Source organism: Natator depressus, chromosome 1 (assembly GCF_965152275.1).
Source record: "Natator depressus isolate rNatDep1 chromosome 1, rNatDep2.hap1, whole genome shotgun sequence".
Classification (NCBI taxonomy): Eukaryota; Metazoa; Chordata; order Testudines; family Cheloniidae; genus Natator; species Natator depressus.
The window spans coordinates 283,703,929-283,978,987 of NC_134234.1; the positions used below are offsets into that span (position 1 = coordinate 283,703,929).

General features: G+C 42.2%; 3 protein-coding genes across 4 annotated transcripts; all 3 read right to left on the reverse strand.

Annotated features, from left to right (window-relative positions):
- Positions 1–16,019: 16,019 nt before the first annotated feature.
- Positions 16,020–24,653, reverse strand: SLC35E3 (solute carrier family 35 member E3). Its single transcript, XM_074942082.1, has 5 exons — positions 24,233–24,653; positions 23,271–23,381; positions 20,976–21,134; positions 19,146–19,228; positions 16,020–18,639 (listed from the first exon to the last, which is right to left on the reverse strand). Exons 1-5 carry the CDS (start codon positions 24,620–24,622, stop codon positions 18,453–18,455), a joined length of 930 nt encoding a protein of 309 aa, XP_074798183.1. The 5' UTR covers positions 24,623–24,653; the 3' UTR covers positions 16,020–18,452.
- Positions 24,654–29,981: 5,328 nt separating this feature from the next.
- On the reverse strand, positions 29,982–76,332 carry NUP107 (nucleoporin 107). Of its 2 annotated transcripts, XM_074942083.1 has the most exons (28): positions 76,225–76,332; positions 72,180–72,265; positions 70,336–70,425; positions 69,808–69,923; positions 67,844–67,979; positions 67,055–67,158; positions 63,335–63,462; positions 62,971–63,019; positions 60,633–60,704; positions 59,994–60,082; positions 57,205–57,283; positions 53,726–53,839; positions 49,976–50,066; positions 47,949–48,025; positions 47,315–47,374; positions 44,180–44,325; positions 44,023–44,071; positions 42,705–42,774; positions 42,073–42,191; positions 37,165–37,203; positions 36,318–36,468; positions 34,912–35,018; positions 33,843–33,945; positions 33,424–33,584; positions 32,972–33,097; positions 32,050–32,163; positions 31,145–31,312; positions 29,982–30,244 (listed from the first exon to the last, which is right to left on the reverse strand). In XM_074942083.1, exons 1-28 carry the CDS (start codon positions 76,230–76,232, stop codon positions 30,137–30,139), a joined length of 2,760 nt encoding a protein of 919 aa, XP_074798184.1. In that variant the 5' UTR covers positions 76,233–76,332; the 3' UTR covers positions 29,982–30,136. The 2 variants fall into 2 exon arrangements, with proteins under 2 accessions (XP_074798184.1, XP_074798185.1); XM_074942084.1 differs by lacking the exons at positions 69,808–69,923; positions 70,336–70,425; positions 72,180–72,265; positions 76,225–76,332 and adding an exon at positions 69,748–69,804 and having other exon boundaries at positions 29,984–30,244.
- A 16,810-nt stretch (positions 76,333–93,142) lies between these two features.
- RAP1B (RAP1B, member of RAS oncogene family) lies at positions 93,143–170,867 on the reverse strand. Its single transcript, XM_074942086.1, has 8 exons — positions 170,716–170,867; positions 130,483–130,569; positions 118,440–118,508; positions 114,802–114,858; positions 106,763–106,903; positions 99,317–99,460; positions 97,639–97,754; positions 93,143–94,659 (listed from the first exon to the last, which is right to left on the reverse strand). Exons 2-7 carry the CDS (start codon positions 130,537–130,539, stop codon positions 97,668–97,670), a joined length of 555 nt encoding a protein of 184 aa, XP_074798187.1. The 5' UTR covers positions 130,540–130,569; positions 170,716–170,867; the 3' UTR covers positions 93,143–94,659; positions 97,639–97,667.
- Between the last annotated feature and the right edge of the window lie 104,192 nt (positions 170,868–275,059).

A 275,059-nucleotide genomic window follows, 5' to 3' on the forward strand; every position in this document is an offset into this window, starting at 1 on the left:
AGCCAGAAGGATCCCATGTGTAATATGGGGAGTGGGCTAACCTTCAATACCTTTGCCTCCAGGGACTGTTGGTGTGCAATTTTGACAACAATTTCTCCCATTAACAAGTCTGGTTTCACAATACTGGAAACATATTGCATCCATTCATATTGATAAGTGTCAAACAATGATCTCTTTCTTTTTTTAACAAATGCATCAAACCCTTAATATTTCCCAATATGACCCAGGACATTTGTGTTCCAAAGTAGCTAGTGCAAGTATCTGCATTTCAGTGCATCCCATAGCTATGGCTGTGTAGTTTCCTATTTCTAATTTTTTTTTTTTTTTTTTTATGCATAAGCCATGTGGTAGTATTAAGCCATTGCCAAAGATTCCATCGGGCTTTTAGGTTACCCAGACCAATTTGGACCAAGTCTACGTTGGCATGTACTTGTTTTTGTGTCAGGCTGTCCTGTAGCTGGGACAGAGAGCTTAATTTATTTTTAATTACCTGCAGGTCTTTAGTTTTTTTTTTGTTTTTTTTTTAAAACACACAACGGTGCTAGCAACAAGACAAAACACAAGACAACACATAGAACACAAAACACAGTTTCTAGTAGATTCATAGTATTGGGTTGCTCTTCAGCTGGCATCAGCTTTTCCTGATTTTCTGAAAGACAAAAAGAGCATGTTTCTACCCCTTTTGGGGTGGCAGATTATTGCTTAAAATATTTCTTTTACAAATACCCTTGCTGATTGCAGGCAAAACAGAGGAATTGCCCCCACATTTTCCTGTTTTTGTTCTATAGGCAGGCCAGGTTTCAATGGCTTTTATCTTTTAAGGGTTATGGGGAAATTATTCCACTATTTAGTCATTAAATCCCTGAGGTGGGGTACCTCAGTTTCCCTTCTTATACAGCAGACCAAGTTTATAATGTTTTTCCTGCTGTGTTAAGCTTTAAGTTTATTTACAGGTAATAGCTGAGAAGCATCATTACCATACAACCTTAAAGGGTTTTTCCAAAAATCATACAGACTATACATTGTTGCAGGGGTACTTATTATCATTAAATTTATTAAAATTATCTTGTTATCCCATGCCTTTTATTTAGACAATTTGTTTGCTGACCAGGTATGTCCTTTATCTGCAGCTCCTTTGTGCTGCTAATTCTTTCCTTCCTTTATCATTTAGGTAATTTGCATTTTCACAGAAGCTTCCTGCTTTTGGATTTAAAGCCATCAGCAGCTCACTAAAAGGGACACCATCAACTTTCACCAGAGTTTTGATTACTTTTAACTTCTGCTTCCAAAACACACAGCAATCTGAAAAAGAAAACCCAACCTATTGTGGCTCCCTTTGGAGCCCTAATAGCATTTTAATTAAGTAGCATGGTATGTTTGCATTTCTTTTGCCCCTTCTACAATATACCCTGCACATGTTCTGGGGCAAATGCACATTCCTTCCATAGTTTAACTTCTATAACATTATCCAGATCCATTTTTACATAAGGTGTCACTATTTCTTTTTTTGCTTACAGAGGTTTCATGTACCTTTATCAAAGTGACAGTCTGATTACTCAGAGCCATTTTAAGACTCAGTGTTTCTCACATTGCTTCTTTTTGTTTTGTGCACCTCACCCCTGCTGTTGCTTCAGAGAGGCACTGTTTTTTTAATTTTTTTTTTTTGTACTACAACTCTCATCTGCTATTTTGTTACAAAAACAAACAAACAAAAAGAATCCAGAATTTTTTTTTTTATATTCTCCTGATTTTGACTGCACTGCTGCAGCCACAACTTAAAAACATTTTAAATTTTGTAAAGCATTGAGTTACCTTTTAAGGGTTAAATGCCAAATCCCAAAGCCAAACAACACTAATTACCTGTGTCTAGCAAAAAGGTCTGTCAGTTTTGCAACTTTGAATTAAAGAGTCAAATGGATTTTTAGTGGCATTATTTAAAACAAAACCAACTGGTCCTTAGAACTTTACATATTTACACACACAGAGATAGATACATACACATTTTCTTTAACATCCCTTCCACACTGCTCTGGTTTTTTTACATCTTACATTCCCTTTATACATTTGAGGCAGTTAAGTTCCAATAGAACCCCCTTATGTTCTTTTAGCAAATTTGACTAAATTGTCCAGTCAAATGAATTTAATCAGTTTCTTTTGCCTGGCTAATTTACAGACATTCCTTTGGAAAAGGGCCCATTTTTCCCTCAGAATGGCTGCAAAGAAACCAAGAATGCTCTTTCTCTAACACTTTTCCTTTTTAACATTTTCACAAAGTTTAGCTGCTTAATTCCCTCCAGCCTCTGCAGAGTTAACTTTTTTTTTTTTTTTTTTTTAACTCTTTATCTTTGTAATTATGCCTGGGGGTGCCATACATAGGACCTTCTCCCCCTTTACCTGCCTCCCTCCAGCCTCTGCAGAGTTGAGTTTTTCACTCTTTTTGTATTCCTGGAGTGCCTCTTTCACTATTTTCAGCTGGCTTTGGGTATTTGTAGCCAGCACCTTCCAATTGTCTGCTCCCTTTTCCGTTTGTGCCTTTTCCTCTTTACATGAAGACAAGCGGAGGGAAGAATCCTTACATGCCTCCCACAACAACCAAATTGCTGCTGCATCTCTTTTGGCAGCACTAGAAGGTTTGTATATGAGGATATACTGAGCCAATCTATCCTCTAGGTCCGAAATAGTGCAGAGATCAGCTAGGGCTTGTTTAGTCCAAGGACTGTGCCCAAATTTTTGAAGGTTTTGTTTAAAAGGTGTAATTTCTTTAACAAAAGGTGAGGTTGGAGTTCCTTCTGACTCCATTCCTCCCTCTGGTACTGGCTTACCCTGTTTTCTTTTAAACATCTTAACATGGATATTTCAATCTCTTTGTCACTGCTGGTATTACTTAGCAAGTGACACAGCCTAGATTCTGAAATCATAGCTTAATCTATGCGTTTTTCCCCTGCTACCTTCCCGGAGGCCAGCAGGTCCCCTGCTACCTTCCCGGAGGCCAGCAGGTCTGGTTAACCTATTTCTCCCTGCTACCTTCTCGGAGGCCAGCCGGTCCGGTTAACCTGTTCTTCCCTGCTACCTTCTCGGAGGCCAGCAGGTCCCCTGCTACCTTCTCGGAGGCCAGCAGGTCTGGTTTAATCTGTTTTCCCTGCTACCTTCTCGGAGGCCAGCAGGTCTAGTTTAATCTGTTCTTCCCTGCTACCTTCTCGGAGGCCAGCAGGTCCCCTGCTACCTTCTCGGAGGCCAGCAGGTCTGGTTTAATCTGTTTTTCCTGCTACCTTCTCGGAGGCCAGCAGGTCCCCTGCTACCTTCTCGGAGGCCAGCAGGTCTGGTTTAATCTGTTTTTCCTGCTACCTTCTCGGAGGCCAGCAGGTCCCCTGCTACCTTCTCGGAGGCCAGCAGGTCTGGTTAACCTAATAGAAATGCCTAGCTCACTAGAGCTGGCGGTGTGCACACCAATATTTACAATAACTGAGGTTTTTTACCAATATTCCCCCTTTCGCAATTCTCCACCAAAATGTTATACCAATAAATTAAAAACCAGCAGGATCTTATTAAAGGGAAAAAGGCAAAATACCACATTTATTGTGAATACAGAAAGAATCATAGTAAGCAGTTAGTTACAGCTGTAACATTCCATTCAATCTCATCTTTATTCACTCATTCATTCATACTCACACACACAGGTTCTGCAAGGTTGTTATCATAGTAAGCAGTTAGTTATAGCTATAACATTCCATTCAATCTCATATTTATTCACACATTCACACACACACACACACACACACACAGAGGTTCTGCAAGGTTGTCATCATAGTTACCAGCCTTAGAGTTGCTCATGCCAAGCCACTGGCCAGGTGGCCTGGACATGAGGAGGGAGCAGGGCCTTGTCAGATGCTCATCTGATGCTCCTGGAAGTTGGTTTGCAGAATCAGACCCCAAAGTTCTCACTTTTTAAGAGTCTATTTTTATAGGAATTTCTTCCTATGCCAGTCTATGGGAATTGCTTCATCATGCTGTTGCTGAATCAATCAGCAGATAGCACATTCCTGACGGCTCCAAGAAGTTATCTTGTTCTTTGGTTCTCCCATTCTTGAGGCTGTTGGGTGGATTCCAGTCTGCCCTCCGGGGGTCCTCTGGTTATTTCCACTTGACGCCTTCTTCAGCCGATGGACACTGGATTCTTAGGCTGGCACCTCCCTGATCATTCAGTTGTTATCCACACCAAGCATCCGTCCACATACATCCTCTATCTCTATTTTAATCACAATTGTTAATACAACAAAAGGGCGGGGAGTCTCTGGGTGCTGTTTCTGTTGTTAGAGTATTGCTTTGAGTCTTTGTGAATTGCTTTGAGAACAGATTCTGTCTTAGAATGTACTAACACAATTAGCAGCTTGCAAGTTTCACACATAGAGGGAGAGAAACAGTACCAAAACCCAAGAGACCTCTTAATTAGTAATACCCTGGAATTTAAACTATGGGGAATCAAACTCATTTGTGATTTTAATACAGAACTTCTTTAATATGATCCAACAGTGGCACCTTAGAGACTAACAAATTTATTTGAGGATAAGCTTTCGTGAGCTACAGCTCACTTCATCGGATGCATTCAGTGCATCTTGTTAGTCTCTAAGGTGCCCCAAGTACTCCTTTTCTTTTTGTGAATACAGACTAACACGGCTGCTACTCTGAAACCTGAAAAAGAAAGGTGGTTTGCGTCTGATCTCAGGAACCTCAACAAATGCATTTGATATGCCAAGCTTCATCCACGTGGTAACTCTCCCTGCAGTGGATCCCATAGATTGGTTCATTACCCTCAATTACAGGATGCTTATTTTCATGTGTCAATACAACTGGCACATAAAGTTTTATGGCCCTGGGGAGTCATTACTCATTCACAGTACTACCTCCAGAATTTCATCAGTACTAAGGGTCTTTACAGACTGCTTATGAGTAATTGCAGCCCATCCATGCAGACAAGGGTTGCATATTTACCATTATGTAGAGAAAGGGCTTGTGCAGGGGAGGTCACTAATGCAGGTCATAGGGCAGCAAAGAAAATGATTAATTCGTTTTCATCTCTGGTTTTGAGGATCAACTTAAAGTTTGAATCTGATTCCACCACAATCCACAGAATTCAGCAGAGCTCTCCTAGACTCACGAGGAGTGAGAGCATTCATCCCACCAGACAGATTTCAAATACAAAAATCTGATTCTCCACTTCAGTACTTACCATCAAATGACACCATGGATATGCTTCAAATTTATAGGCCATATGGCTTCAGGTTACCTCAGGTTATTTATAGGCCATTCGCCAGGTTACCTCTCAGACTGTTTAAAGCATGGATCAAGTCTCTTTAGAGACCAACAATCCACAATATATCAATGAAAGTGCTGATTCCAGATCAAATTCTATCATCAGTGGAGTGGTGGATGAGGGAGGGAAACGTATGTGTGGGAATTCCGACTGCATCCAAAACTTTGATAACAGATGCATCTAATATGGGCTAGGGAGATCATATTCACACTCATGGCCTCTGGTCCCATCCATAATCCATGATTCACATAAATGTACTAGAACTAATGGAAGTGAGATTAGCTTGGAACATAGGTGCCAACTTCCCCTCTTCCCCATGGGTGCCTGACTCCCCTCTCTGCCCCCGGCCCCAACCCCACTCCACCCCTTCCATGAGGCCCTGCCCAACCCTGCCTCTTCCCACCCCTGCCCCGCCCCCATTCCAACCCCTTCCCCAAAGTCCCCGCCCCAACTCCGCTCCCTCCCTGCCCCTATTCCAACTCCTTTCCCAGATCCCCACCCGTGGCCCCACCTCCTCCCCTGAGTGTGCCACGTTCCCGCTCCTCCCCGCACCCTGGAGCATGCTAACACTGCCAAACAGCTGTTTGGCGGTGGCCGGGCATGAAGTGCTGGGACGCAGGCAGAGGAGCAGGGACGCGGCACACTCAGGAGAGAAGGAGGAGGTGGAGCGGGGGCTGAGGGGAGCTTGGCTGCCAGTGGGTGCAGAGCACCCACTAATTTTTCCCCATGGGTGCTCCGGCCCTGGAGTACCCACGGAGTTGGTGCCTATGGCTTGGAAAGCATTTCTACCTAGAAAGAATTTTTCAATCAATGTTCTCACGGACAGTTCCACAACAGCCTATTACTTACATGGACAGGGAGGCGCACGATCAGGCCTTTTTGCCAAGAAGCCATAAAACTTTGGAAATGGTGCATTCAGAATCACATCAATCTGAAAACTCTTCATCTTCCAGGTGAGAAAGATGATTTCACAGACTCAATAAGCAGGAAGAAGTACTCATCCCACAAAAAGGAATTTTAAAAATTCAACACTAAACCGATTTTTTCAAGAGCGGGGAATTTCCAAATAGACTTATTTGCATCAGTTCAGAACAGGAAACGTCTGATATTTCGCTCTCGAGCAGGAAGGAATCCAGTATTTCTAGCAGATGCATGCATGGTCCCACCATTCGATGTATGCTTTCCCTCCATTTCCACTGATTCCAAAAGTGTTACAGAAAATAAGAAAAGATTTGATTTATATGATGGCTTCTGCTTGGCCGCACCAGTTTTGGGTCTCAGATCTGATGCTACTGTCAACTCATCAATTTATCCCACTCCCAGTTCAGGGAGACATGTTATCACAGAGTCATGGTCTGATTCTTCACCCACACCCAACCTCTCTGCATTTTACAGCCTGGATTATACCTGGATATCCTCAGCAGAGTGTGTTCTTTAGAGGTACAGAGCATTCTTCTTCAGAGTAGAAAGTTATCCATTAGGCTACGTACACTGCCTAATGAAAACGTTTTTCTGTATGGGCAAAGTCTAAAAGCTACACTTCATGTCAGTGTTTTATTCTAATACTAATAGATTACCTTTGATCTTTAAAGCACTGAGGACTGTATCTTTTCAAAGTCCATTTGGTAGTGATATCTGCATTCCATCCTCCAGTAAAGGAAGGTACAATTTTCTCTCATCAATCAGTGAATTATGGAAGGGCTTGTCCATGTTTTTCTTCCTGTGAGAAAGATCACTCCAACATGGGTCTTAAATTTAGTGCTTTCTTTGCTTATGGACTTCCCTCCCCACCCCGCCTGTTGAATCTCTAGCAAATTGTCCAATTGATCTACTGTCAGTGGAGGTAGCATTCCTGGTGGCAATTACATCAGCTAGTAGAATAAGCTAATTACAAGCCCTAATGATAAATCCCCCACACAGTTTTTCCACATGGATTGAGTAACTGAGACTGCATCCATCTTTTATTCCTAAAGTACTATCAGATTTTCATATTAATCCATTCAGGTACCAGTTTATTTTCCAAAACCTCATTTCCAATGCGAGAAGGGACTATTGTGATAGTTTAGTCTGACCAAATGCATAACTAAGGCAGTGGTGAGCTGGAGCCGGTTGGCACCAGTTTGCGCGAACCGGTTGTTTAATTTTGAAGCAGTTTTAGAACCGGTTGTTAACCTGCTTCCCTGCAGGGGGCGCTGAGGCTTTGCTGGGCTCTGGCGGGGAAGTGATGTAATTCCTCCTCCGGCCAACGGGGGCGCTGCGCTGTGGAAGCCGCCTGGCCCTGGGCACGAGCCCTGTTGCTGCTGCTGGTCCCCTGGCCCCTGCCCCTGGGGCTCCCACTGCTGCCTGGTGGGTCCCCAGCTGCTCTGCTGGGCCTGGGCTGCCTTCTGCTGCTCTCCCCGTGAGCACCCACCACCCTGCCCGCAGCCAGCCCCTGCCTCCAGCCCCCCCCCCCGACGCATCCCCTGCCTGCAGCCAGCCCCCATCTCCAGCCACTCCCTGCCCTGCCTCCAGCCAGCCCCGCACCCCCTGCCCGCAGCCAGCCCCTGCTGCACCCCCTGCCCTGCCTTGCCTGCAGCCAGCCCGTCTCTAGCCACCCCTGCACCCCCTGAACCCCCTGCCCGCAGCCAGCCCCTGCCGCACCCCCTGAACCCCCTGCCCACAGCCAGCCCCTGCCGCACCCCCTGAACCCCCTGCCCGCAGCCAGTCCCTGTCTCCAGCCACCCCCGCACCCCCTGCCCTGCCCACAGCCAGCCCCTGCTGCACCCCCTGCCCTGCCTGCAGCCAGCCCGTCTCTAGCCACCCCCGCACCCCCTGCCCTGCCCGCACCCAGCCCCTGCCTCCAGCCCCTGAACCCCCTGCCCGCAGCCAGCCCCCTGCCGCACCCCCTGAACCCTCTGCCCGCAGCCAGCCCCTGCCGCACCCCCTGAACCCCCTGCCAGCAGCCAGCCCCTGCCGCACCCCCTGAACCCCCTGCCAGCAGCCAGTCCATCTCCAGCCACCCCCGCACCCCCTGCCCTGCCCACAGCCAGCCCCTGCTGCACCCCCTGTCCTGCCCGCAGCCCCTGCCACACGCACCCCCTGCCCTGCCTGCAGCCAGCCCATCTCCAGCCAACCCCCGCACCCCCTGCCCTGCCCGCAGCCAGCCCCTGCCGCACCCCCTGCCCTGCCCGCAGCCAGCCCGTCTCTAGCCACCCCTGCACCCCCTGCCCGCAGCCAGCCCGTCTCTAACCACCCCCGCACCTCCTGCCCGCAGCCAGCTCCTGCTGCACCCCCTGCCCTGCCCGCAGCCAGCCCGTCTCTAGCCACCCCTGCACCCCCTGCCCGCAGCCAGCCCGTCTCTAGCCACCCCTGCACCCCCTGCCCGCAGTCAGCCCATCTCTAGCCACCCCCGCACCTCCTGCCCACAGCCAGCTCCTGCCGCACCCCCTGCCCTGCCCGCAGCCAGCCCCTGACGCACCACCTGCCCTGCCCGCACCCAGCCTGTCTCTAGCCACCCCCGCACCCCCTGCCTGCAGCCAGCCCGTCTCTAGCCACCCCCGCACCTCCTGCCCGCAGCCAGCTCCTGCTGCACCCCCTGCCCCGCCCGCAGCCAGCCCGTCTCCAGCCACCCCCTGCCCTGCCTGCAGCCAGCCCCTGCCGCACCCCCTGCCTGCAGCCAGTCTCTGGTGCACCCCCTGCCCTACCCGCACGAGCCCCTGCCGCACCCCTTGCCTGCAGCCAGCCCCTGTCTCCAGTCACCCCCGCACCCACTGCCCTGCCCGCAGCCAGCCTTTTTGGTTCTTAAATCGCTGTCTGGGAGGAATTTTTAAAATTTAAAAATCTGGGAAAATATGGATGTATGGTAACCCTGTTGGTACAAAAAATACATACTGGGGCACATCCCTTAAATCAGAACTTTTTATAAGGAACCGGTTGTTAAGATTTTGGCAGCTCATCACTGACTAAGGCCCTTCATTTTCCATATTTATTGTTTTTCTCCAAAAATATTGCGGGTTTTGAAAAAGCCAGTATTTGAGTTTCACTGATTATCACCTGAATTTTGGCTTTTTTGGGACCCAGCAATTTTTGTAGAGGAACCCAGGGCCAGGTTGAAGGGACAGGATCAGGAGGGGGTTCTGTCTGGCAGGGAAAGTGGACGGGGCTGTTGGATCATATTAAAGAAGTTCTGTATTAAAATCACAAATGAGTTTGACTCCCCATAGTTTAAATTCCAGGCTATTACTAATTAAGAGGTCTCTTGGTTTTTGGTACTGTTTCTCTCCCTCTATGTGTGAAACTTGCAAGTTGCTAATTGTGTTAGTACATTCTAAGAGAGTCTGTTCTCAAAGCAATACTTTGTAACAACAACTACTCACACAGAGAGACTCAAAGCAATATTCTAAAAGAAAAGGAGTATTTGTGGCACCTTAAAGACTAACAAATTTATTTGAGCATAAGCTTTCCGTGAGTTACAGCTCACTTCATCGGATGCATTTAGTGGAAAATAGAGTGGGGAGATTTATATGCATAGAGAACATGAAACAATGCGTGTTACCATACACACTGTAACCAGAGTGATCACTTAAGGTGAGCTATTACCAGCAGGAGAGTGGGGAGCGGGAACCTTTTGTAGTGATAATCAAGGTGGGCCATTTCCAGCAGTTGACAAGAACCTCTGATGAACAGTGAGGGGTGGATAAACATGGGGAAATAGTTTTCCTTTGTGTAATGACCCATCTACTCCCAGTCCCTATTCAAGCCTAAGTTAATTGTATCCAGTTTGCAAATTAATTCCAGTTCAGCAGTCTCTCGTTGGAGTCTGTTTTTGACGTTTTTTTGTTGAAGTATTGCCACTTTTAGGTCTGTAATCGAGTGAGCAGAGAGATTGAAGTGTTCTCCAACTGGTTATCACTACAAAAGTTCCCCCCCGCCCCCCGCTCTCCTGCTGGTAATAGCTCACCTTAAGTGATCACTCTCGTTACAGTGTGTATGGTAACACCCATTGTTTCATGTTCTCTATGTATATAAATCTCCCCCCTATATTTTCCACTGAATGCATCCGATGAAGTGAGCTGTAGCTCATGGAAAGCTTATGCTCAAATAAATTTGTTAGTCTCTAAGGTGCCACAAGTACTCCTTTTTGCGAATACAGACTAACACGGCTGCTACTCTGAAAGCAATACTCTGTAACAACAGAAACAGCATCCAGAGACTCCCCGCCCTTTTGTTGTATTCATCTCGCTTTGTTAACAATTGTGATTAAAATAGAGATAGAGGATGTATGTGGATGGATGCTTGGTGTGGATAATAACTGAATGATCAGGGAGGTGCTAGCCTAAGAATCCAGTGTCCATTGGCTGAAGAAGGCATCAAGTGGAAATAACCAGAGGAACCCCGGAGGGCAGACTGGAATTCACCCAACAGCCTCAAGGATGGGAGAATCAAAGAACAAGATAACATCTGTCAGCACGGAGCCGTCAGGAATGTGCCATCTGCTGATTGATTCAGCAACAGCATGATGAAGCAATTCCCATAGACTGGCATAGGAAGAAATTCCTATAAAAATGGACTCTCGAAAGTGAGAACTTTGGGGTCTGATTCTGCAAACCAACTTCCAGGACCATCAGATGAGCATCTGACGAGGCCCTGCTCCCTCCTCATGCCCAGGCCACCTGGCCAGAGGCTTGGCATGAGCAACTCTAAGGCTGGTAACTATGATAACAACCTTGCAGAACCTGTGTGTGTGTGTGTATGAATGAATGTGTGAATAAATATGAGATTGAGTGGAATGTTATAGCTATAACTAACTGCTTACTATGATTCTGTCTGTATTCACAATAAATGTGGTATTTTGCCTTTTCCCCTTTAATAAGATGCTGCTGGTTTTTATTTTATTGGTACAACAGGGCTCTGTGCGGCTGCTGGGACTAGGTTCTTTGCCTGTCTCGCTCTTTGACGGTGCAGCTGCAGCAGCCACCACCTGGCAGTTACCCTCCTCTATGCAGGCTCACTGAGGCCAGTGGGCATGCCGCAAGAAGTGGGGAGCTGTAGGCTGCACCCCATGAGTACTGGCTCCCTGTCAGACAGAGGGGCAAGGCTGGGATCAAGAGGGGCATTGTCTGGCAGGGGAAGAAGACAGGACTCTATTCCTTGGGGAGCAAGATGGGCAGGGAGCGGGGTCTTGGCAACCAAGAACCCACATAGAGCCCCATCCATTTTTGCCAGACAGAGCCCGACCCTGACCCTAGCCCCAGGAAGCAGAGGGGATAAGCAGTGGTCCTTTGAACCTGACCCATCCATCCAATTTCAGTCCAAGGCCCTTGTTGCACAGAAATTTGGAAAAGGTTGGAAGGCATATGGCTAAAATCTCTCTGTCAAGGGTGGTGCTTTTTTGATGGGGGCAGGAGGAGGGTGCAATCAAAGTATTTTTCTTAAAAAGATAGACATGCAAATGTTTCCTGGCAGGAGAGGGGCATTTGAGGGGGCAAAGGAGTGGGGGGGAGTAGGGGTGAGGGATTTGGGGCTGCATCAAGATAGGGGGCTAAATGGGGACTGGGAACGGGACATGTGGGTGAAGGGCTGGGGGACTAGGGAAGCACAGGGGCACCTATCAGCCCCATATTCTCCCTTTCTGCATGTGTGCCAGGATCTGGGAAAGTCTGGGCCCCCTTCCTGCCCCTCATGTGAGCTGCCTCTCTGGAGGGTCTCTGAACCCCACTCCCTATTCCTCTGTGTCTCTTTTCTAGGATCTGAGGGCCCCTGCCCATCAGTGGGGTCTGACCCACTTCCATGGGCCCTTCATGTGAGCCAGGTTTTGGGGGCACTTGCCTGGGGGGGGGTCTGGGTGCCCGGGTGCCCTCTTCTTACCCGGTATGTAAGTTGGGATCTTGTCTTGCCCCCCCAGGAATGTCTTAGCCTCACTCCCTGCATCCACATGAGAGCCAGGTTCGGGGGGCGGGGCTTGCTGAACCATGAGCTCTGAGCCTCAGCCTCTACCTCCTTATGGATCTGGGGTGCCTTGTCCCTCTATGGCGGGCGGGGGGTCTAAGCCCATCGCATCTGAGCCCTGCCCCTCTGAGTGGGGAGCTTAGAACAGGCATGCTTGGAGCAGAGAACACACTGCTGATACTGGGGTGAGAAGCGGAGAACAGGCATGTCTGACATATCAGATTTCAGAGTAGCAGGCTTGGATGGAGACTGGGAGTGGATGGGTAATTGCACAGGGTAGAACTATTTCCCCATGTTTATTCCCCCCCCCTCCACCCCCCACTGCTCCTCAGACGTTCTTGTCAACTGCTGGAAATGGCCCACCTTGATTATCACTATAAAAGGTCCCCGCCCCGCTCTCCTGCTGGTAATAGCTCACCCTTACCTGATCACTCTGGTTACAGTGTGTATGGTAACACCCATTGTTTCATGTTCTCTGTGTATATAAATCTCCCCACTGTATTTTCCACTGAATGCATCCAATGAAGTGAGTTGTAGCTCATGAAAGCTTATGCTCAAATAAATTGGTTAGTCTCTAAGGTGCCATAAGTCCTCCTTTTCTTTTTGACATACCAGAAACTCTCCCACACTGCGAAGGGGGGATAGGAACACACAGAGACAAACATTCACAGGTCTCAGAGCTATCGATTCAGCTGTATTCATCTTCCTTAACTCTGCATTACCCTAGTTTTTGCCAACATAGGCAGTCAATCTGCTGAAGAACAATTAAGTTGATTCTCAAAACCAGAAATGAATTTCAGCCTCCTGCCTAGTTAGGTTCTGTATTAACGTCAGTAATGCAATCCTAAATTTGACTTGAACAACACAGAATTAAAAGGCCCCCTCCTTTCAGTGCTTAAAATGAGAGCCTTAGCTTGCCTCCTTTCTGTCCTCCCAAATGTGCTGACAAACTTCACTAGCACCTGTCTATGCCGTTGTCAAAAAGTATTACTACTAACTGGAAGTACCATAGCTGTACACGGTACTTTAGAACATATTCATCACGAACAAAATCCCTGATCATTTACAACCCAAGCGCATAAACAGACACAGCACAGTTAAAAGACAGATGTTGGGTGGAGAGGGTTTATTGCCAGTAGGTTTTATGAGAACAAATGTGCTAAACAAGTTCTTGGTTAGAACTAAGTTGTACTTCAGTATGCTTTAAATATTTCTGCAGCTCCTGCTGTCCATAAGTTACTATGCACTCAGTGATTTTTATCGTTAGAGCTTTACAAATATTTCCTAGTTAAACAGAAATGTTTTTTTCCTGTCCTTCCTATAGAGTAAACCCTTTATCAAGGGTGATCTACCTGTCCACAACTATTTCAGAGAAATTTAATAAAACTACAGGCAGACTGAATAAGGCCTCAGTGTTCCTTTGGCCTTGTGCTACCATTGTGCATTCATTTAGCATGAGCAGACAGAGGCAGGATAAATTCCTGCTGAATGGAAGCTCTGTCTTGAAGGTAGACTTCCAAAAACAAACCCCCTTTTCATACACTGAACAGCAGCAAAGTACATCCCTTCAGCCTGCAGGCTGACAAGGAACTGTTTATCATCAGCAGAAAAAGCTCCCCCGGCACAGTGCTCCCAACCCTTGCCATAGTTTGTCAAATCCTACAAGATCAGCAAGTACAAATGCTGCCAAACATGCAGAGGTTTTATCAACGTCATTTTGGTGTTTCCCATTTGCTACAAAAAATGTCTGTATAATCTGTGTATAAAGGTGAAGCACAGTAAGAAGCAAGCCAGGGCAACAGTAAAGGGTGAGAGAGATTGATGACAGCCACTTTATATAAGGCCCTACCCTGGAACACACAGAGTGGGTGGGCTTGGGTTCCTCTACCAACAGGGCTTCTTAAGGGACTGAGCAAATAGGCCACACTCAAGGAGGCCAGGGTCTTCATGCCCTCAAGATAGGGCAATTGAGACATTGGTCTTTGTAGCACTCTGAAAAGGAAAAGGACTACCACCAACCTAGATGGAGGGCCGAGGTCATGGGCAGAGGGCCGAGGTCATGGGCAGAGGGCCAATAAGCAAGCTCAACAGCAAGGCTTGCTGTGGTGCTTAATTTTGTCACAAGGGAACACCAAAGACTGAAGCTGACAAATTAACACACACAACAGGAACCATGTGTATTTAAAAAAATTCTAATTCTCTGGTTTACTGTTAATGAAAAGCAAGATGACTTTGAATCTTAAATACAGGCAATTAGCCGGAATAAAGTATTAAAACAACATTTTAATGCATTAGAACCAGTTACTTTCCTAATGAACAAGTATTTGGAAGAAAGATCATTAATTTGTAAGTGTGCTCTCTGTGAGCACAGAGAACATTATATACAGACACACACACACACACACACAAATGAGGAAACATGCCAGATCTACCAAATCCAAATAGTTTAGAAAAAGGAACAAAGACCTGTGTTTTCTGGGGTTGGTTTTTTTTTTGGTATCTGCCTTTCCCTCTCCTGTAATTACAATTTAAAAGCTAATCCTGTTTGTTTTAGTTATGAGTAGCCCAGTGACTTCAGAGGAGATTGAGAGTGATGGTAATAGGACTGGATCCTAAAATAGTGTAATTTTTCCTGGTCTGATTTGGATACAGAAGTGCTTAATATCCAGCTCTTACACAACAATTTTTATTAGTAGATCTTAAAGTGTTTTACAAAGGAGGTCTTTATTATCTCCATTTTACAGATGGGGAAAATGAGGCACTTCCCTCCTGTAACTCATCCAAAGTCAGAACCATAATTGGCTGAATGAAATGAGGCCCCACATTTGACACAACAATTGTTCTTTGTTTGGATCTAACACAAGAACTTTTAAACACTGTGGCCGGTCAATTCCAAAATTTCAGGGAATGCTGTATCTAGGCATCAGTGGGCAGAACTCTTCTGGTTTTGGTGAAAACCAGAAGGTGGAAAAGTGGGGGACACATGGAGCTCCTTACAGCTTGTTGGCCTTCAACTGTCAAGAGAGCAAAAGAATCTGTTGATGGCTGCTATTAACATCTTCCAGTATATTAAGTCCACCATCTCAACTCTGCCCACCTTCCCACTCCAGTTCAAAAGTGGACACCCAGAATTATTTATCTCCCAGAGAGAAAGAGAGAAAAGAAATAATGGAAGGGTGGCAGGTAGGATGAGGGGCACACAGAGTCCCCGGCATGGGTGGGACGAACGTGGGACAATGAAATGATAGGAGAGGGACATGGGAGCCCAGAGCCCTGACATGCAGTGGAGAATAAGGGACATTTATGTGGAGAAAGGGGAATGGAGGGAGAAGAGGCTAATGGGGAGGGGGACAGGGGGAGACAGTACAGAAAGCCCTTAATGTAAGAGTGGGGTTGCAGTGAGTCCCTGAAATACAGAGGGATGGGAAAATGGCACACGAAGTCTTGGGGTAGGGGAATGGATTCAAGGAGCCTCTGAATGCAGTGAGATTGCCCCACAGAAGCAATGAAGTGTGTGACCTCGAGCATGTATAATATGTTTATAAAACCACAAGTGGTACTTGTCTTATATCATAGATGCCCCAGACATTTCATTAAAAATGCAGTCAATTCAATGAGAAAAAATCCAGCTACACCTCTTCTCAAAAACAGAACAATAACTAGAGGTACAGTACAGGTCACGTAATTAATTAGCTACGTATCAAGGAATCTATTTAGCCCATGATTACGCAAGTCTTCCCTGTTTAATATTTTGAAACATTTGACAAAGACAGACAAGAGAGAAGTTCAAGAATTGTTTTATTCATCAGTCATACTAGGTAAAACCCAAAGTAGAACTGTTAACTATATGAAAAAAATCCGGTCACTGAAGTGACCTACAGAACTTGTACATTTTCCAGCAACAGACTATATTTATAATGTAGCCTTTTCAGTAACCAATGCTTTTGAATTACTTACTTAATTTTCTTTTGCCATTTTGAAGATCAGATGCTGTGGTGAAAATCATTTGCACCACCATACATTTTCATTCAGTTCTTTTCTCGTTATATACATCAATCCCATCTCAGATTTTGTCATCACACAGGCTTTTCAGGCATCTTATTTCTAACCCTAAGAACGTCCTCATGGTGTATTTACATTTTAGAAGAGCTTGTGCACAGCACAAATCATTGCAAACTCTTTTCTCAGTGCATGTACTGAAGAATATGCACCTAAAGACTGCACTGTTCTGCACATATTTCATAGCAGTCCATATTTGTCTTTAAATTCTAACAAATTATAGATTTATAAAAATGTATACAAAAGAAATTTTCCTTGAACCTGTACAATGCCTCAGATACTGTTGGTAAAGATGTCAACTGTTCAGATTACTCTGTGTTGTTTCAATATTCTAATGTAAATTTAAGCTACACAAGAGAAATTGTTTTTAAAAATCAAACTCCAAAAACTGAACAAGGTACAAGCCTGAAAACAGGCCTCATTGTAAAAATAACTTGATTGAGATTGCTTCTTGCACATTATCATAGCGTTAAGGTTTCTGATAATTTAATCTGTAAAAAAAGCTTAGAAGAACTACCCACCCAACCATTTATGTTGGTGGCTGTAAAACCTAAACACGTTTCTGTTCATATGATTTTCCTCTTTAAAGCAACTATAAATAAATGAAGATAAAACAAAATGCCAGTGCAGTAATGCGAATAAATTCTAATCACTTGCCAATCTGGCAAACTTATGTTTCTACCATGTTTACTGAAAGCAGGAAAATTGATGTAACTTTCAATTTTCTACAATATGGCCCATAAACCTGCCTTTCCAAATAGCCCAAAAACTATGCACAGCTCTGGCCCAAGGTAATCTTCAAAGCACCCACAATTTACAGTGGAACCTATGCCCATCCCAAGGTCTCACCTGCTGCAGATTCCCTTGAAGAGATTGTCTTTCCAGTATATTATTGGCAGCATGACAGAAATTAAATTTCTCAGCAACCCATTGGCCTTTCCCTATACAAACAGTAACAATGGTAGGATATAGGATGCAAATATAGGATGCACCTTGCCCTTTTGAGGGAACTACAGGTGCACATTAGGGAAAGGATTAGAACAACAGGAGGTTCAACTCCCACATCCTACCTACTTAGATTTTTTAACTTAAAGATTTCTTTGGACCGAGTCTTGGCATAGTTTATCTGCTGCCCAAAACAGGTGGGTGTTTGGGTTCTTACTTGCAAAACCATTTTCATATGGCAATTAAAGCAAGCTATGTAGCTTTACTAAGCCCACGAAGGTTCAAAAAGTCATGTGAAAGTCCATTTTTGACACTAGAAAATCATGAAGCAGAAACAGAATGTTTTCCAAAACACTAGTGACTTACTAAATATCCTGGTAGATCTACAGATGAACTTGAGCTGCAAAGTTCAGAGCCGGTTTCCAACTTTCCCAAAGTTTGGGGTGTTCGGTTTTGGTTTAAATTGATAACTAGTTAGATCAGTTGCCTGAGTCTCCACTCCACTAATAATTTTATCTGAGCCCTTCTACTGAAAGTTATTCAGGTAGTTATGCCAAACATGTAAGCAAGCATGTCAGAATCAGAATTATGTTTGACAGTTTAAAAAAACAAAACAAAACACCAAAAAAAAAAAACAAAAAAAGCATGTTGCCTTTTAATCTACCAGACAAACAGGAAGCATGTGCTGTCACGTACCAGAATATTTGCATATAAGTGTTTCGAACAAGATTTTTTACAATAGTAACACGGGCATGATATCACAAAGGGCAAAATTAATTCCTTCAGCATTTACTGTAACATTAACCAAGATGAGCTCATTTTATTTCAGTGTGAAAGTCGTAATTACTTCTATAGCATTTCCATTCTAATTTGACTTGGACCACTTGATCATTTTTTTAAATGTTACTATTTAAATAGGTTTCAGAGTAGCAGCCGTGTTGGTCTGTATCCGCAAAAAGAAAAGGAGTACTTCTCTAAGGTGCCACAAGTACTCCTTTTCTTTTTACTATTTAAATATAGGCTGGACTAAGATGGCAAATATGTTTTATGTAATGATTCATTTTATTTTTTTTTCCAGCATGATGATCCTGGTGGTAATACTAATACAAATTTTATTTCAGCTATTTTGCCCATTTTACAATCAGTGCATATTTAATACCGGTTTTCCCTCCCTTTGAAGGTTTATTTATTATCTCCAGAATATCTTGATTTATGGACGCTGAACCAGTTTACTCTTACTCCCTTCCTGCTCACTAAGTTTGAAATGGGTATAAGCTAAAATGCCTAACAAAGTACACAAAATCCCAAGGAGTTGATTAAGTGACAGTGGATCTTTAAACAACAGGTACCCTCCCAACAAAGTGATGCAGAACTTGAAGTGTCCAAACATATTATATCTACACATCTCTGTTAAGGATCATAACAAATAGTCAAAATATTAAAAATAAACATATGAATGCTTAATAGATTCACTATCTATCCCCAAAATGGACATCAATTTGTATTCACACAACTTTTCAATTTTCTGTGCAATTATAATTAACAACTTGCATTTATGTAACACCTTTCGCACAAAGTGCTTTACAAATTAACTGATATTTGATATACAAACAGGAATCACTTTATGCATTTACTATATAGTCACCAGAACACATGTAAATGTTTTAATACTGTTCTTATGGACATAAAGTTCTTACTACTAAATTAACCAGAACTGTCTGTACATATTGAGAGAAAGAACACTGAGAAACTCAATTGTGCTTTTCCAGTTTTAACATTCACAATAAAGCAGGTAAATTTACCAGCCTATTTGTCCAATGGGCTTTTTTCATTGTGAAATATACTTGGCTGGATACTGCCATTCATCTGAAAACAATGGGAGTGGCCAATAATAAAAGGATACGTGACAGGTGATGTGTTTCCAATGATCCAGTAAATGGACAAGTTTACCATAAAGGCTATTATACCAGACAGCAGCACCATTAACTGTGGATTAATGGACACAGTCAGTAATCTAACATATATTTCTGACCATCTCTAGTTACACCCCAAATTGTTTAATGAGGTTTCTTTACTGTCAAATGCAAATCAGTAAGATATCACACAAGAGAAGAGAGCAAACAAAAGGCAAACATGAGTTCTAATTTAAGGTAGACACTGATGATTTAAGAAGTTCAGAACATGGTCTCAAATGGTGAATTGTGCGTCAAAATGCGTATCTTCTTTCTCTTTACTTGCTATGTCTGAGAAATAGCCCCAGATACTCAACTGCTCTCTCACAAAAATGATGTTCCATAACCATATTTAAGAGATCACAGCTTTTAGATGCAAAACTTAGTTAAGGTTACAGAAATAATTATGAGATATCTGTCCCATTTGTTGTGACTAATCAGTACCATTAAGAGAGAGATCTTGCATCAATCATTACGTGACATATCACTAACTGGGTAACTGGCACTTTCTAAATTAATTAAAGATACCTCCCGCCTTAGACAATAGTATGTAATGAATATATATTTGAGCCCTGATCCTCTTGAGGGACATCAAGAAGATGAGGATGAAGAAGGAGATTAGAGCCCTCCCAGGACAAAGCAGCTACTGACTGCAGAAGGTAACCACTACCAGCACTCCTCCCCCAGAAGTGAAATCCAAGAGCAGTGAAAGCATTTGTATCTTTCCCACAGTGGAGAGTGACTGCTGGCTCAAGGGTCATTTACATAATTGTACTTTAAAAAACTAGGACAAGCTTCTCGTTGGGAAAAGAAAAATGGTCCAACTCTAGAGGAATGGTTCACAAAATATGGAAGGTTGTCATGGAAATATTAACACACCAGTTATGTCCCCAGCAAAACACACAGAGGACAAATAGACACTTAGATATTTGGTTACCATTTACTGAATACTCAGAAAAAGCACATTCACCTGCAAATAACCGGCACAACTGTCAATTTTTTTAAATATTAACATTTGATAGATGTCTGGTTTGTTAAATACGTGTCATCAGAGATTTTACTTAATTTAATAAAAATCACTAGAAATGACATGTTGTAATGATGCTCACTATGAAAGTAACACCCTGTAGAAGAGAGAAATCTGATGACTATATTACTGTATCATGTCTCTAAACAAAAGCTCACTGTTGTAATGATTGTTGTGTTTCTAATATTTACATGGCAACTAAAGCTTCCTAAATAAACTGTTTAAAAAGTTACTTATTCCTGAACTTTAGAGGGAGCCAATATCTACTTTTTTCCCTGTTACTAAAATGACCTCTAACCAAAAACAAGGATAAGGCGAGAACACTCTTAGGCCACTTCTACACCACAGGGACTATAGCGACATAACCCGGTAGCATAGACACATCCTACAAATGGGGTTTTTCTGTCACTCCACCTCCCTGACAGCTAGGTTGAGGGAAACAGCCACCCACCAATCTAGCTACATTTATACTGGGTTTAGGATGGTGTAGCTACAGCTCTTAGGGGTGTGGATTTTCACACCCCTGAGTGCTGTAGCTATTTTGACCTAAGCGTAGACCAGGCCACAGACAAACATGTTGACAGAGATACTCCTCTCTCACATAGTGGGGCTTAAACAATTAAGGGGAGCAGGGAGTGATTCTCTTTCCTCACAGCCCCCATCACATTCACTGTCAATGACTGTATGTGAAGCTGTTATATTAAGTGATAAGATCACTGGTGTTAAATTAAAAAAATAAAATATAAAATCTTACCACAGCAGAAAGTGTCCAGGGTCCAAATATCCCCCCTTCTCCAAATACTGGCTCAAAGAAGGGTACGATACACAACAACATGGCAGAGGACATTGGTGCCTGATAGTACAGCAACTGCATAGAGTTAACCTGCAACTCATGCTGCTTGGCTCCTACCCACTAAAACCAAGAGATAAAGTTGTTAAACATGAGGAAAATCAAGTCCTCATATAAAAGCAACTTGATTACTAATAAGGGGGGACTCTCACATGGCTGGCACTACATAATAAATAGCATGATTGTTATGTTTTCCACTTCCATTTACTGAACACCAAATATTTTAACCAGATGCATGTGTGTTAGTCTTCCCCCCCATTCTGAGTACACAGTGGTAAGCCACTGGATGCAGGCATATGAGGAAGGAAGAGAATTGGCTGAAAGAGCTTTTTCATCACAATGTCTGATGGCTAATGCTTGAATCTTCCTCCCTTCATCTTCTCTCTATTCTTTGTCTCCTCACATACTCTATGAAAGATCTGCCACTTGAGGAGGAGAGATAAATAGGGGGGGGTTGGAAAAAGCTGGCTCCTTTCATTCTCACACCAATTCTAGATGTAGCCTCGCTAGGGCTCAGTACCTTCTTCCAATAAGAGCAAGCAGTATTACAGAAACTACCTATCTTTTCAACTTTCTACTATTATGGGATGCCTGAGCACAATTATTAAAGTCATAGCTGACTGCATCAAGTTACTTGCATGCAGTTACCACAAATGTGTGTGAAAGCATGTAACATTTGAACAGCATATTTTAGGCAACTCTTTAAACCAGTGGCTCTCAACCTTTCCAGGAGTCTGATTTGTCTTCAGTACCCCACGTTTCACCTCACTTAAAAAGTGCTTGCTTACAAAATCAAGCATAAAATACTGAAGTGTCACAGCACATTATTACAGAAAAAATGCTTACTTGCTCATTTTTACCATAAAATTATAAAATAAATCAATTGGAATATAAATATTATACTTACATTTCAGTGTACAGTATATAGAGCAGTATAAAGTCGTTGTCTGTGTGAAATTTTAGTTTGTACTGACTTTGCCAGTGTTTTTTATATAGTCTGTTGTAAAACTAGACAAATATCTAAATGAGTTGATGAACCCCCGGAAGACTTCTGCGTACCCCTGGTTGAGAACCACTGAAAAGTTCATAATGTACCTTAATATGCAATAGCCCTGTAATATATTCTTATTGACAGACATTCACAAGAAATAATTCTAGTAATACTTTAAAGTATGTTTAAATAAAATCTACTTCTAACTGCTGTTACTTTCCCTATGCCCCCACCTTAGTTGGCATTTCGATATATATGCTAACAAGCATGACTAACATTTTTATAATTCCAGGGTTTTCCTTCCTTTAATTATACATATACTAAACTTCATTTTGATACTGATTACAACTGAGATTTTCAGCATGTATAATTTAATACAACTACTGTTATATTTGCATCTATGATTAGTAAAATGAATGTTATAAATGAAAACCCTTAGACAAATTATTTTCAAGGCATTGATTTTATATTTTATTGCACTTAACTATAATAAAGCTAACATTTAATAAAGAGCATTTACTGTCAGTAATACAGCATTCATTATATAAGAGAATTTACTATACTGAAATAATCTCTGTTCTAAATTAAAATATAACTATAATTATGCTAAATTCTATTTAAGGGCTTTCTAAGAAAGCACAGGATAGAATTTCACCCATAGGCCAACTAGCAGTTCTGCCTCCCATGTAATGTTGCACCATCACAGTAACTTTGCTTGTTTCTCCTCCTCTTTTCATAGATTTTTAATGCCAAAAAAGCACATCACCATCACCTAGCATGACAGTCAATAGAACCTCACCTAGTGATTCCTGCCTCAAGCCCGTAACTTCTATTTGAGCGATAGCGTATCTTTTAGAAAGCTATCCAGTTTTGATTTAAAGACTTCAAGTGACAGAGACTCTACCATGTTACTAAGTAAGTTGTGCCAATGGTTATTACACTCACTGTTACAAATGTGTGCCTTAAAATTCTAGTCTGAGTTAGCTGAGCTTCGGCTTCCAACCACTGTATCTTGTTATGCCCTTTTCTGCTAAAGAGCTGTGTAGCACCAGAAATCTCTTCCCTACTACTACAGACCATGACTAACTTAAGACATACTATTTCCAGACCACTTAGCCTGCCTCTATTAGTTTCTGAAATTTGAAACAAGGTGTCAAAACGTTATTTTTGTTATGAAACATGCATATAGAGAAGAACAAGTTACTAACCACTTGATAAAGGGATGTAACTAGAACACCAAGGGTAGCAAACACCATTCCAAGGAAGTTAAACTTCACATCATAATAGGAATTTAGGAATACACCTAAAGTTATGGGAATCTGTAAGGAAAGAAAATGTTGGCTATTATTTACATTTGCTGCAGATGAAACTCAATGGATCAAAACTTGTTCTCCCCCAATGTTTTGGAAAGGTCTGCACACACGTCACCCTTTTATCTGGAGTTACTCAAGCTTTATAACTAGAGATTGTAAAGCTATATTCCGTGATTAAGACATGGCATGAGCGATACACAAATTGTATTTTAAAGTAATAACACTTAGCGCATTTCATCTTTAGAGAATTTTACAAAGATTGACTTGCACTGTCTCCCATGCTGCCTCTCAGGCGCTGGCAAACAGGACAGAAGCCCCATATAACACTGCTACAATCCCTTGATGGTATGAAAAAGTATCAAAGTAACGTGAAGGCCATCACACTGACCCACAAGAGTTGAGATTCCATGGAGGCCCCTAGTAGCCAGAGATGGGCTGGCGGCATTTGGTGATGGGGCTGCGGTTTTGCTCATGACTACCTATTTCAGAGGTTTCCCCGCAGTCCACACAAGCAACAGCACCTCGACCCCACTCACCAGCACAAGAGAGAAGGTACATGCCCATTAACCCAGCGCATCTGCCCAAGGAGCCACAGAACCAGCGACATCCTGGTGACTCAACTAACAGATTTACTCAGCGAGCGCCAAAGGGACAGGCGGTAACGTGGCTGGAAAGGGGGAAACAACCCTTTGGCAAGGGGCAAGAGGGGAAAGACAGAGGAAGCTGCCTCCCCCCGCGCCGGGGGCTCCCCGATCCGCTCCCCCCCCCCGGTCTCCCCCTGGGGGCTCCCCGATCCGGCCAAGGCAGAGAGACTGGAAGCGGGGACGGGCGCGGCGGTGCCCGCGCCCGGCGCTCACCAGGGTCAGCTTGATGCGCAGGGGGAAGCTCTTGCCGTAAAAGAGGCTCTGGATGGCCACGATGGCCGGCGTGGTCATGGCCTTGGCCAGCTGGTAGGTGCCGATGGTGTTGCTCTGCAGGGACAGGTTGGTGAACACCACGAAGCCGCAGAAGCTGAGCGCCAGGGGCAGCACCTGGCGGGGCCGCAGGCTCTTGGGGGCGAAGATGCGCAGCGCCTGGCACAGGCCGAGGCCGAGCCAGGTGGCGGCGAAGTGCACCAGCGTCAGGCTCAGGTTGGGGAAGCCGAGCCGCACGTAGAGCCACTTGTTCAGGAACACGATGCAGATGGAGGCGACCAGGTTCACCAGCAGCCCGGCCGCCAGCCAGCCCGGCCCCGGCCCCGAGCCCATGGCGCCCGGCAGCCCAGCCGGCGCCCCCGGTTCCTCCGCGCTCAGCCGGGCCGGCTGCCCAGCCAACGAGTACGGAGCAGGCAGCCCGCCCGCAGCCAGCGCACCCGGGCGGGCAGGGGTCGCCGCCCTCCCCCGCCCACCACCACGCCACACCGGGGGCGGGGCGCGGGAGCTTCCGCTTGCAGAGCCAGGGGGCGGGCAGGGCCGGCGGAGGCAGCCCCGGCCCAAACCCGCCCAGCCCGGGGAGGTCGCTCGCTCGCAATCCGCTCGCCCCCTGGCGGGAGACGAGCCAGCGAAGCGGGGGTGCTGGGCCGGCCTAGGCAGGGGTCGCTAGGAACTGGCCGCGGATGAATGGACCCCGCTGGGAACGAGGTTTCTCGCCGTCAGAGGAGCGAGGGCCCCAAGCAGCCTCCCAGTCGAGCGTTTGCCTCCCATGAGTCATAATATTCCCCACCCCCACCCTACACCCCGAATCTGTGTCCCCAGGGTGAGACTGAACACAGCAAAAATGCCCCCACACTACCTGACCTGCAGAGAACGGGTAGTAGCCGCTCAGCAAAATCCTTTCCTGGTGGGGAAACAGCTGGAAAATAAAATCTTCCTGAGGGAGACTGGGCAGAAGCAGATCTGTAAATAGCCCAGTGTTGGAGAGCTGAGGCTCAGTTTCATTACCCTAAACCAGGTGTTCTCAAACTGGGGGTTGGGACCCCTCGGGGGGTTGTGAGGTTATTACATAGGGGGTCACAAGCTGCCAGCCTCCACCCCAAACCCCACTTTGCATCCAGCATTTATAATGGTGTTAAATATATTAAAAAGTGTTTTTAATTTATAAGGGGCATCACACTCATAGGCTTGCTATTTGAAAGGGGTCACCAGTACAAAAGTTTGAGAACCACTGCCCTAAACCATCAGTTCTCAAACTATGGGTCAGGACCCCAAAGTGGGTGGCAACCCCATTTTAATAGGGTCGCCAGGCCTGGCATTAGACTTGCTGGGGCTGAGGGCTGAAGCCCAAGCCCTATTGCCCGGGGGCAAAGTTGAAGCCTGATTGCCTCAACCCTGGCTGGTAGGGATCAGGTTACAGGCTGCCTGCCTGGGGCTGAAGTCCTTGTGCTTTGTCCCCCTGCCCTTCCGGGGAGGTGGGGCTTGGGCTTGGGCCCTTCTTCCCCCCCCCAACAGGGCAATGGGGCTTGGAGGGGCTCAGGCTTCGGTCCCCCCTTGTGGGATCGTGTAGTAATTTTTGTTGTCAGAAGGGGGTTGCGGTGCTATGAAGTTTGAGAGCCCCTGCCCTAAATATTGTACAATCTCACTGACAAAGACTGGTTTCCTTGTCCATAGAAGACAGTTAAATTATTATTTTGGCCATTCAAGTACAGCTTCTTAAGGTGCCAAATGAGCAGCATTTTGAATGGAACCATCCATACCTAGCCAATCAAAATGGGAAACAGCTTCAAACATTCGGAAAAAGAAAAGGAGGACTTGTGGCACCTTAGAGACTAACAAATTTATTTGAGCATAATAAGCTTTCGTGCATCCGATGAAGTGAGCTGTAGCTCACGGAAGCTTATGCTCAAATAAATTTGTTAGTCTCTAAGGTGCCACAAGTCCTCCTTTTCTTTTTGCGAATACAGACTAACACGGCTGCTACTCCGAAACCTTCAAACATTGTGAGGGCTGATACTTAACACAGTTCCTCCTTTGAGAATTAAGTAGTTTCAGGTCCATCCCCGTCCCCCCCATTAAATCTTTTGGTAGGCATTTGTGCTTCAAAAACCAGTGCATTAAGAAAATGTTTAATAAGTTCCCGTCAGTTACACCTGTACAAACTCATTCAAGGTACAGGTGTGTCACTAAGGGCCTAATTTAGCCTGCAGAATTTTTATTACTAGTGGCAACATATGACTATGCTGGTCTGACATCTTTTTGCTTGTGAACTGAATATAGCCAATGCAGAAATGGACTCGTACACAAGCACCCAGAAGCAGTACATCTTTTAGAAATTCTGTTTTTGTGGTTGCAGTGAAACTCTTGGTTAAGTAGGGAAATCAGTTGATCTTAATAAAAAAGCAGAAGTATAGGATTGGCCTGATGGTACCGTGATTAGTACTCAGAGCTGAAATGCTTAGGTTCAGTTTCTCACCCATCTTTCTATTTCGGCCGTTTCTGTCTACAGCATTCCCAGCCCTTGGAAAGAGAGAGTATCTTGTTGCTCTGGATTCACTGTTAGGAGCAGCAAAGAATTTCAAAGAGAGTTCTATCTTGCCCAGCCCATTAGAACAGCTTCTTGATACAACCAGAAAGGGTCTGTGGCATGGACACTGACAAGAGGCTCCCCTTTCAAACTCTGAGCTGCTGCTAGACTAGGATCGACAATGCTTGGGTTACTAAATCAAAACACGTGTGCAATAGCTAGCTCTAGCTGCTCTTCTCCAGCTATGAAAAAAAAATACAGCTCCAGGTTTTAGTTAAATGTGTAATTAAAATGATGGCTATAAACATCATGAAAGTGGGGTTTCTAAAGGAAATGATGATTCTGGCACAAGAATTTTCAAACTTTTTCAAAATATGGACCACTTTTCCCCATTTGAGTTCACACCATCCCTTGAAGCAACTACACTGATTGCTTACATGAAATGAAATAGTAATATCAAGAACACATGCAGATATTTTAACTGCCTTTCAAGCAATAGGTAGTCTTTTTTTAAAAGGCTTAGTAACTCCATCTTTGTGTGTTCTTAATTTAACGTCCCTTCCTCCCAACTGTTGTCTTCTTTCCCCACTTCCCTACACACATTTCCCTGCAGCCTCATTCCCTTCAGATTCCAAGGCCAGAATAGACCACTGTGATCATGTAATCTGACATCCTGTATAATACAGGCCATAGGACTTTCCCAAAATAATTCCATATCCACAGCATATCTTTTAGAAAGACATCCAATCTTGATGTAAAAATTGTCAGTGGAGAATCCATCACCACCCTTGCTAAGTTGTTCCATTGGTTAATTACCCTCAGTGTTAAAAATGTGTGCCTTATTTCCAATCTGAATGTCTAGCTTCAACTTTCAGCCATTGGGTTATGTTATACCATTCTATTAGCTTGAAGAGCCCGTTATTAAATATTTGCTCCCCATGGAGATACTTATAGACTATGATCAAGTTACTCCTTACCCTTCTCTTTGTTATGCTAAATAGATTGAGCAATTTGAGCCTGTTCCTATAAGGTATATGATCTAATCCTTTAATCATTGTCACAGCTCTTCTCTGAACCCTCTCCAATTTATCAACATTCCTCTTGAATTGTGAGCACCAGAATTGATGCAGGTTTCAGAGTAACAGCCGTGTTAGTCTGTATTCGCAAAAAGAAAAGGAGTACTTGTGGCACCTTAGAGACTAACCAATTTATTTGAGCATGAGCTTTCATGAGCTACAGCTCACTTCTGTGATTGCACCATTGACAAAGAGAGATAAAATAATCTCTCTACTCACACAAGATTCCCATTTTTGCATCCAAGGATTGCATCAGCTGTTTTAGTCACAGTATCACACATATCTCACATTCTGCTGATTATCCACCTCGACCCCCAAATATTTTTTCAGTCACTGCTTCCCAGCATAGTGTCCCCCATCCTGTAAGTATGACCTGAGTTCTTTGTTCCTAGATGTATTCATTTAGCCATATTAAAATGCATATTGTTTGCTTGTGCCTAGTTTATTAAGTGATCATTATTTACCACTCCCCCACTGTGTGTGTCACTTGCAAATTTTCATTGATGATTTTGTTTTCTTCTAGGTCATTCATTGAAAACATTAAATAGCATAGGGCCGAGGACCAATCCTGGAGGGATCCAACTGGAAATACATCTGCTTGGTGACTATTCCCCATTTACAATTACGTTACAATCAGTTTTTAATCCATTTAAATGTGTGCCATGTTAGTTTTATATTGTTCTAGGTTGTTGTTTTTTTAAATGAAAATCTCATGCGGTACCAAGTCAAATGCCTTACAGAAGTCTAAGGGTATGTCTATACTACCCGCCGGATCGGCGGGCGGCAATCGATCCAGCGGGAGTCAATTTATTGTGTAATCTAGATGCAATAAATCAACTCCCGAGTGCTCTCCCCTCAACTCCTATACTCCAGCACCACGAGAGGCGCAGGCAGAGTTGACGGGGAAGCGGCAGCAGTCGACTCATCATAGTGAAGACACCACAGTGAGTAGGTCTAAGTCCATCAACTTCAGCTATGTTATTCACGTCATTGCGTAACTTAGATCGATCCCCCCACCCCAGTGTAGACCAGGCCAAAGTATATTACGTCAGTGGTATTACCTTTATCATCCAAACTTGTAAGCTCTTCAAAGATATCAAGTTAGTTGGCAGGATCTATTTTCCATAAACCCATGTTAATATGCATTAATTACATGACCCTTCTTATATTCTTTGTTGAGCTTTGAATCAGCCACTCCATTATCTTGCCCAGAATTGATGTCAGGCTGACATGCCTATAGTTACCTAGGTCATCCCATTTCCCCTTTTTAAAAAATGGCACGTCATTAGCTTTCTTCCAGTCTTTGGGAGCTTCCCCAGTGCTTCAGGACTTACTGAAAATCAACATGAGCAGTGCTGCAAACTCTTGGAGGCAAGTTATCTGGATCTGATTTAAAAATGTCTAACTTCACAGCTTCTGTTTAACATCCTCTCAAGAGACTAGCGGAATGGAAAGAGTTAGGACCATATGATGAGAACTTTTTTCCCCCCAAAACAGAACAGAAATATTTATTGAACACTTCTGCCTTTTCTGCATCATTACTGATAATTCTACCATTTCTGTCTAGTAATGGTACAATACCATTGTCAGGATTATTTTTGTTCCCAATATATTTAAGAAACTCCTTTTTATTGTCCTTAACACTGCTGACCATAGATTTCTCCTTGTGTTCCTTTGCTTCTCCATCAGTTTTCTAGAATTCCTAACTTCTGATTTATATTCCTTACTATCAACTTCTCCATTATTCCATTTATTTTAATATATATTATGTTTATAGCTGCCTTCACTTAGTTTCTAAACCAGGTCAGTTTGTTAACCAGCACAGTCTTCTTCCTCAATTGAGGGATCGTGGCTTCTGGACATTCTTCTGCTGGTGGCAGACAGTTCCAGTCCACAAGTGGCTCCTCTGGAATTGCCTGATTAAGTGAAGGGGTCTGTTCACATATTTGGAGTCACTTGCAGCATTGGGGCCCTAATGTACATTTTTATGTTAGAATCAACAAACAATAGGGTTTCTGCTTATGAAGCAATTTTATTGGAAAAACATTTAAGAAAAGACTGTATATCAACTTGCATCAAGTATTTAGTCGGCATTTTTCAAACACAGATATTCAAATCTGAGTTTAATTTTACAAAAAAGACACTACTACCCCAAAAATGTATGTATTTTTCAAACAGAACAGGATGTCCAGACTTCCCATTTATAGTGCCATTCAAAAGTTCCTGTCAATAACTAGAATGGTAGAACTATGATTGTATTTCATATCCCAGAGGATCAAGACCCTGGTCCAAAAGCATTAGAGAAGACTCCCTCAGCTTCTGTAGCAGCTTTCTGAGTTCTTCCTTAGAAAACACCTAAAAATAAAAGATATATACTACATGAGATCATATCTTCTTTACAGAGGAGACAGATTTGCAAGTAAACAGTGGTTTAAGTATGCTGCTTAACTTCTGTCTAGGCAGTCTCAACACTTGGTCTGACAAATAGGTTAGAAAAAAAGAACTCCATGATCAGGTGTCAGGATTGGAAGAGAGTGACAGAGTATGCAAAGTCAAACAACCAACCTCAAAACCCACTCACTAACTCAGAACAGCTTGATGTTTCCACTAGAAAGATCAGCAGGGAAATAGGCAATATTAACATATATATTTGTTGTCACTAGGCTTCAGAGTCCACACCAACTGAATTGAGCAGGTCATAGCTCTTACAGCTGATGGTTTACCTGCAAACTCTGCAAGACAATCCGTTACCGATTCACACTGGAAAAAGATTTTTTCACAGCCGTAAGGACTAGAAACATAAAGGCATTAAATTTACAAAAGCCCTGACACACTGTATCAGTGAGTACTGGGTCAATAAGATCTCTACCACTGATGAAATGTAATGGCAGGGTAATAAATCTTGATTACAAATTTTAAAAAAAATAAAACACCAAAACCACACAAATGGCACCATGCAGAAGAATGAGATATTGGTTATCTGAATATTTTCTGTGTAATTCTCATGGCCCTTATCAACTCTGAAAGAAAGCATAGCAAAAAACTCACATAAAATGTTAACTGTATCAGGAAATCCTTTACTGCTGCAAGTAACAGGATTAAACAGTATGACCTAGTGTTTGTTTTTCTAACTGTAGCTTCATGACTTCATTTACAAACACACATTCTGTAGTTTTAAATTTACTAAACAATTGTGGATTTCTTTAAATTAGATTTAAAATGCAAATAAATAAGTGATTCTGAGCTTTGTCTCACCACATAGAGCTTGTGTCGCTCTGAAGCGACCACATCAGCTAGTCTCAGGCATTCCTGGTACTGTCTGGTGCTGTGTAAAACTGTATGAAGTAGAAAGCAAATCATAGGCAGGCACAGTTTTCGCAGCAAGATCATCTGATGTGTTCGTTCAGGGTCATCTTCAGCATCCTTACCATAGAAAAGCATGCGTTAGTTACAAGTACATTCCTTTACTAGGTTTTATTATATTGTCCTCAAAGCAACAGTACTTCTGCCCAATTCTAACTGTCAGGGGGGGGGAAAGTAATGCAGCAAAATATAGTGCAAACAACACATATTTACAAGTTTTGAAGACTTAAAATCAGTTTACAAATGGTTATTGTATTGCAAAGAAAATGATTTTCCCTAAAAATTTAACACAAAAAGGAAATTAAGTTTCATAATAGGGTACTTCCCTAAGTGTAGACTGGTTGCCATCTCCACGTTTTGCCTGTGTCCAGTTAAAGCAGTCCATGTTTTCCAACCATATTTAATGTATTGTGTAAACTTCTTTCAGGTAGATTTGTCCTGCAAATTCATATTCTGATCTCAAGCAATGCAGAAGCCAGCTTCTAGCTGAAGGAGTTTGGAAGAAACTGCTCCTGTGAGCATGCTATTCTTTAGATGTTCACTACATGGTTTCTTATACCTCCTCTGATGAATCTGGTACTAAACACTGTCAGAGACAGGAATCTGGACTTGGTGGGGGCAATTCTCATATTCCCAACCATGGGGAAAAAAATCCATTCATGGTGATAGTCAAGTCACCAGAGTGAACTGTAACTGAGCAGCAACAGCAAGTGAGACTGGGAAGCACTAATGTCTCCTATGGTTGGGTAGAAACAGCTTTTTGGAGGCCTGTTCTGGGGTACAAGAGTGCATTTTACCTCTCTGACATCAACCATCCATCCTCCATCAACAAACAGCAAGACATTGTACATTTTCTCTTTCACATCAGCTGTTACAGCATCCAAGAGACCTTTCCAAATACCATAATCCATCTGAAGGAGAAAAACAAACAGAATAAACAGAATATCCAAGACCTATTTTAACAGAACAGATATTTTAATCTGACTTATAGACATTGACAGATCTAATTCTAAATACAAATCTTAAATTTTAGCTGTTGGCTGAAATGCCAGCTGCTAATAGATATTGTCATGCATGCTTAATTACCTACATAAAGAGAGTTAAACAGAGAGTTTCGAAGCAGGCACAGCCATAAGAGGAAGATGATAATATTTTGACAACTTATTTTACCATATCTCCAGAACAAGATTGCAGGTTTCAATTAAACTACCTACAGTATATTTTGTACTTGTCAACATGTGAAGTCTATAAAGAGGGTCTTTTGGTGAGAAAAACCTGCAACATCTTTTATATGAGGGTAGTAAAATACAATAGATCATCACACAAAACAGCATTCTCCCTCACTTTCCAGTGAAGATTTATTAGCAGAATGTAGTAGTGAGGTCTCGTATTACTAAGACTGAATATTTTTACAAAATTATACAATAGAATATTTACTAGTATATTATGATGTACTATAAGAAAGATTAAATACAGTTGTAAAATATAGGAGCGCTTTACTAGGTTTGATTTTTTAATTCATTTTCACTATTCAAAATTCAGTAATTCACAAAATGGATCTCCCAATCAATGTGAATTAGTACATTTCTACTGTATTAAAAGTGGACTGTCCCTCCGAAACAGGGACTATTGGAATGTAGAGTATTTGTGTGATAATTTTTACATTTCAAAATACTTTGTCAACAGACTTTGAGACTAACATCTACGCATTCTGTATACCTCATACTTCTTCTCTTTATGTTCATGGGCCACTCTCTCAGTGAAGCTTGCTTGTGTCAGCAAAGTAGGCTTCTGTGGAGCTGAGTTCATGTGTTTAAACCACTCATTGAACGTTTCATGGGCTTCCTAAATTGCATTGGAAAAAAACATTTGCTAAAGATTGCTACTCAGACTTTGATCTGTGAATTGCTCAAGTTACACTGATCGCCTTGTTAAGTTTTTACAATAGAAGAATTTAGCACATCTTGCTTCTCCCAAGTTACTCAAGAGTCAACATTTGTCAACAGTGCAGAAAAACAGCATCACTTTGTAACATTTCAACTACAGTGCACATTTGCTCAAATATGTACATGCTTCTCTAGAGCCATTTCCAATCCTAAGATAAGAGGCGAAAATTATAGTTACCCGTAAGTGATTTCAAGTACCCAACATTTAGTGTATTTGATTCTTACCAGGTATGCTCTGATACATAAATGCTCTCTTATAGCATTGTCATCTTCAGCTGGCAGCGGACTATCCATTCCTTGTTCCTCCCACTGATTGTATATTTCTGCTATGGAATCTTGTGGAATCTTCACAAACACATCTTTTGCTGCTTCATGTTTCTTGGATGCTGTGACAATGCGATTTAGAATTTCAGTACTTTTATAATGTTGTTACAAAATTGGTTAATGCTGGTGACAAACTTATGATACAATTTTGCTATAATTTCAAGATGGAGGATACTTGCCCTCTTCACTGTCCTAGTCATGCTCTTTAATGAGCTATATGATTTTAGCCCAAATCTAACGTTCTTAGATTGCTGAGAATAACTGTCAATGAGACTATGTTAAAATCTACTACCCAAATAAAATCTGTAAAGCGATAATACCCAAGAACTTCCTCATTATAGCATTGCTTTGCTTAAGTGCTTCAGCCCTCTGTCCAGGATCAAATACCAGCCAGTCAATCACATCAATCTTCAAGCGATCTTCCTGTAAAAGCACACTTATTAGACTTAAGATCTTTTTCAAGGATAAAGCAAATGTTAAATACATTTGGTTCTGGATATTAAATAGCATCCTACGAAGAAGTCTCCAGACAGCATTACGGGACGCTTATGGTAGACTGGTTTAACCACAGTTTTACTACCAAAAACATTTGGGAAAAACATTCTCTGGTATCCTAGTTCCACCCAAAATCTATTCCAGTCAAAGTTTCAGTTAAGTACTATCCACTGGACAAGCTGCTGATTTGCACTTCAAAATCTTGCCCTCTATTTCTTTAAAAGTTAACAGTTTCTTGGACAGACTGAAATAGTACATATTTGCCAAATGGTTCCTCTAGCTCCACTTGGCCAGTTGCTCGCATATCATACTCTGGGAAAGTGAGTTTATGGCTAATTACAGAATCGATCACCAAAGTACTGCATAGCTGCTGTTGAGTGGTGTTGACAAGGAACCTAAGGCAGGAGGCAAGTTTTCATTTTCCACTTTAATTTAGATATGCCAGTCAGTCATGTGCTAAAGTGAAGGTCAGATCAAAGACTTGTTCTTGAGATGGAGAAGACAGACTGAACAAATGCACACTCTTACATCAGGGTGAAGATTTAGTTTTCCAAATTTATAAAAAGCTCTTCACCACTTTCACATCCTTCCCAGAGGTGTGTTATTGACTTAATCTCCATTTACTATTTACTCTCTGAAGAGTGGATATAGTCAACACATACTGCAGCCATGAAAGATCAAGATATGCAAAAACCAAACCCACAATATGAATTCACTTGTTTCAACTCTTTGCCTACCTCCCCCGGGCAAAGTAAGTGTCACTCTCTTGCACATGCTTTCTGCATTTGCTTGAAAATAAAAATATGGACACTGTCGATAAAGAGAGTCTTGTTCATAAATACTGCACACTGGAATTTTTGTAGTGCTGGCTGAAATCTGTACATAGATATTTACCTCCGTTGTTCCAGCATCTAGTGCAAGATCATGGTGAGTGAACTCGCCAGTATCTTTCTTGCGAATGTTTTCAACAACAGTTTTTGTTATGGTTGCAACATCCAGACCTAAGTATAAGATAAAATTATATACCAGTATTTAATCAATTTTTATAGGAAGTGTATTGATCATTTTATTTTAGTGATTGTCATTCTTATATGACTGTGCTCACTGCAAGGCTGACCTGTATGATCTTGAAATGCAAAACTGACCATCAGCATTAAGGAGAATGACAATTGAGTTTTTAAAGAAAAAAAAAATCAAGAACAGTGGGAAGGGACAGTAAAACAATTAAAGTTTAAGTATGCTTCTCAGTCTGTGTAGTAGGACTGATATATAGGCACATTTTTTAAGACCCAACTGTTCCCAGAACCCTGGACTAAACAAGGCAATACAACTGCTATAATAGTCTAGACTAAGGGAACCTCACAGCAGTGCTTTTCGTATTAGTAATTTGTTTGGGAAGAGAGGTTATCTTCGCTAAGTTGTCTCTGGAATAAAAATGCTAAAGAAAAAAACAGACACCCTTCCAATTATGAATATATAGGAAGTATACTTATATTGCTATATTGTCTTGTTTTCTAAATAAAATGCACTGTTTCAGAAAAAAAAAACCAAAAAGGAGGCAGAATATTTCCTGGATGAAAGGGTATTTATGAGCAGAGGACATACATAAAAGCTGCACTGACCGACACATTAGACAGCACCACAGTAAAGATACTTCTACGCAAGAGATTCCAGTTAGAACGTGACAGTAGGGCCCCTCCCAGGCAAGAAGCAAAGCTGGCCATTTAGCTGGAGTTCTTTGTTCAGAAGGGAGGAGAGGAAGGGAAAGGTTGTATGTTAATTTTACAACCACAATGGATGATCAGAAAGCCGCACTGTAAGCAGGATGGTAGAGGGACAGCGAGCTTCACAGCTCTGCCAAATCCTTGAGTCATTATATGGGTCTGACAAGAGCCTTTGCTGCATGCTCCTTAATTCAGGCCTGTGTAGGAATCGCAAAAGCCTTGGCCAACTCATTGCAAAAATAAGGATATCATGGATCAGTCAGGCAGTTAACTTGGCATTTTTGTTTCCTGTCTAGTTCGGAAGTGACTGCATGTTAAAAAAATGTAACAAGTTAATTTAGAAAGAAAAATTCAATTCCAGGAAACAGCTATAAAGATAGACTGATCCTCCTGAAACACAGGCCAGTCCGAAAAATGTAACTGTTCACAAAAATGATGTAAATTTTGTGTAACTGAAAATAGTAAAAACTGACCAACAATTGTTTAACTGGGATCAGTAATAATGGAACTAATGTTTCTGAAAGGTAACATCGTCAGGCAGAAAAAGCTTATAAGGCTAACATCAGCATTTCTTACCTGCTTCCTTTGCTAGTTCAAGGCAGTGGTGCCGTTGCTCAGTTTCAGTGACATCTTCCAAAAATACAGCATATTGAGCAACAGCTAGCTCCTGAGGTAAGTGGCTGACATAAAATGCTATTAGATCTGTGTGCTTCTCACTTATCAACCGCTGCAGAATAAAAATAAGTATTAAATATAATGGTAATGAATATGCTTCTGTACAGAACACATTCTATATTCCCTGTTTATATTTTTTACATATATACCCCCCACCCCCATCATGATGAGTATCAGAATGCTGAACACCAAATTTCTAAAAAACAAGATTTGACAAAAAGATTCCATTGGATCTTCATTTACAAGCAGGGGTCTGTCAAACTGGTTCTCACTTAGGCCTTGTCTACACTATGGGGGTAAGTCAACCTAAGTTACGCAACTCCAGCTATGTGAATAAGGTAGCGGGAGTCGACGTAGCTTAGGTTGACTTACTGCGGTGTCTGCACTGCATTGGGTCGACAGGAGACACTCTCACTTCACTTCCCTTACGCTTCTCGTTCCGGTGGAATACCGGAGTCGACAGGAGAATGATCTGCGGTCGATTTAGCAGGTGGCTCGATCGCCGCAGCATCAATCGCTGGTAAGCATAGACATGCCCCTAGGCATTGCTAACACAAGCTCTGGTATGTGCAAGTGAGTTTCTGTGCATCTAGTAGGATGCATCAAATACTTTTCTTAGCTCTCCCTTAAGCATTTCCATTTGTTGCATTAAAATATGCTACAGTAACTTTAAAGTTTCCTTTTATTCCCTCACCCCTAACCATAGCTGAGCAGGGCAGAAAAAGCCCCTATTCTTTTGAAAGCTTACCTGAATGTAGGTCTTTAAGATTTCAACAGAGACTTCCTCCTTAATGGGAAAAAGAGATTTTAATTTTAAGTAAAACAAGAGCAAAAGCAACTATGCATCTCTTTTTGCCATTTTTCCCATTGCACTCATAAGATTGCCACAGTTAGATGCAGACACAGAGCTAGCTGAATATCACTGCTTCAGTAATTTACTCACTGCAAGCAAGCTCCGGTAGTGGACCCATTTCTATGGTCTGCTCTTGGAGGCTGGTGGTCCCCTGGTCCCAACGAGGTTTTGAAAATGCTCTGGGGATCTTAGTGCTCAGCCATTAGACACACACAGTCCAGGAAGATTGAAGTGTTCTCCCACTGGCTTGTGTGTGTTACCATTCCTGATGTCTGATTTATGTCCATTTACCTCCTACAGGACAGGCCCCACAAGGAAAACAACAGAACACCACTGGCCATCACATGCAGCCCCCAGCTAAAACCTTTCCAGCACATCATCAACGAGCTACAACCTATCCTGGAAAATGATCCCTCACCTCTCACAGACCTTGGGAGACAGGCCAGTCCTCACTTACAGACAGCTCCCAAACCTGAAGCAAATACTCACCAGCAACTACACACCACAGAAACACTAACCCAGGAACCAATCCCTGTAGCAAACCTTGTTGCTTACTCTGTCTCCATATCTACTCGAGTGACACCATCATAGGACCCAAGCACATCAGCCACACCATCAGAGGCTCATTCACCTGCATGTCTACTAATGTGATATATGCCATCCTGTGCCAGCAATGCCCCTCTGCCATGTACATTGGCCAAACCAGACAGTCCCTACATAAAAGAATAAATGGACACAAATCGGACATCAGGAATGGTAACACACAAAAGCCAGTGGCAGAACACTTCAATCTTCCTGTATAGTCTATAATAGATTTGAAAGTAGCTATACTTGAACAAAAAAATAAAAAAACTTCAGAAACAGACTTCAAAGAGAAACAGCAGAAATAAAATTCATTTGCAAATTTAACACCATTAATTTGGGCTTGAATAGGGACTGGGAGTGGCTGGCTCACTACAAAAGCAGCTTTGCCTCTCCTGGAATTGACACCGCCTCATCTATTATTGGGAGTGGGCTACATCCATCTTGATTGAATTTGCCCTGTCAACACTGGTTCTCCACTTGTGAGGTAACTCCCTTCTCTTCATGTGTCAGTATATTTATGTCTGCATCTGTAACTTTCACTCCATGCATCTGAAGAAGTGGGGTTTTTACCCACGAAAGCTTATGCTCAAATAAATCTGTTCGTCTTTAAGGTGCCACGGGACTCCTTGTTGTTTTTGTGGATACAGACTAACACAGCTACCCCGGGATACTTGATACCAGTCTGGTTTCTGACCTTGGATTGACTGTACTGCTATTGATGATGGCTGATCTCATCCTGCTGACTGACTGGCTAAAGCTCGGAGAGGTAGCCGTGTTAGTCTGTATCCACAAAAACAATGAGGAGTCCGGTGGCACCTTAAAGACTAAAGCTAAAGCTGTACATGTGGATTTTATTCAATATCAGTAGCTTTGGATACTGCTGATTGAGGTTTTGACATCTCCAGTATTCCCAACCCAAAAAAGTTCAGAAGGGCCCTACCAAATTCACAGCCATGAAAAACACGTCACAGACCATGAAATCTGGTCTTGTGTGTGCTTTAACCTTTACTAGAGAGATATCACAGGGGAGACCAGCATTTCTCAAATTGGGTGTCCTGACCCATAAGAAAGTTGCAAAGGGGGTGGGGGAGTTTGAAGGTTACTGGGGGGGGGGGGGTGTCATGGTATTGCCACCCTGACTTCTGCACTGCCTTCAGAGCTGGGCAGCTGGAGAGTGGCGGCTGTTGGCCGGGTGCCCCGCTCTGAAAGCGGCACAGAAGTAAGGGTGGCAATACCATACCAGGCCATCCTTACTTCTGCTCTGCTGCTGGCGGTGGCTCTGCCTTCAGAGCTGGGCTCCCGGCCAGCAGCCGCCGCTCTCCAGCTGCCCAGCTCTGTAGGCAGCGCCGCCACCAACAGCGGCGCAGAAGTAAGGGTAGTAGTACCGCAACCTTACCATACAATAACCTTGCGACCCCCTCAACTCCTTTTTGGGTCAGGACCCCTACAGCACAACACCCTGACATTTCAGATTTAAATGGCTAGAATAATGAAGTTTACGATTTTTAAAATCCCACAACTGTGAAATTGACCAAAATGGACCATGAATTTGGTAGGGCCTAGTTATGAGTCATGCCCCCCCCCCCCCCCCAAGTCTTAAGATTTTTTTAAAAAAATTTTTAAAAAATTGAGTTTTTATGGATTTTGACCTTTTGGAATACACACTCAAGTCACATTTGCAAACTTTTCTCTAAACCATGAAATGAGAATCTCGTGCTAAAAACATGCCTCCAGGAGCTGCAGCTTTAAAAAAAAAATCACAAGAGTTTGCAAAACTGCATCTTCTTTGTGGGATTCAGTGAGGGTTGTTGGAGAGGCCCTTAATCAAGTTCACTCTTTCCCCTCAGAGTGTAGTATTCAACTACTCATTTTTCCTCCTAACGTACTACTGTGAAGTTGCCCCTGCAGTAACTATAGTAGGTTGATACCTAGTTCAGTGCAGCTTTAGATTTGTTTTTACTACTTTCCCAGTGTCTGGCTAAGACAGACTTAGCTGAATGCAAACTGGCTTTGACTGAAATCCTGACAAGATTAAAAGGGATGATTGTAGTTATGAGAAAACATCTAGAAGAATGGGATGAAATGGCATCGTCAGTTAATAAGGATACATGACCGTCTTTTGCCAAAATGGTTTGTAGTCTGGGGTTTCTACATTTGCAGGCAGCAGTTCACAGTGCCTTTTATTATCTGTGACTGCATATTACTGTCAGAACGACTGATGTCCGTGTTCACTGAAGTTAGGACAAGAAGTCATGGGCTTAATCTGCAGCAAGGGAGATTTAGGTTACTGTCAAGGTTCCTCCCCCACTCTGAACTCTAGGGTACAGATGTGGGGACCTGCATGAAAAACCTCCTAAGCTTATCTTTACCAGCTTAGGTCAAAACTTCCCCAAGGTACAAAATATTCCACCCTTTTGTCCTTGGATTGGCCGCTACCACCACCAAACAAATACTGGTTACTGGGGAAGAGCTGTTTGGACACGTCTTTCCCCCCAAAATACTTCCCAAAAACCTTGCACCCTACTTCCTGGACAAGGTTTGGTAAAAAGCCTCACCAATTTGCCTAGGTGACTACAGACCCAGACCCTTGGATCTTAAGAACAATGAACAATCCTCCCAACACTTGCACCCTCCCTTTCCTGGGAAATGTTGGATAAAAAGCCTCACCAATTTGCCTAGGTGACTACAGACCCAGACCCTTGGATCTTAAGAACAATGAACAATCCTCCCAACACTTGCACCCTCCCTTTCCTGGGAAATGTTGGATAAAAAGCCTCACCAATTTGCATAGGTGACCACAGACCCAAACCCCTGGATCTGAGAACAATGAAAAAGCATTCAGTTTTCTTACAAGAAGACTTTTAATAAAAATAGAATTAGAAATAAGAAATCCCCCCTGTAAAATCAGGATGGTAAATACCTTACAGGGTAATTAGATTCAAAACATAGAGAACCCCTCTAGGCAAAAACCTTAAGTTACAAAAAAGATACACAGACAGAAATAGTTATTCTATTCAGCACAATTCTTTTCTCAGCCATTTAAAGAAATCATAATCTAACACATACCTAGCTAGATTACTTACTAAAAGTTCTAAGGCTTCATTCCTGGTCTATCCCCGGCAAAGACAAAATGTAGACAGACACACAAACCCTTTGTTTCTCTCCCTCCTACCAGCTTTTGAAAGTATCTTGTCTCCTCATTGGTCATTTTGGTCAGGTGCCAGCGAGGTTACCTTTAGCTTCTTAACCCTTTACAGGTGAGAGGAGATTTCCTCTGGCCAGGAGGGATTTTAAAGGGGTTTACCCTTCCCTTTCTATTTATGACAGTTACATATTAGGAAAAACTTCCTAACTAGAAGGGTCGTTCAATTGTGGAATAGGCTTCCAAGGGACATTGTGGAATCCCCATCACTGGAGGATTTTAAGAACAGGATGGCCCAACACCCGTCAGGAATGGTCTAGGTTTACTTGGCCCTTCTTCAAAACAGGGGGCTGGACTTGATGACTTTTGAATCCCTCCCAGCCCTTATTTCTATGATTCTGTGAGGCTACAACTACTCCTTTCTTAGTCAGTCCATATCTGTCAATTAGAGGCTAGGTGACAAATGTGCTATACTTAGGACTACGCTTGAAGAATACCTGAAAGCTTCAGCTGGTGCAGAATGAAGCAGCTTACTATTTAAGTAGAGGCGCTTATGAACCCATAGCACCAGGTGCAATTCCAGCTGTTACTCACTGTCTTTAAAACCCTGAATGGTCTTATACCCAGTTATCTGAGAGACCTCTTCTTGCCTCATACTCATAGTAGCTGAGATGCTCTTAATGCCAATGCCTAAAACAGGGAGTTTGGCAGTAGCGTCTTGATCAGTAAACGGCTCCTATGATCGGCATTTGTTCTCCTTGGACAAAAATCTGGCAAGCACTGTAAGATTTAATTTTATTTAGTATTTGGCTGTCTTTTTGTACTGCTTTACTTTTTGTCTGGTTTTGATTGTTACTTTGGGATTCTAGGATTAACAACTGGTCTGTTCAGGGCAGTTTATTAGCAATTTGCCATAATTTGTGTACACGTGTGTGTGTGAGTGTGTATATGTGTGTGTGTGTGTGCGCGCGCGCGCATGTGTGAGTGAGAGATAGATAGATAGATTTTTAAATTCAGTGAGCCTAGGTTCCATGGCAAGAGGCAGGATATAATTAAATAAAACAAATGGAATGTACCTTTGTCTGCAGTCCCAGAGTGCGGAAAAACAGAATAAGATGCGTCATGAACCGAAGGAGGTGCCCTGGGAGCACACTTCTGTCTTTGGAAAGCCATTTGTTAAATTCATCCATCAAACCTGTAGCCACAAAGTACATGTCTACATTAGCTTTACAGTGGGGGAGAAGACAACAGCTGAGAAATATTTCAAAACAATGTATTTGTAAAATATAGCAAATAAAAAAAAGCATGAGAGCTAGAATGTTCCAACAGGACTGTATCAGTCTTATTAAAGCATAGCTCTCAACATGCTGTTCTAGTCTGAACAATGACAACATTTTTATTCCACCAGTCTTCTTCCCAGATGTATTCATATGAATTTACATACTTTTCTGACTAAATTATATTTTACTACTTTTTACTGCTTGGACTGGCTGAGGTCAATACTAGTCGAGGAGGCAGAGCTAAAGTTCTGATTGTAGAATCTTTATTGTTCGCATCATGTAAGCCAGATTAGAAATCAGCTTGACTTTCAAACTGAGTTCGCATGGTTAGAAGTTAGGAAACATTTTCACTTGTAAGTTTCCGTAAAAGTAACTATAAATAATAAAAGGAATTGACCTTTGAAAAAAAGTCACAAAACAAAGCTTACCATCCACATCTCCCAAAATAATGAACTTTTGAATCACATGATAGTGTTCTTGGTTTTCCTCTAAAACTCTCTGAAAAACAGTTCACATTTCCTGTGAAAACCATGTACACCATACAATATTACCCATAACTGAATAGGGTGAAGGCTAACCTGAATCAAAGAACTATGCTGAGAATAGGGTACTGTGCAAAGTGCAGGAGAGTATACACCTGGAGTACAGTCAGATACCATGGGTGCCACATAAGAAAAGAATGGAAGAATTGGGGAAGGGGAAGAAAAGGATGTTTAAGAAATGAATGCTGTTAGAAAAAAAAATAAATCTATGTTTGTGTTCTTAATGAGAATAAAAGAGCATGATGGAGATGTATACAATTCTAAAGGTAAGAGAAAATTGATTCCACAAAACTACTAGAGTGACAGACAAGAAAATGAAGCCCAGACGTATATACACACACAAAGAAAAGCCTGTGTGCCTTGAGGAACTAATGCATGGGACATACTAGAGAAGCAACTGTAAAGGTCTTAAACACGAATGTGACATTATGGGGATAACTAGGTAGGGGTGTATATATGCGTATGCTTGTTAAATCATATTTCTATGCATGCTATCAAGTGAATATTTAACAGGGGATAAATAAACAGGTCTTCAGTCCAATCTTGTGCAAAAAAGGTAATTAATACCCTGAATGTTAAAGGTACTATGGATGTGTGACCTACGTAAGTGAATAAAAACTTACATTGTTCAGATTCATACTATGAATAGTATGCAAAAGCTGAAACCTCTTAAAGGGACACTGAACCAAATCACACATGAAAATTGTGTCTAATATTGGTACAAGAAACAAGATCTGGGAAAAATTATCTTTTTTCATGTTTCCTACTTTGTACATTTGAGAGCACTTCATAGTCAGCTTCACTGTTTCTTCAGTATAGTCAGCCAGTTTGCCAGAGGAAGTTGGGGTCAAGTGTACCTCATTTTTTGAATTGGTCAGGTTTTTAAGTTGCCTGTATTCCTTTCATTGTCAAAGGGGCTGGCTGGGGGGTGGGATGGGGAGGAAATAATTTTGCAACTTAATTCATTTGCATTCAAAAAAATATCTACTGTGGAGGCAAGAAAATGCTTGGAAATCTATAATAGACCCTTTCAGAAGGAGATTAAAACCAAATGACTCTTTTTTTTAAAAAAGAGCTTGCCATTGATTTCTTCAGTCCAGTGCATATTTAAGATCGTTCTGTTAAATACTGGATTAAAAGCAGTTCCCTGGGACAATATAAACACACAAAAATGTTGACTGGAAGTTCTGTATTAAGTATTTACCTTTTTGTCTGTAGCCTGGAGTTCTTCAAAAACCTTTTCTAAAGTCCAGCTTCAAAAGAAGAGAAAAATGAAGGGACAGCAACAGTTAATTCGAATGACTACAGATCACATATGACCTTTATTGAAGTTAAAGGGCACAATAGTACTAAAGACTTACTTTGTTTCTAAATACTCTCTAGGGAGCTCTTCCAGTTCCTCTGTGGTCATTACTGATGTACGGATTTCCTGCTCCACCAGCGAATCCACCATGACCCGGAAATATGCCCAGACTGTATCTTCCCAGGTATCACAAACTGGAAGAAGCTTCATGTTAAAATAAAATAAAAAAGTCTGCATTAACAGATCTAGAGAAATGTCAGAAGATGTAATGGCCATATGGGATCCCATCTAAGGTCCATATAGTCCAGTATCCTTTCTCAAATAATGGCCTCTGATGCTTCAAAGGCACAAGAAATCCTGCTGTAACCCAACCCCATTAGTTAGATGCTGGTTTTATTATGCCCAGAATCATGAGGGTTTCTGTATCTTCCAAAACACTTCGCTTCTTTTAGATTTTTAATCCTTAGTATTGTACCTCTGGAAGTTCTTCCTACCTATATTACACAGATTTCCAAAAGGACCTAAAGGAGCAAGGTACCCAAATCAGAGTCAATGGGATTGTACACTAAATTCCTTACGCTCATTTGAAAATTCCAGCCTTTATGCCTAATCCTTTCCTGAATCATGCTAAGCTCTTGGCATCAGCAACATGTTGTGGCAACGAGTTCCACAAGCAACTACTACATTGTGTTAAAAAGTTTCGCCTTTTATCAGTTTTAAATTTGATGCTTTTCAATTTTATTGAACATCCCCCTGTTGTATTATACAAAGAGTGAAGACCAGGGCCCAGTCTACCTCCTCTATGCCATCATTATTTTAAATACTTTTATCACATCCCCTTTTCTTCATCTCCTCTCTAACAAACAATTGCCAATCCATGCCTCTATTCATTCTTCTTTTCCACTTTCTGAATGTCCTCTATTTAGACTCAGACTTTAAGGCCAGAAGGGACCATCATGATCATCTAGTCTGACCTCCTGCACATTGCAGGCCACAGAACCTCACCAACCCACTCCTGCAACAGGGCCATAATCTCTAATAGAGTTACTGAAGTCCTCATATATTAAAGACTTCAAGTTATAGAGAATCCACCACTTACTCTAGTTTAGACCAGCAAGTGATTCATACCCCATGCTGCAGAGGAAGGTGAAACCCCTCCTGAGGGTCTCTGCCAATCTGAGCTGGGGGAAATTTCTTCCTGACCCCAAATATGGCGATCAGCTAGACCCTGAGAATGTGGGGAAGACCCCCTGAGCTGGACACCTGGGAAAAAATTCCTCTGTAGTAACTCAGAGGGCTCCCCTCTGCCTCCATCCAGTGGCCTATCTCCAGCCACTGGAGATATGTGCTAATAGTAGTCACAGGTAGGCCCTATGAGATTGCCTGCAATAGCATCAACTTCATAAACTTAGCAAGCTCAGTCTTAAAACTTCGGGTTTTTTGCCTGCACTATTCCCCGTGGAAGGCTGTTTCAGAACTTAACTCCTTTGATGGTTAGAAACCTTCATCTAATTTCAAGGCTAAAAACTTACTGATGGCCAGTTTATATCCATTTGTTCTTGTGCCAAAATTGGCCCTTAACTCCTCTCCCTTGAGTAGAGAATGAATCCCTGATATTCAACCACCAAAAGCTTACGAAGTTTCAGAGCAAAAGGTAGGAACAGATGCAAAGAACAACCTAAAGATTATTCAGAAGTGGACAATCAAGACTAGTTAATGGGGCCTGGACTTGGGGCTTGACTGTGCTCATGGCTGCCACAGGGGGCACTCCCTGCATGGATCTCATGCCTACATGGAAAGGGGCTCAGCCACCTCCAAGGCAGCCTCCCATTTGCTTCCTCTGGGCTCCAAGGAAAGGATGGACTGTAGGAATCAAAGGGAAGAGTGCGTGGGACATGCAGCAATCATGGACATGCTATTTAAGTCATGGATTTTTATTTAAATTGCTGATGAGAAAAATGTGAACAGTCGTCATGGGTGCACCAATATTACTAGCAAGCCCTCAACAAGATATCCACCCTTTCCCAGCTGCTGAGCCTGCCCACAACCCCACTGAGAAGTGCACAGACCCAGCTCTTCCTTTCCAGTTGCTGAACTGAACTGGAGTTCAATCACCTTTCCAAAATGCCCTTGCAATCTCAACTGTTATACCACATGCAAAAATCCTCAAAACAAGCACTCATTCCCCTCCCAGATGGTGAATGTGCCCAGTCTAATCCCACATGCAAGATGAGAAAGTGTTCTACTATATCTTTGAGACAGTGACCAGAACTGAACATGATATCCCAGATACGGTCATATAATTCCATTATGTGAATAAATAGAAATATTATCGGTACTACTGTCCATTCATTTCCTTGAGGATCCTAACATCTTGTTTGTTTTTATTACAGCTACACATTGAGCAGAGATTTTCGCTGATGTGTCAACAATGATGCTCGGGTCTTTGAGTTGCTACAGTTAAATTTAGAACAAAGTTGTCTTTTCCCAGGTCCAGGTGACTCAGCCAACATACTTAGTGCCCTCCTTAAGGAATTGGAAGGATTACATTTTGAGGAAATGAAAAAGATGGGAGTGGGAAAGACACGCCAAAAATATGTGAAAGGTCTAAAACCAAGGTAAAAAAAGGAGGATAGTTTAAGGTGTTAAAAGGAGAAATGGGAAACGACTGAAAAAGACAATTTGGCTGAATACAGGAAAAGCCTGACAGCAAGATTAGATTGTAGAATAATCTCATCAGGCAGTGAGGGGTTTATTGGTTAAGACTTAAAACTAGACCACACAAAACACTGAAGATAAATGGGAAATACTCTTGCATCAGCAGGGAGGTGGTCTAAATAACACATTAGGTCCTTTTCCATCTCATACTTCTGTCATATGAAAGCTAGTTTAATGTAGCTATCAAAAAATACTAGAAATCTGGACTGACCAAAACAGGAAAATCTGAATTGGTTCTATTGATAGCAAGCAAAAAAACCAAAACAGCCTATAAAGTTTGATTGTGCTAGCTTAATTCAGATATGATAATGACGTAAAGGTGTCTATCATGTTTACTATCTTCTTGTTTACAAGGTTTTACAAACATTACACAAGTGACTGTGCTAGCTATCTAAAATTCTGCTCTCAGCTATGAGAAAGAGAAATGCATTTTTACCACAGAAGTAGTACTTATCTTACATGAAGGATCACATACCTGTTTGAGGTTCCCACTGAGTGCTGCGTAGATTGCTCTCTCATATCTATTAAACTGCTCCTAAAACATATATTTAAAAAAAAAAAATCTCTATTAGAGTTCTTGTTTAACCTCATAATCACTTGAAATTTTACCAGACACCAATCCATTATAACAGGATCAATTCAGCAGCTTTCAAGAATAGTTAATGACCGCTGTTTCAATGAAGGGCTAAATATACCTCCAACCCCCAAAATACCTTATTAGACAATACTATATTGAGTTGGGAGAAAGGTGAGATTTTTCCTGACCCCGGTGCATCATCTTATGCCAAGAAGAATGAAGATCAGCCGTCCCTGTAATTATATCTTAGCTAATATCTACAGTTTCACTCTTATGCCTAAAAAAAAGACTAATCCTTTTTAGACATTTCCTAAGCCATTTGCCTCAGTCGTGATGCCAGTTTCACAGATTAATTAGGATACACAAATATACTACACACTTGAGGAATCCTCTTAGAAACATTGAAAAACAAATCCCCCTGAGATGTAAGCACAAAGGGTAGATTCAACTGTGTGGGAGTAAGTGTCAGCCTCGATTACAGGGAAAAAAGTTTACCCATTAACAATATCAAGCAACTTAATATTTATCTTACATCTTCTGCCATTCGCCAACAACTGATTTTCCAAATGCATCTATATGGATTCCCTTCTACTGGTTCCAGCTCTGTTCCTATACGTAAAGAATAATTTAAAAAGCAGTGGGTATTTGCAGTTTCACAGAATCAGAGTTCAAAACCAGAAGGGACTACCAGATCGTTAGTCTGACTTCCAGTATACATCACAGGCCATAAACACCACTCAGTTGCCATACACTAAAACACAACTGAAATTGGACCAGCCGACAGGGGACTAGACTACTATGTGCCACAGGCCGAATAGGAGGGACTGAGGTGCACCAATGTCCAAGGTCCCTGCAGTGGCAAGGAAATTATTAAGTGAGATATACCCAGATAATCCTGGCAAGTGACTCTCACTCCACGCAGCAGAGGAAGGTGAAATCCTCCTGCCCAAGATCGCTGCCAATCTGATTGGGGGGGGGGGGGGGAGGGGTGGATTCCTTCCCAATCCCATTTATGATAATCAGTTAGACCCTGAGCATGTGAGCCAGGGCCAGCTAGCCAAGCACCTGACTGAGAGAATGCTTGGTGCCGTCTCAGAGCCCTGGCCCATATGCCCCATCTCCAGCTGTGGCCATCCCTGATGATCCAGAAGGAGATTAAAAAACCCTCCCAGAATACATTTGGGGTGAAATCCTTCCTGACCTCTGCAGGTGGCCAGCTGAAACCCAGAAGCGTAAGCTTTTAGGAACGTACGACATCAACCACAAGTGAGCCCCGGGGCTGTTGAGCCCTTCCCCCTACCATCACAAGCAACCTCATGATCCAGTTGCACTCATAAATATGTGGTTGTAATCACTAACTGAGGCTGAAGACCTCTCCACCTTATAAACCCAATTTTCAACCCCTTTGGAACTTCCCCCAAAATTCAGATCCTCATGAAATTCTGCATACTACTTCTCAGTCCAGGTTGTTTTTCTGCAAAGTGTGGTAAGCATGTTTTAAAATTACAGTACTTCAAAAGTTTAGCTGCAGTTTTGTCCTTAAACAAAAACTTAATTAACAATAAACAGACCTTTACACTCCCACTGCTGGGCTGAGCCAGAGGTAGGGACATGAACAGAGGGATACCCAACTAAAAGGAAATATGGCAAGGCGCCAACTGGCATATGGATCTGTGCTCACTCATCTTGGAAAGGCGATATAGGAGAGGGAGACTCTGGGGTAAGAAATAGATAGATATAGATATAGGGGCAGTACACTGGTGGCTCATGGAGGAGAAATAAGGAGGTATAGGCAATCCAGATACAGAGGACTTGATCCTGTGAGATATTGGGCACTCTAGCTCTGATTCAGCAAAGCACCTACAGCATATGCTTTTTTTTTTTTTTTTTTTAAAAACTGGACTGGGTCCAGACAGGGCTCGATTCTGCAAGGTACTGAGCATACAGAAGAGGAGGCAGGGAACTTAAAGCCTTCCATGTGGCTCAAAGACATCTCCTTTCCCTCTGTTGTACACCATCCTCATTATACCAAAAAGGGGAAATTCTGACTATCAAAACCTTTTATTGACTTGTTAACAGCTGCAGGAATGGAGTCCTGCTTTGGTGAGCTCAGGAGAGCACAATGCTTGGATAGCTGGGATAAGTTAGATAGCACAGAAGTGTGTGATGAAAGATTAAAAAGGCAGTGGTGAGGGGCTGTCGGGAAACCTTCAATATTGGTTTCCCAGTCATTAAGGTTTGAAGCTTTAAAGAAATGTAGGTGAGCAAGACTGTGTGTGTCTCAATAAAGTAATTTTTGGTGCGTTAGCAGGATTTGGTTGAAACACTTTCAACTTTAATCATTGTTAAAGAAATTTCAATGTTAAAGTATTCATAAGGTGTCAGGTATAAAGACAAAGAAGGTTCCTCCTCACCATACACCTGTGAAAGTGTTTTCAAAACACAAAAAGGCCTTAAAATGACAGCAAAGAGCTGTGTTTCCTTTAGACAGATCCAGACAACAAGAAAATCCTATGCCTTCTTTCTGGGTCTGCTTCAGATAAATTTTGATCTAGGTACCTCCATTTACATTCGGATCATGATATAGTTTCCACCCTTCAAGAGTTGCAGCTCTCCAGGCCTGACCACATCGTTTGCACAAGCGTTGTGCCTGTAAAACAACAAAGGATATTCTGAGCAACAGTTTTCAAGGCAGCAAAAGCACATGTATTCTCCTCTAGTGATGCATAGATGTTAGAACATGGTTAATCAACAAAAGTGTTTCTTTGCACAAACTAATGTGCTTATGTTTTGGCAAGTCTAAACTCAAACTAAAAGGATCTTAAAATAAAAATTCCAGGTTTTATTTTTTCATTGGTTTTATTTTCCAGGGAATGTATATAGGACTTTTCAGTAGGTATTTTCAACAGCGTAAGAGAAGTACCATGGTACAACCACCTATTTTTTTCATCAAGAGCTTTGCTGGCTTAACCCATTGTCGTATATTCTTCACTTCTAACTACTTGTTTTTAGGGCTGTCGATTAATCGCAGTTAACTCATGCGATTAACTCAAAAAAATTAATCGCGATTGCTCTCATTTTATTGTTTAACGGTGCGATTAAAACTACCAATTGAAATTTATTAAATATTTTGGATGTTTTTCTACATTTTCATATATACTGTATTCTGTTTTGTAACTGAAATCAAAGTGTATAATATTTTTATTACAAATATTTGCACCTTAAAAATGATAAACAAAACATAGTATTTTTTCAATTCACCTCATAGAAGTACCGTAGTGCAATCTCTGTCGTGAAAGTGCAACTTACAAACGTAGATTTGTTTTGCTACATAACGGCACTCAAAAACAAAACAATGTACAACTTCAGAGCCTGCAAGTCCACTCAGTCCTACTTCCTGTTCAGCCAATTGCTCAGATAAACAAGTTTGTTTAATTTACAGGAGATAATGCTGCCCGCTTCTTATTTACAAAGTCACAGGCATTGCAAGGTAGTTATGTGCCAGATATACAAAACATTCGTATGCCCCATCATGCTTCGGCCACCATTCCAGAGGACATATTTCCATGCTGATGACACTCATTAAAAAAATATGTTAATTAAATTTGTGACTAAGCTCCTTGCAGGAAAATTGTATGTCCCCTGCTCTGTTTTACCTGCATTCTGCTATATATTTCATGTTATAGCAGTCCTGGATGATGACCCAGCATATATGTTGTTCATTTTAAGAACACTTTCACTGCAGATTTGACAAAACACAAAGAAGGTACCAATGTGAGATTTCTAAAGAGAGCTACAGCATTCAACCCAAGGTTTAAGAATCTGAAGTGCCTTCCAAAATCTGAGAGGGATGAGGTGTGGAGCATGCTTTCAAAAGTCCTAGAAGAGCAACACTCCGATGCGGAAACTACAGAACCCGAACGCCAAAAAGAAAACCAACCATCTGCTGGCGGCATCTGACTCAGATAATGAAAATGAACATGCGTCGGACTGGATTGCTTTGGACTGTTATCGAGCAGAACCAGTCATCAGCATGGATGCACGTCCCCTGGAATGGTGGTTGAAGCATGAAGGGACATATGAATCTTTAGTGCATTTGGCATGTAAATATCTTGCGATGCCAGCTACAACAGTGCCATGAGAATGCCTGTTCTCACTTTCTTGTGACATTGTAAACAAGAAGCGGGCAGCATTATCTCCTGCAAATGTAAACAAACTTGTTTGTCTGAAGGATTGATTGAACAAAAAGTAGGACTGAGTGGAGTTGAAGGTGCTAAAATTTTACATTTTTTATTTTTAATGCTGTTTTTTGTACATAATTCTACATTTGTAAATTCAACTTTCATGATAAAGAGATTTCACTACAGTACTTGTATTAGGTGAATTGAAAAATACTATTTGTTTTTTACAGTGCAAATACTTGTAATCAAAAATATAAAGTGAGCACTGTACACTTTGTATTCAGTGTTGTAATTGAAATCAATATATTTGAAAATGTAGAAAATATCCAAAAATATTTAAATAAATGGTATTTTATTATCTTTTTAATCGCTTGACAGCTCTAGTTGCTTTAGATGAAGTCTTTTATAGCTTATGAAAATATGCCCCTTGGTGCAAAGGCCTAAAATCCATCTTTTTGGGTGAAATTTTCCAAGGTGATTGAGGGTACCCAACTCTCAGGTACTTTGGAAAATTCAATCCTTTGTGCTGACAACATAAATCAGGCTACATAATGCCATGAATAGTCTTACTCCAGAAGTCTGGTTCCCCCAAAGCCAATTTTGGGACCTACTCTAGCTATATGAATATACAGAAGAAGTAAAAGCGATAGGGAGGAAAAAAAATAGGCTTGTGTGGACTGTAAGTGAGCACACACTGTTGAAGGTTACTCATCTCACACCCAATTACTTATCTAACAGATGTATCAATTCCATGACTGACAGAATTGTCAGAATACTGAGGCAGACTGTGTTAAATGGTCATGTTTTCAAGCTGCAGAGTCTGCAGTAACTGATCACTTTTGGGAATGTTGATAAAGAGGGAATAAAACTGAAAACATTGATAGCTAGGGATAGTGCGATAATACTTACAAGTGACTATATTCCTATGTTCCTAAGATTGTAAGATCTTTGGAGCAGCAACTTCTTCCCCCCATTATGCATGGGTACAGTGCCTAGCATCCTGGCAGCCCCTAGCCCACCACGGAAACCTTCATATGCTGCCTAATACAAACATTTAATTTAATTATTGATCATGAAAACCACTGGCACAATGGGGAGCCTCTCCCCAAGAGAGACCCAGGATAGGAACTGCAAGGGTGCTGCTGAATTGAGAGCACAGCACATACCCACGGCAGGCTGACCTCACAGTGACAGTGTTGTAATTCCCCTCAAATTTGTGGGCAATAGTAAATTTACACCACAAATTATGTAAGGTATTATTTAAAAAAAAAAAAAAAAAAAAAAAAAAAAAAGAGGCAGAGCTACATTCAGCCAAAGGATTAATGGAAGAGAAGAGTAACCTCTTTTGTGCTGGTCAAAAGCACAAACTCCTAATATCCTATTCATGCCCATCCATGAGTTCTTCACAGAGATCCGACTACTGAAGCATTTATGGCTTGCCAGGGACAAGAAAAAAGGAAATGAAGTAGAGTCATCTTTTTCCTAGTGAACCTGAAATCCAGGTGCTATTTTCATAGCTTCAAATCAGAGTCATCATTAATGATGGTTTTGGCTGTGGTAGACATTAAGAATGGTTTCTTTTCTTAAAGGATTATATCAGCAAAGAGAAAAAGCACCCTTGCAATTCACTACTAGACAGAAACCTGAAAGAATCAATTATGCTATTTTTCAAATTTGTACAGCACTAATACGTGAAAAAGGAGGTACACATGATAATTTAATGGTTTTGAAAGGCCCAGTTTACAAACTCTTTCAGATGTTCTAACTGTATCATACAGCACTGAGCAGTCAGTACTAAGTCACTTTAGCACCAAGCAGTGCTACTAATGTGCTGGCCTGACAGCCCTAAGTCCAATTTATCTACCATAATGCCTGCTCTCAACTCAAAGTTGCACTAGTTTAACTAAAGGCATGATTTTAAATTCAGTGTGTGGACACTCATATCAGTTAAAACCTGCTTTATAGCAGTTTAGCTAACATGTGACATCAGCACTTGTAATCGGATGAAAACTAAACTGATATAAGCGTGTCCATACAGAAGTTCGTACTGGTTGAACTACATCAGTTTTTAAAACGTTTGAACAAGTCTGAAGGAAAGGGAAGGACACTACAGGTTTCTGTGGCTTACCTCATCCGTCATCCCAGCTCTGATAAGAGTGAAAAGGTATTTGAGTAACCTGGCATCATCTTCTCGATCCAAATCATCGAGTGGCATTTTCTGTCTTACGGGGGCATCTGGGTCCTACAAGAAAAAAAGAAAAAGGGACGATGAATCCTCCATCCCCTACACTGCAGACATTTCCCTCTGTATGCACGTCTTAAAGGTTCTCAATGATAGTAAATCCATCTGTACTCACTTTCTCATGTTGAGAACAGTCTGACTAGTCTGCCTAAAAACTGGCATTACATTCCTCTTCACCTCCCCAGTCACTGAGCCAGAGAGATTACTGTTCATCAATTTCAATCCTTTCGCCTTCCCAAAAGCCCTGTCTTCTCGCTCCTTTCCCCACAAACATTTTCCCCTTATAATCTGCCTCACCACAAACATTTCCCCCTTGTAATCTGCCTCTCCGGATAGCAGACTTTTTCCTTTCCTTCCTTTACCTGTGAGTTCTTTGAAAAGGCCGTTTACAACTGTTACATTGACTTCCTCTCTTCTCACTTTCTTGTGGATCCACTCCAGCCTATTTTCGGCTTTCTTCAAAACATTTAAACTGCTCTTAATGCCACTAACCACCTCCTCAAAGCCTATGCTCATCTTTCTTGACATTTCCTCTGCATTTGATCCAGCTGATTACTCCTCCTTCCTGGACAGTCCTCCCTTGGTTTTCAATATACAAGAAATAATAATAGGAGGAAACCAGACGAGGATGGTAGGACCCAGAGGCTCCAAACAGAATTGGGGTTTCATTGTGCTAAGTGAAGGAGTACTTGTGGCACCTTAGAGACTAACAAATTTATTTGAGCATAAGCTTTTGTGAAAGTGTGCCCTGGCCTAGAGAGCTTACAAATAGTGCTGCACATCCAATTCAAACAAACATTTTGTCCTTACTTTTAGGTCTCTACATCACACAGCCCAAATCTAAATTTGACATTGCCTTCTTTCATATTCCCCACTGTTTTTCTCCACTCTTCCTGTCAAGATTCCTTCCCCACTCTGAACTCTAGGGTACAGATGTGGGGACTTGCATCAATACCTCCTAAGCTTACTTTTACCAGCTTAAGTGAAAACTTCCCCAAGGTACAAACTATTTTACCCTTTGCCCTTGGACTTCCACTGCCACCACCAAACATCTGACCGGGTTTATTTTATTAGGAAAGAGCCCGTTTGGAAATGTCTTTCCCCCCAAAAGCCTCCCAACCCTTGCATCCCACTTCCTGGGGAAGATCTGATAAAAATCCTCACCAATTTGCATAGGTGACCACAGACCCAAACTCTTGGATCTTAAGAACAATGAAAAAAAACATTCAGTTCTTGAAAAGAAGAATTTTAATAGAAGTAACAATAAGAAGAATCACCTCTGTAAAATCAGGATGGTAAATACCTTACAGGGTAATTAGATTCAAAACATAGAGAACCCCTCTAGGCAAAACCCTAAGTTACAAAAAGACACACAGACAGGAATATCCATTCTATTCAGCACATCTTATTTTCTCAGCCATTTAAAGAAATCATAATCTAACGCATATCTAGCTAGATTACTTACTAAGTTCTAAGACACCATTCCTGTTCTGTCCCCGGCAAAAGCATCACACAGACAGACAGAGAGAGATTTGTTTTCTACCTCCCCCCAGCTTTTGAAAGTATCTTGTCTCCTCATTGGTCATTTTGGTCAGGTGCCAGCGAGGTTATCCTAGCTTCTTAACCCTTTACAGGTGAAAGGATTTTTCCTCTGGCCAGGAGGGATTTTAAAGGTGTTTACCCTTCCCTTTATATTTATGACACTTCCAATCACATCATCCTTGATACAGTAACTCCTCGCTTAACATTGTAGTTATGTTCCTGAAAAATGCGACTTTAAGCGAAATGATGTTAAGCAAATCCAATTTCCCCATAAGAATTAATGTAAATGGGGGGGTTAGGTTCCAGGAAAAAAATTTTCACCAGACAAAAAACTATATATATACACACACAAAGTATAAGTTTTAAACAAAATTTAATACTGTACACAGCAATGATGATTGTGAAGCTTGGCTGAGGTGGTGAAGTTAGAGGGTGGAAGAGGGTAGGATATTTCCCAGGGAACACCTTACTGCTAAATGAACTAGCATTCGGCTGAGCCCTCAAGGGTTAACACACTGTTGTTAATGTAGCCTCACACTCTACAAGGCAGCATGAGTGCAATGGCAGAGACAGACACACACACACGGGGGCGGGGTGTGTGTGTGTGGCTTTAAGTACATTGCATTTTTAGATCAGGAAGTTCAGACAGCAGCTGCGGCCAGCAAGCTCCCTCCGTCCTGAGCCCTGTCGTGTCCCGCCCCCACTCTATGGAGAAGTGATAAGCGGGGGGCAGGAGTGGGGGGAGGGGGACACCCTGACATTAGCCCCCTCTCCCTCCCCCACCCACACATAGCAAGCGGGAGGCTCCTGGGAGCAGCTCCAAGGCAGAGGGCAGGAGCAGCACATGGCAGTGGGGGGAGAGACAGCTGAACTGCTGGCAATTGATAGCCTACTGGACGGCTGCCGAACAGGGAACTTTTGGGAGCGGGGAGCTGATAGGGGGGCTGCCAGTCCACTCTGGTTCCAAGCCCCCACCAGCTAGCTCCAACGGGCTGCTCTTCCTGCAAGCAGTGGACAAAGCAGGAGCTTTGCACAACTTTATACGAGCATGTTCTCTAACTGATCAGCAACGAAACAATGTTAACTAGGACGACTTTAAGTGAGGAGTTACTGTACCCTGTTTATTACCTTGCTCCATGAGCATCTGTCCCTTACATTTGGCATGCCCTCCCCAAATCTGTTTAATCAAGCTAACCTTTGTCACACAAATTATTCTTGTACGGTTTTTGGAAGTGAGGTTTTAAGCGAAGGGGCAAAGGTAACTAAAATTAAAAAATGAATTTTAAAAAGTGAATGAGAAAGGCACTTGCACAACACGATAGTTTGCGTAACCATGTTATTTTATTGCCACTTGTCCTTAATCCACCCCATCCTCCTTTACCCTTATTGATTTATGATTTTCACATGTAGTGTCAAGTTAAATCAAGACTATTTGCTCTTCTGGGTAGGTATAGTGTTTGTTTTGAAGCACGTAACATTTTGGGCACTTTAAAAAAAAAGTACCAATAAAGACACTCACCTCAATGAATAGCTAAGAAGTACTTCTGCTGAAAAAAGGGGAAGGTGGAAAGAAAAACAAAATCCATGATGGACTAAAGTCAGATGCCCAGAACAATAAAGATAGTGTACGTAATTTCCCCAGATGTTCAGGGCTGCTATCATAAAAATGAAAAAAAAAATCTACTACAGGAGTTTTTCCATTTTTAAGACAGAACTCCTGAACTTTTGGGGAAGTTGTGTTAGGTAGGAAAAAAATACTAATTACACCAAAAATCCAACTTCCACCTACTATGAAGCCAAACCTCATTTTAAATTATACTTACTAGTTCAGTTACCAGGGGACGAGTACTTCCAATGTATGCGCTGAACTGTCGCTGCTTCAAAATATGTAGAGTGTTCTCCCTAAAAGCAATGAGAAATGTTCTTTTTAAAGAGACATTTAAAATATCAATTGTTTTTTTTCCAAAATGGCACATCAAAACAAACTGATGGATACTTTGATTCTTCACAAGATGGGTTCTCAGTGTATCAATTTCTACAGTTTACCCTGCGGCCTGTCAGCTATAATACTGTTGTGTAAATATAAAATTCAGCTAAAAACATGAAAGTAGACCACCAACTGATATATGATCAAATTCACGGAGAGTTGTTTCCCTTATTTGGATGAATGAATCACTTCAGTGTGGTAAACTAGATTGTATTTTAAAATTCTAAATTCTAAAGTCAGGCTAGCACACTCAGTTCACTTCAGCATTCCCAAACTTATCATTAGCCTTTCAAGTCTGATTTAAAATCCATGGTGGGATTTGGTATTTTCTGACCTGAACCCATTGCTGAGAATGAATATGACAAAAACTATTGTTGCCAAGGTGTTATAGACACAGTAACAGCGACAAGGACTTGAGCAAAGAAATAATAAGGTGCAAGTGAAGGGACAGATCATTGTATTAACACACACAAGTGTGATCCAATTCATCCATCTTAAATAATAAAATGACTACCAGGTGGCTAACTATTAATTATTTCTATTGTGGTGGTACCTAATGAGCTCAAACAGTGATTACAGTACTATTACACTAGGCATTGAATAAACTACACAGACAGTCCCTTGGCAGAGAAAAATTACAATCTAGGATTTTGGCAATTGACTAAATAAACAAAAGGGGTAGAACAAGGCAGCAATAAAGGCAGGTGTGTTTGCATAAATTAGCAAGCACAGTGGTGTCAGTAACCTAGCCACTGTAGACAAATCTTTGGCGGCTGTGATTGCAGAGCCCTTGGCCATTATCTTTGAAAACTCGTGGCGAACGGGGGAAGTCCCGGATGACTGGAAAAAGGCTAATGTAGTGCCAATCTTTAAAAAAGGGAAGAAGGAGGATCCTGGGAACTACAGGCCAGTCAGCCTCACCTCAGTCCCTGGAAAAATCATCGAGCAGGTCCTCAAAGAATCAATCCTGAAGCACTTACATGAGAGGAAAGTGATCAGGAACAGTCAGCATGGATTCACCAAGGGAAGGTCATGCCTGACTAATCTAATCGCCTTTTATGATGAGATTACTGGTTCTGTGGATGAAGGGAAAGCAGTGGATGTATTGTTTCTTGACTTTAGCAAAGCTTTTGACACGGTCTCCCACAGTATTCTTGTCAGCAAGTTAAGGAAGTATGGGCTGGATGAATGCACTATAAGGTGGGTAGAAAGCTGGCTAGATTGTCGGGCTCAACGGGTAGTGATCAATGGCTCCATGTCTAGTTGGCAGCCGGTGTCAAGTGGAGTGCCCCAGGGGTCAGTCCTGGGGCCGGTTTTGTTCAATATCTTCATAAATGATCTGGAGGATGGTGTGGATTGCACTCTCAGCAAATTTGCAGATGATACTAAACTGGGAGGAGTGGTAGATACGCTGGAGGGGAGGGATAGGATACAGAAGGACCTAGACAGATTGGAGGATTGGGCCAAAGGAAATCTGATGAGGTTCAATAAGGATAAGTGCAGGGTCCTACACTTAGGATGGAAGAATCCAATGCACCGCTACAGACTAGGGACCGAATGGCTAGGCAGCAGTTCTGCGGAAAAGGACCTAGGGGTGACAGTGGACGAGAAGCTGGATATGAGTCAGCAGTGTGCCCTTGTTGCCAAGAAGGCCAATGGCATTTTGGGATGTATAAGTAGGGGCATAGGGAGCAGATTGAGGGACGTGATCGTTCCCCTCTATTCGACACTGGTGAGGCCTCATCTGGAGTACTGTGTCCAGTTTTGGGCCCCACACTACAAGAAGGATGTGGATAAATTGGAGAGAGTCCAGCGAAGGGCAACAAAAATGATTAGGGGTCTAGAGCACATGACTTATGAGGAGAGGCTGAGGGAGCTGGGATTGTTTAGTCTGCAGAAGAGAAGAATGAGGGGGGATTTGATAGCTGCTTTCAACTACCTGAAAGGGGGTTCCAAAGAGGATGGCTCTAGACTGTTCTCAATGGTAGCAGATGACAGAACGAGGAGTAATGGTCTCAAGTTGCAATGGGGGAGGTTTAGATTGGATATTAGGAAAAACTTTTTCACTAAGAGGGTGGTGAAACACTGGAATGCGTTACCTAGGGAGGTGGTAGAATCTCCTTCCTTAGAGGTTTTTAAGGTCAGGCTTGACAAAGCCCTGGCTGGGATGATTTAACTGGGAATTGGTCCTGCTTCGAGCAGGGGGTTGGACTAGATGACCTTCTGGGGTCCCTTCCAACCCTGATATTCTATGAAATCAATTCTGGTCTGTTACATATATTACTCACAAAAATAAGTAAAAGTGAAGTTAATGATTTGCCTCTAGGTTAAATTAAAACTACTCACATTATACCACTTTTGTTTTCCCTAAAAAAAATGCACTGCATTCTCTTCTTTTGGAAAGTCACCATGTCAACAGTTGACCAAAAAACATCCTTAGAGTTTTTTAAAAAACTCTAAGAATTAAAAAAGAATGAAAGGCGTTGCCAGCTTTTTAAAAGCTAACATTAAGTTGTTAAAACAGCTCTATCAACCAGTTTGCCTTAATACTTGTAGAAAGCATGCAGTGTACATAATACAAGAGAAAACGTCTGCATGACCCTTAATGATGATTGAATTACTCACCAATATACAGATTTTGCATAGAACTCAATGTTGTCAGAGAAATCTCCAATTTCATCCTTGGCAATGCTCTCTAACCAATCTACCACCAGCTGGAATATAAAATTAAGCTGTTTTTTAAAACACGCCTGTTACAAATAGAATACCAGCCTCCCAGCTCAATCCTGGCCTATTCATTATCTGTGTATCCTAAGATGTACATATATGTCCAGATCACTGCACCCTCATCTCCTAAGTAACCAAGCATGACTGACTGCATGTTCAATCCCAGCTTTTGTTAGCCATTCCTGTTACAATACTGATTAGCAGCTTATTCTGCTCCATATGTTGGCTAGTAAAGGATATGCCAGATAAGGATAGCTCTCAAGATTCCTAATCCTCTGCCCTTTTCATATTAACTTCAAGTATCTGGCCTCCATCAGTGCAGAAACTAAGCAACTTCTGCCGTCACAAAAAGAACAATATATAATATCCCTAATGAGGTTATATAACCAAGGAAACCCATTTTAGAGAAATATATAGTGCTAGAAGCAGTTTAATACTCTACATAGCATTTGCTATAGTTTATAATGGAGTATAAACAAATATTTAAAGCTTGTTAGCTTATCTACTCCCAAATCTTTCTCCATCTTTAAATCATACCTGGCTTTGTCGAACCAATGAGTCTTTCTGAAACAAGATGCCTACAGCCGTCTTTTCGCTAGCATTTAGAACCTATTTAAGAAAGAGCTTTTATTTTTTTATTAAAAAATAAACTTAGGTGTCAGAATGTAAATGGCAAAAACAAGACAATTCAGGGAAGACAAATTAATATCATATCCACTGACCTTCTACAAGTTTTATATTGGTAGCTTAGAAAAAAATAATGCATTATATCAAGATAGAAAAGATATACTTTCATATACTGTAAAATAAAATTACATCTAAACCAGTGATGAGCTGCCAAAATCTTAACAACCGGTTCCCTATAAAAAAGTTCTGATTTAAGGGATGTGCCCCAGTATGTATTTTTTGTACCAACAGGGTTACCAAAGATCCATATTTTCCCGGGAGGAATTTTTAAAATTTAAAAATTCCTCCCGGACGGCGATTTAAGAACCAAAAAGCCTGACCCATCCGGGAAAATACGGGTGTGTGTTAACCCTGCCTAAAGTTCTTTTTTAAAAAGATGGGCCTGAACTAGAAATGAGCTCCGTTTCACATGTGTGGGTCCCCGCCACTCCCTGGGGGTGTGCTAAGGTGACCAGATGTCCCAATTTTATAGGGACAGTCCCAATTTTGGGGTCTTTTTCTTATATAGGCTCCTATTACCCCCCACCCCCTGTCCTGATTTTTCACACTTGCTGTCTGGTCACCCTAGGGTGTGCACATGTGTGGGTCCCAGCTGCTCCATGCCCCCCTCATTGAAGCAGGTGTGCAGGGTTACTGCCCTGGGAACTGCAGGGCACCAGTGGACATGGGGCCAGCTGCAGACAGGGGCGTGGGGCTGGCTGCGGGCAGGGCAGGGGGTGCGGCAGGGGCTGGTGCGGGCAGAAGGTGCAGGGGTGGCTGGAGGAAGGGGGCTGGCTGCGGGCAGGGTGCTCACAGGGAGAGCGGCTCGGAGCAGCCCGAGCAGCAGAAGGCAGCCCAGGCCCAGCAGAGCAGCCGGGGACCCACCAGGGAGCAGCGGGAGCCCCAGGGGCAGGGGTCGGGGGAGCAGCAGCAGCACCAGGGCTTGTGCCCAGGGCCAGGCAGCAGCTCACATGGCTCCTGCAGCGCAGCACCCCCAGCAGCCAGAGGAGGAATTACATCACTTCCCGGCCGGAGCCCATCAAAGCCTCAGCGCCCCCTGCAGGGAAGCGGGTTAACAACCGGTTCTAAAACTGCTTCAAAATTTAACAACCCGTTCATGCGAACTGGTGCCAACCGGCTCCAGCTCACCACTGCATCTAAACATGAGATTCCAGAATCAGTCCATAGGTGACATGTTACAAATTAGATAACGGTAGAAGATACTGGTATACTTTGGATCCCAGTCAGGTTATTCGAGTATTTATTTTAGATTTATACAAAAATAAAAATGGGTGCTAACTCAAGGTTTTAAGTGCCCTTGCCATAAGTTACAAAATGAAAAAATGGTCAGCACAACTCAACATTCCCCCTTTCCCAGACAGATCTAATTCCCATTAAACCCTCATCAAAAGCAGGAGAAGAGGCTCTTGCTAAAACCTGGAGGATTTTTAAGGGGGAGGGTGAAGCAGGGTGAAGGGGGTTGATTTTTGTTAGAGTTAAATTTAGAAATATTGATAGGCCTCTCCTCCTTAACTAAAGCAGTATTAGTTGGAGATATTTTATGACAAAGACTATGTAGTTTGAATTTTACAAAAGAAAAGTTACTCCCCTTAGTCTTTACTCTTCCTAAATATACTCTACCAGCACAGGCTGCAAACATTGTTTTGTAATAAAAAGAGCAAGGAGAGACATAGACCAAGAAAGCTTTTCAAAACTCTTCAGTCTGCATTCATAAGAGAAATCAAGATGACAAGATGCTAAACATCCCAAGGCCTCCTATATCATTCAATTACTTGAAGATGGAACAAAATTCTCAACTCTTGACTATCCAATAGAAACACCATTATCTGCAAACACCCTGGAGCTTAAGAGAAATGGACAGATAACCACTTAGAACAAACTTTCCATCTTTATATGGAGTGGTAATACAGATGCAATTTAATCATATTTTAAACCAATTCCTGTGTTACTAATATTCAGAAATGAACATTTAATCTGATTAACTTTTAATAATTTATGCAGTTAGGTCTTATTTATCTCATCTTAGACAATGAAAATCGAATCAGTTTAATTTTTGTTTACATTCATTTTTACTTTCAAGTTCTGAGTGGTACAATATTTGGGTTGCAAAGAATGAAGACAAGTGTATTTAGATTTAAAAGTTGTCCCTTAAACAAAATAAAAGGGCTCACTATAGCATGAAGCTTACCGCAATTTCAAACATTGTTTCATCTTCTAGGGCAGACTGTATTCTATCTCTAGAGACAAAAGTACAAAGTTTTATTAATGGTTAATACGAAAAAATATTGAAATATTATGCGTCTCCCACTGTAAGTCTTCCCTACAAATACAAATGAAATGAAGAAGCCACTCACTGATCTGTCTAGCATTCATGTTTAATACCTATGCAATGACAAGTCCATTTTGACTCTTATGAACATTTATGCAGCATGTTTACACTAAACAAAGCTGCTTAACTATTTTTCCATGCAGAATATAAATCCGGTAGTCTACACATCCAAGTTACTAACTCACTGCAAAAGTAAAACCAACATACTTTTCAAAAAAATTACCTGTAAAGTGAGGACAGTAGTCTCCAGGTTACCATCTCTTGCTTGAGAAGCCACAGAACACTGGCAGTTTTTGAAAACTTCTGCTGTCCAGGAGTCGCTCGGTAAACTATTTTTCCCAGTATATTCACCTGATGCAAGTAATTATATACACAATACCTTATCCATTTTCTATTGCGTTTCAAGCCATTAAAGTAATTTTTGCATTACCCTGAGTACTCTCTGTTACCTAAGACAGGTGCTTGTTTTCGGATCTTTCAGTTCTTTAGTTGGGAGCAGAAACACTAAGGCTATGGCTACACTATAGAGCTTGCTGCTGGAGCACTACTAGTGCAGACGCTCTAAGCCGACAGGAGAGAGCTCTCCCACCGTGAGCAGCAGTAGCTCTCCCACCAACATAGCACTGTCCACACTGGAGATAAGGTCGGTGTAATTTACATCACTCAGGGGGTGGCTTAGTCACACCCCTGAGCAACATATCTTAGGTCAGTATAAGATGTAGTGTGTCCATGGCCTAAGCCTACCCCCAACTGCCTGAACAATTGAAAATTGTCAGTTCTAAGCATCAGGACTCATTAACTGAAAGGAAACGTATGAAATCCCTCTTACGAGCTGCGTAAAACACTTATGGGGACACACGTAAAATAAGACCTAATAGAATCTGCCTAGAAACGCGTGTGTGTAGACAAGAACAGAGGCAAAAAAAAAAAAAAAAAAAAAAAAAAAGCAAGGAAGCCAAATGCTAACCCGTGAGCACAGTGTGACCGCGGGAAAAGCTAAAGAGCATTTTTGGGTCTCATGGTCGCTAGAAAGAGGTATGGGGCTGTAAGCTAAAAAACTGCTTCTTTCGCTTTTGGTTCATCCTGTATTTATAGGAGCAAGACTTTGTATACTCCTTGTAAATAAACAAAACTGCATCATGGAGAATATCAGATTCCATCAATTTTTACCTCCACCTGGACCACCACTGGGCCCTGACATTTGACTACACACTTGGGTAGAAAAGGGGCAATACTGGTGTCAAAAGCAGGATCCAGTTTCTAAAGCCCTGCATGGATACAAAATTTATATCCGTGGATGAGGATATAAAAATCAGTATCCTCAAAGCTTCAGGGCTCTACTGGGAATGCAACGGTGAAAGCAGCAGCATGTCAGGCCGCTGCTCCCAGGAGCTAGTGCCCCATGCTGGTAGCAACTCTGGCATGGCTGTACCACCCTCAGCTCTGCCCACTAGCAGCTGTCCCTGGTCATGCTAGTGTGTGAGAGCAGCTCGTACGCCCCCAGACAGGAGACGCTGGCCACTGCGTGGAAGGGACTTATGTCTGGGGGCTTACGAGCCGCTCACACACATTATAACGACCAGGAACAGGTGCTGGAGAGCCTGGTGCCTGCCCCAGTGGGTGGGGTGGGGGCAGTACAGCAATGCCAGAGGAGCTGCCAGCGCAGGGTGCTGGCTCCTGGGAATGGCGTCCCGACATGCTGCTGCTTTCGCTGCTGCAGTTCCTGGTAGAGCCCTGCAGCTTCACAGATACTGATTTACATCCGTAGATATGAATTTTGTATCCATGCAGGGTTCTACCAGCTTCCAAAAAGAAATTGTGAGCTGGTCTTCCTGTTGAACCAAGATGGAGCATGAGGGAATGACTCCATGGGAGGCTTATGTGGCTCACTTCAACATTAGATATCAAAAGAATAGCTGGTAAGAGGGAAAGAAAGGAGAATTACTAGCAGCCAATTTGAGTGCTCAAGCTCTGATTATGCAGAACTTAATCCCAGAAAACAGTTATCCAGAACTGGTACAAGCCCTTGACATGCAGTTTGGAGTTCGCCATCAAGCTGAGCAGGCCAGGGCACAGATAAGAGCTAGGACAGGGAAAGAAGAAACCCCACCTGACCTAGAAGAGGACCAGCAGGAACTTGTGATCTTGGCATACCAAGACACCAATGAGGCCTTCCAGGACAAGTTGATGATGGACCAGTTGATAGATGCAGCTGGACTTGGACTTGCGGATCAAGTGAAATTTGCCACAGAACTTGAATCTTTCCTTGCAGCAGTGCATGATAAGAGGAAACAACCACTAGCGAGGAAGATAGAAGCTGATCGCCATGTGTCCTGTAATCATATCCCCTCTTTCACAGAGCTTCTAATCTGGTTCATGATCTTAGTGAACAACTAGAAACACTGATAAATTTGATTTGTAAAAGAAGGTAAACTGGCAGTGACAAAAAAACAGTTCAGTTAAATGCTGGTAATGTGTTAAAACTGGCCACAAAAAAAAAAAAAAGGTTTGCTATAAATTTAAACACAGGGCAAGACAGACTGTTGAAGTGTCTAGTGAAAGCCTCTCGTTGTTCAGGAAATAGGAGTACACCAAGCTGATGGGAATAAACCTTCATGGAGGGCAAGTTTTTGGTTAGATATGGGCAGTTACACAAACAATAATTGGAGTCCGGCTAGCATGCATAATGGGATCCATAAATCAAGCAGAGCAGTGACTGATGCTGGCTCAAACAAAGTTATTAAACCAGATGTTCTTAAAAGGCTAGGGAATCAGGGATCCAACACTGAACCACCTAACTGGTCTTAATGGAGACAGTGATGGAGGCAAGGGCACCCATCCAAAAACTGGACTTTGGAACTTGAACAAGAAGTCTTGGTGGCAGAAACAGTGGATGAGCTAATAATTGGCTTGGATTTCATTAGGGCAAGTAACAGTAACTGTGTCATCGATGCCAGGAAAGGTGTCTTACAAATTCCCTTTCACGATATGGCCCAGGTCAGACAAATGGCTTGTAAGGCAATTGTTTTGCAGTGACTGAATTGTCCTGCCTCTAGGGGGTAGAAATCATTTTAACAGCTGTATCAGCGGTTCCCAAACTGTGGGTGACAACCCCCATCAGCAAGTAGGGGGAGGGGGAGTGGAGTTGGGTGAAACCTGGTTACAGGTGGAGTTAAAACCTCATTCAAACTGATGTGTTAACGCACCCTTCCCTTAAGATAGCTCTAAGAAACATTTATGGGGGCATACCTAAAATAAGGCCTAATAGAATTCACCCAGAAACTAGCACCAGGTGGATAGGGGGGGCACTCCACTGGGTGTTGTGAACAGGTGTGTGAGAACACAGAAAGTGAGAACAGACAAGAACAGAGAGGCGCAAAGGCAAAAAAAGCAAGGAAGCCAAGCACTAGCCATGAACACTGACGCAGGGAAACACAACCTCGATGGACCTACTATGAAGTGGATACATAACTGGTTGGAAAACCATTCCCAGAGAAGTTATGAGCGATTCACAGTCAAGCTGGAAGGGCATACTGAATGCTCTCCTCTGGACTTTCTCCAATTTGTCCACATCTTTCCTGAAATGTGGTGCCCAGAACTGGACACAGTACTCCAGTTGAGGCCTAATCAGTGCAGAGTAGAGCTAAAGAATTACTTCTTGTGTCTTGCTTACAATACTCCTGCTGATACATCCCAGAATGTTTGCCTTTTTTTTTTTTTGGGGGGGGGGGGGGGAGCAAGTGTTACACTGTTGACCCTCATTTAGCAGGACTTTGTACATTACTTGTAAATAAATAAAATGCCCAACGGCTTCCAACTGTAACATCCAACGGGCCCCAAAATTTGACTAGCAATTCTGGTCGGAAACGAGAAACAAACATAGTTTCAGCAACACACTCTCTTACGAAAGGAAATACAACTTGAAATTCTTACAATAATTTACCTGGTTATTACAAGTATTCTCATACTCTTCTACAAGTTCAAAAACGGTAGTTGAAGTGTGCTTCAAAAACGAATGCAGAAAATCTGAGTACATACTCATAGTAGCTAGAACACATTAAAGAAGAATGTCATGATAGCATGCCATACTTTGTGAAAAACTGAAAACACAAAGAAATTCTCCTGATGACAAATGTATATTTGACATTTTCAAGGACTATACAAAGCTCTATTTTTCAATAAAATCTCACTTGCAGCTCTTCTTTGGTGCAGTCATGATGAAAATAAAATGCAGACACTTACATGAACTACGTGCACCCTGCAGAATGTCATGTAAATTTACCATCGCAACTAAAAAAGTGAACTACATAAAAGGTAGATTCTCAGTGTTACAGATCTTAAGTCACACAGCAATTATACCACAACTTCTGCTATAGACCTGGTCGTATGAGAAAGCTTTAAAGATACACCAAAAGAGCCTAGCTCTGTAAGATGCAGCTATTTTACACCTTACATCTCTAGAACTGACAGACTATTTGTGACTCCATGTTCTAAGGAACTCTCTTTTCTCTCAATAATGATTAACAGGTTTCCTGAAGGCAACTTCAATCACAAGAAAGTTCACAAAGTATTGTCTCCAGCCAGCAAGTGGGGGGGGGGGGGGGGGGGAAGAGAGGAGGTCAGGCAAGGATATTCTGGAAAAACATTACAATAGGGAAGTGGAACATACATCTAAGAATTCCACAAAATTGTTTCATTTTAATTTTGTTGTGAAAGCTCAAAGTCATCTCACCAGCTTCTCCAGGATCATCCTCACGCAACAGAACAGCACTCATGGTGACATCCTCTGTCACATTGCACAAGTCTAGGTTTGTGAACATTCCTGTATGCTGAGGTGTGAGTGCAGCTGTCCAATTGCTGTCATCCAACTAAAAACACAACACAGAACACCACAGGGAAAAATAAAAGCAATTTTACAGTCAGGAGCTTTAAAGCTTCTTCATTCTATGATTATTTCTTATGGATACAAACAGAGTAGCTCTAGAAATTAAAAATGACTCAGCTTTTAGATATGACAGATTTGCCTCTAAAAAGGTACAAGTCTGGATGTACATGATTTTCTAATCTAATGAGAAGGATGCAAAATTTCACTCACTCTTAAAATACGTATCCTCCTCTCTCCCTAAACCTTATTATGTCAAACCCTAACTTGGACTGAAGTTTTAAGTTGTCCAAAGTGGGTGAAAAGCAGCAGAATAATTTTAACCTACAAGCAACTTAAGACAGCTGTGTGTGTGTGTGTGTCACAGAACAGAGCCAAGAAGTATCATAAAAAACAGTTTGAATTAAAACTGTTCATTAGGAGTTTTCAAGGCTTCAGGTAAGGTTACAAGATAGAACAGCAACAAAATGAAAGAAAGTGTACAAACTAGGGGTGCCGATTAATCAGTTAATTCACTCAACTAACTAAAAAGTTAGACAGTGGCTGCAATTAATCACGATTAATTTTTTTAATCGCTTGACAGCCCCAGTACAAACATGGACTAAGGAAAATACTTAAGTTTGATGGGACTTTTGGTTATTTCTGGGGGAACATGTGGTAACTTACCCAGATGAGCACAACAGCAAGCCGGCTGAGAGTGACAGAGACTGGAGCTATCACCACCTCACCACAATGACAAGCATCCTAATAATCATCACCATGACTACCATCACCAACACTACATGCTAGGTCCCAGTGATTTGCCATTAGGTTTTTTCCCTGACCCTGAGGGATATTCTCACTGAACCAGTGAGGACAGGGAATCGGACATCATCATCTTCATGGCAGTATGTTAAGCACCTCCTGAAATGTGAATATAGGTCCTTGCTATTCTCCAACCTGTTTTTCAAATTCCACTCCCACATTATTCCTCCTGATTCTCTTCTATCTTTGCCTTTTTGCCTTCTAGCCATATGCGGAGGGAGGGATGAGACTTACTAGTTTTAAGTTTGAAGGACAGACTAAATAATTTAGAAGACTGTTGTCTCATTTTTAAGAGACTTTGGCAAGTGGGAACTTATGCTTCAGTCACTTTCAGTTGGGCGTACTGAAAGTTTTCCCAGACTGATCTGATATAATCAGTTTAATTCACTGACTACAGTCAATCCCTCTGTTCCTTTAATAGTTTAGTTGTAAATATGAAACATGTTTTGACAAGAGAAGTTCATGTATTCAAAACATTTAGGGTTGTTTTGTTTAGAATTTAATTAAACACACAACATATAAAGTTTTTTTTTTTAATCATCCTAATGCAGCTTGATACAAATCATGAGCAAAAAGATAATAATAAATAAGCAATATACCATTTTCTAACATTAAAAATGTACAATTAATAGGAATCTGAAAATATTAAGCAATATAATTGCTTAATAAATGTATACAGTATATTGGTATTTTGCTCCTACGTAGCAGAAAGATGTACCAACTCCAGTGTAAAGGCTCTATTTAGTTATAAAGCAACAAGTTTTAATGGTTATAGTAACCATTTTGAGAAAGCACCTTTCTTTAGAATATAACTGAAATACAAATAGAAAAGTTGATTAAAATTGAGGATTTAAATTGAGGTTTTCAACTTGGTGATTTAAATAGCTCTGGCTAAAAGCAAACCATCCTGCTTACTTCAAAACGTACGTGAACACAGTAAGCACTTCTACCTTTTCATAAGGTTCATATGAGCGAAGAAGGGAGAACAACATGCCCTATAATCTTCATACCGTAGACAGATGGCCAAAGAATCCAGGAGTATGCGTAAATTGAGGTGATTTCCCTCCTGTTCCCAGGATGGTAGACATATCTAGCTGCTTTGTGGAACCTCGTGTTTGTGGAGTAACTGAAAAGTAAAACAGTATTTTTCTAAAAAGAAAGTTTAAGGCTATGGAGCTCTGTTACCAAAAAAAATCAGTAACCGAGATTGTAAATGTACTTATGAAGTCCTACATTCAGTTAACTAACGAAGGAGCTGAACTGTTTCTCTCTCAAAGTTAGGTAACATTATCTTTACTATTATTATTTGGGCTTTATCAGCATGCCTGCTGCTACACAGAAAGAAACATTGTCTCAGCCCTAACAAACTTTAAGACAGTTACAGAATAAAGTGTTTGAGGTAAAATAGAATAGTGAGAAATAAAAATATAGAAAACAAAACATTTAATGTTTGTGTAATCACGAACTACAATTTATTATACATGGAAGTGGAGAAGGAAAGCAGGGAGTGGGGAGAAACAAAACAAAAAACAACTTACAGAACTGGCGAAGCAACAACCCTGGAGTTCGGGGAACTATCTGGCCTCTTGATATTCCATTACCAAGACTGTCATCCAGGGATGCAAGAACTGGTGGACACGTTAAGAAAATGTGCCCTAAACTTCATCTCAGGTCCACTACAAAATTACTGAGAGTGATTTATATTATAAATGAACCATCTCTGCTAATAGCATCTTTAGAAATCCTTAAGATACCATAAGGAATGTACATCTAGTCCACTACATTTAACAAGGCTAAGAGATAGTCCCTGTTAGATAAGCTTGAAATATTTACCCCAGAATTAATAACTAGAGGACTACGGTTAAGCCTACTAACCTGAGGTAGATACTGAAGATGATTGTGCGGATGGAGGGAGACTCACGTTGAGGGGTCTAGGAGAAACCCTCTGGGAAGTATTCCAGACCCACTGCTGCTGGGATCAAGGAGGGTATTAGTATTACATCAGCCTTTGGCTAGAACGTATCTGCTTAATCTGAAGTTCCACCCCCCACAGAAAGAAAAAAGAGCTTTCTACATCTGCTCTCTAGTCACCTAAGCCTGCTAGTTGCTTTGGAGAGGGTGGGGAAGAAGAATTCTCTACTCCTCTACCTTTTCCTCAATTTGTTTCGTGGTTCCTCCTACTCAATACATAACTCCAGTGTGTGATTCCTTCTAGATTTGCCAAGCAGCATGAAACTCACATGATTCCTGTCAATTTCCCTACTGGTTTCCCTGCTGTTCTTCAGAATTCTGAGAAGGGCCAGCATCTTGTTAGTTTTATTCTGTAGTTGCTTAGGAGAGCTACCAGCAACAGCAGACATGCTGGACTCCTTTGCTCTCAGTTTCAGGAAAATATTACTGCATCAATTCACATACAGAAAATTGTTCTCTCAACCATAAAAACTATTTTTGAAAGCAAACCCTTACATTCTTCAGAAAATCTTATGCTCATATACACTCTTGCATAAGCTTCCCACCTATCATGTATAAATTAATTATTCAATCACTGATCTAAGTATATTATGAAAATAACCTAGAACATATTTTGAAGTTTAAAACAAACTTAACAGAGGAGCTAGGGGAACTCTACAAGACAAAAAACACAACTTATTGCAAAACTGTACTCCAATAAATATACAATTGTCTTTCAATTTAGTCCTAAAGAATCACTTGGAAAAGTTCTGCTAAACAGGCAAGGTGGTGTAGTATGCTGCTAAATAAACAATAATATTCATTTTCCAAATGAAACTAACCTGGATTTTTTAGTTTCACTAAGAGTTCTTAAAAGGGAGACTTAACTGAGAACCAAGTCAAATTAAAAATAAAACAAAACATGGAGTCAAGATGTTCCAGGAGCTTCAAACACCCCAAGCCACCCAACCAATCTTGGTGCTTGTAAAACAATCACATTTATATTTTTTTTAAAATATCCCCTTTTTCCTCTATGAAAACCTCCTGCGAACAATAGGAAAAACTGAAGGACTACATAGGGGAAACAGTGAAACACAAATTGCTGTTAGGTGCACAAGCAAATTAACTGAAAGAGTAAAAAAGTTTTCCCCAAACTCTTTCAGTTATAGACAGAAGTTACTTTTAAAACAGTAGGTATAAAGATCTCAGAAGTTAGATTTTTAACGTACACTTCAATGTAACTTGTGACTTCAAATGTGTATAAAATTAAAGGAATATGTTTTACAGCACTCTTCAACTGACAAGAATTCAATTTTTGGAAAGCCTTCATTTACTATACTCAAAACCATGAAAAGTTAACTGCTGCATTCAGCAATCACAATTTTTATACCCTTTAAAACAGGCAAAAAAAACCTTGACAGGAAAAGGATACTAGAAACTCTTTTTTTAGAGCTCTGTTTCCGAGTAGGCCTGGTCACATCTACATCTTGTGGGGATGACATCTCTCCAAATTCATTCCTACAAAACAGGAATATAGTTGCTATAAACACATTCAGATTACATTTCCCAAAAGGTTGAGAAGAGTAGCCAGTAACTTTATGGCACTAACTCAAAAATCCAATTAAAAAGAAAAACTAGTATCAAAAAAAGAAAAACTTAAAACTGGAACTCCAAATACTGATATCTATCCAGCAACAGACTTTACTTAAAAAATTCTGGTGGAGAACTTGGTTCTCATAATGCTGTTGAGGCTGCAGCGTTAAAGCCAGGGTGGTCAAACTTACTGACTGTCATATGCGGCTCGGACAATCTTCATAAGTCTGAGAGCCAAGGCACACCTGCTGGGGCTCAGGGCTTCAGCCCCGCAGGCAAGGGGATCTCAGGGTTTCAGCCCCATAGGAGGTGCTTGTCAGGGTCTGGGGTTTCAGCCAGATGGGAGGCGCCTGTTTGGGCACAACATTTCAGCCCCGCGGTGGGATGGTGGGGCTTCCGCCGTGTGGGGATGGAGGTCTCAGGGCTTGAGCTCTGGGAGGTGCCTGCCAGAGCTGTCTATACACAGCTAACACCCGGGAGCTAAAGGGAGGGTCCAATGAGGATAAGAAGTGGGCATGCCTGGGGGGGACATGACTGGAGCTGTAGGGGGGGGCTGAACCTTTAAATTGTGCCCCTCCACTTCAGAGGCAGATTAAGTTTTCACAGGGCTCTGGGCCAGAGCAAGTGGGGGCCCTTCCCCACCCCTTCCACCTGCAGTCCACCCGCCTCTCCCCTCCAGCACTCCTGTCAGGGAAATGGGGTCAAGGCGCGGGGGTTTGCCCCACCCAGCACTCCTGCTGGGGAACAGGGGAAGCCCCCATGCCCCAACAAGAGCACCAGGCAGGCAGGCAGAGCAGGGCAAGCTCCCCTGGGCCCCAACCCCGTTCCCTGGCAGGAGCACCGCGCAGGTGGGCGGAGCGGGTCAGGGAACGGGGCCCCCCAATTAACCAGGGCCCCTGGGCACAGGCCCCGTTGGCCCAGTAGCTAATCCGCCACTGCCCCACTCTCAGCAGGCACCAGTCGTCTCTGGCAAGCACCTAGCCCTGCCACTCCACTGTAGGACAAAAGCCCCAAGCTCCCTCCCACAGCCTGGCAAGCAGAGAATGGGGGCGTTCCACAAGCCACACTTTAACTGTAAAAGAGCAGCATAGGGCTTGCGAGCCACGGTTTGGCCACTCCTGGTTTAAGCCATTAGCCAGAGTACTTTGAGAAAGTTGTGCAAAAAGCTTTAACATGGCACATTTATGCAAAGAATTTTTAAAATCTATTTCTTACGCAAATGTTCTATATAATAGAGAAGCTACAGATGGAATACTAAAGTAACTTTAATTGTTTTAGACTGTTTCCTCTTCAAATGAATATATAATTTTTTCTTAAACTCTACAAGTCAGAAATTGAAACTAAGACCTGGTCTGCACTATAAAATTATTTGTGTGGATTATTTACACCGCTGTGCAAGATAGTTATACCAACCTAAGGGCCGGTGTACACAGCACTATGTTGGCAGGACAGCTTCTCACACCAACATAACTACCATCTCTCGAAGAGGTGGAATTATTAAGCCAAGGGAGAGCAGCAGCCATGTCGCTATAAATTTGTAGTGTAGACCTGCCCTAAGCTGCACTGAATCCTCTCTCTAATACTATTATAGGCAGATGCTAGTCTCTTTTATAGTCAAAATTAGACTGGCTATCCTCAGCAAAACTGAACAAATTTGCCTGAGCTTACAAATCTTGCTGATCTTACAGTACAACAGTTTTTTCTGGGTCAGTTTAAGCAAATCAGATGTGTTCAAGAACTAGGAAGTTTAAAAAAAAAAATAGTGAAGTGATCTCACTTCTGGTATGTTTTCCTAGATATTTTGGTTCAGCATACGTCCAAGAAGTTGACCAGTGTTTTGTGGAGAGAATGATTTAGTTTCCACTTTCAGTGGAAATCTTGTACAGTGCTTAACTCTACATAGGCTCCAAAATATCTCATGTCCATGGGGTTCCTAATCTATGTGGAAATCTGCCAAGGCTACAGAGCCCCAGAAGTCAATTTACATACACTGTGTAGCATGGAGCTTAACAGATTTTACATCCAGAACAGACTACCATCTAGTCCAGGGGAGGGCAAACTTTTTGGCCCGAGAGCCACATCGGGATTGTGAAACTGTATGGAGGGCCAGGTAGGGAAGGCTGTGCCTCCCCAATCTGCCCCCTCGCACTTCCCGCCCCCTAATTGCCCCCCTCAAAACCCCCCAACCCATCCAACCCCTCGTTCCTTGTCCCCTGACCACCCCCTCCCAGGACCCCACGCCCCTAACCACCCCCCCGGGACCCCACCCGCTATCTGACCCCCCTGCTCCCTGTCCCCTGACTGCCCCAAACCCTATCCACATCCCCCCCCCCGACAGGCCCCCCCCGGGATTCCCACATCTATCCAACCCCCTGGTTCCCCATCCCCTGATCGCCCCCCCCCCCCAGAACCTCCTCCCCAACCAACTGCCCCCTGTCCCCTGACTGCCCCCCGGAACCTCCTGCCCCATATTCAACCCCCTCACTCCCCACCCTCTTACCAGGCCACTCAGAGCGGCAGGAGCTCACAGCCGCGTGGCCCGGCCACAGCCAGCCACGCCACCCAGAGCGCTGCCAGCATAGTGAGCTGAGAGTGGGGTGAGGGGGGACAGCAGGGCAGGGGGTGGGAGCTAGCCTCCCCAGCCAAGAGCTCAAGGGCCAGGCAGGACAGTCTTGTGGACCGGATGTGGCCCACGGGCCATAGTTTGCCCACCTCTCATTTAGTCTGAGGTCTCGTACAACATAGGCCCAAGAACCTCATCCCGTAACTTCTATTTGAGCTACAGTATATATTTTAGAAAAATATCCAGTTTTGATGTAAAGACTTCAAGAGATACAGAATCCAGCATGTCCATGGATACATTGTTCTTTTGATTAGTTATCTTATTTTTAGCTGAAGCTAGACAAACTCAGACTTCCAACCCCTGGATATATTGTACCTTTTTCTGACAGATTAAAGACCCATCTATCATCAGATGATTCTTCCCTATATAGATATTTGTAGGCCATGATCAAGTCACCTCTTTACCGTCTCCTAGATAAACTAGATTTAACTTCTTTAGCATCTCACTGCAAGGCAGATTTTCCAGGCTTCAAATTATTCTAGTAGCTCCTTTCAGAGTCCCTGATTTGCACAATACAGACCTGAATTCTTGGTCCTAAATGTATGGTGTTGCATAAAACGAGATCCAATGGCTTGAAGTTGAAACTAGACAAATTCAGACTAAAAATATCCCCATTGTTAAAAACGTGAGCAGTAACTGACCATTAGAACAATTTCCCAAGGGTTACGGTGGAATCTGCGCCACTGGAAGATTTAAAAATGAAGACTGGATATTTTCCCAAAAAGATATGCTCTAGTTCAACCGGAGCCACTGGACTTGAGGCAGCAAGTTTTATTTGGGAGAAGTCCTGTGGCCCGGCCCAGGTTACGCAGGAGGTCAGACCAGAGAGCACAACAGCCCTTCCCGGCTGTCTAATCTGTTCTGTGCACATGACACCCCGGGGTCTATATAACTGATCTGCCCCCCACCGTTATTTGCTGCTCCCCCAGCGTTTGCCATCACGCCAGAGAGCCTCCCTGGGAAACCTGCGCTGCAGGGGGCGAGACGGTGAAGAGGCCCCGAGAGCCGGTTCCCGCAGCGTTTCCAGGGACAGACCCCCGCACTGCTCCCCAGACGCAGACGGCTCCCAGCCGGCAGCCGAGAGGGAAGGGCCGCGCCCGCCCCGGGCTCCCTGCCGCTCGCCGGCTCTCACGGGCTGTAACCCCTCAGGGGAGGCGGGAGGGGCGAGCGCCAGGGCGCGGAGCCCCCCGTGACAGCGGGCGCAGCGCGGCCCGGTTGGGGCCTTCCCTTGCCCCGGGCCCCGCTCGGCTGCCGCGCTCACCTGTCCATGGCGGGGGCCCCGGCCGCCGCTCCGCTCCGGAGTCTCCAGCCCGCCCGGGCGCTTTCCGGAAGCGCGTGGGTTCTTTGAACCGGAAGTTGAACCAGACCGGGTTTGTCGGGGAAGATCGCGCTTGCATTGCGCACGCGCCTAGCGGCTGCGTAGGCCTCTGCGCTTGCTTTTGAGCTAAAGCAAAGAAGGCGGCGCGAGCGCCCCGGCCTTGCGCGCTCACGCCGAGGGGGGGTCCGCCCCTCCCCCTCCATCGCCCGCGTCGCGCTCGGGGGGCTGCACACAGACCCTCCCGGGTGCGCGCGGCCGATGCTGGGGCTGGCGCCGCCCAGCGCCGGGCTCTGTCGCGGGATTCCGCCCCTCGGAGCAGCCTGCACGCCCCCTGGTGCCCCCTGCTCGCCCAGCCCAGCCCCTGCCCGGCGAGGTGTCAGCTCCGCTCGCCCGCAGGCGCACAAGCGCGTGCCCGGCTTCTCCGTCCTGCCGGCATTTCGCTCGTCGCAGCATCAAAGCTGCTCGCTCGCCCGGCTGCCCGGCGCCTGCCTCCGCTAGGCGCTTCCCCGCGGGGCGCGACTGACAGCAGTGGCGGCTTCAGGCGCCAAAGCCACCGGAGGGTCGTTAATGTCATCCAGCTGCTGCTTCCTGACCCTGGGGGGAGGACGAGCAGAGGCGCTGGAGCTGTGCCGAGGACGGCAGGGCGTTACCTTTCCACAGGTGGAAGGTTCTTTCCAACCCTAAAGGCATGGAATGCTTCGTCTATTAAAAAGAAAAGTTTCAGAAAATTATCACCAGCCTATGTTAGGGAAAGTCTCTTACTCATCACCCACAAGTGGGAGTTAGCAGCCTTTGCCCTCGATTACTTTATGGAAGATTAATGCTGCTTCAAGGAAAATACTCACCTGCTGAACAGAAATTAATTGGTAATTCTGGCTGACAGGTTCTGCCCACAGCTAGGACAAAGAAGTGGAAAAACCATGAACTAGTGCTGGAATTATAATGTACATAGGGGTCTTACTATGACACTAATTTAACCATAAATTCCTTTATTAAACCCAGAGGCCAAATGTGCTAAACATGCTTTAATAATAACCAATTTACTACATCCAAACAGTAACAAAACAGTTATAAGCATTTGATCAAGATACTTAAAAATGGGCTGACCCCAGTGATGCTTAGACACCTATTGATCAGCTCCAGCTTGGTCAGGCAGGTATCAGCAATGAATCCTTTAAGAGTTTACTTTTTAACGCCTGTTAACAAACAAGTGATGTCATTGCCAATTATCAACACCAGTTAAAAAACAATTTGAGAAAGTTCATGCTTAGGTCCAGTTATAAATCTTGTCCAGATTAAAACCCCTTTTCTTTTTTCTCCTCAAGGCCATTCCTCCCTATCTTTTCCCCTCCTTCCTGCTGACCAACAGTTTTTCCATTGCACCAGGGTTCACATAGGCCCTAATTTTTGAGGCAACACTGATAAGTGGGGTGGAAAGGGCCATGTTGGTTCCTTCTAAGATACTCTGGCTATGTCTACACTACACACCTTAGCTGTGCTGCTACAGCCGTGCCGCTAAAAGGTGCGCAATATAGCCACTCTTTGTCGGTGGGAGAGAGTGAGGGCCGACAAAGCACGGTCCACACCCGCGCTTTTCATCCGTAAAACTTTTGTTGTTCGGGGAAGTGTTTTTTCACACCCCTGAATGACAAAAGTTTTATTGATGAAAGTGCAGTGTAGACAAAGTCTAAGTCTTATTTAAAACAATCTGCAGTCACCCCTACTGGTCAGAACCCTTCTTCTTAGAAATTTCCCATGATTTCATTAGTTATTTTTTGAACCAGACATTTTCTCTACTTCATTCCTTCTGGCCTTATGACTCTACTTTCCAGGCCTTCCTTTTTCTTGCTAGTCTGGGCCTTTCTTTACAACACACATATTTCCTTACCCAAATTTAAGCTAACTCTTAATTCTTTCATTTCATATTTATTCTATAACTGTGGTTTCAGACATTTCACTGGAACACGCGGCAGTTAATTTCTGTCCTCTCATTCCATAAGTGAGGACTAAGAGAAAGACTTACCAGTCTATATATTTATAGAGGAGCTCTATTCATTACAGACCATTTCATGAAAGTTACCAGATATTATATTTTCTCATACCTGTTCAGAATTCAGTGACATCAATCTCCTTCCTAATAGTTTGTTTATAAAAAGACATAAACAGTAGAAAACACCTTGCTTTGTTTATTTTAATTGTTCTAATTATTGATTCCCTTAAGACAATCCTCCATCCTCATTGGAAAACGTGATATATAATAGAATCAAGAAGAACAGGAGTACTTGTGGCACCTTAAAGACTAACAAACTTATTAGAGCATAAGCTTTCAAGAAGCTCAATCTTTTTATCTTGAAGAGTAGTTTAAGGGGTGACTTAATCACAATCTATAAGTACCTACATTGGAAACAATTATTTGATAATGGGCTCTTGAATCTAGCAGATAATGGTATAGCAAGATCCAGTGTCTGGAAATTGAAGCTAGACAAAATAAGGCATACATTTTAAACAGAGTAATTAACCATTGGGACAATTTACCCAGGACTGTCCATCACTGGCGATTTATAAAGATTGGATGTTTTTCGAAGATAAATGCTCTATACCAAACAGGAATTATTTTGGGAAGTTCTATGGCTGTGTTATGCAGGAGGTCAGATGAGATGATCACAGTGGTCCATTCTGGCTTTACAGTCTAGGAATCCAATTTACAGGTAGCATATGGGCAGTGGTAGTACCCGTACCATCTTCTCCCCCCGCCCCCAACAGCTCCACCAGTGTATCTCAACACCCCAAGGCAAGTCAACATTCAGGAGTATTCAGCCCTTGCCTTTTTGATCAGACTGCTGAGGAGGAACGTAAGAGCCAAGCATCCATTAAGAATTTGACTGAAACCACCCACCCTTTGCACTTTCATTTAATTGGAATGATACTAATAAATAAGGTGAAACTGTTGGCTTTACAAACTGTTTAAGGCAAACCTATGGCCTGGATTCCGCCCGCTGCTTCATTTCATCCAGCACTGGAGGGAGGGGAGCTGGAGGGAGTAGGGGGCAGGGCCTCAGAGAAGGGGCGGCAGGGGGCTGGGCTGGTATAACAAGCCTTGGAGATCTTCTGGACTACAGTCAGAGAGAGTGGGTGGACCCCACAGCACTCTACCAGTGCATGGGGCTGTGCCCCCTGCATGTCACCTGTTGTGTGCTCCAGGAGGTGAGAGCAGCTTTGTCTCCTGCTTCTCTCGCTTTCTTCAAGTGGATCCTGTGGGAGGGTGCTCCTCACTCACCCCTGACCCTCTGGAACTTGCCATGGGGCCATTGCCCTGCAGGCCTGCCCGCCTACCCCCAACAGGTCACCTGAGCCAGCTGCACAATATCCAGAGAGTCAGTTTCTGAACCGTGCCCAGGGAACATCTGTATGTGCTCATGCTTCACCCCATCCACTTCCTCGCCCTCATGTCCTTTCCCAGATTGAGTGGTGGGACCTGTTCCTTCCCAAGGAGGGCAAGACACCCCAGTAGGCCAGCCTGTACTCCACTCTGGTCCCACTACCCTCTGGGGATATTAGTTGGTGGCTCCTCCGCCCAACTGTGAGCACAGGGATGTACCCTGCATGGTTCACAAACTCCCTGGACACATGTCCCTTCTGCAGTGAGAGGGAGACCCTGGCACACATCTATGTAGGGTGCATCAGATTGCAGCCCCACTTCTGACTCCTCCAAAACTTCTTACTGTGGTTCTGACTGCACTTTTCTCTTCACCTCCCATCCATGGCACAGGACCTCTTCCTCAACCTTCTCCTGGCACTGGCCAAGATGGGCCATCCATCACACCAGGGGGAGGAAGCTGAACAGAGTGATGCTCTGTGAGTGCGGGATCTATTTCTGATCCTTGATACAATCACACCTCCAGGCAGAGTTCCTCTAGGCAGTGTCTACTGACTCCCTAGACACTTTGAGGAGCAGTGGGTGCTGTTGGGGGTTCTCTGCTCAGTGTTTCACTCTGGATCTCTGATTTTCAACCTTTTGACCCCACTCCCACTCCTTTTTTTTTCATTTGTTGTCTCTAGACATCATTTGTTGCCTGGGATCTGTGGTTCCTCACCCTTAATTGAGGGAAAGGCCTTTAGTTTTGGGCAGGCCTAGACTCACCTGTCCTTAGCACTTCAAATAGTACACACTCTCCAACTCCTTCAACAAATGAGGCAGGGATTCTAGAGACAACAACCTATTTCATTATACAACCCTGATGCATTCCCTGGGAATTGTCCATTCTGTGCAGTGAAAGTGTTCTCCCATCCACCTCTGTCTCCCAGTCTCCTTGCCCAACCAGTCCCAGTCTCATCAGACTTCTTGACCCAATCTACTCCTTTCCCTCCCCTGGTCTGCCTTTTGTCCCCTCTGCATTCAAAACAAACAGCTTCCTCTTCCACTCTCCCTAGCTGCCAGCATAGGGGTTATTGAGAACACAGGGGAAAGAGGCTCCTTGCTTTCAGCTCTAGTGCCCTGCTCAGCCACTACAGGGAAAGCCTAGTTTTGCCATTGTAGCCCAGGACTGGCGCATTCTCAGTTGCTCAGAGATAGTATATGCACAGTCTGGTCACAGAGCTGTGAGGAGATAGAGCCTGCTCCATTTGCTTTGTGAGGACAGCACATGCCCACTCTGGCCAGCCGTATGAGTAGTGAGAGGCTCAGACATGCTCAGTGAGGATAGAATCTTCACAGATTTTTGTCTGTTAAAGCCTCTAATAAGCATCTAAGGGTATGTCTACACTACCCACCGGATCGGAGGGCAGCGATCGATCCAGCAGGGGTCGATTTATCGCATCTAGTCTAGACACGATAAATCGATCCCCGAGCGCTCTCCCGTCGACTCCTATACTCCAGCGCTGCGAGAGGCGCAGGCAGAGTCGACAGGGGAGTGGCAGCAGTCGACTCACCATAGTGAAGGCACCGCGGTGAGTAGATCTAAGTACGTCAACTTCAGTTACGTTATTCACGTAGCTGAAGTTGCGTAATTTAAATCGATCCCCTGCCTAGTGTAGACCAGGGCTAAGGCGGATTGCTTAGTCAAACTCTTGGGGTTTATAATGGGGATGGCAAAAGCCACATCCCAGACCACAAGGCCACCCCTGGTTAAGGTCCTGCTCCAAAGCATGGGGACAGTAATTTTTTTTTTTAAAGAAAACGTTGTTAAAGATCTTTAATATGGACAAAACCCTTTCCCCTAGCCTAGTTCTCAGAAACTGCTGACCCCCTTTGATTGAAATTTTCCAAAAATAAAAACTCAGCCAGAAGAAAAGATCCAGCATGTAATATTTCAGACTAAACAATTTGGCAAAGTTATAAGCAACTGAAAACAGGGTTTTATAATGTAAAGTGTCAGGCAGTCTTAAGAGGCAGCCCTACAGTTCCAGCTTCACCTATAATTAAACATAATAGACCTTACTGAATGGGGGAAGCAACATAGTGACAGATGATGTGGAAAAAGCTGAAGTACTCAATGCTTTTTTTGCCTTGGTCTTCACAGACAAGGTCAGCTCCCAGACTGCTGCACTGGGCAACACAGTGTGGGGAGGAGGTGAGCAGCCCTCAGTGGTGAAAGAACAAGTTAAGGACTATTCAGAAAAGCTGGACATGCACAAGTCCATGGGGCCGGATCTAATGCATCCCAGGGTGCTGAGGGAGTTGCCTGATGTGAGTGCAGAGCCATTGGCCATTATCTTTGAAAACTCATGGCAACCGGGGGAGGTCCCGGATGATTGGAAAAGGGCAAATATAGTGCCCATATTTAAAAAAGGGAAGAAAGAGAACCCAGGGAACTACAGACGTCAGTCCCCAGCAAAATCATGGAGCAGGTCCTCAAGGAATACATTTTGAAGCACTTGGAGGTGAGGAAGGTGATCAGGAACAGTCAACATGGATTCACCAAGGGCAAGTCATGCCTGACCAATCTGATTGCCTTCTATGACAAGACAATTGGCTCTGTGGATATGGGGAAAGTGGTGGATGTGATATATCTTGACTTGAGCAAAGCTTTTGCTATGGTCTCCCACAGTATTCTTGCCGGCAAGTTAAAGAAGTATGGATTGGATGAATGGACTATAAGGTGGATAGAAAGCTGGCTAGATTGTCAGGCTCAGTGGGTAGTGATCAATGGCTTGATGTCTAGTTGGCAGCCGTTATCAAGTGGAGTGCCCCAGGGGTCGGTCCTGGGGCCGGTTTTGTTCAACATCTTTATTAATGATCTGGATGATGGGATAAATTGCACCCTCAGCAAGTTCGCAGATGACACTAAGCTGCGGGGAAGAGGTAGATATGCTGTAGGGTAGGGATAGGGTCCAGAGTGACCTAGACAAATTGGAGGATTGGGCCAAAAGAAATCTAATGAGGTTCAACAAGGACAAGTGCAGAGGCCGGCACTTAGGAAAGAAGAATTCCATGCACCGCTACAGGCTGGGGACCGACTGGCTAAGCAGCAGTTCTGCAGAAAAGGACCTGGGGATTACAGTGGATGAGAAGCTGGATATGAGTCAGCAGTGTGCCCTTGTTGCCAAGAAGGCCAACGGCATCTTGGGCTGAATTAGTAGGAGCATTGCCTGCAGATTGAGGGAAGTGGTTATTCCCCTCTATTTGGCACTGGTGAGGCCACACCTGGAGTACTGCGTCCAGTTTTGGTCCCCCCACTACAGAAGGGATGTGGATGAATTGGAGAGAGTCCAGCGGGGGGCAACGAAAATGATTAGGGGGCTGGGGGACATGACTTACGAGGAGAGGCTGAGGAAACTGGACTTATTTATTCTGCAGAAGAGAAGAGTGAGGGGGGATTTGATAGCAGCCTTCAACGACCTGAAGGGGGTTTTCAAAGAGGATGGAGCTCACCTGTTCTCAATGGTGGCAGATGACAGAACAAGGAGTAATGGTCTCAAGTTGCAGTTGGGGAGGTCTAGGTTGGATATTAGGAAACACTATTTCACTAGGGGGATGGTGAAGCACTGGAATGGGTTACCTAGGGAGGGGGTGGAATCTCCATCCTTAGAGGTTTTTAAGGCCTGGCTTGACAAAGCCCTGGCTGGGATGATTTAGTTGGTGTTGGTCCTGCTTTGAGCAGGGGGTTGGACTAGATGACCTCCTGAGGTGTCTTCCAACCCGGATATTCTATGATTGTAAAAAAGCCACAAAATAAATTTCTCCTCTCTCCCCCACCCTTGCACCAAAATTCCTGTGCGATGAGCCTGCTCCAGTTCAAACCAGGACACACTAAGAGTTCAATATAGTGTGGATAAATACACAAACAATAGTAGCTAATTTATTTCAGAGATGATACTCACACTTTAATTGTTAAAATGTTGCTATTGGAATTGCCCTGTGGGAGCTTCTAGTAACCTTCAAATTGACAATTCCAATAATGTGGCAAGTAGGAGCACACAGATTGGTCTTGAGGGGGGAAAGGAGTCTATTAATCCTTACCAGCTGATTCACTGATAGCTAGGCATTAGTAATTGCTTTAAAGGATAAACCTGGGCTGTATTGGCTGAACTAAGATGGTCTTTGCTGGTAACTAGGTAATGCCCAAAAAAGGAACTGAGCTGATTGTGCTCTAGAAACCTCACTTGCCAACCCAGCCAGCAGTATTGGCTATAGCCACTGTCCCCACCCCAGATGGATCCTTGGGATAGGAAAGGAAACGACTTATGGCTTCAAGAAAGGCATGGAGGCTGCCCCAAAAAAGTCGAAGAGGAATAGTTGTGATAGTTAACACATTAATTCCTCCTCATTTATTTAAAAATGCCTTTCATATCCCTTTCTGAGGCTGATCTTATTGCCAGTAAACATGGGTAACATGGTGTTGGCCTGGTAGACAAGTTGCCATGTTATAGGCTTAAGTCCTGGGCCTAGGAAGGTGAGTACTACACATTCCTCCTACAGAGCAGCTTCTTCAAGTAATTGCTTGGCAGACTGTAGAAGGAAACTGCATTCAGCTATTAGAGGGAAGACACCTAACAAAGGGCCATTGAGGGAGAAGTGGAGGGAGCGAGGGAGGAGTCATTGGATAAAAATGAGAGAAATCTCACTACCACCTGAGAGGGTGGAAGAGAACAAAACCTCATCAGCTTTGGTGGCTGGAATGTTACTGAAGTTTTGTCCAGTGTGGGGGAGGGAGGAATTACTACTACTTTTGTAAATGAATTGCAGCATGAAAAGCTGCTGCTTTTGTGCAAAGGTGAATAGCTAGTACCTCATGGCAATTTGAGCTGTGTTTTTGTAAAAGAAAATGTTTAAACACTAAGTAGACTAAAGGCTCAAGGTAAGAATTATCTTTACGTATTAATTTCAATTTGAAAACCAAAGCTTGAGGGCAAATACTTCTAGATACCATTTTAAAAACAAAAATCCATGTTAATTCTACTACTTAACTGAAAGAAATACTGTTCCCTCCAATATGACAGCCAGCACAATTTAGGAATGTAGATGGTCCTATTTCTATTTTCTTCTTATGCTAAAGATGTCCCTCAGAGAGGTTGAGTTTATATTGCGTCCCCAAAGACACAGAGAAGTGTCCATGTTTTTAAAGAAGTTTTGGCTAGGAAATGTAAGAAATAATAACAGTATAAAACTACCGGGAAAGTGATGCAGGACTTTTCCTAGCAATTCCCACATTTGACCATCTCTGAACATTTCTATAGAAATGTGGTATTCTTACCTACCTGATGCTTCTTGTAGAGTTATTTTACTCTTAAGAAGCAAACTGTAGCAGGCAAAAGTTCTAACTATTTGATTTTTAGCTTAACCTAGAATTGGTACATCTATAGGTATTAAATTAGTTTCTTAACAAAGGTTCCTCTGAAGGTAATACTTATTCCCAAAGGTATAAAAATACTTAGGAACAGTAGGGTGTGGGTCTCAGGACAGCCTGCCTTCTATTCAGAGTTCCCCTACGGAGGTGCTATTACCTTGGGCAAGTCACTTAACCTCTCTATCAACTTTCTACTCTGTAAAATGAATATTTTTGCCTACTTATCTCACAGGGGTGTCTGAGGCTTTATTTGTAAAATGCTTTCAAATCCCCAACTGAAAGCGAAATGAAAATTATTACTCTTATCTTGGGTATCTAATATCTTGCAGAGAGGTATCAGATGCTCAGTTGGTTTCATAATAAGATGTTGATAAAATAGGAAGGATGTTTTAACATAATTTACAACTTGTAATAATAGGTAACTTCTTGGGTGGAGAAAGGTATATGCATACCCGTACTTTAAATCCCAGCACCCATAAACTAAATTCTATGTATTTACAGTGCCTTCTTGTTTGGCCTCCAGGCACTACTATCATCAACATAATTGTACATTTTAGACTTAATAGTATAAAAGACTATGCAAGTGTCGCCATCTGTCAGTTATAAAGAACTAAAGGGCTACTCCACCGAGCTCTGTAACCCCTAGAAGTAGACCTAGTTGAGCCAAACCCATCACCATCTGGACACCATCAGTACCCTATAAAATTGTAGCAGAAGCACCAGCAGTCGCCCAGATGCTTTGTTGGATGCTTTCTCCAAATGGATGCAAGCCCAGGCATGCTCAGTGTTTCCTTCCAGCTTCTTTTCCACCAACTGTCTATCAATGACCACACCACCTATTGTCCCTTTTCCTTTTCTAAAACCAAACTGCTCCTTTCCTAAAATGGGCTCCACTATTCAGCAAATGTGACAACATATGATTCTATTGGACACTTTCATGCAGTGGGATAGCAACTTAATTCCTTGGTACTCTGACTGGTCCTGTATGTCACATTTTTGTTTGTATATCAGTACCAGTATGGACTTTCTCCACTCTCTTGGGATTTTCTTCTCTTTTCAGACTTCATGCAGGACTCAGGTAAGCCAGCATACACCAATCTCTCTCAAGACTTTGATGATTTCTGTTGCTGCTTTTCCAGGTACCGTCTTCAGCATTGCAGCCTTGACATCTGCCTCTGACAGATCAACATCCATAATAATTGGTTCACATGATGGTAGTGTAGCATATAAAGGATTCTGGTTAAGTATATCCTTGCAATGTTCTCACCGTCACTTACGTGTCTTCCATCACAAGCAGTCTGCCCCCTCTATTCTGTATGAATGGTATGTTCCTCCTTTTTCCTCCTTTTGTTTCTTGTTCACACGATTGCATATACTTTTTTTTTTTTTTGGAAAGTTGAGAGCAATTGTTCATCTCATAGAGCAGGGGTGGCCAACCTGTGGCTCCGGAGCCGCATGCGGCTCTTCAGAGGTTTAATATGAGGCTCCTTGCATAGGTGCTGACTCTGGGGCTGGAGCTACAGACACTAACTTTCCAATGTGCCAGTGGTGCTCACTGCTCAACTCCCTGCTCTGCCCCCACTCCACCCCTTCCCCCATGGCCCCTGCCTCTTCCCCTGAGCCTGCGCACGCGAAACAGCTGATTGCGGGAGGCGTGGGGAGTGAGGGGGAGGTGCTGATTGGTGGGGCTGCTGGCGGGTGGGAGGCACTGGGGGCTGGAGGCGGGGGAGCTGAGAGGGGGCTGCTGATGTATTACTGTGGCTCTTCGGCAATGTACACTGGTAAATTCTGGCTCCTTCTCAGGCTCAGGTGGGCCACCCCGTCATAGAGCTTGCCTAAAGTTAGGTTTCTTGCCTTTGACTGCTTGCTTTGCTGCTCGCTCGGAGGCTTTATAGGTGGCAACTTCTTTTTGCAAAGAGTTATTTTACATCACTTTTCTGGCTTCTCTTATTTCTTTCTGCACCTTCTTGTTAAACTACCATTCTTCATGAGACTGTGGTCTACCCAGCTTAGCATGTCTACATACCATCTCAGCTTCTCGGATCAAAATGTTCTTAAAGTTACACCACTCTTCTTCCGCTGTTCCAATTTGTGTACCTTTTGGCTCAAACCTTCCAGCTGTTTCCTTAACCTTATCTGCAGTCACCCCACACAATCTCCATATCCTGATGCATGTCTTGCTGGTACACAGCTCATGCCGGACCATTTGTCAGTTGCAACTGTTACCAGTGGCTTGTGTTGGGGTGTGACCATTTTTGCTCAGGTTAAGTTTACAATCCTTAACCTCCTCCTCTGGCTCAGTTAGGTTAGCAAGAAATCTATTTGCTGCTTCAGTATGTGCAAAGATGACTTTCTCTTCTCTTGAACCAAGTGTTGGCATTTGCCCACTGATTACCTAAACACCTGTCAAGCAGTGCAGCGTCATCTGCATTCTGCAATCCCAGTGCATATTGTCCCAGTATCTGGTCATAGCCTGATCAACTTGAGCCCGTATGAGCAATAATTCCTATGGTCTGGCCATATCTTCTAGTTTCTGTAGATCCCGCCTAACCTCTTCCTCAGGACAATGTTGTTGTGGGACATATACCAGCACCACAAACAACCCTCAAGTCTTTGCTTCTATTCAGCTAGTCATTAAATGGTCATATACCTTGATGATTTCCTGAACAGTGTTACCATTTGTTGTGAACCACACTCCTGCACCATTTCTCCTTCCACTACCACTTGTGTAGTAAAATTTACAGCCCAGACCCAGTTCTTGAGCTGCATTTCCTAACCATCCGGTGGATGTATATGTGGTCTCCCCTGGTCTCTCCTGTCTTGAGAAAATTTATTCAGAGTTTCCTTCTCCTTGGTAAGTTGCCTGCCACGGCTAACAGACCCCACCTACTCTGACCAGCCTGGTTTTAAAGCACCAGATACTTGCCTTTCACACCCCACACTTTTTGTTTAGAATACCTGCGGCATGAGAAAGCAAGTAGGAGAAGTTTGGTGATCAGCAGCTGTGAGACACTGGCTATTTGGAGCCTATTTATAGGGACTGAGAACTTGACTCAGTCTGACCCCAGGCCATGGCAACCCTTTAGGAGGTATGCCTCAGTCCTTCATCTATAAAATGGGGATAACAGGACTTCCCTGCCTCTCAGGATAATTACATTAAAGTTGTGAGATGCTCAGATAATGGGGGACCATTGGAAGACTCTCTGCACCCTCTACTATAATGGAAGTGATAACTATGCTCTTGTACTAGGCTCCAATTATATACTTTCTATAGAATCCGTTTTACATTATGTATTGCAAAGTGCTCTAGTTTTGTGTAAATACTCTACATTTTTATTTCTTCATAATGCTTAAGTTTGATAAACCCTGCTAATCTTTACCTGCTGGAAGAAGGATCGACACAGCTGTGTCCTAATGCATGGTTTTTGAATTCATTAATGAAGTGTATAGTTTTAAAAAAATCTTTCAAGTGCTAGTTTACAGCATATGCTGTGGCATCTCTAGTAACTAAGGTCTTCTGATTAGTTGGGGGTAGTCTTAAGATATTGAAAACTGGTCTGATTAGATTAAAAATATTGGGTTTTCAGAGCTGCTGGCCTAGCTTTCCCTAGCAGTGTCAGGAACTTGTAGCTAAATAGTGTGGGAAAGAAGAGTGTTTCTTACACTTACTAGCCCTTAAACCAGCGGTGGGGAACCTTTTTTCTATCAGGGGCCATTAACACACACAAATCAGCTGTGGATCACAGACCGCCCCGTGGCGGGAGGTGGGGAGGCTCGGGGCTTCCTCTAGGCTCTGGGGTGGGGCCAGAAATGAGGGGTTCATGGTGCGGGAGGGGGCTCTGGGCTGGGGGTTGGACTATAGCAGGGGGTGAGGGCTCCGGGGTGGGGCTGAGGGGTTTGGGGTGAAGGATGGGGCTCAGGGCTGCAGTGCAGGAAGAGGTTTGGGGTGCAGTACTGACCGGAGCCGCCAGGGGCTGTTTTTGAGCGGGTGCTCCCATTGAAAACCGGATGCCTGGCACCCCTACAGGAACCAGTGCAGCTTGTTCCACAGTGTGGTGGGGGCTGAGTGCTCCATAGACTCAGCCAAGCCCACAAACCCCTGGCTGCTCTCCCGCTGGGCCCCATCAGCAACCCCATGGCCTTCAGGTAGGGGCTTTCGGGCCTCTCCCTCACTGGTAGCAAAACCTCAGTGCAGTATCACCTGCACTGCATTCTCCACCTTGGCCCCCAACACAGAAGTGAGCAGCAGAGGGAATACAGAGGCCCCGGAACAAGAAGGGAATACAAATACCACCCTCCAAAAAAGAGAATGACACTCAGGGATAGCAACAGGATGGGAGGTGGAAGTGGAGGGATCAGGAATGAGATTGGGATCCCCAATGGCTAAGCTGTGGTACCATCTCCCTAGGCACAGGGGCTGACTTGGCTGCTGTGGGGCCCCCTTTATGACACCAGGCTTGGATGCCATGATGGGCTTGGTGCTCACACCCTTGGCATCAGGTTGGACAATAATTGATTTGGTACACATGGGAATGACTGTCTTGATTCAGGAGGGGGCCCCAGAAAGCCCCAAACCTGGCTGCTTGGCCCTAGCCATCTCCTTAGTGGCCTTGAGCAGGGGGCCAGCTGCAGCTGGGCACATGGAAAGAGCAGAAGCTGCCCCCATCATCTAGAGCAGGGGCAGTGTCCCACGCAGTACACTGAGAAAGGAGCAGCAGGCCCTGTGATGGACTTGGGGCCCAGATCAAGGCCTGCTTCAGAGTGTCATCCTCCACCTGGGCTAAAGGAGTTAGATCCAGGGCCACAATCTCCTGGAAGATCATATGGAGACCCCAGCCTGAGGGGTCCTCTCCAGGAGTGATTGAGGTGAGTTCCATCTCAGTGGGGTGGGGGTAGAGGGGCAGATGGCAGAAAGGTGGGGGGCTTCCCCTATTAGGGACTCTGAGGGGGGGACACCTCTGCCCCTTCTGCTTCCAGAGCTTTGTGAGGCAGCTCCAGTAGCTGGGCTTTCTGAGGGGGCCCAAAAGCAGGCCCAGCGGTGGGCCCTCCAGATGCCTTACAGGAGACATCCTCCTGCTTCTTGACAGGGAGAGGCTGGACCCACATGTGATGTTGAACTCTCTATGATTTTATGAAAATATGCTAATGTGTGAATATAATGTAACTGAAATATGCTTCATGCAAAAGGTCTCTTGTAAGGTATCATTATAAAGCTTATAATCTACTGAGTGTGGTCATCCTATTTGTATAAATATATCACTCTTGTATCTGAAACTAGACATATAACTGAGGTCCTATTGTAATTATGCAAAGTGTGGGCCATTAATGGTAGTTTGGAATCTTGATGGCTCACATCAACTAGGACAATTGACTGCAGATGGCTCTGTTTACTTGTAAGTCTTCCTGTATACCGGAAAGTGGGTAATGAAGTCTTACAGTGACATGTGATCATGTCACCTGAACTTGAATCCATCTTTAACCTGGTGCTTTTCCATTTAGAAGGAGGGTTGGGAACCCAGAGAGGGGAAAAAGATTCCTACCTTGTGCAAAAGCTATATAAGGGGGTGGTACAGAACAATGTGGGCTGCAGTCATGAGAGATCCCCTAGCTACCACCTGAGCTGGAACAAGAACTGTACCAGGGGAAAGGATTAGACCCAGACTAGGAAGGAGTCCAGTCTGTGATAACTTCATCTGTTTCAATAAGCTGAGATTTTTATCTGTATTCAGTTTTCTTACTGTACTAGGCTTAGACATGAACGTTTTATTTTGTTCAGGAATTCACTTTGTTCTATTACCTGGAACCACTTAAATCCTACTTTTTGTATTTAATAAAATTTTTCTTACTAATTAACCCAGAGTAAGTATTAAAACTGGGGGCTAAACAGCTGTGCATCTCTATCAGTGTTATAGAGGGATAACAATTTATGAGTTTACCCGCTATAAGCTTTATACAGGGTGAAATGGATTTATTTGAGGTTTGGACCCCAGTGGGAGTTGGGTATCTGAGTGCTGGAGACAGGAGCACTTCTTAAGTTGTTTTCAGTTAAGCCTGCAGCTTGTGGGGGGATGTGGTTCAGACTTGGATCTGTGTTTGCAGCAGGCAAGTGTGTCTGGCTCAAACCAGGCAAGAGATTGAAGTTCCAAGTTGGCAGGGAAAACAGGCTCAGAGGTAGTCTAGGCACATCAGGTGGGTTTCTGTGATCCAACCAGAACTTATGCTTGCTGCACTTCCTCTCCTCATAGCCAGTACCCAGGCCTCTAGGGTATCCTTGGAGGGCTGACCAGAAGGGGAGGGTGTGGTGCAGAGTGCATGAAAGATCGGCTCAGGGGAAGCAGAGATGGTCTCCCCCTGAGGTAGCCCAGGAGAGGACCTCTCTCTCGTCACCACCACCTTCTTCTCTATATACACCTCCTCCCACCTGCCAGAAAGGCTTTTAACAAGAGCAGCATCTGTCATCTTGGGTGAGCATGTGAGGGAGGGCAACCCCTGCACCCAAGCAGGATCATCAGCTGGGGGAGGAGATGGGGAACTAGGTGGATGGGGTCAGCAGCAGAAGCAGGGCCTACACCCTCCTGAGCAGTGCAGGTGCTGGACACCCCTCCTCACCAGGCCAAGAGACAGTCCCTCTGGATGTTCCGCAAAACCCATCAGAGGAAGTACCAAGCCTTCCCTAATGAATGGACCCGGTACAAGGCACCATGAATGACCCCTCCAAGCTCCCCTTGCTATGCAGTCTGCCAGCAGAACAAGATGACATGGCAGAGAGTGGGGTCCTTAGGGCGCAGCCTGAGAGTGCTGAAGGGCAGTGTTAGGGAGGAATGGTGAGATGGAGGTGAAGACACATGTACACCTAGGTCCTCCAGGGTTTGAGGGGCACAAAAGAGGTCACCCCTGAGATGCCTTTCTCCACCACCTCCTGGGCAGCAGCCTCTGATGTCAGGTAGAGGACCTTCCCATACATCTTGGAGGCTGCTTCAAGAGCCCCACCACCCATGACAATGCTCACACAAGTTTTGATGTGGGGCAAGGCAGCCCCCAGGAAGCAATGGATGCTGTGCCTCCTGGTCAGGGTAGGACAGGGGGCCTGGCCCCTGTTGATGTTGGATGAGACAGTGGCAGCAGGGGGCAAATGGCGATGGGGCAGCAGACTGGAGTTCAGTCACCTGGGCATAAGCTCAGGGTTCCGATTGGCAGATATGCTGAAATTCACAGCTGGAACTGAAGTCAATTAGAGCTGGGCTTTGAACATACAAAGTGCCTCACAATGCTAAGTACTCTGAAAAATTAGGTCCTGGTCATCTCAAGCTGGGTATCCACAATTAGCAGAAATTTTTGACCTTAATGTGTGCCTCAGCTTCCCATTTTACAGATGGTGGTATCACATCATTCCCTCACCCCATAGAGATGTTTTAAAATTAATGTATGTTTGTGAAGCACTCATATTACAGTGATAAGTGCCACAGAAAGCCCCATGAGGAAATTATTCAAACCCTTAACTGAAAACTGAATTATCTGCAGTAACACACGTTGACAATGAGGATAAAACAAAATATTGGTGCTCACTAAATGAGCAGTTATTCATCTATTCTGTGTACTGACCGAGGAAGGGGTCTTGTGGAAAAAGCAGTACGTGATAATGACATGTAAGAGACAATCATAATGCATATACAAATAAGGGGCTGAATTAAGGTGGCACAGGCAACCTTAATTCTACTATTTCCTAACTAAGTGCTTGACTTTAAGGTTGCAAAGTGTTTAAACTCTGTGAGAGTGAGTGAGAGCGCGCGCAAGCTAATTCTGGACCTAGCATGGCATAAATATTTATTAGAATAAGTAAGTTTGCCCAAGATCAAATAAAAGTATGTTTTAATCTAGAAAGAAGCAGTATGTTAGTCCACTTCAGAGAGACTTTATAGTCATAACATGCTGATTTTAGAGATAAGGTAATTGTATAAAAACACAATAGTTAGGTAACACTTTCAAGTACCCCAGCCACCGAACATCAAACCCTTTTTATAGATCGCTTCCTTTAGTAAGTGTTTTTTCCATAGGGAAAGAAAAATTCAATGTGGTACCACTAGTGCTCTGAACCTCCCACATGTCTAGGTAACACTAGACAACATTTGTAGTCCTGGTCATCAATGGGCACTTACTCACCCATATTAAACTGGATGGATTCCTATGGCCTGTGTTATGCAGGATGCCAGACTGTATGATCATAATGGTTCCTTTTGGTCTTAAGATCCATGAAGCCTCACAGTGCAAAATGCACATTATGTTTAAACTTGTTAAATCCGTATTTACTGGCACTGTTAAAACACTACACAAAACATTCAAGTAGTAGATAATTGTAATGCAAGCCCTTGCATGGCAATCCAAATTTATTGAACTACTGATGCTAAGTCATACAAAATTGCACCACTTTTAATTAAGGCTTTTAGTTTACATTTGGCCACCTCAAAGCAGTTGTAACATTAGGTTGGTCAATTTAAATACTGTGGCTCCCTGTTGGATATACACACAATCTTTACACCCAAACGTTAATTCATACAAAGCAACAAGGCATTGTTAAATAAATCAGCAAAAGTTAATTACTGCAACTTAGGCCCTGTGACCAATTACACATGATTAAAATTACTTCCCACATTCACATCCACAGTACTCTTCCACCATTTAACATCTCAACCAAAACGTTACACATGTAAAACAATCACTAACAGGCAAAAGTACTAAAACCTGTATATTTGGTATTGCAAATACACTTATGCATGAGCAAGCAAGGGAATTAACAGTGAGAATCTACAGCTGCAGAAGCCTGAAAATGATTTACAAAATTGTTAAATCATTAAAAAAATCATTTTAAAATATACACTTCTTGTTGTAGACCCCCACTGTACACACAACTATAAACATTGTTCCCTATGTAAACAAGGAAAAGGAAACATACAATAAAAGGTTGAAAAGTCTGGACATTTCCTTCCCAACAGATATTAAAGGCAATGTCTTTACTCAGACATACTGAAAGGACTCTTATTTTAAAGACTAGATCACTGTCTCCACAGGTTTTTCCTAAAATTAAAAAACTAAAGCTGTTGTGTTAATCAAAGCGGTTTTGTATAATAAGATGATGATGATCCTGTATTTCTTTAAAAAAAGTTACAATAAGCTACAAATACCGATGAAGCAAAGTTATCTGGAGTAGTCTATATAGGAGCTCTTTGGACTTTCTTTTATTATGCTAAAATAGTGGTGCTTTCAGGATTTACATTATTGTACTCTCCAATAGAAAGTATGGGGATTATTGAAGTATACAGTACACAGTTTTCATACATGTACAACATCGGTGGATGAATGTCTCTTATCAGTAATACTGGATGTAGGCTCTGGTTTTACCAGTTGCATACAGTTAGAATATTTATAAGTAAAAATCTCTCGTGACACTGGAAAGTGATTACAATGTGCAAACTGATGTAGTAGCTTTCATCCACTTCTTAAAGGGTACCACCACAGGAAAGTCCATTTAAAATGTTGGTAGGTTTAATAAAGTTGGAATGCTGGCACTGTTGAATTGGGCAACAGTTCTTCAGACCTGTAATGATGAAACAGGAGATTAGTATTAAAGCACAGTTTTCTAGGACTGAAGAGTTCTGCATCTCACAGTGTAACAAAGGTGAATTAGTAAATTTTGAAAGTAGCATTTAAGACCCTAACTCAGCAGTGTTTATAGACCCAGTGACACCAACTTCAAATCTAATGAAATTTAACAGTGAAATATAGTAATTTTAAGTGCAACTTGCAACAATAGGTAAAGAGTTTGATTTAAATTATGTCCCTTTAAAAAAATAAATATCCATTACCTATTACTAACACCCCCCCCCCGCCAAAAAAAATCAGCTCTCAAAAGTTCTGCATTTGGTCTGAAATAGCTCACGCACACGCTTAGGAAACAGGCCTCAGCTTTCACACTGGAAAGTAAAAAGTTGTAAGACATTTATACCAGCAACTTTTTTCTTTAAGTCATGTAAAATGATGCATTTGACAGATTTTGGATCAGGTACAATGGAAGATTATAAAAATTGTTAAAAGGGCTCTGAGAATTAAGGGTTTTTTTTAAAAAACTTTCCGAAAATTTTTATAGCACACTTAACCCAACCCTTCATGAACCGATTTAGTTCAACAAAATAGTTTAAGATCTTTTTCCAAGTGTATTTTGGTCAAAAGCAAAATTTTACAAGTACATTAAACACAATTTAGTTATAAAAGGGACCTTAGAAAAGGAAGTCAGATTGGTTGAGGAGGATATTGTGAGAAAGGGAGACTAGCTTTATGGGCCAATCAGCCAATGTGTCACCAAAACTGAAGTTTGATAAGTGCATTTTATTACTTGTGTACAAGTGCATTACCTGGCCTTTTGCCTCAATACTCTAAAGTCATGGGTATTTACTGTAATTGGACACCTTTCACTTTCACCCTTTCAATGAAAACAGCCTTGGAAGTTGCCTCTTTAAAAGTTTCAGAAAACTAATCAGATGGAGAAGTTATAATAAATTTTGAAATGGGAATGTAGCATTATACAGGAAGAGGAACAAAAAAAAAATTCTACCCGAAGAGGTACCCCAGGTTTATTAAAAAATAAGTGTAAATTAAGTGTAGTTTCTACCTTTGTACCTTCCTTGTTAAATATTAAGAAGCAATGAAAAGCAGGAGTTTAAGTCTTCCTTTAAACATTTCTTTCCATGTGCTCTGCCTACTGTGTTGAGTCACTAGTGCAGTCATGTGAAGAACTAATCTCTGACACTTGGATTTGTAAAGACATTAGACAGGGAGCAAAAAACCCAAACAGGTGGATGCTGATGCCCCTATAGGCACACCATTTGTTAGTGTGAATTTAATGGGATTAGGGAAATATAGGCAGAATGCTTTTAAATGACCTTAAACAGTAGCATCCATCATTTGCTATTAGAACCTTGTGATTCTGATGTAGAGTGATTGAAGTGGTGAGACTATGCAGCATCAAAGTATCAAACCCCCAATTTGTAGTACCAAGTTTAAAATTTCAGTGACTCAGCCATGAACAAAAATCCTTCCTGTTTGCTCGATTCTTGGATAAACTCTACACATGATTGAGTTTAAGCAGATTAACTTTCACTTCTGTACCAGCTTGCATTTTACACTGGTGATGAGCCCAAACCATGCAGTTAGGGTATGGATTATTATTAATGCACAGAATACTACCACTTCTACCAGAGTTCAGGGGGCATCTATCCAGGGTTTTGGTCCAGACCCATCAGTTTACTTTTTTCTTGCCAATCTCTCCAGATGCTTCTGGAACCAAACAAACAATCTCAAATTTTATTTGGATTCAGACACTTCACTCAGCCTAGACTGTTTTTTGGCCAGATACTGGAAAAGACAAGACCATGCACGGTCTGAATTTTAAGACAGGTCTGCATGTTATGATACTAATGATAACATAGCTCAGACAGCAAAACTCCCTCCACTCACACAAGCTTCAAATACACTGAGTGGGAGGGATGAGGCAATCCTGTACCAGAACACCAGAAAGAACTACTGAAATGCAATCCTATCCACTTGAACAGGCTATTGAAGGGGAACAACACACCTGAAAGAATCAAGGTGAACCAGTGACAGTTATCCACTGACAGCACAACCACAAGAGTATAGCATTGTCTCCATATCCAGGCTGAAAATGCAAGTGACCAGGAAAAAGGAAATCCGAGGATACCCTGTGATGTCAGTGACTCACCAATTTCTCAGAAATCTTGCCAAAAAAAAAAAAAGTGCAGGCTTGAGCTTGCTCTTAGCTTTCTTAAAATAAGGCATTAGTTAATTGTCACGCCAAAAAAAGTTAATCTAGTAAACCAATAGCTCCAGGTAAAAAAAAAGTTTCAAGGAGTGATGCATATGAAACATGATTTTGACCAATAGCTTGCTTCCAAATATACACATTGCAACGTATCTCTTAAAAAAAAAATGAACTCCTCCTCTATCAGGAAAATGTACTCTTAAGTTAGGGAAACCTACGCAAGGCTCTTACAGTCCAGAGCAAGTTGTTAAATATAGCTTAACACACATTCTATAAGCCTATGTACATATTTACAGCAAATCACATAGCAAAAGATGACATTTTACTGTAGTATACTACAGTCTTCCAGAACTGCAATTTTGTCAGTAAGATACATTTTGTTTAATCGGACTTCATACAAGTCTGCCTATTTTTGGCTAGCTACATTTAATGCTTTAAGATATCTCATATGATATTTACATTTTCTGATGTCTATGCAAGATTGTTTCTTTAGCCAGTCAAAAGATTTTGGTCCATCAGTGCGAGACGCATATCTTATACATGCCTTTGCATTTGACTCTGGAATGGCAGAGCCCAAAACACTATTTTAAATACTTCTATTTCTATGTACAAACCAACCAACCAACCTCAGATCCTATTTTGCATTCCTATTCTTTAATAGCTAAATTGAACCTTTGAAAACGGTTAGTGGTAGCTCAACAACAAAAAAGCTGAGAAAATTAAGAAAGTGAGTGAGCTTACCTGGCTCAGAGCTACAATACATCTATGAATTAAAGTAGCTGACACGATGACTTTTTGCGTGCTTTTCCAGGCACTGGAGTTTTTCTGTTAATTTGCCGCACCAGGTCATAAAAGATCTGCGAGCACAAGAAGTTCTTAGTTTACGCAATTTAAGCCACTTCTCCGACTTCTAGCCTCTAAGCTTTTCATGCGTTTGTTCACTTAAAAAATGTGCACGTTTAAACCTTCATGTTTTGCGATCTATTTAAAATGTGAGTAGATACCTATTTGTTTTCTGTCTCCCCCTCTAGTTAAAGCTGCCAAGGTATAATACTTCACTTAGTATCAAAAGCAGCTTGTCTTGCAGGCAAAGTTTCCTGTATCCACATATATTTGAACTGTATTTCACACTCCAACATGATTAACTACATGCATCATTTTGATTTGTAATTAAGTGTTCAGGTCAAATACAGTGGACAAAATTGAGCCATAAGCAGTTTGTCCTTTTTGTAGAATTACTCCTTCTAAAGAGATAATGTCCCTTTAAGAGGATTCTACTAGAATTCTACTGTATATTTTAGAATGTTACATGCTTTTAACCAGTCAGGTATAAATTACACATTTGATAAGATCCATCAATTTAGTGTTTAAATATGAGAAAAAAATCAGTACTCAGATATTAAACAAGTTATTAAATTAGACTATCCTGATTTTTAATCAAAATAAAAGTTTCATTCAGCAGCTTCCTCGGGGTAAAATGCGGCAATAATTGAAAAGCTCATAGCAAAAAAATGCATCAACTAGGACGGAAAGTGTAGGAACATATCTAATTTGGAATTGTACGAGGACTGGAATTTCGTGAGAACACTAATTTAGATGCAAGTCAATCAGATCTAAATACTACAATTAAATAGCATGTGCTTCACTTATAAATAAGGTTCTTCCTCCTCTCAATCTCTGAACATCTTGAAACAAGTTCATAGGTTGTAGCTGCATTAGTTAGTTCCCGGGGCATTTTCCACATTGGAATATAGTCTATTCCTATCCATTTCTACTGCATGAAGTTCTAATCCAATAAAAAGCATTACTTTTACCATTAACAAAATGGATTTATCTATTGGCTAACAGGTAGTCTCCAGAAATTCTAAATAGGAAAGTATACATATTAGCTGTGATATAGTTTAAAATTAGATATGCTTAAGGCCTACAAGACCCCAAAAGATCATTTATATTAAACACAATTGGTAACGACATTTGTACAAGACATTTCTTGTGGCAGGGATACTCCCTACTGGTCTCCAGAGAAGCTACCCTGCAGCTCCATCTCTATCACAAGAGTCAAAAAACTTGAAAAAGCAAGAAATCAAGTGTTCTGCCCAATGTGTTTTCAATGAACAACTGAGTATAATAATGAATTGCTTGCATGTTCGGTGAAAAATCTAACAAGCAGAAATGAAAGCAGTTGCAAGCCCAAAGCCTTAAAGTTTATACTAAGAAACCTAGCTGTTTACAGCTAGCAAGTCTTAATTACAAACATCTGACAATGTAAAATTTCTTGCAGCATTAGGGTACAATTCTGCCCACTGAAATCTAAGGGAACTTAACATGAAGTTCAGAATTTTGTCCTTAGATAGCAAGAAGCAGCAGCAAGTTGTTAGAAAAGCAATTCATTCATTTTTCATAAGGTATTAAGCCTTACCTCATTAACATTTATTTTTGATTTTGCAGAAGACTCTAAGAATGCACAGTTATTCCACTGCCTTGCTAGATTTTGTCCTTGCTCCTTTCCCACAACTCTTTCATCTTCCAAGTCACACTTGTTGCCAACTAGAATCATTGGCACCTAAATAGGACAGATATTTTAATTTATATATAAACTTAAAGCCAGAAGCTGAATTTCAACCGATGGGGAAGGGAGAAGAGAGAGAGAGAAAAAAAGCAACGCAAGAGAAACCGGATATCTTACATGAAGCAGATTTTGTGCTACTTGTTAACAGTTACATCAAGTCACTTTGATTTGAAGATGATCAGGTTACAGAACTGTAAACTGAACTGCTGATTATCCCAGGATCTGGTCACATGTGCAAAATACTTCGAGTTCATTTTATTAATCAGCTCAAGCTATTCACCCCAAAGCCTCTCTTAACTGAAGACTGCCAGCTGTATTCAGCTACTGAAAAAAAAACTACTTCACTGGTTAAATTACAAGTTGAGACCACACAGCTCCTGTTCAAGTTTCCCACCCTTTCTGAACTTGAACTCTGACTTCAGCAGTACATGTGAAGAGATGGAGGGCAGCAGTTGTATGGGTTTGACATGTTTTACTACACTGTAGTTACTGTTTTTTTCAATGTGTACAATGGTTATATTTCTCATAAAAAGCAAACACCAAAAAAAAAAATTCTTCCAAGCCCCCAGAACCTTGTTTTCAGCCACATTATGGTGGAAAGCTTGCTCTTGCACATTCAATCAACCATGTATAAACTGATAACCACAGTATTAGCGTTTTGCTCTAATCTGAGGCCCACATCAAGAGCATTCACCCCCTCTGGTGCTGACCTTATGTAAGTTCTCTAACTAGGTGGATCTTTGTTCTGAAAGGAGCAATGTCATTACTTGACTAAGAAGCTTCCACATATAGATGGAGTTTCAATGAGCAACTGCGCTTAAGGAAAGGCCTATCTGGAATTATCTGGACCACGATACCCTGAACACAGGCCTAGTGCTTTTTTTTGGGGAACAATGAGCGTAATTAACCACTGGAACAACTTAAGGTTTGTGGTAGATTCCCCATCACAACATTTAAATCAAGACTGGATGCTTTTCTAGAAGGTATGCTTTATAGTTCAACAGGAATTATTTTGGAGAAGTTCTATGGCCTGTGTTATACAGGAGGTTGTGTTAGATGATCAGAGTGGTCCCTTCTGGCCTTGGATTCTATGAATCCTCCAGGTCCTATTGGACCAGGATTCTTTAGAAGGTATCTGTATTGTCTAGTTTGTATCACTGTGTAAGACCCTTCACTGCACTTACCTGAATGGCTATCCGCAGTATGCAATATTTGCTTCAAGAAATTTAACAGTGAATTATTCAATTCCCAAATTTCACATTTACCAGAATGTTTACAGATACAGCATGAACACAGCCAGTTGTGTTTGGTCAGTTAACACATTCAATACCTCATCTACCCAAGAGGTCTACGAACACTGCACAGTTTCTTAAAAGCATTTATTTTAAAAAGCATTAAATAGTGTCTTAAAAGTTCAGTTGAATCGTGTTAAAGCACAAGGATAAGGCCAAATATAGAGCCTATTTTTTGGTTTTTAATATTGAATTTTAAGTTCATTTCCCTAACCCACCAATGCTCCCTCTCACCTGCATACATACCTATTCATTCCTTTCAACTACTGCCAAGGTAGACTAAGTGCAGCAGTAATCACAGCAGCATGCCTTACTCAGAAGTAGGAGTAAGAACATATTCTGCAGTGTGGAATAGCCAAATTCAAAGAAAGACCACCAGTGAAATAAAAAAAACCCCAAGTATCTCTCCCCCTATAGTATCTGAGCAACAAAGAGAACCTGCTTCAGAGGGTAGGGAAAGGTATTCATTCTTCTTTCCCAGCTCTTAACATTCAGAAAGACCCCTCCACTCTAAGCAGCCAAGAGGGAGAAGTAGATTGGGCTCTGAGTGTATAAACTGCACTGTGAGCCATATATGGCCCTCTAGAACTTCACAGATATTAATGGGACTGTAAACTGAACACTCTCGAAGGTTTCTCCTGTGTGCTCAAAAGCCACATGATTGTGCTCAAAAGACAAAAATCTAAGAAATATTGATCTGCATCCCTCTATTTCTCCCTCAGAAAGGAACTTACGAAAGTGTCAAAATTTCCTACTCTAATCCTCCAAAAGTTAGCTTTACGCTGAACTGAGAACAGCAGTCCAGGTGCCTCTGAAGTATTTCAAGCAAGACAGCTAAAGGACAAGTGAGCTACCCCTCTCTAGCAGCTGCAGTATTTTTCAGACAGCTCAGAGAATTTACTTTTGTTAGAGGAAAAAATTAGGAGCCGATTTACCTTCTGAAGAGATAATCTATCAGATGCCTGCAAAGTTTAGCAACTGAACAGGAACAGGGAGAAGGTAGAAGCAAAGGCAGAAAAACCCAAGACCTGTAGTATGTGTTTTACACATGAACAAAAGGAGGGAGTAGAGAAAAGATTCACTATTTCCTTTGACACCTTATTTACATAAGTTGATGTTAACCATTGTAATAAGCCTGAACCCATGACAAGGTTAGTGATGTCACATGCATTTTTAATTTAAACATGGTTAAGACATCAAGCCTCTGAAACCAGCCAATTAGAATATTTTGTCGAATGCCCAGAACCATGATGTTGAGTTGTTACTGTACCAGTACATGCCTTTGTTTTGCTCTAGTAATAAGGCAGTCACAAGAGCAATTAAGGGAACTCATTCAGACCCTGCAATTAAGATGCTGTGATGCACACTCTCTCTTGCGCACATCCCCTCTGATCTGCTACCCTGTGACTTTTACATTGGAGACAGAGCTGAAACATGACAACAGCAGCAAAGGTAGCCTGGGAATAGGATAACAGACAACCTCTAACTGTCCAACAAGAGCTGTGGCCTCAGTCAGAACAGTGAACTGCACCCAATTTTTTTTTTTTTTGCAGGCTTATTTGCCCCCCCGCAAAAAGACAAACTGGAATACAACAAAAAATTAGGAGTGTCCTGGGAAAATACGAAAGAAGTAGGGCTGATCCATCACAGTTCACTCACACAATTAACTCAAAAAAATTAATCGTGATTAATCGCAGTTTTCATTGCACTGTTAAACAATACCAATGGAAATTAAATATTTTTGGATGTTTTTCTACATTTTCAAATATTGATTTCAATTACAAGTATACAAAGTAGACAATGCTCACCTTATATGCTTATTTTTGTTACAAATATTTGCACTTGAAAAATGGCAAACAAAAGAAATGGTATTTTTCAATTCACCTCATACAAGTACTGTACTGCAATCTCTATTGTTAAAGTGCAACTTACAAAAAAATCTACATTTGTGTTACGTAACTACAATCAAAACAATGTACAACTTTAGAGCCTACAAGTCCATTCAGTCCTACTTCTTGTTCAGCCAATCGCTAAGACAAACAAGTTTGTTTACATTTACAGGACATAATGCTGCCCTCTTATTTACAATGTCACCGGAAAGTGAGAACAGGAGTTTGCATGGCACTTTTGTAGCTGGCATCGCAGGGTCTTTACGTGCCAGTTATGCTAAACATTCATATGCCCCTTCATGCTTCAGCCACCATTCCAGAGGACACATGTCCATGTTCATAAGGGGGTTCTGCTCGATTGGCTGAACAAGAAGGAGGACTGAGTGGACTTGTAGGCTATAAAGTTTTACATGGTTTTGTTTTTGAATACATTTTTTGTACATAATTGTACATAATTCTACATTTGTATGTTAATTTTTATGATAGAGATTGCACTACTGTACTTGTAGTAGATGAATTGAAAAATACTATTTTGTTTGCTTTTTTAGGGCAAATTTGTAATCAAAAATATAAAGGGAGCATGTACACTTTGCATTCTGTGTTGTAAGTGAAATCAATATATTTGAAAATGTAGAAAATATCCAAAACTATTTAAATAAATGGTATCCTATTAACAGTTTGATTAATCGTGCAATTAAGCACGATTAATTTTTTTAAAATCGCTTGACAGCCCTAAAAAAGTTGATATCATTTGGTAGAAAATACATGACTGTGGAACCTAGCTATAGCATTCTAAGATTTCCAACTGATTTGGTGGAAAGAACAGTTTTGATGCAATTTACTCAAAGCTGTTTGCCAAATTCTTTTAGCCTTGTCAGAGAAAATTTGCTTCTGTACTGCTCTGTCTTCCCCTAAGTATCCTTTCCTAAAAGACTGCAATAACACATTATGGGGCAAACACTCAGAGAAGGCTGTGTTATTCAAATATCTGAAGTGAAACCAAACTTATGCAACATACTTAATTTCTGACCTTGAATTAATGACACACAGTTCAGTTACTTACCTGTAACTGGAGTTTTCAAAGTGGGTAATGTCCATAATCCCCACTCTGCCTGTGGACACTTGCCATTGGACCCAAGAGCTGCTGGGAACTAAGTTTCAGGAAAGTTTGATGCACACTGAGTGGCTGGCACTCAGTGTGCATCAAACATATATAAACACACGGGACATGTGTGCGACATATATAAACACCTATATACAAACACATGGAACATGTTCCCGCTTCAGTTTCCATTATCTGTTAGATGTAAATAATCCAAAGTGATTTGGGAATGGCAAGTAGAGCAGATAGGATTAGCTATTTGGAGAACTTCAGTTCCCAATAAGTAACCCAGATTTTAACTCTATACATCGCACTTCTTGTGGAATAAAAAGCAGTAACCCATAAACACACCGATGAGAAGGTTATAAGGCTAAGAATTAAAAAGGGGGGGGGGGGGAGATCTAATCTGATCAGTGTATCAGGTTCCATGTCACATTTTAAAATTATGATATGGTTGGTATAGACTGGAAGCTGCTTTACCACTAGATTTCCTGAGGTACCCTCGAATACACTTGGAAAAGTCCTGAAATACAGCTATTCATTTAAAATGAGATTTTATGTACAGTGACCTCTTTAAAATGAGATTTGCTCCTTCTATTTGAAGTCAGATCTGCTTAATGAAGCAAGAAGTTAGTTTTACTTCCAAAACTGGTTAGTTCTGCAGGGCTAACAAGAAAGAGGACAGCAAACTGGATTCCATTCCTCTTTGTGCAGTGCCTCAGTAGAATTGTTTACTTCAGCTCCATTTACAGGCAAGTTACCCTGTGAAAACCCACCAAACACAAGGTTACACAGTATATCACAATTTAGTTCACAGGACTGAGATGATGCACAAGAGAAAAGAAGCCAGCTGATAGCACTAGCAACTAGAAAAAAAACCTAACATTTGACGTGGATGGCACCGAAACAGCCCCACAAAGACTTTTTACTTAATTTTTCAAAGCAGAACTGCACTTTACATCCTACAGTTTGTCAAGCAAGACTTCATTGAGTTTTATTACCTGAATACAGATTGGATGATCTGGCCTTGAGGAGTTTACCTAGACCTAGCTTGCCCTCTTCATAGATTCCAAGGCCAGAAAGGATAGTTGTGATTTAGTCCAGTGGTTTTCAAGCTGTAGTCTGCAGACCCTGGGGGTCTGCAGACTATGCCTACGATTTCCAAATGGATCCATACCTCCATTTAAAATATTTTAGGGGTCTGCAAATGAAGATTGAAAACCATTGATCTAGTCAGACCCCCTGTATAACACAGGCCACAGAAATTCACCAAAATAATTCCTAGAGCATATCTTTTAGAAAAACATCTAGTCTCGATTTAAAAATGGTCAGCGATGGAGAATCCACAACTGTTGGTAAGTTGTTCCAATGGTTAGTTACTCTGTTAAATATTTACACCTTATTTCCAATCTTGATTTAACAGGAAAAACTATGAAACCATGTTAAAAAGGACTGTTTTTAGCCAAAGTGGCAACCTGGAACTCTCATCCTCTATATCAGTTCTCTTCTCCCTTCTTCCTCCTTCTTTTGAATGACTTTCAGATTTGACTTTATGAAAGTAGTATACGTTTCAGTACCAAATCATTCTAAATACACCTCTCAGGCAGCCTTTGGATTTTTCCTATTTGCTCAGAAAAGCCTGACAATTTGAATGAAGACTCAGTTTAAAAATCTTCTTCGAGTTGCCTTGGTTTTCATCCAATTCCTTAAAATGCTCATTTGTTGCTAAATAGAAAAATAATTTGTTCGGGTTTGGATGAAAATAAAAGATTCACATTATCTAGAAATTACTTTCTTCCTCCGTTCAGGACACTGGGATGATATTTGCTCTTAGGGTTCCATTAGAGAGAAGAGAATTAACTGAGGTGAAGACTTGCACCAGATCTTGTGCATGTACTAGTACACCCACAACAAACTTTCCAGAAATTTAAGAGTTCAATGTCTCCTGGGTCCATGCAGTAGTGGTAGCAGATGTAGCTATATCTATTCAGGGAAATTAGTCAAGATTCCTCATGAACATTAAATAGATTAACTAAAAGCTGGAGGTAGCTTCCCTCTGCCCCCCATTAATGTCTGTTACAGTAAACAAGATTATGATCTTCAGAAGCCAACAAAACAAATGATTCTAAAAAGGAAGTGGAACAGGGTGTTACTAGTTGATATCACTCCCTTTAAAATATTTCAAAATAAGACATGTTACTCAGCTGTTCACATTAAATCTACCTCTTTTTCCTTTATGCAATAGTTTTTTTTGCTCCTCAACACAAGTTTAAGCAACACTCAAACTTTTGAAAGTTATCCCTCACTCAAGTGATAAATTATCCATATACATCCTATACCGTAGTAATATAGCCCCAATTAAATGCTGAAAGGCTCAGTCTCATTAAGATTTTCAAGACCAGTCATTAGTAACAGAGGGATATAAATTAAGATTGTGTGAAAGTAATACTAAGCTTAGTCTTGCAAGTACTATTTCAAAAAAGGAAACTGTCAAAATCCTCCATTTTGATTAACCAGAGTACATCTTTCTGTAAGCAAGAAATTCAAAGATGTCTCCACAGCTAAAATACTCATTTTATAACAATACCGTTGAAAGCAAAATTGGGTTGTAGCTAACTGTTATAAGCACTCACAGAACAACAGTGAAGACTGAAATTGCAAGACCAAACTCAGCAGCTTTAAAGACGGGGGTCTTTTGCAGTACTTTTGTTTTAGATGTACTAGTCAAAATAAGCTTATAGATACACTTACAGAGTACTTAAAAGCAAAAGATTAACAGACTGTGACAGATTCACTTTAGACACCATACAAATGCATATGATTTTTTTTCCTGACTGCTTGATGCAGAAGTCACATTTTCAGTACAATGCACATACTGGTCAATTTGCCTTTCAAATTAAAGCCTGGAATGAATTCAATGATGTATCTGATCAAAGCAAGTACAGCTCTAAAAAGCATTTATAATGAGGACTTTAAATATTTTTTTTTCCTACAAAAACAGGGGACTGCTCACATCATCAGTGTCTTTGACCCGAAGAATCTGTTCTCTTAGGTCTTGTAAGTCATTAAATGTGGACTGTGCTGTGATGGAATATACTAATGCAAAGCCTTGTCCATTTTTCATATACAGGTCTCTCATTGCTGTAAATTGTTCCTGTAATGAAAAAAAGACATTCAATGGTTAATTTGAATTTCTTTATAGACGCTGCCAGATCACCAATATGCACATAAAGCCAGACAAGGATCACGAGTGGTGAAGTTTTACATTTTTGGAACACAAATTGCACTTTAAAAGCTTATCCTGTCCATTGTAACCGTAATATTATAGTCCTTAGATATTCTTATAGATCTGACTTTTGGTCTTTTTATATATACACTGGGAGATAACCTGCAGATTGTAGTATTTGATAACAGCTCTAGGATCGGTCAAGAAATCTCTATAACGCCAGAAGAGTGACAAATCAGAGCTACTGTAATTTCTCTTCCCAAAAAGAGAAAAATAAATCCACTAAGGTCTTGTTAAATGAAAAAAACAAGAACACATACAGCAGAATCTCAGAGTTACGAACACCTTGGGAATGCAGGTTGTTCGTAACTGAGATAGGTCTGTAACTTTAAAAAGTTTACAACTGAACACTGACTTAATACAGCTTTGAAATTTTACTATGCAGAAGAAAAATGCTGCTTTTTTTTTTTAGTAGTTTACGTTTAACACAGTACTATACTGTACTTGCTTTTTTATTTGTGTGTCTGCTGCTGCCTGATTGCATACTTCCAAATGAGGTGTGTGGTTGACTGGTCAGTTATAAAGTATCTCATAACTCTGAGGTTCTACTGTACTGTGTTATTCAATATATTAGTCCGAAAAGGAAAATTGTCCAAAATGAAAGCCTGCAGTTTTGTGAGGAAAAAACAAGACCAGCAAGTTCAGTCTAACTAGTTAGAACTTTTATATCCTCTCTTTTATACAAAGTTATTTGCTTTTGCAGCACCTATCCTTTTACAGTAAAATCAATTCAAGCGCGCTAAACAAATTTGATTGGTGCTAAGCACATTGGACATGAAGATTGACAAGATTTTTGTACTTGACAGTCTTCTGGTCTGTTATTTTACCTTTGATTAACTGAAATATGGAACATTTGAAAATATGAACCTGAGGTACAAATCTAGATTTTCCATTTTAAATGCTAGCAAAGAGGGAAAAAATTAAAGATTATGTTCCCATCTGCTACATTTCTAACTCTGTTCTGGGTTCAGCCTATTTTATTTGTACAGTGCTCTAGAATCACATCCATCTCAGATGATTTGATTCTTATAAGTGGTTGATTCTTACAAGCAGAACTGCAAAGAATAGATGAAATTGACCCTTTAGACTTTAGACATATACAACATGGAAACAAAACCATACCAGCATATTGCTCAGTTAGAATGCTATCATCCTCCAATTGTTTAGCTGGTGCTTTTACTCAAGGCAATTAATACTGTACAGCATGTTACTTTACACAAAGTGTAAGTTAGCAGGGCTATACACCTCTTAAAGATCCAAAGATACAAATTTTTTAAAATGTCTTATGTTTTTTGCAGTTTGAAAGTGCATGACACCGACTTTTATAGCATAAACATAAATGTAAAAACAAAATGGACTCTAAAAGTATTCACCCACATTAATATTTATTTTGCAGTGTCACCATCTGTCACCAGAGTGGCATGTCTGTGAATGCACAATGCAGAGACAGTCACTGTGATTACAAACTTGTTAGTGTTCTCTGGATCAATGCACAATCCACAACATTAACCTCCCTTTCAAGGTGATGTAGGAGGTTAAAAATCATTGAAGCCCCTGTACAATAGCCATTTGTCAAAGTTTTCATCACATCTGTCATTTGTGTCAAGGATGGGACCATTACCTCATCATCATCATCATCAGCCTCTGCACTGTTTTCGGGTTTCACTTCAAACTGGTCTCTGATTTCAGTTCCAATGTCCTCAGAGACAGGTTGTGTAACAAAAGCGTTGTCATTATGTTTATCCACTCTTCCAAATTTGTGTGCATTGAGTTCTCTTGGTGGCTCAACAATTGCTTGGTGCTACGGCCAGACCTCCTTTCTCCCCCACCAATTCCAGATTGTTGAAGGATCGACGACATACCAGGCATTTGCAAGCATTAGAATGGCATCTAAAAAGACTCATCTTCCTGGCAATTTCCACAGCAGCAGCGTCGTCGTCATCAATGTGGTGCAATACCATGCAGACCATTTGCTTGTGAAAGTATGTTTTGGCAGTTCTGATAATTCCCTGATCACATGGTTGAAGGGTGAAGATTGGGAAGAATTCAAGTCAGATATTCCTCAGTGCTACATCTGTCGTCACATGGGCTGTGCAGTTGTCCACTAGTGTCAACATCTTTTTCCTATCCTGGCCCAACTTTCAATCCCAGTCCTTCAGCCACTCACCAAATAGGTACCTCATCATCCAGGCGATGCACTGGCAGCAAAGAGGACTGGAGGATGTCTCACATTTTTAAAACATTGCAAGTTTTGACTTTTCCAGATGATGAAAAAGGTCCTTTTTCTTACCAGTCATGGAACAGATTACCAGAATAGTAATTCTCTTTAGACTTTTCCTCTTTTTATTGTCTGATTTTAAGGCGAGAATGCCATCAGGCAGGGCTTGAAAATAAATTCCATTTTCATCTGCATTCCAAATGTCTTCAGCAAAGCCACATCTCATTTCGATCCACTTGTTTTCTAACCATTCTTCATGTGACCCAATGTCCAGGTCTTTGAATTCTCCATACATTTTCTTAAAAACTCCTCCCTCTCATTTTTTAAAGTGCTCAAACCAGCCAGAGCGGGCCTTGAAGTCGGTAGCACCCAGTGCCACTGCCAGTTCTTCTGCATCACCAACAGTCCACTTGGGGGCATTTCTCTCTCTGGCATTTTTGATCCACTTTGTAAGTGCTGCCTCCACCCTACGTGATTTGCCTGATTTTTCCCCCTCTCTCCCTATCTTTGAGACTGAGACAATATAGACCACGGAATGCCCAATTTCTGAGCTGCATCTCTGGCTGGTCTTGGGAAAACGATCGTAGGACTCCAGGTGGTGGTGTGTTTCATCTACAGAAAGTGTCTTTTTCCTGCTAGATCAACTCTCACAAAACTTGACTTTTCCTACACAGGGATTAAACTTTATACACACTACGCGCCTAATAATGCGAGATGCGATCAAATTCAAAACAGCTTTATTGGCTTATTACATGTCATTGCACTTGATTGAGTATCATATTACATTAGTCAGCTTGTCCCAAAATGATTCTTATAAGCAGAGTATTTAGCATGGTTAGTATAGGAATGATTTTATCCCAGTAGTTTTGATCACTCTATGCGGTTAAACTGAGTACATTGGTATTTATCATTCATGTTGGCTAAATAATGGAGAGGTTCCATAGTTTCTACCATTTTTTCTTGCTTGCATTGTTCCAGTTTTGTTAATTAGATCTAGACAGATTTCTTTTGAGATGGACCCCCACAAACAAAAAAACCCAACACCACGCATCTGGCACCTGCAGAACTTTACAGAGAATACAGTTGCAAAAAGAACCGAGTCTCATGTAAAAATGTGTGAAATTTTGATCAGAGTCCTCATGCTCCATGTAAACTGACAACCTGGTAGTTGACTGGAAATATAGCCTTCCAGAGAGTCCCAAACACCAACAGGAAATAGTATGCTATCATGTACGAGGCACACTGTGGAAGTTCAAGTCATTCTACAACTGCTGCATGCTTTAGGACTACATTAAATGTTTATTTCTCCATGGAGGTTAGGATAGTGTGCTAAACATCCATATACCAGAAGTTCAGAATGACTGAACCTGAGAAGTCTCTTGTTTTATTTTCACTGACTGAGCAAGTGGCAAAGATCTGTCACACTTATCTGCATTACTGGAGGTCATCTTCAGCTACTTGAACATTCTATCCTTTTTTCAGGTTAGTATCAATAGCAGTAACAAGGAGTGCATTTTTCCCCATGTGGATGCTTGTAGACATTATTGGGTCATTTCATACATTACACCAACCATCTTACACAATGTTACAATTTAGCTCTTCCTCTAATTTTTCCTTTCTTCTGCTGCAGCATCCAGCATGGGAGCTGCAAGCTGAAATGTGTGGAGAAGTACACTCAAGGTGAAATGCTTCAGTCATTTCTTTAAACTGCTAATTTTGTGCCACTTTGAAGTAAAATGTTTACCTAATAGGTTGGAATTTTTCTTATAAAGTTCAAGTTTTCAATTTTATGGAACACCATGGATCTTTACAATTTTGGGGTACTGAAGACGAAGAGTGTGTGTTTCTGAATTAAGCTGATACTGAAGATAAGTTCCTGTCTGAGGCCTTCCAGTATCTCATGGCTCATTTCAACAAGATTGGCATCAGAAGTATCTCACTTGGAGGATTCAACTCAATCTTTTGTTCTTCCACTTCAAGAGTGGAAGCTACATTCAATTATACAATTGATCTTGAAAAAGCTTGGCAATATTCCACACCTTTTGAGAGGACGGAGACTCCTTTCTACATGGATACTTCACTTATACATTTTACTTTTAAATGTCTCATTACTTCGGTCCATTCAAATCACTTGTTTCCTTCCCGTTCCTTCACCTTTAGTTAAATTCATACTGATTGACAATTCCTATACCCACAATTGCAGCTTTTCACATTCAGTTCAGTTAGAATGAGATTTGGTACTTACATCGGTATAATTACGCTGCTCAGGGGTGTGGAAAACTCCTGGTGTAGACTCTTAGAGAGGTGGATTAACTATGCCAACAGAAGCAGCTCTCCCGTCAGCATAGTAGTTGATTCACTAAAGCGGTGCAGCTGCACCACTGTCTGTGGGGACAAGCCCTGAGAATCAGCCATCCTTGTGAATTCAACACTGAATACGTTGAATCAGATAGCTTAAAATAGGCCCAATATAGACAACTGAAACTTTCAGATACCTACAACCCAATCTACCCAGAATAGTTTCTAACTCCATCCACACCCCTCTACTCAATATCTAAACGACAGCACATTTCACTCACTAGCTTCTCCACTCACCATCCATTCACCTTCCCTTCTGTGCTTGTTAACAGTTCTATAATTTATTGCTTAACAGCCATAACAAGCATTTTGATGGTCTCATTCCTCCCTTTATTCTAACAGGTTAAGAGTTTTTATTCACAGATTCAAGTAAAAACCCTGTTTCTGTCAAACAGAACAACCCCGTAAACAGGTGTTCTGTGTCAATTTCCAAAAAAATGAATATGCTTGATAAAACCCATGAGGGGAGGGCTTTCTAAAAAACCACCCTCAGGATTCTTCCAAACTATGGGCATGGGAGACCCAGTTACAGAACAAATGAGGAGTTTTTAGCAAAATAGTAATTTATGAATTAGTTACCATAAAATTAACAACCCAACAGAAGTGCTGAGTTATCAGAGTTCTATATTTAAGCCATGGTTTAGGCAGATAAAGTAGAAAAGGATGGCTAAACTTATTCAGCTCAATTTTAGCAACAAAACCAAGTTAATCACGCTAAAGGATGTGTGTTAAAAAGAATGTGCCTAAACCTAAAGTTTTGGTTCATAAATGAATGTGTTATACGCCATTTACATTCTAACTGACAACAGAGTTAAATGTTAGGGGGTAACCATTTAACTAAAGGAGAAGCCAAAACACCATAGAGAAACTTATATAATGGTAAGGATTTATCATACAATACACAGATTGTAGTGTTAAGACTGCAACATGTACCAAAAACCTTGTGATTGACATCAACATAAGCTGAGACCAAATAGGAGATAGGTGACATGAACAGGACGTTAAGTTCCCTGCTGAAGTGAATAAAGATGATACGATGAAGGAAGCAGTAGGGCACTAGTTTTGGAGAGTTTGTATATTATGCAACATTCAGAGCTTTCATAAATTACAGGGGAAAAAACACCAGTGTACAGAAATAGTAAAGAATCAGAGAATGAAAAACCTGGTGAAAATGTTAAACTAGATTCAACATAGGAAAAATGAAACAATATAGCTAGAGAGAAATAATTTAAGGGAAATAAAACTCTGAATGAGTAATGTGGAAAAATGAAAGCAACAGAAGGCCAATGCAACTGAGACACGCCTCTGCCTTTTCATGTCATCCTGCTACAACTACATCTGATAAAAGCATTACCTGTTTTGGAAAAAAAAAAGAGGCCACTCGATCCATCTCATTTTACACATTTAAGGAGAACTTTGCTGCTAATTCCCAGGGAAGTGTTATTGGTCCAGTCTGCTGTTAGGGTTGTTGTGGAGGGGGAAGGTCTGCTGTAAGGGTCTTGATCCAAAACCCATTGAAGTCAATGGGAGTCCACTAAAACTGTTTTTGGATCAGGCCATAAAGGTGAAATTCACTCCTGTATAGAGGATCAGCACAAAGCCTAATCATCTCACAAGTCCCCACGTAAGCCCAACTTTGGCTGCCAGGAAGAGAGACTAGAACAAAACAATACCACCATACCTCATGGGAGGACAAGGTATACAACAGGGGTCGGCAACCTTTCAGAAGTGGTGTGCTGAGTCTTCATTTATTCACTTTAATTTAAGGTTTCGCGTGCCAATAATACATTTTAAAGTTTTTTAGAAGGTCTCTCTCTACAAGTCTATTATATATCTAAACTATTGTCGTATGTAAACAAGATTTTCAAAATGTTTACGAAGCTTCATTTAAAATTAAATTAAAATGCTGATCTTATGCTGCCAGCCTGCTCAGCCCATTGCCGGCCTGGGGTTTCCGTTCACCTAGGCTGGCAGCGGGCTGAGCGGGGCCTGCGGCCAGGACCCGAGATTGGCAGCGGGCTGAGCGGCTCAACCTGCTGCCTGTATGGGGTTCCGTCCGCCGGCTCCTGCCAGCCAGGGTCCCGGCTGCCGGCCCCGCTCAGCCTGCTGCCGGTCTGGAGTCCTGGCCCTGTCCACATAGAGTAGGTACCTACCTTCTCCCTGGTTCTAGCCATTCTCTTCCTCTCTCTGCACGGAGATGAGGGTGGGAGTGTGCTGAGAACAGGGCTGGGGGTGAAGGAGCAGGCGGTTTGGGTGTGGAGCGCTTACCTGGGCAGCTCCCATTTGGTGCGAGGGGTGCAGGTGGGAAGGGGGGGGTGCGCAGGAGCTCCTGTTTGGTGCTCAGGGTGGGAGTGGGGATGTGTGGGGTGCAAGAGTCAGGGCATGGGGTGTGGGGGCTGGGTGCTGGAGTCAGGGCAGAGGACTGGGGGGTGTGGGCTGGGGTCATGGGAGTGCTCCCAGACCCCTGCCATGAGCGGCTCACGGCAGGGGCTGGAGGGGATATGCCCCGATTCCACCCCCTTCCCCAAGGTCCCCGGAGTAGAGCACGCTCTGAGGCTCCGTTTTTACCTCTCCCGCTCCGTAGCAAGGGCCATCAGCTGATTGGCCGCAGGGAGGGAGAGAAGGAGGGGCAGGAACCCAGCATGCTGGGGGAAGAGGCTGGGGGAGGGGGAAGCTTGCCTGCCCTGCAAGGAGAGACCGGTGGGTGGAAAAGAGTGGGCCAGGCTGGGCAGGATTTTTTAGTGGCATGCTGCTGTCTGCCCAGGCAGACAGCAGCGTGCCATTAAAAATTGGCTTGCGTGCCATAGGTTGCTGACCCCTAGTATAGAGAATTCCCCATCAGAAATCAGGATTACCACCTTCTGGGCTAAATTTAAGACTCCTACACAGAGGTGAACTATCCCTTAGAGAGGGCTAACAAGGCCTATATTGCTTATATTATGTAATTTTAGGTTTTCCTATTACGAGGTAAAGCAATCATAAGCAGCATACAATTTACTTTCTGCAGTGTTACTTCCAATTTTGCTTAAATACTGGTTGGTGGAGAGCTATGTGTAGGGGAGGGTAAATGTGGTCGGTGTTGTACAGCGAATGATTAAAAACTAGTGTACCACCACTGATTGTCATTCCACTTTTCTATTTTGGAAGTATTTAAAATACATATATATAGAGGGTAATTAGTTGTACATACCGTTCCTGCAGTATCTAGGATTTCAAGCATACACTGTTGTGCATCTACTTCAACTTGCTGCCAAGGAAACAAAGATCAAGTTAAAATTTTTCTTCTCAAAACAAGACTGTCAAATAGGCAACTTGTTTCCCTTTACAATTAATCTAATACACAAGACAAAGTAAGGGAAAACAAGATCCTGGCTTTTAATAAGTTTGTGTATGTACTCTGAAAGCAGGAGATACAGGTAAAAAAATTTTCAGAAGCCCAAGTGATTTAGGAGCCTAAATATCTTGAGCGCAGTACTTAGGGACTTTTGAAAACGTTACCCATATACTAAAGAGTATTATAAATCTTTACAGTCTGCTATAAGCAGAGAACACAGCTAGCTTGTGCTTGGTCCAACGGGCATTCTCAGCAAGCACATACACTTAATATTTGTGAGGAAAAGCACATATCAAAAGCTAGAAAGTTAAAGTGGCATGTTGATGATCATTAAAAGGGCAATTTGGATGAATGGAGAGGTGGCAGTAGATTACATCAGGGAATTATCACTTATCAGTTTGCTTTAAGCGTGCAATAATATGACAGCATCTCTCTCCTTCAAGGTATATGGGTCCATCTCATCTGTCACTCCACTCATGAAGGAGGATTGGCAGAGTTGTTTGCAAATTGATAAGTTTAAGGGAGCTTGCTACTTAGTCTGTATTCTCAAAAAGAAAACGAGTACTTGTGGCACCTTAGAGACTAATAAGTTTATCTGAGCATAAGCTTTCACGAAAGCTTATGCTCAAATAAATTGGTTAGTTTAAGGTGCCACAAGTACTCCTTTTCTTTTTGAGAATACAGATTAACACGACTGCTACCCTGAAACCTGTCATTAAAGTTTTGGTTCAGAAAGGAAGCCTATTTAAAACTAAGAAAGATTGTTTTTTCACATTTCGTCCATTTTCTTCTCCCTCTGAAGAGCATAAGGCCTTTTCAGTAGTCACTACTGTACTATGAAGGGATGCTGTTAAGTGGTGTACTCAACACAATTTCCTTTATAAGACATCTTGGATTGAAATCTCAAGTCAACAGTACGTTAAAATAATTTAGATATTGTAGTCATTGAATTCTGATGTTTTAAAAAGAAGTTTAATACTTGAAGTTCAGACTGTAATCTGTTTTATGCAAAGCTTTTATTTAATATTACTTAAGATTTAATAAGGTGTACATAACTACAACAATTGCCAAAACAATGCTTTCAAAAGCACAGAAACCACAAAACAAGTTAGAATGTCATTGCTATTGCCCTTGCTTGAAGGAAGTGTATTGATATTGTTCAGATTAAGTATGACTTCCAGAATCAGATCAATTCAGAGAAGAAATCCATGGGATTCTTAGTCATTCCAGGACCACATGTAGTCAGACAGATAATTTTTGTTATGAATCCTAGTTGAAAGCCCTCATTAACAGAAGCGGAGATTAATGTGAGACCATTTGACCTTTTCATACTTCATAAGAATAACTAGTGGCTTTAGTTTCTTTTGAAAGCTGATCTTTCAAATATATGCAAATGTTAAGTCTAAGGTGAGATCTACTGAATAATCTAAATACATGCAGTAAGGAACATTTCACCACTTTCATAATGCTTGCTAGCATTTTTGGTGTAATTTACTGCAGGTGCTTTGAAGTGGTGAGGGTCCAACAGTTACTGGACAGGACCTGAAATTCTTGCCCCTTACTTCCAAGGCTGAGATTAAAAAAAGAGTACCATCAAATTGTTTAAAAGATTCTTTTAGATTTCCTGTATAGTTAGAGCTAGACCAAATTTCACATGAGTAAAATTTTCCACTACAGTGACTCTACCTGGTCATCAGGAAAGTAGTAAGTCTGGGATATTCTTCACGCTCAGTGATTCCCCTTCTATCACCGAGCTAGCACAAAGCCACCAGCTAGCTGCTTCAGTGCCTTGACAATAGGGAGTTGAGGTAGACAACAACAGGGAACAAGTCAGAGGTGAGCCTCCCCCCCCCCCCCCCCCCATCAGCTGACAGGACAAGGGATACTCGTGTCACTGCAGTTTGTCTGGATCAGTCTTACCACAACTGGATAAGCGCTCTCTCTCTATATATACAAACACACACCCCCCCCCCCAAAGGGCATCAAGGTAAGGCTATTTTAATATTTCATTCTAAGTAAAAATAATGAATGGTCTCAAGCGGTTCGTTATGGTATAGAGTTTGAGAACCACTGTTTTAGGAAAAAGAAAAAGGAGTACTTGTGGCACCTTAGAGACTAACCAATTTATCTGAGCATAAGCTTTCGTGAGCTACAGCTCCCTTCATCGGATGCATATGTGTATGCATCCGATGAAGGGAGCTGTAGCTCACGAAAGCTTATGCTCAAATTGGTTAGTCTCTAAGGTGCCACAAGTACTCCTTTTCTTTTTGCGAATACAGACTAACACGGCTGTTACTCTGAAAACTGTTTTAGGAGTTCACTAATGCAACCCTGCACTAACTACTAACTCTAGCCGGACTTCCTCAACTTCAACACTAGGCACCAGCCCACCTTTGTAGACAGCTTTCAGTAGAAGTCAGATCCTATTCTATTCAATGCCTCCCATGTAGAAATTAAAACTACAAAACATACATTTTCCTTAAGTAAAATAAAAGGGGGTTTTAGCAGTCATGGAAAGGCTTTGAAAATATAGGGAAAAATTTAACAAGGCCTTGAAAATATAAGGTTCAAAAGATAGAACAAATGTGGCATCTAGAGCAAGACAAGCTTTGGGGAGAAGGCTAAGCTTAGAATGTGGTTAATGAGAAAAGATTTCTGTGAAAAGGGGTCTCTAAATTATAGATGAAGTTACAAACTGGTTCTAACAGACAAATAAGGATGTTGTTTTGTGATATATGATTAAAACTGAAAGTAACTTTTAATATACCAATGTTATCTTGAAGGGGGCCCAATCCTAAAATTGTATCTACTCAGGGACAGGAAAGAGGTCAACCCCAAACTGGTTCTTAGCTAAAGTTAGCAACTGGCAATGACATTACTTATTTATTAGGAGGATATGAACAAGGTGAGCTTTTAAGGGTTCATTGTCAGTAACCGCCTTACCAAGTTGGAGCCAACGAACATGGGTTTGAACACCTTGGGTCTAGTCCGTTTGTAAGTATCTTGATCAAGTACTTCTAACTGTGTTACTGTAGGGTGTAATAATTGCCTAAACTTTTATATATGTTTAGAGCATTCAGGATTGGATTTTATGACTGAATTGGTGTTATCGTTTATGCACAGTATCATGAATCAAACTTAACACTCCGATATTGCACATTAACTTTTTATAGACAGTAAAATATTTAAGCTTAAATTGCAATATTTGAAAGTTGTACTTGCATTATCTCTTTAGGTAGGCTCTTCAAAAGGTGGTTATGTCATCACCAGAAGCCATATTGATAATCACGTGCTCTGGTTCATTGACTCATGAATATTTCCACTTCATATATATCAAATGAGTTAGTGATGTTAGATGTGTTTAATGCTCTTACCATTCAGATTTTATGGTCAAGTATTTGCTAATTTTTTAAAATAGTGTTCATTTTAGAGTTTCAAAAATGATCTTTGTCTTGCATGGTTAGTGTAGCATCACTGTTAATTCATTGCATTACCTTTCTGTAGGAGTCTTCTATCGTAGGATCGTATTTTTCAACAAATATTCCTTGAACAAACTGTACAGTCTGCAACATAAAGAAGTTCCCTTATACAACTTTCTTTATATATTTTGACATTATATAAACGTCTTAAACACATAATATTGTTCTAAGCGTACATACAATTGCCAAGAGCACGTTCCTATATTTACTGAAGGCAGACATATGTCTCTGTGTAAAATACCTGAATACGTATAAGACAACAGGCATAAATTTCCTCCAGACTGTAAACAAAATGCATTAGAGGTACATCCGTGTTCTAATACTTACATGTATTTATCCACCCAAGTTAGGGCGGATAAGTCATTTTTAAAATAGGACTGTTTAGAGCAAATGAGTTCATAATCTATGTCTGAAAGACTAACATTACTATGAAATAGTTATTTACATATCCCGGGGAAAAAGTCAACTTAATACAGTTACATAGAAACACATGTATAGTTATACAGTTTTCAAACACAAATTCAAGAGCTGTTTTGTATGGTCTACAACCTATTTTATTCGTACTATAAATTCAAAATGTGTATCCTGGACTACTGAATGGCTGTCAATATTTTCTAGAACAAGGGTGGCCAACCTGAGCCTGAGAAGGAGCTGGAATTTACCAATGTACATTGCCAAAGAGCCACAGTAATACATCAGAAGCCCCCCCCCCCCCAATCAGCTCCCCCCTCCATCCCCGCTCCTCCCGATCAGCTGTTTTGTGGCATGCAGGAGGCATGGGGGGGGGAGGGAGTGAGGGCACAGCAGGCTCAAGGGAGGGGGCGAGAAGGGGTGGAGTGGGTGCAGGGCCTGTGGCAGAGCCAGGGGTTGAGCAGTGAGCATCCCCGGCACTTTGGAAAGTTGGCGCCTGTAGCGGCAGCCCCGGAGTCGGTGCCTATACAAGGAGCCGCATATTAACTTCTGAAGAGCTGCACGTGGCTCCGGAGCCACAGGTTGGCCACCCCTGTTCTAGAACACAACTTCAGGCCAAGTCTTGCTCCCTCCTCCGCCTTCGGAGAAAAAAAAAGTTAGTTGCTTCTTTTTAGTGTTTTTGCACATTTATTAGCACTTAAGGACCCAAATGGGATTAAGGCTCCCATCGTACTAGACACTAATCAAACAAAATACTCGGACAAGGATTTTGACAATATGAAACATGTTGAGTTTATCACAAGTAAACGTCAAAGGAAGGGTGTGATGGACAGGAGCGAGAGGGAATAGTTTCAGTTGGGAGATCTGCGAACCACTGGCATAAGGGACTAACTGAAGGCAAGCTTGCTGATAAAACCAAAACCGACAGTTATCACAGCTGGTGTTTGGGGCCCCATGAAAACCACAATCACAGATCTCCCATTTAGTGGCCCCAGAAATGCTCAGATTTTATTCCCTTCTTTGCAAATACAGGTGCAATATTTTTAATGCAATATTTCAGGTTTCTTACACGTATCTTTTGATTCTGTATGACGGTATGATAACGGCGGACCACATTTTGTCTGGAAAGGACCCGAGGCTGGTGAAAACAGTTCACAATTCTACCCCAAAATGCTACATACAGATGTATCTACTCCTTGTTCTCATGTGTATTGGGAAGGGAGGGGGAAGGAAGAGGACTCATGTTTTAGGGCTCCAACAAATGACTACCCCATAGAGAATATTTGGAAAGAGTCAATATTTGTAGCTATTGACAGTCAGAAAGGTCACATGTCAAAGAATGGTAGAAATTTTGCATTTTGGATAATATGTGGCTGCTGCAGTTGTTGCTTTATGATTAATGCTATATTTGTTTATGTCACAGAGATTATGGAAGTCACGGAATCTGACTTCCAGAGACCTCTGACGTTCTCTGCTTCAACCCCAGGGGCTGCAGGACTCTGGAGCTAGCAGCCAGCAGGGCTCTGTCGGGGTTCCAATGACAGGTGACAGCAGGCCCTCTGCAAGGTTCCAGTGACATGTGACAGACTCCTGAGGGGGCCCTCCTCACAGTTCCAGCAACAGGCAACAGCCTCAATGCCTCTGGTGAGCAGCTGAGGGTGTCCCCCCTGCAGCTTCCAGCTGCTGCAGGCAGAGGGGGAACCTCCCAGCCAAATCCATGGTTATGACTTATAAATTCAAGACTCTATATCTGCTAGTATTAAAACCCACCTACCATTTAACAATCCACTCTCCTAGCACATTTAGATTTATTTCTGAAGACGAAGTCACTCAAGGTATGTTTCCAGTATTATCAGTAGCAAGTTTAACAACTTCAGTAACAGGCCTACTTTAACTTAAATATACCAAAAAGCAACACCCTAAGTGTTCCTCTTTAGGAAGTTCTCACCATCAAAATCTATAATTTAATTTTATTATATACACAACCATTTAACCAATTTGCTATTCAGTTTATATACACTACAGTTCTAGGACTCACGTAGTGTCAAAACCTTCATCCTTGGACTCTTGTTCTTGTTTAAATACCCTTCCAAACTGTCTCTTTGAACAGCAGGGTTTCTTTGCATGCTGATATTCAGGTTAAACCTATCCATAATGAATAGACTTCTGCTCCAAAAAGTGCCTTAGTTCCCCATCAAAAGACTTTAGTCTATACTAGGAACTTATAGGTAACACTAGGCCAAAAATATAAATAAATAAATGGGGAAAAAGAAAAAAAAAAAACACACCATGTGAAGAGTAGGAAGCTTTCCTGGGTGAGTACCATCAAATTCTGAAGAATCCAGACCTGCAAACACATTTAAGGACAGCACTCCAGTACAAACCCCAAAATCTTCCGCTTTCCCAGAAGCTAGGGTGGGCAGAAGAGAGGCAAGAGTTCCTCATTTTGGCTCCTTGACAGCCAAAGTAATAACCTCTTTCATATTAGTCTATAGATGGTAGGTCTGTCCTCTGGCTAGAAGATGTCTGGTACATTTTCCAAGATCTGGGCATGCATGCATAAGCAGGCATGAAAGGACAGAGAACAGAAACAATATAAAGTATACTGAGCTTTATGGAACATCAAGGGACAGCCCTCAGAAAGATGCAGCATGATGCATCATAGATAAAGAAATGGGAGCACAGCAAAGAAATAAGGTATAATCAATGCAAGAGATGCACTAAGTAGGAGTTTCAGGGTAACCACACCTTTTTTGCCTCTTCCCCTCCCTCCTTCTCCCCCAGGTCCACTCCAGGAGCACTTAGTTAGGTCTCCAGCCATTACCTTGTCCCACGGCAAGGACCTTACCTGCTTGGAGCTCTGTCCCCAAGGGGTATGAACAGTGTATTGCCAGCAATTACAAGTTACCACACAGCTCTAAGCAAGCACATTTATTCTTAAGGTAAAAACATTACAGAAAACATAATAAAAAACAAACATTTTAAATCACACATTAAACATACTAGGAGTCACCCACCCGTGTTATGGGGCCCTAGAAGCCAAAGTCTAACCCTTTTGCAAGGGTTCTCTCCCGGACAGAAGGCCCTGTTTGCTGAATAAAAAAAGAAGTTCCTGAGTCAGTTTAAACACAGCCTTTACATGCCAAAAGCTCTCTCTGTTGGTCTCTGGAAAACCCAGTTTAAACCAGTATATGTAAGCTTCCCCGAGTGGGCAACAGCTCTCTGGAGGAGTTTAAGATGAGTCACTCAGGTTGTTATCACCTTCCACTGTTCTTAGTTCCTAATAATGCTGTAGCAATCCTCCCCCACATGGAGTTACATACAATCCTGGCCTACCTTGATATATAAACAGATTCATAAACTTAGCACAATATGTTGCCTTAAAGTTACTGCATGCAGTTGTGATATCTATCACAGAGCTGCAAATACTGTAGAGTGAATATATTTTTCAAAAAGTTTCACCAGTGTTCAATGAATGTGTGACATATCCAATGTTTTCTCCAACCTGCTCTGTAGCCAATTTCTTCCTCCAACTTTCCCCAAGAACTAATTCTACGTCTGATTTCCTGCATAATCTTGTCTCCATTACATTGTCTTTTACTCTATGCTCTTCCCAATCTCATCTCACTGCTTTGCTTTCTAGGTTTGAGACCCACGTAACCCAGGGGATGCTAGACCTAAATTCTGTGGTGCTCTGGTGCAGCAGACTGAAGATTTTGCAACAGCTTTACTTTAAATTGAAAAGCCAAAGTACCAATTGTATTACTCATTTTCATATCAAGTTTATTAACTTTGGCTGACATTGGACAGGATGCTGCATGCACAACTGATTTCCCTGGAGGGGAAATTCAACTTTCAATAATTTGGGAAATAAGACTATAAGCACTTCAGGATGGATTTTTTTTAAAAAAAAAGTGTCAAACACCTGTATCAAAGTATGCAATAACGTCAGAACATTCAGATATTAGATGTTGACGGAGTTTAGACTTGCTAGCAAGATGAAGCCACCGTTAATAATTTTTTACCCAGAACTTGAACATAAATGTGCATGTCTCCCTACCAAGAAGGGGGTGACATTTAAAACAGTGATTGACAGGAATCTGGAGACCTCGGTTCTACTTTGGCTTTTACTAACCCTCCCCTCTCTGTAACTCAGTTTCCCATCTGTAAAATGGGGATAATGATGTTTACCCATCTCTGCAGAGTGCTCTGATATTCGGGTGAAAAGCGCTTTGTAAGATCTAAATATTTTTCTGCAAGTGATTGTGAGTGGCAGAGTTTGACAGAACAAAACTTGCTAGCAAGTAATTGCTGCCCCAAAGAGCAATCTACTGGTGGCCTGCAACTCCAGAAAGCAGATCCATCAGTGTGTCCCATCCTTGGTCCTACAGGTTTTTTCCCTCCCTCCAGCTGTGATAAAATAGAATCCCTTATATGTGAGATTGATAGCTGAGGACTCCTAACGTGGAACGTGTGCGTGTGTGTGTATGTGTTCTGCACTGACAATCTTGAAGAACCACAATTACTGTGGGGAAAGTAGCAGGTCTCTTCTTCCTGAATGCGTCAGCGTACACCCCACTGTAGATGCGTAACAAGCAGTATCCTGCTCATGATGGTAGCAGTGAGGAGTACCAGCTCTGTTAGTTAAAAAGTGATTTCAGAACTGCTCTCCTGAACTTAGCAGCCAGGTCCAAAGCCAAGTCCAAAGCTTAATGCTTGACAGTCAGTGAGTTACTCCATGTCAAGGAGAGAGCTTTGCAGATTTCTATCAGCACATTTTTGAAGCAGGAGAAGGATGCCACTTGAGCTTTGGTGAAGTGAGCCTTAATGTTCGGTGGGAGAGGTGTAGTAGCCAGCTGGGAATATGAGACATGTTATCTATTTCAATATTCTCTGAGAAGAGATGGCCTGAACACATGGCTATAGCCAGAAACAGATTGAGACAGTCTGAACGGTTTAGTCTCATCAACATAATAGCACAAAGTCCTGGAGACACTGAATGGGTGCACAGTTTTTTCCCGATGCAGTGTGAGATAGATAAATGAGGACTTAGTGCTATCTTATGCTGGTCCTCTGGAATATCATAAGGGGAGTTTCAGCCATAAGTGCTTCAAACTTGCTCACTTTTCTGGCTAAAGTGATAGCCACTAGAACACCTTCAAAAGAACATTCCAAAAGAGATTCAGAGGGAGGCTCCATGAGTCTAAGGAGGACTTTGTTGAGGTTCCTGGTGGGAAGAGGGTCTCTGGTGAGTAAGCATGCAATAGGTCTTTGAGAAACTTAGATACCATTAGGTGAGAAAAGAGAGCATGACTATACAGGAGGATGGGAAGCTGAAGTTGCTGACTGTAGCAAAACTTAATGAAAGACTGTTTTACGTGCAATAGGTAGTACAGAATCTATTTTCAAGGGTTGGTCTGGACCTAGTCTATTTTGGGCTGCCCATATCAAGAACCTCTTTAATTTTAGGATATGTAGGCAGCAGTCATGGTGTGTGGTATTCAGCTAACAACCTCACTGACAGGTGCACTGACTTCAAGTCTGGATGCAGTCTCTGGCCACAGTGCTGTGAGATTAGATCCAGGCAGTCTGCGACTGAGACAGGTTGATGAACAGATATTTGTAGAAGATCTGTCAACCAAAACTCTCTCTACCAGTAGGGAAGCATAAGCATGGTTGTGGTTGTGTCATTTGATTTTGACTTTACCCTGGAAATTGATGGAAAGGCATATAGAAGACCTTGTGACCACTACAAAAGGAAGGTGTCAAGTAATGACCCCAACCTCACACCTCCTCTGAACAAGAGTTCTGACACCTAGCGCTGAACAAGTATACCACCAGGATCTGCCAACACAGGAATATTGGCATGTCAAGGTTCCTTCCCCACTCTGAACTCTAGGGTACAGATGTGGGGACCTGCATGAAACACCCCCTAATTTTATTCTTACTAGCTTAGGTTAAATGCTGCCACCACCAAAGTGTTACACAAAGAACAGGGGAAGTGCCCACTTGGAAACGTCTCCCCTGCAAAATATCCCCCCCCCCCCCCAAGCACTACACCCCCTTTCCTGGGGAAGGCTTGATAAAAATCCTCAATTTGCATAGGTGAACACAGACCCAAACCCTTGGATCTTAAGAACAATAAAAAAAGCAATCAGGTTCTTAAAAGAAGAATTTTAATTAATGAAAAGTAAAAGAATCACCTCTGTAAAATCAGGATGGTAAATACCTTACAGGGTAATCAGATTCAAAACAGAATCCCTCCAGGCAAAACCTTAAGTTACAAAAAGACACAAAAACAGGAATATACATCCCATTCAGCACAACTTATTTTATCAGCCATTTAAACAAAACAGAATCTAACGCATATCTAACTAGATTGCTTACTAACTCTTTACAGGAGTTCTGACCTACATTCCTGCTCTGGTCCTGGCAAAAGCATCACACAGACAGAAAGAACCTTTGTTCCCCCCCCCCCAGCTTTGAAAGTATCTTGTCTCCTCATTGGTCATTTTGGTCAGGTGCCAGCGAGGTTATCTTAGCTTCTTAACTCTTTACAGGTGAAAGGGTTTTTTCCTCTGGCTAGGAGGGATTTAAAGGTGTTTACCCTTCCCTTTATATTTATGACATGGCGCTATGACTGATCTCTACAGTGACCACTTGAGTGGTACTAGATTGTCTGTTCAGGAAGTCTGCCAGGTTGTTGCTGACTCCCGGGAGGTGAAAAGCCGTCCAGTTATTCTGTTCTGGTGGCATCATGCTCAGAGCTAGATAGCTTCCAGACATAAGAGAAATGAGTGTATGCTTCCTTGCACATTGCCAGTCAAAATCCGCATGGTGGATTTTAGAAAAATAGGCAGGAAAGCTATGTAGATTAGCCTGATGGCTTAGAGCTTCAAGACACTGATGTGGAAGAGTCTCAGGTCTTATAGGGACCAGTTCCCTTGCATATGCAGGTTGTCCAGGTGCGCTCCCTGTCCTATTTTTGGGTTCCTTCCACCATGTCAGTCCTATTTAGCGTTTTGCTAGGAAATAGACTTATCTGAGTTAGTGCTGGAATGGCCATAAGTCAGTGGTCTCCAACCTTTTTACGCCCAAGATCACTTTTTGAATCTAAGGGCAACCCAGAATTTACCCTGCCCCTTCCCTGAGGCCCCGCCCTCTCCCCCTTCCATTGCTTGCTCTCCCCCACCCTCACACACACACACCAGGCTGGGGCAGAGGGATTCGCAGTGTGGGAGGGGGCTTCGGGCTGAGCCTGGGACAGGGGCTGGGGTGCAGGAGAAGGTGTGGGGTGCAAGCTCTAGGAGCGAGTTTGGGTGCAGGAGGGGGCTCTGGGCTGGGGCAGAGTGTTGGGGTATAGAAGAGAGTTTGGGGTGCTGGCGCTGGGAGGATCAGGGTGGTGCTTGGGGTGCAGGATGGAGTACTGGCTCTGGGAGGGGGTCAGAGTGGGGCTTCGGGTGCAGGCTCTGGGAGGGGGCTCAGGAATGGGGTGCAGCCTCCCGCCGGGCAGCACTTACCTCCGGCGGCTCCTGGTTAGCAGCACGCACAATAAGGCTAAGGCAGGCTCCCTGCCTACCCTGGCCCTACACTGCTCCCAGAAGGGGCCAATGCACCCCTCTGGCCCCAGGAGGGGGATGACAATTGGCTCCATGCACTGCCCCTCTCTGCAAGCACCGCCCCCCACAGCTCTTTTGGCCAATGGGAGCTGCGGGAATGGTGTTTGCAGGCAGGAACAGAGTGCGGAGGCAGACCCCTGCCCCTTCTCCCTGCCCCCAGGGCTGCACTGGCCGCTTCCGGGAGCGGTGTGGGGTTAGGGGAGGCAGCGAGTCTGCCCTAGTGGCAGCCATGCTGCACCGCAGGAGATCGCGATCGACTGGCTGGTGACCACTGCCATAGGTGAAGTCTAGCAAGCAACATTACGTATGAGCACGCTGACATATGGCTTAGCAGCCCCAAAACACAGGTACCATCATTGTTGGGTTTACTTTTATCTAGAATAATAGCTAATGCATTCACAAGACCGTCTTTGGCAAGGTACACTCACTGACCTGGAATCGATCAGTGTTCACAGTCTTATCTAACAGGCTAAAGGCTTATTTTTCTTCGTTCACTAAAAAATCCAGTTGAAAGAACAGGCTAGGTTTGCTACTATCTCCTGCTGAGAACTGTCCTTGAGCCAATTTGAGGTGGAAGGAGACAGAATGATAGAGACAAGTGTTTCCATTCTGAATCTGAGATGGTGTAAGTATTTGTGAGTCTCTCAGATCTAGGAGAGGATAGAGAATCCCCTTCTTCACTGAGACAAGGAAATATTTGAGTAGAAGCCTCTTCCTCTGTACTTCATGGGTACCTCTCAGAGCTCCCAGACAAAGCAATGACACCACTTCTAATTGTAACAGGCTCTTGTGAGATGGGTCCCTGAAAAGGGAAGGGGATAGGTACATGATTAAGGAGTGGAAATGTACAGGGTAGCCTTGGGAGATGTTCAATGCCCATTTGTCAGCTATGATGGCCACCCAGGCCTAGTGGAAATGGAATGTCTCCAGAAGGGATATGGATCCCTCCAGGACAAATCTCAGGCCCTTACTGGGCTCAGTCACAATACCAAGAAAGAAGTCACCATGGCGTCTCTTTTCCACCAGGCCATTCCAGTTCTGATTGAGGACACAGAGGCTCTGCCCTTGGAGTAATGTTGGATCTCCTCTTTTTGTAATTTTCCTTAGTGCCTGGAGCAACGTTTGAGTATCTGGCTTTGATTCAGTGACACCTCTATAGTGAGAAGTGCTGGCTTTGCTGCCTGGGCAGCTGGTGACTTTGAGGGGGTTGGCTAGTCAGTGCCAGTTCTGATGGCATCCTTTTCACCCTCTTTCTACTGCCCAATTCCAGTGTATAACTTGTGCTTGACTTGAGGGAGCACTGGCTGATATTGGCTTATCTGGTGTCGCTCTGGGAGCGACCATCACCTCTAGGTCTCAAGTGACCCATAAGGACTGTCCTAACAGATACAGCTTGAGCTGCACATCCCTGGATTTGCAGGTGCTGGAGAAAGAACACTTGCACGCAGAGGCCTCTCTGGGATGTGGCTCTACCAGAAGCAAAAAAGAGGCACTGGCTATGTCCATCCTTGAGAGGATCAGTCAGTCACAGGACAGGCAGGGTATGAAACCTGAAAGTCTGGACTTTGCCATAAGGCATGGTGGTTAGTGTTAAGCACCCACCCTGCTGTACACAGCAGAAGGTGGTCTACAGTTTCAGAGCATCTAATTTGATGGGAGCGTGAAAATGAAAATTTCTTCACAAAGTTGGTTTAAAAATGGTTTCAAAGTTTCTACAGAGTAGCAAGTTGGACATTTGCTAAATTGTCTTGTTGCCATGAGCAGCAAGATGGAACTGAGGCAGGATTCCAGTTGACTGCCCTTTATGAATATAAGGAGACAAGTAGCCCCAGACACTGCTATTCAAAAGTCTCTGATCTCCGATACATGTGCACCTACAATGGGATCCACACACACAGAACTAAGTTTAAAATACAAACAAGCTCCTGAACAGATTTAATATCAAGTTGCTCAAAATTGTACCTTTTTGAATTTTTACATCAATCAAAGCAAAAGCAGGCAAGTTGTAAGCTACCTCAAATACAGGGTTCATAATGAAGACACTGATTTAATGCCTATTGCAGTTAAGATTATTAGAACATTTTAGGCAAATTAAGTGCAAATATAGATTCACCAACAAAAAGTCAATCACTTCATTTATTGACAGGCATAAACCCAAGAGATATTCCAAATCTGCACTAATGGTAAAAACAAATTTGATTTTACGAAACTGTACATCACCCCAGACTTACATATGCTGCACTGTCCCACTCAAACATTTAACACTAATTTAACCCAAACTGAGAGCAAACCAGGACAATTTCTACACTCAGATGCATAAGAAATAAGTCCCTGCAAATGGCCTCATTCTCCCACTACGGCTAAAACGGTATGGCTGCACACCAATACTAAATATAGAAATATGGTTGGCCAGAATAAATTAGGAAGTGGAGAGACTTACTACTTTTATCAGATTAACAACCAAGCAAAAGTGGGCACAACGGAATGAACTGAAAAAGTGAGATTAAATTTTACAAAACCAGTATGTATACATACTGTAACCCAAGTATGCTGTTTCAACTTCGCTGTACTCCGTTTTGTATTTTTTGCCCTTAGAACTGTTGACCATACAGATTAAGTATTATGTTTCTCCAATTAGTAATTCAAATGAAATTGCAGCAACAAAAATACTGTCTAGATCAGTGGTGTTATGCATTCTGTGGCAAGGGCCAAATTACTTTTCATTTAAGAGTCCAGGAATAGAGTGGACTGGCAAAAGGCAATATTTGTGGTCTTGCCCAACTTCAGAACGGGCCTTCTTAGCCAGGTTAAGTATCACATTTACTTAAACATTTGAAACCTTCCTTCCTCTGTCCAGTAACTCACTCTGTGCAACCCTCCTGCTCCTCCCTACCCCCAAGCACTTTGGGAATCCCATCACTATTTCAACAACTTCCTCTTCCATCTGAAGAAATCCTTTCCCCTTCTCCCCATCCCATCTTTGGGGAAATATACTCCATTTCTCTACCACTGCAGAATTCCCTTCCTTCCTCAACTCTGGACATTTGGAGAGAGTAAGTAATGAACAGAAGCATCCTCTTTCCTCAGCCTGGTCTCACGAGGCTCAATGGTGGCAGCAGCAGCAAGAGCCAAGAGAAAGCAGAAGCCCAACCCTGCAGGCTCAGCTACGGTGGTAGTGAGGTAGAGAGAGGGTAGGGAGAGGCTCAAAAATAGACCACTCCAAGACTCGGTTGCAGCACTGGGTGGAATGGCTTTGGTACCAGTACCCAATCAGGCATGAACTCCTCAGTAAGTCTTCCAGAGCAGTATATCTCCTCACTATACTGGTGAATGTAACCAAGAAAATATCAGGGTGGGGGAGAACAAAAAACAAAAACAAAACAAAACACCGCACCACCATTGTGTCAGTAGCTAGCACAGTCATCCAATGAACTGGGAACTGACCTGACCAGAATCTGTTCCAATTCCACCCCTGTAACTGACCAAATATATGAGTGACCTTTGATAAGTTATTTCACCTTGATAGCCTCAGTTTCTCACTGTGCAGTAGAGATGTACTTTCCTTCCTTTGCAAAACATTGAAAGCTATGGCTGAAAAGCACTATGACTGCGAAGTATCAGCAAAATCAGACATAGATAAAGTAAAACTTAGATCTTAGACATATTTCAAGCTTAATCTTCAAGTTGATGAGATCAGGAAGAATTAGTTCCTAAGGTTAAGTTAAGCATCCTTTTAGTACTAAGGGTCTGATTTCCAGCAGTTTGGCAAGTGTACATTCATGCACACAAATGGGCACCAGATACTGGATGTGCATGCACAAAGCCCAAGCTTGCCTATATACATGGGGAGGTGAGTGTCTATATCTAGCCATGCACATGCTAGTCATTAGTTTCCATGCACATATGGAAGTGTTCATGAAAGTACACCTACCTACTAACTAAAAATAAGGTCTCAAGTCAGTAGAAAAAGAAAAGTCTAAACTGCTTCAAAAGAGATTAGTTACAGTAGTTAAAGGAATACCACTTACCAGAGCAGACTTTCCAACACCTCCTGATCCAAGAACAACTAGCTTGTATTCACGCATGGTGAAAGTGTTAAGTCACCCCCTTGATACCTAAAATACACAAAAAAAATTAGATCCCAAACTTCTGCTAAAGGACAACCACATTACAAGAATGTAAATATATTACAGTATTAATGTATTGTAACTATGCTTATAGCTATGTATCTATCAGATGTTCACTGTTTGAGATAACTAATTTTAACACTAATTTAATATTGGCTGATAACTGCAGGATACCTACCACTACATGAACTAAGGCAGGCATAATCTAAGCAAGCTGCCTCTTGATTTACTATACAATATGGAAACAACAGACCCTAACTGGCAGTCATAACCTGTACTCAGGATTACTATTAATAGCAGCAATTCTACTTATCCACCAATTTAAAAGTATGCCTCCTGAATACTTTCCTCATTGCCAGAACAGTTAAATTTATACCATTTTGAAAACTGTTTCTAGTTCAATACCAAAAGGATCACACTATGTATCTCTGCATGTGCTGCCTGCACTAAGATCCATTACAAAATATTTCAGCCTTGTGAGTACAACTAATTATATATCAATAACTAGTTTTTCCACTCTGTAAAACAGCTTGTGGCTTTTACTGCACTGCCTAGGGTTAGAAAGTCTTTATATTGCCCAAGGTCTCCACCATTGTGTCCACTGGTTTACTGAACAGTTAAATTCTCTCCCAAGTATTTGGAAGCAGCCAGCAATTTTCTTTACCTACACACAGGCTTTCCAATAACGGAGGCACATATACATACGGGACACTGTTCACAGACTAAGTCAGAAGGGACCATTAGATCATTTAATCTGATCCTGTACAACACAAGCCTGTTCTTTGAGAATTTCATCCAGTTACTCCTGTGAACCAAACAACTTCCCTTGGTAGTTTGTGCCAATGGTTAATCAAAAATTGGTATCTTGCTTCTAATTTGAATTTGTCTGCCTTTAACTTCTAAATATTGTTATACCTTTTTGATAGATAAAGCAGCCCTCTAGTATCTGGTACTCTCTCGCTCTGTGAGGGGACCTGCACACTATAATTAAGTCACCTCCTGATTTTTTTAAAAAAAAAATATTTTTTGAGGCACTAAACAGACTGAGCATCTTCAGTCTCTCACTGCAAGACTCTTTTCAGCCCTCAAAAAATGTGGTTATTCTCTGCACCCTCTCCAGTTTTTCAACATCCTTATAAAAATGCTGAATCCAGTTCTGGAGTCAATATTCAGGATCTCTCTCACCATTACCATATGCAGAGATAATAGGAATAAGGAAGGTTACTTTTAATTACTTCCCTACTTATACATCCAAGGACCACATTAGCCTGTTTTTGCTACTGCACTGCTGGGGCCCTACCAAATTCATGGCCCATTTTGGTCAATTTCACGGTCATAGGATTTTAAAAATTGTAAATTTCATTTCAACTATTTAAATCTGAAATTTCATGGTATTGTAATTGTAGGGGGTCCTGACCCAAAAAGGAGTTGCAGGGTGTAGTGTTGCAAGGTTATTGTAGGGGGAGGGTTGCGATACAGCTACCCCTATTTCTGTGCTGCTGCCTTCAAAGTTGGGTGCCTGGCCAACAGCCACCGCTCTCTGGTTGCCCAGCTCTGAAGGCAGTGCAGAAATAAGGGTGGCAATACTGTGACACCCCTCCCACCCAAAAAAACAAACAGAAAAAAAAACCACACTTTGCAAACCCCCCTACAACTGCTTTTTGGGTCAGGACCCCCAATTTGAGAAACACTGGTCGCGCCCATGAAATCTTTATAGTATAGGGGAAACACACACAAAAAACCAGATTTCACAGGTGGAGACCAGATTTCAAGGTCCATGATGCATTTTTCATGGCTGTGAATTTGGTAGAGCCCTAATCATTGCACTGGGAGCTCATGTTCAGTTGTAACTCCACTAATGATCCTTAAATCCTTTTCAGAGTCACTGCTCTCCAAAAAGAGTTTTCAGCTCTGCAAGAATGGCCTTCATTTTTTGCTTCTAGATTTATCACCTTCCATTTGGCGATAGCAATTTGTCTTTGATCAAATAGGCCCAGCATACCAAGTGATCCAAATCATTGTGACTACCCTGTCATCAATATTTAGCACTCCACCAGTCTGTATGTCACAAGATTTTAAAATCAGCAGCTATTTTATATTTACTTCCAGACTACTGATAAAAATATTGAGTGGCATTGGGTCTAGAAGAGATCCCTGGAATTCTAAATTTCTGGTTCAGAAAGCTGCCCTTAACATAGGAACTTCTGATAAAACCTATACTTAACTGTTACGTGTGAAGTGTGAGGTAATATTTTATAGCACTGAGTTCACATAGCTCCTTAAGCCCTACCCCAAAGGCCTTCTAAACTAGCCTTAATACATGTTGCCATTTTCAAAGTCCTCAAAAACCATCTAGGAATTTTGCTGTCTAGTCCTGAGGAATCTGTAGCACGTACCGACCGTAGTTTTTTATTCTTTATCCAAAGTATTTTGCCTCCACCCTCCACTAAGTCTGGAGATTTAAGTTAGTAAAAATGCTTTGGGCATACCCCCAGTTAGTTTGAATAAAGGAAATATCTTTAAGAATAGTTAGCTCTCTTCTTGCCTGGAAAGAAAAAAAAAAAAAAGATAAGCATTCCAACTAGCAGTTATAAAAGTTTAGAAAGTGATACATTTTTATCCTCCCCTTACTCAGTGTTCTAAAAGCTTGAGGGAGTTCTAAACAGGAATGCATATATTATCTATAGATTTCTTCCAGCAACAGTCATAGCAAGATTAAGATGTTCCACAAACAAAAACCTTCCTTTCATATACACACACACACACAGTCAAGATGCCCTGTGACCTGAAAAAAAAAAAACCAAACCAATGTGTCATCTTTCAGGAAATGGATGCCTGATGGCGTGGAAGTTACATAATACTCATATTTGAAGTTCACTAATAGGCTGATCTGGTGATTGACTACTACCCGAACATCCATTGCTTTGCTTGTGTTTGGAATAGTTGTATCAATACTACCATAGTTCTTCACCTCTTTGCTGCGATACTGTCTATCCATGCTCCCCAAAACCTCATTTCATGCTATACAAAAGTCATCTACAAGGTACCATCATTGTTAGCAAGTCTATGTAGTTACATACACTGTTATTGTAGCAGTGTTCATTCCAGGATATTAGAGAGTGTGAGTGAGATCTTTTAGTGGACCAACTTCTGTTGGTGAAGAGACAAACTTTCAAACTTGGAGCTCAAAAGCTTGTCTCTTCCACCAACAGAAGTTGGTCCACTAAAAGATATTACCTCACTCACCTTGTCTCTCTCTCTCTCTCTGAGGTGTTACGACAGTGACCCCACTGATACCTGACAAGTAGGCACGTTTTAATTGAGCTCCAGATAAAATCTCCATTGTACACTTGCTCCACAGAGCATCAGCATAACAGAAGTAATATACAGACAAAAAAAATACACCAGACACGGGAAACCTAAGAATTACTCTGATCTGACCAAGCATGTATACAATCAAAGCTCCAGGATTGTCATTTTAACTTTACTTGATGAAGTAATGCCCAGAATTTGTTTCTGAATGTAGAACATCAAAATATAGGAAGTACATAGAATTGGACATTGCTAGTTAGCACATTTTGTACTGTGTGTGTCAAAGTAGTTATATAGCAATGTTTCATTCAGTTTTTATTTTTACAAAATGGACTATAGTACAATTAGAATGATTAGTTAAAAACTAAGTTATATTGTCAATGTCCTAGCCTTGCTTTTTAAAAGCAACGTTTGTAAAAATAGTGGATGTTGCAAGTTAGGAAGTGAACAATTGTTCTGGGTGAACTAATGAGTTTTAGGGTACAAGAATTTTTGTAATAACTTCAAGAAAACAGTAATGTAAGGTACAAGGAATGATATAAAAGTGAAGACAGCATGTGCTTTCTTTTTTCCCCAGGGGGGAGGAGAAAGTTTTTCTATTTTTTGGGTAAGTACTAACAGGTGTCAGCTAAAATAAGTACACTTGCAAAGGAACTGCCACCCTAGAACACACCTGAGATCCATACAGTCCAAAATCCCTGTCTCTAACAGTGGCTATTTCCAGATGCTTCAAAAGATGCAAGAACCCTTTAGTAAGTAGAGGTGGGATAATCTGCTTCCCATAATAAGTCTTAAACCAATCTCTAGCTATTAAAGTTTAATATCCCTTCCAAAAATGTTACCAACCATTATTTATAAAAACTCTAGACATTTAAATGCCTATAAACTGAAATTCAAATCCTGAAACTCAAAGGAGTGTCATATCAAAAGTGGAAACTAAGTCAAAATACAAAGGATGAAAATAAAAACCCAACAAGCATGTACGGACAAACTTAGAAAGTCAAGGCAAAAAATTAGATTGAACTAGCTAGGGACAAAAGGAAACTTTTTTTCTTTATTAATGTGGGAAGCAAGAGGAAGACCAAGGACAAGGTAGGCCCATTACTCTATGACAAAGGAAAGACAGAAAACACAGCAATTGCTGAAGCATTAAATGCCTTTGTTTCTGTTTTCACCAAAAAAAGTTAGCAGTGATTGGACAACATAGTTAAATCAGTGTAAATGGAATAGGATCGGAGGCTAAAATAGGAAAAACAACATATTAAGAATTACTTAGACAAGTTAGAAGTCTTCAAGTCAGCAGGGCCTGATGAAATGATCCTAGAATACTTAAGGAACTAGCTGAAAAGATCTGAGCTATTACTGATTATCTTTGGGTATGTCTTCACCACCCGCCGGATCGGTGGGCAGCGATTGATCGGGGATCAATTTATCGTGTCTAGTCCAGGACACGATAAAAATCGACCTGAGCGCTCTCCTGTTGACTCCTGTACTCCAGCACCAAGAGAGGCGCAGGCAGAGTAGACGGGGGAGCAGCAGCAGTTGACTCACCGCGGTGGACACACCATGGTAAGTCACGGTAACGGTAAGTTGCATAACTCAGATCGAACCCCACACCCCTAGTCTACACCAGGGCTCTGAGAACACATGGAGGATGGGAAAAATCCCAAACGACCAGAAGAGGGCAAATATAGTACCTATTTATAAAAAGGGGAATAAGGGCAACCAAGGGAATTACAGACCAGTCATCTTAACTTTGGTACCTAAGCGAGCAAATAAGCAATTTGTAAGCACCTACAAGAAAATAAGGTTATAAGAGCATGGATTTGTCAAGTACAAATCATGACAAACCAACTTAATTATCCTTATGAAACAATGAATTCACACTGCTGTGGCTCTTTTGGGAAATGCTGATCACTAATTTGACTCCTGAATCGCCGAGTATCACTAGCCTAGATGAACCTTCTATAAAGGTGTGCGCACAAATGGTTGGAAAAGCATACTCAGAATCACAATCAAGCTGGAATGACATACTGGAGTGGAGTCCCACAATGATCTGACCTGGGTTTGGTTCTATTCAATAGCTTCATAAAGGATTTGGATAATGACAGAGTACACTTATAAAATTTGCCGACAATACTAAACAGAAAGGTTGCAAGCACTTTGGAGGACAGGATTAGAATTCAAAATGATCTGGACAAACCGGAGAAAAGGTCCAAAATATGAAATTCAATAAGAACAAATTATAGCATTATCTTTAGGAAGGAATAATCAATTGCACAAATAGAAAATGGGAAATGACTGCCTAGGAAGGAGTTCCGCAGAAAAGGATCTGGGGATTATAATGGAACACAAACAATCTGAGTCAACCATGTCATACTGTTGAGAGAGAAAAAAAAGCAGACAGACATTCTGGGATATATTAGCAGGATTGTTGTAAGCAAGACATAAAAAGTAATTCTTCCACTCAGCACTGATAAGCACTCAACTGGAGTATTGTGTCCAGTTCTGGGCACCACACTTCAGGAAAGATGCTGAAAAATTGCATAAAAGGCCAGAGGAAAGTAAAAAACGGTTACACACCTTCTTGTAACAGTTCTTAGAGATGTGCTGCTCATATCCATTCTAATTAGGTGTGCATGTGCTGCATGCGCAGTTGTTGGAAAGTTTTCCCTTAGCAGCTCCCATTGGGTTGGCTAGGGAGCCCCCTGGAGTGGCACCTTCATGGCGCTCAATATGTGACCCTGCCGACCTGACCCCCCTTCAGTTCCTTATTGCCAGCTACTCCGACAGAGGGGAAGGAGGGTGAGTATTGGAATGGATGTGAGCAACACATCTCGAAGAGCAGCAGCACAATTACCTCTGCTTTGTCCCTGAGGATCTTGAGCAGCACCTTGTGAATGAGTGGGACTGGTGGGAAGGCATACATGAGGCAGTCTCCACAGGGTAGCAGGAACACGTCTGTGATTGGACCCAAGCTGTGTTTCTGGAAGGAGCAGAACATTGGGCACTTTCTGTTGCTCCGGGTGGCAAAGAGATCGACCTGGGGAAACCTTTGGAAGATGGAATGAAGGACATCCGGACGGATGGACCACTTGTGGTTGCAGAACGATCTGCTGAGGTGATCCGCTAGTTTGTTCTGCACTCCTGGGAGATAGCCCACTCCATTCACCTGGAGGCAACCTATGCAGAATTCCCGTAGCTGGAGGGCTTCCTGACATAGCTGGGAGGAATGGGCTCCACCTGCTTGTTGATGTAAAACATAGCAGTGTTGTCCATCATCACTGCCATGCACTGGCCTTGCAGCCGGGATTGGAAAGTTTGGCATGCTAGTCGTACTGCTCTGAGCTCCCTGATATTGATATGGAGGGAGAGTTCGTCCTGCGACCACAGGTCCTGTGTTGGGAGATCTCCCAGATGCGCCCCATCAAACCCAGAGCTGATGCGTCCGTTAGTAGGGACAAGAAGGGCTGTGGGCTGTTGAAGGGAACACCTTCGCATACCATCTGAGGGTTGACCACCAATGTTGGGACTCAAGTATGTGTCCTGGCACTGTCATTACTGAGTCCAGGCTATCGCGTTCTGGGCGGTAGACTGACATGAGCCATGCTTGGAGGGGCCTGATCCTCTGTCAGGCATGCTGGACCACGTAAGTGCAGGCTGCCATGTGACCAAGGAGACTCAGGCATCCCCTTGTGGTAGTGGTCGGGTACCGCCTGAGGTTTTGCATAATGTCTGTTATGGCTTGGAACTGGGTCTCTGGCAGGAACGCCCTTGCCTGTACAGAGTCCAGCACAGCATCGATGAATTCTAATCTTTGGATTGATAAGGTTGACTTGTTCATGTTGAGAAGGAGTCCCAGTCTTTCGAAAGTGGATTGACTAAGCAGACTTGAGATTCCACCTGCTCCCTGGTATGCTCCCGGAGCAGCCAGTTATCTAGGTATGGGTATACCTGTATCTCCCTCCTCAGAAGGAAGTCTGCTACGACCAACATGCACTTGGTGAACACTCATAGGGCTTTCGACAGGCCGAAGGGGAGGATCGTGAACTGGTAGTGTTTGTGGTCGACTACAAACTGCAAGAATCGTCTGTGCACAGGTCAAATGGCTATGTGAAAGTATGAGTCTTTCCTATCGAGGGTGACATACCAGTCTCCTGGATCCAAGGATGGGATAATAGAGCTCAGGGAGACCATGTGAAACTTCAACTTTATCATGAACTGGTTGAGCCTTCGCAGGTCTAAAATGGGTCTGAAACCCCCCCCTTTGCCTTGGGGGGTAGGAAATAGTGGGAGTAGAATCCCTTGCCCGAAAGCTCCTGAGGAACCTCCTCCACCGCCCCTATGGCAAGAAGCTACTGCACCTCCTGGATAAGGAGCTGCTTGTGAGAAGGGTCGTTGAAGATGGACGGGGAAGCGGGGGGGAGCAGAATTGGAGAGAATATCCCACTTCTACCGTGAAGAACCCTGTGGCCCAATGTTATTTGGGACTAAGCACAGTAGAAGTGGGACAGACAGTTCAGAAAACATGGGTAAGGATCCGGTGGAGAGACAGGTGCGCCATCCTCAGTGGCACCTTCAAAAGGCCGGTTTAGAGCCTGATGAAGGTTTGGACTGGCCTTGGCCCTGCCCCAAAGGGGGATTGTAAGGCTTGAGCCTCTCGTTCTTGCTCCTTCGTCTACAGAAATCCTGCCTTGGCTGAGGAGGATATGGGTGCTGTTGTTGTGGCTGGGGCTTGGAGTGCTTGGGTTTGGTTGCCGGCATGTGCATCCGCAATGACTTCATGGTAGCCATGGAGTCTGTCTGCTTGGAGAATAGCCCTGCGCCCTCAAAGGGAAAGTCTTGCAGGGTTTGCTGCACTTCGGGGGGTAGCGTGGACACCTGAAGCCAGGATGACCTCCTCATGGCTATGCCTGAGGAGAGGGTACGGACGGTTGAGTCTGCAGAGTCTAGGGAAACCTGCCGCAAGGTCTGTGCCACCACCTTCCCTTCCCTGACAATGGCGGAGAATTCGGTCCTAGAGTTTGCAGGGATCAGCTTGTTAAACTTCAACATGGAGGCCCATGCGTTGAAGTTATATCTGCTGAGGATAGCTTGCTGGTTAGCTATCCTCAGCTGAAGGCCCCTAGTGGCAGAGACCTTCCTACCAAAAAGGTCCATCCTTTTTATCTCCTTAGATTTGGGGGCCGGCCCTTGCTGTCCCTGACGCGCTCTCTCGTTAACCGCCGACACGACCAGAGAGCAAGGCTCGGTGTGAGAACAAATATTTGTAGCCCTTGGAAGGGATGAAGTATTTGCATTCCACACTCCTGGCGGTTGGCAGAATTGAGGCTGGGGGTCTGCCACAGAGTCTTGATATTTCTCTGAATTGATTAACCGGAGATGGACCTTTAAGAGTAAGGTCTACCATGGGGTTCTCGGCCTCGAACACTTCCTCTGCTTGCAACCTCATGTTCAAGGCAATCCGCCTCAGAAGGTCCTGATGTGCCCTGTGGTCAGTGGCCCAAAGCTGAAGCCCCTGCCACAGCCTCGGCAGGGGATGAAGATGAGGTGGCTGTAGCCAGACCCTGCAGCTGGTCCTGTGCTGGGGTCGCCTCAGCTATGGCCAGAGCCTCAGGGGGCGGCTGGGTCAGGGTGGCCTAGGATCCCCAAGATGTAGGCCTGTCCCTGGCAGTGAGAGGTGGTCGGTGTTCCGAGGTAACAGACCATGAACCCCGTGAAAGCAAGCCCTGGGCCTGATGGTAAGCCCAGGGGGTTCACAAGGGCCACTGCGTCTGTGCCTCCCTTCGATGCCTCTTGGACCTATGCTGACTGTGCCGGGAATAATATGAGTCACCGTCTGAGTCCGAGGAAGCGGATCCTTATCATGATGACCAAGACAGTGCCGAAGGGCCATGCGCAGGAGACTGGTGTTGAGTGAATGAGGTGGGGAAATCTGACATCAGAGACTGGTGCCGAGTATCCTGTGCTGGCGATCAAGGATGAGGGCCTGGAGCTGGGGATTGGTGCTGGTCTGCCCTCGGTGCTGGAGAGGAGGAGCTTCACACCAGTGCCAGAGATGCTCTTATAGACTTTGGAGCTGGGGATCGGTGCCACAGCAATAGCGACTAGTTGCCGAGCCAGGGACCGCGAGAGCTGCATCATAGCTGGCTTGCCTCTAGATGGTACCAGACGTATCGGTACCAGAGGCTTGTCTCTCAGAACTGGGGGCCGTGAAGCGATCATTTCGATCAGGTCTCTGGAGGCTTCAAGTGTCTGGGATGGAGGGTGGCTTTAACTCATTGACCTGGCACTGCCATTGCAGAGAGTCGCTGCGTGTCGGACTGAACGGTCTCCTCTGGGGCACTGAAGTCAACAGCAATGAATTTTGGCAATGAATCCATTCTGGAGTGCACCTGTGTATCCCCTGATGGTCTTGTGGTTTCGGAGCCAGCGAGTGCCCCCTTTCGGTCTTCCTATGCTGCTTGTGGGGCACTGGTGAAGTCAAGTGGTGCTGGCCTATTGCCCCTGGCTGTGGTGCCAGGGAGCACCAGTGCCAAGGATCTCTTGTACTAGAGTCCTTCCTCAGCACCGTGTCACGTACTGATGCGCTCAGTGCTGGGTCCTGGCGGTTTGCAGCAGGCTGGGGATGCAGAGTGGATTTAATGAGAAGTCTTGCTCCTTTTTAGTTCTCGGATGAAAAGCCCTGCAAAGTTTGCACTTCTCAGTCTGGCACGCTTCCCCCAGACACTTTAAGCAAGTGTTGTGGGGGTCACTAATGGGCATAGGCTTGTTGCAAGCAACATGCCCTGGAGCCCAACGAGAGGTTAGGTATTGGGGAGAGATCCTGCTCCCAAACCTCTCTCTAGTTACTCGTTTTAGTTTAGTTAGTAATGCTAATGAGGGTTCTTGCTGAGCAAGCAAATGATGTTTCAACGGCTGTCATGGATGGTAAAAAGGAACTCGGGGGTGGGGGGGCGGTGTCGGGTCGGCAGGATGAGATATTGAGCACCATGAAGGCACCACTCCAGAGGGCTCCACAGCCGACCCGATGGGAGCTGCTAACAGAAATCTTTCCAATGACCGTGCACACAGCACGCGCTCACCTAATGGGAATCGATATGAGCCATCACTCTAAGAAGAGCAAAAGTGATTAGAGGTCTAGAAAACATGACCTATGAGGAAAATTGGGTTTATTTAGTCTGGAGAAGACTGAAAGGGAACATAAGTATGTAAAAGGTAGTTATAAAAAGATGATAAATTGTTCTCCTTAACCACTGAGGACAGGACAAGAAGTCCTTGGCTCAAATTGCAGCAAGGGAGATTTAGGTTAAACATTAAGAAAAAGCTTCTTAACTGTAAGGGCAGTTAAGCATGGGAACAAAACACTTTGGGTAGTTGTGGAATCTGTCATTGTCTAACCTGTTAAAAACCTCCAAACATCTGTCAGGGATGGTCTAGATCAGGGTTTCTCAACCTTTTCAAAACCAGGGACCGGCTTGCTGACCTCCTAAACTGTGTCAGGGAGATCTCAGGAACCTGGACCAGTCCACAGACTGGTCATTGAGAAATACTGGCCTAGCTAATGCTTAGTCCTGACTCAATTCAGGGGACTGGACTAGATGACCTACTGGGGTGTCTTCCTGTCCTATATTTCTACAATTTTATGATCCTGTATCAAGAATATCTAATTTTTTTGTGACTCTCGATAAGTTCTTGGCCTCAATGACTAACAACTGAGTTCCAGTCTAATTACACAATGTGTGAAAAGTAATTTCCTATCAGTTTTAATTTTGCATCTTGTAATTTTATTGAATGTCACCCTGTTCTCATGTTAACAAAGAACTGAAGCTCCTGATCCATCTTCTCTATACCATACCTTATCATGTCCCCTCATCTCTTTTTTTTTTTAAAAAAAAAAAGAGTAGAAAAAACTGGTTGTTTATCTCTTCATGTGTTTTTCCCATGCCCCTAATCTGTGTCACTCTTCTCTACCCGCCCCCCAATTCTGCAATATCCTTTTGGGGATACGCTAGAAGTAGTGGTTCATAGTATTGAGAGGTTTCTGCATCATTAATTTATACAGTGGCTTAATGTTTCCCATATGCTCCATCCTATTCCTTATGTATCCCCATCTTGTATAGGGATACAATAAAAACCAATCAGTATTGTGAACAGCTCAGTGAAGACCTCTGCACAAGGATGCCCAGATCCCTCCTGAGTTGATACAATTAATTTAGAACCTTACAAGTTTAAGTTTCTCTCTCCTACATGCATTGCCTTGCATGCATCAACACTGAACATTTGCCATTATGTTGCTCAGTCATCTAGTTTGTTTAGATCACTCAAGTTCCTCACAGTCCTCCAGTCTTAAATAGCAAAATTTTCAAATGCCATGACTTAAGCTACCTGACTACTCAGCCTTCCTTTCTAGATCATTAAAGGATATGGGGCTTAGTAAGGAACCTTGAGGCACTCCACTGTTAGCCTTTTGCTATGATGAAAATGGACTATTAAACGGTTTCCCCCTCTCCTAGTCAGTGTTTGATCCATGACAAAACTATGCTTCTCAATCCATGACTACTTTCCTTCTTTAGCAGCCTCTCCTGAAAGTCTTTGTCAGAAGACTTTTGCAAGTCTAAGTAAGTCATGTCAACCAGTTCTCTTATATACACTACTCTGACATGTTCAAGTTTGAAGTGATTACTGAGATAGGATTTTCCTTTGCAGAAACTGTGCAGGTTAAACCCTTATCACATGGTCTTCCCAGTGTTTTATTCTATTTATTACTTTCAACCAATCTGCCAGGTACAGAGGTAAGACTTACTGCAGTGCAATTCCCTAGATTATCCTTAAGTATAGGTAAAACATTTGCTACCCTCCAATCCTCTGGCACAGTATCTGTTTTAATGAGAATACTTTGATTTCATGTTACTGCATTTCTTTTAAATATACAGAACAGCCTGGGAGCTGAAGCAGTGCCAGAAAGCTTTAGCAACAAAATTCCTCTGGGGGAAGTGCTTGGAGTACAGTGTAACTGTTCTGAACCATAAGACTCCCAGAACAGGATCAACCAACCTCTTCCTTGCAAGGTTAAAAAGGAAGTTTTCCAAAAACCCAGTCTGACTGAATTTGAAGGCTGATTAAATAATTCTGTTAGTTGCTAAACTGTAGTCAGAATTCTCCACTTCAAGAACCAGCATAATGCCAGGTATGCAGCATATTACAGTCTCTCCCCCAGTCTAAACCATTTTTAGAATAGTCAACAGCCTGAACAGACATTTTCAATATTGTACTAGCTGTAGCATGAGAAAAAAAGCCAGCTGCTAGTTGATTCTGTTCTTGTGTAACACATTGCCCATGTGGGAGATCAGAGTTACTCATCACACAAATTCTCACACCTTCAGCAAGCAACAGTTGGAAGCGTAGGGAGGTGGCAACAGTGGAATAATACTGACTAGATGTTCAACATTGCTTCAACATAGAAGGTACTCGTCCAGACTGGTAAGTTAATGATAAACACCACTAGTACTTCCAGTGAATTTCATGTGGAAGTTAAAAAAGCAGATATGGTTGTAGGTTTAAAAAAAACAAAACACAAAACACACAAACCCCATCTTCTTTCCAGCCCCCTATCTGAGAACTGGTCTTCTGCCACCTCCCCAACCTGCCCTTGAATTTTGGGTGCTGCTAGACAGCAGAACCTATTCACTATACTGTTAAGGCCCATCCTCACTACATATTTTAAGCTGTATTGTAACCAGGTCCCTAGCTTCGTAATGTAGGAGAGTCTAATGTCCTCAATAGCTAAGAAATATGAACTGCTACCAATTCATCTCAGTGAAGTGTAGACTCCAAAACACAACGACAAGTTAAAAACGTGCAATTTGTCACTTTTGCAGATACATCCAAATGGTGTGCTTATCCAGTTTTCGTTTATTCCTTTCGTTGAGGATATACCACTAGAACAAGGTTGCAAGTTTGGCGGGAGAGTAATGAGGGCATATTCTGAAGAGGTTTGATGATTAAAAAGATTTTACACTTTCCACAGTATGCATCCGATGAAGTGAGCTGTAGCTCACGAAAGCTTATGCTCAAATAAATTGGTTAGTCTCTAAGGTGCCAGAAGTACTCCTTTCCTTTTTGCGAATACAGACTAACACGGCTGTTACTCTGAAAGTAGTGGGCTTGCAAGACAGTAGAATGGAAGAACAAGAGTTGCTAACATGTCCTGGCAGCAGAAGATAAACCAAAATTTTTCAGATCTGGCTACCTAAAGTCAGGTGACATAGCATTGCCAACCTCAAGCATTCAAAATACTTGAGACTGGTTTAAGAATCATGAAATTTTAACAGCAGTCTATTTTTCTTTACCTTTTAAATAAAAGCTGAGATTCTCAGTCACATAACTCCAGGAACTGGGGTTTCAAGACAGACCACTGATGAGAGTTGGCAACACTCCCAGTTTTTGAGCACCCAACCTGGCAACCAGTGCTGAAATGGAAAACCACTGGGGGGGGGGGGGGAAGAGGAGAGGAGAGGAGAGACAACAATTTTTGGGGAAAAAAAAGTCAGTCTATTTATTTAGATGCCTAATCTTTGGCACTCAAGTCTGGAAGATTCTCGGTATAAAATGTCCAATTGCCAGGCTGTCACAATATGAGAGGCCATTTCCCTCCCAATATTAAGTCAAATCATATTTAGCACCAGCAAATAATCAATTCTACTACATATAATACTCTGACTTGATTGGTAAATAAAAGCCACTTTAGAAATATAACTGAAGGAAATACCAGACTCCTCCAATCACATTCAAACTTAGTCTCAGTCTCAAGCATGCTGTGAAGAAAGATTCTTCCTGACACCTGCCTCTCAGCCACACCAGGAAACCCATGCACTAGGGCCATCTTCCCTTTCCTCTGACAACTCTGCTTTTTGTCACCTGCTCAACCAGTCTTCCTCCCACTAATTCAGTTCTCCTTGTTCCACACTCTTTCAGGCCTACCAGTCACCTGGAAAGCTCAATGTTGTCACCCCAGTATCACTCATCCCAAGCTCAGGTTTACTGGTTCTTGTACAAGAACAGAGGAAGCTAACACTTGGCCAGATAACTTGTATTTGTACTGGGAAACAAGATTGTGAGCCATAAGAGAAACTCCTGTAGACCCTAAAAAGGGTTTTAAAAAGCTGTCCAGACAGTGAGGAGAAATGGAGGAAGCAAGAGGCCCCCCAAAAAACCCTTCCTCTTCCAGAAAGGAAGAAACACATATTCCCCCATATCATGCCATAGTGCATTCTCGAAACAGGTGGAAAAGACTGTCACACACACTTTTCCAGGTTCCAGTTGTGGAAATGTGGATGGGAAAAGGATCCCTGGCACAACAGGTCACACCTTCACTAACAAGAGCTGCCAACAGATAGAAACACCACATTCCTCTCAGAATGGATGGGGCTGACCTTTCCTGACAAGGCTGCCAGATCTCCCTTGCTGCTCCACATCAAGCCAGCCCATCAACCCTTAAGGAAGGTTGAGCCAGAGTAGGGGAAAGGAACAAAGACAAGACTGGGAACACTGACTAGTATCGAGAGATCTGCAATCCTGTAGGCCCTTGTTTCAAGTTAGTCGTGGGGGGTGGGGGAGGGGGGGAAGATGCCCAGGCCATAGAGCAGCCAGCAGAGGTTTGTTCCACCTCCTAGAGATTGGAAACAATTGGACCCTGGCAGTGAGCAAGACCCATAAAGAGTGACATCACCAAAAACCAGTTTTCTTCTCTTTACCTGCTGAAAGAGAGAATGCATTACACAGTCTGTGCTGGCACAGGATGATAAAGGAGGAATATGTAACTGCAAAACTACAAACACTGTCAAGTGGACTGAAGTCAGGGTGGATACTAGTCAGGAAGACTCAATTTAATCATGGTTTTCTACATAAAAGTGCATTCTTGTTGGTTGTTATAACCTTAATACATATTCTTCACAACTCAGATAGATGTAGGTTTCATTTTTAGAAGGTACACACTATACATTTTTAAACAGATTTTGAAAACTTTTCAGATTAGTTTTTACAGCTATATCAGAAAATGAATGATTGTTTGGTTATTTCATTTACCAAAGATAATTGAAGCAGATATTTATATAAAGTCACTGGGAGGCAAACTATCTCCAAATCAAAAGGTTAATCATTAATATTTGGAGGATTCTTGCCATGCTGTATTAGGAAGAGAACGTCACCAGACAGACATTTAAATTGTTTTAATTAACTAAAACAACGTTAAGTATTCTGGATTTTTTTCTTCAACAGCAAACAATATTTTAACAAAACAATCATATGTCCCAAAACAATCACATCTCCAGACTTCTTCTCCTTGTCCACATCTACTTCATCCCCAACAATCTTCTGTTCATTGAACTTTTTGAAACTTTGCACTTTCAGAGAGGGGTAAGGGATTGACTCTCTGTACACAAATTTACAGAGGGACAACAGAGTTGAGGTCTGTTATTTCTCACCTCTATATATTATTTAAAAACATTTTTGCTTGTTAACAAGCATGTTACCTCTGGAGACACAAATCTACAGTTTGAGAACTGCAAAACTAAGCATCTCTGATGGAATCCTCTAGACTGAGCACTAGTCCCATTGGGTAGATAGAAAGATTAACCTTTAAATTAAAAAAAATAATAATAAAAATCTATACAGAAGCCTCTGGAACCCCATAAGATTGGGTCCCTAATCCATGAACTATTGGAACTCATTTACAAAACTTTCCTTAAACGTTACATAAATATATGGTCTCATACTATAGAATTAGAATTTACAATCCCTATTCCATGATGAGCTATCTTTAGATGGTTTCCCCCTCAAAAACCCGAATTAAAAAAAATCTGATTTTTTTTTAAATCATTGATTTTTATGCACCCTGACTGAAGTGGGTGCAGTACCTTTAATTTTTCAATTAATTTACACTAGCTGTACTTCACTTTGATGATAGTCTAGGAATTTAAGGGATATCAGGAAGTTACTATTGTGACACCTCATTGGCAAATTTATCTTTTCATAAATGACTAAAAACTTGACATCTAATCAGCGAATAAAACTGGGTATTTTATAACTATATTTCCTAACTGTTATTCAATACTCAAGTTTGAACTATTCTATGACAGCTTGGCTTCAATTTCCAAAGTAAGACAGTTTACACAGATATACTTCATTAAGCTCATAAATTTGTGTTTCTGCACAAATAAGTAAAGGTATACTAATCCCTAGAGTGTGGGTTAAAAGAAAAAAAATGCACAAAGTGCGTGGGGGGGGCGGGGCGGGGGAGGAAGTGGGTGTGAGACCAGTAGTAGCTGGCTGTGTTACTTCATAATGTAAACACACTAATTTCTTTCATAAAGACACTTCATTAGCTGCTCAAAGGATTCACAGAACCTTTTATTCTAACACATATATATAAAATAGAGCTTTAAATTCACCTTTTGGATTCAGAAAGGGGAGAGAAGTAGTATTTTCAGAACACTTACCAACCGGCACAGGGATCAATTTAAGTTATATATTCAATCTTCCTCTGCCCTTAGTTTACTCACTAACCCACTGCCTTGATCTTGTTCTCTTCACTACTGGCTGCTCTCAGCTAATTTGGTAGCCACTGACAATTCCCCTTCCATCATAGCTCTGCTGCCGCCTCTGCACCACAGCAGCCTAAGAGGGAAAGTTCCAGGCAGCGAGTAATGAGTGGACTTGGAGAGGGAAAGGACCATCATTACCAGAGCAGGGCAGAGCAGCAACAAGAGAAGGGAGTCAAGAAAAAACCAAGAGCGCTTACAAGCCAAATCTCTGCATCCTGGCTGTTAAAGACCAACACCCATTACATTCAAGAGAAGAACAGGACTTGCATCTTGAGATTAGACAAATTTAATATAGTTGCAGATTCTGCTAGCACTAGACCTATGTTTTGAAGTCTAAAAATAGAAGCAGCAACTTCCCTCACAGAAACAAATATCATCCAAACAAACTTTAACAATATTGCCCACAGACTGACAAATTGCTTTCTCAAATAATTCAGTACAGAATTCACAAATTAGCTCTATGTCATGGAAGGTGCTGTGAGAATAGCTCTGCATATACTACTAACACCATGATTGTTCATACATGCACAGGGTTGACTGAGGATGGCCTCCTCCAATCACAGAAATGCTTTCTATTTCCTGGTCATGGGGGTGGGGGAGAGAGAACGGGACAAGAGAAGGAATAGAAAATATGGACAAATACCCAATCCCCTCCAGGTTCACTACAAACAGGAATTCTCCTATACCAAATTTCAGCAAAACTTCTTAGCTTCTATATGGTTTTCTGTGGCTCAATTCCCCACGGCAGAGGATGGATCTAACAGTACAAAGGTATGTAGAGGCCAGGAAATTAGTGACCAGTGAATCAAATGGGTTGAAGTGCATTGTTGAATACACCAACTCCTTCCCCCTGGTAAGGATCTTTAAGGATGCATCAGAATGACTGTTTGGAGGATTCTATATCTGAATGTTGCACTTGCTGATGCCCTTTGCCCTTCTCTGCACTCCCCCCCTCCCCATCCTAATATATCTTTTTGGGTTAGGGCAATCAAAACTGCATGCATGTATTCAAGGTATGGATGTACCATGGATTTACACTGAGGCATTATGATATTTACTGTCTTCTTATCTATCCCTTTCGCAATGGTTCCTAACACTTGTCAGCTTTTCTGACTGCTGTGGCACATTCAGATGTTTTCTGAACTATTCACAACCATGACTTGAAGATCTGAGTGGTAACAGCTAAATTAAAAAAAGAACAGAGCACCTCAGAGACTAACATTTATTAGAGCATAAGCTTTCGTGGGTTACAGCCCACTTTATCGGCTGCACAGAATGGAACATATAGTAAGAAGATCTCTCTCTCACACACACAGAGAAGTTGGAAGTTTCCATACAAACTAAGAGGTTAATTAGTTAAGATGAGCTATTATCAGCAGGAGAAAAAAAAACTTTTGTAGTGATAATCAAGATGGCCCATTTAGACAGTTGACAAGAAGGTGTGAGGATACTTAACTTTAGGGAAATAAAAGGAGTACTTGTGGCACCTTAGAGAATAACCAATTTATTTAAGCATAAGCTTTCATGAGCTACAGCTCACTTCATGGGATGCATTCAGTGGAAAAGACAGTGAGGAGATTTATATACACACAGAACGTGAAAAAATGGATGTTATACACACTGTAAGGAGAGTGATCACTTAAGATGTGTTGATAGATTTCCACTCCATACGGCTAAATGCAGTGCCTTGCATAATGACAGGTTTCAGAGTAGCAGCCGTGTTAGTCTGTATTCACAAAAAGAAAAAAGGAGTACTAGTGGCACCTTAGAGACTAACCAATTTGAGCATAAGCTTTCGTGAGCTACAGCTCACTTCATCGGATGCATCTTAAGTGATCACTCTCCTTACAGTGTGTATGATAACACCCATTTTTCATGTTGTGTGTATATAAATCTCCTCACTGTATTTTCCACTGAATGCATCCAATGAAGTGACATGTAGCTCACTAAAGCTTATGCTCAAATAAATTTGTTAGTCTCCAAGGTGCCACTAGTACTCCTTTTCAATATGTGTAATGACCCAGCCACTCCCAGTCTCTATTCAGACCCAAGTTAATAGTATCTAGTTTGCATATTAATTCAAGCTCAGCAGTTTCTCAGGGAAGGGGCCTCATGGAAAGGGTGGAGTGGAGGCGGGGCCAGGGGCAGCAAGGTGGGGGTGTGTGTCAGTGATGCAGCCCTTGGGCCAATGCACTAGTCCTCATGGTCATTTGAGTTTGAGGCCTCTGATCTAGCAGTTACAGGCTGATAATCCTATGATAATTTTTGGAGCCTTTTATATATAAAAACACCGCCCTGTCCCCCCAAACTGGCATTATATTAGCCATCCTCTAGTCATCTGGTACAGGAAGCTGATTTAAACAATAGACTACATACCACAGTTAGTAGTTCAGCAATTTCACATCTGAGTTCCTTCAGAACTCCTGGGTGAATACCATCTGGCCCTGATGACAAATTACTGTTTAATTTATCAATTTGTTCCAAACCTGCCTCTACTGACACCTCAGTCTGGGATGTTCCTCAGATTTATCACCTAAAAAGAATGGCTGCGGTGTAGGAATCTTCCCCCTTCTTGAGGGAGCAAAGAAGGATGCAAAGAATTCACTTAGCTTCTCCTTTAGCACCTCAATCATCTAGTGGCTTCGCTACTGTTTGGCAGGCTTCCTGCTTCTGATGTACTTAAAAAAAAATTTGCTGTTAGTTTGTGTGTCTTTTGCCAGTTACTCGATTTCTTTTCTGGCCTGCCTACTTGTACTTACAGTCTGGTGAGTCCAATGTAAATGTTCCTTTATTTTCTCAGCGGGATCGGACATTTAATTTTTAAAGGATGTATTGTTATCTCTAACTGCTTCTTTTACTCTGATTAGCCACGGGGTGGCTTTTTTTTGGTCCGCTTAAAAAAAATATTGGGATATACATTTAATCTGAGCCTCTACAATAATTTTTTTTATAGTTTCCATGCATCTCACTTGTGTGACTGTTCCTTTTAACTTCCATTTGACTAGCCTCCTGATTTTTTAGTAGTTTGCCTTTTTGAAGTTCAATGCTACTGTGGTGGGTTTTTTTGGTATTCCTCCCCACCTGCAAGGATGTCAAATTTAATTACATTATGGCTGCTATTTCTAAGCAGTTCAGCTATATTCACCTCTTGGACTAGTTCCTGTGCCCCACTTAGGACTAAAACAAGAACTGCCTCTCCCTTTGTGGGTTCCAGGAGGAGCTGCTCCAAGAAGCAGTCATTAATGGTGTTTAGAAATTTCATCTCTACATCTTATCCTGAGAAGACATGTTTCCAGTCAATATGAGCATAGCTGAAATCCCCCATTATGACTGGGTTTTCTGTTTTTGTAGCCTCTCTAATCTCCCTGAGCATTTCACAAGGACTTTCAACATCTTTGTCAGTAGTATATTCCTACGGCTATTCTCTTATTATTCAAGCATGGAATTTCTATCCGTAGAGGTTTTTTTTTTTTTTTTTTTTAAAACATGATGTCTGACTCTATGCTCTTTCACACACAGTGACTTAGTGTTGCAGGAAGTGCGGCTACTGCAACGAGACCCTGCCCCATATCCTGTGCAGCTGCAAGCCCCACTCTGGAGCCTGGCAGCTGCGCCACAACGCCATCCAGAACCGCCTGGTGAAAGCCATCGCACCGTGCCTGGCGGAGGTCGCCGTGAACTGTGCCATCCCCGGTACTGACAGTCAGTTGCGATCTGACATGGTAGTCACTGACGAGGCCCAGAAAAAGATCATCCTCGTCGACATCACGGTCTCCTTCGAGAACGGGACCCCGGCCTTCCGCGAATCCAGAGCTCGTAAGCTGGAAAAATACACCCCCCTGGCTGACACCCTGAGAGCGAAGGGCTACGAGGTGCAGATGGATGCCCTGATCATCGGAGCCCTGGGCGCTTGGGACCCCTGCAATGAGCGTGTGCTGCGGACCTGTGGGATTGGTCGATGCTACGCACGGCTCATGCGGCGCCTCATGGTCTCGGACACCATCCGATAGTCCAGGGACATCTACATCGAACACATCACCGGCCACCGACAGTACCAGGAGATGTGAACCGGTACGACATCATGCATCAACTATGGGAAAGGGACTGAGAGACTTTTTCCATTGGACCATATGAACTGGAACCATAAACTCACTGAACATTAAATCCCACCAAATGAGGGTAGATCCATCCTCATCATCGTATCTGCTCATTATACTCCACAGCTGAACATAGCCATTATATGGACAACATACCCCCATATCTCAATGCCTGTACTTTGACCCATTAAACTTTTACCCCCAATAGGGGAGATTGCAGATTATGTATTCCTTCTGCCACCCGCTCCTAAACCAAATTTCGCACTTCTTGATAATCTCTACCTTATTCCCTGATAACCAGAAATTTCTATGCCTAAACTCTGTACCGTTTTCTTTCTACTTCAACATTATATTCCTACGGCTATACTCATTATTCAAGCATGGAATTTCTAACTTTAGGTGTTTTTTTTTTAAAAACATGTCTGACTCTGCTCTTTCACACACAGTGACTTTCCGTGACCAGCGCAACCTACTCTATCATTTTTGTATATTTTGTACCCTGGTATTACTATGTCCCATTGACGATCATTATTCCACTTTGTTTCTGTGATGCCTATTATAAAATATCCTCATTTAATACCAGACATTCAAGTTCACCCATCTTAGTATTTAGACTTCTTGTATATGTATACAAGTACTTATAAAATTTGTCAATATTTAGTTGTCTGCTTCCATGTTATATAATTGAATGCGACTCATTTGATTCTCTTCACTTCCTATCTGTGATCTAGCAACTCCTCTCCTCTTTACTAGGATATAGAGTATCCCCCCCAATAAATCCTTCCCGAAGGATTTCTCTGTCCAAACAATGTGCTCCTATACTGGTCGGCTTTCTGTCACTCTGTTTAAAAACTCCTCCATGACCATTTTTATTTTACATGTCAGCAACCAAAAGATTTTATATTATTCCAACAATGATGATTTAGCCCATTACATGCATCTGCATTAGGGGTGAAAACCTGGCTCTAATCAAGTCAGTGGGAGTTTTACCACTCATTTCAAGGAGGCCAGGATTTCATCCTAGAGATTTGCTCCAGTTTAGACTGATTTAGTTATAGTGGTGCAACTTTTCAAGTTTAGAAAAGTCCATAAGAGACAGGAGCAGAAATACTGATGTCATCAAAAGCCTTTATGCCTATGGCTCCAGTCCAAGAGTAGCTAGTTCTTCCTGAACATACGTACCCTTTAAAACAAAATTCAAGCTGAGAGACAAAAGTGTTTTGATTTTTTTTTTTTTTAAATAAAGAGGAGAATGAAAAGGACTGCTGTGTTTACAGCTAGCAGTAGGATAGACTACCAACTCTGTAAGTGAACCTGCTATTTTGGCAAATGAGAAAAGCTGACACTTGTTTTATTTCTTCCTTTTGCAACCACAAAAAGCTATCAAAGCAGGCAAAATTAAACATTTGTTTCATCAGATGGATGCTGACTAGTTCCTCAAAAATAATCTCAAAGTGCAAAAAGATCTTTACACGAAGTTTCCTGCTCAAATGACCATCTCCAAATATCTAAACTAATGTCTCAGCCTATCTTCAAAATGTTTACTACAAGTTCTGTAAAGAAATTTAACTATATGGAGCCCATCTTCACTATAGTGAATTCAAACTGACCATCACATGACACCAGTTCAATAGAGTTAGCCAGAAGTTACTAGTATAACTTCCAACTACAATTCATTTATGAAGTATGTGTGACCCTACACCCCATATTCTTCATAGGTATATGCTTATGATATGAATCTGGCATAAGTAAGATGTATTTTAGGAAAAATGGGTCATTGGAAAGATTATAATTTACTGAATGTAATTATCCAATTTGTATGCATGTATCATTTCTGTATCTGAAGTTGCAATTATTACACTGTCAATATTTCTCTGTTTTCACCTGCGGAACGCCCGCCAGACAGTATGCAAACAGCCTGGATGGGCCATTAGGAAGGACAATAGGACTTTGAAGATACTAATCTCCCTCCTTCCTGAGAAGTTTCCTGGGCTGCTGCTTTGACACCGCCTCCCTGCCCAAGAAGAAAGACTGCTGAAAATACTTGAAGAAACAAAGGAACTAAGCTGGGGGGCCAAGGGAGGGGAGCACAGGGGCTGAGCCCAGGCTGGGAATGGTGTCTGTCCTGTGAAAAATATACCCAAGTTTTAAGCTGCAAGCAAGAGCTGTCTGTCCACAAAAATTCTGCAACCTGCTTAAAACTTTTAGGGTGAGAAATTATTATTTGTAGCCAGTATTCTGTAGTGTATTAAGCTTAGTTTGCGTATTTTGTTTTATTTGCTCAGTAATCTGCTTTGTTCTGTTTGCTATCCCTTATAATTGCTTAAAATTTACAGTTTATAGTTGTTAAACTTGTTTTTTGTTTATGCTAAAACCCTGTTTGTGCAATTAATAACTGGGGTGGCAAAGCTGTGCATATCTTCCTCCACATTGAGGGAGGGAACCAATTTCATGAGCTTATGCTGTATAGATCTTTATACAGTGCAAGACCATATAATTTTGGGTTTACACTCCAGAAGGTGTGTGCAGCAGACTGCTGGGCAATCCCTGAGCTGTCTTCCCACACAGAGCTGATTGCAGACTCAGATTCTACACCTGGGAGCGTCCGTGCGTGTACGTACACATGCGCAGGAGGACAGGGTGAGGGAGCCCAGGGTGGTGGAATGGGCAAACTCAGCGGGACCCCAGCACATCAGGCTGCCCCCTGGAAGTGGGGGAGTCCAACCCATCACAGGATGAACAGAAAAATTTATGTAAATGTAATGTAACTACTATGGTATTTGAAAGCCTTGTGAGGTACAAGCTGCATACAAGCTGCATACAAACTGTATGATGCATTTTGAAAAATAAAGTTATATGCTCTGTATTTTAGTCAGGCAGAAATGCTGAACTGCTACAAATTCAGCTCTACTATAGCCACTGGTGCTTTTCTACAAAGTTTAGATCTCGTGAGCTACAGCATACACAAAGCCTGCACAGAAGTGCACTTTACAGAAGTCTCTTAACCTGGGTCTCTTCCTATCTGTACAGGTTTATTTGACCTCTAGCTGGGCTCAGTCAAGAAGCTGAGGCTAGGGTTTGAGAATTGACAAAATCCCAAATGGAACTACATATTTAAAAAAATAAAAAAAATCTAAATGAACTGATAAGTTCATGAGAAAATTAGTTTGGGGATATTTAACTAATGGTAGTCCTGTCTTGGAAAGTGATCTAATACAGTATATCACTACAAACATCATTGCTTAAATCTAAACCATAGTCCAAAACTTCCTAGAAGTGGTACACTGTTTTGAAGCTAAAATGACTTAAGTTTGAGGAATTCTTCCCTCCCCCTTTTTTTAATACTATAATTTTAATGACAGGTTTCAGAGTAGCAGCCGTGTTAGTCTGTATTCGCAAAAAGAAAAGGAGTACTTGTGGCACCTTAGAGACTAACAAATTTATTTGAGCTCACGAAAGCTTATACTCAAATTTGTTGGTCTCTAAGGTGCCACAAGTACTCCTTTTCTTTTTATAATTTTAATGTTGGGAAAGCAGGGTTAGAAGTAATAGGACCACGTTAACATACGTCTTACTGTGGAAGTTTCCAAGAAACAATCATGGAAGACATTTTTCATTGAAAGTACACTCATTGGGCTGTTTGGAGGACAATGCTCACTTAGCAGAAGTTTATTTTTACTACATGAAATCATTCACTAACATTTTCCTAGTGAAGAAAAAAGGTATTTTAACATTATCTGCAGAAAAAAATAAGATCCAGCTTGAGTTATCCATGATATCTGCTTATACTTGCTGATTCTAACTTGATTCTGCTTGTTATATTGATTGCCTGCTGAGCCAGTCATCCTATGTGTTTGGTTCCCTTGATGTGACTGGCCTTTATTGACATTAGATGTTCTGTCCAATTCAGGAACCCTGCTGTTATCCTGATGTGACAAATCCTTTGTCTACCATAAACAAGCAGGGAGAGAAAATCAACTGATGTTATATACATCATTAAATGTTAGCAACTGGTGATTTTGGATGAACCACCACCAGGGATCCTAGAAATCGGTTGCCACAGAAAAACATGGAATTTGCATTTTTACACAGAATTTTTAGTTATTTTTTCACAAAAATGTAAAAAAAAACAGTAGAACCCTGTTTATCCGCACTTCGGTTATCCTGCTCTCCACATTAACCGCCTCAAGCGGGAACCGCAGCCAATGAGAGCTGCGGGGGTGGCGCCTGCGGGCAGAGGAAGCATGCAGAGCTGCCTAGCTGCACCTCCGCCTAGGAACAGGTCACCGCTTGCAGGGAACTGCCCAAGGTGAGCGCTCCCCACCCCAGATCCAGCACCCTGAAACCCCTCCTGCACCCCAACCCACTGCCCCGAGCCCCCTCCTACCCTCTTAGTTAATTGGAATTTTTCCCCACTTACCGACACCCCCCATTCTCTCAACATGCCAAATTAAAAAAAGCTTTTACTGTAGATGGTTTAACAAAGTTGTTTTAAAATAAATAAAAAGGGTTTTTTTGGGGGGTTCCCTTGGTCTTTCAGACAAGAATCTGTTCTTACTGGATTATAATGGCATTGACTTTACTGGATAGACCATGTCAATTTACTTTAATGAGTCACACTAAACCTGTGTTCCATGGAACACCGTTAGAGCCTCCAGAAAAGTTCTATCAGACTAAGAAAACCCATTTCTTGTGGCTGAAAGGAACCCTCTAATTGTGAGCCAACGCCTCTCAGTCTTCCTCAGTGCGGGCAACTGATAGCTCTTATTTATACTGTGACCATAAAAGTATCTGAGGACCTGTTACTGCTGCTGACGACTAACCTCACTATTTAAGGGTGCAACTTTGTTAACTTCATGCAAACCATTCCAGCAGAATCATTCAGCTATTCTGAGTGAAGCTTAATACTAGGGGCAGAAATTGAGGCAAAGAGTCACTATTTTAAATTTTAACCAACTTTCAATATGAAAATTTTATCCCTTCCAAGTTTAATCAATCAGTTCAGTCTCTGCTGAAGTTGTCTTCTTTTGATACCTATGTTCTAAGGAATATTACTACTTTAGTTAAGTTTTGTCAGGGCTTGTCTGCAGGAACAATTAGTTCTCAGCTGGTGTGGGGGTCAATCTTTGGCAGGTGAGTGAGAGAAACTTGTTTGTGTGGACCCTGCTGATGCACATTAACGGTTTGTTAATGCGATCTGATCTAGCCCCATTTCTAAGAGGGCCAGATTGCATTGCATTAATGAACCATTAATGCACATCAGCAAGGTCCACATATGGACAGTTAGTCTGAGGCAGGCCAGCATGTGGCAGATACATACCTCAACTTGCTGCATATTAAACATTTTGCCATTGTTTCTTCAATCATGTACTGTTTTGCTACCAGAGCAGAGTTAAACACTCAAATTAAGAAATGACAAGGTTAAGAGTTCTGTAAGAGTTAGAATACTATGTTTCAGAAATACATTAGTAAGAGCTGACCAAAATTCAGAGTTCTTGGTCCATGAGACATTTCAATATTTCGGCATCTCATTTTGAACTGACTCCCAATGAGGCAACACAGGGAGTAAGCTAGACCAGGAGTCTGGAAACCTTGGGATTCCCAGCCTGGGGAAGTCTGCACTGCATGGCTGCCCCAGAGGCATGGACCCTGAGAGCTGGTCACAGGACTTACAGCTCCTTACTATGGATCCAAGAGTCTACCAGTGACTAGAGCTGGGGCATTTAGAACTTTCAGGTTCCTGGCTCCAAGCAGGGAGCCTGGAAGCCCTGACATGCCGGGGCTGCCAAGGAGCCCCAGCTGGAGCCCAGGTTCTCATAGTTCTGGGCTCCTTGCGGCAGAGTAGGAAGCCCAACAGTGCTGCCACAGAGCGGGTCATCCAGCAGTGCTGAGAGCAGGGCTGGCTGACTTTCTGGAACATGGACTCCTTGACAGATTCCTTGAAACCATTACAGACTTGCCAAAACATTTCACTTCAGCAAACTGGTATTTTCCAATTAAACTTAACATTTGTCAGAAAAACTTTTGAAGAGCTCTAAAATAGTATCTTGCAATGAAAGACTATTTGATATACACAAGAGTTAAAAGGTAACCGCCAAATACTTTTATTATTTTTTTTAAAAAAAGCTGAGCATATGCACGTTTGCTTCTTTATGACATGAAGGAGAGCTGGAAGTTTAGTTGCTTTTAAGAAGGTTTGTCTATTTTTTAATCATCTTTGAAAAAATCAGGAATACCAACTCATCTGTTTTCAATCAGTGCTTGGGAAGTCTCAATTTGTATTGTTACACTTTACCATTTTAGGTAAGGTGTGTGTCTTCAATTTTAAGACATCCTTTCTTCAAATTTTTACTATAAAGAAAGATTTTAAGATGACTAATCTTTCCCCTCTCAATTTTACCTTTGTTCTTCTAATGTCATTGTACTAGTTCTCCAGTTAATCTTCCAGGCTACACAGGACCCAAATTTCTAATGCAACACAAGTTAGAAATTTCAGAACTTCTTTATACATCATGAAAAGATTAAAGGGTACAAACACCTTTTTTCTTTCTTTGCAAGTCACCTTTAAGGCCGCACGTACAACATATTCTGTCATTTCCTGATTCAAGTTCTTAACCACACAAATTTAACTTAAGATTCTGTAAGAGTTCTTTTCTCATAATCTCGCTCTAAAATGTTTAAGTAGAACTTCCAAGCTTTGCTAACTTGCGAGAGAAATATTGATGGTGCTTGTAGCAATGCCTATATAGTGAAGTTTGGCTAACACTTCCCAGTAGAAGACCCTGCTTTCAGTTACTCAAAAATTTGCTAAATTTCAACCACTCAGGCTGAAGTTTTCCAAGTAGGACTTTTGCCTCAATGCCTTTGAATTTTTCAGTTCAGGCATTTCCTCCAAAATAAGGGGAAAGGGAGTTTTGACAATGTTAAAATTTTCTTGCAACCATATCACCGAGCCGTTGCTCCCCCATATTTTAGATCAGAGACTTAATTTGTCAAAGGAATCACACCTGCAGTCAAGCACATGTTTTGGACACAACAATCTACCCAAATTTAACTAAGTTAATATGAACTGAGGTTTTTCAGGAACTAATAATAGTCTATTCTTTATACGGCACTTTTCATCAGTAAATCTTATGCCCAGTAGAGATGTTAGAAGCATTATTCTCCAAAGATTCCATCTGCATTGAGATTATTCCATCCCCACTGTTCCTACATGCTGGCCAAACTGAGAATGCAAAAGATCGCCACAGAATGACTGAACATGCTCTACTCCAGGGCTGAGTAAGACTTCTTATGCATTTGTTCCTCCAAGCACGAGAACTAGAAATAGGGAGACATTCTTGTACTCTTTCTCCTTCCTGGCACACAGACAGTGTGAAGTATAAAGAAGCTGCCTGACTTGCTCATATGCAGAGGTGTAATGAAAGGAGAGGGGCCAGGTGTAGGCTGGGGAAGGACACACACGTTCGACTCTTCTGCATCTATTAGAGCAGGTGTGTGCAAACTTTTTGGCCTGAGGGCCACATCTGGGTGGGGAAGTTGTATGTAGGGCCATGAATGTAAGGCTGGAGCAGGGGGTTGCGGGAGTGAGCACGGTGTGCAGGAAGGGGCTCAGGGCAGGGGGGTTGGGGTACAGGAGGGGTTCGGGCTCCAGCCCAGCTGCAGGGCTAAGGCAGTCTCCCTGCCTGCCTGCCCGCCCGCCCACCCTGGCCCCGTGTGGCTCCCGGAAGTGGCCAGCATGTCCAGCAGTGGCTCCTGGGGTGGGGTGGGGCAGGCGGCTCTGCCATGCGCTACCCTCGCCTGTGGGTACTACCCCCGAAGCTTCCATTGGCCATGGTTCCCTGTTCCTGGCCAATGGGAACCACAGGGGGTGGTGCCTGCAGGTGAGGGCAGTGCGCAGAGCCCTCTGGCCACCTACCTTTCCCCCTCCCCCCGTACCCCAGGGGCTGCAGAGATGTGGTGCCACTGGCTTCCGGGAGCAGCGCAGGGCCGGGTCAGGCAGGGAGCCTGCCTTAATCCCACTGCGCCACAGGGCTGGCAATCCCATGGGCCGGATCTGGCCTCTGTGCCATAGTTTGCCCTCCACTGTATTAGAGCATAATCCTCTGCAGAACCTGGAACTGAATCCAGGATTCCAGAGTCCCAACATTTCTTGGTTGTCATCAAACAGCTGTGAATACCACTGGCAAAGTGTGCCTCATATCTCTCTCTAGTGGCTACTCCACATGGAGGATAACAGCCCACCACTTTTATTAGTTACCCCTTTTTAAGTGACAGAAGTCTGTGCTGCGGATCTGAAAGTTCCAACTCTGATGACTGCCTTATTCAGTGCACAGAACGAACCTGTGCTCAGGGAATGAGTCAGCGTTGTGTAGAGAATGAGGCTGTTGCCATCACTTGTTGAAGAAGCTGGAAGGTATGTGGTAAAGGAGGCAAAAGGATGCAGGAAGAGAAAGGATGGTCTTACAGTTAAGGCAGCTGAATGCCACTCTGAACTGGATTCTATCTCTACCACAAAGTTCTCATGCAATGTTGGGCAAGGCACAAAACCTAACACACAATGGCCAGTCACCTGTAAAGTTCCTCATTTCCTGTGCGCCTACCTTGAGCCACCCCAGGCTTGATTTGCAGAGTGACAAATGCTTAAAAATGCGATTCAAAATAATGGGAGAGCTGTGCTTTGAACATATGAAGAACTTTAAAAAAGTGTTAAGTACTGAGAAGTCAGGCCTTAGTTATATCAACTTGGGCATCAAAATTAGTGAGTATTTTTAGCTTTAGTCGGTGTGCCTCAGCTCTCCATCTGAGAACTGGGAATAATACCATCTTACTTCAAGAGATAAATTCATTAATGTTTGTGAAACATGAAACAGATGGTATGGTAATGAGTGGTAGCGTAGAAAAACCCATGCATAAATTAATACAGTAATCAACTGAGATTTTAAATAGCATGCAGCAAATAACGCATGGGGCCACACTGAATTAGGATGAGGAAAAAAAAAAAGTTGAATTCACCATTCATCCTGCACACTGAATGTGATGGGACCTGTTGAAAAAAATACTGTATCATGTCATTAAAGACTGTAACAGCACCCCCACCCACCCCCAACCAAATTAATATCCTATAGGCAAGCTTAATTCTGGCATTTCCTAATGTTTGAGTGCTTGACTTTGCAATCTTTTCATTCTTCTAATGTAGTTTTTTTTGTTTATAATTCGCAACTTGTGTAAGCCTCACATAGGCACTACTTTAGCTACACTCTACTGCAGGGGTGGCCAACCGGAGACTGGCAATGTACATTGGTAAATTCTGGCTCTTTCTCAAAGAGCCACAGTAATGTGTCAGCAGCCCCTACATCCACTCCCCATCTCCTGCCTCCAGTGCCTCCTGCCTGCTGGTAGCCCCACCAATCAGCAACTCCCTCTCCCCCCCATACCTCCCACCCACCACAATCAGTTGTTTCACAGCATGCAGGAGGCTCTGGGGGGGAAGAGCGAGGGCATGGCAGGCGTCTTGGGGGAAGGGGTGGAGTGGGGTCAAGACATAGGGCAGAGCCAGGGGTTAAGCAGTGAGCACCACTGGCACATTGGAAAGTTAGCGCCTGTAGCTCCAGAGTCGGCACCTAAGCAAGAGCCGCATGTGGCTCTGGAGCCACAGGTTGGCCACCCCTGCTCTATTGGTTCATCTTTTCTCATCTATTTAGCAAGAAGCTGTTCTCCTGACAACTTTAAGTGCTTCATAGCTGAGGAAAACTTAGTGGAGGACTCTTGTCTGTGTATCTTACAAAGTGACCAGAAATCCATTTGAACTTATTCACATTTAATAAGGTCACAAGTATCGAGCAAAGAGCATGTGCAGAGTAGCTGTATCAGACCACATGCATGCCTAACACACTTGCTTCGCTACTCAGCTGAACTGTCCATGCATGCAACAGCAGTTTAGTTTCAGCTGCAAGTGCTACAAGCTTAGGACATTTCAAATGGGATTTTATTGCTAAACGTGAAGAAAGTCATAACTGGAATTCAAGAACAAGTTTCATATGAACACTTCAATAATCATTTCTATTCTATACCTTTTTAATCTCAAATATTTAAACTTTATGTTATTTTAAAGTGTTTGCAATATTTTTAAATAGGTAAAAGATCATTCCTTCCTTCCCCCATATTTAGGAAGAAAAGTAACTTTTTCTTAGGATTTCCATAAGGCAGTTTGCCTTTTATAGGCAAAGCCTGGAAGATATCCAATCAAAAAAAATTCATAAATTTGTATGTAATTACACTCAGGGGAATTAAAATTACACAAGCTTACTTATCGTAGGAGCAGTAGTGACAGCTAAGTGCCCAAGCAACCCAAGTTTATACACAAGAATACTACATTTTGCAATTAAGCTTCATCTTAAATGAGCAAATTAATTTTCCATCAAGCCTTTTTAAAAAACAGAAATATAACTGCGTGGGCCTGATCCTGCAGCTACTCAACACACAAATCTTAGACTTCAACGATGTTTACATGTGCAGAAAAGAAAATCTGAAATATTTAGTTTTCTCTCCTCCACTTCCCCACACTCCTCCATACAGCTTGCTGACAAACTGTTCATTTGCAGGTCATCTTTAAAGAAAATAGGTTCAGTTTTCTTGCTTCTTCATGATATATAAAGCTTTTTTAAAGTTTCATACATTAGAAACTCAAATGCAATCCAAATTAGAAGCCTCTTTGAGAACTGGAGAACTACAGTAGAACCTCAGAGTTACGAACACCTCAGGAATGGAGGTCGTTTGTAACTCCGAACAAAACATTATGGTGGTTCTTCCAAATTTTTACAGCTGAACATTGACTTAATATAGCTATGAAACTTCACTATGCAGAAGAAAAATGTTAACTACTAAAAAATAAAAGGCAAAGCAGCATTTAACACAGTATTGTACTGGCTCCCCCCCCGCACCTCTCTGCTGCTGCTCGATTGTGTACTTCCAGTTCCAAATGAGGTGTGCTATTGATTCGTCAGTTCATAAATCTGGTGTTCGTAACTCTGAGGTCCTACTGAACTAGAGTGACATCAAAAGCCAAGAGAATTAACACTGAGCAATGGAAAGGAAAGAGCTTTAGTCAGGAACAGTCCAGATCAGGGTGGGCAAACTAGAGCCCAGATCAGGGCACTCAGGGCTTTGGATCCAGCCTGCGGGATTGCCCTCCGTGGCGCCGCAGGCCCTGCACCGCTCACAGAAGCGGCCAGCACCACATTCCTGTTGCCAGAGCAGGGGAGAGGAAAGAAGAGGGCTTCATGCATTGCCCTTGCCTCCAGGCACCGCCCCCGGAAGCTCCCATTGGCTGGGAACGGGGAACCGTGGCCAATGGGAGCTTTAGGGGAGGTACCTGGAGGCATGGCAAGGGCAGTGCACAGAGCCCTGTGCCTCCCCTCCCCCAGGGGCCACACAGGGACATGGTTCCAGCCGCTTCCTGGAGAGGCGTGGCATGGTGCCAGGTCAGGCAGACAGGGAGCCTGCCCTGGCCCCAGTGCCCGCTGCTGCTACCCTGGAGCCACTTTAGTTAAGCGACACCAGGCTGTAGCCCACACCCCCCCGCCCTGAGCCCCCTGCCGCACCACGCACCCCCCTGCTCTGAGCCCAGGTTGCACCCTGCACCCCAACCCCCACCACACCCCTCCTGCATCCCAACTCCCTGCCCTGAGCCCTCTGCCACACCCTGCACCCCAACCCCCTGTCCTGAGCTCCCTCCCACAGCCCGCACCCCTGCCCTGAGCCCCATCCTGCACCCCTCCTGCACCCCAACCCCCTTCCCAGAGCCCTCTCATACACCCTACACTGCTCCTCTGCCCCAATCCCTTGCCTGAGCCCGTTCCTGCACACTGCACCCCCCTCCCACACCCCCTCCTGCACCCCTGCCCTGGCCCTGCATACAATTTCCCCACCCAGATGTGGCCCTCAGCCCAAAAAGTTTGCTCACCCCTTGTCCAGATTATTAGGAAGGGTTAGATCAGGTCAGGGTTAGCTACCACACGCTACCTCAGTGGTCAACAAAAGGATCTCCCCTATGGCCAATCTTGACCCACTAAATCAAGGAACGAGTGCTAAACTTGGCTTATACTAGGGGAAAATGGCATGGTTAATCCAGACCTCTCCTCTTAATCTACAGAAATTCAGATGGTTAAAAACTGTTTAAGAGAGAGTTAGTTTCAGCAACTAAGTACTCAAACAAGCAAGTCTGTTTAGCATTCAAACTTCTCTACCCTTTATTTAGGTGAGAAAGAACTAACAATACATTCCCAACAAGCCCCCCACAGCAAAATAAGAGAAGGCCAGAATTGCAATTACTGATATTTCCAAGGTTACAAAAGAAGAGGACGTTCGGTCCTAGCAGAAATACCACAAAGCAAAAAAGGACAAGTCCAATAAAAAAAATTTCAAGATCACCTTTAACAGTGTCTGCAATTTACAGGAACTTTCTATTTTATAACAGCTGTTCTAAGATTTGTCCATGTATTAGTCCTGGAGATACTAGTAACACTGGCACATAATATACTTTAGAGGAACGGGATGCAATTAAGGTTCAAATCATTCACCCTTTAAGTTGCAATGCCTGCAGGAGGGGTACAAGTGGCCCTGGAAACTGAGAATCCCCTCATAGGATTAAAAATTAGAGGCTTGCAGAAGAGACCAGGGATGCAGCCTCCGAGCCGCATGGTTTTCAAGGAAGAAACCCTTTCAACAGAGGGGCCTGATCTGTGTCTCTGTGCTGCTGCCTGGCCTTCCTGCCCTGGCAGAGTCCTTCCATGGCTGCATAGCAGCACTTACTTCAAGTAGTGTCCGCTCCCATTTGGCTTTCCAGTTGGGAATCTATGGACTAAGCATAAAGTGATATTGCAGAGTGGCTTTTCAAAGTTCCATTGCAACAGTTGTTTGGGGTGCTGTCAGATGAACTTCTGTAAGGTCCCACGAATGACTAGAGTGTACTTGGTGAAAACCACCACAGAAGAACCAGGAGTCAAAATATGGTGACATTAAGGAGAAGTATCTCTGGAATGATGGAGCTATATCAGCAGCAGTTTCATTTTGTATCCAAAGTTAACTACTTTATAGGTTTGACAGTTGTAACCCTCCTCCCTTTGTTTATGGCTAGAAGTGAGAAAGTGCCTAAAACCTTTTTCTGTAACAACATGCGGTCACAGCATAGAGGTGGCTGAGAACCACTTAACAGTATATAAACAAGTGTAAAACTTAATCACCCCTATTTCAGTAGCCTTAAATATTGTATAGGTTTTTCTACGTGGAAGAGACATGGTCGTCCGCAGCTAAAAAATAATTCACAGGACTAATTTCATTTCTGGAAGAGGGATTTTACCACAACAATGCTAGAGGGAGGGATATTGATCTGCTCTGTATGATGGCTACCAGGTAGCGCTTGTCTAGACTTGGGACTTGTCAACATGGGGAAATTGAACAGCGTAGCTATAGCAGAATAGTTATTCCACTAGAGCGGTGCCAGTATAACTTCCCTATGTGGACGCTATTCTGGACTAAGAGTGACTAGCTATTCCACTATTACTATGCCAGTCAGCTGCCCCATGTAGGACAAGTGCTAGGAAAAGAGGTTTTTTTTAAAGAATATTTTGCTAGATGTTTTAATTAGTGCTGTTTAAAGTGTATTAGCACTTAAACACTTTTGAAAACATGTTCAACTCCTTGTCAACTCTACCAGAGTTGGTTTTGTGTTTGTTTTAAAAAACAAAAAAACACAAAAAAAAACAGCACATGAGATCTCAGCTAACTTTAAAAAAAAAAAATAATGAAACTCAACTTTTTCTAACTCTTGACAAGGCCCTAGAGAAACTACCCTATAGTGTCAGGTGTATGGTCAAGGACAGTAAACTGGTATGTGTATGTGCACGTGAGGAGTTGTGTTAGTTACTTCTGATACTCTTTCATCCATTAGGAAGAAGAGGATGGCCAAAACATCCCTTCCTCTCACAGATGCAATAGAGCTGAGCAAACACAAGGTTCTGTATCCAACTCAGCAGGGCTGCAGATATTTTGACATTATAGAACACATCTCCTGCTTCAAAATACATACCAAATCAGACTGAAAAGTGCCATTATCCACAGCCACGCACTGAACTTTAAGATTCTGATGTTACTATAACTAAGGCTATAAGTCTTTCACGGAGGTCAAGGATTCTGTGAATTTCTGGGACCTTCATGACTGTGGCAGCTGCTGGTACAGCTGACCCTAGGGCTGCCCGAGCAGCTGGGGTGCTTTGGCGCCCCCTGCCTAGGGTCTCCTGTCCTGGAGCAGCAGCAACTGCTGGAGCGCACACGCCCCTCCTACCCCCAGCAGCAGCGTCTGCAGGAGTGCCTCTCCTCCCCCACCACCTACGGTTTAGTTAGGGTTATTTTTAGTAAAAGTCATGAACAGGTCACTGGCCATGACTTTTTGTTTATTACCTATTGCCTATCTATGACTTTTACCAAAGATACCCGTGACTAAATCATAGCCTTAACTATAATTATATTGTAAGTTAGAAAAAGGAGGTAAGTATCATCGGAAGTTGTGACAATTTGTTTGAGAAAATGAATTTAGTTTTAGTGGAAAGTGAACTGAGAGCCCTCAAACAGGGGTGCCCAACCTGCAGCCCACCAGAGCACTTCATAAGGCCTGTGACTTGCTTCAACACAATATGAATGGAATGGAAGATTCATTAGCATTGTGTCATTATGTTTACATCATTTTAGCTTATACAAGTGTGTAAATAGACAATACTGTACATTGGTATGTATTTAGAGAGAAAACCTAACAAGTTGAACCAGCACCCGCCTCTTCCCACAGCTCCCATTGGCTGGGAACTGGGAGCTGCGGGGGAGGGAGGGGCCATGCCTGCGGACAATCAGTGTCAGCAAAATGTCTCGCAGCCTGCAATGAGATTATCCTGATGGACCGCATGTGGCCAGCAGGTTGCCCACTATTTTGTTGTACTGGAGTTTAACCAACAGTCTACTTTCTCCCTCTCTCAATCCTATCAGGAATTTCTATTTTGTGGGCCTACTCTCCCCCAGATTTATACCTGTGCTGCTACTCCACCAAAGCTGAAATGGTAGTCAGTTTTACTTGGAACCAACGTTTTCCCCAGCACCGCACGAAACAGAAATTAGCTCATACAGGCTCAGTTTTACTCCTGGTTTTCAGTTGTCCTCATAGTTGGGTTTTCAATCAAGATTGTACTATTGCAATGTGGGGTATATAATACCTTGGATATAATTGTACTGAGTTACAAACTGACTGGTCAACCACACACCTCATTTAGAACTAGAAGTATGCAATCAAGCAGCAGAGACCAAAAAAGCAAATCCTGTACAGTACTGTTACATGTAAAAAGATTTGACAAATTAAGAAAACTGTTTTGGCTGCTTGTTTCATTTAAATTAAGATGGTTAAAGGCAGCATTTTCTTCTACATAAGTTTCAAAGCTATATTAAGTCAATGTTCAGTTGTAAACTTTTGAAAGAACAACCATAACATTTTGTTCAGAGTTACGAACATTTCAGCGTTATGAACGACCTCCATTCCCAAGGTGTTTGTAACTGAGGTTCTACTGTACTGAGTACTTCACCCACTCAGATGAACACTAACAAGATTACCACAGCTGAAGTAGAAATTTTGTTTACCCTCATAGTTTCTTTACTTTGTACATTTTACAGCAATTTGTGATAGCCGATTTCACCAAATCCTCTGTATAGTCACCTTCCCCTTTAGTTGGGTCTTTTTCACAGAGCAACAGGGGAGAAAATAAACATGTACACATATAAATATGTAAAACCATGAAAATTGGTAGACAGACTGAAGGATAAGCCTAGGAGACGTAACTCACTTATTTTAAATTGATGGTCAAAAGCTGGCATGCCTTTAACTTTAATTCTAGTCTACCTCAGTAACAGAAACCTAGAGCTGAAAGACTGCAGAAAAAAAGAACAGGAGTACTTGTGGCACCTTAGAGACTAACAAATTTATTAGAGCATAAGCTTTCGTGGGTCACAGCCCAGTTCATCGGATACACAGAATGGAACATATAGTAAGATACATATGGGCTGTAGCTCACAAAAGCTTGTGCTCTAATAAAATTTGTTAGTCTCTAAGGTGCCACAAGTACTCCTGTTCTTTTTGCAGATACAGACTAACACAGCTGCTACTCTGAAACCTGATTTCAGAGTTACTTGATCCTCAGTAGGGAGGATGTTCTAAGCACGATGAGTTTTGTTCTAAGTAGTACCATGTAACACAGGGGTGGGCAAATTGCATGCAGGACCATGAATGTAGGGTTGGGGTTAGGGAGGGAGTGCGGTGTGCAGGAAGGGACTCAAGGCAAGGGGCTGGGGTGCAGGAGGGGTGCATGAAGGGGCTCAGGGCATGGGGTTGGGGTGCAGCAGAGGTTCGGGCTCTGGCCCGGTGCTGCTTACCTTGAGCAGCTCCATTGTGGCAGCAGCACACAGCAGGGCTAAGGCAGGCTCCCTGCCTGCCCTGTTCCTGCGCTGCTCCCAGAAACAGCTGGTACCACATCCCTGTGGCTCCTGGTGGAAGTGGGGCAGCAGAGGGCTCTGCATGCAGCCCTCACCTGCAGGCACCGCCCCCTGCAGGTTGCATTGGCCAGGAACGGGGAACCGCAGCCAATGGGAGTTGAGGGAGGTACCTGCAGGCGATGGCAGCGCATGGAGCCCTCTGCTCCCTTACCTCCCCCGGGGCCACAGGGACATGGTGCTGGCCACTTCCAGGAGCAGTGCAGGGCCAGGGCAGGCACGGAACCTGCCTTAGCCCCATGGCACCACGGGGGGGGGGGGGGGAGGCGATCCCGTGGGCTGGATAAGGCCCAGGGGCCATAGTTTGCCCACCCCGATGTAACTTTTAGCTGGTATACAGCACTTTATCAACAGTTTGAAGAAGCAAGCTTTGCTTAATCTTAAATCTTGCACTTAATTGTAGTCTAGCAATCTCACAGTTTCAGTAGAGGAGATGTCCATGTAACAGGCAGGTACCTAGAGATGATAAATGGCCTTAACTGACTAAATAGAGACACTATCATATATAACAGCAGACCACAGAGGTTTGCAAAGACAGTTAAGACTTAACTATAGTTTGGCATAACAGTTTTTTCATCTCAAAGCTGAAAGAGTCTACTACTCTGCCGCCAGCGTCTCTCTTTAGGACAGGGGAAGGCAACCTATGGCACACGAGCTGATTTTCAGTGGCACTCACACTGCCCGGCTCTACATTTTAATTTAATTTTAAATGAAGCTTCTTAAACATTTTAAAAACCTTATTTACTTTACATACAACAATAGTTTAGTTATATATTATAGACTTTTAGAAAGAAACCTTCTAAAAACGTTAAAATGTATTACTGGCCCGTGAAACCTTAAAATAGAGTGAATAAATGAAGACTCGGCACACCACTTCTGAAAGGCTGCCGACCCCTGCTTTAGGGTATGTCTACATAGCACCTGGAAGGGTGGCTTCCCACCACAGGTAGACAAACAGTAGTGTGGCTATGACAGCAGGGGTGGTGGTGGCTCAGGCTAGCTATCTGAGTATATACTGAGGGGGTCAGTGCTTGAACTCACAAATCTCAGAGTTCCTATACAAGAACTGGTTGTTATATTTAATTAAACGTGCTATCAAAATTTCCAGATGAGTGAGTCCCAACTGCATTAAAAATGCTTGGTTTGTGATGTTGTCTAAATATTCCCTTTTGGAGGCACACAAAGTTACACACTTATACCACAAGTTATACAGAAACTCTTTTCAAAATGAAGAGAGATATTTCTTAAGTAGCATTTATTACCCATTCCTTTTAAAAAAGTCAAAGAACAGCAGCATTTCAGTAAATGTTGCACAGTCTAACTTGTGTCAATTTGGACTACAATATCATGATCACATCCTGCAAGGCCTCATTTTATTCTTCTGTGGCATAAATTTTGACAGCTTTCAGTCATGCCACCATGGATACCTTTCTAAAATATACTATACCTCAAAGGTGTGGGCTTGATACAGAAGTTATTGGGTGAGGTTTTTCAGCCAGTATTATGCAAGAATTCAGACTAGATGATCATAATTGCCCCTTCTGGGCTTAAGACCTACAAATTCCCCAGGTTTCTTTTCCTTTTTTATTTGGATAAGGGTCAGAAGATTCATAAACATTAAATGACTGCAGTGTTGTCTATTTACATCACAAGCTCTTTCTGGGCAGGCACTGTGCCTTCTTAGTCCCACTACCAAAGTGCTCAGCACACTTGAGGCACTGTATAAATAGCACAGAAACCAGAAGTTTAAAAGCAAAAAACAAAACAAAAAAAAACACCACCAGCATGAAGGGATGAAGAAAGAACGTTTCGCGAGGTAAGAGCCAGCGCAGTCTCAATATGTTGCCCGTGATGCCCGGACTTTGGGGGCCGACACCATGGCAGGGGATCACCTCAGTCCAATGCAAGTGAAACGGACGAGGCCTATGGGCAGGACACTCTCGCCCCACGCCGGGGGAGGGTGATGGAAACTGTGAGCAGCTTCTCTCCAGCGGCTGATACTGCCGGCCTAGGTGGGGCTGGACGCAGACTTCCCACAACGGGCTGACAAGGCGGGGGTGAGAACTTTCTTCACCGCCCGGAGCCGAGAGGCCCCTGACCCCCGCCAGCCCAGGCGCGGCTGGGGAGCAGCTCAGAGCTCTGGGGTGACAACTCTCCGCTTCCGCTCTAACTTCGGGGCAGGCGGGCGGGCGCCGGGGCGGCCCCCCCCCAGCTCGAGGGGCGGGGGAGCGAGTGGCAACCAAGCCCCAGACTCTTCCCCCCCCCCGTGTCCCCGCTGCCGGGGGCAGGAGGCGGCGGCGGCCGCTCTCGGTTCCTGCTCCGCCATGTTCAGACACTTGCCCCCTTTCCACACAGCGCGCTCTTCCCGCCGGCGCGACCGCCGCCGCCCCGGCCCCCTTTGCCCGCCCCGCTCCCTCTGCCGCGGGGCCACCTGCACCAGACACACGCCGCTGCCGCAGCCACCGCCCGCCCGGTACCGGAGTGTCCCGCCCGGCCGCCCCGCTCCCCTCTCAGCCACCGCCACCGCCGCCGCCTACCGGACGGCGCCGCCGCTCCTCCTGTCGCCTCCTCCCCGGCCGAGCCTGCTCCGCACGCCCGCTCCCTCTCTCGCTGCCGCTGCCTGGGCGAGGCTTGAAGCCGCCGTCGTGACGCGGACGCTGCACGCCGAGCCTCGCTTTGGTTTCCCTAGCTCGTTCCGGCGGCGGGGGTGGGGGTTGGGGAGAGGTGACCTCTCCGCCCTGCTCCAAAACTGCGCACGCGCGAGCCCTAGCCCGGCGGCCCCTCCCCCGCCTCAGATGGAACCTCCCTCCCCTTCGCGCCCGCTCAGGGTGACTCCCTCAATCCCCTCGCGGGGTAGTGGAGCCGTGCCCGAGAGAGGGCGGGGCGGGCACGTCTCTCACTGGGGGTGTGCTGGCGGGTACGCTAGGGCAGAGGGGTGGGGGCTCGGGGGTAGCACGGGTGGGTTACTGCCCAACACCGTGTGGTTTGTACCTGCCTGTGACAGACGCCTTTGCTATCTGTAGAAGTTGGTCCAATAAAAGCTGTTACCTCGCCCGCCTTGTCTCTTAAGGGTCTGAATCAGCTTTAGCCTGTGACAACGTGTGTAGCTTGTCATGCCAATGGATTCTCACTGACTTGGTCTGTTACGCCACAACCGCCAGCATGCCCTCTGAGGGGTCAGACCCTTGCACTGACTACCCTCTTACCCTTGACTGCCCCACTCAGGGTCCTAGCAACTCACATCAGGGAGATCAAGGGTGGTTGCTGAGCCCAGTTCCCCAATCTCTGTGTTAGAATTTGCATAATCGCAAATACTTCATGATTGGCATTTCTGCGTTCATGCTTGTCATGTACTGCCTCAGAGAGCGAGTTTGGGAAATGAAATAAAGCAAGATCTATTCTTCCTGTGGTATTGCCATCAATCAGGAACTGAAATATGAGAAGGCTAACTCTAGGAACATAGGAATTGCCATATTGGATCAGAGTTATGGTCTGTCTAGTCTTGTATCCAGTCTCCAACCCAGAGAAGCACCATAAGCTTCAAAAAGAGGTGCAAGAAACTCCACAATAGGCAGATAAGGAAGAATCTACTTCCCCACCAAGGTCTCCTCCTAATTCCTAATAGTTACAGATCAGTTAAAACCATGAGATTGGTTTAATACTGATCTCAATGTATAAAGAGCTCCTTAAATCATTAAAAAACTGGGGGGAAATGTAAAAAATTAAAACAAATGCATAGACCCCCTTAATTCTTATCCATGTTTGTAAAGTGCTTTGAGATCCTTGGATAATTGGTATCATATAAACACAAAATATTATGGTTTCAGAGTAACAGCCGTGTTAGCCTGTATTCGTAAAAAGAAAAAAGAAAAGGAGTACTTGTGGCACCTTAGAGACTAACCAGTTTATTTGAGCATGAGCTTTCGTGAGCTACAGCTCACTTCATCGGATGCATAGCATATTGTGGAAACTGCAGAAGACATTATATACACACAGAGACCATGAAACAAAACTTCCTCCCACCCCACTGTCCTGCTCGTAACAGCTTATCTAAAGTGATCATCAAGGGAGGGCCATTTCCAGCACAAATCCAGGTTCTCACCCTTCCCCCCGCCCCCCCCACAGACACACATACAAACTCACTCTCCTGCTGGTAATAGCCCATCCCTCTTTGAAACCTCTCTTTATAATGCGCATGATAATCAAGGTGGGTCATTTCCAGCACTAATCCAGGTTTTCTCACCACCGCCACCCCCCTCCAAAAACTCATGCTCAAATAAACTGGTTAGTCTCTAAGGTGCCACAAGTACTCCTTTTCTTTTTTCTTTTTACAAAATATTATTACTCTGGACATGCCTTATTAAGCCTCCCAACCCTTACAACCTATCATTAGCCTCCACTGCCACAGGGGCAGGGGACCGATTAAAGTAGAAGGAACTATGATCTTTCTTGAGCCTTCCTCCCCCATTCATATTAGTTTTATATTGAATAATATAAAATGCCTTTTTTCTTAAAGTCACAAGTGTTCTCTCTCATTTGAATAATAATGTATTTAAAGACTTAAATGTTAAGAATAAATGATTTATATTTATGGGAAATACTTATTAAGCAAATGGTTAATATGGTGTGTTCAGATAAAGCTCTTGCTTAGAGGAAGTTCACCACTGAGTGTGTGAAACTGACAGGAAGTTACAATGAGATTATTGGCAAAGGGAGTGGGTGTGGAGGAAGCAGAGGCTTTCTGTTTGTAGCACAGAGATAGAAAAGACAAAAAAAAAGATTAAATTTCCCCAAATTGCATGATAGTGGAAAATTATTTGGTATGCCGCTTGGAGTCCATGTAGCTCATGATAAATATATAGTAAATACTATACCTCAGAGTGTTAGAGCAGAGGTGGCCAAAGTGCAGCCAAAAGAGCAAACAGATCACAGCATTAGATGTTCCATCTAGATCCAAGGCACTAAGAAAGTGACAAAGAAGTTCTTATTTTCCCCTTTAAAAATATTTTTCTTCAGAGCATTGCACTAAAATAAAATCCAAAACATCATAAAATCTCTTCCAAAGTCCAGACAAATGTCTTGATGTTTTACAGCTAAAACGCTGTACAGTATTTTGATAATGAACCCTTGTAAGTGACAGATAATTCAAGAGAGCTCAGGTTGCAAAAAATGTAGTACTTTTTTTAGACCCCCTTTCAAGGTAAAAATAATTAAGCTGGGAGACTTTAGTTGCTAATCTAGGTGAATTTGTAATGGTATATTTTAAATAAAATTATATGCGTGGTGTTTCTTGTAAGTATTATTTTCACAGTACATTTACTGAAAAAATGTGAGAATATTTGTGTCTCAGTATTTATTTTTTCTATTTGTATATATTTTTGTCAGCTCCCTCAAAAATTCAATATAGAGATTAAAAGAACAAATTGGAAGACATATCCTCTGCCCTCTGGTTAAAAAAAAAAAACATACACAGCTTTCCTCTGTGAGCTAGTTTAATCGCGTACAGTATTAAGTGCTAATACACATGCTGTTAATTATAACAGGAGTGATAGCAACCACAATGGTTAAGATTTCAAGTTAGTTTCCATTATGAAAATATTTTACACAGTGCCTTTCATTACCAAGTGCTTTACAGACAGTGGGCCAAATTTTGCCCTTTGTCATACCAGTGATCAGCTGGAGGGGGTTGGTGGGAGTTTATGTGAGCCTTTTGTTAACAGAGCTTGGCCTTTGAGTTTTATGAAGGGGAAAATCAGAATTTGTTTAAAAAAATTATCCTTTGTGTTAGTGAAGGTCAGTTTTGCTGGAACTAGGGGTGCTGCCTCACCTCTTGGCTTGAAGTAGTAATAAAAAACACCAAATACATGGTTTCCATCATCAGCACTCCCCTATAAAAATGGTTCCAATACCCCTGTGAGGGTGGCCTTGAAAATGTAAATTGCTGCAAATTGATAACTAGGCTCAACAGAAACAGGCAGCTAGGATTCATTTCTGCAGTAGGATGCTGGGTCTTCCCCCTTCCTCCCTTTTAATGTAACATGAGTTCTTAATTTTGAGGTGTAAGTCAAAGAATCACCTTGCTAACCGTCACCAAAATCCTCAGGCCAAAATCATCACATAATGATGTGACTATGGTGAATGGAATTGGTTATGTTTGGGGAGGGAGGAGGCAAAATATTGATTCACAGACCCACCCTGCTTGTTAAAATGTTTTGGATTTAACGGAGGCTATGTCTACACTAGCACTTTTGTCAGTATAACTGATGTCACCCAGGGGTGTGAAAAAACTATCCTTCTGAGAGACATAAGTTACACTGACAGAAGAGCCAGTGTGGACAGCGCTATGTCGGCAGAAGACGCTTTCCCGCTGACATAGCTACCGCCGCTCATTAGAGGTGGTTCAATTATGTCGATGGGAGAGCTCTTTCCCATCAGAAAAGAGCAGCTATACGAGCGATCTTACAGCAGCACAGCTGCATCAGTACAGCTGTGCTGCTGTAAACTCGCTAGTGTAGACGTGGCCTGAGTCAGCTGGTGGTCCCTAAGGCAACTGCTCCAGTGCAGGTGTATCTCCCAATGTACTTCCCATGTGTGTCTTCCACGAGGTCCTGGTGCAGGGGGGGTTGCACCATGCATAGTCTCTACTCCGCACTTTGCCAGTTGTTCTAGGAGTGCATGAGGAAGAAAGGAGATGGGGGAGTCCTACAGCCACTGCAGTCTGATCTCTCCCTTCCTGGCTTGCCTATCTATCCAGCCCCAGTCTGGAGTTTAAAGAAAGGTATTGGGCAAGAAACTGGAGCCCCATGTATCCTTGATACCACACACATGCCAGTAGAGATCTGCTCATACCAGGAACTCCCATGCCAAGAGAGACTTGCTTCTTTACACAACCCGCTGTACCATCAAGTCACAGGAGTCCCACTCACCCAAGTCCCTTAAACCCTGTTTCCCAACTGATCACTTTTTGTCTTTAGAGAGGATCTGTTTCCCACCTAACCAAACAACCAACCCTCACCCAGAGGTAGCAGGACACCCTATCTACCACAACTGCTAGTAGGGGCTGCAGGACAAACTACAGCTGCTATTATGAAGCACAGCTACAAGGGAGCCACTTAGGGATGTGCTAGATAGGAGGAATCATGGGCAGGATGTGTGTGAAAAGACTGATGGAATTGAGTGTGGGGAGGATGAAAGGACAGATATATTTGAGGTAAGGTGAAGGATTGGTGGTCTTGTGGGAGAAAACTATGGAGTTGGGTTGTTTTATGAGGGGCAAGAGGATTACGGAATTGATGGATTTTTCTGGGAAGTGAGGAAATTATTTTTAAAGAGCTCCTTGATAAAAGGCTGGCAGCACACTACTGGGTAGCACCCATGCAAACCTAACTTTACTCCCATTGTCTTCAGTGGGGTTACCTGGGTGTAACAAGGCAAAATTTAGCTCTGTATGTATATTTCAGTTTAATTATTACCACTGAAACACAGCTATCTCTGAGGTAAAATGTAGCAGCTGCTCTGTGCCAGCAACTCAGAAGTTTAATGGGCATGTGCCAGAGAATGTTATGCTGGCTGCATGCCAATGAACTACTCTGTGTGCTTTTCTAGACATTTGTCCCAAAGGGAATAGAAATGTCACTTGGCCTGTTTGGTTGGATGCTTTACTTTTAGAGGAAGCAAAGTCCTTGTCTCATCTGGTGAGTGGACTGAATGGCTTGAAGCCACAGCTGTTTCTTCCAAGGAAGGTTTACCGTATCAGAGCATGGTTGTGATGGCTTAAATGATAAAGGGACAGCTTCTCAAATTCTCAAAAAGTGGTTGGGGGTATTTTTTGTGAGTTTAGATAGTGACATAGATATTATCTATAATTCAACAATTTCCATTTGATATTTCTGCATATACTAAAGTGTTGGCTTTAATAATACTTTGTCTTGTTATTTGTTCAAGCCAAGCTCAATTTTCTTTTCCCTATTTTTGTATATTTGCATATAGCGCTTTACTAGGGCTATTTAATTCTCTACACACTATCTCTGTGCAACCTCATCTGCTCACATTACTTTAACTACCATTTTTACACTGATGATTCTCAATTCTACCTTTACACTGCTGACCTAACTATCTCCATTCAACCTTGCATCCACTCTCAGCCTATCTCACTGACATCTTCCAGATGACTTGCCATCTTGTCTGGCCATCTTGCCAATTTAACATGGGTAAAACTGAACTCCTGATTTTTCTTCTGAAACCCTCTCCACATCCTCAATCATTTCCCTGATTCCCTCTCCCTTCAGCACTATATCAAGGTCAACTTTCTTGTGATCTCCTTAAAGTCCCTATATAACTTTATTCCTCCCTGCTTATCTACCCATCTCTTATTATGCTGTCTTCATCCCCTCCATTCGGTCCATAATGCCATTCTTGAAGTCCTATTGTTTACGTCTCCCACAAACATCCCCACGGCACCACTTTTTTCCACATTGCCCTCTATGCATGGAACATTTTCTTTAGATGGTCCACAGTGTTACTACCCTTCATTTAAGTACCTCCTGAACTTTTTCTGAAACACCTTCAAGAAACTTGCTTACTAAGTCCCTTGCTTCTCTCTTTCATGTATTTATCTTATAAGTGACCTGCTTGTTTAAATGAGGAAGGTGGTCAGCACTAGGAGGAAAGTATATTAGGGAACTGGATTCATGCGGAAATTGGAATGGGGGGAAACAAGGGGGCTGAACTGTGGAAGGATAATGGAGGCAGAGACAGGATATTGTTCATGTTTAACTTGAAAATAAACCCTATGTAACTAAGAAGACATTTGCTTATCATCACCTTGACCTCTTTGCCTGTATAATGTATAGCTTTTCCTGATCTTACATTTGTTTTTTTATTCTGTATGGTCTTCAGGGTCTGGACTGTCTCTTTTTCTGAATTGGGGAAGAACCTAGAACATGCTGTGCTCTACTGCAATCTAAACAATAACAAACATCAACATTACTTACAGAGTCTGTTTTCCTCTACTTGGTGGAGACTATTTTATCTGAGATAACAGCAGTATGTGTAAAAAGTGTGGAATAAGGTCCAGCATGACTGCTTTCAAAGCACACTACTCAGTATCATAGAGGGATTCAAGAAGATGCCATTAGCCTTGAAACGTAAACTCTTAAAGTAAGGGTTAATTTGGAAACAGAAAAGCCTTCTTTATTTTATTCTCTGTTGAAAAGATCTGTCAAATTGCATTGGGCAGTCAGCTAATCAGATAAGGAACAAGATTGTCACAACAGCAATGTTTTGGGAGGACAAAATTAAGAATAATGTACCGAGTTGGAACTAGAGAGGGAATGTAACTACCTGAGGTGGAATGTAGCCAGGATCTGAGCTAGCACTCCTACCCTTGCAAAATATCTCATGGTATTTTAATGATTTCAAGTGTTAGGACCTTGGCTTTACTTCTCTTTCAAGAGACAGCACTTCCAGCAATGCGTGTGTCATGAGTAACTAGCTCAGTACTGACTCAGAAAGAGGATTACTGCTTCCTGAATCACCAACTCCGCTTCCTGCAGTACCTGGATTTTTCTTAGAAGTCTCCCATCAAAGGCACAACCCCACTTAACTTATAAGAGGGATGAAACCACATTTCAAGATATTAGGACTGCATAGAGTTTAACAAACCAAATCTCAGTTTCTCCCATGTGACTCTGAGTTGCATACTACTGGAAATTGACACAAAGCCTTTCCCTGCTCTGCTTTTATATACTTGGTAGAACATTGCATCTAAAATAAAACCTAAAAAGTGCAGGTAAAGAGAGCACTTGGGCTAAGTCCTGCAGTTCTGCAGTGAAGTAAATGAGAGTTTTGTCTGAGTTAGAACTCAGATGCACGAATAGTGTTGATGGGCTCAGAAGGCACCTGGGTCCAGCCCAACTTGATCAGAAGGTCAGGGCAATCAGTCTGATACAAGGATGGTGTCCTTGTAACTCTGAGACCACTCTTTCCCTTGGAAAGAGAAAAATAATCTTACCTCACCAAAAAAGGGCAGGGTTTAAACTTGAAAAAACAATATTCTTGAACCTTAAAAACTATACTTTGATTTGTATGTCAATTTCAAAATGTTGGCAACTTTTTATTTTTTTTCTTCTTCATATTTGAAATAGTCTTTAAAGGCCAAATTCAAAGCCCATGGAAGTCAGTGGAAAAACTCCCATTGACTTTAACAGTGTTTGGATGAGACCTTAAATTCATTGATCTTCCAAAGTTATGTAACGTTTAACAAAGCTGATATTTAAAAGTTTGACCCAAAATTTAAGCAAAAGTTAGTATATATAATAATGACTGGTCTAAAAATATTGTCTACTTCTTTTGTTGCTAACAGGGAGTTTTGAGAGGGAGTTCTCAAGATGAAGGAGGAACAAATACGGGACCCTTGGGGTAAGTGGATGTCTGTAGTGTGTGTTTGTGTTTGCGGGTTACTTGCTGTTTGCTGAGCTTGTGTTTGTTTGTTTGTTTGCTTGTTTGTTTGAAGGACTGTGTGCTGTGGCCGGCAGTTGGAAGCTGGGAGCTTCTAAACAAGGTTTGAAACCTAGAAGCCTCTGTTCCTTGGCTGAGCCTTAGTCAGGGGGCGGGGCTATCAAGAAGGCCAGGACTTTATAAAGCAGTGAGCAAGCAACCAGAGACAGCTAACAGGGAGTTTGGAAGGGGAGTGGGAAGGGGGCAAGGTACACTTGCCATTCTTTAAAACCTTTAAACTAAACTATAATCAAAACTTCTTGATTTAATCAAAAACCCTATCATTAACCTTGGTAGCTGTAGGAGAAAATGCAGGCAGAAGCCCAGCAGCAGAGTGGGTGGTTATCCTGTTTATTGCACTCAGTGTAGCATATATGATTACCTGCCCTGTGGGCAGGTGGCGTATGTGTGCATTTGGTGCATGGAGCTCCTGGCCCTCAGTGACCGTGTACGGGCTTTGGAGGCCAGAGTGGCGGAACTGGAGGAGCTAAGGGAGGCAGAGAGGCATGCTGATGAGGCTTTCCGGGACACTGTAGATTTGTCCCACCTCCGGTCAGACAGCCCCTGCACTGTTAAGGAGGGTGAAAGGCCCAGAGAAGGAGAGCAGTCAACGGGAACAAAGGGAAACCTTCCCATAGTTGGGACCCTCCTTCCAGATGATGTTGGGGTTTCCTCTCGCACTGAGGTTACCTCTCCGGGGGAGGGAACTCCAGTCATTAGGAAAAGGCAGGTGTTAGTAATGGGGGATTCGATCATTAGAAACATAGATAGCTGGGTTTGTGATGACCGGGAGAATCGTATGGTGACTTGCCTGCCTGGTGCGAAGGTTGTGGATCTCTCGAGGCATCTAGATAGACTTATGTGTAGTGCTGGGGAGGAGCCGGTGGTCGTGGTACATGAAGGTACCAATGACGTAGGGAAGGGTAGGAGAGACGTCCTGGAGGCCAAATTTAGGCTGCTAGGAAAGAGACTGAAATCCAGGACCTCTATGGTTGCATTCTCAGAAATGCTTCCAGTTCCATGCACAGAGCCATGTAGGTAGGCAGAGCTTCAGAGTCTCAATGTGTGGATGAGACGATGGTGTAGAGAGGAGGGGTTTAGATTTATTAGGAACTGGGGAAACTTTTGGGATAGGGGGAGCCTATACAGGAAGGATGAGCTCCACCTAAACCAAAGTGCATCCAGACTGCTGGCACTTAATATTAAAAAGGTTGCAGAGCAGTTTTTAAACTAAGAGATGAGGGAAAGCCGATTGCTGCAGAGGCGCATATGGATCGGACAGAGGAGAATCTATTAATAGAGATTCTCTAGGTTTTAGTCAGGAGGAGGGAATGGAAGAGAAGAAAGCATGGGCCAGATCAGACGAGAAACATTCACATAAAGAATCTGACACATCAGAAAAGGGCAGACAAATAAACCGTGACAAGTTTTAAAGTGCTTGTATACAAATGCTAGAAGTCTAAATAATAAGATGGGTGAACTAGAGTGCCTCGTGTTGAAGAAGGAGGAGGGGGGAGGGATAGCTCAGTGGTTTGAGCATTGGCCTGCTAAACCCAGGGTTGTGAGTTCAATCCTTGAGGGGGCATTTAGGGATTTGGGGCAAAAATTGGGGATTGGTCCTTCTTTGAGCAGGGGGTTGGACTAGATGACCTCCTGAGGTCCCTTCCAATCCTGATATTCTATGATATAACAGGCATCACAGAAACCTGGTGGAGTGAGGACAATCAATGGGACACAATCATTCCGGGGTACAAAATATATCAGAAGGACAGAACAGGTTGTGTGGGGGGCACTATATGTGAAAGAAAATGTGGAATCAAATGAAATAAAAATCATTCCATAGAATCTCTATGGATAGTAATTCCATGCTCTAATAAGAATATAACAATAGGGATCTATTATCGACCACCAGGACAGTGATAGAGAAGATGAAATGAAATGCTAAGGGAGATTAGAGAGCCTATCAAAATAAAGAACTCAATAATAGTGGGGGATTTCAATTATCCCCATATTGACAGGGTACATGTCACCTCAGGACGAAATGGAGAGACAAAATTTCTCGATACTTTAAATGACTGCTTCTTGGAGCAGCTGGTACAGGAACCCAAAAAGGGAGAGGCAACTTTCGATCTAGTCCTGAGTGGAGCACAGATCTGGTCCAAGAGGTAACTATAACAGGACCGCCTGGAAATAGTGACCATAATATAATAACATTTAACATTCCTGTGATGGGAAGAACACCTCAACAGCCCAACACTGTGGCATTTAATTTCAGAAAGGGAAACTATGCAAAAATGAGGAGGTTAGTTAAACAGAAATTAAAAGATACAGTGACTAGAGTGAAATCCCTGCAAGCTGCATGGACACTTTTCAAAGACACCATAATAGAGGCTCAACTTAAATGTATACCCCAAATTATAAAACACAGTAAAAGAACTAAAAAAGAGCCACCGTGTAAAAGAAGCAGGGAGAGATAAAAAGGCATCTTTTAAAAAGTGGAAGTCAAATCCTAGTGAGGTAAATAGAAAGGAGCATAAACACTGCCAAATTAAATGTAAAAATGTAAAAATGTAATAAGAAAAGCCAAAAAGGAGTTTGAAGAACAGCTAGCCAAACTCAAAGGGTAATAATTAACTCAAAAGATAATAATAAAATCACCTTTGCATTACACTGACTCTGTGGCAGAGGTGCATCAGGAGAATCTCCTTGTGTAACTTGCAGTAGCCTGAAGGCTGTTCTAACTTGTGCCCATTGCCAATGATCCCAAGGTGCTATTACAATATCCAAAGATTGCTAGGATGAGGGGGAAGCCCTGGCCATGCCCCTTTGCCATGGCCTTGCTCCCTACATCAGCCACAGGGAGAGGAATAGCGTAGGTGCTGTTACACTGGCTCTGTATCATCTGTGCTGGGGTGATAAAAGCTGTACTGGCTTTAAAGCTCCTTTATGCCAGCAGTAAAGAATTTGGGCCATGATCTTGATCATATAACCTAAAATTAAACTCATCTTTAAAAAATTGTGTTGTGTTTTTATTTTTTGCTTCTCAATGTTGCTTTAAAGATTTATTTGATCCTGCTTTTCTTAACTATTCTTGTTATCTTCTACATAATTCTCTTTTTGTTAAAAAAGAACCAATTGACTTTCATGGCAACTTTGACTAAGAACTGCAAGACTGGTTCCAAAGTGAAAACAATGTTAGCTGCAGTAATTTACTATTTTTCTCTAATGCATATACTGTAATTTATTCCAGACTCCATTATATTTAATTCCATTATTTTATAATATAGTAAACTTTCTCCCTTTTCTTTTTCTGTATCTTTATTTTGTCTCCTTTTCATTTCAATGCAGCAATGTGAAGAAAAGCTTTCAAGCTAGCTCAGGTGTGTGGTTTTGTAATATAATCAACTTTAAGATCATTTTCATCATGCTCTGCTATAGCCTCCATAAAACTGAAACCTATTCTGTGAGATCAGCACTTGATCTTATTTTATTCATTTATGCCCCTTTTGTGGCAGAAAACAAAAAGGGACTGTAGCTGTTTCTTGAAGACACCCTTGTCAAACACCACTTTATTCCAGAGTCTTCCTACATAGTATAGAGTTATGGGAAAGATTCAGCCTCTAATTTATAAGCCAATTTGTAAATTATTCTTATGAGTAACACTATTTGTTCTTTACTTTTACTTTGTAGATTTAGTGCTGGAGTGAAAACCCTGAAAATGGAAACCTTCCATTTACAGAATGTGTTTTGGAGTGGTAGCCGTGTTAGTCTGTATCAGCAGACAGAATGAGGAGTACTTGTGGCCACGGCCAGCTCCAGCTTTTTTGCTGCCCCAAGTGGTGAAGAAAAAACAAAACAAACCAAGCCTGGTTGAGCTGCTGCCGAAGTGCTGCCAAAGAGGACAAGAGGGACTGAAGGGCCCACCGCCAAATTGCAGCCGAAGACCCGGACGTGCCGCCCCGATGACGGACGGAGTGCTGCCCCTTTCTATTGGCAGCCCCAGGCACCTCCTTCCTTCACTGGTGCCTGGAGCGGGCCCTGCTTGTGGCACCTTAGAGATGGACAAATTTATTTGAGCATAAGCTTTCGTGGGCTAAAGCCCACTTCATCAGATGCATGCAGTGGAAAATACAGTAGGAAGATATATATCTCTCTCTATATATATAGATATATATATATATATACACACACACATATACAGAGAACATGAAAAAATGGGGGTTGCCATACCAACTCTTAACGAGACCAATCGATTAAGGTGAGCTATTATCAGCAGGAGAAAAAAAACTTTTGTAGTGATAATCAGGATGGCCCATTTCAAACAGTTGACAAGAAGGTGTGAGTAACAGTAGGGGGAAAATTAGCATGGGGAAATAGTTTTTAGTTAGTGTCATGACTCATCCACTCCCAATCTTTATTCAAGCCTAATCTAATGGTGTCCAGTATGCAGATTAATTCCAGTTCTGCAGTTTCTTGTTGGAGTCTGTTTTTGAAAATTTTTTGTTGAATAATTGCGACTTTTAGGTCTGTAATTGCGTGTCCAGGGAGGTTGAAATGTTCTCCGACTGGTTTTTGAATGTTATAATTCTTGACGTCTGATTTGTGTCCATTTATTCTTTTGCATAGAGACTGTCCATTTTGGCCAATGTACATGGCAGAGGGGCATTGCTGGCACATGATGGCATATATCACATTGGTAGATGTGCAGGTGAACGAGCCTCTGATAGTGTGGCTAATGCGATTAGGTCCTATGATGGTGTCCCTTGAATACATTTTGTGGCAGTTAAAACTTCCCCATGATGCCCCACCTCCTGGCACATGTTTCAGACCGGTTCTAGGGATAAGCAAATAGTTTAATTTTCATGACCATTCTATCCTTGACTTCTATGCTTAAACTGCTAATTAGTGCTGCTCATAGTTTGTGTGATCTGGACATTTATCCACTAGAAAATGACCGGAAACCACCAATCTTATTTTACATAGGATTCCAGGTAGTAACAACTTTCAATCAGTACTAACTTCAAAAGAGTATCCTAGAGGTAAAAAGCTCCATATGCCATTATGTAATGTATGCAAATCAACATTTATGGAAAAATAAATCCTGGCAAACTATCTTTTTTGGATGAAATTACAAGTATGCTTGATAAAGGTAATTTTGCTGATGTAATGCACTAGAAATTCTGTAAGGCAGTTGACTTGGTACCGCATGACATTTTGATAAAAATACTAGAAAGTTGAAAAATTAACATGGCACCACATTAAGTGGATTAAAAGCTGAATAATTGATAGGACTCAAAATGTGATTGTAAATGGGGAATCATCTTCAAACAGATGTGTTTCCAGTGGGGTGCCACAGAGATTGGTTCTGGGCTCTATGCTATTTAGCGTGTTTATTAATGACCTGAAAAATAACATAAAATTGTCACTGATAAAGTTTGTATATGACACAAAAATTGGGACAGTGGTAAATAACGAAGAGGCTAGGTCATTGATACAGAGTGACCTGGATCACTTGGTAAGCTCGGTGCAAGCAAACAATATGCATTTTAATATGGATAAATGTATTTGTATACATCTAGGAACAAAGAACATAGGCCATACTTACAGGATGGGGGACTCTATCTTGGGAAGCAGTGACTATGAAAAAGATTTGGGGGTCATGGTGGATAATCAGCTAACATGATCTCCCAGTGCAACGCTATGGCCAAAGGGCTAATGCAATCCTTGGATGCATAAATATCTTGATTAGGAATAGAGAGGTTATTTTATCTCTGTATTTTGCACTGGTGTGACCACTACTGGAATACTGTGTGCAGTTCTGGTTCCAGTTCAAGTTTGATAAATTGGAGAGTTGAGAAAAGAACAACTATAATGATGATAGGATTAGAAAATGTGCCTTATAGTGATAGACTCAAGGAGCTCAATCTATTTAGGTTAACAAAGAGAAGGTTAAGGTGTGACCTGGTCACAGACTATAGGTAACTACATGGGGAACAAATATTAATAGTGAGCTCTTCAATGTAGCTAATAAAGATATAACAAGATCTAATAACTGGAAGTTGAAGCTAGACAAATGCAGACTGGAAATAAGGGGCACATTTTTTAACAGTGAGAGTAATTAACCATTGGAGCAACTTGCCAAGAGTTGTGGTGGATTCTTCATCACCCACAATTTTAAAATCAAGATTGGATGTTTTCCCAAAAGACATACTCTAGGCATTATTTCTGGGAACTTCTATGGCCTGTGTTACACAGGTGATCAAACTAGATGATCACAACGGTCCCTTCTGACTTTGGAATCTATTAATCTATTCAGCTGCCACTCACTTAACTTGTGTGGGCCACTTCAATTGCTCCAGAAGGGTATCTGGTAATTGTAAACTCTTTAGGGGGCACAGGACCATCTTTTTGTGCCGTTTTTGTGCAACAACTACCTGGTCCAGGACCAGGGCTCTTGAGCACTATAGTAATATAAATAATTACAATGCATTTCATTTTAAGTGTCACAGTGACCAAGAGCCAGCCAGCAAAACTTGTGGGGGACCTGCCATTTCTTGAAAGGTTAGTTTAAAATATGTTAAGTGCTGATGGGTTGATTGTTTGGCACAATCAACCCATAAAATACATTTAGCTTATCTGTCATAAAATATCTGCAGTTCACTTTTTAAGGTTCACAGAACTGCCAAAATCCTGCTGTCTCATACATACAATCACACAGTATATATGCAATCATGCAAAATAGTACATATGTACACGTAGAAAAATGTGCAGTTTAAACATAAACAATATACAATTCAATTTATTCAACAAATTTGTTGGAAGAACAGTATACAGAAAAGATCAACCAATGAATGTATTTTTTTTCTATTTTTCTGTATATTTTTATTGTATCCTGATTTTGGTGGTTTTCCATTGTCAGCCATTTTCAGCCAAAATCTCTAAAAAAAATTCTCTCCAGATGAATAAGGGCTCATTAGATTATGTCTGCCTTCTCATAAAGTTTCATAAATCCTTCAAAAATTATGGGTATCTGAGGAAAATTTTCTTTAGCAAAGAAAAGTCCTGAGATATCATTTTCTTTTTCCTTGTCTGTGGGGGGAAAAAAGCAGAAAAATATGGAAAATCTCTTGGGTGATGGGTGTGGATTGAGGAGGTAGAACTCCTCTGGGGAGGAGGAGGAGGGCATCATAAGAAGATCTCTGGAGAAGAGAAATATTTCTCCAGGGTTTTAGGTGGAAAAATTGGGGGTAGGAAAAACAGGGAGGCAGCTGGTCTTTGGGAAGGAGAAGGAAAGAGAAGTTCATTATAGAACAGTGTATTTTTAATATATATCCAGAGTGAAATTCATGTAACTCCCTATCCACTTACCTACAGGTTTTACAAACAATTGTGCAGTTTTTGAGTAACAAATTTTCTTAGAATTTGCTAAAATTTTCCATGGATATTTTCAGTGGCTCTACTGTGCTCTTACTGCGGATGTGTGTCCAAAGACACACTTAGAAGTGCTGTGGGAATCTAAATCTGAATTTTCTCACTTTTATGTGATTAAAGCCTCAACTTTTACAATGGATTGATATACAGTGTTTAAAAAAAATGAATATACAGATGAAATTAGGACAGAGGAAACATCTGAATGCCTCTGATTACCTCAGGACAACAGCACCTTCCTGGAGTTGCTCAGCTGCTAGCATTAATGGTCTTTATAATAACAAAAGCAGCCTTAGATAAAAATCATTCAGAAGAAATATCTCTAATTGTTTGAGCATATAAGAGTAATTGGCCTCAAACAGCAGCTGTGGTTGGGTGTGGTTTATGGATATCATCAAGAAATATTGATGTATACGCTATATATGGATGATATATGGATATAATCAAGAATTATGCACTAGATGCTGTGTCATCCTCTCATTTTAATTGACAATAACTTTATCACTTATCCACTCTCTGTATTTACAAATCTTGAATAAACCACAATACTTACAGTCTATAAAATCTCTGTGCATATATTGACATTTAAGTGTTACCTACTACTTTTTCTGTTTTGAATAGTTCATCCACAGACTATAAAGGGCACTCATTTATAAACTAGAGTTGGTTAGTGCCAGCTGCCCATAGGAGACATTGAGAATATGTAATATAGTAGAAACTGTTTAATGAAGACATCCCAGTAGATGGCTTCTCATCTTGACTAAGCAGCCTTTATGAATAAGCAATCTTCCTCAGGCCCACTGTCCTGGGTGAGGTCTAGCCCTGTTGCGGCTGGACCCAGATGAGGGAAGCTTTCAGGCTCTACAGGGCCACTATGAAGCTTCTAATGGACTGGAATGGAGCTGCGTCCATCTACGTGGTGCTTACAAGCTCTGTAGAAGACCCTGTAGACATGTTTTGCAAATTGTACTCTTTGCTTCTCAGCCCTCAGAGATCCTAAAAGTGCCTCTGCTTCTTCCCCCTTATACAGGCTCACCTACCTTGTCTCTCACAGAAAAACGAAAATATTTTTGCTTCAACATTTGTGGCTCCTTTTTCCACCCAGAGCATTCACAAATCTACTTTAGAAAAACATACAGAAGCTCAGACTCTCCCACTCTCCTCATCTCCCATCTTGACACCACACTCCTCCCACCTCAAACACTGAGCTCTGTAGAAGTTTTATTCTATGGCTTCCACTACTAGAATGAATAGATTTGACGAGATACAAATTCCCCAGTCTCAGTGTAGGCTACGGGTCTGCTGTCACAATGGGGAGTGACAGAATACTCCAATCCTCACCACAACTCTTACTGAATTTTGAGTATGCAAGACATCGGAATCTTCAGTTCACAGTTCTCTCAAAGAACAAAATCTATTCCTAAAGTTTTTCTCCAGTTCTGGTAACAGCCAGAAGTGTAACTTCAGAGGAGCTATGCCAGTTTATACCAGCTGAGGATCTGACCCATTTTCTTCTTATCAGCAATGAAGAGCTGTAAATGCATAGATTATAAGGCCAGAAGGGACTACTGTGGTCATCTCATCTGACTTTCTGCATTACACAGACCACAGAACTATCCTGGTGTTTGAACAAGAGCAGATCTTTTAGAAAAATATCCAATTTTGATTTAAAAATTTCCACTGATGGAGAATCCACCAAAACCCTTGGTAATTTGTTCCAATGGTTATTTACCCTCACTGTTAGAAATGTGTACCTTATTTCCAGTTTGAACTTGCCTAGTTTCAACTTCTAGCCATTGAATCTTTCTATATCTTTGTCTGCTAGATTGAAGAGCCCATTATTAAATATTTGTTACCCATGTAGGTACTACAGACTGTGATCAAGTCACCGCCTAACTTTCTCTTTGTTAAACTAAATAGATTGAGCTCCTTGAGCCTATCACTATATGGTATATTTTCCAATCTAATAATTCTGATGGCTCTTCTTTGAACCCTCTTCAATTTATCAACATCCTTCTTGAACTGTGAACAGTAGAACTGGACACAGTATTCCAGTAACGGTCATGCTAATGCCAAACACAGAGGTAACATAACAGACCTACTTTTATTCGATATTCCTGTTTATACATCCAAGGATTGCATTTACTCTTTTGGTCACAGCATTGCACTAGGAGCTCATGTTCACCTGATTATCCACCTTGAATCCCAATTTTTAAGAGTCATTGCTTCCCAAGATAGAGTCAACCATCCTGCAAGTGTGGCCTGTATTCTTTGTTCCTAGACGTATACATTTACATTTAGCTATATTAAAACACATATTGTTTTCTTGCACCTAGTTTACCATGGGATCCAGATCGCTTTGTATCTGTGATTTGTCCTCTTCATTATTTACTACTACCCCAATTTTTATCTCTTCTGCAGATTTGATAAGTTATGACTTTATGTTTTCTTCCAGGTCATTGACAAAAATATTTTATAGTGTAGGGCCAAGAAGCAATCCTTTCAAGACCCCATTAGAAAGACACCTGCTCGATGATGATTTGCTGTTTACAATTACATTTTGAGAATTGTCAGGCAGTTTTTTAATCCATTTAATATGTGCTACATTAATACTGTATCATTTGAGTTTTTTAATCAAAATGTCATGTGGTACCATGTCAAATACTTACAGAAATCTTTTGCATCAAATCAATTACCTTTATCAACCAAAATGTAATATCTTAAAAAAATTAAATTAATTTGACAGGATCTATTTTCCATGAATCCATGCTGATTGGCATTAATTATATTATCTTCCCTTAATTTTTTATTAATTGAGTCCCCAATCAGTCATCCTCCCCTCTGTTTATTTCCTTTCTTAGCTTGTCTGCCTAGGCCTGACCTGCTCATATTCCACCAATTGGATTTAATTAAGCCCTACACAGAGGTTACTTTGTATCTTGTGAATTATCTTAAGTTTCTGATGCCCTAACTGTAATGGTTACACTGGGACAGAAATTTTTTGGAAGGCATTGACAGCTATCTGTCATTTGGCTGAAGAAGGAGCAGGAAGGATGTTGGCTTCATATCCATATGTCTTTTTATATGCCAGATATTTGAGGGCCTATTGGCAGAACATAGCCTGCCCATTCAAATCTTCTACAGTCAAGGCCTCTCTCTAGAAATTGGGAAAGATATTCCATGATAGCTGTCATAACTGCCATTGCCTCTCTTTGTTTGGCAAGCCTGAGGAGTAATGCTCAGTTTCCTAACTATTCACAGTCAGGCCTTTCTCCAACCCTCTCTCTGCGTTTCAGCTCCCTTTTTTAAAACCAGAAGTCCTTAAGTATGGATAAGGTTTGGCTTACCCAACTATTTTCCACCTAAGGATATATCACTTATCTTCACTGGCATCAGGTAGGTCAAATCTATTGCTTGCTTAGCTATCTTACCCTAATTGCTGGGGTAACAACCAATACTGGTACAACATGGCATCTTATAGGACCAGTGGAGACATAAAAGAGAAGTCAACCAATTTAAATGAAATTACAATGTCATGTAATACAACATCTCTACAAAGACCAGAAAGATGATCACAAACTTCAGAATACTTGAAAGTTCAGAGATAGGGCTTTCCAGTAACATCAAGCACAAACTACAAATAATTGCAGAGATATCTGCATTAAAGCAAATTATAGTAAATCCCAAATAACTCAGCTCCTTTTTCTTTCCTGCTATTCTGACCATGTCACTCCCCTCTTCAAATTCATAGTGTTCAAGCAGCTTGACCTCACCACCAAGGTTTTACAACTTCTCTTCCCCCCCCCACACCTCTGCTCTCATTTCCTCCTTCTCTCTCCACTTCCTGTGCTCTTCCCAGACTCTTTCTTAACTATTTCATTTTTTGTCCTTCTCTTTTATTTGCATTACTCCTACCTTCACATTTGTGAACTAACTGCTTCTTCTTGTAAAACAAGGGCTTCCTATCATCTACTAAAGAAAAAATACCTCATTAAAATGCCTTTATTTCACAAAGCCTTTCAATGTCCATCTCCTCAGAGATGAAGTCTGCACCCCTTCATATTTAAGCAGTTTACAGTGTATCATATAGGCTGGCCCTGTTCTGCTTGAAGCTCAGACAAGTGGGAAAGCCAGTGTAGGCAGACACTTGAGGATTCCAACATGGCGGAATCCAGGCTTTATGCCCCCATCCTGCCCCTCTGCTGCATGTTCCAGTGTAAAGAACATGTCAGGGGTGTGGCCATGGGGAATGGCATGGCCAGAGTGCTACTGCACAAAGTCAATCCCTAATTGGTATAACATTCTCTTGAGGATCTTTGCCAGCCAGAAGAAGGTACAGTAGGCCTTGGGCTGCTCTATATTAGGTTCAGGTCTTAACTGGCACTTGGCAGTTCTGGGGATTGACATAAAAGGTACTTTTGCACCGTCACCCTCCTTCAATTCCTGCACTGATCAGAGCTTGGCTGCACCTATTGTGGGACTTAGACTCTGATCCGGTAAAGGGATTGCCTGATGTATTCCTTTTTAGGACTGAAACATTACTCTATAAATGCAGTGCAGGAAATTCATTTGTCCTGTGTTTGTACAGCACCATGTACACTTGCAGTGCTCTGTAAATAAAAAGTACCAAAGAACAGATCACCTCAGAAACGCCTTATTTTCCATCATAATCATACAACATCTTCAAAATCCTTGTAAACACTAACCTATTATTATTCTGCAGAGGTGTTTTGCATTGCTGTCTTACAGAACTCATTTCTAGCTGAATTTCTTTCAAAAACCTAAGGGTAATTTGGAGATCATTTTAGGCATGTTGCCCATCGTTCAGTGTGTCTTGAAAACAGTCCTCCAAGGGTCTGAGCAGGTTTGTCATTAAGAGATAATTGGAGTGTAAGATGATATAGTGATAGAACTGTAGGAGCTTGGAAAAAAATGTGTGTTGATAGACTAAATTAAGCTCTTAGTTATTCAAAATGTTAAATTCTTTCTCTTCCAAAGAGATGATCTTACTGCAACCCTTCCCACATGCCTTTTTAAAATACAATATGGACTTAGTGGTACCATCTTGGCACAGTCTTAAGAAGTGGGCATACAGAGCCACATCTCTTTGATAGACTAGCTGTTTGAGAGAGAGATTGTACCTGAGTTATTCGTCTTCCTGGAGCCTACCACTGTACAGGGGGAGCGTGCAGGCTGAACGAACCTTTAAGATGTTTTAGCCTGTTTCCTCAATGTAGAAAAGTGGTTGGGGCATGGCCCTGCTTCCTTTCTCTCTCCTCAGATACACACAGAAAGGGCAATACTTGTGCTTCCTTGGGTCAGGGAATGCTGTTGTCTTTGGTCACTGCACAGGGTTGTTCCTTGTGCCCTCCACAAACACATCACAGAAGAGTCAGAGATAAAACTAGCCCTGTAGTATTATATTTAACTCATCTTTTGTGCATAGGTGTAATTTGACTTCTATATTTGGGGGGAAGGGAGGGGACAGCTCCAGTTAGGCCAATGAGGCCATGTGTGTGTAGAGGGGCAAATTCTGCACCTTCCCCAGGCTTGTAGCTTGAGGAGGGGGAACACCCCCCTTCCCACTTCAAACTTCACCCATGCTTTTGTGTAGCATCTTTCATACAAACTATCTCAAAATATTCATCACAGTTAAATAGCTTTTGGGAAGCCAGGTAAAAATTCTGGGTCCTTTAGAAAGATATAGGGCCAAATTGTGCCCCTCAGGACAGTGATTTCAGTGGAAGTTGTATCATGAATCTGGGGGAAGCGGCATGAAATTAGCCTTTAAGGTAGAAATGTCAGACAGATTTCATATTACAATTTTTTTATTTCTTTCTGAAATGCAAATGGTATGTTAATATAAGCCCTTGTTCAAGTTAGCATTTCCATGATTTCTATCCATGTTAATCACATATTTTAGGGGGGCTGTGTGACAATTAAAGAGGCCATCCCTTATATTTCCCTTGGTAACGTTAAGAAGGCTAGCTTACCCCTGGTGTGTTTGCTCTTCCACATGAACCTGGCTATTCACTTTCAAAGAGTGTCAAACTTTTTCTTGGGATCAGAAGAGATAAAAGAAGACAGAGTACAATGTCCAGCTCATCGCCTGACTCTGTTGACCTTCAAGGCATGTTGCAAAGGTCATCCATTTAGCTGGGCCTTTTTTAAAGGAGGTGGATTGAGAGGGGAAGATTTAGTCACACTTTTTGTGTGGTGATCTCTTTGGAGAGAGTGTTTTTAAGAATTATTTGCTTTTTTAATGTAATTTTTGTAGCACTTACAGACTGATAGCTGCTGAGTTAAAATAAATACTTATTTTGATTGGTTCACTTTTTCTTGCAAGAATGCTCTATTGTACCTTGTAGCCACAGGCCTGCACTGGACCTCCCAGATATATCTGCGTGTCCATGGAGAGTGTATCGGCTGTCCCACACTTCAACAGGGAGTAGCATATGCTTCCCTCTGCAGCTGGCCACATCTGTGGGTTGGTGCAGAGAAGGGAGAGGAAAGGGATATAGGAATTGCCGTGCTAGATAATCCGCCTGTATTCTTATATGTATGTCTTATAATTCTTATTCTTCTGTATGTCTTATAATAGTTACTGAATTCTTCAGAGAATAATGCATGATACCCCAAAATGAAACCCCATTATGCAATAATGTGCCTAAAGAAAAAGTTTTTTCCTAATCCCTATGAATTAGAGCAGGGGTGGCCAACCTGTGGCTTTGGAGCCACATGTGGCTCTTCAGAACTGAATATGCGGCTCCTTGTATAGGCACCGGCTCTGGGGCTGGAGCTTTAGGCGCCAACTTTCCAATGTGTTGGGGGTGCCCACTGCTCAACCCCTGGCTCTGCCACAGGCCTGGCCCCCACTCCACCCCTTCCCCCCCTCCACCCCTCAGCCTGCCATGCCCTCGCTCCTCCCCCGCCCTGAGCCTCCTGCATGCCACAAAACAGCTGATTGGGAGGTGCGGGGAGGGAGGGGGAGGTGCTAATTGGTGGGGCTGCCAGTGGGTGGGAGGTGCTGGGAGTGGGGTGGGGGAGCTCATGGGGGGCTGCAAATGTATTACTGTGGCTCTTTGGCAATGTACGTTGATAAATTCTGGCTCCTTCTCAAGCTCAGGTTGGCCACCCCTGAATTAGAGGATGTCTTACAGCTAGGAGTCATAGTCCTGTCTCCATCCTATCCCTTTTGGCAAGGCTAGTGATGCTACTTTCTCAGTCTTTGGCCAGGTCCACAAAGGCATTTAGGCTCCTAACTCTCACGGATTTCAGTGGGAGTTAAGTGCCTACATACCTTTGTAGGTCTGGGCCTTTGTGCTCAGGTGAGTGCAAAGAGTGACTGTGTTTAGCCTCTGCACAGGGTAGAGGTACTTCCTTAGTGTCCACTGGCAGCTGGCCATGTAACATTATCAGTGCTTAGATACGTATCATGGTGAGGGATGCACTAGAAAGTCCACAGATGGATGGATAGATAGAAATAGAGAATAAATATGATTTGGGTTCATTAACTTTAAATTCCAAATAGCTACTCCAGATTCCAAATGCCTGAGTATTTATTCCAGGCAGAAAGGTTATGGAGTCTGGGACATAGCATGATGTTATCAGAGTATATTGAGATTCTATCATGAATCTACCTTAATCCCTTAGAAAATTATCTCTGACCTAATTTTTACAGCCAGCCTTTCTTATGTTTACAGCAAATAATAAGGGTGACCTTGGGCATTCCTGTTACCTCTCTCTCTCTCTAATGTACTCCTTTTCTTTCTCTAACGTAAATTATTCTAATCTTAGGCCATTTACTTGTACTTGTGAAAAGACAAAGTCACAGATCAGGCCTAGCCAGCTGATACATTTCTGCAAATTCATATCTGACAGTACTGCAAATAGGTAAATATTTCCAACATATGTTGATTGCTTTTCTGCATCAATTGAGAGTACAAGAGTTGACGGCTGGATCTTCATTATTTTCAAATTATATCTAATGGTCTCTGATGTTATCTAAGCTGTATCATCTCATTGTAAATCCCACTTGTTCTGAGCATTATCTGTTTTGTTGGAGCTTCTAATCTTTCTTACCAACATCTTTCTGAACATCTTGTAATCCAGATTTAATAGGGAAATACTGTAGGTTGCGAGCCGTGGGTCTTTGGTTTCGATATTATCAAGATTGTGGCTCTTTGCCATGTTGTGGAGAATTGTCTGTTTGTTAACATATAGATTATTGCTGCTTGGTACAATGATACTAAAGTGTCCGAGAGTCTTATAAAATTGTCTTAACTAGCTGTCTGTCCACTGGTGCCTTATTATTTTTTAGTGACTTGATAGAGTCTATTATAGTCTCCTTCATTATTAGGTCTCTTATACTGTTGATTTAGTTAGAGGAGTCCCATCTGTAATGTGTGGTACAGAACTTTCAGGACTCAAAAGGTGGTCCATATTACCACAGTTTCCTTTCAGTCCAGTTTTTCTAACAAAGGGAAGCAACTGTCTACCTGGGAGCTGGGAATCTAGGACACAGAGGAGTTCCTTCAGGAACTCAAAGGAAGAAGGCAGGAGAGTTGGACACATGTTCAAACTCATATCTACTCCAGGAAGGGGGCTGTTATAATAATGGAGACAACCACTCTCCATTCCTGATCTCTGTATTTTTGTTAGTTTATTTTGTTTTAAACTTGTTTTGGATAAACAGTCAGAGGCACTGTAGGCTTTTAGGAAGGGACTTTACTTTGTGTTTGCGCTAAAAGAAATAACACGGCCTCTTTCCCAAAGGAAGTTTTGCTTCTGTGCCAGAAACGGGGCTTCTGCTATTTGTGGGATGGACTGTGGAACTGAGCTCTATTATATCATCTAAATACAATGGCTGCAGTTAGAAAGGAAACATCTTATTGATCACACTATTATTATTAATTATATGTACTATGGTAGCATCAAGAGGCCCCAGTTGGATCCCAATTGTGTTAGTTGTTCAAAAAACCTGGTGCAAAACGGCATTCCCTGTCTCAAGAAAGACATACTTACTTCAAGAAAAGGAGGAAATCTAATATTCCTGTTCTTGACATGACCGTTGGTGAATATAGTGCAGAGACCTGCAAGAATAAATAAAATCAATAACATAAGATGAATGCTTCCCTTTAATAGCAAAGACTGCATGGAGTAATTTAAGAACCCTATGTCTTTTACAGGTTATGCAAATATACAGTGACTTACTTTCACTCTGACTTTACTATTTGTTCTTCATCCATAGGGAGGGCATAATTTTACTGCTAACATTCTATTTCCTGAGTTGCTAGACCAAGAGTTCACCTGCTCTACTTCCATATTCAGAAAATATGTGTGTAGTATCTCATTTGTTTCTCTCTCTCTTTTTGTAGCAGGGTAGGTAGGTTCCTGATGAGTTTGTCTAAATTCCCCTTTTCTTGCATTCACCTTCCAGAAGTTTAATTGTCCCTTCTAATTTGGGAGGTCATCTCTGGCTGACTCCGGCAGTGTGCTGAGAGGAAGGACCCATGGAGTCTTCCTTCCTCCCCACCCCATACAGGACAGCTCGGGACAATCTCTGTCACCAGGACTTTTCTTAGTTAGTACTGTTAGCTACCTAAAAGGAACAGAGTGCGGGAGGCAGAAGGGCCATCTTTCTTGGGGCTCGATTGCTTAAATGAGCAGGTGGGAAGGAAGAGGCCTCCTATGTCCTTGTCCCCACCTTGTGCAACACAGAGCAGAATTTAGCTCATAAAATGTTTAAACAGCCATAAAATTCGCCATTTGGGGCTCAGTTCTGCAGCTCTCATGTGCACACAACTGCCGCTGAAATCTGTGGTAGTCAAGTGTGCAACGGCTGTAGGACTGTATATAACTAACCATGTGGACAAACTTTGACACTTTGGCTAAGGGAAGAATTCTAAGTGTTTGTTTTCCTTTGTTTATGGCATGGCTGCATTATACTTTAAAATGAACTTTGGTAACAACTTTGGAAAATTCCCCAGTAAAGATCATATTATAAGGAATGACCAAATTATCTTGCAGACTAAAATAATTGATTTATATTGCAGATGCCATTGAAGACCACATTGCATGGCTTGACTCTTCCACAGTATTTCTGCAGAGGAATATGCTTGTCTGAATTCTGAAACTATACTACAGTACGTGCCATTGATAGGTGCCATCCATTATCCAAATTCAGCCTTGAGACAAATAGCTACCCCTCAGTGAAGTTGGTACCTTTATACTTTCTTGCACGAGGGCTGAATTTTGCCCATTATATTTTATTTAAGAAAAATATAGTTAAGAATAGGATAAATAGCAATTATTTAATTTTCCATCCTGAAGTTTCATTAGGAGTTGTTATGATAGGGATAGAGGATACGGTCATTAAACAACCCACTCTTGCATTTGGCTCACAATTAGATGAAAAAATGCCTTGTGCATTGCATAGCTCCAGAGACTTAATTCTCTTCACTTCATTCCTCTCCTGTGTTCATACGTAGGAGTAGGCCCAATATTTCATTAATTCTGTGTTGTGGGACCTGGCAGATATAACCCCATAACTGGCCACTATTGGCAGCAGGCACTAGGAGCAGCACCCCTTCGTTGTAAGAGGCTCTGCAGAGCATGTTGTCCGTGAAGGCTCTGAATCAGGATGACTCATAGGCCCTCCACTTGGACACTCTTGCTTGTTCCCACCTACCCTGCCAAAGAGTGAAAACTAATACTGATTAAAGTCAGTGACTTCAGTGGGCCTTGGATCAGGCCCTCAGAGAGACAAGAGCAGGATATTGCCCGTAATCTGTCTTTCTAAGTATTCATATTAATAAGTGTCTTGTCTCTGTCTTTTTCCCAAGTAGGTAAATTGAAGCAGAAATGAAGAGTTGCAAAAGGAGGAGGACTGCAAGGTTTCAAAGGAGAGTGCCTTTTCCACCCTTCTTTTGTCAGAGGGATGGTGGTCCCCAGACCAGCTCTAAGTGCTCAGGATGGAGGCTGCCAGCTGCTGATTAGACATTTTGAACAGTTTAGCCCCTCAATTTTTAAACTGTAATGGCTACCCTCTTCCTGATCTTAATAATAAAATCTTCATCTCTGGTCTTTCTGTGAAGAAGGGAAATTGAAGCCGAAGTGAAATGTATTAGGAGGGCCAGTTGCACCATGACTATGGTAAATGCTGAGATATTTGCTGAATAGAAATGCTTTTAAAACAGTGTAATCCTTCACTGACCATCTAGGATAACCAACTGGAGAGCAATGATTGCAGAAATCATTTAGATCATGCAAATCAAGCCCCAGCAGCACCATATCATGCAGTGAGAAAGGAAGACTAGACTGCACTAGTCAGAAGCCAGATAATGATAAAACATGATTAAAGTGATTTAGAAGAAATTACCAAGAGGGGGGTCAAGAAGTTCTAAGAGGGGGAGGTGATCATGGAACTGTGCTTTTAAAATGGACTATTTCTAGGAGAGGATGTATTTCATAATCATACATAAGTGGCTGAGCAATAATCACACCAAATTATAGCCATTAGGGTGGCTTAAGATAGTTTAGATGCCTTTAATACAGAGTCAATATAGACCGATGATGTAAGAATCTGAAATTCTCATGAAATGTTTTTACAGAAAATGGCAAAGCTTTTCTCTTGACTTAAATTTAAATGTCACTCAGAGAAATATCAAGTTACGCAACACTGTACAGTAAGCAACGAAAAGTACTGCAACTAGGGCTGCTGCAATAAGCTTTATTGTATGGAGAAGCAAGTGCTGTCATTTTCAGATAGTGGAGATGAATTTCTCACGCACAGATGCAGAGCTGCCAGCCCAACTGCATGAAGACAAAATAATTACTTTCTTTAATGGAGGTAAAGAATTTGGGATATTTTTATGTGTGGCAATACCTAGAGGAAAAATATCAAACACAATATTTGACTGGTTACAGTAGGTAGTATACAAGCCCTTCCCAACTGACAACATTAGCTCTGCGGTAATATTGCAAAGCATAGTTGAGGAGTGCCACTTCATAAACTAATGCTTATACAGCAGATTGAACAACAATCTGTCTCTTGGCAAACATTGAGAACCACTTGCTGTTTTTTCCTCTGCTTTAGTTCTTTCCATTTACTTTTTCCCCTAAGATTTTGGTAAGAAAAGGCCATAGTTCTGGTGTATGTGGGTAGCACTCATCAAAGTCAATGGCACTGAAGACAAACAAGTGGCATCTGCTGACACCAGGTCTGAATTTGGCCTGAAGTGTTTTGGAATTGCCAATTCAGAATTGTGTTTTGAAGAGTACACATTTTTGACAAGCTACAGAATCATGCAGTTGGCTAACTACTGGGCCACGCCAGCTGCATATTAGCCTTCCTATCCAAAAGGAAAATGATATTGGTGGTTTAGTAAAGAGAAAAGTTCAGGAGGACAATGGTGGCCACTGGAGTGAAGGAAAAGGGAGAACAAAGGCCCTCTTTGGGCTGGCATTAGAGTTGGCAGCAGCATAAAAAAACTCACACTCAGGTATCTAAGGGTATTCAGAAGAGCTTGGTAGCTAATTACATATGCAGGTGTTACTGTGACAGCACAAGAACTAGCGGCACCTGAAAACTTAGTTTGAAAACCTGAAACTAACATAGGGAAAATAAACAGCAAAGAGGAGAAGACTAAACCAACAGAAGGAGTGAAGAGTAGAGAAAGAAAAAAATAATGTAACAAACTCAAAAGTAAATACAAAGATCAAATTAAAATTTGGAAGGAAGGGGGAGAGAGCGACTATTAGAGTAAGGGGACCCTGAGGCAAAAACAACCAGAAATCATCTTTTTTAAAGGTGTTTAGTAATATGAAAAATGGGCTTACAGGCAAGAAATCACTGAAGCCATCATTATGTTATATCCTCACACCATATGGCTTTAGACACTTAGCTACTATCATTTCATATGAATAATTAGTCACAATGCATAAGGTATCTAGGCTAATAAATGGGGTACCATTGATACATCCTCTTAGATGATATTGCATTTTGTAAAGTCAGGCATTAAGTTTTTTAATGTTTTCCACCTCTTCCTCTCAGTACTCATTTGCTCATTACTCTGGTCAGTTTGGCGGCCCTTTAAGGCTTTAATGTCAGGTACTGTACGCCTTTAGAACCGTTCATATTTAATGGTTCTGGAAGAACCAATTATAAAAAGGAAGGTTTTGTGGTACAGTGCTGACAAGAGTGTGATGAAAGTTAATGAAAACATAGTTTATTTAAAATAGCTAAAATGTGTTATTGATTTAATTATATGCCCAGCTTGGAATGAGAAGTAATGTACAGCAGGCATAGGCCTCCTACAGCAACTGAGGTGACAACCTACTGTAGAGATCAGAGAGGTAAGACTGTACTACTAATGAGTGAAACATTCTCTACCAACAAAATAAGTATCAGGCAATGAAATGAGCTTGAGCCAGAAAATATGAATCCAGATTTCAACCATAACAAAGTTCATGGATTCAGGATTTTGGTTTAGATTCCTCTCTCTCAAATCACCAGGAAGCAAAAGGCAGGGTTCTGTGCACACCACAGCACAATGGAACCCACAATCCTGACATTCTGGTAACAGAAATATACTCTAGCTCCATGCAATGCAATTTCTAGGGTGGATGGAACTTTAACCTTCATTCCCATCCTACAAAACCCAATCCCACCCCCACAGCTGTGGCCCATAGAAAAATGCCCAAATCCTTGGTCATGGAATCACAGAGTGTGAAGAAGACTGTTTGTACCTCTCAGAGCTATTTGTCAGGCTGCCTGCAGACTGAGGCAGGCAACACTGAATAAGTTTACAAAGGATTCATATTTTAAAGGTTATCTTTTCAACCATAAGGAAAATATCATAGAAATGTAAGGCTGGAAGGGATCTCAAGAGGTCATCTGCTCCCTGGCACTGAAGCAGGACTAAGTATACCTAGACCATCCTTGATACGTGTTTGTCGAACCTACTCTTAAATGAGCCAATGATGGGGATTCCACAGCCTCCTTAATAACATATTCCAGTACTTACCTATCCTTATATTTAGAAAGTTTCCCCTAATATCTAGCCTAAATCTCCCTTGTTGCAGATTAATGATGACTTCTTGTCCTACCTGCAGTGGACATGGAGGACAGTTGATAACTGTCCTCTTTATAGCAGCCCTTAACATATTTGAAGGCTGTTATCAGGTCCCCCTGTCCTCTGGTGTTCATGCCTTCTCATGGTGGGACAGTCTGTGTGCTCTAATGATTCCCAGAGTCTGTATCAGTGGGGGCTTTTTGCTCCTGGTAGGTTCAACCATGCTGGATTGGTCTGTGGGGGAGGGGCCAGACAAAACAGACACCCTAGTCCTCCAGGTTAGGGGTTATGCACAGGGCTAACAACCCTGTCCCATAAAAAACAAAATATGTTACAGAAACAGCAATGGAGAAATCGACCATTACTCTGTGTGACGGCCTTCAGGAGTCAATGACCCTATGACTGCCAGTGGTGAAAGACAAAAGGAAGCCACTGGCATGAAGACTGAAGTGCTCAACACCAAGACAAAAAACAAATTTGGTTTTTGGAATGTACAGACAATGTATGAAACACAGAAGCTAGGTCAGGTCACAGTAGAGATGAGACGCTACAGCTTACATACCCTGGGTGTCAGCGAAAGTAGATGGATGGGATCAGGAAGATTAACAACAGCCTTGGGAGAAACTTTGCTGTTTTCTGGACGGGATGATGGACAACACCATGAGGGTGTTGCCATACTTTTGAAGAAGGGAGTGGAGCATTCCCTGCTTGAATGGAAATCCATCAGCAGCAGACTTATGAGAGCCAGACTGAAGGGGAAATACAATAATATCACCCTGATTCAGTGCTATACTCTGACAAATGACAGTGATGAAGAAGTAAAGGACAAATTCTACCTTACACTACAGGCGGAGTTAGAGAGAGTGCTACGCCACGACCTAACTATCGTCATGGGAGACCTGAATGTCAAGGTCGTTAAGGACAACACAAACAATGACAGAGCAATGGGAAGACATGGGTGTGGCACCATGAATTAAAATGGAGAAAGGCTTGTTGATTTATGTAATATGAATGACCTAGTCATCAGTGGAACCCTATTTGAACATCGTGAAATTCACAAGCTGACATGGTGTTCTCCAAATGGCAGAGATAAGAATCAGATTGATCATATCATGATCAATGGCAAATGGCGATGCTCACTGACAGATGTGAAAATGAGAAGGGGTGCAGATGCTGGCAGCGACCACCACCTTGTGACAACTTCCAACTAGCTAAAACTGAGAAGTGTGGGTCCACCAAACAAGGGACATAGACATTATGACATTGACAAGCTAAAGTCCCTTGAAATACAGAAAGCCTTCGTTCTGCAGTTAAAGAACAGGTTTCAAGCACTTGCAGACCTTGATGAAGAGGAGGGGAATGCAGATGAGGAGATTAACAAAGAAGTGGGACAAAGTAACAGCAATTTATAAACAGTGCAGTAAAGCCTGTCTAGGCTACAGGCAGAAGAGAAGGAAGGAGTGGATTACACCCAGAACATGGAAAGCCCTAGAAACTAGAGGATCCCTGAAGAAAAAAGTTTTAGACACAAAATCCCAGAAGCTAAAGGACAAATACCACAAGCAGTACAGCAAGGCACACCGGGAGGTCAAACGCCTTGTGAGAGCAGACAAACAGCATTATATTGATAATCTGGCAACACAAGCGGAGGATGTAGCTGCTTGTGGTGAACAAGGAACCATCTACAAAATGATGCAGCTTATCAGTGGTAAATGGCAGACACCAACAAACACTCTTATCAGGAACAAACAAGGACACCTACTAACAACCGAAAAAGAACAAGAAATGTGCGGGACAGAGCATTTCAAAGAATTGCTGAACAGGGAGCCACCTAAAGAGGAAGCAAACATCCAGGAAGCAGAAGAAGATTTTCATATCAACATAGACACCCCAAATAAGGAAGAGATCATTCAAGCCATCAAATCCTTAAAAAATGGGAAAGCGCCTGGCAAGGATAACTTGAATGCAGAATTGTTCAAGATAAATCCTAAATTAGCAGCATCTATCCTGGCCCCTCTATTTATATCAGTCTGGGAAAGGGAAAAAGTGCCAGATGAGTGGACCAATGGGGTTATAGTGAAGATACCAAAGAAAGGAACTCTCAGGGATTGTAATAACTGGCATGGTACCACACTTTTATCTGTGCCAAGCAAAGTATTGTGTAAGATCATAGTCCAGCGTATATCAGAGGCAGTTGATAGTGTTCTCAGAAAAGAGCAAGCTGGTTTTTGGAAAGGGCTTGGATGCACAGACTAGATCTTTACTCTATGAAACATAATAGAACAGTGCTTAGAATGGCAATGGCAACTCTACATAAATTTCATAGACTTTGAGAAGGCTTTTGATAGCATTCACAGGACCAGCCTATGGCGCATTCTGCAGGCATATGGAATTCCTTTCCGTATAATCAACGTCATAAAAAACTTCTATTTCAACTTTATATGCAGTGTTGATCACAGTGAGCTCAGTTTTGAAGTCAAAACAGGAGTACGTCAGGGGTGTGTCATGTCTGCCATCCTCTTTAACATTGCCATCGACTGGGTAATATGGCGTACAAGAGAAGACATGCCAACAGGCAATAAATGGACACACTTCTCATCCCTTGAAGACCTGGACTTCACAGATGATGTCGCTCTCCTATCACATACCCAACACCGTATACAAGAAAAAACAACTCGACTCAACGCATTTAGCCAGCAAATTGGACTAAAAATCATCTGCAATAAGACAGATATCATGACCTTTAATATTGCCTCACCATCACCAGTACGGATAGAGGATTATGTTCTCACCAATGTAGAAACATTTACATAGTTGGGCAACACCATCAGCCAGGACGGTGGAACAAGCCCAGGACATCCGGAACAAAATCAAGAAAGCCAGGAACACCTTCAGGAGCTTAAATACAGTCTGGAAATCATCAAAATACAACACCAAAACCAAACTCAAGCTTTATCAGAGCTGCATACTTTCAACACTACTTTATAGTGCAGAATGCTGGGGCATGAGAAAGTAGGACATGTCCAAACTGTCTTAATTCCATACAACCTGCCTCAGAAAAATCCTCTATACCTTTTGGCCCAGAACAATCTCAAACAAAGATCCATTGACACAGTGCAGCCAAAAGGATCTGAGCACCATCATTGCCAGGAGGCGTTGGAGATGGATTGGTCATGTGCTTCGGATGGAAACTGAATCCATCACCAGAGTAGCAATAAGATGGACACCTGAAGGCAAGCGAAAATGAGGCCACCCGAAAACAACATGGCGAAGAGCTGTGGAAGCCAAAATGAAAAACCTGGGGCACAGCTGGGGAACTACTGAAAGACTTGCCAGAAACAGACAGGAGTGGAGTAGCTTCATCAATTCCCCAAATGCCAGAGGTGTAATGGGAACATGATGATGATGATCAGGTCCCCCCTTGGTTTCCTTTTCTCAAGACTAAACATGCCCAATTTTTTTAGCCTTTCCTCATAGGTCACCTTTTCTAAATCTTTTATCATTTTTGTTCTCTTCTGAACTTTCTCCAATTTGTCCACATCTTTCTTAAAGTGTGGCGCCCAAAACTGGACACAGTACTTATCAGCTGTAGCCTCACCAGTGCTGACTAGAGCGGGACAATTACCTTCCTTATCTTATATCCAATATTCCTTTTAATATACCCAAGAATGATATTAGCTTTTTTTGCAACTACATTTATATTGTTGGCTCATATTCAATCTGTGATCCACTATAACCCCCAGATCCTTTTCAGCAGCACTACCGCCGAGTCAGTTATTTCCCATTTTATAGTTGTGCATTTGATTTTTTTCATAAGTGTAGTATTTTGCATTTGCCTTTATTGAAATTCATCTTGTTGATTTCATACCAATTCTCCAATTTATCAAAGACATTTTGAATTCTAATCCTTCCTCCAAAGTGCTAGCAACCCTTCCCAGGTTGATGTCACCCTTAAAATTTATAAGCATACTCTCCACTCCATTATCATAGTCATTAATGAAAATATTGACTCATACCAGACCAAGAACTGATTCCTGCAGGGCCCCACTATCTATGGCTTCCCAGTTTGCAAGCAAATCATTGATAACTACTCCTTGAGTATGTTTTTTTGACCAGTTATGCACCCACCTTATAATAATTTAACTTAGAGCACATTTCCTTAGTTTGCTTATGAGAATGTCCTGTGGGCATTCCTAAACTAAAAATTACTAAATTACAACCTTAATAAAATTAAGATATATCTTGTCTACTGCTTCCCTCCTATACATGTGGTCAGTAACCCTGTCAAAGAAGGAAAGTAGGTTGGTTTGGGATGATTTGTTCTTGACCAACCCATGTTGGCTATTACTTATCATCTAATGTTCTTCTAGATGCTCATACAGTGATAGTTAATAATTTGCTTCAGTATCTTTCTAGGTATTGAAGTTAGGCTGACTGGTTTATAATACCCTGGGTCCTCTCTGTTGCTCTTTCTAAAGATGAGAAAACATAGTATCTTTCTGCAGTTCTCCATGACTTTTTGAAGATAATTGCTAATGTTTCCAAGAATGCAACAACTAATTCCTTAAAAACTCTAGGGTGAAATTTGTCAGGCCCTACTAACTCAAATACATCTAATTTATATAAATATTCTTTAAACTGTTCTTTCCATATTCTGTCTTGTATTTCTTTCTCCTTGTTGTTAATATTATGTTAAGCATCTGGTTACCATTAACTGTTTTTAGTGAAGACTGAAGTAAAATAGGCATTAAACACCTCAGCCTCCTTGATGTTGTCCATTATTAGGTCTCCTTTCCTGCTAAGTTGTGTACCTACATAAAAATATAAATAAAAAAAGAAACACAGACTTCCTATCACCTAAACTAAATCTATGTCCCAACTCACTCATGAAATACATATATATTAGGTTAAAACACAGCAATGGGGTTACTCAGAATAATAATACTTAGCTCTTTTATATAGTACTTTTATCTACAGATCTTAAAGCACCTTACAAAAAGGAAGGAAGTGTCACTGTCCCCACATTACAGATACTGGGAAAATTGAGGCAGAGAGCAGTGATGTGACTTGACCAAGATAACACAGTAGGTCATTGTCAGAACTGGGGTTAACCACTGGATCACACCGCATCCCAGTGAAATAATTTCAATGTATGGGTTGAGTTTTGTTGGAGACACACATAATTAATAATTTTCATAATTCTTCTGTGCAAATGTTGGCACATTGGTAGATTGCTAAGGCTATATTTTCAAGACCAAATTTTTCAGGGAAAATCTGTGGTACATGTTTTTGTGCACACAAATTGGGTAAGTAAGCAATTAATTAAAGTGAAACCTGAACTCCAGCAATTAAGAGTTTGCCACAGGGACTGTGTACTTTACAAATGCAACTGAATCAGAGGACTGAGTTACAACACGGTGGTAGTCTGACTCAGTATTCTCAGATATCACTTTGTAGGTAGATGGGAATGTTTGTAACAGTGTTTCATGCCACACTATTATACTGATTTTATTCTGAATCACTTGTTCCCAGCACATTTGCAACTTTTAAAAAGGTAAAACCTAAAATGTACAGCTATTTAAATCTAAACACTACAGTAGTTAGCACCATTACCTAAATAATAAAGGCTCTAAATCTAAGCAGGCAAGTCTTGTTTCATTATGTCTAACTACTTTCTCATTACAGGCTGTTTTAGGCCAGTCTTAATCATCAAGAAAAGGTAAAGAAGAAAGCAGTGCCTCAGGGATTTTAGTTTCATCTATTACCTCAGTTTGTAGATCCTGTGGTACAAAGCTACTTGGGACCTCTGCTTCCGAACATCCGAGGAAATGTACAGCTCACCGTAGTGAGCACTATGCAGGAGTTGGGCCCCTAGTGATTTAATAGCCAGGACAATACCTGGTCACCACTTATTATTTCTATTTCCTAGGAAAGCTCAAGGACGTTACATGCAACGAGTGTATTAATGCAATGTTATGCTTGCAATTTTGCACAAAAGTCCGGAAATTCAGTCACATTTCCTACAGCTATTGAATTCTGCCACATTAAACACAAATATTAAGGCACTTATAATTAACACTAATACTCAAAGTAGGACAGTTGCAGTTACTGTGGGAACCATAACTCTGAAGACTGTACAGTACCGAGTTATATCTGAAGTATAATTTAATACTCTGAACTGCACCAGAAGTGGTAATAAGGGCTATAAATACCACGATTATAAGGCATGATACTTGTAATACCACTTTCTAATTTTTAAAAAGCCAAATATAGAAATATCCCTCCCAAATTGTGTCAGGAAATGGAGCAGCTTCCACATGTGCTCATCTGTTTTTGTAGGATATCCACATACCACCTGAGGGAAACACTGATTGTTAGGCAGACATGTCAATGTTAAATATGGAGTGAGACTTGAGCCTTGACCATGAAGGGGAAAGCAGATTCTTCAGCATGGATGTATCTGAATGAACTAGTGAAATATTCAGGATTCTAAAATTCGTTCCAGGCGAATTGGTGAGTGCGATCACAATCGCATTTCAATAGCAGTCTAGCTATGTATCTATTAATGTGCACCACATCCTGAGAGGCTTGCTATTCACAAAGCAGTTCTACTGCCCTAGGGGATTCAAGTTCAAGAATCCAGCTCTGTTAGAGTTTAGGACAGCTAGTAGCACAGTATGACATAACACTGCCTGCATAACACCCTGCCTGTATTCTTTATGGCCAAACCCTAATTCTGGCACTCAGTCTACAGACATGGGCTGTACCTAGGAAAGAACTGGTGAGATCCTTTGAAGGTCGGACAGGTGAAGGAATTTTCTCCCCTCATCTCAATCTATGCTACAAAATAACAGAGGAGCTTCAGGGCTTGGGGTGTACTCTCAGGCCTGCAGTAGCCCCCATGGCTATTTGCATGCCCCCATCTCACCTTTCTCTGGGAAACGAACAGTACAGCAGAGTTACAGATGCAGTCTCCCTCCTGCACAAACTCCTACACACTGGGATGAGAGAGCCCCTATGGAATTGTGCCTACTATGTAATCTTCTGCACCCCTCCGCCCTCTCTCCCCTGCCCAGTACATCAATGTATGTCTCTGCATGGTTCTCCTGTGCCCAGCGCCCTCCACACACATAGAAGGAAGCTTTTACTTTATGTGTATTGGGTAAGGAGAGATTTTTCACTTTATTCATCATTTAGCTTAATCACTGCAGCACACTGGAAATCAGTGGTAAACTGTAAAGAGACCTTTCATACTGAGGAAGACAAAATTTCACATATTAGACCTAAAGCATAAACCCTTCATCTTCTCACTTGTTTTTCATAGCATTTCTTGCCTCATGTCTGCTAGTTAGTGAAAGCATTTAGGTTTGAACAAGGCTTTGGACTTCTTCCCAGTCACGTTCTCTTCCTGCTTAGTCCTGTGGTGAAGTCGTAATCCTGGCTATACATCATCGCATTGTCTCCTTCTACCTAGATGCCCTCCCCAATACCTTTCTTTCTCAATCCCTGTAGACAACACCATCATCCTGCCCATCACTCAGGCCCAAAACCTGGTTGTTATCTTTGACTCAGACCTCCCTCTAGCTCATCACATCCAGCCTGTGTCTAAATCTTGCAGATTCTTTCTACATAACTTGCTAAGATACAGTCTTTCCTATCTATGTAAACAGCTACAACTCCAGCTTTTTCTCTTGCCTTGACAAATACAGTCTTGCCCTGCTCATATCACTTCCATTGCTACTGCAAAGATCATTTTCTTAGCCTGTTGCTTTGACTATGTCATCCTCTCATTGCAGCCCTCAACTGCCGCACCTTTCTCTATTGCTTCAAACATAAGTTGCCTGTCTTCACTTTCAAGGCCCTTCACAGCCTATTCCCACCCTACTTATCTTCTCTCATGTACAGTCATAGTATTGCCAACCTTACAGGTTAAAAAATCATGAGTCAGACCCCCCCAGATTATGGGGTTTTAAAAAAGATTGTTTCTTTTGGTTTGTCTTGATTTTTTGAACTCCCCCTTTCCCCCGCCTTCTCTGTGTTACCAACTCCCATAAGTAAGGTGACTTGGCCCCTGCTTCAGGAGCTCTCACCCCTATATCCCCCTCATCTCCCTGCCCAGCAATTAATTCTGCTCCCACATCAATTCTTCCCCTCCAGTCCCCACATCAGTTCTGTTCCCCCAACCCCACCTTAGCTCCTGCTGCAGCTCTAGGGGTTCCTCACCCCACTCTCCCAGCCCTGAGGGGCAGCTGCAGAGAGGTTCCCTTCTCCGCACTCCCGGCTGGACGCTGCAGGGAGAGAAGGAGCAGAGAGGTTTATCCCATTCCTCACAGGAGGGAGGGGAGCAGCACTGATGCTGAACCCTTTCTGCTCCCTCCCCTCCTTTGAGAATGGTGCTAGCTTCTGGGGGATGGGAGAGACAGCTCTGCCTGCTCCTGCAAATGGCTCCTCTTCCGAAGGAGGCAGGCTAGTGGGGAAGGCAGCCAATCCGAGGGGGTTTCTCTGAGGCAGGGCTGAAATTTGTGAGAGGGCTGGAGCTTCTTGTGTCACAGTGAGACTAGCTCCGGCCCCAGCTGAAATCCTATGACTTGTGAAAAAATCACGAGAACTGGCAACACTGTTGTGAATATGTTGACTCCCATCTCTGATTAACCCACAATGCCAGCCTCTCTTGCCCCCTTGTTAAATTTTCAAAAAAGCACCTTCATGGTTTCTCCCATGCTGCCCCTCATGCTTGGAAGGAGCTCCACAATAACATCTGCAAATCTGAAGATTTGCCTTCACTAGTCTCATTATCCACTTTCAAATCCCTCCTTTTCTGGGATGCCTACAAAAACTTGACAACAGTAAGGCAGCTGGTGTGCAGAGACCACTGCCTACCATGCAGACCAACACTCTTTCATTGTTTCCCTATACACCCCCATCAGTCTATCCATCTGTTGTCTTATCTGAGGTTGGGGCAGGGACTTATCTTTTTTCTGTATTTGCACAGTGCCTAGCACATGACTAGGGTTCCTAGGCACTGCAGTAATACACAATTAATAATCAAGTTTCCAGGGGAACAGACTGTGAAGTCACCAGCACTAGATTATGACTTCTTCTCTGGATCAAACATTAGGCAAGGTGGGGTTGTGAGGGAGGGAGGAGGCTCTTGTTCAAACACATATCAGATATAAGAGAATACAGAAAGTGACCAGCCAAGCACACTAGGCCAAGTTCCGCTGTTACCATTGAAGTCAACAGAGTTGCAGTAATCGACAGTAGAATCTAGCTCACTCTTTTCAATATATGTGTTGGATAGTTTTAGATTTGCTTCATTACTAGGGATCTCTTTCGATACATGGGATCTCCTGTATATATCACCAAAGGAAAGAAGAAAAAAAAAGAGCATTCTGGTTCTGAAGTTGCATGGTTGTGATACTGACAAGCAACACTGGACCATGGTGTTATGTCATTGTCTACCAAGAAACTACCTACAATTCTGTATTCTACTGTATAGTCAGGTTAAGGTTACTTATTCAGGGTTTTCCTGATAAATTAGCCTAGACATGCAGAAAGCCTTGTGCCTGAAACCAGTTTGGTAAGAACACTTTTGTTACACTTGAAGTCCATATGTTAACACAGCAATGCCATTTCTGTCCCTGGTTTAAAGTGACCCTTTGATTTCGTGTTCTATTATAGGTTAGTTAAGTCTCCTCTCCGCAGCCCAGTCTGTAAATTCCATCACAAAAGTTTTCTTTTAAACATTAAAAAGAAGAACCTTAGATAGGCAAATGGATGACAGTGATTCCTATGGCTCCCAGTTCTTGAGGGGGAAAGCTGTGGGGAAGGAGAGATCAGGTGACAGCTCACAGCAGAGTGGAAGAACTTGAGAAGGGAAAAGCCAGGGGAGATTTCAACAAGAGGGAAGTTCAGGACAAGGTAAACTCTCTAGGTACTAATATGGCCTTCATCACCATAGAATTGGGGCCCACAGGATAGGGAGAACCAGTTATTTTGGGGACCATATCAAGAAGGCTTAATGTCTGGGTGCATTTAGGCTCATTTCCTCTTAATCCACACTATGTTCTTCCACAGAGTCTGCATTTTAATTTGATCAATCGATGTTTAGATAGCGGGAGCAGGGCAAACTACACTTACCAATGCCCTCTACCTCCCCACCCCAATACTGCTCTTCCCACATTTATTGGAGTCTAATTATGAAACACCTATTCAGCAGAACAAGCTGGTGCCTCTGTTGGCTGCCAAGCACTGTGTACAACATCTACAGTGTAATTCTTCTCCTTCCGATCAGAGAACTGTGAAAATGTCAGGCCCAAGAATAGGTAACATGATAAGGCTTAAAAGAGTGATAAACTTGTAACAAACTGGTCTAACTTCATCCCAAATAAGCTGTGATTTTAGGCTATTCTTAGTGTCAAAAGAAATACTGTGTCAGCAGTGACTCTGGCTCAAGTAATGAGCATGTAATAAAGGAAAAACAATATCTGATTAAATGCTAGTGGATGCAGGCAATATCCTCTCTCTGAAATGGTTCTGGGCAAGCTCCCTAAAAATTGGTCCAACTGGATAGTTATCTAGCGAGCCACATCTCTGTGCCCAAAAGATAAAGCTATATTTGTACCATGCTGATCCAGCATGTTGACTGATTTGAGGCGGTCTGGGAGGGGAACTATTAAGGAGAGAAAGTGCACAGTGGATTTAGTACCATTTTGTCCTGCTTACTGCTCTTTTATCTTCTCTGGCTTTTGTTTTTCTCCTCACTCTAGAAATGGTGCTGAATGTGTTATAAGGTAATATCAGGTGCAAAACATTTTGGGTATTGAACACCTGATTATTTGGTAGCAGCATCATCTATCCTGACAGTTTGGATCTTTCAATACCTCGCACCTCATTCACTACACTCAATACACATTTAGCTAGCAGGTCTGTCTCATGATTTAATGACAAAGTTCAGACAGAACCTTTTGGTAACCACAAAAAAGTGCCTCTGAAGTCTATTTCAGTAATAAGGAAAGTAAACATACTTACTGCTCAAAGTCCTGTCATTCACATAATCAATATGTTGAACAAACAGTTCTACATTTATCAACACAGAACCATCTATTCACAAGTTAAAAATTCCAGACCACTCTGTCTGCGGGAAATAGTGGAAAAAATTATAAAATGCAAGGTTGACTTGAGAGGTCATCTGGACTAGTACCTAAAAACAGGGCTTAGAAATCAGGACTCGTGGGTTGTAGCTGCAGCTCTGCCAATGACATGCTGTGAAAGACTGTGAGCAAATCGCTCATCTTCTCGGTGCCTCAGTTTATCCATCTCCAAAACAGGTATAATTAGAGCAGGGATTTTGCCATGGCTGCAACTTCTTGTCAAACACTGTGACTGGTAGGGTTATTTAATCCAACCTCTTCTCTGGCTGGTCAGCCTGCATGCCGCGCTCCCACCCCAGGACAGAGTGAAAAATACTGTGTAGTTCTGCAAAATGGCCAACCCTCTGGAACAAGCTGCACTCAAGTTTCCCTTCTCTGGAATACAGTGAAGATATAGGCAGGGGTGAGACAGCTTAGAAGAGAACCTTGCAGTAGGCAAGGATCTCTCTCCAAAGGATCTCTCCTCTCTACAAAGGAATCTCTCAAAACTGGGTGACTGGGCAACAAAATGGCAGATGAAATTCAATGTTGATAAATGCAAAGTAATTGCACATTGGAAAACATAATCCCAACTGTACATATAAAATGATGGGGTCTAAATTAGCTGTTACCACTCAAGAAAGAGATCTTGGAGTCACTGTGGATAGTTCTCTGAAAACATCCCCTCAATGTGCAGCGGCAGTGAAAAAAGCGAGCAGAATGTTGGGAATCATTAAGAAAGGGATAGATAATAAGGCAGATAATATCATATTGCCTCTCTATAAATCCATGGGATGCCCACATCTTGAATACTGCATACAGTTGTGGTCGCCCCGTCTCAAAAAATATATATTGGAATTGGAAAAGGTTCAGAAAAGGGCAACCAAAATATTTAGGGGTGTGGAACGGCTGCCATATGAGGAGAGATTAATAAGACTGGGACTTTTCAGCTTGGAAAAGAGACGACTAAGACGGGATATGATAGAGGGCTATAAAATCATGACTGGTGTGGAGAAAGTAAATAAGGAAGTGTTATTTACTCCTTCTCATAACACACGAACGAGGGGGCACCAAATGAAATTAATAGGCAGCAGGTTTAAAACAAATAAAAGGAAGTATTTCTTCACACAATACATAGTCAACCTGTGGAACTCTTTGCCAGAGGATGTTGTGAAGACCAAGACTATAACATGGTTGAAAAAAAAAGAACTACCAGTAGTTAAATTCATGGAGGATAGGTCCATCAATGGCTATTATTCAGGATGGGCAGGGATGGTATCCCTAGCCTCTGTTTTCCAGAAGCTGGTAATGGGCGACAGGAGATGGATCACTTGATGATTACCTATTCTGTTCATTCCCTCTGGGACACCTGGCATTGGCCACTGTCAGAAGACAGGATACTGGGCTAGACAGACCTTTGGTCTGACCCAGTATGGCTGTTCTTATGTTAGGCAGGGAACAGAGTGCTCTCGGAAACCCATGATGACAAGTGCAATACAAATGCCTAGACGGACAAGGGGGAAAAAAAAACAGATGTCACACATTTTGATAAACTTGGTGACTATCAAAATGTGCAATGGATCATCCATGAGTTTTCTCAAAGCTTCCTTTACAGGAGTATTGAGGCTTAATTGACTACTGTTCTGAGATAAAAGGTGCTGTGTAAGTACAAAGTACTATGTAAAAAACAAACAAACAAACAAAAAAAAAACAAACAAAAACCTAAAAAGAATGAAAATTCTTCTTCTTGCCTCTGTTCTCATTGAATTCTGTAAGTTTCTGGCATGGTAGTGTTCAGATGGTGCAGTACCTTGGTAATGTTTCCTGAAGGCTTTTCATGATCTCCAATCATAATTGCTTTGAAACCCACAATGATCTCTGTAGATTCTTCTTAGAAGGATATCACAAAATTAGTAATTTAACTATTTTCCCCATAGTCTTCAGATGAAAGGATCACATTTTCTGAAGTTTTTGAGTGGCAGAAATCTGCTTTCAGATCCATGCCTTTTCTATTATATAATGGAACCATTAGAATTTTTTTAGCCTTGCTTAAAAATATGAATGCACTAACTTGCATGACTTTATCAATGTTTTAGAAGCTACCCAAATCTTACACATGCAAAAAAAGGAAGCTTTCCAATCTTTCCTAATCTCTAATGCAAGATGTATCCATTATTTATGAAGCTAGCGGACAAAAGGGGAACTGCTGTTGAATGGAATCCTATACAATGCGATACAATAGAAGCCCTAGGCAGCTAAACACCACAGGTTTGCATTATTAGCACTACTGTCCAGTCTCTCAGGAGATGAACAGTGAAAGTCATCAGAAAGTTTATACTTATTAAGTATGAGCAGGATTAAGTAAAAAAAAAAGATGATATTCCTCATGATGTTAAATTCCTGTTACTGCTCTCAAGCCATCATTTTGTGCCACCCCATATTGACTTTCAACAGCTGAGCGTTTCCCTCTCTGCTCTTAGCATATTTTCTAGATTCAGTTTTAGTTTTATTAAATGCAAATAACCGATGATAGCAGAACGTCATGGTGGAGACTTAGACACAGTAGTCAGGGGCCGACAGTAGCTTGTAACTTTTCTCCCTTCTGTATGGGTAGTAACTTGTATATGGGGCTAGCCTTAATGCTGGCAAATTACATACCAATGCCAAGCTGCAATTTCCTGAAAGCTGAGTTTGATAAATCTTTAAGCACTATTTGTTTCTATTATGGATGATGAAATCGGTCCAGATTTCTATTCCAGACGGGGTTGGGAGAGGTAGCAAGTGGGAGGTGAGGAGGATGGGATCATTCCCCCAACATCCAGGCGGGGGGAGGGCTACATAACCAGAAGCTAAGACCTCATTTTAGTCTTCCCTTCAGGCCTTTGGTTTCCATTTCTGCTCTCATTGCAGTTCGTATTTGAACTGCAGACCTAAGGCGATGTATGAAATTGTTTCCGAATTTGTGATTCTTTTGTCTTACTAGGTATGTAGATGCCACCATTATTGGAAGAGGGTCTAGTAAACCCTTAGTAGCAGATCCAGTCTATGCCTTACAGCTTTGTTAAGTTGTCTTAATATTACACATAGTGCTTTTACATCTTCAAAGGGCTTTACAAATACCTACAAATGTATGGAGCTTCTCTACAATGCAGGTGAGAAAACTGAGGCAGAGAAGTTAAGTTACCTGCCCATGGTCACAGAAGGAATCAAGGTTGGAGATGAAAACTAAGGCATTTTGGCTCCTATTCCTGTGCTCAGACCACACTTTGTTTGCTTTATAGATCATTAGTAAAGCTTCCAGATCATTCTTAAAGCTTCTAGAACATTCCTGGTCTACCGTGGGAGAAAACATCTGGGACGCTGTTTAAATTATTGTACTTAGTTCTCTCTGCTCAGTTTTTCACTTGTTCTTGAGCAGTGACAGAGTTAAAAAAAACAAACAGCTCCCAAAGCCTTGAACAAGGGCAAAGCTATACAGACCTCAAAAAGTACCATGCCTCACCATTTAAAATGGACAGGAAACCTTTCAAAATATCCTGAGAAGGAAGTGACCAATGTCTGCCAAGGGAAGAGCTATTTAAGGATTTCTCTTATTTACTGCTTAAAGAGAATTTCTTCATCACTCTTTTGTACTATGTGTATAAATTCACAAAACAGAGAGGTACTCATGTAAGGGAAAATGTTTTTACTTTCCTGATGTTTTGAAATGTTCAAACTTTCTAAGAATTGTGAAATCTTTTGCCCATTGAGAAACTACATTTTCACCATTTCTCCTTTGTGTCATTTACTAAAAAACAGAGAATGTTTTGAACTTAAAAGTAGTCAGAAGGGAATGAGCAACTTTATGAATATGGGGAGGAAAGTGAAGTTTGATGTCAAATTATTATTTTTCTTTAGAAGTACATTCAATGAATTTTTGTCTTTGGCTCAAGGTTTGCGCAAATTCCCAATTCTTTGCTTTACCACATACAGAAAACACTGCTTTATAGACAGTATCAACATGAAACAGGCAAAATGTTTCTATATGTCTGGACTATCCAAGGAATTAAACTTCAGGTGAGTAAAGCTCTAAAGGTGAACTGTAAACTAAAATTAGTGTTATGTTTTGTGCCTTCTAATGCTCCATTATGATCTATGCAACAAAAATCTCATTTTAAAAACATCTGAAATGTAAGAGGCTCTCGGTTAGATCTTTGGAGGACCTGGAATTGACTTCACAAGATGTTGATACCTGATCCAGATGTCTCCTGGTATGTCTGCACTACAATAAAAGAACCATGCCTCACTTGGGTCATCTGACTCAGGCTTCCAGGGCTCGGGCTGCAGATCTATAAAACTGACGTGTAGATGTTTGGGCTCAGGCTGGCACACAGAATCTGAGACCCATGAGGAGGGGAGGTTTCCAGAGCCTGGGCTTGAGCCCAAGTCTGGACATCTAGGCTGCTATTTTTAGCCCCACAACCCAAGCCCCACAAGCTGCGGCTATGCCACTGGCCTTTTATCATACTGCAAACATACCCTCCCAGGCCAAACGTGAACGGGATAGGAATGTTGTTCTTTCCTACAGCAAGTCTTAAGGATGCTGAGTTATAGAATCTTGGTGGAGGGAATCTGGCTATGGAACAATCTTCCAGAGGCAATCAGGCAAATCCAGACCCTGACCAACTTTAGAAAACGTTGCCAAAACTTCCTCTTTGAGAAAGTTTTTCCACCATAAATTCTGCTCACAATTTGAACACTCAAATGCCAGCGGTGCCAGAGACTCCATGAAGTCCAGTAAGGACTTCTCTATTGCTATTGATTGTACGTGAAGGCACTCAGACACTACAGTGAGGAGTGACAGTATGAAACCCAAAGGTAGATAATATTCCAGATTTAACATTGTCTCCCTCTCCTTAATTGGAGATCTGAGCCCTGGTTCTGCAAACACCTTTGCACATGAGTTGCTTTGCTCTCATGTGTAATCTCATTGAAGACAATAGGATTATTTGTATGAGCAAAGTTGCACATGTGCATAAGTGTTTGCAGAATCACCTCTCAGACAGCTGTAGCTCAGGTTTCAGCCTGTAGTGAGATCACACCATGGGTCTTCCGAAGAGCTTGCTAAAATTCTCCCGCAAAAAGGATAGTGAGAATTTGATATTTCTAATGGAAAAACAAGCTGAAATAATAAATAAAGTGCTGGGGCCATGTTTCCACATAATAAGGGAGCAAGAAGAGCTTCAAGCACTTGTTTGCAATTCACCTTTTAAGCCACTTCTGAAAGCAAGTTTAAAGCTGCCTAATGATAGCTCAGGTACCTATTTCCCCTTGTTTTTTCCTACCCCTCCTCCACCCCCAGACGTTCTGGTTAAACTTGGATTTATGCTGGAAATGGCCCACCTTGATTGTCATGCACATTGTGCGGAGAGTGGTCAGTTTGGATGAGCTATTGCCAGCAGGAGAGTGAGTTTGTGTGTGTGTTGGGGGGGCGGGGGGGTTGAGAAAACCTGGATTTGTGCTGGAAATGGCCCATCTTGATTATCATGCACATTGTAGGGAGAGTGGTCACTTTGGATGAGCTATTACCAGCAGGAGAGTGAGTTTGTGTGTGTATGGGGGTGCGGGGGGGTGAGAAAACCTGGATTTGTGCTGGAAATGGCCCACCTTGATTATCATGCACATTGTAGGGAGAGTGGTCACTTTGGATAAGCTATTACCAGCAGGAGAGTGAGTTTGTGTGTGTGTGTTTTTTGGGAAACTGGGGGGGGGTGAGAAAACCTGTATTTGTGCTGGAAATGGCCCACCTTGATTTTCATGCATGTTGTAAGGAGAGTGGTCACTTTGGATAGGCTATTACCAGCAGGAGAGTGAGTTTGTGTGTGTGGTTTTTGGAGGGGGGTGAGGGGGTGAGAGAACCTGGATTTGTGCAGGAAATGGCCCACCTTGATTATCATACACATTGTGAAGAGAGTGGTCACTTTGGATGGGCTATTACCAGCAGGAGAGTGAGTTTGTGTGTGGGGGGGCGGAGGGTGAGAAAACCTGGATTTGTGCTGGAAATGGCCCAACTTGATGATCACTTTAGATAAGCTATTACCAGCAGGAGAGTGGGAGGAGGTATTGTTTCATGGTGTCTGTGTATATAATGTCTTCTGCAGTTTCCACAGTATGCATCCGATGAAGTGAGCTGTAGCTCACGAAAGCTTATACTCAAATAAATTGGTTAGTCTCTAAGGTGCCACAAGTACTCCTTTTCTTTGTACAAGTGATTGTGACTCGAGCACATTCATAATGTGCAAGCAGTGTAAAATTCAGACCAGTAACATATCTACTGGTACTTTAGCAGGGCCAATTTCACAATGCTGAAAACATTTATCAGCCAAATCAGCTGGGAGGAAGACTTTAATCAGAAACATCTGAATGATAATTGGGAATCATTTAAGAACACTGTCCTAGATGCCCCACAAGCCACAATTCCACAATTAAGGAAGCCGGATGTTCTGGTTTGAAAAACAGCCTGGGTTAGAGGGGAAGTGAAAAATAAAATAAAATAAAAAATAATACTCAACAAATGGAAGAAAGAGAAAACTGATAGTAATGAATATAAATCAGAAGTTAGGAATTGTAGAAAATTGATAGGGAAGCAAAGGGACACAAAGAGAAATCTCTGGCTCGCAGAGTTAAGGACAATAAAGGTATGTCTTCACTACCCACTGGATCAGCGGGCAGCGATCAATCTAGCGGGGATCGATTTTTCATGTCTAGTCTAGACACAATAAATTGACCCCCAAGCGCTCTCCCATTGACTCCTGTACTTCAGCACTGCAAGAGGCCCAGGCAGAGTTGAAGGGGAGCAGCAGCAGTGAACTCACTGTGGTGAAGACACCACGGTAAGTCCATCTAAGTACGTCGACTTAGCTTATTCATGTAGCTGAGGTTGCATAATTTAGATCGATCCCCCTCAAGTGTAGACCAGGGCTAAGAAGCAGTTTTAAAAATACAGTAGGAACAAAAAGAATCTGGACAATGGTAGTGGTCTATTACTAGGTGGAAATGTAGAATTATCCATAATAATTCAAAAAAGGTGGAAGTCTTCAATAAATATTTCTGTTCTGTATCTGAGGAAAAAACAGATGAGATAGTCTCTTCATATGGTGATGATAAATCTCTTTCCATTCCACTAGTATCTCTGGAGGCTATTTCAGAAAAGCTACTATAATTTGATATTTTAAAATCAGCATGTTCAGATAACTTGCTTCCGGGAGTTTTAAGAGAGCTGGCTGAGGAGCAAGCTGGACTGTTAATGTTGATTTTCAATAAATGTTGGAGTACAGGGGAAGTTCCAGAAGACTGGAAGAAAGCAAATGTAGTGCCAATTTTTAGAAAGAGTAAACAGGGATGAACTGGATAATTATAGGCCTGTCAGCCTGACATTGATCCAGGGCAAGGTAATAGACTGGCTGTTATGGGACTCGATTAATAAAGAACTAAAGAAGGGCAATGTAATTAATGCACAAAACATGGAAAACAGATCCTTTCAAACTAACTTGATATCTTTTTTGGATAAGATGGATTAATAAAGGTAATAACATTGATGTAATATACTTCTGTAAGGTGTTTGACTTGGTGCCACACAACATTTTGATTAAACAACTAGAATGATATACAATTAACATGGCAAACATTAAAGGGATTAAAAACTGGCTAACTGATAGGTGTCAAAATGTAGCTGCAAACTGGGAATAATCATCGAGTGGGTGCGTTTTCAGTGGGTTCTTTGCCCTATGCTATTTAACATTTTTATCATTGACTTGGAAGAAAACATAAAATCATCATTTATAAAGTTTGCAGATAACACAAAAATTAGGGGAGTGGTAAATAATGAAGAGGACAACACATTGATTCGGAGCAATCTAGGTAACTGGTAAACTTCAAGCAAACAATATGCATTTTAATATGGTTAAATGTAAATGTATACATTTAGGAACAAAGAATATTGGCCATACTTTACAGGATGGGGGACTCTATCCTGGGAAGTAGTGACTCTGGAAAATATTTGGGGGGTCATAGTGGATAATCAGAGGAACATAAGCACCAAGTGTGATGCTGTCACACAAAAGTAGTAATGTAGTCGTGGCATGCATAAACAGGAGAATCTCAAGTGAGTAGAGAGGTTATCTGACATCTTTATTTGGCTGTGGTGTGACTGCAGCTGGAATACTGTGTCAGTTCTGGTGCCAGCAATTCAAGACATATGTTGCTAAATTGGAGATGGTTCACAGAAGAATAATGAGAATGATTAAAGGATTAGAAAACATTTCTTATAGGGATAGACTCAAGGAGCTCAATCTATTTAGCTTAAGAAAGAGCACTTTAAGGGGTGACTTGACTACAGTCTATAAGTACCTAGACAGGGAACAAATATTTGATAATGGTGTGGGCAGTGGGTGAACCACCGGCTCATGGAGGCTAGCCCCTGGCCCACCCCTGCTGCCTGAGGCCTCTCCCCTCCCTCCCCCGCATGCAAGGCCAGATCCTTCCCCGCGCAGACACGAGTTGCCCCATCTCCAGAGCACCGGGCGGCCTGCCTGCAGCCCTGGAGCACCAGGCGGGCAGGTGGCGTGTGCCCCAGCCCCCACAGAGCACCAGGCAGCCCCAAAGCACCATGTGGGCGTGTGACCCCCCTGAGTCTCAGAGCATCAGAGAGCGTGGCCCTCAGCCACGGGTGGGTGGGCGGTGCGTGGATCCTTCCATGCAGCCTCCCCAGCCCTGGAGCGCTGGGTGGCATGGCCCCAGTGCCAGGGCACGGCCCCAGTGCCAGGGCCCCCCCAGCATTGGGCAGCCCCAGCTACCCCAAGTCCCAGCCACCCTAGCCCCAGCCCCAGCAGACTTCCCTTCCTGGAAGAGGAGCAGCCTACCTGGGCTGGGGCCAACTAGTACCAAGAGGGGAGGAGGCCTCTGGATGGAGTGGGGGCGGGGCCACACAGGGCTTTTTTGGGCAGGCTCAGCCTTCCCCTGCCTATTAGATGTGCTGCCCCTCGATAATGGGTTCTTCAATCTAACAGTGAAAAGTATAACATGATCCAATGGCTGGAAGTTGAAAATAGACAAATTCAGACTGGAAATAAAGTGTAACTTTTTAACAGGGAGAGCAATTAACCATTTGAACAGTTTACCAAGGGTTGTCGTGGATTCTCCATCACTGACAATTCTTAAAATCAAGATTGGATGTCTTTCTGAAAGATCTGCTCTAGGAATTATTTTGGGGTAGTTCTATGACCTGTGTTATACAGGAAGCCAGACTAGACGATTCCAGTGGTCCCTTCGGGCCTTAAGCTCTATGAATCTATTATGGCTAGAAATTTAGAACTGCTATTTTATATTTAAAAAAAAGGATTATATCAGCATTATTGGTAATCTCTGTTGTCATGATTTCAGATACCTTGCTTTTTCCTTTCGTTTGTTTAAAAAATTGTGCATATCTCTTCCTCCCTCTCTCCCTTTAAGTTTAGAGCATGATGGTACCAGTGAGAAGTAAAATCTGGAAGCAGTTGAGGAGGGGATTCAGGGTATCCACATCTCTTTTATGCACACTGGATTAGCAATACTAGGTATATTTAATATATATCTTATTACTACATGAAACATTTAAATTAAAGAAATCACCCTGCTGTCCAGTTTCCTGATGTGTCAGTACATCAGAGTACAGCCACTAACAGGAGAGAAAGTTTGAAATGAATTGGAGTTTTTGAAGATGCACAGGGAACCTGCAGAAAGGCATCAAACCTGGCAGAAAAAAAAAAAAAAGAAGTAACAGCTCAGGGAGGAAAACTGGCTTTTAAGAATAGACCTTGGATCCTGGAAAATGATACATGGGCCCACAGAGGATAAGAGATAATGAAGAAGAACAGCGGGGGCTGCAATAAACCTGATGGAAATGACTGAATAATGAAAGCAAGTTGGTACAGTACTACCTACCAATACTGTAGGTAAATGATAATAGATATTCAGGAATTGACTGGGAATAGGGTAATTTACTGTTGAATGCTCTGCAGTACCTATGTTTACTTATCCGGGAATGACCATTTATTTAAGCTAGTCAGATCACAGGATTGGTGAACAGACATTTACTGCAATGGCATAAAGAGTCTCCTGGTAGTCTTTAACACTCAGTTGTGTGACAGTGTAGAGGAGGCTAGGAAAGATATGAGCCTAAGACATTAGTGAGATAACACCAGGCCTGATCCTGCAACCTTTACTTGCTCTTAGTACCATTAATAGAATCAAGCCCACCATGTGTTAAGTGTGTGCCTGAAAGAGTCTCATACTTAATGTAATACAACAAAACTTGTTTCCCAAGCGGAGATTGATGTGGCAGTTAATTCTCATATATGGATTTAGACTGCTGTTTGATTCCAAGCATTGTTATAGTCATTGTGCTGGGCATTAGTCAGAAAATCAGAATTAATTCCAAAAGACACATGCAGGCAAAGGCTACTCTCATGTTGTTCAGAGAAAGCTATTAGATTCTGTGAGCCTGATTCTGATCCTACTTACACCAGTTTAATTCCAGTGACTTAGTGGAGTTACTCCTGGTTTACTACCACATTAGGGAGATCAAATCCTATATGACTCAGACTACAGTACGCCAAGCTATTTCTAAGAAAATTTATAATGAAAACGTTTACCAAAAAATAAAAAAGTAAAAATAAAAAAGCACCGCATAGTTGCTAATTTTTTTCCCAAATATTAAAAAGCAGGAAAAGCACTTTTCTACGTAAGCATTTTCCACTCTTTTAAATTGATGACATTCAAGGAATGACACATAGAAACTTAGATGCATCCATGAAGAGGATGACCAAGAATGAGGGCCACCATCGTTCACTCCTTGCAGTCACAGGAAACTGATTATTTCGGATACAGCCATCGGACCATGAGACATGATGGAGCCTCACTTTTCCGAAGGATCATGCCCACCTCCAATCTCAAATCCCTTTCATTATGCTTAAGGGGAAAATTATTTTATAGCCCTGAATTTGATAACACGTTGCTAAATTTGCAGATTTTATTTTTGGAAAGGTTTATTAATCTCAATTGGAAAGACAGTATCTAGAACAGCTTCTCAAGTGAAAAGAAATGGCTCCAAGTATGGGCCCAAATCCTGCAAATGCTTTATGTATGCAGGACAGATCAACTCACGTAGGCTGTGTAATTGGAATGTACTCTATAAGGTCAGGCTATAGCTCTGTGCACTGTTTTTACCATTGAAGAGAGACACTGGATATTTGACAGTGCTCAGATGTTCCGCTGAACAGTCACTCTCAAAGTAATGTATTATCCTCCAGAGTATTAATCAAGACACATGTACATGTGTTTTCTATTTTGAGATGATGATGATGATGATGATGATGATGATCTCCTTCACTTTTCGTCTGAGGCTTCCCATTGTGAACTCTTCAGGGCAATGAAGTCAATAGAAAAAGCAAAACTCTTTATGTCTTCACCCTACTTTTTTCTGGAAAGCACGTAGCACATGGTGGGTAACAATATCAGAAATGACTGAAAAAATGTGTGTAATTTCAGCTGAATCTGTGATAACCAGTAGAGGCATCAGCACAGGAAAAACAGCAAGTACAGAGTTAATTATTTAAAACTAGGACAAGAATGCCATAATCTTTAGCCCAAGTGTGTCTAAACTATGAGCTATGGGTCAAATGAAGCCCACAGTTCTCAAATATAGCCTGGAACCGCCTCATTTTTGCTCTGAGGGTGTGGCTTCGGTGACATACTGCCAAAATCATAACAAGTGGAACCCTCAAAACATTTCCTCTTTGGTCTGCAGTGGGCAACATTCTATTCTATACCATTCTCACTTTAGTATCTGAGTAACATTCCCACCGTAAAATACTATTCACGCCCCTAAAAAAGTAATCCTTGAGTTCTACTGTTTTACCTCCTCCTTCATGAATTCTATACTCTTCCCTACCTAGATCTACCAATCCTTCTACCATCAATCCTATTGAATCATCATCTCTCTTCAGTACCCCAGAGGTTCCTCTAGGTGGATCTCCTACCTGGCAGCTGTTCCTTGCAGCAGCACTGGTGATGGCAAATGAGTTGTCCTGCAGCCTCTGGCTGGAGGGTGGCTGGGGGGGAAAATGGGTCCCCCTGATGTTGGCCTAGGTGGGGGAAATGGCTCCACTTTGGTTCTTTATGTGAACAGGTCTCCCCTGACTACTTGCAATTTAACCTGAGTAGCAAAGTAAATGGGAAAGGCAGGGTTTTGCCAAATGGGAGAGGAATTTTGGATTGGACCCACAATATTTTCATTTGATAGAATCTTACAGCAGAGTTTTCAGACTTTAAGAAGTTAAGTATTGTATTGTTCTTGTAAGCCCATCCCTAACTCAATGACAGGCTCCCTCTTTGCCATGCCTAGCTTCTTCTAGAAGCTGCAGACACTGAAAGCAAATACCCATGTGTTTGTTTCTATATGTCTCCAGTCATTCCTGAGCTTGTCTCTGCTGACTTCCTTGTTATTTATTTTTGAGAGGCATGACAGACCTTTTCACTAGCTTGAGTAAAAACTGAGAATTTGGCCCCAGTACTTTAAGATCAAGTGAAAGTCATAAAAAATTGTACTTATTGAATGTGACGTAACTTACTAGATTATGGATAAGATGATATTTTTATGTGAATTTCCAGTTATTTCAAACCATTGTTTTGTACCACCCCACGTTGACTTTTAACAGAACAGTTTTTCCATCCTCTTGGATAATTTTCGATATTGTTTTGTAGTGATTAACTCTAGTAACCTTGCAGATCTCTCAGTCAGATTCACTAGAAATAGGTAACAATATTAATAATGAGTTGTCTGAGCTAAATGCAAGTGCTAATCAAGTCAAGGCCTCTCTGGGGATAGGGATGCGTTTCCCTTCTTGTGCAGGCACATTTGAATTTTTTGAAAAATTAAATCGGTAACCCTCAAAATATTTAAGTCTAGTAATAATACTCTATCTCATCTCTATTACCAAATAGTAACAAGGGCTAGAGAGCAGGAAGCAACTCATAAAACACTGGGGAAGAAAAATACATTTGCTGAAAATCACCCAAACGCTAGGAAGCTAACTCAGTGTGTAGCTGAAATGAAAGCAACACTTTAAAAAAAATGCACAGAGCTGGAAATGTACATTATGCTGTATGGGAAGAGGTCAGTGTCTAATAGACAACAACTCCTTCCCCAAAGGGCTTACAGTCTGCAACACAAACACAAAAGAAGAAAAGAAAAAGATAGTACAAGATTAGAGAGCACATACCGCGCTGGGGGTGGCCTATGGAGCACAGCTTCCTGAAGAAGCAGGTGCATTTTTAGTAGCTTCTTGACACTAGAGAAGAGTTTTTTGTTCAGCTTTATAGCTGGGAGGTGTTAGAAATGAAAAGGTTCATTTACAACTTCGTAGGCAAGAAGGTCAAACAAAATGTGAAACAGGTCATTAAGATTCATACGATTTTAGGAAGCATCACCGCTGTGCTTCAGTGAGTCAGCAGCAATGCTGCCACGTGAACACTGTTTTAGTTCCTTGTATGAAACTAAAAGCTGTGTGGAGTGAAAACCCTGCAGCTGTGACTTCCTTAACACAGATATAGGGGGGTGCTAGGCAGTCTGCAGAAAACTGTGAAAATGACATTATGGGAAGGGTACAGTATAAGGACATGGAAGTGATCAGCTTTGTTAATATTTATATTGTGTTATGCAGGAAGCGCTGTTCGGATATGTGTACAGCTCTCATTTAAAAAAGGAAAACAAGGGACGCTTAAACCACCTTTTTTCTTCTGGACCTGGTCCCTATTGTCATTTCACCTATGGGCTGCTCCGATGCACTAGTGACCAGTGAAATGTCTCTAGTTGTCCTGCCCCCTTTAACCTAATAAGTGTGGGAATTTGTCCAGAAGAATGCTGGAGCTGACATTAATATGATCATGAGCAAGAGAGCTGTCTTCTTACACCCCACTCCCTCCCACCTCTTCTGATCATATTATTCTCTAGCCCTCACGGCACGGGGCATCTGCTCAGAGTATCAAAGCCTCAGGGAGCATAGAGTTTAGAGCCAGAGGAAAGCTGATTGCCAATAGATTATTTACTTTTCTCCTGGGACAGCAAAATAATTAAAAGTAACAAATGAAAATCATTCAAAAGACGGAGAACAAACAATGAACAAAGGAGATTGTAGCTGACCACATCAGCTACAGTGAACTTGCATCTTTAATATTTTTTACGTCTGTGTGTAAAAAAATTCAGACCTTTAAAGGATCAGAATCAGTGCCTGAACACAGGGATCAGACTTTCAACAATACATCATCTAAACACAAATTTATATAGAGCCAGAAGTGTGTTAGGTGCTTTATGAAATCAACACATTTATTAAGAACTAGTGGGTTTTGATTAAGGATGTTCTCATTTTTATTGTGTGCTATGCCCAGTCTGGCCCACAAGCTCAAAAAGCAGATTTCCTGTGGTCATATTGTATCACTGATTTTTAATCAGAACTTCCCATTGCTCTCAATAGAGAGTTCTAATTCTAAATCACTAGCATGGTCTGGCCATAGGTTGGGGTTTTTAAAAGCTTTGTATTTAGCCCAGCAACGAGTAAGAAACAAAGTATGGAACAAGTGTAAAGAAATACAAAGTCTGGATTCAGAATGAGCACAGATAAACCGTTAGGGTATGTCCAGCTTCCACTAAAATTAATGGGAGCTGGATCAGGCCCTCAGTAAAAAGTAGTTTTCATTGAACATAAGGGCCTAATGGAACATTGATTGAAACCAGAGTCATTGACAACAATAGGAGCTGGAGCAGCCCCCAAGAGCTATGCTCATTTGTTCCAAGAAATCCAGTGTATTGTTCAGTTCCCTACTTTTACGAAACACAAGAACAATGAGATTAAACATGTATTTTAGCAGTAGACATTTGATTACCGAAAATTCAACATTAGTTACAAGCTAGAAGGAGGAGGGATTTATAAAATGCATTACAAAATATGCTATATAACATCTTAAGATATAAAGACAATTGTTAAATTAAGAAAATCCTGTACTCTCTGCATTATCTTGATCTCTTCTTTCATAAATTTAGAGTAGGACTTAATACTGGAGAGAATGTTCTATTTTCTTGGTAAGTTAGTTTAGAGAAACTTGGCTAAGATAAACTAAGGTCTTCATTTCCCCCTAGTCAAGAATAACCTATACAGGGGCACGGATGCTGGAACAATTTGTATAGTAGGGGTGCTGAGAGCCATTGAATGAAACTGTAAACTCTATATATGATGGAAATCATGTCAAGTCTCGCAGCAGCACCCCAAGCACCCATAGTTCCAGCACCTATGCACAGAGGAGAGGGGAGTTTATACAGAGTTTCCTACTCATTCTCCCATGCCTTGCATGTATGAGGAAGCATGGAAGAAATGGAGAGTTCTCCTCCCTTAATCTCTGGATGCTTCTACAGGAACCAAGAGAGACCGATACAGATGCGCTTTGCTTCTGCAATTGTCTAGCTTTACTAGCTTCTGTGGGCCTCTCTGCCTTAGGTTCTATTAATTTGAGTTTCTCCCCTTTCCAGACCATAAAGAAAAATCAATGTATCTGGTCCCCAACCAAGCCCTGGCCCTCTAGCTCTGTGGGCATCGTATGCTTTTAAAGCCTCTCTGTAGGGACTTCCATGGAGTGGAGGGAAGAAACAGGTTACAGAGTTGGAACTCCCCATTTCACGATTGGAGGCTCCTCTCTGGTGTTTTTAATTGTAATAATTAGTGATGAATCTGGGTCTGTTCTTGCTTCTGTTGAACTCAGTAACAAAAGTTCAGTTGAAGCAGGATCAAAGCCATTGTGCTGGGGAAGACAATGGAATTTCAATTTGAAACCGGGATTTCATATATCCTGATGTAAGGGATTTTTTGCGACACTGGGTACACAAAGTTGCAGTTTCCAATAATTTTTATGTACCAAATATATTAATAGCTCAGTGAAAGAATACTGGAAAACAAAAATGTATGTCTTTCTTCTCCCATGAGAGATAGTTTGAATGATGCAGGGACAAAGATAGGGCTTAATCCTGCAAGACCTCCATAAACAGAACTCCCATTGCTTCAGTGGAAATTCTGCAGTCAGGGAAATTGCAGGAACAGACTTTTTCAGATTCTGTGCATCAACTGAACCATGGTTTGTTTGTTTTTGGTAGCAAAATTATTTTTAAAAAATGGAATATGAAGCCTATTTTACCACTTTCATATGATCACTGTGAATTTGAAGATCAAGAAGTAGCTTATTTATATTTGCACAATATTAACAATGGTTGTCTAACATTTTTTGCATTTCCTGACCCTGACTCTGTATCAGTAACATCTCCTGCTATTTATTAAATTTAACATTTCCTTTCCAATTCTAGGAGAAGCTGCAGGGTCCCAGAAAATCAGGAAACAATCCATAATCTATCCACATATTGCATGTACTGACATATAATCTAAACAAGTATAAGGAAATGACAAGGCACAGGTCCTTTAACACATGGGCAGTATGATTATCTAGGGTTTTCCGTTTTTAAGTGGAGAGAACCTTTATCTTTTATTAACGTTCTATGTGGTTTAGGGGAAAGTTTCCCTGAAGTTGCTAACTTGATAGTCCAGGCGCTCTAAAGGAGGGATTCAGCTGACATTCAGAAATGTACACTCATGACTAATTAAGTTGCCTGCTGACTATTTATGACACCCAAGAACTTTCAGCAATAATAATAAAAATAGCAGTACAAATATGTCAAAACAAGTAAAAATTACAAAGCAAACTTTGGAGAGCCAAAAAACCCAGATCATTTAGATTTATTCAACAAGAGAACCTGTGCAATTCTTTGCAATTATTTTCGGTGGTATAAATTGTAAGCAATTTGTAAAGATACATAATTAGTTAAAAACCAATGGCACTGCTAGCATTAAACCCTAGATGCTCCCCAACTGCAAGCCAAGTTTTGATCTCAGATTTCCAGTGAGGTGCCCACTGAAGTCAGTATGTGCATTCTAGAGTAGAATTTGGCCCCTCACATTATGATAATTAGCTCATTACTTGGTGTTAAGATCAGACTAGCCTGATGTGGGCTATTAATACTCTTGTGTAGAAACATAGCTACTTTCATCTGAGAATCTAAAATAATTTTTATAAAATTAAATAAGCCTCACAGCACCCCTGCGTGGGAGGTAAGTATTATACCCATTTAATAGATATACATGGGTGTTAAACGATTTATGCATGCTCACATAGCAAATCAGTGGTCAAGCCAGAATAGAACCCAGGAGTCCTGATTCCCGGCCACCTGCTATTAACCCTTGGTCCCATTCTAAGAGGACAGCATAAAACTCACTGGCAAGGGGCAAGACGGTCCCAATCCTGGACTTCACAGCCATAATATAGACAGCGATGGGGGGAGCCTAAGTTATATACCCAGCTGCCCTAGAGGCTGCAGTGCTGCCCAGAATTACTGCCCCTCCCCGTACCATGCCAGGACTGGTAAGAATGTCATTGGGAGGCAGACTTACAGCTGTTTTCAGAAGTGAATTCTCCTCTGGCTAGTACCAGGGCTTTTAGGGCCCCTTTATTCTGCTCTGGCTCTTTTACCCATCATAAAGTGTTTGGAATGGGGATGAGGATCTCACTCATTCTCTTCTTTTGAGACCTGAGTTTTCTCCACTAGCACATGTGAAGAATAATGGGAAGGGGAAAGGACAATGTGATACCATGATATTTAACCATTAAAGAAAAAAATGAGAGACAAATTTTTTAATACAGATTGTTACAACTTTCATAGACTTGTAGACTTAAAGGCCAGAAGGGACCATCATGATCATCTAGTCTGACATCCTGCACATCACATGCCACAGAACCTCACCCACCCACTCCTGTAATATGCCCATAACCTCTGGCTGAGTTACTGAAGTCCTCAAATCATGATTTAAAGACTTCAAGTTACAGAGATTCTAGTTCAAACCAGCAAGTGACCCATGTCCCAAGCTGCACATGAAGGGAAAAAATCTCTAGGGTCTCTGTCAATCTGACCTGGGGAAAATTCCTTTCTGACCCCAAATATAGCATCAGTTAGACCAGGGGTTTTCAAACTTTTTCCTTCTGAGGCCCCCCTCAACAGGCTAAAAAAACTGCACGGTCTACCTTTGCCACAGCTGTTTTTCTGCATATAAAAGCCAGGGCCAGTGTTAGGGGGTAGCAAGCAGGGAAATTGCCTGAGGCCCTATTCCACAGGGGGCCCTGCAAAGCTAAGTTGCTCAGGCTTCGGCTTCAGCCCTGGATGGCTGGGCTTGGGGCCCCAAGTTTTAGCCCCATGTGATGGGGCTTTGGCTTTCTGCCCTGGGCCTCAGCAAGTCTAATGCCAGCCCTGCTTGGTGGACCTCCTGAAACCTGCTTGCAGCCCCCAGGGACCCCAAATACCTGGTTGAGAACCACTGAGTTAAACCAAATACATTAAAAGAAACATGTCTAGTCTATTAAGAACTCCATACTAGTGTTTGTCTGGAGTGGTAACAAACGTTAAACGTTAGTCTCAGATGTTACCCTTTATTTGAGGCAACAGAGGACAGCTGACACTACCAACATACCTCCTGAGACAATTCCTTGATGACCTATCTCATCTCACCATGCCTGTGATGGGCAGTCCCCCATGGCCACACCACAGGAAATTAAAGAAAGGGAAAAGGAGGCAACATTACCTATAATGTACATAATGCAATATTTAAAAAAAGCTGAGCACAAATAAACTCCTCAGATGGCTTATCAAAGCCACAGATATATTCCATGTACTTGTCTCAAACCACAAAATTAACACCCCAACTGGACTTTCTCAGAAATCTAGTGTGTTCTGATTCATGATGTTGGTTCAGTCTACATAGAATCATAGAATAGAATATCAGGGTTGGAAGGGACCTCAGGAGGTCATCTAGTCCAACCCCCTGCTCAAAGCAGGACCAATCCCCAATTTTTGCCCCAGATCTCTAAATGGCCCCCTCAAGGATTGAACTCACAACCCTGGGTTTAGCAGGCCAATGCTCATTACCATAGTTACAATATTCTTAGGAAATGGAAGTGTTAGAGGGTCAGCTAGTCCAGAAAAGTCCTAAAAAGAACAGATTTTAATGACTGCTCAGTTGTGGTTGTTTTTTATTCCTGTACTGCTTTGAAATGGAATATTGGAATTAAAAGATCAGAGACAGGAAAGAATGAAGCACATGTCTTATCATATACTCTCTTTTATCCTTGTGGTTGATTGTGGTTCTGGATATCAAGCTATGCATTCATGGAGCAGGAGAGTGGCTATTACAGCCTCTCTTTCACCTGGTTATTGCAAGCTTTCCTAGTGTCTACTCTACTCTTCTGGCAACCAATAATCACAGAGCAAAGATGAATGATTTAATAAATTCTAGTGAAAGTGGAGCAAAATTGACTAAAGACAGAAGGTTGCACAATAATAATGGCTTCTTGTACAACTTTTACTTTATACAGTTCACTAGAAGTAAGCACCCACAATTACACTAATTCCACTAAAACTTTCAACAGTTTGCAAGTAGCTAAGTCTGCAGCACCCAAGTTGGGTATAATCAAGAAACGGTTGGTTCAACAATTACAGTTCCTCCTTGTTTAGTCTAAACTAGGAAATGGGGAACAGAAGCCACGATACCACAGGAAAAGTGCTTAAGTAGATATAAAAAAGCATAATAGAAGCAAGTAGCACACACTGTATTCTAGCAAATATAAACACTGTTGTATGGAAGAGGACTGGGAGTTATATAAAAATGAGTAGAAATAAGTCAAAGGGCTAATTAAAGGATTCAAAATAAGTGCTGATTGATAAATGCAGAGAAAAAATCTACTATCCTGAGAAGTAGAGTAACGTAGGAAACATTTTTTCTGTCCCAGGAACATTTGAGATTTCAGGTTTTTTCCTCATTCTGCATTGAGCTGAAACAGAGACCTTTCAAACCAGAGAGAGACAAGCCCAGACTAGCCAGAGCACCACTGGAAATAGAAGACCCAGGTTCAAGTCTCTGAATCAGGCAGAGCAGGGACTTGAACCTGCTCTTCCACTCCCATGACCCAGTGCCCTCTCCACTGAGCTATTCTGGGGAAGGTATGTACTTTCTCATTCCGAGCAAAAATTCCATCCTGGACCTGAGAAACCTTTCCTGATGAAGATTCAATCAAAACTGGTGCATTCCCTTGAAAAGTTTTGGTTTTGCCAAATCTACACTGTTTGTAATAAAAAAAATGATCCTATCAAAAAATTCCCTACCAGTTCTAATCAGAAGATCCCTCAAATATCATTTCACTGGACAGTAGGTAAAAGGAAAAACCGATCCACCAGAAAGGGTTGTGGCTAGTTGGAGGGTGGGATCAAGAAATTGGACAGTTTAACAATGAATTTAGTTCTGTCCCCACAGATAAGCCAAGAAAATGGAGAGCTGCATAAGTTATTTCTCAAAAAGAAAAGGAGGACTTGTGGCACCTTCAAGACTAACAAATTTATTTGAGCATAAGCTTTCGTGAGCTATAGCTCACTTCATCGGATGCATATGCTCACGAAAGCTTATGCTCAAATAAATTTGTTAGTTTCTAAGGTGCCACAAGTACTCCTTTTCTTTTTGCAAATACAGACTAACACGGCTGCTACTCTGAAATAAGTTATTTCTGTGTCTCCTAAAATGGAGGGGCAAGACTTCAGGACAGTCCCAGGCAAAAAACTTCTGGGCCTTCAAAATTCCAACCGACTGACCTGTTTGGAAAACGTTGTGTCTAGTTTGTGTCAAATCCCTTTGCTCTCCACTCATTCTTCAGCTCCCAATTTAACCTTAGATTATATTTTATTCATGCAGGACAAATGAGGAAAGAGACTTCATGGTTATCGGCAGAAGAAGTTTGGGGGAGCAATGGAGAAAGCCAGTAGACTGCTACTTCATCAGGTATGCTCCCTCAGTGGCAAAATACAGGACAGCAGAGAGCAGCAGCCAGTAGAGGCCCCCACATACCATAGGGGATGCTGTAAGCACATTTATTCTATTCCTGTCTGATATTAGGCAGGTCGCTTAGCCTCTCAGAGCCTCAGTTCCCCATCTGTAAAATGGGGATAACAACCCTATCTCACAGGAGAGTTGTAAGGATAACTACATTAAAGACTATGAGGTGCTGCTCATATACTATGGTGATGGTGGCCATATAAGTATCTGAGATAGATACTAGTTTCCACATCATAATAATGTATGTATTATTATCTAAGTATAGGAATTATAGCAGCTCCAATAGTTCTTCAAAGCATGTACCCTAGTCCTTCTACCAAAAGAGTATCCCTATTTTTATTTTGGTCTAGTTCAATGGATGCCTTTAGGTTTCAGTATACCCGACAGCCCTTGGCTGTGACTTAGCACCACCTTTGAAGTATCACTGCAGCCATTCAAAAGGATTGTGAAGCACATTTGGGAACCAAAGTCAACAGCTGCAGAAACTGGGGCCCCTTTTTGAAGAAGGAAATGACAGAGATATGGAATTGTGGGTGGGGATAGATGGGAGGAAGGAAGCAATGACTGTGGAAACGTGTCCGAAAGTCTTCACTAAAGTCACCATGAATCTAGAGTGGACTGTGTTAGGAGAACAGCTCTTCTGCCATGGTCACAGACTGTAATCATATTGTCCACACTGGTTATTAGATATTCCACAATAATGTCATCTAGGTTAACCATCCGTATCGTAAACACAAACAAGTGGCAGCGCTTCACTGAGAAGATAAGAGGCTGCATAGAGTCTCGCCTTCTGAATAATAGCTGTGTTGATGAACAGTTTCAGACATTTTTAATAAGGAAAGCTGGGAATCTCTGTCCACACCATCGATCCACCAACAAGGATATAACTGATCCATGCAACTATTTTAATTAAAATGTGTCAGCCATATTTATTGGCTCAACTGATCTAGTCACCCACAGAAAAATGTTAGATTAAAAATCTAAAGGCACTTTATATACTGCTTTGGGGCCTTCAGAAGGGGACAAGACCAAAACTAGATTCACAAATGAAAATTAAAATGGAGGGTTAGAGTACACTGGTAATATCAGGCTGTTCCAGTCCAGTAGGCCAGTTGCAACCTAAAATTCTCTTTCTTCATGTATGCACAAGTTCACCTTTACACACGCAAACTTGAAATATTATTATTTGTTAAGTGCTGAGGTGCTTGGTACGATACTAGATACAAGGAAGACAGTCCCTGAGAAACACTCACTTGTTCTACCACTCTGCTGTTGGATAGTATTGTCATGGGGCGGGGTGTTTGTTAGGTCTTGTTGAAGTTGAGGGGTGTAACAGCAACCTTTCATCCAGAATAAAGGAATAGATAGCTGAAACAATAGGAGCCTCTGCCCAAAACAAAGCCACATACAAGACTGCCATAGGAGTCAGCCATGTGGCTCAAGGGGGTTCCTCTGTGATCTGATAAATTCAGGGGCAGGGGATTGATTGTATTGGCATGGCATATGTGTGACAGAGAGGAAAGAGGTGAGAAACACAAGCAGAAAAGGAGCAGAAATCCAAGGAGACAGCAGACCAAATACTGGGAGCATAGCCTTGAGAGAGCCTAGAGAATCATAGAATCATAGACTTTAAGGTCAGAAGGGATCATTATGATCATCTAGTATGATCTTCTGCCAGGGCCGGTGCAAGGATGTTTTGCGCCCTAGGCGAAACTTCCACCTTGCACTCCCCCTCTGCTCTGACGCGCCCCCCCCGCGGCAGCTCCCTGCCACCCCCCTCTGCCTTGAAGCGCCCCAGCTGTGGCAGCTCCCCTCTGCCGTGAGTCGCGCCCCGTGCGGCAACTCCCCGCCCCAGCTCACCTCTGCTCCACCTCCTCCCCGAGCACGCCGCCGCTTCTTCCGCCTCCCAGGCTTGTGGTGCCAATCAGCTGTTTGGCACACAAGCCTGGGAGGGAGAGAAGCAGAGCGGGGTGGCGCGCTCAGAGGAGGAGGTGGAACAGAGGTGAGCTGGGGCGGGGAGTGGTTCCCCGGTGCGCCACCCCCCCACGTTACTTGGTGCAGGCAGCCCTCCCCGTGCTCCTCTGCCCCAGCTCACCTCCGCTCCTCCGCCTCCCCGGAGCGTGCTTTTGGCCGCCCCCAACCACTTGGCGCCCTAGGCGACCGCCTAGTTCGCCTAGTGGTTGCACCGGCCCTGCCTCCTGCACAATGCAGGCCACGGAATCTCACCCACCAACTCCTGTAACAAACCCCTAACCTATGTCTGAGCTATTGAAGTCCTCAAATCGTGGTTTAAAGACTTCAAGGTGCAGAGAATCCTCCAGCAAGTGACCCATGCCCCATGCTGCAGAGGAAGGCAAAAAAAACCCCAGGGCCTCTGCCAATCTGCCCTGGGGGAAAATTCCTTCCTGACCCCAAATATGGAGATCAGCTAAACCCTGAGCATGTGGGCAAGACTCACCAGCCAGACACCCAGGAAAGAATTCTCTGTAGTAACTCAGATCCCACCCCATCTAACATCCCATCACAGGCCATTGGGCATATCTACCGCGAGTAGTCGAAGATCAATTAATTGCCAAAATTAGGCAACCCCATCATATCATCTCCTCCATAAACTTATCAAGCTTTGTCTTGAAGCCAGATATGTCGTTTGTCCCCACTGCTTCCCTTGGAAGGCTGTTCCAGAACTTCACTCCTCTGATGGTTAGAAACCTTCATCTAATTTCAAGTCTAAATTTCCTGATGGCCAGTTTATATCCATTTGTTCTTGTATTCACTTTGGTACTGAGTTTAAATAATTCTTCTCCCTCCATGGTATTTATCCCTCTGATATATTTATAGAGAGCAATCATATCTCCTCTCAACCTTCTTTTAGTTAAGACAGGTTTTCCATTCCTTGGATCATCCTAGTAGCCCTTCTCTGTACCTGTTCCAGTGAGGAAAAAGCAGAGGGGAAAACAAATAAATTAATGAAATAAGAAGCCTAGATAAAGCTTTTTGAGCTGAGTCCTGGCTGAAAAAGGCTTGAACTGTGAGCAATGAAATATCTCCTGTTTGAGTCCTCCTGTGTTCAGAGAAACAGGACTTTGTGCATTCTTTTTAAATAAACAAGTTTGCATTAAAGAAATACTTGACTCCATCAATTTCTCTTTCTAACCAAAACAGCCTTCAGGACTCTAAGACCATATCTACACTACTGGCTAAATTGTCACCAGACTCGCTAAATAGACACCTAAATTGATGCAGCGGTGTCTATTTAGCGAGTCTGGTGAAGACATGCTAAGTCGATGGGAGAGAGCTAACTGCTCAGGCCAAAAAGGAGAAACAGTATGTCATGAAGTCCACATTACTCAGAGTTTGAGCTAGGTCCTACGGGGTCACATTAAGAACAGTGTAAGAGGGACCCATTTTGATGGGAACTGTTATTCTTTCTCTTTCACAGGTTCACTTTCCAGTGTGCTATATTATATTTTCTTTCTCTTGCAATCTGATCCTCAACTAGTAGCTCTTGTATCTGGACTGCCTGCATACTACTGCACATTCTAGAGTTTGACAGAGAGATGCAGCTTTGTTACTAATACGTTCCCCTCCTCAAACAAAAGTAACAACCAAGAACTTTAATATACCTTACATCATAATAAGATGCCTTGAATCCTAAACTGGCTCTTGGAAGACGAGGGGTTAATTAAAGTCTTCCTTGGTATGATTGACTTAATCTATTGAAGTGGATCCCCTTGTGCAATATGGCTCTAAATAGCTTTAAATGTAAGTAGTGATCCATCATTAACCTGATCAATATTGCTACCTGTCACAGTTTGGTTAAATTAGCAATGGTACCTCCTCTAGTCTTCCCACCTCAGTCATGGAGTTTCCTATTAGAGATTGTCAGCATTTTTTTAAAAAAATTGAAATGTTGACAATTTTTTTCATGAAAAATTTTCAGTGTTTTGAAGAGTTCTAGTTCTGGTCGATTTTTTTTAATTTGATGCCTCCTTTGATAGTTCATTCTAATTTTTCTCAAAAATGCCACAGAATTGAGGACATTGTCTCAGATGGATTTGCTGTTATGGTCAGTTACTCAGTAGGGTGACCAGATGTCCCAATTTTATAGGGACAGTCCCGATTTTTGGGTCTTTTTCTGATATAGGCTCCTATAATCTCCCACCCCCATCCTGATTTTTCACACTTGCTGTCTGGTCACCCTTTTCTCATGGAATTTATTTGGTTCATACATTTCTTTTCTAAGCCCTTTATTATTCATATTACACTTCTTATTTCTCTTGCTGTGGATCACAGCAATTAATCCTAGCCTCTCAAACAATTCTTTCTGAGTTACACTACTTAATTCAGACTATGCACTTAAATAGAAAAACACTTATTCATTTCATTGAGCAAAGTCTCAAATGCACATTATTTGAGGATGAAAAGTATGTCAAGCTATCTTATTTCTGGACTTCTGTTGCTATTTCAAATACAGTAAGCGTAGTACTTTAAAATCAGGTCATGGATATTTTTTTTAAAAATGCTTGGGATTTGGAGAAAGAATGGATGAGGCTGGGATATAGGGAAAGGAATTTAATTATATGCATGCTTGTAGTTTCTATTGCCATTTAGTTCAGAGTTGGAAACTAGAAGAGGTAGTTGCCCTGTTCATAGTTCTTAAAATGCTCGCAGTTATCTACTGGCCAAGGAAAAAGAAAAAGAGAGAAAGAGAAATAGTACAACAAGAAGGGAAAGTCTAGCAGAGACTGAAAGACAGCTATTTAGTGAGTTTTACTAGGGCATCAACAATATAAGGCAAAACTGAACTGTATCACTTCACTACAGCAGCCTGTCCATTGATCATAGCATACCACCTCAGCCAGTGGAAGAAAAAGTCCTACTTCCCAATTTGTCGTATCTGCAGAAAAACAAAAAGGTGGGAGGTCTGGAAGGCTACGCAGGCCTGCAGAAGCTCTCAGCTGCCAACTGAGCTAATTCTTACCATTTGTTTTCTGAACAACAGTATTAAGGCATTTGGACAATGCTCCTTGGTGGTAGAAGCCTATTTTAAAGACATTGGTTGAAATACACTGACTCCAGCTCTAGAGGAACCTGATTCTGCAATTCTTATATAGCCGAAATTCCATTGTCATCCTTGGGATCCTTGCTTGTGTAAGGGCTGCTTAGGGCCAGATTTCCAATGGTATTTAGACACTGAAAGATGCAGCTAGGCACCTAGTGGGATTTTAAAAAACACCTATGCATTTTCAGGTGCCTAAATACCTTTGAAAATCTGGCCTTAAATCATCTATAGGAGAGGTGGGCAAACTTTTTGGCCTGAGGGCCACATCTGGGAATAGAAATTGTATGGCGGGCCATGAATACTCACAAAATTAGGGTTTGGGTGTGGGAGGGGGTGAGGGCTCTGGTTGGGGGTGCGGGCTCTCAGGTGGGGCTGGGGATGAGGAGTTTGGGATGTAGGGAGGGTGCTCTGGGCTGGGACTGAGGGGTTCAGAGGGCGAGAGGGGGATCAGGGCTGGGGCAGAGGTGCGGGAAGGGGTGCAGGTTCTGGCTGGGGTGCGGGTTCTGGGGTGGGGCTGGGGATGAAAGGTTTGGGGTGCAGGAGGGTGCCCTGGGCTGGGATTGAGGGGTTTGGAGAGCGGGAGGGAGATGAGGGGTGGGGTAGGGGGTTGGGGCATGGAGAGAGGCTCAGGGGTGCAGGTTCCGAGTGGCGCTTACCTCAAGCAGCTCCCGGAAGCAGTGGCATGTCCCTTCTCTGGCTCCTGCGCGGAGATGGGGCCAGGTGGCTCTGCACACTTCCCCATCCTCAGGCACCACCCCTGCAGCTCCCATTGGAGCGCTGGAGGGGGCCACTGGAGTGCACAGGAGCTGGAGCAGGGCCATGCTGTGGCTTCCGGAAGCCGCATGGAGTGGCCCCCAACCCTGCACCCCGGCTAGAGTGCGGGAACGGGGCCATGCCATGGCTTCCGGGAGCTGCGTAGTGCGGCCCCCGACCCTGCGCCCCAGTTGGAGCGCCGGAGCAAGGCCGAGCCGTGTGGTGCGGCCCCCAAACTCAGCGCCCCAGCTGGCGTGCTGGAGCGGGGCAAGCTCCCCAGCTGGCTTAAAATGGTTGTGGGCCTGATCTATAGAGATATGGGGAAATAATGAGAGGTCAGGATGGAAAAATAGTGGGATTGTCCTTTGCATAATCAAGATTGAGATACTGTTGAACAACTACAAAAAAGCCAAAACCCCTCACAAGGCAGAATAACTTAATGTGAAAAGAGTGGCCATTATAAAAGATAACGTGAAAAGACTGCATAATGATCAAGTATTAAGCCTATCATATAATTTTAAATAGTGTACTGTTGGTTTCTTCATTTCTCCTTTACTTCCTCTCTAGAGAATTATCAATGAGATTTGAATTGTAAATTGTCCATGCAGATCTTACTATCAGTTCCAAAGCAAGAGCTGAAATAAACATATCGGGCATATTCCTAAAGCTGGAGAGGGATGTCACTTACTCAGGAAGGTTAAATAACTACTGAGCAAATCCATTCTTCACAAAGAAAGGTGTCAGGAGAGTCTGATGTGTCTTAATTATTTCAGAAAGAGTTGTGTATTGTGAATCATTTCCAATTTTTTTTCTGAGGGTGAGAAAAAGAATGGTTTTTGCATATAGAGATCAGTATACTTTAATTAGCTTTTATGACCAGGACTCCTACGAGAAAAACCAATTAGACTGTATTAAAATGCTGTCTTTTTCTTGAACCTTCAGCCCTTTGCTTCTCCAAGAAAACAGTAGACGAATAGAGATCTAATCTAATAAGAAGCGTAGCTGTGTACTAAGAATATGTTATGTTTTTTCTTAAGTAACAGTCTCTCTGCTGTATTTACCAAGAGACGGAGATGCATAATAAAATGCAAGTTACACCTTGAATTTAGGCTCTATGCTGCACAAGCCAGTCACTTCCATGCAATCTATTTAATATTTGATGTGAAGAAGTTAAAATAAGGATAACGGATTTTCACGCTTCAAGGAATCAACTGATTGCTTGCAAAGGCCTTGAAGGAGTCCCGCTTCACACTTCTATTCTAGACCTTGTACATACTGTTGGCTAAGTGCACATTAAGATATGCCCATGCCTAAACTGAGTAGCCACATGCTTGCTGCCCTTGTCCTTTTTCACCCCCAACCTCTTCATATTGTTTGTTAACCTTAAGTGATCATATTGTGTCTCAAATTGGACGGAAAGCTCCTTGGGGCAGGGATCATATCTATTAATTTATATCTAATATATCCAGGTCCGGATTAATATTCCTGTGGGCCCGGGGCTATTAGATTTTATGGGGCCCCTGTATACAAGTCTTTTTCCTAATTTAAAACAAAATGATCACAATTATGGCATCCAGGCTATTAATGCTATACTAAACTTGGCTTTTAATTAACATAAAGCCATTCTGTGGTTACATTTCAGTCTTAAAACATGTAGAATATGGTAAAGTTAATTCAAAATAGCCTACTTCTTCCCTTAGAACAGCTGCTATATTAGTTTCTTTCTGGGAGGGAGTTTGGTGCAGGAGGGGGCTCCAGGCTGGGGCAGAGTGTTGGGGTGCAAAAGAGGGTGCGGGGTGTGGGCTCTGGGATGGAGTTTGGTGCAGGAGAGGATTCTGACCTGGGGCAGAGGTTGGGGTGCAGGAGGGGGTACGAGGTGCAGGCTCCAGCTGGGAGGCGCTTACAACGTCTCTGTGCGCCCCGGGCAGGAGGGGAACAGAACATCTCCCCCCCACCCCATGCCAGGGGCTGCAGAGATGTGCCAGCAGCCAGCTGCTTCTGGGAGCAGCGTGGAGCCACAGCATGCAGGCAGGCAGCCTGCCTGAGCCCTTCTGCACCGGGGCCCCCCTTAGCCCAGGGCCCGGGGCTGCAGCCCCCAAAGCCCCTGCGTTAATCCGGCCCTGATTATGTCTATATCTATCTAACATATTATTATATCTAATATATCTTTTGGAAATAGTAAAAATAAAATATATATGACAATATTTGGTGCCCACTCCTCCCCACTCACCTCTGAAGCAACATGTATTGGCTATTGCTAATGGCGGGGATACTAGTCTTGATTGACCCCATCAAGTCTGACAAATCATACTATCTTTTCAGTGACCAATGGTGTGTACAAATGTACCATTGTGTCCAGTCATTTCTGGGAATGTCTGATGTCATAATTCCTGCCCAGTCTTATTCATTTCAGTTGGCATATTAGACCTTTCAAACCTCCACATACTTAACTCTTGTCTATAAAATAAATATTTGTCATAGAGCAGGTCACATTGTTTGGTGCGATGTTACTGTGTAAGGAAAGCACTTATGACAATACATATGCACAATGGGCTAGCAATACATTTACTATGGGAATCTTACATCTGAATGTCCCTGACTTCTCTGGGATTAAAATCTCAAAATTGATGTTCTATTAGTATGATTTTTTCCATTGAAAATGTTATACTTAAGTTCTAACAGAGCTATTTAGTTACAGAACAGTCCAAGAAATCTATCCATTATGTGCGATCTGAAAAAGCAAGTATTGATCCTTAAGTTGTCTCCAGAAATCTCAAATTCTCCTCTTCTTTTCTCTGGCATAAGCAGCTTCATTTGAGGATGAACAACTGTCTGCACTGTAGTGATGGTGAACCCTCGCACCAATATAGTTAAAGAATCTGTCAGCGATTTCACCATCAATCCTATTTGTCAGGTGTTTATAACTCACATTTGAAAATCAATTCCAGGCTTACTGACAGACAAGGGGGTTTGCTCCACCACCCTGCACATTTGTAACATGCACACAGCGTTTGGGAGAACAGACCCCAAGGCCTCAGCCCAAGGCCAGTTTTGTGTTTGAAATATTTATGGCTGAGTATCACCATCATGCTACAGGAGTGCAGAAAAAAAACCCCAGCGGTGGTTCAAATGCAAAAATAGTTCTTTGATATTCTAGTTAAAATTGCTTGATCTTTGTCCGTATGTCTTCAAATGCAATCTGAGGCATGTAAAAAAACGTGTAGACATTTGCTGTCTATCCTGTCCAGTTGCTTAATTATTAAGCCTGCTTTGTATGGTACATTTGCTCTATAACTAGTTTTGTCATTATCGAGCAAACAAAACTCCTTGCGCTTTTGTCCTACATGGTCAATAGTAGATGATGGCAACTATTATAGCTATTGGTTGAAACAGGGTCACATGGCCCTGCAACCTGAAACAGAATAATCTCAGTGTCTTGCTGTGACAGGAGACTGTGTTTGAGACCTTAAACTTTTTCTGTGCTAAGGAACAAATCCTGTTCTCTTCTCCACAGGCTGGGCGAACATGTTGGAGAGGCAGAATTCTGACAGCCCCTGCAAGGTGTGTACACCCCCTACGGCATGTAAAGCCTAGCTTTGTGTGTGTGTGTATGGGGGGCACTCTCTGCATCAGTGCCAAATATAAGTATTTGGAGGCAGGCTGGTGAACGAGTGGTGTCAGGACTCCATAATTACAGAGATCCAGCAGCTGTTTCCACTACCCAAGTGGAGACTGTGGTGGGAAGCTACAGTAGCAGCCATAGAAGGAAGATTCCTTCATCCCCTGCACATGCTAGTCACCTCAATGCTCAACCCAAGTACTCAGGTTAGGCACTGGGCAGAAGATTTGTCCCACCGTGTACATTTGGAGCACATTTCTTTGTCTTTCCGCTGTCAAGTGGAGTGCCCCAGGGGTCGGTCCTGGGGCCGGTTTTGTTCAATATCTTCATAAATGATCTGGAGGATGGTGTGGATTGCACTCTCAGCAAATTTGCGGATGATACTAAACTGGGAGGAGTGGTAGATACACTGGAGGGCAGGGATAGGATACAGAGGGACCTAGACAAATTGGAGGATTGGGCCAAAAGAAACCTGATGAGGTTCAATAAGGATAAGTGCAGGGTCCTGCACTTAGGACGGAAGAACCCAATGCACTGCTACAGACTAGGGGCCGAATGGCTAGGCAGCAGTTCTGCGGAAAAGGACCTAGGGGTGACAGTGGACGAGAAGCTGGATATGAGTCAGCAGTGTGCCCTTGTTGCCAAGAAGGCCAATGGCATTTTGGGATGTGTAAGTAGGGGCATAGTGAGCAGATCGAGGGACGTGATCGTTCCCCTCTATTCGACATTGGTGAGGCCTCATCTGGAGTACTGTGTCCAGTTTTGGGCCCCACACTACAAGAAGGATGTGGATAAATTGGAGAAAGTCCAGCGAAGGGCAACAAAAATGATGAGGGGTCTGGAACACATGACTTATGAGGAGAGGCTGAGGGAACTGGGAATGTTTAGTCTACGGAAGAGAAGAATGAGGGGGGATTTGATAGCTGCTTTCAACTACCTGAGAGGTGGTTCCAGAGAGGATGGTTCTAGACTATTCTCAGTGGTAGAAGAGGACAGGACAAGGAGTAATGGTCTCAAGTTGCAGTGGGGGAGGTTTAGGTTGGATATTAGGAAAAACTTTTTCACTAGGAGGGTGGTGAAACACTGGAATGCGTTACCTAGGGAGGTGGTAGAATCTCCTTCCTTGGAAGTTTTTAAGGTCAGGCTTGACAAAGCCCTGGCTGGGATGATTTAATTGGGGATTGGTCCTGCTTTGAGCAGGGGGTTGGACTAGATGACCTCCTGAGGTCCCTTCCAACCCTGATATTCTATGATTCTATGATTCTATGATTTTAGGCCTTCTTAATCACACTACACCAAACAGACAAACAACATCCTGTGACAACCTAAATAAATGGTATATAACAATAAAAGTGAGCAAAAATACTTCTGAGGCACCAGGAGTAGCACCCACTAATATTCTGAACAAAAATGGAATTTGAAAATGCATTTGGAACTGATAGAAACATTTCCCATTTACATATATCCAAGAACCAAAGTTGCCAGTAGTCAAATAGAATCTGATACCAGCTGAGCGTTCTATAACTCTGAGCTAAAGCTAAGTGTTCAGTTTAAGGTCAATGCAGCTAGAGAAGAGGTAAACCAATTTTTTTAAAGTGCTCAGTGGTTTGATGTGTTCCAATTAGAGTCACTGGACCTTTTTTTCAGAAGTTCAGTTGAAGACATTGGGAACTGTGGATGTTCAATACCTGTAAAAATTGGGCCCATGTGTCTCAAACTGGGTACACAAAATTGAGATGCAGTATACCCCCAAGTTAATGGATACTTTACAATTTTTTGGCTTGATGACACATATGTGTAAAGGGTAGTGAAACATATGCAAACCACAATTTCTGTTTATAGTGAGTTGGAAAGGGAGTGACAGTGGAATACAAGGCCCAAATAACTGCCAGGCATAAGTTTTCTATAACCACCTCAAATCTGTAACCACAGATATGAACACTCTCAAGTGTTGGGAAAGTTTGACTCTTGATCCACTTTGCACCTTGGGCTCATCTCTAATGTATGTATATACAGGATCATAAAGCTATGTTAATTTACAGCCACTGAGGATGTTGCCTATATTATCTAACTATCTTTACCTAAACAATACACTTAGATTTTAAAAAGTGAAAGGATGAAAAGTATATTTCAGTCCAGTCCAGGTAATTCATCCCCGGGCCCCCAAATTACACTTCCTTTACAAAAGTTTATAAACAGGCCATAACTGTTGAACACTTGGTATATCCATCTCAATACAAGCTTATTAATTTAATTTTGCATACATCTGGGCCTGGTAGGTACTGGTGATAGTCCAATACAAAAACCCAGGGGGAAATTTTCCATTTCCCTAAACCTTAGCTCTATGATAAAGATGAAGAGGAAGGGCTTAAGGGAGGTAAAACAGAGCTTCATGGACAGGCAAGTAGAAAGGGCATGGCTATTCTCTGCCAAAATTGAAATGAAAAAAAAATCCTACTTTGCTCCTGGAATGTGAGAGCTGGTACCTGCCCTGGGCACAATTAGAGGGGAAATATGCAGGAAGCAGAAGGATGAAGAGGTTCCCATGACTGAGTTATGGCTGTTTGGCTCTTACTGTAGAGTCAAATATTCACATTTTAGAGCTCAGAGCCTGAGTAAACTGGCCTTGTGTAAGGGATCTTTGGGTTCAGTGGGAGGATGGACTGAACTTTATGTAGCACAGAGCACCAGCACAGTTATTACTGCAATCAATGGACTGATGTACACTCCTCCCCATGCAGGCTTGACCTCTTGAGAGTCTGCCCCTGCATGGCAGAACTAAGGCTGTTCTACTGCATTTAGGGCTTTCCCTGACCCTGGATGGGAAGGGGAGCAGGATTTGTTTCTTTATGAGCTGAGTTAATGGGAAAAATGTTTAGGGAAGGTGGTTATTCTTTTATTGGTTAAATTAGGCTATTCTGACAGCCATGTTGGCATCCAGGATTACTGTAAGAATGAACAATAATAATTGGAGGATTGGGCCAAAAGAAATCTGATGAGGTTTAACAAAGATAAGTGCAGGGTCCTGCACTTAGGACGGAAGAATCCAATGCACCGCTACAGACTAGGGACTGAATGGCTAGGCAGCAGTTCTGCGGAAAAGGACCTAGGGGTGACAGTGGACGAGAAGCTGGATATGAGTCAACAGTGTGCTCTTGTTGCCAAGAAGGCCAATGGCATTTTAGGATGTATAAGTAGGGGCATAGTGAGCAGATCGAGGGACGTGATCGTTCCCCTCTATTCGACATTGGTGAGGCCTCATCTGGAGTACGGTGTCCAGTTTTGGGCCCCACACTACAAGAAGGACGTGGAAAAATTGGAGAAAGTCCAGCGAAGGGCAACAAAAATGATGAGGGGTCTGGAACATATGACTTATGAGGACAGGCTGAGGGAACTGGGATTGTTTAGTCTGCAGAAGAGAAGAATGAGGGGGGATTTGATAGCTGCTTTCAACTACCTGAGAGGTGGTTCCAAAGAGGATGGTTCTAGACTATTCTCAGTGGTAGAAGATGACAGGACAAGGAGTAATGGTCTCAAGTTGCAGTGGGGGAGGTTTAGGTTGGATATTAGGAAAAACTTTTTCACTAGGAGGGTGGTGAAACACTGGAATGCGTTACCTAGGGAGGTGGTAGAATCTCCTTCCTTGGAAGTTTTTAAGGTCAGGCTTGACAAAGCCCTGGCTGGGATGATTTAATTGGGGATTGGTCCTGCTTTGAGCAAGGGGTTGGACTAGATGACCTCCTGAGGACCCTTCCAATCCTGATATTCTATGATTCTATGATTCTAATTAACATGCTTATTACAGCCTAATACAGAATTGTCTCCACATATTTCAGTCTGTCATACAATGTGCTTTTACATGCTTTACTCTGCACTAACGTTAAGACAATCAGATCCTGGGCCCTGCAAATTGTGTCTAATGTTTTATTCATCCCAAACCATGTATTGCCCCGTGTATTACACCACTTACAAAATCAGCTGAACTTGTACTCATTTATGCTCTGATGTGCATAACAGTGGAAAAACGGAGCAATCAGATGTTAGTGAGGATTGTTTTACTGGTAAATGCTTTAAAATAATAAAGTCACATTTTTTCAGTCAGATATAAATGATGTTTATATTCAGGGCGTGAATAATGAAAACCTTGAAGTCCATCTAGCACTGAAGGAAGTCAATGTGAGTTTTGCCGCTGACTTCTCTGGAAACAAGGCTGGACCTGCTGGCTGCAGTCAGCATTCTACTCAAATGTGTACCACTCTAGAAATGCTGCTCCTATGGAAGAGTCCTACATTCTATGTTGACTTAATTCCTATTTAATTCTATAAGGCTTTTCACTTCCAATGCACATGATCATTCTTATTATAAGACACATGCATATAGTTAATCTTACCAATAAGACTGAATTTACAGGAATTCTGTCATTCTGCATTTTAGTGTACCAAAAAAAGAGAGGTTCTAGGTTTAGGATATTTTGGACTCACTGATGTAAGTCCTTCCTGGAATTCACATTGGAATTCACGTTGAATGAAATCCTGGCCCCACTGAAGTCAGTGGGCTCAGGGTTCCACCCATTTACATGAGTGCATGAGCCTCTACTGTGACCACTACATGTATATGTTTGTAAGTAAACAGATTTTGCTTTAACTGTGTGCCTTCCTCCGGAGGCCATCACATTATAGTGTGGCCGTCACATTAGGCCATCACATATAGCCATTTATCTAGTAGGCCATCACATTAGTCTTTTCTTTTTTAAACAAAGCATAGGGATAGCACAGATAGGTTATATGTTCTATATGACCTCAGTCTTTCCTGCTCTTTGGTGTTTAAAATCTTGAGACGTGTGAGCAGATGAACTAGGGCTATCCATGAAGCTTGGAAAATGGTGTAGATTAATAAGGAGAGCCACTTCCTACTAAGTGATTCTTGCAAAATTCTACTTCACAGTCAATTAAGGTGTATAATTTTTATTGGACAAGTGATTAAATCTTTTCTTTTTCTGCCTCATCTGCACCACGTAAAAGAGTGGAAAACAGATTTTGTGCCTAAACTGGTCAATTTTTATGGTGATTTGCAAGGCTGTGCTATACATTGTACATTTCCTGTTCTCATGTATCCATGTTCTAGACTTTTAAAATTCATAACAGACAATCTGATTTGAAAAAGGATATTGAATTCTATGCACCTCTACTGTAATGAAAGCCTTGTATACTAAAGCGAATAATAGAGGATTCTGAAAGAGATCTTTGAAACTTAATCTTTACCTGAAGCCCTGTGTTGTACAATTCCTTCCAAAGCTGTGCACTTATCAGAGCAACCATTTATTTTCAGCATGTGTCAGTGTTGTTAGATTACCTATAAATGACACCAATCAATTAATACCACAGCCACGAGTCTTGCAGGATTTTGTCAGAGGCCAGGATGATAAAGCTCTTAACTGTCCACATTTCCTAGTAAGGAGGATTATGATAATGTCAGTTTATTTTTATAGAATTTTTAATTGACGATTAATTTCTCCAAACTGGCTGCATTAAACATTGGGCATAGGCAGAACTAAGCTCTTTAACAAAAACATGATAGAAGCAAAGCCTCCCCCCTTCATGCAATCCCCGCCTTTTGAATGTAGGCGGATAGCAATAATCAGAGTTTGGGGCTGTTGGCTGCAGTAGTTTTCCATATAGAAGCACTAGCCTTTACATATTGAAATAAATCATTGTCTTCACTCCTCCTGTTGATCTTTATTGACATTTCATCTGCACATTAACCATTCACAGTATTTTGGTAAACGCTACTTAGAAGGCCACAGGAAACACATTTGGTAAGTATAGAACAAGGAGCCAGATATTATCCCTGCCTGCAATTCCACAAACACATTCATTTACTTTTCTTGATTAAAAAAAATGTAATGATTTTATCTTTGATTGGGAGCAATATCACACACATGTCATGCCGAGCCACGGCTAAGAGCAATTTTGAAAAACGGACTGAAATTTGACAGAGCTGATTTGGAGTTTGGCATCACATTTTAAAAGACAAAGCATCAGAGTGATGGATAAACTGAGGTTAGCATGCACTAGGCATGTATGTTTTAAGGACAGTGCTTAATTCTTTCATATAGGTTTGGACATCTTGCTCTAACATTTGGATTTTTACATTTGTATCTTTTCTTTAGCCCCATTTCCCCAGGCCAGGCTGTTCAGATTCCACTGAATTCACTTAGAGAGCTCTGAACAATGTCCCCAAGACCTATTTAAAACACAGTGTATATTGACCTGGTATTGATTCATACAGGGTGAAAATAGCATCTGAATTGTAGTTATAGCAGGGGTGACAATGATGAGTTTTATCGCAGCTGGTGGTTATTGTTCAGCAGATATGAAATCTTATATCAATAATAGCCGTCCTGTAGAGACTGTTGAATAAGAACACAAATTATCTTTACATTATAAGTTTCCTCTATTCCCTGTCTTTCACTATGCCAAGAAAATATAGTTACTGATGCAGAGAGTTTCAGTTTGCTATGTCCTGCCAGTACTGGTCTCAGTATAGCATTATTTTTCTCTCTCAAAACAGTGATAATTCTCACACAAGGCCAGATTAACACATAAGCACTAGAGCACTAGGGCACCTACTACTGTTGATAGTGGGGTGGGGTGTGGGGGGCTTATTGTCTCTGCCTGTCTGGAAGGATAGAGGGTTCCCTACTATTGCCGCTCTGAGTGGGGGTGGGTGTCACAGTGTATGGGAGGGGTAGCAGAGCCGGGCCATGGGAGATGGAAATCCATGCCTTGGGCCCCAACTTTTGGAGTCATGAGATTACATCAGAATCTCATCCCTCATTTAAAAAAAAAAAGTACATTTCTAGCGCTCGTTATTGGGAAAGAGAAGCTTGAAAATGAGACTTGTGTAACCAGCGCAGTAGTGTCTGCAGACAATCGGAAACAATAGCTCTGAGAGGTGTGAAATGGCCTCGTCACCTCAGTACAGTGTTAACCCTGCCCCATTTCAAATGAAGATTGTGTGTGGGAAGAGGAGAAGAGTGCAGTGGGCCACGCCCACGCATCCAAGCACATACCCCACAACAAGGATGTGAGTACTAGGCCCCAGCTGATGCTTCCAGACCCTCTGGTGAGGAAAGAGGGCACCTACTACTGTTGATAGTGGGGTTGGGTGTGGGGGGCTTATTGCCTCTGCCTGTCTGGAAGGATAGAGGGTTCCCTACTATTGCCGCTCTGAGTGGGGGTGGGTGTCACAGTGTAGGGGAGGGGTAGCAGAGCAGGGCCATGGGAGATGGAAATCCATTTCCTGGTTTGTGTAGGGCACCAGTTACCTTAATCCAGCCTTGCTCACAAACAATGCACAGGTGTGTTTTCAGGATCCAAGGTACCAACATTTCTAGTCCTCTCTAATCCCCTTTCAGCAACCAGATGGGGATGACTGAGAAATCTTTTTGTGGATTCATAGTACTATTTAACCCACCCCACCCCAGCCCCAGATCTAGAGTTCCTATCCCTCCCCTTGCAGCTACACAAGGCAATGAAGAAATGAATATCACAATATCAATTAAGCATTAACTGTCTCTGTGGATACTGGAGCATAAGGCTAAGCCTTTAATTAAATGAAAAACCAATAATCGTAAGTAGCAAACAACTTGCTTTCCTTAATGCTGATGTAGGAATAACAGTTCCAAACAGTGACTAACAAAACTAGAACCATATTTTAAACATTCTTCCTGTAGATCTCTATATAGTCTCATATTTGTAATAAAAAGACGTACTTTATAAGTGAGGTGCAGCGGGAGCGTTCTGTGGGAAAGGTTGTTGTTTATATCAGACTGCAAATACCTGCTGAATCTGATAGATTATCTAAATTCAATAGGCTAAGCTAGTCACATGTGACCCCTTTCTCTAGTCCAGCATCTCAAACCAAAAGAAAAAAGGAAGGAAGCTGCTTCAGGCAAGTAGACGACTTGTGGGTGGGTGGGGGAAGGTTATAATAAATGTTCACGGGAAGCAAGTGCCAATAAGAGCTTTGCATGCATGTAAGGACTTCATGTGCTCGACTTGTGTAAGCAAATGAGGGAAACTGATGCACTGACTGGTCCGGTGACTTGCCCACACAGCAGCTCCTGAGAGAAAAGGAAACAGAAGTCATTAGTCCAGTCACCCAGGACCCTGGTATAACACTAGACATCTTTTATATTAGAGAGAGACAAGATGTGTGAGGATCTTGGCAAGGTGGAACAGATTGCAAAACATAAGTAGCTAAACAATCTGTTCCACCTTGCATTTAGCTGTGACATTCTGAGTAAGTCTCCCAGACCTGAAGAAGAGTTCTGGGTATGTCGTTCGAAAGCTTGTCTCTCTCACCAATGGAAGTTGGTCTGATACAAGATATTACCTCACCCACCTTGCCGCTCTAATATCCTAGGTCTGACACAGCTACAGCAACACTGCACACATCTTTTCTTGTAGGCACAGGGCAGCCCCATTGACTCAGATGGAGTAGTCCGATTGCAACCAAGAGCAGAATTTATCCTGAAATACCTATTGTTAAAGACTACTATAATGTTCAACTGCTGTAAGAAAATGGTGCACCATTTACTTGTATTTGGCTCAGTTCTCTCTATGGAAAATAAAGTAACACTTGCCAAGATCCTGTACAACATATCATACGTATCTTTTTAGTATGCAGTAGCACATATATGATCATTTTTTTTCCCTCATAATGTTTGTAGGATCCTCTTCTTACTTTATCCTTAAGTGATGTGTCTCTGTGTTTAGAAAGTCACTGGTATATCATAACTGCAGTTCTCTCGGGCATGCCATGACCTGCACTGGCAAGTAGCTTGCCAACTTCTTTGTATGTGCTCTAGCTAACAAAATATTTAACTGGTACAGATGAAATATTAGTGGTTCCCCGGGTGTTCAGGAAACTGAACTGCTTTACTAGACCATCATAGGAATACCTCTTGTTTGAGCTAGTCAAAAACAGACTAAAAAGCAAACAGGGGCATTGCTAAAAAATGTCTGCCATTTTTTGTCAACATTTTGAAAAAATTTCCATTGAAATTTAAGCCAATTCTCCATGGAGCATTTACTTGCAGTAAATCAGTTATATTCTTGGAATGGCAACGTGCGATTGAATGATTCTGAAATAGGTACAAGTGCTGTGTTATGCCCATGACCTCACCCCACACCCCCAGCAATATTTACCATCTCATTGTTTGGCAACCGCAAAGATGTCAAGGGCAGCTGGAGTAGAGCATAATCAGTCAGGACGATCTTGTAGCTTCTTTTCTTGTTTTTGAATGGTACTTAGACGCTTATGATAAGAGGAAAAGTGTAGGGTAGGGGTTTGAAAAGAAAATGCCTGCTGACATGCTGAGGGTGCTTCATACTCAAGTGGTAGGGAAGAAGAGCAAAGAAGTGTGATGAAAAGTAGAGCGCACACATGGCTAAAGGGGGGTTTGTTTCGCTGCATGGATGGAGGAGGTGTGAGTGAAACATCATTGAAATATCCCCTGAAAGTGTCCACCTCCCCTTCTCTTATGAAAGTATTACAGTAATTGAAAAATCCCTACAAGAGGGCAAGAGGAAATGTTTTGTACAGAAAACAATGTGGCTTGCTATATTTCTATAATGAATGTGGATGTGCTATCGGAGGCATGGTCTTTGGAAAGAGTGCTCTGGCCATTGAACAATAGAGAAATTATTTCACTGAACATCTCTACAGTTTCCTATGGAAGATGCAACCCTTTGTATTTTTATGCATTTTCTTGGTTCTTATTTTCTTGGCAAATAACTGTACACTTCAATTTACTTGAGCTTGAAGATTCACTTTGAGCACATCAAAATAGGACTGCAAATGAAGACAAAGAAGCAAGGGCCTGATTTTTCAACACCACTTTTATGCTGGGATGACTGCATCAAAGCCAGTCGAGTTACACTGGTATAAACTGGTACAAGAGAATAGAGAATCAGGCCCATTTTCTTTATTAAAAAAAAAAAAGAGAGAGAAGTGGGATTTTTGGTCAGGACCACCTGCGAAAGCTTGCACAGAGGCTATGCCTAGCACACTTTACATGGAGAGAGAACATTAGTCTCCAGTGCTGTTTATCCACCACCTGTAGCAAGTGCTAAATTCACCTAACTGACTTAAACAGAGGCCAGTATGTGAAGGGTTGATAGCTCAAGCTCACTTTTGAAAAGCGATATTTGTTTTTATTTAACGTTTGACAAACATGTTTTCTCTGTGAGCCTAAGGGGATGTAATGAGGACACCCGGTAAAAACTGGAATTTTTATGTAATATGTGGTAGAGTCAGCTAGAGATTTCAGTATGCATACTCCTCACCTGCCTCACCCTGCTATAGGCTCCTCTCAGACATCAATCCTCCTTTCAACACCTGTAAATAATATACTAGGCATACTTTAAATGGCCTTAGGAAGCATTTTTATATTAAACTACAACAAATGTAGCAGCAGGTGTATGAAACCCATCCAAAGTATCTTTCAGACGTCAGGTTAAATCCTGTTCCTTTTACTCATGCAAATCCCATTGTCTTCAATGGGTTTACTTGTCTAAACATGGCAAACGCGATTTGGCCCATTGCATGATCCTAATGTTGCAATGCGCTTCATATTTGCTTCATTCTGCCAAAGGCACTTTAAGAAACCTTTTATATGTCTAGTTAGTAAAACTCCACAAAGCAACAGAAAAGATAACCAATCAATTAAATGTGAAGACTGTCTTTGTCCTTCATCAGTTGATTCAGTTCAGTCATACATCATCTGATTCTAATGGTATTACCGCCAGTCTTTAATAAACTCTACATGTCACCAAGGTTAAATTTCTTATTCAAGTACCTTGTATCCTATCTGTAGTAAAGGAAGAGTGTCAGAAGTTCTGGGAGTCAGGATAAAAGTTTGAGTACACATTATACATCTTAGAGATGATGAGCTGGGCAGACTATTTGGACTTGTTTCTGCTTACTAAATCATGCAGGTGCTCAGATTCTCTGGTCTAAGAACCTGAATATAATACAGTACATCCTGTGCTGTGTTGTGAAGTTGCAGTGTTTTCTCCCTCTGGGCATCAATTTATTTCCCAAAACTCATTGAGCAGTCATCAGATAATTACAGCTGGGTGAATGCAGCAAAAATGTTTTCCACAAGAATTCACTCTAATTTAAACATGAATTTTCTCTATGTTCATGCTTCTGTTGCGTTTGGTTTCCCCAAGAAACTTGAGAGATGGAGTTTTACATCCTCAAACATTTGAAGAGACTAAGTTTTAAGCATGCATGCTGGAATATTTGTGGAAAGCAAAAGTGCCAGGTCATGATGACAAAGTTGTGCTGGTGCTGATATTACAGTATTCCTTTGCATCTGCCTGGGGCCAAAGTGATCTGTCTGTCAGAAAAGTGTTTCCGTTCTCTGCTGGCATCACTATTTCTTCATTATGTTCTGCTGTTCAATAAAAAGCACTTGTATATTTTATATAGGACACTGTTTATCACAGTTAGGGTATAACATTTCTCAAACTCCTTGCCAAACTAGCAATTAATTGAGCCAGGCAGGGGCCTGGAACTTGGACAGAACAGAACATTATGAGAACATAAGTAGATGAAGAACAAATAATTTATGAGACAAGGTGATCTGATATGCTTGTGATTCTAGCTTGCAAGAGGCACCCCAAACGGTTATTCACCTTAGGTCTCAGCAATATTTCAACAAACCCTGCTAGGAACAATCGTGTTGGAAAATGGTTGTCAAGTCCGGCAAAACTTGCTGCATTAGCTCCCCCATGACTCCTATGACAGTTGCTAGCATGATTGCATCATTTCCCCCCGTGCACTGTGGACAGGTTTTTTTTGTTTTTTAAAAAGCCACCTTGATAATCCAAAAGTGATGCTATATACAGTACTGTTCTTATTTACAGCAGTAGAGAGTGCATGTACAGAATGTTGCGATTGTGCAAGGCTGTAACGGTTTGAAAATGGTTCCAAGTGGTGGTTACAAACTATCGTGTGGACAGAGCCTCAAAGAGCTTATAACAAGTTCACAAGGAGTTTTATGATGAAGTATTATCTTGTTTTATTTTGCTTTTGCATAGGGCCAGTTCTGGAGGCTGCTTAGGTGGCAGCGGCAGGGCCTATCACTATGGCAACACTGCCTTTCTGCGGCAGAAGGGGAAAGCCGAGGATAATCCACACAGCAGATGACACATTTCTGATGGGGAACCCCAGACGATAAGTTCTTCTGGGCATGGGACCTGTGTTATATTTATGCAGGGCTTAGTGCTGAGGCCGGAGCCTCCGGGTAATACAAATAAAATAACCACGGAGGACGGTGATGGGGTAGTGAAGTGGACAACTTACCCACAAATTGCCACAAGCACAAACCTACCCATGCTCAATGTAGGACTCAAACGTTTTCACATGGGTGAAGCGCTTTGATGTAATGTTTACTCTCCAGGACAGGGCTCATAGTATGAAATTGGATAGTACAGAAGTATTATGGGCCTGTTTCTCCACTGCCTCGCCTAGTCATTCAGGGTTTGATCCCGCACTACTCTAGTTCAGAGGTGTTTTGCTATTGCCTTCACTGGGAGCAGTATCATGCCCTTTCCTGTGCAAAGCAAGTGTGGAGAGGGTAGATAACGCTATTATTCCGCTGAGGTAGTGTTTTGCAGCCACGGCCACAGGTGTAAGTGACAACCCAAGGTACAAGGCAGTGGAGAAGCAGGACACCGATGTTTTATTTGCAATATACAGGAATAGAAGGCTAAACCACCATTCCTTTCATGTAACAGCAAAATATGCTGCTTAAAGTAGCTCACAGTCTGTGGTGATGGTTGCCCTGAAAGTGTGATCAATACAAAGTCAGCTGCAAAGGTCTAAATTAGTCAAATCAGGCATAATTCCAGACTCCCTAGACCGCATGCAACTCCTGCACATAGTAAGTAGACACACTGCCTGTGATAAAATATAATTAATAGGAGTGAAATTTCCATGTAGCGCTTCTGTTCAAAACATGCTACAATAAGCAATTTTGCGCCACAGTTCAGACCTGTCCTTGGAGATTTTATAGAAGAAATTGTAATTACATGCTCATTGCAGTGAACCTTGATGAGACAATGGTGACAGTCCAGTATATTCCTTCCATTTAGAGTGTATTCTTTTTATTCTGAAAATATAAATAAAACCACAGATGCAGCTGTATGTAATAAATCTACTGATCTGTTATTTGGCATGATTGCTGTATTCCCTTGCCTCCTAGTTTGACTCCAGATCTTTCAAACTGAAATACAGTGGGAAGCTGCTCACCAGAGAATGGAAATAAAATATTTCCCAATGCATTCATCGTACTTAAAGAGTTCTCAAAATATTTGCACGTTCAAGGAATTCTTTTTAGCTTGCAGTTATCCTGTAACAAAATATTATCCAAGTTATGAAATCCTTAGTCTTTATTCAGGCAGATTCCCATTTACCACATTGCAAGTTGTTCCAATAAGCACAGAGTTAAAACTTGAGCCTAGATTGTTATGGTGCAATTGAAATCACTCGGGACTACTTTCATAGTAAAATATCTGTGAGTAAGGTCTTTAATAAGGAATTAATTGTTTGGTTTTAAGTGTTTTGCCCATGATAAACTACCCAACCACCGAAAGATTAAAATGTACTGGAAGATCGTGTATGTAATTCAAACTTCAGAAACAAATAATTAGAACGAAAGGATCAAAATTCACCAATTATCCCAATTTTAAATATGTAGAGATATACATAGAATACCAACTCCTATACACTTCTGCTTCTCCCTTTAAAATGTTTAAATCTCAGTTGAATTACTAACAGACCTGATAAAACAATTTTATTTAGTATAAGTCAGGGTTCCGTCAACATTAGCCACAATTACAAAAAAAAAAAAAAAAAAAAAAAAGACATTTCAATTTTCAGCTGGACAGATGGGCAAAAGGTGTGTACATGTTTGGTTTCTGCTTCTTGTTAAAAATGCACTTTCTTTGTTTCACAGCACGGTCACAAGTGAAAGATCTTGGTGCTACAAACATATGTGCGTATGCAGACAAGCCGTGGCCCACAAAGATTAAACCTTGGTGTTATGGTGAGAGCATGGCAATATGAATGGAAGAAATATATTTCCTTTAAAAATATTTTAAAAATCCCTTATTTAAACAACCCCTTAAAAAACCAAAACCACAATACTACAGTAATCACCCAAAACATTTCAGTATTGCTACAGGGAGTTGCTGTACTCTGGATCTTTATTGTACTACAAACTTTAAAGGCCAATTCTGCTCTTAATAGCAGGTAGAAATACATTAAAAAAATGTAAAAAGTCATTTGTGTATAGATTATTACTTGGGGCAGCATTCTAAGAAGGAGAGTTTTACCTTAGTTCTAACTACAGTCCTATGAAAGGTAAATTCCAATTTAGTCATATGCTTATAATAAAAATAAAAACATGCTATAACAAAACTAAATAGGACTTGATTTTGTGTGCGAGCCTGCATTCACACGTGCGTGTGACGAGCCTGCATTCACACAGGTTCCATTGGGCCAGATTTTCCGGCATGGTGAGTTGTGTGTGTGTGGGGGCGGGGGCGCATCAAAAAGCCAATTGCAGACTGAAGGCTGCTCTACATTCCATCAGCTGGTATCTGTCCCAAAGGATCATCCACCAGCTGAGGACTGGAGCACAATGCACTTTGGTCACATCCTTCCCAGTCCCTTCTCACCCTCTACACTGGGTTATGCGTGTATGAGTAGAAGTCAGCTCCCTGGGCTCTCCTTCCACTAGGTAATTCCACACACCATGGAAATTACAATCAGGGGAGAAGAGGCCAGTTACTCCTCCTTTGTGCCACTAGAATGACACAGAGCAGGGGAGAAAATCTACACTATCATGTTCCACAGAATTACTCTGTATTCACACTGGTCTAAGTGAGAGGCACAGTTTTTAAAAAGCCTTTTGAAAGAGGACAAAGAATATAATCTCATTTGTTAAGGTTAGAAGAACAAATACATTTTCCTTCCAATTAGTTTGACACAATGGCCTTTGCCAGCTGTGTCCAGATTGTACCTTGTAGCTGTAACTTTTTAAAATTATGGAACAACAATTATGAATAAAGAAGGGCCTGAACCAACCCCCAAATTCCAGCTCTGAATGTCAATCGTGGGTTGGGTCTGAGTTCACAATGTGCGCGTCTCTCAACAATGGGCCAAATCCAAAACACCCAGACTTTGATTCAGATTCTGACCTGATGGCAACATCATAGCAAATCTGGACAAACTCTGCTGAGGTCAATGGAGCTACTCCAGAGTCACACACCCATGTATCTGAGAGAACAATTTAGCCTGTAGAATTTGATTCTGGTTCCAGTTTGGATCAGGAGTTTTGACTCAGGTCCATATTTAATTTTTAAGACTTGAATTTTGTTCTATTTCCACCATTAAAGAAAGTCTTCAAAGTAATGTTTTTCCAGGCCCCTAAACTTATCTAATAAGGTAGCAGCATGTTGGTCTGCTAAGTAACTAATTCGGGAAGTTCTTTCTTTCTGTCATTGTTGTTTCAAGGTTTTAAATCATTAGAACAACATTGCTCTGCAGAACAGCAGCAGATGAAAAGTAGCTGTCGTAAGCTAGGGCCGGTCTGATCTTTACATATGTATTAGTAACTGTGGTGGGTGAGGGAGAGAATAATATGTGGGAAGGGAATTAATTGGAGGTCAGCACAAAACAGACTTACATAAATGATATGATGCACACAAGTTGTCTTAAGAAATTAAAGATACTTGGGTAGGGAGGAGAGCTTTAATTGGACTTGACCTTGTAACATTCCCTTATGTTCCTGGGTGGGCTGGCTGGTCTATTTAAAAATGCCTGGTTCACATTAACCCCACCCAGTGTTTGGAGATGCTTCTCAGTACAAAACAAATGAGCATCTGAATACTGCTCCAGCATCTTAGCAGCTAATGGAAACAATAAGTACAGCTGTGTCATGTAGCACCTCGGAGATCCTTATCATGAAATGTTTTGACATTAGAAAATATTTTCATTAAGGAAAATAATACCAATAAAAACAACGCCTGCTACTAAAGCAACGGCTTTCCAATTGCCTATCTGCATGTATTTTTAGAAGAAACAAAACCTGAAATACAATAGTATCCACTAACCAGGGCAGTTTTTACACAAAGATTTGATTAAAGTTAATCATAAACATGTGTCAAAACAAAAACCCCATCAATAATAGATCAGCCATTTTGTCTAATAGATCAGGAAGCCTGCACAAAGAAATACGGGATACGCTCACTGTGCTGCTGATTTTTTGAACAGCTGAGGTTTTGGTGGGGGTGAGGGGTGTATAAAAGGGAGTGGAACTGGCACAGGCATAAGCTGATTTTTCGAGAAGGGCGAGGATTGTGGTTTTAAGGCCCTAGCTGCAGTACTAGGAATCCCTCAGCCAGAGTATCTCCTGGGGCTCTAGGAGAGGCGTATGCAGGAACATGAACTCCAACCTCCATTGAAAAGGTACGGCGTATTGGATACTTTAAGTTCAAGCTGATTTGATTTGGCAAAAAGGTCATGTCACATGGTATGTTTCTCTTTCCCGATTGGCTGGCTGATTAACTGTAAGCCAGATTTCCAACATAAGTATTTGTAGTTACCAATTAAAAAATGGCTGGGATGATTTTTCAACATTAGCTTAAAATATGTTGTTTCATGAAGGTGTGGCACAAGATCCACCCCCTACTATTATTAACTTCTGCAAGGCACAATTCTCTTAGCTCATCTGGAAATGCTGCTTCCTGTGGGTGAACGGGATCTTGATTCTAGGTTTAGCTGCAGTGGCACATATTACAAACCCAGCATATCTAACCACAGATTAGGAGAACCTGCTGATTTAGTGGTGAAGTCCTTTCACAATGTCTAGCTGTTGCAAAATTCACTAAGCAGCATTTTCTACAATCATCAAGGTACGGGTATAGCTTGTGTGGGCATACCATGTGCTCAGAAGCGATACGCACAATAAATCAGTACTAATTAACAGGCATCGAAATCAAAACTGCAGTTGAATAAGATGTTTACTTTCTGTCTATCCAAGTACTTATATCAGGGGTCTTCAAAAGTTTCCATTAAATCTTTTTTTGATGGAAAACTGGGGTTTTGATTAAATGAAAATTCTCATGGACATTATCAGCTTTCTGTGACCAAAAATAAATAAAAATAAAAATCAATGAATCAAAACCAAGAACCAATACCCACCCAAAAATGTCACTTCTGGGCCAAAAAACAGGACGGTTTTTGGTTCTTTGGCAAAAACTCAGGTTTCATTGAGAAACCTCCGTCCCACCCTTCCATTTTCTGACCAAATCTAACTTACATAGCCCTCATCACTGCAACATCTAGAACATAGCATCAGTTCCAGGAAACCAAACCAAATTCACATTTGACACAAATGACTCAGGATCTTGCATAAGAGTAATTTACAAAGGCAATAAAGCATGCATCAATTCTGGTAGTTGTGTTCCAAGTATTACAAAAGTTCCTTTCTGATCTTATGTATCCTGCAACCTCAGACTCCTCTTTAAAATCCCTCCACATGACTCACTTTTTACAGTCAGCTTTGTGTTGCTAATCTCCACCCTGGCCTTCATTGTGCATGCTGTCCAGAAACCTTATTCCACACAATTTGATGCATTAAAAAAATCTGAAGAGGAAACAAGATATGGCCATATCATTAAGTCTGGCAGTTCACTATTGCAGTCCTTTCAACCTAGCCATTTCTTTATTGTTCGCTTGTCCTGTTAAATCTCATTTAACTTGTAGGTTTCTTAGAACATGGACCTGTCATTTTCTGTATCTTTAAAGTGCCTTCCACACCCACACAGCCCTATAAATAATAATAATTTGTTACAAAACCTTAAATTGAAATTGTATTAATGAACTAGAATATATTTTTGTAACCTAAAAAAATGCTCTACAATAGCCAGGTAGGTCCCCTTTAATGTGTCTTAAAAAGAATGCAATAAGCTTGGCCAACAGAAGCTATGAAGTGTCCAACCCCATAATCGCAAACTAATTTCTAAAGTGACAAGTTAGATGCTGTTCATGCAGAGACTGCCTTACACAGTTAGCCATAAATTGCACAAAACTTCAGACACTTCCCTGAGGAAAGGAAATATTAACCAGGGTGTAAAACTATCCTTGCTCTTTTTGAAAAGTGCCTTCGGATCTTGAACATCTATCTGGACAGTTACCTTCCAGTTTAACATCCCATTCAAAGGGCACTACCTCTGTGAGATTAGCACTTCCCAGAACTGCGGTGTAGTATCAGTACAGGCTTGGATTCCAAGTTCTGGTGAGAGACTTAAATTTACAACCCTTGTGGCCTAAAGGCAAAGTTTTACCAAATGAGGCGTACTGACATGACCAGAGGGGATAGAATAGAGCCAGATGGGCCAACAATCCTAATTTTTATGGCGCAGCTCCAGATGTCCACATCATTGGAACAGGAGACAGAAAAATTTACTTGTTTTAATGATTTAGCTACAGAGGAATAGAATAGAAGCTTGATTGTAGCAGTGGTTTTTTTTTTGGAGGGAGGAAGTCGTACTTTAGTTCAGAACAAATTACTCTTTTTCTATTTGTCTAGTAGGGATTTTTTTTCCCAAAATAGAGTGGGATCCCTAAATGAGTCTAGCTGGATGACTTTGTGAGTGATCTTTTTCGACTTACTGGATATCAGCTGTTCAGCGGTGCATTAAGTGTTGAAACAGTCTAGACTGTTCTCAATGGTAGCAGATGACAGAACGAGGAGTAATGGTCTCAAGTTGCAATGGGGGAGGTTTAGATTGGATATTAGGAAAAACTTTTTCACTAAGAGGGTGGTGAAACACTGGAATGCGTTACCTAGGGAGGTGGTAGAATCTCCTTCCTTAGAGGTTTTTAAGGTCAGGCTTGACAAAGCCCTGGCTGGGATGATTTAACTGGGAATTGGTCCTGCTTCGAGCAGGGGGTTGGACTAGATGACCTTCTGGGGTCCCTTCCAACCCTGATATTCTATGATTCTATGAAACATTGACACATGAAACATTCCATACTGTATCAGGTTCATGCCACCTAGTGGTGATAGTACATACAGTAGAACCTCAAAGTTACGAACACCTCTGGAATGGAGGTTGTTTGTAACTCTGAAATGTTCATAACTCTGAATATACATTGTAAACTTTTGAAAGAACAATCACAACTGAACATTGACTTAATACTTTGAAACTTTACTATGAAAGCTTTGAAACTTTACTATGCTGAAGAAAAAGGCTACTTTTAACCATCTTAATTTAAATTAAATAATTTTTCTAATGTCAAAACATTTCATGATAAGGTATAAATACTTGTTATGTTATTAATCCATGCCTACCCTGCACATGACAATTTTGTCTTTCACCCTCAGACACCATATGAATCCTTAGATTACTGAGGACTAGTGTAGTGGCCCTCAGTAAAAAGAACTGAAGGCAAGTACAAACATTTGTAAACAGACCTGCCCATTACAGCCTGACCTGTATTCCCATCTTGGGCTGTTGAAGCCATCAGCAACCAAGGTAAGAGGGAGAAAGAGAAAAAAAAAATCAGTGCTCTAATCGTGCAATTCTCATTCCTGTTGCCCACATCTCCAGTATTCCACAGGTGCCCAAGCTGCAATGTAACCCGCAATCCTCCCAGTGTTCTTTTGAAGCAAATATTTGCACTGTAAAAAAGATAAACAAAAGAAATAGCATTTTTCAATTCACCTCATACAAGTACTGTAGTGCAATCTCTTTATCATGAAAGTGCAACTTACAAATGTAGAATTATTATAAATATTTTTACGTAACTGCACTCAAAAACAAACAGTGTAAACCTTTAGAGCCTACAAGTTGAAGCATGAAGGGGCATTCGAACGTTTAGCATATCTGGCATGTAAATACCTTGCAACACTGGCTACAACAGTGCCATACGAATGCCTGTTCTCACTTTCAGGTTCTCATCTTCTACTTATTGTAAATAAGAAGTGGGCAGCATTATCTCCCATAAATGTAAACAAACTTGTTTGTCTTCATGATTGGCTGAACAAGAAGGAGCACTGAGTGATCTTGTATGAGGTGAATTGAAAAATACTATTTCTTTCGTTTATTTTTTTTACAGTGCAAATATTTTATTTGTCATAAAAATTAAAACAAGCACTGTACACTTTGTTTTGTGTTGTAATTGAAATCACAGTATATTTGAAAATGTAGAAAAACATCCAAAAATATCTATAATCAATTTAAACTGGTATTCTGTTATTGTTTAACAGTGTGATTAAAACTGATTAATCACAACTATTTTTTAATCTAGTTAATTTGTTTTGCATTAACCGGGTGCATTAACTGCGATTAACTGACAGCTCTAATATAAAACAGGCTCCAACCCCTGACACTTACAGAAAGTGTTAAAAACTTACAACTAGAAAGGCAGGAGCCGCAAAAAGTGACTGTGGAAGAGCTGTTGTATTAGCATTGGTCTGTTCGGTCCTTATCAGTATGTTTTTGTGTTATATTCAGAACACAGGCAGCATATTACTTACAGAAACTGGAGGAACCATTTGTTTTGGCTAAGTTGAGTCTCTTGGTGCTCTACAACAAACTGTAGAGCCTCTCACTTAGTTTCTTGGGGTGATGGGAGGTGGGCAAGATGCTGCTGTGAGTGGCGAAAAACAAAATACTAACTCTCAAAGTGTTTTGCCAAACCTCAACGGGGACAGCTGCACAGAGCCTGCCAGACACAGTGTCTGTACAAAGTAGAGACAGAAAGAGGAAGAGACACCAGGAATATTGGTTACAAAGCTTGTAGTATAAAGATTTTACATCAGAATAGCATAGATAGGGTTGCCATCTTAAAGATTAATCTTTAATTAAAGATTATATCATGTGATGAAACCTCCAGGAATACGTCCAACCAAAACTGGCAACCCTAGGTGGAGACCAAGCCTCAGTATTTTGTTTTCTGTGTCCCAGCCCTGCGGAGACCTGCCTACAGCTGCATCTAGTGTTCCAGCCTCCTTCTCAAGGGGGAGTAAGTATTGTTTTATACTGCATGCTCCCTGCACTGCTCCCTGGAGCGAAGCATCAGGGCAGTCATGACAAGTGCTGGTCAAATAACTGATTTGTCAGATCGCTGGCAGTTCCAAAGATATAAAACTATCTATTGGGTTTTGGTGAACATGAAACTGAAGTTTTTCAGTGAATCAAGAAGCTGGAAAACATTTGTTTTGGGTTGAACAAAACATGTTGGACCCCAAACAGAACATTTTAGGCTTTTATTTGTTCATTAATAAAAGCAAGTGAAATTTTGGGCTATATTCACAAAAGCAAGGAGATGGGGGCAAGAAGCCCTTTTACCCCATAGCCTAGGGTACTTGCCTGTGACATGGGAGACCCACATTTTAAGCCCTACACTAGAGCAGAGACTTGAACATGGGTCTCCCATGTGTGGCCTAACCTCCAGGCTATTGGATGTTCTAGGACAAGGCTCTCTTCATCTCTCTTGCTGACCCCCAGGTTCCAGTCACTGCTCCAATGATTTTTCCAAGTATTTCAATGAAAAGTGGAACAACTTCAACAGAAGAGACTGACCCATGCAGCCCACAATACACTACAGCACAGTGGTTAGGGCACTCACTTAGCACCGGGGAGACCCAAGTTCAAATCAGGCAGAGTGGGGACTTGAACGCTAGCCCCCTACATCCCAAATGAGTGTTAGAACTGGGGTGATCACAAAATCATTGGTGGTAGCATGATACCTAAGTCCTCTTGTGAATCTAGGTCAAAAACTGCTCGGGCAATAGTATTTGGCAAATTAGCGTCTAATTCATTAATACTTTTGTTCAACCCAAAACTGCATTTTCTTTTTCAGCCAGTGCATTAGCTGTCTGGAAACTTTTTCGCACGTGCACGTGCACATGCACGCACACACACACAAAACAAAGTTGTTTAGCTATGATACTTTAAAGTATCCAATCCCTCTGGGGCGTCCCCCCCTGCCACCGCTTCAGCTGCATCTTGTGTTCCAGCTTCCTTCTCAAGGGGGAGTAAGTACTGTTTTATATTGCATGCTCCCTGCACTGCTCCATTGCCCAAGGCCGAATAATTGATACCCTCCACCCCCTCTGCCCCTGGCCCCCCCCATTCCACCCCTTCCATGAGGCCCCATCCCTGCCCCGCTTCTTCCCACCCCTTCCCAGCCCCCATTCCAACCCCTTCCACAAAGTCCCCACCCCAACTCCACCCCCTCCCTGCCCCTATTCCAACCCATTCCCCAAATCCCCGCCTTTGCCCCGCCTCCTCCCCTGAGCACGCGGCTCCCCGCTCCTGCCCCCTCCCTCCTGGAAAGCGCCTGGAGGTAGGCAGAGGAGCGGAGATGCGGTGCACTGGGGGGAGGGGGAGCGGAAGCGGGGGGAGGGGAGCTTGGCGGCCTGCAGGAAATAACTCTGGGAGGGCGGGCAGCTTGGCGGGCCACAGAAAATAACTCCGGGAGGGCGGGGGGTGGGGGCGCAGGGAGACTGACCTAGATGGAGCTACTATAAGGTGGGTGCATAACTGGTTGGAAAATCGTTCCCAGAAAGTAGTTATGAGTGGTTCACAGTCATGCTGGAATGGCATAACAAGTGGGGTCCTGCAGGGATCGGTTCTGGTTCTGTTCAATATCTTCATCAATGATTTACATAATGGTATAGAGAGTACACTTAAAAAGTTTGTGGATGATACCAAGCTGGGAGGGATTGCAAGTGCTTTAGAGGATAGGATTAAAATTAAAAATGATCTGGACAAACCGGAGAAATAGTGTGAAGTAAATAGGATGAAATTCAATAAGGACAAATGCAAAGTACTCCACTTAGGAAGGAACAGTCAGTTGCACACATACAAAATGGGAAATGACTGCCTAGGAAGGAGTACTGCCTAGGAAGGAGTAGTGGATCACAAGCTAAATATGAGTCAACAGTGTAACACTGTTGCAAAAAAAGCAAACGTCATTCTGGGATGTATTAGCAGGAGTATTGTAAACAAGACACGAGAAGTAATTCTTCCGCTCTACACCGTGCTGATTAGGCCTCAACTGGACTATTGTGTCCAGTTCAGGAAAGATGTGAACAAATTGGAGAAAGTCCAGAGAAGAGCAACAAAAATGATTAAAGGTCTAGAAAACATGACCTATGAGGGAAGATTGAAAAATTGGGTTTTTTTAGTCTGGAAAAGAGAAGACAGAGAGGACATGATAACTGTTTTCAAGTACATAAAAGGTTGTTACAAGGAGGAGGGAGAAAAATTGTTGTTCTTAACCTCTGAGAATAGGACAAGAAGCAATGGGCTTAAATTGCAGCAAGGGCGGTTTAGGTTGGACATTAGGAAAAACTTCCTAACTGTCAGAGTGGTTAAGCACTGGAATAAATTGCCTAGGGAGGTTGTGAAATCTCCATCATTGGGGATTTTTAAGAGCAGGTTGGACAAACACCTATCAGAGATGGTCTAGATAATACTTAGTTCTGCCTTGAGTTCAGGGGACTGGACTAGATGACCTCTCGAGGTCCCTTCCAGTTCTATGATTCTGTGATCTATAGTGTATTGTTATTATAGGTCTGTTCCTGCTCCTCTTTGATATCAATCAGAATTTTGCCCTCAATTTCAGTGGGAGCAGGATAGAGCTTTATCTGGACACACTAATTAAAACTTTATTTTATATTTCTTCATCAGACATCATCATCAGCATAACTGTATTTAGACAGCTAAGATTTGTGAACTTGAGATCCAGCACATCCACTGGTTAGAGAATCTTTTGAGGATATGAACAAACTCCCTTCACTGACATCCCAGGTTTTTAAGTAAAACAATTGCAGAAATTCCTTAATTTGTTTTTAAAGGAGAAACTTGCCAGAATTGTCACAGGCTTTGATTGTCCTTGGTAAGGCATTCAGCCAGCACTAGCGTGGGCCAGGTTCATGTCCATGCCCAAGAGATGAAAGGTTCAATATCCTACCATTATCAATCCTCTAGGTCATTCTATCCTCTACTAAGCTTATAGTTCTGGTGTATTTATGACTTTTTTTAGTTTAGATGTTTTGCTGAATATTATAACAAAACCCAAAGCCAAACACAGCCAACGGTCTCAAGTTATATGAAAATCACAACTAAAACATTACAAAGGGCCTGATCCTGTAGCTCAGTAAAGTGGCATCAGTAATTTGTCTCTAGCAAAAACGGAAATCTTATAAACCTTAGCCATGTGATCAGTCCCACCAAATTCAATGGGGACTCCTTATACGAGTAAAATTTGGAAGAATTAGTCCATTATTGTTACATACATAAAGACCTGAGGCTTCCTAATAAAATTAGCTAAGAAAACATTCAACTGCTGACTAAATAGAAGTAAATTATTAAATGACTCCAAATCATCATATTTAATCGCACATATTTTCTCAGTCTGTAAAATGTTGTTAAGAGCTAGTTTAATTGAAATTAAAAATATATCCAAGATAAAAACTAACTGAAATTTGATTTTTGAGCTTTGGGAGACCGAGCAGCTTTGACATGGACCAGAGTGCTGGCATGGTAGCGCTTTTATTTCCCAAAATAGGTGGGAACTTTAGATTTTGCTACAAATATTTAACAAGAGACAGCAGAAAAGATCACATCTATAGAAAGAGAACACAAGCTTGGCAAGGTCTAATCCCCACCAACTTTACTCTTTCAACTGAGGTCATATGTGCCACACTATAAGAGGAACAAGTCCTATTGTACTTTTCCTCAAGAAAACCTCCCACGGAGGACAGAGGCCTAGAGTGCTAGTTGAAGCTACCATGCACATTCAGGGGGAGGAGGGATTGTACACCAGCAGCAGTTCTGAGGGACTGTGTCCAAGACAAACAGAATACCGTTGAGAAAGAGTACACAACAGTGGCTGCTGGTCCACCTCTAAAAGACTGTAAAATAACCCCCTCTCCTCATATACACCTCCTCTGTTGGCCTAGCTGGTGTGGAAGTGGAAGGGGGTGGGGACAAGATGATAGTAGCACACTTACACTGCTCTTAAGACGCCCTAGAAGCAGTGGGGTACCTAGTTTCCTGGTCTTTATGTGCAACAACAGTGGCTGGGCCTGGCGTCTGCACAGGTCCACTAGGGATAAGAGGAAGGCTCACTGCACAACTGTGCAGGGCTAATTCTCACTCCCAGTCCAAATGAAGCTGACTGAAAGATTCATAATAATTTCAATGGAAGTTGCATCAGACCCCCAGGGAACTATCTAGCCCCCATCTATTGAATTTCTCCTGAGGTTTTATCTGGAAGTTTGATATTTGAGTTACAGTGATAATGGTTTTGCCTTAGTAAGGAGTGGATAATTTGGCCCAAATCCTGTTTATACAGTACTATATTAGAGAAGTGTTCCGGGAAGCTGCAGAATGGGAAGGTGCTAGGAAACTGTCCTGCTGTTTAATATTAGATTTCTTTGTACTCAGATGTATGTGCAGACAGAGTATGTGAAATGATTAACCATGGTTACACTAACATACTCCCATCTCAGGGGAAACTCAGCCTACTTCTTTCTGAGAAAGTGTGCTCCTTGCACATCTTCTAGCCTAGCTAGCCTATGTGCATCTTTGCTGGAAATCACTTCTAGCAAATTAGTGAAAGAGAGACTTCATTAGGAAAGAATAATTGCTGTCAGCCCTACAGCACTATGAGCGTTACGTATACTTTGTTATATAACAAAAAGCCCTGCAAGCCCAAAGAGGAATGCACTACTCTTCTGAGCAGCCATATGATCTTATTGTCTTCAGCCTTGCCTCATCCCACCTGCCCAGCTCCTCTCTGTGTTTATTGTCACCTGCTGCTTCTCTTCATAGGGCCAGATTGGGACCGGTTCTTCCATAGCTGCACAAGAGCGAAGCATGGAGGAAACATATCTGAGGAGCATGTCCCACCACATGCACAGGCCTCTCCCAATTGCATTCTCCAGAGAAGAGGCTAGTCTCAATTTAGTCCTAAAACACACAGGAGTTGGTGCAAGCAGCAGCTATAGCGAGCTCCTAAAAGCTGTGACAACAATATAATTAAGTTCAACATCCTGAGGAATAAACCAGCTATCAACTGATGGTGATTAGGAAGATGTTTCCTTTTGAACAAGTCCACTGAGGGTTTCTGCACATTCCTCTGAAGCATCTTGTACTGGCCACTGTCAGACAAGATATTGAACTAGCTGGACCATGGGTGGTACAGAAGTTAACCTATGTGGTAATTCCTAGGTAATCCCTACACTAGATCACAGGGAACATACCTGGGGTATACTGTAGAACCTCTGAGTTATGAACACCAGAGTTACCACAACCACGCACCTCATTTGGAACCAGAAGTACACAATCAGGCAGCGCAGCAGCAGAGCCAACCCCCACCCCAAAACAACTATACTGCACAGTATAGTATTAAATGAAACTACTAAAAAAATAAAGGGAAAGTTTAACAAAAATTTGACAGGGTAAGGAAACTGTTTCTGTGCTTGTTTAATTTAAATGAAGACAGTTAAAAGCAGCATTTTTCTGCTGCAGAGTAAAGTTTCAAAGCTGCGTTAAGTCAATGTTCAGTTGTAAACTTTTGAAAGAACAACCACAATGTTTTGTTCAGAGTTACAAACAACCTCCATTCCTGTACACTGCCTCAGAGGGGGCAGAAAGGAGCAGATGAAGGTATCAGCCTGTGAAACCAGCCATGTGCACTAGGGGAATAACCTGCACCATCATTTAGGATACTACAGAATGTACAGTACCCTTGCACACCAGGTGTCTTGAGGAGAGACTGTGCTTCCTTGAGCTCCCTCGAGGGTAGAATAGCTCTGCATTTCCCCGTCTGTGGGCCAGTGGCTAAATGCTGCAATTTGGTCCTCACACCATTAGCTATTTGGGACAGGGGCTCTTTCCTTTGCATTGTGCTTTATAAGTCTTTATGCAGAAGCAATAAAAATATTGTTAAATGAGTGGTGATCAGACATTTGTGATAGTGGGAACATGCTGTCAAATGAAAAATTTTGCACAGATGCAAATCCATGCTTAGAAAGACTGCACTGTTTCTATACGCTGTTCACACACTATTCTACAAGGCAATCAGGTAGACTTCTGCCTTGCCACTCACCTAAGAGTGCCATCAGATTAATAGATTCCAAGGTCAGAAGGGACCATTGTGATCATCTAGTCTGGCCCTCCTGTATAACACAGGCCCCAGAACTCCCCCAAAATAATTCCTAGAGCAGATCTTTTAGAAAAACACCCAATCTTGATTTAAAAGTTTCTAGTGATGAGAATCCACTTTGACCCTTGGTAAATTGTTTCAGTGGTTAATTACCCTCATTGTTTAAAATGTGCACCTTATTTCTATTTGAATTTGTTTAGATCAAATGGCTAGAAGTTGAAGTGTGTTAGACCTTTCTCTGTTAGATTGAACAGCCCATTATCAAATATTTGTTCCCCACATAGGTACATACAGACTAATCAAGTCACCCCTTAACCACCTCTTTGTTAAGCTAAATAGACTGAAAGAGCTCAATCTGTCACTATAAGGCACATTTTCTACCCTTTAATTATTCTCATGCGCTTTTCTGAACCCGCTCTAATTTATCAAGTCTTTTTGAATTGTGGGCATATAGAAGGCACAACAATCATCAACAGTACCACCTAATGGTTATGCTGGGTTTTGGCAGAGCACCTCCCTGTTTTAAAGCACAGTCTAGTTCTTCAGTGCCTCTGCCCCAAGGCTTACCAATCCTCCCCTTTAGCATAGAGACTTTGTTGGGGCTAGGCTCTGGAACAGTCAAGGTCTTTTCCAGCAGGTCTGTCACCTAGGTGAAGACTCCTGGTGTGGTAATGCTCTCTCGGGCCTGCTGTCTCCACCAGGTTCCAGTCCAGGGTCCAACGGTGGGCAGCTACACTCGACACCTTGGGGTGCTAAGCCACTGCCCTCCCATGGACCACTCCCTACCCCAGTCCCCTTTTGCCTCCCGATGTAACTCACTCTAATCAAGTCTTTGGCCTGCAGTCTCAGTTGCCTGCCTCTCCTTTGTGGGCAATGAGTTCCTGGGTAGTATTTTCCCTTCAGAGCTCAGAGCAGCCCTCTGTTCCTGTCAGCTGCCTCCTTCTGAGCTGCTCTGCTCCCCTTTGTAAAGCCCTGCCTCCAGCTTGTACAGGCTTTGCAGATGTGGCTGGGCAGAACCTCCTGGGCCCTGAGCTGTTTGTTAACCTCTTGCTCTCCAGTGTGGGGTTTGTACACCCCATCGCAGGGCACCAGAACTGGACATGGTATTCCCACAGTGGTCATCTGCAAATTTGATCAGTGATGGCTTTATGTTTTTTCTCAGGTTATTGATAAAACTGTTAAATAGCATAGGGCCAAGCACAAATCTCTGCAGAACTCCACTAGAAACAATCATCATCAAATGGGTCCCTGTTTACAATAACATGGAACTGACTAGGATCAGGAACCGGGAGAATCATATTTGAATGCCAAAAGGTTAAGTGTAATTTCCATTCACTCCATGAGTTCTCTTTTCGCTAAATGGCTATGCAGTCTTAAAGTCAGTGCCACAGAACTGTGAATTATTAGTTTATTTGTACAGCACCAACTGGGTGCTAGCACTGCATGCACTGTCCATAACTAGATTTTATGGAGAGAGGGGGAATGAGAAGTGACAAAGCAGCACTAAATGGCAGTTTAGCATGTGCCTTTGTACTCAGAGAACCTTTGTATGAAGAACTGTATATGAGTTGTGTATAAATACTTTGAATCATCTAGCGAATAGCCCACATGCAGTCAATGACTGTCATCCACTTTTCTCTCACCCTGAAGTCCACCTAAGTTACCTGGCCAATACAGCTAAGCCTGCCAAACCAAGTAATGAGATACCAGAGGCCAGGCTCGGTCTCTTGTTTCTATTGTCACATTGGTACTACCAATCCTTCAGGCCACCCAGGAATTACATACACATTGCCAACATGAGTTACTGGAATGTGTATGTGCTATGTACTTTTAAAAACAAAAACAAAAAAATAAAAAAAATTGCTACATTACATGGACTCATGTGAAGGGTAATGAGAGAATACACTCTGCTGTGTGAATATCACATAGTAATGCTCAGTGCTTCCCACAGAAGCAGTGATCATGAGTTCATAGCTACAAGCTGTGTATGTGCTCATTTGATGGAGTATGAGCAGCTGCTGTTTTGCTGCACTCCCAAGGCAAACATTAGCACAATAAATGACATATCACCACTAGCTGTCTTACTTCCCTCATTCTTCTAGTACTCAGAAATGCGGCCAGCCCTTAACTTCTTTGTAGCATGGTACACCATACACGTTTGAACTTCGTCCTATGTCATAGGGCATACTCACTGCCAGAGCAGCCTCTTGTGCCAGGACTCTGAATTGCAGGGTTCTGCCAGTATAACACACCCTTGTCTGTCCACCTTGTTCTGTAAGCGTCTGCTACTTCAAGCCTCTTTAGCTCTCTGGCCAGGTCACCTCTCAGTCCAGTCCCCTTCTGCAGTTAATAGAAGGGTCCAAAAAAATTCAGGAAGACCTACAGTCTAGCGGACTCTATAACAGACCCTCAGTCCCCATCTGAGACTCATCATTTTTGCTCTTGAAGGCTGTACGTGCTCACTTGGTCTGGGTCAGAGGCAGGAGAACTCAAGCCCAGCCTCTTCTCTGGGTTCCAGCCCATAGATCCTGTTTTAGGTGGTTAAGGACGCTTCCTTCAATCGCTCACCACTTCCCTGAGCCATTCCTACCTCTCCCTGCTTGTCAGCATCTTACACTGGTCTGCAGACTCTGCTTTTCCCACCATGAGTTTGTGGCTCCTCACAGCTGGCTGCTGAGGAGCTCCCTGCTCACTGCAACTCGCCTCTCTGGCAGCCACGAGGCTGTATTTTACACAACCCCTCTGGTTTCCCTCTGCAAGACAGGAGTCCCCCCAGCACTTCTCCTAAAGCTGGGGTTGTGGGTCAGGCAGATAATAACTTTCTCCCTCAAACAGCTTAGCTTTTCTGCTAGAATTGCACTTCAGACAGCCAGTCCCTCCCCCTTTCATGCAGGAGTCCCCCTGCTCTCCTCCTCTGAGGTGAAGTTGCAATTTAGGTCAGCTGAAGGACCTAGCCAGCTTCTCCTTCAGCTGGTTCCTTTCCCCACTAACTACACCCCAAGCTCAGAGGGTTGGGTTCAGCAAGGCAGCCCTCTCCTCCTGTGAGGGAAGAGCAGCATATATGCTAGTCCCCTTCCTAAAGCTCAGTCAGCTGGGAGAGAGCGGAGTCTTGCCCTGCTCACTCTGCCAGGCTCCTAGTTCAAGGCCTTTAGAGGAACGGTAATGGGATTTCTTCCCAAACACTGTTTCATCTCTGGACCATTTTCTCTCTGACAATGTCTCCTAGGTCCCTGTATATTAGACATCCCAAAATCTTAAGGGGAGCATGCCACGTGCGGGGTGGACTAACTCCTAGGCACCACTACCCTTAAGGTGCCAGATCATCCCAACTTCACCCACTTCCTCTTTATTCCAGTCTTGCACTGACTCCACTGTTAACACCAGTTCTGCTCTTCTTGGTGTGACATACTTTAGAAATAAAAATGGATGAGCCACAGATACCAAAGTATGTTACAAGAGTACATAAGCATTATCACCCAGTGCATCTCTTCAAAGGTGCTGAACACTTCTCTCACTAACTTTCAGTGGCGTTATGGGCATTCAGCACTCCAGAAGACCAGAGCCAAGGTGTCTCCAGTTGGCCACCCAAAAATGGAGGCACCCCAAATCTATAGTTACTTTAAAAAAAGGTGACCCAATTGACTTGCTCACATTACACAAAAGTTAGTGGATGAGTTGAGAATAGAACCAGGGTATCCTTACTTTAAGCCCACTTCTGCAACCAGAAAGATGGGGTATTGGGCTCCCCAAAATTCTGAGTCAAACCATCTGTCAGTTGGAAGAGGGTGTTTTACGTCTCCCACAAAGACATAGAACAATACTGAGGCATCAGGCCAGGCTTATAGACTTTGGAGGCTATTTTTGAATCCACAGTCCCGCATGGCAACAAAACCCACGTTTCTGATGACCAGTGAAGCAGTTCCACAACTTAAACAGAATTATGACGTATAGTAAGTTGTAGTTATTAAATGACATGTGAAATAAATTGACAAGCTTGTCTGAGAAACATTGGCTATTTATAGTGTTAAACTATAGGACTGAGGACAGCCCAGCTGGGCTCCTCCTTTGCTCCTATAACAGCAAGCGCTGGAGGCTACAGACTCTGGAGGCAGAGAACATGTCTCATTTGACCCCCAGAGGCTGACACATGGAGTGGAACTGACAGGCTCCAGAGCAAGCTGTGTCTAGCCCTCTTTAGCTGGAGGGAGGATTGCAGAGACATGGAGCCTTTGAGTGATGGCAAGAGGGACTTCCATGTAAAAAAAAATAATTCTGTGGAACTGATCTGTGAATTTCTCTTTAAAGAAGGTTATCTGCAACATGAATAATAGAGTTATGAAGGGATCCCTATGTTCCTAATAAAGATGATAAGCTTTTTGCTATCAAAAGTCTATAAAGCAAGTGAAAGGCAGGTCAGCTCAGCCCACTTAATCACAAATCTTGCCAGAGTTATTAATGGATCAAATGCTGGGAGGCTTTGAGCACTTGCAAAGCTTATTGAAATCAGGACCCTGAAGGCAGGGTTAAGGTCAGAAAATAGGTCAGCACAGAACCAAGGCAAGGGTCAGGATATGCAGAAGGACCCAGTGATGCCAAGAGGCAAACAGATGGGTGAGTGTTGGGGGAAAAGAATTTGAACCAGAAAAATATCCATCATCAGGTTTAGAGAAAGAGAGAAGGACACATGCACACACACACCAAAACAAATAAAAATAGAGCTTTATGTGGGACTCAATCACAGAAGCTGAATTTGTTGATTCAGTGGGAGGAAAAGAATCCATCAGAATCTGTAATAAATATTGTCCAAACAAAATAAAATGCTTATGTTTATATCATAGGAAATAAAAGGATGTGTTGTTCAGATTTGATGAATGCTTGGAAGGCAGAAGTGTCTTGTATTAGCAGATCTACAAGTCCAAAACCACCTAATTATGTCATGTAATAAGATAGCCAGGGAATAATTGTACAAACAAACCATTTGTGTATATCATATATAGTCCCCTAAGTGTCAGACTATTTTTATGCAACAAACACATTGATCCATTTACTATTATAGGCATAATGTATTCCACACTTTTAGTACCATATTTCCGTAAGTTTTGGGATGTATATTACTGTTCTGAACATTTGGATCGAGTAAGACCATAAACCATTTGTACATTTACAGCATGCACATAAAATATCTGACTAGTCTCAGTGCTTCAACACTATTACATTATGTTATCTTGTATAACTGTTTTATTCCTCACTAATGTTTATGGGTTATTCAGAGGCAGATAGTTTGCATCATCAAGCCTAACACAGTTGCCTAGTTAATAGCATTACAGAAACAATTATGAGGACTCTGGAGGTTCAGTGTTGGATTTATTGCTGCAGGACTTCCTCCTCATTAGCCGTTCCTCACACACAGCTGTAAAGGAATAGGTGGTATTCCCATGATTCAAATGTGACCAATGTCTGCACAGGAATATGTTTTTCACTCCTGCAGGATAACTTATTGCGCCTTATTTTATTCAACAGGGAAATCCATAGTAAAGAAATATGCTGTAATATATTTTTGGGTGGTGGTGAAGATAACTAAGGGAGGTGATGCCATGTTATAACTGCTTCTCCAAGCAAAGGATCAAAACCCACCATCCCTTTGAGTCCCTAAGAGTCCATCAGCAGCCAGTGGGCTTGTGTCTATAACTTGGTTAATTGGGAATAGTCTTGACAGATATGATGCAAGTGACGTTTCGATCCAGTTTCAATATATTTGAGGAAATAGAGATCAGCTCTCACTTGGAGGTCTGCATTTTGAACAAGGAACCTGCTGACCAATAGGAGGCCATACATAACGCACAGAGAGGTAAACGGGTTTTAGTCACTTAATTGGCTCTTTAAGGAAGTGTATCGAGGTGGAGCTTCTTGAACAATACAAAGAACCATAACAGCAGCAAATCAAGTTGTTTGACTTAGTGAACCTCATGGTTTCAATTTCAAAAATATCCAATGGGTACCG

What these genes read in the sequence shown, in the direction of transcription:
- SLC35E3 (XM_074942082.1), bottom strand. Translation starts at nt 24,622, where the DNA reads ATGGGCTCGGGGCCGGGGCCGGGCTGGCTGGCGGCCGGGCTGCTGGTG. An exon ending in TTACATCCCTTTATCAAGTG is followed by an intron (nt 21,135 to 23,270) that starts GTTAGTAACTTG and finishes TCTTGGTTTTAG; the next exon opens with TGGGTAGGAGCCAAGCAGCA. An exon ending in GGAAACACATCACCTGTCAC is followed by an intron (nt 18,640 to 19,145) that starts GTATCCTTTTAT and finishes AGAGATGTGTAG; the next exon opens with ATATAATATGTTTGGACACT.
- NUP107 (XM_074942083.1), bottom strand. An exon ending in AAACAATGTTTGAAATTGCG is followed by an intron (nt 60,705 to 62,970) that starts GTAAGCTTCATG and finishes TTTCTTAAATAG; the next exon opens with GTTCTAAATGCTAGCGAAAA. An exon ending in TCCAGGCTACAGACAAAAAG is followed by an intron (nt 42,775 to 44,022) that starts GTAAATACTTAA and finishes ACTGTTTTTCAG; the next exon opens with AGAGTTTTAGAGGAAAACCA.
- RAP1B (XM_074942086.1), bottom strand. Translation starts at nt 130,539, where the DNA reads ATGCGTGAATACAAGCTAGTTGTTCTTGGATCAGGAGGTGTTGGAAAG. An exon ending in GTGTTGGAAAGTCTGCTCTG is followed by an intron (nt 118,509 to 130,482) that starts GTAAGTGGTATT and finishes TTTATGTTGCAG; the next exon opens with ACTGTACAGTTTGTTCAAGG. An exon ending in TAGAAGACTCCTACAGAAAG is followed by an intron (nt 114,859 to 118,439) that starts GTAATGCAATGA and finishes TTTCCTTGGCAG; the next exon opens with CAAGTTGAAGTAGATGCACA.